This window comes from Nomascus leucogenys, chromosome 17, assembly GCF_006542625.1.
Source record: "Nomascus leucogenys isolate Asia chromosome 17, Asia_NLE_v1, whole genome shotgun sequence".
NCBI classification, from domain to species: Eukaryota; Metazoa; Chordata; class Mammalia; order Primates; family Hylobatidae; genus Nomascus; species Nomascus leucogenys.
This window is the reverse complement of record NC_044397.1, coordinates 91540004-91773285: the sequence shown is the minus strand read 5'-3', so window position 1 is coordinate 91773285 and position 233282 is coordinate 91540004. Positions and strand designations below refer to the sequence as shown.

Sequence of the window (233282 nt, the reverse complement as noted above, 5' to 3'; positions counted from 1 at the left end):
AGCGATCCTCCCTCCTCAGCCTCCCAAAGTGCTGGGATTACAGGCATGAGCCACCACTCCCGGCCCTCTCTGAAGCACAGAGGTTAGGAAGCACCTAACCCTGGCTTGTGGTCCTGAGGCTGCGGCTCCTTCAGCTTCCCCACGTGGGACCTCTGAGCAGAGGCCTCAGTGTGCCCTGAGGGTCCCGGGTGCAGGGGGCTCAGGACACGGCTGTGGAACCGCTGACCCCCAACCCTGCCCCAGCCCAAGTCGGGGACTTGGGCATGAATTCTGGCTGCAGCAGGTTCATGGGTGGCCTCGCACAGGTATGGGGCTTTAGCATGGGGTCCACACAAGGACCCGGAGGCCCTCAGACTTCGTGTTGTGGCCTCTGTGGTGTTTCCTGGCAAGGGCTGGGCCAGGTTTTGTTGACTTCCTGTGGCTACTAGGAAGAGCCCAATCCACAGAGGAGGAGCTGGGGTTCTAAGTGGACCCAGTGCCTGGCTCAGTGCAGCCACTGGTGCCTCACTGTGCCATCTGCTTCCATGAGTGCCTCATCCATCCCTTGGGGCGGGCCCCATCACCACCTTTGCTGACCTGGACAGATTCCTTGGACATGGGCCGAGTCTGGTTGGAGGACAGAAGGAAGGAGGAGGCTGTCCCTCAGAGACCCTGCCCAGAGGTAGGGGCTGCAGCTAGCTGAGGCTTCCAGCTCCAGATCCTGGCTCATATCCCTGGGGCCTGGCATGGAGCAGCATCCTGGGGTCCTCTAGCAGAGTCAGGTGGCCCCCAGGTGAGGCTACCCCGCCTGGGGCCTCGGGAAAGCTTGGAGTCAGCGGTGCCCAGGGCCCAGCCCTGGATTCTGCTGACGACCCGCCCAGTCGGTTCTCCCTGCTGCCCCTCTGGCCTTATCCTGTGCCAGCTGCCTGCCCGCGCCAGGGGCTGTGGGTCACCTTCCCCGCAAGACGGGCCTCTGGACCTGGGTACTCCTCGGACACTCACCCCCCACCCCGGTGCTCTGGGTCACCGTCCACACCCGGCCTCCCCGCCATGCGACAGATGGACCCCAGAGAGATGGGCCTGGCTTCCAAGGCAGGGCAGGAAGAGCAGGAAGGGTCGGGGACCTGGGGCTTCTCTCCTGGGGACACAGGATCCGGTCACCCTGGGCCCAAAGGTGTGGTGTGGACGAGGGGCTCAACCCACCCAGTCTCTTCAGGGCCAAAAGGGGAAAAAGGGGACCCCCCCAAGCCCCCCATCCCTGTTCCCCAGCCTCCCCCGAACAAAACACAGAGAACATCAAATGAGGCGACTGAGGCGGCAGCGGTCATAACAGGCTGCGTTTAGTGGTTCTTTTTTTTTTATGTACAAGAAAAATGAATTTTTTTACTTTTTCATCTTTTGTGTTTGTTTTTTATTACTTTTAAAGCTTCTCCCTCCCCACTCCCAAAAAGTGCATTTTTATCAGTTTTTTTTTTTTTTTTAATCTCCCACACTTTATAAAGACTCTCGAATACAGTCTCTGGAATGTCTATCTGTGCTCTGTACCCTGAGGGCGCCGCCCCGCCCCCCATTCACCAGGCCTGGCCCCTCCAAAGTCCAAGGCACCTCAATTCTGGGCCTGGGGTGGGGTGGGGGGCGGGACCTGGGCATCGGATCCTGGTCCACAGCCTCCAGGCAGCCCCGGCGAGGGATGGGGGTCTCTCCGGCCCCCTCCACCTCCTGGCCCCGGTCCCCCCACCCTCCCCCCTTGTAAATCTATGTATTTAATGCGAGCTAGTCTTAACTCTGAGGTTGTAGCTCCTGGGGCCCCCCCAGCCTCCAGGCCCCGACCCGTCCTGTGCCAGCCACCCACCCCCCCCACCACCTCTGGGAAGGCTGCTTCAACTTAAATAACTTTTTAAAATAAAACTGCAAATATAAATATCTTTCTTTCTCAAAAAATAGGATTTTTGCTTTTTTTTGTTGATTTTTAATATATTTTTTTCTTCTGTTTTTCCTTTCATTCTGTCTTGCCTCCAACCATTCTGGCTGCCTGGCGGGAGGGGGCACCCTGAGGCCCCTGCCTCAGTGTCACCGCCTGTGAAGTGACCGCTCCTGCCACGGCCCCGGGGTCTGAATCGTGCAAAGACCCCCGTCCCCCACCTTCCCTGCAGCCGCCCACTTCCAGGGGAAGACCCTGGAAGAGGCTGGGGACCCCCCTCGGAAGGAAGCAAAAAGACATTGACAGGACTCCATGGCCACAATGGTGGGGGGCGGGTGCAGACTTTGGTATCGCCCACTCGAGCCTGGCTGGCTGCAGGCCCACACCCATGCCAGGCTGGGCCTGCTCCGGCATTTTACATTCACTGGTTTATAATTTTTTTTTTCATTTTTAAAAACTTTTTTGACTTTTTTTTTTTTTTTCCGTAATCTCAAAAGGTTGGGGGGTGTCGGGGGGCAGAGGCAGGTAGCAGCAACAGCTAGTAGCAAAGATGCTTCTCTCTCTCTCGGGCCCGGCAGGCTGGGGGCCACTGCAGACAGGGGCTCCGGCCCGGCCACCTCCCCGGCCCCCGGGCGCCCCGCCTGAAGCCCCCCAACCCCAGCCTGGACCTCACTCCCGCTCTCTTGCACACACGCACACACGCGTCCACGCAACTTCACCATGAGAATGGAAATAACAATTTCGCATTGTTTCTCTTTTTTTTTTCTTTTTTTTTTTTTTGTACCAGGCAGTTAAAAAAAAAAAACACCCAAAAAAAGAAAACACAAAAAAACCCCAAACAACCAAACAAAAAAGCTTTGAGCTGTGTCCTTTTCTTATGGAGTCAACACGACCCTCCTCAAATATCATTTTTTTTTGTTTGTTTGTTTCCTGAAACGCGAGAATTCAGCAGGTATCTTTGGCAACACTTTATCACGACCTTAATTTAAAGAATAAAAATAAAATCGATTCACGTCTATATACAGTATGTGATTGCGCGGAGTCTGGGGAGGGCGGGGCTGGGCTGGGGGGTCCCGGCTCTGGGCCCATGCAGAGGCTGTGGCCCCCAGGACGGGCGGGCAGTTAAGGCAAAGTGGGCGGGCAGGACAGGCGAAGCTGAGTGCGGAGCTAGGAACGAGGGTTTAGTGCAATCCCCGAGGTCTGTTTAAGTGTCGCGGTGGGCCGCAGCCCTTGTTCCTACGGAAGTCCCAGAGGGCTCCACCCCCCAAGTCCGGTCGCCCCCACTGGCTAGGACGACAGCTGTGATTTTAGAGTTGGTTTTATTGCGAGGGGGTGCATGGATAGGGGAAGGTGGAACGAGGGCTCACCCCTCAGGGGGCCTCTCTGGGAGCTGGGGAGGGGTGTCCCTGGCCTGGGTGTTCAAGCTCCCTGCTCAGCCACGACAGATAGTTCTCTCCAGAACAGCTCGCCCTGTGACACTGGGGTGTGAACGCAGCCGGGGTGCTGTCACCCAGCCCCAGGGGAGAGGGGGGATCCTGAGACATTTGGAGGGGGCTGACAGGCCTAAGGGGGGGTGGGAAGGGAAGGGAACCAAAACCATCCTGTAGAAACAATATGAAAATCGCCTTCTTAAAAAGCTTCCCTTTAACAATGAAAGAAAAAGAGACGAGAAGATGTGTGTGTCACAGAGAAGGGGGTATGGGGGGGTCGGGGGCAGGGAGACACTCCCCCCTGGTTGGGCATTGACAAGAAGTCTCAGTGCAGCACAGCGTCTATTTTCGGGGTCCCATGCTAGGCATTGCATATGCAAAAGGGGTGAGGGCGTCCTGGCATCTGGCGACATAGTCTCACCAACCCTGGCCCCTGTCCGTGGCCTGTGGCTCGGTCAACACCGGGCCTTGTGGGAGCCAGAGGTTGGGGGGAGGCAGGTCCCAGTCCCCCTGGATTACAGTCAGTGCCTTTGAGTAAAAAGAGGGGTGCCTGGGGTGGGGAGGGGGGCGGTGGTTCTAAGGCCCTGGAGGTGGGGGGCCCCTGTCACCCACCTCAACAGGGCAGGCGCATCCAAGGTCCAGCTCCTTGGTGGCCATGCGGGAGGATAGGCGTGCTGGGGGATTGGGGGGTGCCGGTTGGGGATCGGGGTGCTCCGGCTGGAAGGCCCATCCCTGAGCTAGGGAGGAGGAAGGAGAGACCCCGTGGACAGAAGCGGATGCTAAGACCTCTTCACGTCAGAACCAAAAAAGGGGACAGAAAGGGGGGGCGGGGGGAACACAGCACGAACACCCCACAGTCCTGCCTTCGAGGCTGACGTCCAGGGGTGAAGCACAAACACCTCGGGGCGTCTCCCAGGTCCCCTGCGATGGCTTCCTCCTGAACCCCCCTTCTCGCTTTTTGGGGAACAGAAGTGGATTCTACGTTTGTGGTGGGTTTTTTTTTTTATTATTTTGTACAAAAATAAATCGACTTTTAGGAATTTCTTCTGCTCTCGCTCTCTCTCTCGCTCTCTCTCGCTCGCTTTTTTTTTTTTTTGTCTTTTCAACTTTTCATAGAAGTTGGTTGTAACTTGTAAACATGTTTTTAAATTAAGAATTAAGATAAAGTGTAGTACCCGTTCCGTTACAAAGTGCCAAGACTTCTAATGTGGTTGGTTGCCTTTTTTTTTTCCTTCCTTTCATTTTGTAAAACCTTTTTTTTTTCTAGTTTGTTTTATTGCTTTTGTGACATTGGAACTTGTGGATTTTCTCTCTCTCCCCCCATCCCTGCCATCACCAGACCCTGGGCTTCCTCTGATCATGACTCTGTTTATCCCACACTGTTGCCTGCTCCTCTGAGGAAAAGTATATTATTTATATATATATATATATCTATATATAAATTTTGTTTTTAAGGAGGAAAGAGAAAAAAAAATCTAAAAAGTGCTTTAAAAATTTGGGAGAGGGGGCTCGGGGGAGAGGACGAAGACAGAAGTTTTGAATCTCCAAACGTGGGGGTCTAGGTGGACCGGGCGGGGGTGGGGGGCGCCCTGAGGGGTGGTCCCTGGGGGTCCCGCCGGTTGTAAGTGCCGTGAAGGAAGGCGGCAGGAGCCCCCCCAGGGGCCATCCTGGCGCCCCACCGGGAACCCCAGTCCGATCTCCTTTCTCCAGGCCTAGAAATAAATAGGTTTGTGTCTTAGTGGCCAGGAGACGTGGGGTGGGCGAGGAGGGGAGGCCGCAGGCAGGGTTGGAGGCGGGGAGGCCATTGGGGAGATGGAGAGGGAGACCCCTCCCTTAGTAAGTGCCCTGAGGAAGGAGGGTGCGGGTCGGGGGACGGGGGCCCATTTTAACGTCCGCTCAGAGCAGACAGAAATCATTTAAGGTCTTGTCTGAAAGACTCATAGAAACCAGCGAGGGGAGGAAATTAAAAGCCCACCCCAGTCCCCCCCCCAGCCCCCCCACGTCTACCCTCCCCCCAGCCCAGAGCCTCGGATCGGGCCCCAGGCCCCATGCCGGGTGCCCAGGGGGCTGTGCGGGGTCTCGGATTCCTTGTGTCCTACAAAAAACCCCAAACCAAGCCCCGAAACCCGGCGATGGGGTGGTGGGGGGGAAGGGGAGCCAGGGAGGGCCGGGGCCCCTGCGGAGGGAGAAAAACGTCAGAAAGGAGGGAAATCTGAGAAAGCGCTACCCTAGATTCTGTGACGCGTCATATATATATATCTGTATATATATATATAGATATAGATATCTGTATATAGATAGATTTTCTTTTTTTGTGTTTTTGGGGGGGTGGTGGGTGATTTTTTTTCTCTCTCTCTGTCTCTCTCTTTCTCGGGTTTCTGTTTTCTCTTTTTGGTTTTTAGGCGAGTCCGGCTGTGAAGTTACCGTCGGTGGCGGCCCCGGGGCCACCTCCGCTGTCACCTCCTCCACCGGCGCCCGCTACATTCAACCGGCCCAAGCCGTCGGGGCTGGCCACGTCCTCGTCCTCGTCCTCGTCCTTAAAGTGCTTCTCCTGGCCGTTGCGCCGGGCGTCGGGGGAGCTGGGCTGGGCGGGGGCGCCGGGGGTCGCGGTGGCCCCCGGGCTGGGGTCGGGCCCCCCGCCCCGGACGCGGGGCTTGCGGCCGCGGCGCGAGGGGACGCCGTTGCAGCCGTCTTTCTTGAGGTGTCTGTGCAGGTGGTCGGAGCGGACGAAGGTCTTGCAGCAGCTGTCGCACTGGTAGGGGCGCAGGCCCGTGTGCACGCGCATGTGGTTCTTCAGGTCGTAGTTGTGGGCAAAGGCGGCGCCGCACTGCTGGCACAGGTACGGCTTCTCGCCCGTGTGCTTCCGCATGTGCACCTTCAGCTTGTCCTGCCTGTGGACGGGGCACGGGGCGGGCACGGTCAGTGGGGCCGGGGACCCCCGATCCCCGCCCAGGGACGCTCACGGACGCGGCAGGCCCTGGATCACCCTTGCAGAACACGGACCGTGCACCGGAAGTTTCGGTGCCCCGATGGGGACGGTCCCTCGAAAAACAGGACGAGTGGGGGCGATTTCGCATTCTGAACATCTAAAGAGGGCCTCGGACCCCGAGTGCTGTGTGGCCTTGGGAAAACACTAAGCCCTTTGCAACCAGACCCCTACCTTATCTCTAGCCTTGCTGCTCCACTGAAGCCAACAGAACGTGGTAACTTGCTAACAGAACCCTGTGGCCTAACCAGCTCTGTTACCAGCCTCCAGGCCGCTGGTTTACCGATCACCTTCTGCAAAGCCCACGGCAAGGTCTCTGGGCTGCCTTGCCCAGATCTGGCACAGGGCCGGGGTCACAGAGGGGATGACAGCCACTAGGTTTTTCCAGAACTGTGCAGAGACTCCCCAGATGAGCCTGGGAGGCCCAGAGAGAGGAAGGGACTTGCCTGGGGCTGCACAGCAGGCCAGAGGGCCACGCAGAGGCGGGATGGGGGCGGAGGTATCCCTAGTTTCATCACCCCGAGCCCCAGCCTGGGTAATTATAGCCCCAGCCACCACAAGCCCCACTTACTCAACGCCCTGCTGTGACTCAGAGGGGCCTCGGGCTCCCAGGCTTTTGAAGGGTGGGGGTGCTGGTGTCCTGGGGAGGGGGGACCAGAGCATGGGGTAGGGGAAAAGAGGAAGCAGGTGGGTCTAAATTGGGGTGGGAGGAAGAGGTCTCAACAACTGTCCCTCTCTAAGCCTCAGTTTCTCTGACTGAGGGGATCGGCCCCAGGTCGGGTGGGATAGCCAGCAGTGCCCAAGTCAGAATGAAACCGGGCCTGTGGCCTGCGGCCAGGGAAGCAGGGTGGGGGTCACCACCTTCACTCAGCCTGGTCCCCTCTGCAGACCCCGGTTCTCTGCGCCCCACCAAGCTGCTCTTCCTGAGCTCAGAGACGAACCCACAGTGACCCCTGCCTGGAGGAAGAGGAGCTCCCCAAGACCTCCAGTATCCCAACCTCACCAAGGAGGGACAAACCACCAGCTACACTGCCTGCCTCCCAAAGTGCCCTTTGCCCCCTGCCTGGCACTCCTGGGCGCCGGAGTCCAGGCCGCACCCTCCTCTCCTGGCCTGCTGGGGAGGGGGCTGGGGTGTCGGGGAGGGGTCAGTCCCAGTTCCTGTCCCCACGGGGTGGGGCTGGGAAGCTGGGACAATGGCCTCTTTCTTCAGCCTCGGTGGGCGTGGCTGGGGGAACCCCAGGGCGGGTGGGGGGCAGGGGGTGGTGCTGAGTCACCCGGCCTGGCCAGGTCCCTGCCTGCCAGCCCCCTGCCCCCACCGCTACAGCCCGCCCTGGATCTACGAGGCCCCGCCAGCCACCTCTGGACTCCTGAGACCGAATCGCAAACTGCCCCGGCCTGGCCTTGAACTCCTGCTGTTTAGGGACCAAGCCCCGTGGCTCCCATGGGGGCACAGTGATCTCTCAAGCTGAGCTGGCCTCCGGGCCTCTGCACTGGCTGTTCCCTCTGCCTGGAACGCCCTTTCCCACAGCCGCTCCTCCCCTGCTTCAGGTTCCAGCAAGGCCTATCCCCGGCGCCTAGAACAGGCCTGGCACCAGCAGATGCTTCATAAATGTCGGCTGATTGAAGCAAATTACCCAGGCTCACGGGAAACTCAGAAACCGCTCACCAGCCTGGGCTCTCCCTCCCTAAGCCTGAGGGCCTGTCACCCTCTCCCAAAGCAGAAAAAGAAAAAAATCCAAAAGTGCAGAAGAGAAGAACCAGCCCTCCAGGGAAGAAGAACCACTGTGCCTTCCCGCCCACCTCCCGCAGCTCAACCCTGTCCGGCACGCTTTGCATATGATGTGGCTGTCACCTTATGTCTGGCCTGTGCTGTCACCCACCGGGATGTCCACACACAAGGGCAGGGCCTGGTCTAGGCTGTTCTTGACAGCCACGTGGGTCAGGGAAGGGTTCGTTGGCTTTGGGCCCAAGAGGTGGGGTGTGTCTGTGTGCCTGTGTGTGCATGTATGTGTGTCTGTGGGTGCATGTTTGCATGCATGTGCGTGTATGTCTGTGCATGTATGTGTCTGTGTGCATGTGCTTGCATGCATATCTCTGTGTGCATGTGCATCTGTGTGCGTGTCTGGGTGTGCATGTGCGTGTGTGCATGTGTATGTGATGTGTATGTGGTGTGCATGTGCATCTGTGTGTCTGCATGTGTGTCTGTGTAGCATGTCTGTGTGCCTATGTGTGTGCATGTGTATGTGGTGTGCATATGTGCATGTGCACGCGTGTGTGCATCTGTGTGTCTGTGCATGTGTATGTGGCATACGTGTGCAAGTGCGTGTATGTGTGTCTGTGGGTGCGTGGATGTGTATGTGATGTGCATGTGTCTGCGCGTCTGTGTGCGTGTCTGCGTGTGCATGTCTGTGCATGTACGTGTCTGTGTGCATGTGCGCGTATGTGCGCGTCTGTGTGCGTGTGTACGTGGCATGCATGTGTGCGTGTACGTGTCTGTGTGCATGTGCGTGTATGTGTCTGTGCGTCTGCGTGCATGTGTGCGTGCCGTGCAGGGAGAGAGGCAGGAGGGGCCGTGAGTGGCGGATGCTGGGGCAGAGAGCAGGACGGCGCCTCCCCCGCGGCGGGCAGCTCACCTGGTGAAGCGGACCTTGCAGATGTTGCACTCGTAGGGCTTCTCGCCCGTGTGGGTGCGGATGTGTCGCGGCAGCTTGCCGGCGCCCTGGATGACCTTCTCGCAGATGGGGCACTTCTGGAAGGCCTTGGCTCGAATCTTCTTCTCCACCTTCTGCGACCAGGCCGGGTAGACGTCGCCGTCGTGGGCGCCGCTGAAGTACTTCAGGTAGTAGTCCATGACGCCCTTGTCGTCGGCCCGCGACTCCTCGTCGCTGTCCCCCGCCGCGGCCCCCGCCCGGCCCACCGACGACATCATCTGCTGCAGCAGTGTGCTGGCCGCCAGCCCGTCCACGTCGGGCCCGTCCCCATCCTCGCCCTCGGCCGCTCCCGACAGGAAGCCCGGAGAGTCGCCCGGCTCGGGGGCCGCCTCCGACAGCGAGGCGGCCTCCTCCTCTCCGCCCCGGCCATAGTGGCCGTTCTGAGTGGCGGCCGGTGGGGCCACGGGCGGCGGAAAGAGACCCCCGGTGGGGGCGTCCTCATCCCGCTCTGGCCACAGACCCGGGTTGCTGTCGCCCTCGTCCCCGTCCCCCGTCGGGGGCCGCTCGGCCGGGGGGCCCGGCCCATAGAAGTCTAAGCCGTTGCAGTCGCCCGCGGCCACGGCGGCCACAGCGGCGGCCACGGCCTCCTTGGTGGCATCCAGGTCATCATCGGACGCCCCAAAGGCGGACCACGGGAAGCTGGCGGCGGCGGCGGCGGCCGCGGGGGGCAGGCTGTTCATGGGGTTGCTCTGGAAGAACTCGAGGTACTCCTTGGCGCGGAGGAGGTTGCGCTGATCAATTTGATCTACAAGGTCCAGCTGCCCGGCGTCGCCGCCGGTGTCGGCCGCCAGGATCTGCCGGTCCAGGAGGTCGGCGCACACGTGGCTCACCGCGGGGATCTCCAGCAGGCGGGCGGCGCTGAGGATGTCACCCACGTTGGCTGTGCTGACGGTAAGCGTGGCCGTGTAGGCGAAGTCCATGAGCGCGGTGAGCGCCTCGGCGCTGACGAAGTCAATCTCGTACACGTTCTGCTGGTCCACCACGGCGCCCGACGTGAACAGCTTCTTGAAGTACTGGCTGCAGGCGGCCAGCACCGAGCGGTGCGTGGGGAACTCGCGGCCCTCCACCAGGATCACCACGTCACACAGCAGGCCCTGCGTCCGCTGCTCGTTCAGCCCACTCAGGATGTCGCTGCTGTGGTCGGGGAACGGGATCCCGATGGGGCCGTCCACGCCGCCGGCCATCTTCCGCGCCGAGACCTGCAGCAGTGGGGAGCGAGAGGGAGCTCGTGAGTGGGGGTTCGGGGGTTCCTGTGCCCACTGACAAGGGCCCGAGGCCCTTGAGAAGCAGCGCTCCACCCTGCTCCCCCAGCCTCAGATTCCCACCTGCACGTGAAGGCGGTCAGATGTCGCGCCTTTCCAGCCCCAGCTTCCCCAGCTTTGCACCAAAGCGATACATGCCCTGCCTCCAGCCTCTTTTCTTTTTTGTGTGTCTTTAGTATAGAGAAAGGCTTTCACCATGTTGGCCAGGCTGGTCTCAAACCCCTGGCCTCGGCCTGGCGCGGTGGCTCACGCCTGTAATCCCAGCACTTTGGGAGGCCGAGACAGGCGGATCATGAGGTCAGGGGATCGAGACCATCCTGGCTAACACAGTGAAACCCCGTCTCTACTAAAAAATACGAAAAATTAGCCGGGAGTGGTGGCGGGGCCTGTAGTCCCAGCTACTCGGGAGGCTGAGGCAGGAGAATGGCATGAACCCAGGAGGCAGAGCTTGCAGTGAGCTGAGATCGCGCCACTGCACTCCAGCCTGGGAGACAGAGCGAGACTCTGTCTCAAAAAAACAAAACAAAACAAATAAAAAAAACCCTGGCCTCAAATGATCCAACCACCCCTGCCTCCCAAGGTGCTAAGATTACAGGCGTGAGCCACGGCACCCGGCCAAGACTCAGTTTTCCATCTGTGCATGAGGATAGCCAGATGTCCTGGCTCCCCAGCCTCAGTTTACCCAGCTGTTCCCAAGGGCAGTCAAATGTCCTATCTTCTAGCCTCAGTTTCCCCAGCTGTGCATGAGAATGGTCAGATGTCCTGTCTCTCCCAGCCTGTTTCCCCAGCTGTGCACAAAAGCAATCAGATGTCCTGTCCCCAGCCTCAGTTTCCCCAGCTGTACAGGAAGGCAATCAGGTGTCCCACTCCCAGCCTATTTCCCATCCGTACACGAGGGCGGCCAGATGTCCTGCCCCCAGCCTCAATTTCCCTAGCTGTGCATGACGACAGTCAGGTTTCCTGCCCCCCACCAGCCTCAGTTTCCCTGGCTGTGCCCAAGAGCAGTCAGATGCCCTGTTCTTTCTCATCAGCATGAGATTATGCCGGCAAAACCCACACTGGACGCTTAAATGTCACAAGCGCACTGGCACCACCCCTCCCAGGAGGGCCCCTGGGAATGCCTGTTGAAAGGGCACTTTGAGGCCGGGCTCGGTGCTCACGCCTGTAATTCTAGCATTTTTGGGAGGCTGAGGTGGGCAGATCACTTGAGGTCAGGAGTTCAAGACCAGCGACCAGCCTGGCCAACATGGTGAAACCCTGTCTCTACTAAAAATACAAAAACTAGGCTGGGTGTGGTGGCTCACACCTGTAATCCCAGCACTTTGGGAGGCCAAGGTGGGCAGATCACCAGGTCAGGAGATGGAGACCATCCTGGCTGACACGGTGAAACTCTGTCTCTAATAAAAATACAAAAATAGATGGGCGTGGTGGCACGTGCCTGTAATCCCAGCTACTCGGGAGGCTGAGGCGGGAGAATCGCTTGAACCCGGGAGGTGGAGGTTGCAGTGAGCCGAGATTGCACCACTGCAGTCCTGCCTGGGCCACAGAGCGAGACTCCATCTTAAAAAAAAAAAATTCAGCCAGGCGTGGTGGCGCATGCCTGTAATCCCAGCTACTCAGGAGGCTGAGGCAGAAGAATCGCTTGAACCTGGGAGGCGGAGGTTGTGGTGAGCCTGGATGGAGCCACTGTACTCCAGCCTGGGCAACACAGCGAGACTCGGTCTCAAAAAAAAAAAAAGAAAAGAAAAAGAAAAAAAAAAGGGCTGGGTGCTATGGCTCACACCTGTAATCTCAGCACTTTGGGAGGCCAAGGCAGGCGGATCACCTAAGGTCGGGAGTTCAAGACCAGCCTGACCAACATGGTGAAACCTCGTCTCTACTAAAAATACAAAATTAGCCGGGCGTGGTAGCACATGCCTGTAATTCCACCTACTCGGGAGGCTGAGCAGGAGAATCGCTTGAACCTGGGAGGCGGAGGTTGCGGTGAGATTGCGCCGCTGTACTCCAGCCCGGACAACAAGAGCGAAACTCCGTCTCGGAAAAATAAATAAATAAATAAATAAGGAAAGGGCACTTTGAGGTGCTACAGGAGCACACAGTAGGTGCTCGAGAGAAGTGCCCTGATCTGAGCCATTTTCCTGTTGGTCTGAGCACGGGCTTCGGCCGATACAGAGGGGAGGCCACGCAGTGACCTTTACAAAATACCTACTTTGGCCAGGCGCGGTGGCTCACGCTTGTAATCCCAGCACAATGGGAGGCCAAGGTGGGTGGATCACGAGGTCAAGAGATCAAGACCATCCTGGGCAACATGGTGAAACCCCATCTCTAACAAAAAATTAGCTGGGCCTGATGGCTCGGGCCTATAGTCCCAGCTACTCGGGAGGCTTAGGCAGGAGAATCACTTGAACCGACAGGTGGAGGCTGCAGTGAGCCACCTAGATCACGCCACAGCACTCCAGTCTGGTGACAGAGCAAGACTCGTCTCCAAAAATAAAAAAAACAACAACACATAACACCTACTTCCCGCCAGTTCCACCCGAACCCCGCTGGCAGCACCCACTCCGACGTGAGCTGAGGCCACTTGCCCAAGGCCCCACCATGAGGACACATCTGCATCCGAACTCAAACCGGGAGTGGACCTAAGAGCCGACCCCTTGGCCTCCCCAACCCTGCCTCCTGCCTCCTGGTCAGGCCTGGTTCTTTTCAGGGGGCTCTGAGTCAGCAGGAAGGGGTGTGGCAGCCCAGGCACGGGGACCCAGTGCCGAAACCCAGCCGAGGTCAAGGCCACCGTGGGTGTGCCCCGTCCGGACAGGGCCAGTGACTCCGCAGGCTAAACCCCTTCCTGCCCCTCAGAGCCCCCAGCATAGGGCTCAGCCCTAGCTGTGATTAACAGAGACCGGGCTACAGCCCGGGAGGAGCAGGGAGCCGGGGGAACCCCTATCCACCTCCTGCCTGCCCACAGGCCTGCCTGGCAGCCCCTCCCCAACTCTCAGCCACCCCAGCTGAGCTGTTCAGCCCCAGCCAAGGCCTTGGCCCTCTCTGGGCCTCAGTCTCCCTATCTGTCAAATGGGCAGAGGTTTCGGGCAGCGCCGGGCCCTGGGGGGACTGTGTCTGTCCCACCCCTTTCTCCCCCTCCCTTTTTTCCGCCTTCCCCTCGGCTGTGACTCATCCACCCACTCGGAGCTTGTGCAACCCTCTGGCCCCTGTCCCCACCCCTCCACCCTCTCCTGGGAGCCCCCGGCTGCCCCGAGTCACCCAGCACAGCTCACATTCCTCCAGGCCAGCCGGTGGCTCTCAGGCCAGAGACCCTGGGCAAGGCCCCTGGGAAGAGGGCCTGAGCCGGGCCTTCCATGGCCTCCTCCGGGCCACCAGACCCTCCTGTCCCCCAGCCCGGCAGCCCAGGCAGGCTCTGACGCCGCCGGGCTTGAGCCAGGCCCCACAAGGGAGGCATGGTGTCGGTCCAGCCGGACCCAAAGCCCAGGGCCCTCAGCGCGGGGCCTGAGCTGCCGGGCGACACAGAAGCCTTTGTGAGCTTGCTCAGTGCCACCACGCTCCCCAGGCCCCTCCACCCGCCTTCCTTCCCTCCTTCCAGCCTCGGCCCAGGGCCCAGCTGCTCAGCGCCCCCGTCCACTCTAAGGCCTGTGGTGGGGCGGTGGGCTCAGATGTGGCTGCTGGGAGCAGGGACGGTAGGAGGGGGGCGACCCCACCCAAGGCTCAGCCCTGGGAAGCCTCCGAGGAGCCCCCTTTGGTGGTGTCCACCCCCTGCCACCATCTGCCGTCTGGCCCTGGGCCGCGGGGAGCGTGTGAGCAGATGGAGCTCCGGATCAGACGGGACCCGGCCCTCCTATCCACCCCAGCATGGGGGGAGACCTCTGACCCAGGCCACCAACGCCCCAAGATGGCCACCCCTGGCCTGCTCCTCCCCTCGGGTGACCAGGGTCCCCGCTCTGGAGTGGCTGAGAGGTGTCTTTCCTGGGGCCTGGAGGATGGGCCCAAAATAATCCAGATGGCTCAGCCACCTCCTGGAGGTCCCCGCCAGTATGAAGATCCCAGCTCCAGGTTGGGTCCAGGGGTCCCAGTCTCTGCCCTCTCCAGCCTGGGACCCCCTCTTGGGCCCCTATTTCCTCCTAAATATCACTGAGACCCTCCCTCAGTGCAGCCAGGCCCAGGGTGATGTCAGCCAAGGAAGCCCCCATGAGAGGACCGTGGCCGCATCTTACAGATGAGAATGCCGGGGCGCAGAGAGGGCTGCAGTCCTGGCCTAAGGGTGCCCGGCAGGGCTGACTCCCAGGGGCTGGGGGCCAGGAAATGATGGAGGGGCCGGTCCCTCCACCCACCTAAACTCGCCGTGAGACAACTGACCCACGCCCTCACTCCAGGAACACAAGCCACCTGCCGGCCACGCCCTGGGCCAATGCCCCCACCTGGGCCTCCTGGAGGCCTCCCCTAAGGAAAGGGCCGAAGACCCTGCCTCCGAGGTGGGAGAGGGGAGGCCGGGCCCAGCCATAGCACCCCCAGAAGGGCCACAAAGTCTTGGCAATAAAAAGTCCCCGAGTGCTGAAGCCCCACTGTGCGTCCGACACAGGGTACACGCCTCCGGAGGTGGCGGTTTCGTTCCCCTCCTCCGGGAAGCCCCGGCCCCACGCCAGCCAGGTCCCCACCCCTGCCGGCCAGGGTCCCCTGGGCTCGGCCCACACCCACCCGGGGCCCCATCTTTCATCACAGCTCCTCCCCCGCGCTGGCCTCCGTGGGATTTCCGGGGCTGCTCGGTGCTGACTCGGCGGCGGAGGGGCAGGCCCTGGCAGGCCCCTCCTGGGCTGGAGGTGGGGCGCCCTCCTCCCCCCGGGCCACTCCCAGGCCCTTAAGCCCAACCCTCCCAGGGTGGCGCACAGTAGGGGCGCAGCAAACCGCCGGATAAACCAGTGACAGCCCACGCCCGGGCCCGCCCAGCTGGCTGCCAGGCATACCCAGAAGCAGGGGGCTGTGCAGCCTGCCGTTCCCACCTCCCATCTAACCTAAGGGTCACTTGCTGTAGTGTCTGTCGAGAGTCACGGCACCCAGGCCGCATTTCGGCCTCCTCTGTGCTCCCAAACTAACTGGGCACCTTCACTTCGTCTTCCGCAGGTCCCTGAGAGGCTCAGAGAGGTGAGGCAGCCCAGTCGAGGTCACACAGCAGCCCTCTGACCTGCACACAGCTGCCACTTCCCAGCTGCTGGGGATATGCCGTGAGCTCAGAAGCACCCTGACGTGGCACAGGGAGCAGCAGATGTCGCCCAGGAAGGACCCCAGCATCCCAAGAAGGGCACCCCAGCACAGGGAGTGTCAGGAACTGAGGCCTGGCGGTGGGCGACCGGGGAAGGGGGACCGGCAGAGAGGAGGCTGCATCACTAGTGCAGGGTGTGAGAGCCAGGGGCCTCCCCAAGGTCATACGACAAAGTGAGGGCTGGGCAGGTAACTACCACCAGCCACCTTCACGAAGGCCACTTCCTGGAGCAGGGGGTCGTCTAATGAGGGGATCAGGGCCCCCACCCAACCCTCTGCCCAGGGAGAGCAGGGAAGGAGGCCAAAGGGACCTCTCACCCCTCCTTTGTGCTGTGCAGAGCAGCGCGGGTTCAAGCCTCGGCTCCCCCACCTCCAAGCTGTGTGACCTTGGGCAAGATGGGAGACCTCTCTGAGCCTCTGTCTCCTGGGGGATGGGGGTCGTGACAGTGGAAAGGGGCCCCCCCACTGTGGTCAGGGTCTCGCTCACATCCATTCAGCAAACTTAGCCCAGGGACCTGATGTGCACCACAGCCAGTCCCCAAAACACACTGCCAGGCTGTTCACCACCCCTCACGGATGGGAACTTTGCTCCTGAATGCTATTCCGGGAATTCAGTCCCCTCCTCACCTACCAAGGGAGTGAGTGGTGGGGTCTGAGGAAGAAGCTGGAAGGGGAGACCAGGCCCAGAGAGGGTGGGCGGCCGGCCCAAGGTCACACTGCAAGCCTGGTGTGCAGGTGTGGCTGCCAGGCCCATACCCGGCAGCCCCCGCCCCCTCCCCGCCCAGCGGCCTGTGTTGCAAGGTTGGTCCCGACGGGTAACCCCGCCCTGACCTGGTGCCAAGCCCCGCCTGGCCCAGTCCTCGGCCTGGGTTTAATGGGACAGGAATGCAGTGTCCTGATCGGGGGGCACCAACGGCCTGGGGTGGCTGCCAGCTGCCAGCCCGCCCCCTCCCCGCCTGCCCTCGCCCGCAGGCCTCCCTCTGGGCCAGACATGGAGCAAACAGGCCCTCGGCCATTTTACGTGTCCATTTATTGCCCTAAATGGGGAGGGGCTTCCTGCCCGGGCCTTAAAGGGCCAGAGGCAGGAAGGCCGCGGGGGCCCAGTGGGAAGTGTGACAGCGGGGATGGGGGCAGCGATGAGGAGGCCAGGGGGATCCCATCTGACGCCCAACTCATGGGTGGGACTGAGGCCCACCCTGTTCCCACACTCTGAGGTGTCAGGGGCCAGGAAGCCCAGACTACAGTCCGAGCCCAGGTTCCAAGAGGAAGCTTCACGGCGACAGTGGGGGGCTGAGCTTCCCGTCACTGGGGCAAGCAAGGCCAGACTCTCGGAAGCCCATCCTTGTCCACCCTGCCATCAGCCCAGGCTGCACCTGCTTAGCTGAGATGCCTGTGAGAGGCCGGGGTGACCTCTCTCTCCCTCCCCTGAGGGAGGCCTGCTTGTCACCTGGAGATACCTGCCCCACCCCCACCCTCGCCTGAGCAGGTGGAAGGCTCAGCCTGGGAGCCCGGCGGCCTGCAGAACCCGGCCTGCAAAACCCGGCCAGATCCTTCTCTCAGGCATCCTGATAGGTGGGATGGGCCTTGTTTTCCAGTCAAACCAGAAAGGCGTGGGTGGCGACACTTCCACCGAGTGGCCGTCCACAGCCTGCTGGGGGACAGATGGAGGGGCTGGTCCTTTGGCCACGCTCCTTCCGAGTGCCGGATTCTCTGAGGGGCGCCTTCTGCGCTTTGGGGCTCTGGACTCGGCGCTTGGGGCCCAAGGGTCAGAGCCGCCCCTCGGAGCAGCTGGGGGAGGCCGGGCCTTGATAATCACCCCAGAGACCCCGGGCCGCAACGGCGCCCACAGCGCTGGAAGGCAGGATCTGTGTCTGTGCCCCATTTTGCAAACGGGGAACGGCATCAGAGAGGGGGAGCAGCTTGGCCACGGTCGCACAGCAGAACTGGAATTTGAGCACGGGCCGTCCGTCTGGCTCCGGCCTGCCTAACTAGTCCTCCCACGGCTCCTTCCATCCCCTTTCCTGGCCCCCGGATACCAGCAGGAGATGAAATCCCCCTACCCTGGGGGCTGAGAGGAAGGACGGCTTATCCTCATCCCCTCGGAGCTGCCTTGCAAGGGAGCTCTCGCACAGGAGCCCGGGGCAGGGCTGGAGTCCAGCTGACATGGGCGGCTCAGGGAGGGGCCTCTGCCCCCCCAGCCCTCAAGACAGCTCCCCAAGGGCCTGACACACTGCACAGTAGTCGTTCAACAAGCATTCCCAAGGACCCATTGAGCGAACTCTTGAGACAACAATCTAGGGCTGATGACCATCTTCCCACTGTCTGGATGGGAAGACTGAGGCTAGCAGAGGGGGAGTGACTGCTGGGGTGGACCCAAGGGCTGGGCTAGGATTGGACCATGCTCACCCCCACCCAAGCTCGTTCCTCTTGTCCTTGTTGCCCAGGGCTACTGCAGGGCGGTTTATGGTCTGGCAGGTGACAGGTGGGTGTGCGGGTGTCTCACGCAGCTCTGACCCACGCCCCACACTCAGGTCTCTGCCATGCCCTGAGCTGACCTGGGAGTTTCCACCACGGAGGAGAAAAGAAAAGACAACATGGGTGGCTTTGCAGGCACCAGCTGCGGGACCCTCCGCAGCCCCAGGCACACAGCACGCCCCGGCTGCAGGGGTCACGGGGCTCGTCCAAGGTCGCAGAGCAAGCATGCCAGCATTCCAACCCTTGAGGAGCCCTCCTTGGAGCATCTGGGCTGCAGTGGGCTGGCTCTGGGGAGGTGACCTCGGTCTCCTCTGGTCATAAAACCCAGAGCCCTGCTCGCCTCTGAGGACCAAGGCGAGACGAGTTTGTGGCTCGGCAGGATTGGAGAGGGGCCTCGTTTGCACGTGCGCCAGCAAGGGCCTGCCCAGTGAGGCAGGGAGGCGAGAGGGCTGTGGCTTGTGCTGTGTGACCTTGGGAGCCATGCTGGCCCTCTCTGAGCCTCAATGTCATCTTCGGACACAGGGTTTAATATGCCTCGGTGATGCTCCATTTGCAGGCAGGTGCCTGCAGCTGAGTCTCTACTGCCAACCTCCGGCCCTGCTCAAAGACAGGTGGGCAGGCGCCCCTGGGCCACCACACGGGGGGGAGGGGACTTTGGACAGGCCCCGAGCTGGAAGGATGGAGCACAGGGGGCAGCTCTGACTCCACCTGAGTGACCTTGGGCCGCTTTCTGCTTCCCCCTATGCCTCAGTCTCCCCTGCCCAGCACTGGCACCTGCTCCGAGGCTTGCTCTAACCTCTGGAGTTTCCAAGCTCACATTCGACCTCCCCTCCCTGCCTTAGTTTCCTCCTCACATGGCAACAGGGATCTGCCACCAGGTGGACCCAACTATAGGTCAGAGGGACTCAAGGAAAGAAAAGGAAAAAAACAAACAAACACCCAGCAGGGATTTGTGATCGCCCCAGGGAACCTTCCCGACCAGGCCCCAGGCTGGGCTCTGCCTCGGCCGCGCCTCAGTCTCCCACACAGAGCAAAGGACCCATCCACTGCCTGCGGCCGCCCGCGGGCCTCTGCCGATGCGTGGCTGCCCGCCCGGGCCCGGGTGCTGACTGGCCGCCACGCAGCCAATCGGAACTGAATAATAAATACCCCCCGGACTGACCCACGAATTAAAATTTCAGTGTCCCGGTTGGCTCTTCTTTCCTTCCTTAGACTTCGCTTTTCCAGCGGCCGGCTCCCGCCCCCCCTTCTCCCCCAGGCTCTGTCTCCACAGCGATGGCTGGTGGTAAACAGAGGCCCCGGCCCCGCCGATAGGTGCTCTCGGGGCCCCATAGGGGGTGGCCCTCGGGGACAAACGCCCCCGGCCTGAAGCCCTCAGGCCCTGGCAGCAGCAGGGCTGGGCCTAGGCCTGGCCTCCCCGGGACCTCTCCCAGACCAGCTTGCCAATAGGAAGTGATCGGTCGGTGGTGGGGAGGCACCCCCAGTGTGGGAGCGGCACGCTCAGGGTTACGCCCTGGTCCAGTTCTGAGGTTGGGGCGGGGGGGCTGACACGGAATCCCGACGCCCTCTCCGGAGGCAGCTGGCAGGGAGGTGGGGGGGCCCACCGAGCCCGCCACCCATGGGTGAGCCAGGTGGGTGCCGCGGGTGGCAGGGGCACCAGCACCTCTGTGACTTCCGCCGCCTGGCTAGGGGGGAGAGGAGTTGCTGCCTCCCCCCGCCTCGCCGCCAACTCCTGGCTGCATTCCGCCAACATTTAGTGGGCGCCGACTGGGTGCCCGGGCCCGGGTGGACAGCAACCTCCCGCCGCGGCCCACCGTGCGCCCCCGCCAGCCAGCCCGCCCGGGCAGCGCCTTCCAGAACCCGCAGAGGCCCGGGCCCTGGGGGGGGCACCCGGACCTCCGCTCGGCTCAGCCCCCAGCCAGGCTCCCAGGCCCGGGGGGGCTGGGTCTCCCGCCCGGGAGGTAGGGAGCGGGAGGGAGGGGGCCGGATCCCACCAGCTCCCCCCTCCCCTGCCCGGGCTCAGGCTTCGCACGTGGTGGTGGCGTCAAGGGGAAGGAGGGGGGGGTCCGGGCCAGAGGAGACGGGGTCACGCGCTTTGGGGGCGCGGACGGCGGGGACTAGGGTGCTCTCTCCGCCCCCTCCCGCGGGTCGGAGCCGTACGGCCGTCCGGGCAGGGCGAGGGGCCAGGCCGGGCCCCCCACCCGGGGCTGAGTCAGGCCGGGGCGGGGGCAGGAAGCGGCCCCCTCCCCCGCCCCGGCCGCAGCGCGCGGCCCCCGCCCGGCCCGCGGGCCCCCGCCGCCTCGCCCGCGCGGGGGGCTCCTACCTCCTTCCCGGGGCAGCGGCGAGGGGGCCCGGCCCCGGCGGCGGCGGTGGCGGCGGCTGCGGCTGGGCTGGCTCCCTCCGAGGGGCCGGGAGGCGGCAGTGAGCCTGGCCCCGCGCCACCCCCCGCCGCCGGCGGCCAATCCCCACCCGGGCTGGGGGGAGGGCGATGCAAATTACCCCGGATCTGGGTCCGCCCGCCCGCCTCCCCCACGCCCGGGCCCGGCCTGCGCTAGGCCGCGCATCCCCGGGCTCGCCTGCACCGCGCGGCCGCCCGGGCCGCCGCCCTCCCCGGGGAGCGCGGGGAGGGTGACCCCCCCCACGGGCGGGGGGCCGAGGGGAGGGGGGCTGGGGACGGTTACACAACCAGGCGGGGAGGGGCCCCGGGGCGGGGAGGGGGCCGGCCCGCGGGCCGCGCAGCCGGAAGCCGGGACCGCCACCGGCCCCCGGCGAGGGGAGCCCGGCTCCAGGCCCCGCCCCCGGGCCGGCTGGCCCCGCCCCTGCGCCGCGCCGCGCGATCGGTCCGCGCCCATTGGCTCTCCGGCCCGCCGCTCACCGCCCCTCCTCCGCACCGCCCCTACCCGCGGGCCGCGGCGGGCTGCCGGCGCGGGGCACCCTGGGACTTGTAGTCCAAGTCGCTTGCCACCTGCCGGTTGCAAACGGCGGAGGGACTACGACGCCCAGAGGTCCCTGCGGCCCCGCCCGCCCACCCGGACACCCCACCCCTTCCCCCTCCTTTCCAAAGCCCCCCTCCCTGTTTTTTCAGCCCCCTCCCCCCCATCCCCCATGGAGCTCAATCCTGGCCAACTCCAACGTATGCACGCAGCACCGAATAGGCCCCCGGGGGGCGAGAGCGCCCCTCGTCTTCAGCTGGAAACTTAGCAGGCGACGCGCCCCCCTATCTCCCCACGCCGGCTCCCCCCACCCTCAATGCAGCCCTGCTTCCCCTCCCCCGCTCCCCGCGCGCCTGGGAGCCCCGAAAAGCCATGCACCCGGGATGGGGGGGGCTGGCGCACAAGCTCATGCACTTAGCCCCCAATCCCCCCTTCCCGGGCGGCGCCCCCTCCCCGCGCTCAGGATCCAGGGCGCCTCCAGCCTCCGGGCAGCTGCCAACCACCCCCTCCTCTGAAACTTGGGGGAACGTCCCCGGCTCCCCGGATCTCCCCTTCCCGAGGGAGCAGCGGTGGGCGCAGCGACCCCCGCCCGTCCCCGCCCTGTACCCCGTGCCGGGGGCCGCGCCGGGCGCTGACTTACCTCGCGGGGCCGGGCCGGGGCGCGCGGGGCCGGGGCCCGGAGTTGGGACTGGGCTCCCTCGGCCGCTCGCCTCCGGGGTCCGCGGCGCTCGCTCTGCCCGCGTCGCGCTGCCCTGGTCGCTCCCTCGCGCGGCGGCGGCGGCGTCACTGCCCCTACAGTAACTGTACAGTACAGCCAAAGCCCCGTATGATGCTCGCGACTCCCTTCCTGGTTTCTCCGAGGGCAAGAGGGGTCCTCCCTTGTCTTAAAGGTGCCGCAGCCGCCGGCCCCCCCACGCCCAGCCCGCCCCCCCCAGCCTGGCCTCGGAGGCCAGAACAGGCTCGGCAGGTCCCCTCTTGCCACGTCTCTGCCCTCCCGTGGGGCTTCGCCCGCTGCACCGGGGAGACCGGGCTGTTATTAGGTTTTGTCAAGTGGGGGGGGGTCCGGCCCGCCCCGGCGCGCCCCCCCCGCCTCTGACCTCTCCGCCCCGCCGCGCGGCGCCGTGCCAGCTTGCCAGCTTATCTGGCCCCAGAGCTCCCCGGGGCGCGGGGGGAGTGGGCCCCCCGGGGTGGAGGGGGGGTGGGGGCCTCCAGATAAACAGGCCCCCAGCCTCTGCGCAGGGGCGGGGTGCGGGGGGGCGCGGGCTGTGCCCCCGACGCCCGGGGCGTGGCAGGATGGCAGCGGGGGCGGGGAGCGCGGTGCGCACAGTGAGGAGCGACGCGGGCGTGTGGGTCGCGCGGCCCGGGCTGCCGGGGGTGGGTTGGGGGCGAGGCGGTGGGTACACCCCCGCAAGGCCAGGCCCTGGGCCTCCCCGGGCCTCAGTGGGACTTGCCGCGCCAGGGACCCCGGGGGTGGCCTTGCCAAGGACGGCCCGGGTCCGCGGGGCTCCCGGGTCCCTAAATGAAACCACCAACCTGCCCTCCCGCGATTATATAAAGGAGTCGCCTCCACCCCGCTGCGCTAGGGGCGTCAGCGGGGGAAGGGGTTGGCGAGGGGCGGGGAGGGCGGTTGTTTTCCCGGCTTCGCGAGTTCCCCCACCCGGCTGCGGGCCGCGGGGCGGGACGGGGACCGGGCCCTGGACGCCTGGGTCCGCGCGGGCCGCTCCTTGGCACAAGGGGGTCTGCATGGCTCGCGAGGGGCGGAGGTGGGGAGTGGGGAGGCGTTGGTTCAGCGCGACTTTTTTTTTTTTTTTCCCCTGTCCGTTTCTCCCACTTCCTCCCCGGTCGTGGGAGAGGTCCGGCGGGGGACGGGGAAGGGGGAGCAGGGCACGAGTGGTGAGAACGTCCTGGCCCGGCCCGGGGAGGGCTGGCTGGTGCGACCGGGCGCCTGGGGGGGGGCTCCAGGACTCAGTTTCCCCTTCCTCATTCCTCCGGACGGAGGGAGTACTGACAGCTGCTTTAGCTACCGTTTAGTGAGCGCTTATCCAGTGGGTGACTGTTCCGGGGCTCACTGTGCCTTCATTCTAACACCTAATCCCAGGGTCATTATTATGTTTTATTATTATCTGTCATTCTTAGTAGCAACACCACCTGACAGCGGGAACCACCATTGGCCTGGGTGTAGTGTACCCAGCCTGTCCTCTGACTTCAAAGCCTCTCCTGCGAGAGACAGAGTTTATGGCTTCTTCGCACAATTTATTAAAAGCGCCTTTCAACACCCAAACGGGTTGAATTGGCTTTTGTAATAATAATCTGGCTACGAGGGGAAACCCGGGAGGGCCCCCCGGAGGGGAAGTGGACTGTCTCAGGACTCGCAGCCTGAAACCAGCCGAGTAGGTGGGAAGGGACCCAGGGAGGGGCCGCGTGGATCTAGGGCGAGGGTGTCATCCAGGGACTTTGCTCCAAGGACCCTGCCTTGGATAGAAACCCTTCTTCCTTCAACCACCGGCCATCAGCCTCGGGACCAGGAGGCCACGCTGAAGCACGATTCTTCCCAGATCCCACTGTTGTGTTTGGATTTCTGCAAATGATACCCAGGCGTGGTTTTTTTTTTTTTTCTTTCTTTTTTTTTTTTTTTAAGACAGACTTGCTCTGTCGCCCAGCCTGGAGTGCAATGGCACGATCTTGGCTCACTGCAATCTCCGCCTCCCGGGTTCAAGCGATTCCCCTGCCTCAGCCTCCTGAGTAGCTGGGATTACAGGCACCTGCCACCACGCCCAGCTAATTTTTTTTTTTTTTTTTTTTTTTTGTATTTTTAGTAGAGATAGGGTTTCGCCATGTTGGCCAGCCTGGTCTCAAACTCCTGACTTCAGGTGATCCACCCGCCTTGGCCTCCCAAAGTGCTGGGATTACAGGTGTGGGCCACCGTGGCTGGCCTTGTTTTTTGTTTTGTTTTGTTTTGTTTTTTTTTAATAGAGATTTGGTGGGGGCGTGGGGGGGTCTTGCTATGTTTCCCAGGTTTCAAACTCCTGGGCTTCAGTGTGCCTCCTACCTGAGCCTCCCACGGTGCTGAGATGACAGGCATGAACCATCGTGCCAGCGAGACGCCTGCCCAGGCTCTAAGCTCTACATGGTCTACCTTCCCCCACACCAGGAGCAGCAGGTTACTCAGTTTCCCCTCCTGTACCGCCAGCCTCAGATCCAATCCTGCAGGAAAAGGATAAAGAAAGCCCCATTAAGATTCTCCATGGTGAGAACCTGACTCAGAGGGGCAGAGGCTCCTCTGTAAGACGGGCATTTACCCTAATCCTCATCGCAGCCCTGAGAAAAAGCAGAGACCACAATTTCCATCATACAGTTGGGGAAACTGAGGCCCAGAGATGGACAAGGAGCAAGGATGTTAAATCCAGCATTCACGTGTCTCTGGACACTGTCAGGGGGACCGAAGGGAGGTCCTGCAGGAAGTGCCAGGATGTGGCACACCCCAAACCACGCCCCCCACCCCTGTCATGAAAACAGAACGAAGGGGACCCAAAGCTTCCTCCTGACCTCTGCCCTTCACTTCCTTTTTCCTCCCCCAACCAAAAAAAAAAAAAAAAAAAAACCGAGTTGATACTATTTGAAAACCTAATAAAGTATAAAAGATTGGGTTGCTGTGTCATCTTGGGCAGGTTGCTTAACCTCTCGGATCCTCAGACTCCTTTGGAGAGAAGAATCGATGCAACTTCCTAGTGTGACAAGGGAGAAATGAGACGGTGCATGGAACGTTGAGACAGCACAACCCCTGCACCAGGGAGGTCTTCCATAAATGATAGGTGTGATTATATTATTAATGTTTGAGCCACGCCTATTATTTTTGTCTCTGTGTAGCCAGGGGTTTTCTGTTTGTTTGTTTATTTGTTTGTGAGACAGGGTTTCACTCTTATTGCCCAGGCTGGAGTGTAATGGCATGATCTCGGCTCACAACAACCTCTGCCTCCCAGGTTCAAGCGATTTTCCTGCCTCAACCTCCCAAGTAGCTGGGATTACAGGCATGCGCCACCACAACCGGCTAATTTTTTTTTTTTTTTTTGAGAGGAAGTCTCACTCTATTGCCCAGGCTGGAGTGCAATGGCGCGATCTTGGCTCACTGCAACCTCTGCCTCCTGGGTTCAAGCGATTCTCCTGCCTCGGCCTCCTGAGTAGCTGGGATTACAACCGTGCACAACCATGCCCAGCTAATTTTGCATTTTCAGTAGAGACGGGGTTTCACCATGTGGGCAAGGCTAGTCTCGAACTCCTGACCTCATGATCCGCCCGCCTCTGCCTCCCAAAGTGCTGGGATTACAGGTGTGAGCCACCGCGCCCAGCCGTAGCCAGGGTTATTATCCTTGGTGGATAGATGTAGACAGGGGATCAGGGAGGAGGAGTAACTTAGCAGAGACACAAAAGGAGTGATTGGGGGGACTTGAGTTTCAGTTACGTTGACTAGACTGTGCTGTGAAGTCATGTAATATTTTATTTTATTTTATTTTATTTTAATTTATTTATTTATTTTGATACAGAGTCTCGCTCTGTTGCCCAGGCTGGAGTGCAGTGCTGTGATCTCAGCTCACTACAACCTTCACCTCCTGGGTTCAAGCAATTCTTGTGCCTCAGCCTCCCAAGTAGCTGGGACTACAGGTGCACGCCACCATGCACAGCTAATTTTTGTATTTTTACTGGAGACAGAGTTTCACCATATTGGCCAAGCTGGTCTCAAATCCCTGACCTTGTGATCTGCCCGCCTTGGCCTCCCAAAATGCTGGGATTACAGGCATGAGCCATGGCGCCTGGCCCCATCTCCATTTTTTAAAAATAAATTAATAATAATAATGAAATAGAATGTTTATTTTATTTTATTTTATTTTTTTGAGGCAGAGTCTCGCTCTGTCGCCCAGGCTGGAGTGCAGCGGTGCTATCTCGGCTCACTGCAAGCTCCACCTCCCGGGTTCACGCCATTCTCCTGCCTCAGCCTCCCGAGTAGCTGGGACTACAGGCGCCCACCATCACGCCCAGCTCATTTTTTTTGTATTTTTAGTAGAGATGGGGTTTCACCCTGTTACCCAGGATGGTCTCAATCTCCTGACCTCGTGATCCACCCACCTCCGCCTCCCAAAGTGCTGGGATTACAGGCGTGAGCCACTGTGCCCGGCCTGATTATTTTTCTTTTTATTTTGTAGATAGAGACAGAGTCTGGCTATGTTGCCTAGGCTGGTACCAAACTCCTGGGCTCAAGTGATCCACCTTCCTTGGCCTCCCAATGTGCTGGGATTGTAGGCATGAGCCACTGTGCCCGGCCATGCCTTCCTGTCTCATTTATTCACTGGACAAAAATGGACCATGTGCTTTCCATGGGCCAAGTCCCTGCTCTCCAGCGTACAGGCTAGAGGAGGCTAAAGATAGTAAGAAAGAACACAAATGAATACAAGGATTCCAGACATCATGAGTGCAATGAGAAAAGCAAGCCATAGCAATGGAAATACCAGGACCAGTCCTGGGGAATTGTTTTTTGTTTGTTTGTTTGTTTGTTTTTGAGACAGAGTCTCGCTCTGTCGCCCAGCCTGGAGTGCAATAGTGCCACCTTATCTCAGCTCACTGCAACCTCCACCTGCCGGGTTCAAGTGATTCTCCTGTCTCAGCTTCCTGAGTAGCTGGGATTACAGGTGCCTGCCACCACCCCAAGCAAATTTTTGTATTTTTCGTAGAGATGGGGTTTCACCATGTTGGTCATGCTGGTTCTCGAACTTTTGACCTCGGGTGATCCACTGCCTTGGCCTCCCAGAGTGCTGGGATTATAGGCGTGAGCCACCACCTGGCCAGGGAATTTTTTCTTTTTTTCTTTTTGCAATTATTTTATTAAAATTTGGTATGAAGTAGTCCTCTCTTTTTCAGAGACATATAGAATAAAGATATTTGAATAAATTCTAGTGTGACATTTTCTTTTTTTTTTTTTTTTGAGACGGAGTCTTGCTCTGTCTCCCAGGCTGGAGTGCAGTGGCGCAATCTCGGCTCACTGCAAGCTCCACCTCCCAGGTTCACGCCATTCTCCTGCCTCAGCCTCCCGAGTAGCTGGGACTACAGGCGCCTGCCACCACGCCTGGTTAATTTTTTGTATTTTTAGTAGAGACGGGGTTTCACTGTGTTCGCCAGGATGGTCTCGATGTCCTGACCTCGTGATCCGCCTGCCTCGGCCTCCCAAAGTGCTAGGATTACAGGCATGAGCCACCGTGCCCAGCCTAATTTTTTTTTTTTTGCATAATTAGAAACCAAGTGCAGCAGTGCATGCCTGTAGTCCCAGCTATGTGGGAGGCTGAGGAAGGAGGATCACTTGAGCGCAGGAATTGGTGGCTGCAGTGAGCTATGATCGTGTCTGTCAGTATCCTCTGCACTCCAGCCTGGGCAACAGAGCAAGACTCCATCTCTAACATTTAAAATAATAATAATAGGCCAGGCATGGTGGCTCCCACCTGTAATCCCAGCATTTTGGGAGGCTGAGGCGGGTGGATCACCTGAGGTCAGGAGTTTGAGACCAGCCTGACCAACATGGTGAAACTCCATCTCTACTAAAAACACAAAATTAGCCGGACGTGGTGGCGCACGCCTGTAATCCCGGCTACTCGGGAGGCTGAGGCAGGAGAATCACTTGAACCCGGGAGGTGGTGGGCCATGATCGTGCCATTGCACTCCAGCCTGGGCAACAAGAGCAAAACTCTGTCTCAAAAAAAAAAAAAAAAGAAATGCCAGAATGAATCTACAAATAAAAGGAAGATGTGACGATAGACAGTGAATTTGTTTTCTTGTGGACAAGAATTGTTGCAATTATTATCAGTTTTCTACAACTTACGGGGTTGTGAAATAACTCAAAGATAGCAAAAGACACAGAGATCCCACAGAATCAGACAAAACCTACTTGTGCCTAGAGGCTATTTTATTTTTTAAATAGTCCTGAAGGGCCGACACGGCGGCTCACATCTGTAATCCCAGCACCTTGGGAGGCCAAAGTTAAAGGATTGCTTGAGCCAGGAGGTCAAGATCAGCCTGGGCAACATAGTGAGACCCTGTCTCTACCGAAAAAAAAAAAAAAAGATCATGAAGATGATTTCCTCAAAGAAAGTGATGTTTGAGCAGAGATCTTGTTTTTTCGTTCTTTCTTTTATTTTGGAGACAGAGTCTTGCTCTGTCACCAGGCTGGAGGGCAGTGGTGGGATCTTGGCTCACTCCAACCTCCGCCTCCCGGGTTCAAGAGATTCTCTTGCCTCAGCCTCCTGAGTAGCTGGGATTGCAGGCTCCTGCCACCACGCCTGGCTACTCTTTGTATTTTTAGTAGAGATGGGGATTCACCATGTTGGTCAGGCTGGTCTCGAACTCCTGACCTCATGCGATCCACCCACGTTGGCCTCCCAAAGTGCTAGGATTACAGGGGTGAGCCACTGCGCCCGGCCATGAGCAGAGATCTGAATGAAGATAGAATCAGCTGAAGACCTCCGTATGTTTCCTAGGTAAGAGGAACAGCCAAGGTGCCCAGAGTGGCTGCAGTTGGGAGCCAGAGGGCACCCAGTGGGGACTTGCAGGCTGTGGACTTTATTTAAAGTGTTCTGGATTCAGCCATGAAAAGGAAGGAGGCTCTGACTCAGGCTACCGCGTGGATGAACCCTGAGGACCTCACACTCAGTGAGGGAAGCCAGACACAAAAAGCCACACAGCGTGTGATTCCATTTCTATGAAATGTCCAGGACAGGCCAAGCCACAGAGGCAGGAAGGGGATGCGTGGGTGCCGGGGCTGGGAGGGGGATGGGTAGTGACTGCCGATGGGGATGGGGCTTCCTTTTTGGGGTGATAGGTTCTGCAACTAGATAGTGGTGATAGTTGCACAACTCTGTGAATGTATTGAAAATGACTGAATCACACCGTTTAAAAAGGGCAGGCTCGAGGCTGGGTGCGGTGGCTTACGCCTGTAATCCCAGCACTTTGGGAGGCTGAGGCGGGCGGATCACAAGGTCAGGAGTTCGAGATCAGCCTGACCAGCATCATGAAACCCCGTCTCTACTAAAAATCCAAAAAAAAAATTAGCCGAGTGTGGTGACGCGTGCCTGTAATCCCAGCTACTCAGGAGGCTGAGGCAGGAGAATCGCTTGAACCTGGGAGGTGGAGGTTGCAATGAGCCAAGATTACGCCACTGCACTCCAGCCTAGGCAACAGAGCGAGACTCTGTCTCACACACACACACAAAAAAGGACAGAGTCACACCTGGAATCCCAGCACTTTGGGAAGCCAAGGCGGCTGGATCACCTGAGGTCGGGAGTTCAAGACCAGCCTGGCCAACATGACAACACCCCATCTCCACTAAAAATACAAAAATCAGCCAGGCATGGTGGTGGGTGCCTGTAACCCCAGCTACTTGGGAGGCTGAGGCAGGAGAATCACTTGAACCCGGGAGGTGGAGGTTGGAGTGAGCCGAGATTGTGCCTGTGCACTCTAGTCTGGGCAACAGAGCGAGACTCTGTCTCAAATAAAATAAATAAATAAATAAGGCCAGGCGCGGTGGCTCACGCCTGTAATCCCAACACTTTGGGAGGCAGAGGCAGGTGGATCACCTGAGGTCAGGAGTTGGGGACCAGCCTGACCAATATTGAGAAACCCCATCTCTACTAAAAGTACAAAATTAGCCAGGCGTGGTGACACATGCCTGTAATCCCAGCTACTCAGGAGGCTGAGGCAGGAGAGTGGCGTGAACCCGGGAGGCGGAGGTTGCAGTGAGCTGAGATTGTGCCATTGCACTCCAGCCTGGGCAACAAGAGCGAAACTCTATCTCAAAAAATAAAAATAAATAAATAAATAAATAAATAAATAAATAAATAAATAAATAAAAGGTACATATTCTGGTGTGTGAATTATATCTCAATTTATTTATTTATTTATTATTCTATTTTTTGAGACTGAGTCTCGTTCTATCACCCAGGCTGGAGTGCAGTGGTGTGATCTCGGTCACTGCAACCTCCACCTCCTGGGTTCAGGCGATTCTCCCGCCTCAGCCTCCTGAGTAAGTGGCATTACAGGTGTGTGCCACCACACCTGGCTAACTTTTGTATTTTTACTACAGATGTGGTCTTACCATGTTGACCATACTGGTTTTGAACTCCTGAGCTCAGGTGATCCACCCGCTTCAGCCTCCCAAAGTGCTGAGATCACAGGCATGAGCCACTGTGCCTGGCCTGGGAGAAATACTTTCTGAGCTGCCGACTTCTCCATAGCCGCTGAATTCATAGCGGCTGGGGAGATGGTGCCTGGGTATTTTCACCTGGGCAGCTGCTAAGAGGTGACTTCGATTTGTTCCAGAAGGCAGAAGCCTTGGTAGCTATGCTGGGACTGGATCCGTCTCCACCACACCACTCAGAATTCTCATCTGCAATGGGTCCTTCTGCCCCGGTTTTACCCAGCCCAGACCCCTCTCTGCACCTGAGTGGCAGCCTCTTGCCCACCCCCTCTCTTCCAGACTGATGGCTGCCTCCCAGGCACCTCTCAGGACCTGGCCACAGGGCTCGGAAGCCCAGGGCCTGCTGCCTTTTGGGTCATGGCTCAGGGTCCGGTCTCTACCTCTCTCTGCGGCCCAGTACCCTTTAGCTCAGGAGGTCTCATCTGGAGTGACTCTGCCGCCTTCCAGGCGACACTGGGTGATATCTGGAGACATTTTTAGGTGTCGTGATTGGGGAGGGGGTGGGTGGAGACCAGAGACACAGCTCAGCACCCTGCAGTGCCCAGGACGGACCCACCCCAGAGGTTGACCTGGCCCCATCGTGTCCACCGCGCTGAGGAGCCGAAATTCTAGCCTGGGTCTAACTTCAGTCTTGCTCGCCGTAGAAGGCACCTGCACACTTCTCCTCTCTGTGCTCTGAGAAGAAGAAAAGCCACTGGCCAGTGACCTCTGGACAAGGCAGGACTTCAGCCATCCACTGCCCTCCACCACCGCCCCGGGGGTCAACCCCCTATAGGCACCCCCTTGTCCAAAGCAGACAGTCCCTACTCTGGGATAAGGGGGGGACCCTGGCCCCAGGCTTTACCCACTTTGGGGTGATTATTGGACCCTGGAGATGAACCCCAAGGGTCACCCTCACCCCACGGGACCTTCCAACAATAGACAAGGCCAGCCTGTCCTCTCCCCCAGCCCCTAGTTGTGCAGAATCCTCAACATGGCACCCCCAGCGTGGAGCTGAAGACTCCAGACTTGGGGTGGGGGCGGGGCTGTGGGAGGGGAGATCATGGCTGCGGTTCTGGTCCAGCCAGACCTCCTGGGTTTGTTCTTTTTTTTAAGAACCACCGCAATTTAAAGAGCGGAGTCCTCCCTCCCTACAGCCCACCTGCCACGTGGGCTGGCCCCTGTCCCCCTCTCCTTCTCTCCGTCTCTGCCTGCCGGGCTTGGCTGCGGGGGCCGGAGCTTCCGTTTCACTTTGGTATCACCGGTTTCACTTTCAGGGCTGGGGACAGAGAGAGGAGAGAGGGACAGAGAGAGGGACAGAGCCGGGGAGGGTGGCATTGTTAAGTTGGGGGCCGGGGAGGGGTCCATCACCTGCCACTCCTTTTCCTGACCTTCTTCTGGCCTGGCCGGGGGATCCTGGAAGTCAAGGTCATGGGGTCAAGGTCAAGTTCTCCCTGTGTGACCTTGGGTGGGAGAAGCAACTTCTTACTATCCCTGAGCCTCCTTTCCTGGACCCCCCAGTTACCCAAAAGTGGGGCTAAGAATCACGTACACCCCATCCGGCGCTGGGAAGTTCAAAGTCTCTTCCAGCACCTCGGACCATCCCATAATGTCCCCGTGGGAGGGGGCGGGGCCAACTCCCAGGCAGAACAGGATGTCGGTGCTCCTTTGGCCAGGGAGAGACCCTTGGCCCAGAAACCACCGGGAAGGAGGCTCCGGGCTGCCCGAGTCCCGAGCCCAGGATGAGCCACTGTCCCCCAGAATGCCCAGCGGAGGCTGGAGCTCTGTCCGCTAGCAGATCCAGGCTGGAAATTCAGTTGGGCATGGCCTTGTCCCCACCCCACCTCCATCCCCACCCCACCCTCAGGTCCTTCCTGCTTGGTGGGGGCCTGGGGCTTGAGCCACTCACTCAAGAGCAGGGACTGGGACCACTGACCTCCCTGGCCCCAGCACCCCCACATGGCCCAGTCAAGGTGGGGCAGGTGCTTGGTGCTGGTCAGACAGGATAGGGGAGTGACTATTTGCATGTCAATATGAATAACATATCTCAGTAGAGATAGGCGGTTAGTCTGTGTCAAAATGTGAGAGGTTGGTAGTTTTTTTTTTTTTTTAACAGCTTTATTGAGATATAATTCACATACCGTGCAATTCACCTATTTAGAGTATATAGTTCAGTGTTTGTTTTTTTTTTTTCTTTTTTCTTTTTTGGAGACACAGTCTCACTCTGGAGTACAGCAGAGCAGTCTCGGCTCACTGCAGCCTCCACCTCCCAGGTTCAACTGATTCTCATGTCTCAGCCTCCGGAGTAGCTGGGACTACAGGCGCCCACCACCATGCCCGGCTAATTTTTGCATTTTAGTAGAGGCAGTGGTTCACCATGTTGTCCAGGCTGGTCTTGAACTCCTGTGTTCAGGCAATCTGCCCACCTCGGCCTCCCAAAGTGCTGGGATTACAGGCATGAGTCACCTCACCCAGCCTCAGTGGGTTTTTAGTGTAGTCACTTGGCTGGGCTGGATGGCTCACACCTGTAATTCCAGCACCTTAGGAGGCGAAGAGGGGTGGATCACTTGAGGTCAGGAGTTCAAGACCAGCCTGGCCAACGTGGTGAAACTCCGTCTCTACTAAAAATATAAAACTTAGCCAGGCATGGTGGCTTGCACCTGTAATCCCAGCTACTCCAGAAGCTGAGGTGGGAGAATTGCTTGAATCCGGGAGGCAGAGGTTGCAGTGAGCCAAGATCGTGCCACTGCACTCCAGCCTGGGCAAGAGAGCCAGACTCCATCTCAAAATACAAACGTTAAAAATTAAGAAAAATAAAAATTAGCCTCTTCATTGTAAAACGGGAATAATAAAAAGAGAGAAAATAAATAAATAAATATTAACCAGCCGTGGTGGCAGGCACCTGTAATTCCAGCTATTTGGGAGGCTGAGGCAGGAGAATCACTTGAATCTGGGAAGTGGAGGTTGCAGTGAGCTGAGATCGCACCACTGCACTCTAGCCTGGGCAACAGACTGAGGCCCTGTCTAAAATAATAGTAATAATAATAAAATGGATAGAAAGACAGCACAAGCTCACTGAGGTGCTGAGGGGATCCACCTGGGCTGGCAGCTCTGTGCTCCTGGAAAAGCCCCTTCTCCACCCCACACAGGGTGGGAACCCAGGACTTCCAAACAGGAGGCTTAGGGAGGCTGCTGGAACCTTAGAAACCCACATTAGTAGCCCAGCACAGTGGCTCATGCCTGTCATCCCAGCACTTTGGGAGGCCGAGGCAGGTGGATCATGAGGTCAGGAGTTCAAGACTAGCCTGGCCAACATGGTGCAACCCCAGCTCTACTGAAAATACAAAAATTAGCCGGACGTGGTGGCAGGCGCCTGTAGTCCCAGCTACTCAGGAGGCTGAGGCAGGAGAATGGCGTGAACCCGGGAGGCGGAGCTTGCAGTGAGCCGAGATCGCTCCACTGCACTCCAGCCTGGGCGACAGAGTGAGACTGTGTCTCAAAAAATAAATAAATAAAAAGCGAAACCCAAGTTAGCATTTACAGGTGGCGCCCTGCGGAGGCCCAGAAAGGAACAGAGACAAGTGGGCTGGGTATACAATGGCCCCTCCCCTTTAATGATGGGGAGAGGAGGAATGGCGCGGTGACTGACACCTGTAACCCCAGCACTTTAGGAGGCCGAGGCAGGAGGATGGAGGATCCCTTAAGCCCAGGACTTGGAGACCAGCCTGGCCACATGACGAAACCCTGACTCTACAAAAAAAAAACAAAAATTAGTCAGGCATGGTGGCGTGTGCCTGTCATCCCAGCTGCTCAGGAGGCTGAGACAGGAGGTTCACCTGAGCAGGAGGCTGCAGTTAGAGGTGATCGTGCCGCCACTGCACTCCAGCCTAGGTGACAGAGTGAGATCCTGTCTCAAAAAAACAAACAAATGATGGGGAGGGAAGGGGAAGGGGAGAGGGGATGGGGAGGGGAAGGGAGGGAGGAGGTGGAGGGGTGGGGAGGGGAAGGGGGAGGGGGAAGAGAGGAGGAGGAGAAGGGGGAAGGGATGGGGAGAGCAGGAGGAAAGGAGAGGTGGAGGGGAAGAGGTGGGAGGAGAAGAGAGGGAGGGGAGATGAAGGGGAGGGGAGGGAGAGAGGGAGGGGTGGGGACGGGAAGGGGGAAGGGAAAAGAGGCGAGGAGGGGGACGGGCATGGTGGCTTATGCCTGTAATCTCAGCACTTTGGGAGGCTAAGGCGGGCGGATCACAAGGTCAGGAGATCGAGACCATCCTGGCTAACACAGTGAAACCCCGTCTCTACTAAAAATACACAAGTTAGCTGGGCGTGGTGGCAGGCGCCTGTAGTCCCAGCTACTCGGGAGGCTGAGGCGGAAGAATCGCTTGAACCTGGGAGGTGGAGGTTTTAGTGAGCTGAGATTGCGCCACTGCACTCCGGCGTGGGCGACAAAGCGAGAATCTGTCACAGAAAAAAAAAAAAGGTAGGTATGGGGAGTGTAGAGTGGATACCCTCGTCAGCTAGGGCTCCAGTCTAATCTCCCTTCCAGGGTTCCACATTCAGGATCTCCTCTTTCCTCAGCCCACCTGGCCCTGGCACTAGGATCTTATGCAATCCCAGGGAGCTCCCTCCTGTGTCTGTGGTCATTGCTCCTCCTCCCTCCTCCTCGATGCTCCTCCTCCTTCCTCCCTCCTCCTCCTTCTTGCTCCTCCTCTCCTCCTTCCTCCCTCCTCCTCCTTCTTGCTCCTCCTCTCTCCTCCTCCCTGCCCCTCCTCCCTCCTCCCTGCTCTTCTCTGCTCCTCCTTCCTCCCTCCTACTCCCCCCTCCTCCTCCTGGCCTCTCCTCCCTCCTCCGTGCTCTTCCCTGCTCCTCCTTCCTCCCTCCTACTCCTCCCTCCTCCTCCTTGCCTCTCCTCCCTCCTCCCCGCTCTTTCTTCCTCCCTCCTCCTCCTCCTTCTTGCTCCTCCTTCTTCCTCCCTACTCACCCCTGCTCCTCCTTCCTCCTCTTCCCTACTCCTCCTCCCTCCCCCTACTCCTCCCTGTTCCTCTTTCTTCCTCCTTTCTGCCCCTCCTCCCTCCTTCTCCATGCCCCTCCTCCCTCCTACCTGCTCCTCCTCCCTCCTTCCTCCTCCAAGAGCCCAGGGAGCCCTGTGTCTGTGGGGACAGAGCTGCAAAGGCCTGACAGGAAGGGTCTCCTGAGGCCTGAGAAACGGTGTGAGCTTGGTATTCTGGGAGGAAGGGGGACCCAGGACAGCCACTCAGGGCCCAGCCTTTGTCTCTGCACAGAGCTCAAGCCTGGCTTGAGGGAGGAGGGGAAGGCGACCTGGACGGCGGTGTTCCTGGGAGTGCGAGTTCTAGATAGTTGTAGATACTGATGGAAGTTGCGGCAACATCTGCATTTGAACCTGCCACTGCTCCAGGCCTGGTGACCTCCAGCCTTTAACCTTGGTGCACAGTCAGCCTCACTCCAAGAGGCCACCAGCCACCAGCCACACTCAGGGGGCCCAGTAGGGACCTTGTGGCACGGAGGGCCTTCAGTGCCATCTCGGAAGCGATGCCACAGCTCAGGAGGTTGTGCTGGGGGCATTCAAAGCTGCCCCCCTTGGCCGGGAGCGGCGGCTCATGCCTGTAATCCCAGCACTTTGGGGAGACTGAGGCGGGCGGATCATGAGGTCAGGAGATTGAGACCATCCTGGCTAACACAGTGAAACCCCATCTCTACTAAAAAATACAAAAAAAATTAGCCAGGCGTGGTGGCGGGCGCCTGTAGTCCCAGCTACTCGGGAGGCTGAGGTAGGAGAATGGCGTGAACCCGGGAGATGGAGCTTGCAGTGAGCCGAGACTGCGCCACTGCACTCCAGCCTGGGTGACAGAGTGAGACTCCGTCTCAAAAAAAAAAAACAAAAGCTGCCCCCGTTTCTTGCCTGGAGGGAGGAAGGGATCTCAGCTGCATGGCCATATTTTGAACCTTGTTGCTCCCAGCCCATGCCCCCAGCCAGGCTGGTCCTCTCCAAAGGCCCCTGTCACCCAGTCCTGCCACCGAGCCTTTGCTGGCACAGTTGCCCATGTTGGCCCTGCCACTGTGGAGAATGCCCTCTCCAGCCCTCAGGTGTGGATTGCCTTCCTTCCCAGGACTTCTCCTCCAGGTTCTGGCTAAATTTGCCTTTAGCCCTTAGGGTGGCTGTAAATTCTAATTTCTGGGCCAGAGTGCTGTGGTGAGGCTGCGGGGTCCCCAAGTATGGAGACGGGCGCTTATCTTTTAGGATCCCACAGGGTACTGCAGAAGAGCCCCAAATATTTGTGGGTCACGAAGGCAGTGTCCTGTTAGGGGAGAGAGCAGGATGGTGGGACCACAGGATCGTCCATGTCTTCCCTGGCGGAGGTTCGAGTCACCTTCAGAAGGTCACCTAACTTGCAGGGACTCAGCTGCCGCAGAGATTGTGCGGGGAGAGGCAAACCTGGTCAGCCTATTTTGTGTGGGCCTCCTCGGAAGTCTGCAGAGAGGATTCGCTCCTCCGTGGACGCTTCTCTCTTAGTCTATGATGAGGTCCTTTTTTTTTTTTTTTTTTTTTGAGATGGAGTTTCACTCTTGTTGCCCAGGCTGGAGTGCAATGGTGTGATCTTGGCTCACTGCAACCTCCACCTCCCGGGTTCAAGCTATTCTCCTGCCTCAGCCTCCCGAGTAACTGGGATTACAGGCATGCACCGCCACAAGCGGATAATTTTTTTTTAATTTTGTATTTTTAGTAGAGACGGGGTTTCACCATGTTGGCCAGGCTGGTCTTGAACTCCTGACCTCAGGTGATCTGCCTACCTCAGCCTCCCAGAGTGCTGGGATTACAGGCGTGAGCCACTGCGCCTGGCCTTTTTCTTTTTTTTCTAGACATGGAGTCTTGCTCTGTCGCCCAGGCTGGAGTGCAGTGGCAGGATCTCAGCTCATTGCAACCTCTGCCTTCCGGGTTCAAGCGATTCTCCTGCCTCAGCCTTCAGAGTAGCTGGGATTACAGGCATGCGCCACCACACCTGGCTAATTTTTGTACTTTTAGTAGAAATGGGGTTTCCCCATGTTGGCCAGGCTGGTCTCGAGCTCCTGACCTCAGGTGATCCACCTGCCTCAGCCTCCCAAAGTGCTGGGATGACAGGCATGAGCCACCGGGCCTGGCCTGTGATGAGTTCCTTTGCAAATAGGGAAACTGAGGCTCTCAGAGAGGATTCTATCTTCCCCAAGGTCACAGGCCCAAGGACAGCAGAAATATCGTCAGGCCTGTGGCCTGATGTTCAAACAGGAGGCCCTGGCCGGCCGCAGTGACTCACGCCTGTAATCCCGGCACATTGGGATCAGAAGGATTGCTTGGGGCCAGGAGTTCCAGGAGTTTCAGGCCAGCCTGGGCAATATGGTGAGACCCCATCTCTACGAGAAAGTTTCAAAAAATTAGCTGGGCTTGGTGGCGCACACCTGCAGTCCCAGTTACTCAGGAGGCTGAGGCAGGAGGATCGCTTGAACCTGGGAGGCAGAGGCTGAAGTGAGCTATGATGGTGCCACTGCACTCCAGCCTGGGCGACAGAGTGAGACCCTGCCTCAAACAAAAACATTAACAAGACAGGAGGCCCTGCTGTCCTGAGGGGCTGGTGGTGAGTCACTGGTGGACGGGAGAGAGCTGGTGTCAGGGTCCCAGCTGGGGTTGGGTCCTCACCTGTGCTGCTCTCCAGGGGGCCTCTCTGCAGGCCTCTGTCCCTCCCCTGGGAAGCCCGGCAGAAACCTGAGACTGGGCCTCCAGTTCCAGGTCGCCACTGGGCCCAGGCCTCTCCTGTCTGCCTGCCAGGGACTGCGGAACAGGTAACTCCTGCGCCACCCTCAACTCACCTGGCCTGTTGCTCCAGGTACGGCCTGGAGGCCCTGGGGCCTGCACACCTGGTCAGCTCAGAGGCCAGGAAGGGGAGCGGAGGGAGGGGTGGGGCCGCCGGCCGCTGCTGGTTTCGTTTTGAGCTCAGCTCCTTCTTCCTCCCTCCCTCCCACTCCTCGCCAGACCCCTGCGTTCTGGGAAAGGCTGTGACAACTTCCTCTGAACTCTCCTTAACCTGCCCTGGAGCCCAGGGCCTCCAGGAGGCTGAGTTCCGCCTGCGGGACCTGAGGCTTCCTGCAGGTCACACACCTCCACCCCTGGCCACGTGGCCCCAGACCGCCCACCTTCTAGAAGCTTCTTTCTGTGCTGCCCCATCATGTCCCCAAACCCGGGTGCAGCTGTCCCCTGCCTGCAGCCCCTCCACCCTGTGTCCCAGACTCCGCACACAGGAAACCGCCCTGGCCCCAGGGAGGGCTGCCTGAGACCCCCGCCTCCACCCCGTACTGGGGACACCTGGGCTGGATGGTTCTCTGGCGGTGGGGCCGCCCTGGGCACTGCAGGATGCTTGGTGACATGTCTGGCCTCCATCCACTCCATGGCAGGGGCACCCCCTGTCTCGACAACCACAGACGTCTGGGAGTTTCCAAGCCTCCCCTGGGTGGGGGAACAGAATTGTTCCTGCTAAGATCCAGTGGATTAAATGACATCTGTGAGGGGACAGAAATGACTGAGTTTTGTGCCGGCCAGTCAGGCAGTCCCTGGCAGACAAAATTCCCAAGAATTTGCATCCAAAAAACCAAACCAAACCAAAACAAAACAAAACAAAACCGCCGGGCGCGGTTGCTCACGCCTGTCATCCCAGCACTTTGGGAGCCCAAGGCGGTCAGATCATTGAAGTCAGGCGTTCGAGACCAGCCTGGCCAACATGGTGAAACCCTGTCTCTACTAAAAATACAAAAATTAGCCGGGGGTGGTGGCACATGCCTGTAATCCCAGCTACTCGGGAGATTGAGGCAAGAGAATCGCTTGAACCCGGGAGGTGGAGGTTGTGGTGAGCTGAGATCATGCCACTGCATTCCAGCCTGGGCAATAGAGCGACACTCCATCTCAAAAAAAAGAGAAAAAAACCTAAATATTTCATACTGATTCCAAGGTGAAACAGGAGTATTTTGGCTCTGCTGGGTTAAATATACTATCAACTCATCTGTTATTTTCTTCTATTTTGTTTATTAATATTTATTTATTTATTTATTTATTTATTGAGATGGAGTCTGTCTCCCTCTGTTGCCAGGCTGGAGTGCAGGGGCGCAGGGGCGGAACAGGTAACTCCTGCGCTCCTGCCTCAGCCTCCCGAGTAGTTGGAATCACAGGTGCCCACAACCATGCCCAGCTAATTTTTGTATTTTTTGTAGAGATGGGCTTTCATCATGTTGGCTAGGCTGGTCTTGAACTCTTAACCTCAGGTGATCACCCACCTTGGCCTCCCAAAGTGCTGGGATTACATGTCTGAGCCGCCGCACCCAAACAGTATTTATTTTTTTTGAGACAGAGTCTCGCTCTGTCGCCCAGGCTGGAGGGCAGTGGCACGATCTTGGCTCACTGCAAGCTCCATCTCCCAAGTTCAAGGGATTCTCCTGCCTCAGCCTCCCGAGTAGCTGGGATTACAGGCGCCTGCCACCATGCCTGGCTAATTTTTGTATTTTTAGTAGAGATGGGATTTCACCATGTTGCCCAGGCTGGTCTCGAACTCCTGACCTCAGGTGATCCTCCCGCCTCGGCCTCCCAATGTGCTGGGATTACAGGCGTGGGCCACTGTGCCCAGTGTTTTCTATTTAAAATGTTTTAACAGGGAAATTCTGCTAAAACTGGGAAATGTACATTTCGTCTGGGGTGCAATGTGCACACTGGGTTGGGGTGGCAGGGATGGGGACAGGATGGGGACGCTATGGCATGGTGACCTGCGTAGAATCTCACCCTCTGGGCAGCTGGTTGCTTCTCCAGCCTCATTTCATTTGATGACCTTTCCACTTGCCCCACCCCGAGGCGGTTGTTGCAGGAGGAGAAGGAAGTATGTGCCTGTCCTAGGGCCAGCCCGGGTCCCATCTGGGGAGAATTCCACAGGATGAAGCGAGCGGGCGGTCACCTGTGACCCCAGCTTCATAAATCGAATATTTTAGCAAATCCTGCCCAGCACACAGCCTGGGGCACTTGCATGGAGCCGGTGACTTTTTGGTGTGTCCAGGGACAGACTTGCACTATGAAGAGGGACGTCAGGGCTGCCCATGCCCTCCGGAGGCAGAAGCCAGCACACATGACCAAGTCAAGCGCTGTTTATTTACGATGAAAATACCGAGCTGGGGGTGGGCGCGGTGGCTCACGCCTGTAATCCCAGCACTTTGGGAGGCCGAGGCAGGTGGATTGCTTGAGGTCAGGAGTTTGAGACCAGCCTGGGCAACATGGTGAAACCCTGTCTCTACTAAAACACAAAAATTAGCTGGGTGTGGTGGGCGCCTGTAGTCCCAGCTACTCGGGAGGCTGAGACACGAGAATCAGTTGAACCTGGGAGGTGAAGGTTGCAGTGAGCTGAGATCGTGCCACTGCTCTCCAGGCTGGGTGACAGAGCAATACTCTGTCTGGAAAAAAAAAAGAAAAAATACCGAGCTGGGAAAACAGCCGACAAAACGCTGTAGGTTGTCTTCTTGGGGCCACAGGTGGTGTGCCCCAGGTCCATGTGGGCCTCAGACATGGGGGCAGAGCTATCATGTTGTCGGGAGGTTTTTTTTTTTTTTTTTTTTTTTTTTGAGACAGAGTCTTGCTCTGTCGCCCAGGCTGGAGTGCAGTGGCATGATCTCGGCTCACTGCAACCTCAGCCTCCCAGGTTCAAGCGATTCGCCTGCCTCAGCATCCTGGGTAGCTGAGATTACAGGTGTGCTACCATGCCTGGCTAATTTTTGTATTTTTAGTAGAGACAGGGTTTCACCACATTGGCCAGGCTGGTCTCGAACTTCTGGCCTCGTGATCCGCCCCCCTCCCTTGGCCTCCCAAAGTGCTGGGATTACAGGCATAAGCCACCGCTCCCGGCCTGTCTGGAGGTTTTTAAGAATAACCACAGAAAACCTCAACATGGATGTGTAAAACCTTCCAATGTCAAGGAGTGAGCTGTCCCAGGGCACCCCAAGGCCTGGCTTTCAGTGACACCCCCTTCACCCTAAAGCCCCGCAAACGTTTATTTATTTACTTTTTTTTTTATTGTCATTTTTTTGAGACGGAGTCTCGCTCTCTTGCCCAGGCTGGAATGCAGTGACATAGTCTCGGCTCACTGTAAGCTCTACCTTCCGGGTTCACGCCATCCTTCTGCCTCAGCCTCCCGAGTAGCTGGGACTACAGGCGCCTGCCGCCACGCCCGTCTAATTTTTTGTATTTTTAGTGGAGACGGGGTTTCACTGTGTTAGCCAGGATGGTCTCGATCTCCTGACCTCGTGATCTGCCTGCCTCGGCCTCCCAAAGTGCTGGGATTACAGGTGTGAGCCACTGTGCCTGGCCATGTTATTTTTTTAAGACGGAGTCTTGCTCTGTCGCCCAGGCTGGAGTGTAGTGGTGCAATCTCAGCTCACTGCAACCTCCGCCTTCTGAGTTCAAGCAATTCTCCTGCCTCAGCCTCCCGTGTATCTGGGATTATAGGTGGCTGGCACCACATCCAGCTAATTTTTTTTTTTTTTTTTTAGATGGAGTCTCACTCTGTCGCCCAGGCTCCAGTGCAGTGGCGTGATCTTGGCTCACTGCAAGCTCTGCCTCTTGGGTTCACGCCATTCTCCTGCCTCACCCTCCCCAGTAGCTGGGACTACACATGTCCACCACCAAGCTCGACTGATTTTTTTTGTATTTTTAGTAGAGACGGGGTTTCGCCATGTTGGCCAGGCTGGTCTCGAACTCCTGACCTCAGGTGATCCACCTGCCTCGGCCTCCCAAAGTGCTAGGATTATAGGCGTGAGCCACCACACCTGGCCAAGCCCCACAACCTTTTTCTTTGAGAGAGAGTCTGGCTGTGTCATCTATGCTGGAGTGCAGTGGGGCTATCTCGGCTCATAGCGACCTCCGCCTCAGCCTCCTGAGTAGCCGGGATTATAGGTACCTGCCACCACCCCCGGTTAATTTTTGTATTTTTTGGTAGAGATGGGGTTTCACTATGTTGGCCAGGCTGGTCTTGAACTCCTGACCTCAGGTGATCTGCCCACCTCGGCCTCAAAGTCCTGGGATTACAGGTGTGAGCCACCCAGCTCATGCCCTGCAAACTTTAAAATGCTACATGTTTTACAGGAAAGGGTCTGGCCCCGGGATGCAGGGGAATCCTACCCCCTAGACTGCAGTGCGTCCGTGGCCAGGGCAAAACGGGGCATCCCCAGGTGTGTAGCCACCTTTGGGAGCACCCAGGATCCCTTCCCAGGCCTCCACAGTGGAGAAAATGAGGCAACAAGTCCAAAGGACAGCAGGCAGGAGGGGGGTCTCAGATGAGGCGGTGGCTGGGTCTGGGGGGTTTCTTGGGGGGAGCAGGAGTTGAGAGATCTAGAAACTGCCGGGTGGACGCATTCTTGCCACATCTACAAAGTAGTTTCTAGAAGTCTGACCCTGAAGCGAGGCAGGGAAGAGAGGCAAGACCACAGCTTCTCTTCCGTCCTTCCCCCTGGGGTGCTGCGGGGCTCCAGTGAAGCTGCAGGATGGCCGTGCACACCGCAGGGATCCTGGCGGGGAGTCTGTCCCCACCCAGCCCAGACTGCCCCTGCTCCCCTGGGACCCCGTGTCCTTTCACTCCTTGCCAATGGCAGGGGGTGGCCGGGACCATGGGGTTTCCAGGACCAGCCCAAAGGTCCCGCCTGCTTGAAGCACAGGCAGCTAACACATTCCCTGCTGGCCCTCCCGGCAATCCTGAGGGTCCTGGTTACCCACGGGGTGGCACCTTCAACACTTTTTTTTTCTCTTATTTTTTATTTTTTGGGGCCACACTCTGTCGCCCAGGCTGGAGTGTGATGATGAGATCTCAGTTCACTGCAACCTCCACCTCCCCAGGCTCAGGTGATTCTCCTGCCTCAGCCTCCCGAGTAGCTGGGACTACAGTTAGGCACTACCACGCCCGGCCATTTTTTTTTTTTTTTTTTTTTTTTTTTTGTAGAGAGAGGGTTTCACTATGTTGCTCAGGCTGGTCTTGAACTCCTGGGCTCAAGTGATCTTCTTGCCTCGGACTCCCAAAGTGTTTAGATTACAGGCGTGAGCCACCAAGCCTGGTTTTTTTTTTTTTTAAGTCATGTGAGACTTTAGAGGAAAAATATGAAGGCGCAGAGAAGCCTGGGGAGCTGTTTGCAGGAGGTATCAACTCATCTCTACTTTGGTGTCTGCAGAAAAAAAAAAAAAGCCACGCAAGACTAGAAGGGTCACCCTAAGAAGAAAAGGACAATCCAGCAGTTCCCACAGAACCACAAGCCCCCACCTTCTGCTTTGTGTCCTCCAGAAACGCAGTGCCAGCCACCCTTCCCCTACAATCCACCCACAGGTCAGTATCAGCTTGCTGGTCGTCTCCAGGAAGTACTGAAGGGGGAGGCTCACAGCCTCAAGAGCCTTAGAGAGCTCAGAGGACCCTACAACAGCCCATCTGCCCACCACATCTAGCCCAGAGGTGGCCTCCTCTATCCGAGGACACAGCCCTGAAGGTAGAAAGGCTGGGCTTTGGATCTCGGGTGACCGGAGAAGCAGGTGATGGGCCTCCGGGAACCCCGAAGACCCCAGGACGAGCCCTCCCTGTTTCATCTGCAGCCCACTGCGGCAGAACAGTTCAAAGGCCCGAAAGGGTGACATGCCCTGGTGGTTACTTCTGATTTGTTGGGCGAGGAGAGGTGACAGAACCACCAGCCCTGCGCTGGGCCTGCTGCAGACGCAGGGGGAGTGCAGGGCGTGTCTCGGGACTTGCTGGGGTTTCCAACCAAACCGACAGCTTGGAAAGCCAGCACTTCCTTTCTGTGGGGCTGAGTCTCAGCTCAGCTGCCACTGCTGGGAGCCACTGCTCCCTGAAGTGTGGGGACAGGGAGAAGATGGTGCCACGCTGGGGAGGAGGCAGGGGCGGCCTTCCCTCGGAGGCTATGTGACAGGAGCAGTGTAGAGGAAGTGGTTTCCATCACAGAAGGCCGAAGCTCTGCCTTCCACAGGGGCAGAGACGGTGGCGGGGAGGACACAGAGGGAAGCCAGGTGGCATTTCCCTTTTTTTCCAGTAGCCTTGCTCTGTCACCCATGCTGGAGCGCGCTGGCACCATCGCAGTTCACTGCAGCCTCAATCCCTGGGTTCAAGTGATCCTCCCGCCTTAGCCTCCCAAAGCACTGGAATGACAGGCATGAGCCACCACCCCCGGCCTCACTCTCCTTCCTTTTGGTGAGAGCCACCATCGCCTGGGGGCTCACTGCAGGTCTTCAGCCCTTGACCCAAAGGGAGCGGAGGGGCTCTCCCTAAGGGAGGGCCCTGCGCCCTCCAGCCTTGGCGCCCGGTGATGCGGGTCAGCTCAGGGATGTCCCCTCCGTGCTGGGCTGAAGCAAAGCCCAGCACCCAACGCCGAACAGAAGAAAGAAGCAGGATGGCATGGTTTGCTTTTTCTCTCCGTTTTGTTTTGTAACCTAAGGAAGCAGAGGCTCTGAGACCACACACAGCAGTGTCGCCCGTCCCCGGAGGCACCCCGGCAGGGACGGGCAGGAGAGGAGACCCCCGTTCCTGTGTGCGCAGTCGCCCCGCCACGGTGCTCTCCGCAGGGGTGAGGCAGGAGGGTGGGTGGAGGTGCCAGCCTGTCCTCAGCTGGAAGGGCGAGGCGTGGACAGGGACGGTGGGCAGGTCACCAGCAGGACGTGGGGAGCCCGGCCACTGTCACACGGCGGTGCGCGTGGGTGTGCCGGGCTGGTTCAGCCGCAGGGTTTTACACAACCAGCCGGCAAAATCCACTTCTTCCACCTCTGACCGCTTGATGAAGGTGTGGTTCTGCAAGGAAAGGGGAGCCGTGAGTACCTGGGCCTGGAGTCACAGTAGGACGGGGAGGGCCAGCGTCTGCCCAGCCGTGGCAGATGGTACAGGACAGAAAGCAAAAAACAGAGGAGACCCTCCTTTCCCTGGAGGAAGACGCACTCGGGGTAGGACACCCAGAAAGGGGCAGCAGCGTGTGCCAGGCCTGGGAGGGGTCTCGGGATGCTGTGCTCCCCCCGGGGCGGGGACACCACCAGCCCGGCAGCCTGCGCTCCCAGAGGAGGGTCTATGCTTGAGCAAGCCCAGGGTCCTCCGGCCTCTGTGGACATTGGGCCGGATCATTCTCTGGGGAGGGGCCATCCTGGGTACTGCAGGGTGCTGAGCAGCGTCCGTGGCCTCCACCCACTCCATGCCAGGGGCTTCCCCAAGTCGTGACACCCCAATGTCCTCAGCCATTGCCAGGGTCCCCCAGAGCAGGACAGCCCAGGCAAGAACAGGCTGTTCTACAGAACTCCGTGAAAAGCATTGTACAGGCACCGTCCCACCCGCCAGCACACGAGGCTGCAGAGCCCCTGGAGTGCGGCTCCCATGGCTTGAGAACAAAAGCCTCAATTTTATTTCAGTTTAACAAATTAATTAAATACTTTTACTTAGGCCGGGCGCGGTGGCTCACGCTTGTAATCCCAGCACTTTGGGAGGGCGAGACGGGCGGATCACGAGGTCAGGAAATCAAGACCACGGTGAAACCCCGTCTCTACTAAAAATACAAAAAAAAATTAGCCGGGCGTGGTGGCGGGCACCTGTAGTCCCAGCTACTCAGGAGGCTGAGGCAGGAGAATGGCGTGAACCCGGGAGGCGGAGCTTGCAGTGAGCCGAGATCGCGCCACTGCACTCTGGCCTGGGTGACAGAGCGAGACTCCGTCTCCAAAAAAAAAAAAAAAAAACTTTTACTTTAATTTTTTTTTTTTTTTTTTTTTTTTTTTTTTTTTTAGGTGGAGTTTCGCTCTTATTGCCCAGGCCGGAGTGCAGTGGTGTGATCTTAGCTCACTGCAACCTCCGCCTCCCGGCTTCAAGCGATTCTCCTGCCTCACCCTCCCCAGTAGCTGGGATTATAGGCATGTGCCACCACACCCAGCTAATTTTTGTATTTTTAGTAGAGACAGGGATTCACCATGTTGGCCAGGTTGGTCTCGAACTCCTGAACTCAAATGATCCTCCTGCCTCGGCTTCTCAAAGTGCTGGGATTATAGGTGTGAGCCACCACAACCGGCCTTAATTTTTATTTCTTGAGACAGTCTTGCTCTGTCACACAGGCTGGAGTGCAGTGGCATGATCTCAGCTCACTGTAACCTCTGCCTCCCAGGTTCAAGCAATTCTGCCTCAGCCTCCCAAGTAGCTGGGATTACAGGTGCGTGCTACCATGCCCAGCTAATTTTTGTATTTTTAGTAGAGATGGGGTTTTTCCATGTTGCCCAGGCTGGTCTCGAAATCCTGTCCTCAAATGATCCACTTGCCTCGGCCTCCCAAAGTACTGGGATTACAGGCGTGAGCCACTATGCCTGGCCCCACTTAACACATTTAAACAGCCATGTGTGACTAGCGGTTGCTGTACAGGACAGCACATGAGAAGCCTCTTGGTTGGAAGGGCTGGGGAAGGAGGGCGGGTGCCCTTGGGGAAGAGGCTGTGCTGGGCCACCCCACAGTGGGTGAGTGGAGGCCTTTGGGGTTCCCAGGAGGGTGGTGTCCAGGACCTTGGGCCCCTGAATGCTGCCTCTTTTGCAGCTGAAGGCAGGCCAGGGTGCCTATCTTCCTAAAAGTCGGTGTAGGTATGGGTGAAAAACCAACCAACTTGATAGGACACATCTCGGCTAGGTCCAGGATACCCCATTTTTAAGAAGCTGATTCAAAAATGGCTATTTCAGCCAGGCGCAGTGGCGCATGCTTATAATCTCAGCACTCTGGGAGACCTAGGTGGGTGGATCACAAGTTCAAGACCGGCCTGGTCAACATGGTGAAACCCCATCTCTACTAAAAACACAAAAATTAGTCAGGTGTGGTGGCACGAGCCTGTAATCCCAGCTACTCGAGAGGCTGAGGCAGGAGACCCGCTTGAACCTGGGAGGCGGAAGTTGCAGTGAGCCGAGATTGTACCACTGCGCTCCAACCTGGGTGACAAGAGTGAGACTTCATCTTGAGGGGAAAAAAACCAAAAATCCACACACAAAAACTAGCTGGGCTTGGTGGCACCCATCAGCAGCCCCAGCTGCCCAGGAGGCTGAGTGGGAGCATCACTTGAGCATGGGAGTTGGGGCTACAGTGAGCTACAGTCACACCACTGCATTCCAGCCTGGGGACAGAGCAAGGCTGTATCTCAAAAATTGTTTTGACTAGGTGCGGTGGCTCACATCTGTCATCTCTGCACTTTGGGAGGCCGAGGCAGGTGGATCACCTGAGGTCAGGAGTTTGAGGCCAGCCTGGACAACATGGTGAAACGCTGTTTCTACTAAAAATAAAAAATTAGCCGGGTGTGGTGGCGGGTGCCTGAAATCCTAGCTACTTGGGAGGCTGAGACTACAGTGAGCTGAGATTGCTTCGCTGCACTCCAGTGTGGGCGACAGAGTGCGACTCTGTCCAACTCTCAAGAAAAAAACAAAACTGAAAGCCACATTCCAGTATTGTAAGGCACCCGGTTGGGTGCCTGTAGCTGGCATCTCTTCTTTTCTTACAGGCACAGAAAGTAACGGGCTGTCTAGGAGGGTGGCGTCTCCAATCTGCCAATCGGCTGTGGAGGGGTTTGAAGGTCGCTGATGGTGGCTGTGGTACGGGAAAGCACCCGGGATGCAGGCTGGGCTGAGGGCAGGAGGATGGTGCCCAGGGCCCTCCTCTGAGGGTGTAGTCCCCGCTGGGGAGGCAAGTTTTGGTGAACAGCTAGGCTTCCGAGGATATCAGAGGGTGGGGGTTTAAGGGGACACTGAAGTACACACAGCCTCGGGGGACCTGCTTGCCAGTGTGCAGAACAGGGACGGTCACCCTCTAGTTTGCAGGGAAAGGAGCTCGGGGGGCTGAGAGCTGCCTCCAGCCTCTCATGAGGGCAAACGAGCTCGGGGTCTCGTCCTGTGGGTGCGGGACCAGCACCAGGCAGGAGCGGCGGAGCTCAGAGCTCACAGCTGTTCCCACGCACACACCCTCTGCTCCCCGCAGCCAGCCCAGGATGGCTTCTCTCATGGACGAGGGAGACCCACAGAGGGTCCTCGGCGTGGCCCGGCACACCCGGCCTGCCCACATCCTGGTTGCAGGTGCTGGCTCCCCGGGCAGGGCCAGGCCCAGCTGCCTTGTTTCCTGGGGCCTGGGTGGCAGCCTGCACCCTCCCGGCCCCAGAACCCGCTGGCGTCACTCACTGTGAGCATCTTCAGGTCCGCCCGCTCCGCTGGGTTCTTGATGAGGCTGAGGGTTCCAAGAGGCAGGACCGGGAGGCGGTGGGGGAGACAAGATAGGGCAGTTAGTTGGTGGCCCCGGGGCACCTGCGTTTGGGCCGTGGTCGGAGGAGGCCTGGATCTGTGGCACAGACCTGCCTGCTCTGCTCTGCCTCCTGGCAGAGGACGAGGGTTCCACCTCTGCACTTTGGTGCCGGGGCAGGACACCCCCTGGGGGGAGGGTGAGAGGGAAAGGGGGTGGGAAACCCTGCCTGGTGGGTCAGAAGCCTGGACGAAACCCCAGCTAACTTCCTAAGAAAACCCCAGGCCCGGGAGCCCGGACGCCAGCACGGAATGTTGTCCTTCACAGCAGAACTGGCTGAGGCAGGAGCCGGGAGCAGTCGGGGCTGCGGGGGCTCTTCACAGAGCAGCCCTGCGCGTGGGTCAGATGCCGTCCACGGCCTGCCGGAGCGCACGCCAAGGGCCCGGGGCAACTTCGGCACCAGGAGTGCGGTGCCGTTCCACGGCGTCCCGAGCTCAGACACATGGACCGGCCCTATGGGCAAGCGCGGTGTCCCCAGCTCCTTCCCCGTGGTCTGCGGCACGTGCCTATGAGGCCCACGCCACAGGTGCTGCTGGGTGCTTGGGGGCAGGAGAATGGAGAGGGGCTGGCGACCCTCTTGCAACCTGCGGGCGGATCCCGGGGAGCCCACAGTCGGCACACCAGGGGTCCGGGGACCAGGCAGCAGCTTCTCCTGCTGCGACACTGTCATGTCCACAGGGCCTGCGATCCTGCTTCACCCCCGGGCTTAGGGACAGGATGGCATGGCAGCCGGGAGCTGCAGCACCACAGCCCTGGGAAAGGGAATCTGGCTTCCCGTTGGGCTGAGTCCTGCCTGTGCTGGGATTCTGGATGGGCAGGCTGGGCCACGGCCCCACCCAGGACCTGGAAGGAGTGGTACATCTGGGTCCCGGCCAGGGGTGTGGGTGGCCCGGCTCCACCTACCATTTATTGACAAACTCCTGGAAGTCGGGGGTGAACACACCATTGGGCAGCTTAGGAGGCGGCTGTGGAGGAGAACAGAGGGTGGGGTCAGCCCTGGGCATCTTCAGGGACCCTCGGCTGCAGCCCTCCCTACCCGTCTGGTCGCCCACCCTGCAGGCCTGGCCGACACCACATGCCAACTGGGCTGCACCTGTCAGAGCTGGCCTCCTCCCGAAAGCTCTCGTTTGAGAGTCATGGCTGGTTAGAGGGAAAGAGAGCGGGGTCCGCCCCCCTTTTATAAACAGGACAACCTCTTGAGTCTCGTCACTTGCTTCCTTCCCCAGTGTCACTGGCTGAAGGATGAGCTTTGGGACTGGGCCCCACAGAGGGACAGCTGGGCCCAAAGTTATTTTGTTTTGAGACAGTCTTGCTCTGTTGCCTAGGCTGGAGTGCAATGGCGTGATCTTGGTTCACTGCAGCCTCCACCTCCGGGGTTCAAGTGATTCTCCAGCCTCAGCCTCCTGAGTAGCTGGGATGACAGGTGCCCACCACTGCGCCTGGCTAATTTTTATATTTTTAGTAGAGACGGTATTTCACCAGGTTGGCCAAGCTGGTCTCGAACTCCTGACCTCAGGTGATCCACCCACTGTGGCCTCCCAAAGTGCTGGAATTATACACCTGAGCCACCGTGCCCGGCCAAACTGGGTCCACAGTTTTAAGCCCAAGCACTGGGGAGCCTGGCCCGACATACATCCCTGGAGCAGGAGCGGCCGTGTAAGTGGTGCCAGCAGGGCAGGGTCAGGCCTTTCCTGCGCAGGGGCAGGGGCGGGAAGAGGCGGGGGAGCAGTGGGGGGATGTGCTCACCGGGCCTGGGTGTGGCTGCTAGGTGCAGGGAGAGCTGGGTCACCAGGGCCACCCCACCTGGCTCTGTCATCATCTTGCCACCCAATCCCAGGCCTAGCCCAGTCTGCAGGCAGCTCAAATGCCCGTTTCTCTGCCCCAGGTCCAAAGGGCCACCAAAGACACAGAAACCCACAGAAAGCTCAGGGAGGTGGCCCGGCCTGGTCACGTGGCCAACAGGACCTTGGGGTGCAGTCCTGTGCCTCCCTGACACCTGCGGGCCTGGAAGGAGGCCACGTCCCTCCTTGTGCCTTGGTTTACTCATCTGGGCGGTGGAAACCTCATACTGCGGCTCACTGGGTTGTTATGGGGGCTGACGGAGCAGGAGCCACCCCGGGACCTACAGGTCCTTCTAGGCTTTCTGGGCCTCCTTCCAAGAGGCGAGGGCCATGCCTGTACCTTTATCCGTGGAAGTGGGGTGATTTATGAGTCCACGCCCACGGGCTCCAGGACGCTCTCATGCAGACACACTGGGCCACCGCTCAAGGGGCAGGCTGGCTCCTTGGCCTGAGCCCAGGGCTGCTGGCACGTGCCTCCCTCTGGACGCAGGGTGAGAGGTTGCAGTGGGAATTCTGGGTTCGTCTTCATAAAAAAAACAATGCCCTTGGGAAGGAGCTGGGCTTGTGCAGCACAGCAGAAGACGGGAGATGCGGTGCACGTGGAATTGGCTCAAGAATCGCTTGAACCTGGGAGGTGGAGGTTGCAGTGAGCCAAGATCAAGCCACTGCACTACAAAGCTAGACATTGTCTCAAAAAAAAAAAAAAAAAAAACTTAGCTGGGTGTGGTGGTGCACACCTGTAATCCCAGCTACTCGGGAGGCTGGGGTACGAGAATCACATGAGCTTGGAAAGTGGAGGTTTCAGTGAGCCGAGGTGGCACCACTGTACTCCAGCCTGGGTGACTCTTGCTCTGGTCAGAGAGAGACTCTGCCTCAAAAAAAAAAAAAAGGAAAAGAAAAGTCAAAAGGCATCAAGCACAAACCTCGTTCACAATATGGTCCAGCAGTTCAAAGATGGCCATGGCGGGCCGGCTATCCACCCCGTGACCTGCACAGGGAGAGAGGTGGAGGTGAGATGGGCCGATGGCCACCTCATTTCTGCTGGGGGTTGGGCTCCCAGGGGGCTGATCACCACCGGGCGCCCTCCTCCCCATGCCAGCCTAAATTGGAGGCGGGTGTGCAGAGGCACTGGACGAAGCTCCCCTGCCTGACTCGGGGTTCCATTCCCTGGGACCCATTCCCTGGGACAGCTACTCCTTGCCTGAGCCTCTAGTGAATTAAAAAACAGGCAAAAGGAACAAGAACATTTTTTGAGAAGTCACACATTTGGCTCAGTGAGGCTTGCCGGACGTGCCAAAGTCATCACCCCTCCTCTCTGGAGGGCAGGGGGAGGGACGGTGCTGACCGCAGGCAAGGACAGCAGTGTGACCTTGCATGGAGCTGCTGGCGGTGATGGTGGCAGGCCCCGAGTGCCACTCAGGACGGGAGACCGGCTAGGGGTGGCTGACCCCTGTCTGAGAACCAGCTGGCCAGGCCTGAGCTTGGCAGCTGGACTTTCGCCTTCTGCCCGTCCTGAAATGGGCAGGCGGGCTGGGGTCAGGGCTGGGGATGGTATGCCACCTGGGAACTGGGACTGGGAGAGGCTGAGGCTAGGCCTGAGGATAAGGACTTGGGGGACTCTCCCTGGGATGAGATCAAGACATCCCAGCAGCCTGGCTGGAGGGGAGGAGGTGGGCTTGCCAGTGCTGTGAAAATCACCTCACAGCCCCAATCCATCCAGGGTAGAAGGACCACAAAACGTGGCCCGTTCGTGTCATAAAATACTACTCAGCCTTTCAAAAGGAGCCAGGCTCTGACACGCACCATGGCATGGGTGACCCTTGAGGACACTGTGCTCCGGGAGAGAAGCCACACAAAAAACACAGAAGGCCACACAAGTGTGTGACCCCATTTCTGTGAAATGCCCAGGACAGGCCAGTCCACAGAGGCAGGAAGGGGATGGAGAGTGACAGCTGATGGGGACGGGGTTTCCTCTTGGGGAGCTGAGAAGGTTCTGGAATTAGAGGTGATGGGGCACAGCACTGTGACTGAAAACCACTGAACTGTTCACCTGAAATGAGTGAGTTGTGGGGTGTGTGCTTTGTAGTTCGGAAACATGGTTTTAAAACCAACCATAGTCCGCTACAGGGGCCTTTGGGGTCTAACGCCACTAACTCTCCCTGATGTCTGACTTTAAAAAAATCACAGGACCCTCTCGTGATTCCGCACCAAGCAGGGTCCGCCCCCGGCTCTTCCCTCAAGCGGTGGAAGTGTCCGCTCAGCCATCTCTGACTGGCGTCAGGGAGCTCCCGCTCCCGAGGTGCCCGCCCTAAGCGCCGGATTGTCCTCTGCGAGCCCAGCTGTCCCTGGGGCCTGAGCCCTCCCGCCCCCTCCTGGGCTGCGTCCCCTCCTGTGTGTGTTGGGGCTGGAGCCAACAGGCCACTGAGGGCCATGCCAAGTCAGATCTCCACTTCAGGGCTCCCTGGAAGGCTTGACCCGCAACACAGGAGCGTGTCACCTGCAGAATCCAGGCTCTGCGGTGGCCAATTCCTTCCACTTTTCTGTACATTTGAATGCTTTCAGGACAAAATGTTGGAAAATCCAACTGCCCAGGGGCTTGGCGGCAAAGCCGTGCTCCCAGATCCCTCCAGCTGGCAACAACAGGTGCAGCTGCCCTGGACAGAACAGGTTTGGGGCGCTCACTACTTCCAGCTCTGTCCCCGGAAACCCCAGGACCATCTGAGGACTGCTGACCACAGTCGGCACCATCCAGGCGGACAGGTGGTGCGACAGGGGCAGAGGGGAGGCAGCTGCTGGCCCCGGCACAGCAGGCCCCGCGCAGGGCACTGCACGTCCAGACCGGAAGTTGCAGACTCAGGCCGTACCGCTGATGGGGCGCCCGGGGGGCCTCGGCCGAGGCGAGATGCTGTGAGGCTCTCCTTCTTCCCCGTCGACCACGGGCCGGCCAAAGATGGCCTCCAGCTCCTTGGCATCGGGCGGGGGGATGGGGTACCTTCCGATGGCCAGCTCCACCAGGGACAGGCCCATGCTCCAGATGTCCGACTGCACCGAGTAATGTGTGCCCTGCAACCGCTCCGGCTGCAGCAGAGCCAGGGAGGAAAGAGCCCAGAGGGGCGAGGATGGCAGCTGGAACCCGGGAGGCTTGCCCCGTTACAGCCCCCGTCACCCTCCCCATGGCTAATGACCGCAGCCATGGACGGAGAGCTGTTAAGCAATTCGACCTCCCGGCTCACCCCCCAGGGCCCCCCTGCAGCACTTGCTGCAGAGGCCTCCAGCCCCAGGCCTGGAGCTGGTGTTGGCCGCAGCTCTTGAAGAGCCTGCAACGCTCAGCACTTTTGGGAATAGACGATGGGCCCCAGGAAGCAGGGGCCTCCTCCACAGCTAACATCTCAGAGGCTGCTCCAAGGCTCAATTTGGCAGGTTGCTGAATCCCCAGTCATTTCCTAAGACTCCAGAGTCCAATTTCTTGGTCCAGAAATTAACTAAGGGCCGGGTGCGGTGGCCCATGCCTGTAATTCCAGCACTTTGGGAGGTTGAGGCGGAAGCCCAGGAGTTAAGACTAGGCTAGCCAATATGGCGAGACCCCGTCTTTACTAAAAACATTTTTTTAAAAGTTAGCCAAGGTTGCCGGGCATGGTGGCTCACGCCTGTAATCCCAGCACTTTGGGAGGCCGAGGCGGGCGGATCACAAGGTCAGATTGAGACCATCCTGGCTAACACGGTGAAACCCAGTCTCTACTAAAAACACAAAAAATTAGCTGTGTGTGGTGGCGGGCGCCTGTAGTCCCAGCTACTCGGGAGGCTGAGGCAGGAGAATGGCATGAACTCAGGAGGCGGAGCTTGCAGTGAGCTGAGATGGCACCACTGCACTCCAGCCTGGGTGAGAGTGTGAGACTCTGTCTCAAAAAAACAACAACAACAAAAACAAAAACCAAATTACCCAGCTGTGGTGGCACATGCCTGTAGCCCCAGCTGCTTGGAAGGCTGAGGCAGGAAAATTGCTTGAACCCGGGAGGTGGAGGTTGCAATGAGCCGAGATTGCACCATTGCACTCCAGCCTGGGTGACAGAGCAAGACTCTGTCTCAGAAAAAAAAAAAAAAAAAAAGAAACCTGGTAGGCATTGCTAGAGACAAAAACCTACGAGAGAATTCCAACAGGAGGAGGAGATCTGGCCGGTCGCGGTGGCTCAGGCTCACTGCTAGTGGAATCCTAGCACTTTGGGAGGCTGAGGCAAGAGGGTCACTTGAGCCCAGGAGTTCATGAGCAGCCTGGGCAATACAGTGAGACCCCATGTCTACAAAAGATTAATAAATTAACAAATAAAAAATAAAGAGCAAGGGGAATCCGAAAAGCAGGCTCCCAGGAGGCACCAGCTTTAGATGTGCCTTGTGGCAAGTGGGGAGAGCTGATGGAGGGGAGGGTGCAGCTGGGGTGGGACTGTCCCGGGGGTGCTAACAGCCATGTAGGAGCGTGTTCCATGAAATAGCTGGGAAAGCCTTGTGGGAGGCGGGGAGAGCTGTGCAGGAGAACTGGGAGGGACAGCTGCGCAGGAGAACTGTGGGGGAGAGCTGAGGGGGAGAGCTGGCGGGGAGCTGGTGGGGAGAGCTGGCGGGGACTCACAGCCATGTAGGAGCGCGTGCCCACGAAGGAGTTGGCCATGGAGTCGATGAGCTGGCCGCTCACCCCGAAGTCACACAGCTTGATCTCCCCTCTAGAGTTCACGAGGATGTTGGAGGGCTTCACATCTAGGGGCGGCAGGCTGTGGGTGAGGGGCGCCCAACAGTTGCCTGCCGGCCCACGGGGCTCTGGGGAGGGCGAGCTGGGCCTTACCTCGGTGCATGATCTGGTGCTTCTCTCGGAGGTACGCCAAGCCCCGGAGAACCTGCAGGGGAGCGCGGAGGGAGTCACGGGACAAGGCCGCCGGGGCTTAGCCCCTGACCGAGCCCAGGGGTCGGACCTGAGCAGCCAGAGCTGGAGCAAGGGACCTGCAGCAGGAACCCTGTTTCAGGCTGTGAGGAGCTTGCTGAGGTGGAGCAAGCGAGGGCAGAGACAAGACAGCGCTGACAGCCCTGTGCTGGTGTGTGCAAGTAAACCCCGGTTCCCACATGGCCGCAGTGCAGCCGATGCCATTACTGCCTTTGATTCAGAGCACACGGCTCAGCCCCAGGGAAGCTGAGACAGTGGCCCACGGCCCGGGAGTAGGCTGGGCTGCTGAGTTTGCCCACATCTGCCTGAAGGGCAGCATCTGGGGTCCCAGGGACTGTGCTAAGGGCCCCCAGACGGGACGGGCTAAGGGTGCCTGGGAAGGACGCCGCTTCCCCCAGGCCCAGCCTGGAAGGAGCATCCCGAGAAGTGAAGCAAGCAGCACAGGCGGTGTGACGGCAGCTTTCGACTCTGAAACGCGTGTCTGGCAGCCCGCGGCCTGTGTCTTAATCCCACACCGGTACAGCCAGGCGGGACTCGGCCCCTGCTATGGACAACGTACAAGCTCCTAGAAGCAACCCGTGGGTCTGCTGAGACCACACGGCTCTGCGGAGCAGCTGTGCTGGAGACTGGGCAGCAGAGACGCCCTCGGCCCCGGTGACATTTCTAACAGCAAGGGGGAGTGTGTCTGGAGGTCCTGGGGTCCCACATCCCACCCCAGAGTCTCCCCTTCAACAAGCTCCTGTCCCCTGCAATGTGCCAGCTGCCAACATCCCCCTGCCACAAGGGGCAGAGGGGACCAGTGTGGCAAACAGAAGATGCTAAGAGTGAAGAGGGACCTATAACATCTTCACTCGGCAGACGGTGACCTCAGGCCCCAAAAGGGACGTCACTTGTTCAAGCTCCACAGGGGGTGGGCACAGCCTTGGCCACTCTCTCTCTGCAGGGGCCACCCTAACTCCCACCACACTGTGAGTGGCTCCTGGAACCCTGGCCGTGTGGAAGCGGTCCGTGCAGAGTGTGGTGGGGCGCGACGTGGGCGTGAGGTGGGTCTGCAGTGGGCTCACCGCGATGCTGACTTTCCCCAGGATCTCCTCCGGAATCCTCTTGGCCTCTTTCAGCACCTGGTCCAGGGAGCCGCCATCCTAGAGGGCACACAATGAGTGAGTGCAGGCTCTGCGCAGGTGGCCGGGAAGCCACGGACGCGTCCCCCAACTCCTGGCGAGGGGGTGGTCTGCCTGACGGGAAGCAGGGGCCAGAGCCCAACTCCACCCACTGGCCAAGGGCAGGGGGTCTTCCGACAGTTCTGCCTTTGGGTCTGAACACCCACCCACAAGGTGGGAAAGAAACAGGGCCCAGGGTGCTCCCGCCTCCCATCCCATCCTCGAATCAGTTGCGTGACTCGGCCCTCCTGAGGTCGCCATGGCAGAGGCTCTGCTCCAGGCCAGCCCAAGCTGTGGCCGGGGGCTCAGCCAGCTGTGGGGCCCGCACTCCTTGCAGCCCGCGTGGTGGGCTTGTCTGTGCGCCATGGGAGGTGGCCAGGCTGGAGACCAGCTTCTTGGGCCTGGGTCCTTTTCCCAGCACACGAAGGGAAGGGGAGGGTGAGGGCGTGGAGGAGATGCGGGTGCTGCCCCATGTGGGAGGAGGCGGCGGGTTGCTGTGTGCCTGTCCAGACCCCCACGGGGGCTCCCTAGCCAAGCCCTGCGGCTCCACTTCTGGGCATCTGCCCTGCGCCTGTCCCTGCCACCTAGGGCAGAAAGGCCAGGCCGAGTAGGAGCGGGTGCCAGGGGGTACATGGACTGCAGGAGGGACCCCAGTGAGGCCAGCCCAGGTGACAGTAACCTCAGCCCCTCCCCACAGCCTGCGGTCTCCTCGCCGCTGTGCCGGGCATCCTGTGGAGGGCCTGGAAACGAGTCATCGCGGGTAGGCCGGTCCCTGGGTGTGGCCCCACATCCATGTCACAAATGATAAAACAAATTCCACGTCTTGCCCAAGGCTGGGGGGCAAACCTGGAGACCAAAACCCCCAAACGCCAAAACCCCAGGCACTGGGAGCCACCCAAGGTGCCTCTTCAGAGGCAGAGGCTCCGGACACACCTGCCAGGCCACCCCCAGGACAGCAGGGGGTGACAGGCTGAGTTCCCACTGCCACCGTCTGGCGTACGTCTCTTCTGCGCTCAGCAGAGAGGAAAGTGGAACTGAGGCTGGAGAGGGTGGGCTGGGGGAGCCTGGATTTCCCCACCATGCTGCTCCGGGACTCCTGCAAAAGCCCAGCCTTCCCTGGGACGGCTTTCATTCACATGGGTGGGAGGGGCCGGGGGAGAAATCCTGGGACTCAGGGGTGCCGGGGTTGCTGCTATCTGGCCACTTCTGTCCAGCTAGGCTCGGAGAGAAAGGCCGAAGGCAGTTCTAGAAAACCCAACACGCTTTGAGGCCTCTAGAGCACACATGTGACTCCATCCACCAGCTCCAGGCTGAAGACACAGACACTCAGGGTGAGAGGGCAGGTATGGCCAGAGCTCAGACAGCCCAGAAGGAGGTGCCAGGACGGGAGCTCCGGTGAGCCAGGGCCAGGAGGAAGCTGCTTCTATTCTCAGTTTTTATCAACCTACCTTAAAAGAATTATTTAAAATGAGGCCGGACATGGGCTGGGAGCAGTGGCTCACGCCTGTAATGCCAGGACTTTGGGAGGCTGAGGCAGGTGGATCACTTGAGGTCAGGAGTTCAAGACCAGCCTGGCCAATATGGTAAAATCCCATCTCCACTAAAAATAAAACAGATTAGCTGGGTGTGGTGGTGGGCACCTGTAATCTCAGTTACTCGGGAGGCTGAGGCAGGAGGATCACCTGAACCCAGGAGGCAGAGGTTGCTGAGAGTCAAGATCGTGCCACTTCTCTCCAGCCTGGGCGACAGAGCAAGCCTCCTCAATTGAAAAAAAAAAAAAAAAAAAAAAAAAGCTGCACGTGGTGGCGCAAACCTATAATCCTACCACTTTGGGAGGCCAAGGCAAAAGGAATGCTTGAGCTGAGGAGTTTGAGACCATCCCGAGCCACAGAGTGAGACCCCATGTCTACAAAAGATACCAAAATTAGCCGGGTGTGGTGACACACACCTGTAGTCCCAGCTACTCAGAAGGCTGAGGTGGGAGGATCCCTTGAACCTGGGAGGTCAAGGTTGCAGTGAGCCGAGATCACACCACTGCACTCCAGCCTGGGTGACAGAGCGAGAAGACCCTGTCTCAAAAAAACAAAAACCAGAAAAAGACCAACAACTCGAAAGAGGCAGGGTGGCGAAAAACAAACAGACGCAACAAACGCAACCCTAAAACCCTAAAACCCCTGCTCCCCAGCACAGCTCCTTCAGTCTTCATTTCTCCTGGGGTCGCAATCAATGTTTGTTAGTGAGAAAATACAAAGAGGCTTTCCCCGGAGATGAAGGCGGGCGGAGTGCTGTGCTGCAGCCTCATGAGCCGGCGGAAGACGCCTCACAGGGGCATCGCTCTCTCTGCAGCCGCCTTTCTCCACTGTGACATCGGGGCCAGGTCACTCTCTGGGGTGGGGCCGACCTGGGCACTGCAGGGTGCTGAGTAGCATCCCTGGCCTCCACCCACTCCACGCCAGGAGCATCCCCCAGTCGTGACAACCACATACATCCCCAGACAGTGCCAGGTGTCTCCTGGGAGGGAGAAGTGCCCCTGGTTGAGAAGGGCTGGTCTGCAGCTACAAAGACCAAAGTCTGGCAGGGTAAGCAATTTGTCTGAGTCACAGAGACAGGATGTGGTGCAGGGGGGATTGCAGCTGTGTACTGCTGACCCCAAATCTCACTCTGTGCATGACCATACACGTCTACGGTGTGTGTGTGTGTGATGTTTAAAATGGTCTTGTAACTGTAATTTTGTTACGTAGGTAGTGGGTGAACACATTTTTCTTATAAAAAATTCAAATGAGGATAAATAACCCGGATGCCCATCACTTCCACCATTCTCCCCTCAAGTGTGGCTTATATTGCTCCAGATCTTTTCTCTTCTCTCTCTCTCTTTCTTTCAGACAGGGGTTGCCCAGACTGCAGCACAGTGGTGTGATCTTGGCTCACTGCAGCCTCGACCTCCTGGGTTCAGGCAATCCTCCCACCTCAGCTTCCCAAGTAGCTGGGAGTACAGGTGCGCCACCATGTCCTGCTAATTTTTTGTAGAGACGGGGGTTCCTCATGTTGCCCAGGCTGCTCTCAAAGTCCTGGCTGAAGAGGTCCTCCCACTTCAGCCTCCCAAAGTGCTGGGATCACAGGAGTGAGCACCCGGCCCCCAGATCTTGCTGTGTATTTGGAAACACAGACTCAGGACCCACTCTCTTGCCCAGGCTGTAGACCAGTGGCTCAATCATAGCTCACTGCAGCCTCGACCTACTGGGCTCATGTGATTCTCCCAAAGCACTGGGATTAAAGGCATGCTTGCCCAGCCAGAGTTGAAAATAACATCGAAATGGGCTCATGTCTGTAATCCCAGCACTTTGGGAGGCCGAGGCAGGACGGTCACTTGTGGCCAGGAGTTCAAGACCAGTCTGGGCAATATGGAGAGACCCTATCTCTACAAAAATAAGCAAATAAATTAGCTGTGCCTGGTGGCTCTCGCCTGTGGTCTCAACTACTCGGGAGGCTGATGTGGGAGGATAGCACCACTGCACTCCAGGCTGGGCAACTCAGCAAGACCCTGACTTGAAAATACAATAAACAGGCCGGGCGCGGTGGCTCACGCCTGTAATCCCAGCACTTTGGGAGGCTGAGGCGGGCGGATCACGAGGTCAGGAGATCGAGACCATCCTGGCTAACACAGCGAAACCCGGTCTCTACTAAAAATACAAAAAATTAGCCAGGCGTGGTGGCGGGCGCCTGTAGTCCCAGCTACTCGGGAGGCTGAGGCAGGAGAATGGCGTGAACCCAGGAGGCAGAGCTTGCAGTGAGCTGAGATTGCGCCACTGCACTCCAGCCTGGGCGACAGAGTGAGACTCCGTCTCAAAAAAAACTTAAAAAGCTACTCGAGCATGCTGGTACACCTGTAGTCCCGGCTACTTGGAAGGCTGAGGCAGGAGGATCGTTTGAGCCCAAGAGGTGGAGGCTGCAGGGAGCTAGGATCATGCCACTGCACTCCAACCTGGGTGACAGAGAGAGACCTTGTACCCCCTACCCCCCCAAAAAAAGAAAGAAAAAAATGCAAAATAAAGATGACATAGAAATATGGGGAAACAGCGTAGAAATACAGGGAAATGGCTGCAGCAGCCAGGACACGGATGCAACACCCCGTGCGTGCCGAGTGCCATCCTGGGAGGAGCTCACACAGTCCTCACCCCAGCAGGGACTACGACCTCCCTCAGCTTCACAGCAGAAGTGGCAAAAGTCCTGTCCCAAACCCATGGTAAGGGTGAGCGGTGGGGCCAAGATCTGACCCAGACGCCCATCCTCAGCCCCGGTGCTAAGCTGCTCACTGGGGTGGCCTGGGAGGGAATGAATCAGGTGCTGGGCAGCCCCTTCTGTGGAAACCTATGGGCACTCGGGTGAATTCTGAGAGCATCGTTCAGCATGGAGAGAATTCACAGGGCTGGCGAGGATGGCAGGGATGGCCTCCTTGGATGACTTTACTTCCGAGGATGCTGCCCTGTCAGGGCTCACTCGATGCTTTAAAATCAACGCACTCCACGTTGTTTTTGTTTGTTTGTTTGTTTTGAGATGGAGTCTCGCTCTGTCGCCCAGGCTGGAGCGTAGTGGCGCGATCTCGGCTCACTGCAAGCTCCGCCTCCAGGGTTCATGCCATTCCCCTGCCTCAGCCTCCCGAGTAGCTGGGACTACAGGTGCCCGCCACCCTGCCTGGCTAATTTTTTTTGTATTTTTTTTTTTAGTAGAGACGGGATTTCACCACGTTAGCCAAGCCAGAATGGTCTCAATCTCCTGAATTCGTGATCCGCCCGCCTCGGCCTCCCAAAGTGCTGGGATTACAAGTGTGAGCCACCGCCCCCGGCTAGACAACCTTGGGACTTTTAAAGGACGCACTCCATAAACACAGACAGCACAGCCTGTGTCTCCCTCCTGCATCCTGGTGGTCTGTGTGGTGTCCCCTGGGGTGCCAGCACCCACTCTGGGAACCCCCATTTTAAATTCACCAAGAATAGAGGTTGGGGGCGGGTTGCCACACTCTCCCCTTCTGCATGGGAAGAAGGGGGCTCGAGAACTGAATCAGCCACGCAAAAGGAGGATGGACAGAATTCCTGAGTAGCGAGGGTGCCTGCCGGGCGCGAAGAGGAGGGGGAAGACGAGGAAGACGAGGAGGAGGAATAGGGAGCACCACATAACAGAGGGGCTGCCTCAGACCACAAAGCGCTTCCTCATCCTTTCCTCGCCCTTTGATGCCGCCGGCACCGTGACTCTGCGAGCAGCGGGGCAGACGCCAGGTCTCCCTCGCAGGCGGGAAAGGGGCTCCAAGGCGGGTGCTGCCTTGCTCGGGTCACATGGCTACGTGAGGGCCTTGCTCAAATTCACTTCCTGCCTTCATTACAAAACTGTCAAAGGGGATCGCACGTTTGCAGGGTGTCACCCAAGCATTTTGGTTTTGCAAAGGACGCTGTGCGGCGGGCGGTCTGATGCCTGATGAGCTCGGTGTGGCGGGGTCGGCAGCATTTCCTCCGGGGTTTTGAGCTCTGGCCACTTCTCCTTTTGTTCCACCCAATCTCACCCGCTTCTGGGCTTCAAGGCCAGAGTGTCATAACAAGGGGGCACGTTGGAGTCAATGGAGGGGCTGCCTATGCCCCACCCTAGAGACTGTGATCCCACAGATCTGAGCTGGGGGAGGCACAGGCCTGCCTTGACAAGCTCAGACTGCCACCCCTTCCTGAGAAGGCCATTTAAAAACAGTCATCAGCTTTGTTTTGTTTTGAGACAGCATCTTGCGCTGCTGCCCGGGCTGGAGTGCAGTGGCATGACCAAAGCTCACTGTAGCCTCAACCTCCCGGGCTCAAGTGATCTTCCCACCTCAGCCTCTCATGTAGCTGGCGCTACTTTTATCCCCATTTTTAAATGTTGTTAACAATTTTTAAACAGGCACGTGCCACCACACTCACCTAATATTTTAAATTATAGAGATGGTTTCTCACTATATTGCCCAGGCTGGTATCGAACTCCCGGGCTTAAATGATCCTCCCACCTCAGCCTCCCAAAATGCTAGGATTACAGGCATGAGCCACCGTGCCTGGCCTAATAGTGATCAATTTTTAATTGCATCTACCCTGGAACCCAGCAATTCCCTCACACAGCTTAACTCACAGGTTTGCCTGCGAGTCAGTGCCATGTTATTTGAGATGGGGCAGAGACTGGAAACAACCTATGTACCCCCCAAAACGGGAGTGTTTCCCTCTATGCTGTCATAAGGACACCCGGGATATAGCAAGAGAAAAAGCAAAGCTGGGAGGAAGGCATGAGTGCTTAAAAAACAAAATCATTGGCTGGGCGCAGTGGCTCACGCCTGTAATCCCAGCACTTTGGGAGGTCGAGGCAGGTGGATCACCTGAGGTCAGTAGTTTGAGACCAGCCTGGCCAACATGGTGAAACCCCGTCTCTACTAAAAATACAAAAATCAGCCAGGCGTGGTGGTGGGCGCCTGTAATCCCAGCTACTCGGGAGGCTGAGTCAGAAGTATCACTTGAATCTGGGAGGTGGAGGTTGCAGTGAGCCGAGATTGCGCCACTACTAGACTCTAGCCTGAGTGACAGAGTGAGACTGCCTCTCAAAAAAACAAAAAGAAAGCAAAACAAAACCAAAGGCGTCTATATACACATACTTGTATGGCATCGACTGCCTTGAGAAGGATCCCCTGGAAGCCAGCGCACTGTTGCCTCCGAGGAAAGGGCCCGTGAGGGGGTCTTCCTTCTCCCCAGTATGCTCTGTTCCGTGGAGGCCCTGCCCCTGCCCCTGCCCTGGATGCACTCACCATGTGCTCCATGCAGATGCTGATCTCCCCGTCGCTGTAGAAGGCCCCGTAGAAGCCCACGATGTACGGCGAGTTGCACTCATGCAGGACCTGCAGCTCACGGATGATCTGGTTCCGGATGGCCGGCTTGATCTCGAGGTGGATCAGCTGCCAGGGAAGAAGGGCGAGACTGGCTTAGGGGACGCCTGAAAATGGGATGAAGGCATTTGGGGCCTCTGCTCTGCAGGCGTTCACAACAGTGGTCAAGACCAACTCAGTACCCCCTCCGCAATTCCACCCCTAGGTGTCCGCCTAGGAGAAGTGGACACATACGTCCACACAGAAACGTGTCCACAAGTGCTCGCAGCAGCATGATTCACGGCAGGCAAGGATGGAAAGAACCCAGGCGTCCACCCAGGGCAGAACAGGCCAACCCAGCACAGCCCACCCCTCACCGAAACAGGACTCAGCCGTAAAGAGGAACCAGGCCAAGACCCCGGCCACACGTGGGTGAACCCTGAGGATGTCATGCTTAGTGCGAGATGCCAGACACAAAAGGCCACACAGTATGTGATCCCATTTCTGTGAAATGTCCAGGACAGGCTGATCCAGAGACGGGAAGGGGATGCATGGGTGCCGGGGGCTGGAGGAGGTGATGGGGGTGACTGCTGATGTGGACAGGGTTCTTTTTGGGGTGATGGAATACTGTAAAATTGACTGTGGTGATGAGGACAATGTCGTGAATATCCTACAATCCACTGAGTCACATACTTTCAAAGGGGACACTGTAAGGTATGTGAATTACACCTCAATAAACCTGTTTTCAAAAAAGACCAATTAAGCAAACACTTAATTCCCACTCAGTTGTAGTAGGAGCTGCGTGAAAGCGTTTTTCCCCATCAAATCAGACTTTGACAAAGTGCTCGCCTTTCCCAGGAGGGAGGCAGGGCAATGGCCCCCCTCTAGGCCTCTCTCCACTTGGGGTGGGTCTATCCCGAGCCCCTTCCCACCCTCAAGCTGGAGACATCCCGTGGAGACGTTAGTCACACAGAGCTGCGGGCGTCCCTGAGAATTCTCCCTCTCCTTCAACCCAAGTTCAAGATGGCAGGGGAAATCTTCATCAAGTTGACCCCGGTGCCACTTTAAAAAGGCAAGAAGCCAAAGATCCACTCGAGAGATGCAGAAAGGAGGCCTGGCATGGTGGCTCACGCCTGTAATCCCGCACTCTGGGAGGCTAAGGTGGGCAGACTGCTTGAGGTCAGGAGTTCGAGACAAGCCTGACCAACATGGTGAAAGCCCATCTCTACTAAAAGTACAAAAAATTGGCCAGGCGCCGTGGCTCACGCCTGTAATCCCAGCACTTAGGGAGGCCAAGGCAGGCGAATCACGAGGTTAGGAGTTCGAGATCAGCCTGGCCAACATGGTGAATCCCCATCTCTACTAAAAATACAAAAAATTAGCCAGGTGTGGTGGTGCGCACCTGTAATCCCAGCTACTCAGGAGGCTGAGGCAGGAGAATCACTTGAACCCGGGAGGCGGAGGTTGCAGTGAGCTGAGGCTGCGCCACTGCACTCCAGCCTGGGCGACAGAGTGAGACTCCATCTCAAAAAAAAAAAAAAAAAAAAAGATGCAGAAAGGACATCAGATAAAACACCACGGGCAACCCCTAACCCCATGGACAAGCCCCAGGAGAGCCAGGACACCCAGCATGGCAAGGAGCAGCCTGAGGCTTTGGGCCAGCACCCTGGAGAATCACAGCAACCCGCTCCAGCCACTGCAATAAGACAAGAAAAAGATACGATTTCCACTCATCCGCCACAGAGGCAAAGCCAGTCCCAGGTGCAGGCAGTGAAGGGGCGGCCAAGCAGAGACAGCTCCTTCCTGGAGGAGACCTGGGGTCAGGACGGGAACAGGAATGGGTAAGACCACCTTGACGTGGCAAAAATGCCACCAAGGAGAATCAACCTGGGTGCCCAAGGAGCAGCAACAAGGAGGTGACACTGGGGCCGGGCCTTGAGGAAGGACACAGTCACCATGAGGAGGAGATGGGGGAGGGTGTTCCAGGCAGACGGACAAAGAGCCGCCTGTCAGCGGGCATGGAGGCATGAAGGAGCTCTCGCTGCGTTCGGGGCAACAGGAGGCTGACCGTGGCCACAGCACAGTGCGTGTGTGGGGAGTGGCCCCTGCCTAGGCCTGTGACCTTGAGAAGCATGGCAGGGCCTGGGGCACGGTGCCCAGCTCCTCCGACCTGGCCGCTCCTCAGGCTAAGCGTCTCCCACCTTGACTGCAGTCCTGGCGCTGCCTGCCCCTGTAGCTCTGGCTTCTCCCCTCAGGCCAGCCTGCAGAATCCAGCTCCAGATGGTGGCCCCTGGACTACTCCACTCCCTCATGGTGACCCCACAGGCCCCAGGGCCACCCCAGCACCCCAGGATGCTCTCCCCTCCAGTCAGGCTGTAACTGAGAGGTGCTGGTTCTCACTTCTGTTGCACAAGGGCCTGGTACTGAAGCTCGGATGTTCACGTGGAGGTTGGGAGATTTACCCGAAAAGGCCACATTTGTTTTCACACCAAGCCCTTGAAGCTTGGTGCGTGTTTTCCATGTTCAGCACATCCGGACTGACCGCATTTTAAGAGCCCGGTAGCCACATCTGAACAGGGGCTGCTGTCTTGGATGGCTCAGCTCCTGACCCAAAACTTCAAAGGAGCCACAGATGGGTGACAAGAAGCAGTAAAGAGCGCGCGTTCGGCAGGCCGTCGCAAGTCGTGATTTAGGAGAGGAAGTGGCGGACGGGCTACTGGGAGGAATCCCAGAGGCCTTGGAACCCAGGAGCCCCTAAAATGAAATGAGGCTGTCGGAAGCAAAAGGCCTTCTAGAAGGCTGTAGTAAATAGCAGATGCACGGGAGGCCAGTCTGCACAGGGCGGCTGCGGTGTGCTCTCAGTTTTAATGGTTCTGTAATACCTGGGGCCTGTCGAGCGAGCATTCCAGATGAACAGGCAGCCACCACAGAGGGTGTGCGGGGTGAAAGACAGACAGACAGACAGGAGGGGTGGGGGCGTTCCTGAGCACCTGCACCCTCTGAAGTTCACCCTGACAACCCTGGGGGATGGGTGTACTGTACTGCCCCGCTGGTGCTGACTGAGCAAGCCCAGGTTCGGAGCCTTGGAGCCATGTTCCCAGTGGCATTAGCTGCTAAGTCAGGATTGGGGCTGCCTCGGGGAACGCTGGAGCCCGTATTCTTTCCAGGACACCACGGCCCAGGCCGTGCCAGCTCTAATAGCTGATTAAATGCGGATGGTGTCAGGGTGTTAAAACTGAATGCCAGACCTGGCTCGGAGGTGGAGACGGTTGCTACGGAAGAATGAGGAATTTGAGCCAGGGGTGGGGTTGGGGGATTCGGAGTAGGAAAAGAGAGGAAAGAGCTTCACTGAGTGTCGGCGAGAGCCGGAGGGGGAGAGGAGGACCAGGCCGCCACCCCGCAGGCCTGGAATGATCTCAGCAACATCGTAAATCATGGATCAGAAACTGACAGCTCCCGAGCTGGATGTAGCCAACAGTCACGTGTGGCCCACACTGGGCTTCCAAACATCCTGAATTAGCTGTTGTCAAAAATTGGCAGAGAGCCAGGGGCAGTGGCTCCCACCTGTAATTCCAGCGCTTTGGGAGGCTGAGGCGGGAGGATCACTTCAGGCCAGGGGTTCAACACTGGGCAACATAGCAAGCCTTCATCTCTACAAGAGATTTTAAAAATTAACACACAGGTTGGGAGCAGTGGCCAGCTAGGGGACCGTAGTGCAATGGATTCTGGAGGCTCAGCCCTGGCAGCTGCTCCCGAGCCCGAGCAGATCCAAGAGAGTTCAAATCCAATTCAGGCACTGACCCCACACAGCCTCGGTTTTTTCAACTGTAAAATGGGGCTGCTGCTCAATTTTAATGAGAACATGTGTCAAAGGTGTTGGCAGCGGCTTCGACTCAGGTCGTCACTTGTGAGACAGCAGCTGGTACTGTGAGGTGGCCTTGGGCAGGCCATGTGACCGCCACCCTGGAAGTAAGCTACGGCGGAGTGGAGGAACTCAGAGGCAAGAACAAACAATCTCATCTCTGCCATGAGCACGGGCAATTCAAAGAAGCCCCACATGCGTAACAAGCAGCACGTTCTTCACCTACCTCCCTGGCCCAGGTAACGCAGGGACGCTGCTCTAATGGGAGAGGGGTCAGAGGCCATGGCCAAGCCAAGAAGACATTTACAAACCAGCATGACCTTAAATACCGAGACAAGGCCGGGCGCGGTGGCTCACGCCTGTGATCCCAGCAATCTGGGAGGCCAAGATAGGTGGATTCCTTGAGGTCAGGAGTTCGAGACCAGCCTGGCCAACACGGTTAAACCCCGTCTCTACTAAAAATACAAAAATTAGCCAGGCATGGTGGTGCGCACCTGTAATCCCAGCCACTCAGGAGGCTAAGGGAGGAGAATCGCTTCAACCTGCGAGGTGGAGGTTGCAGTGAGCCGAGATTGCGCCACTGCACTCCGGTCTGGGTGACACAGTGAGACTCTGTCTCAAGAAAACAAATAAATAAAAATAAGTAAATAAATAAGATGAAATGAAAGGAGCCCTCGCAGCCCCACCTGCATAGCAGCCAGAGCCGCTGAGCCCACGAGCTCAATGCATCCTCTCCCACCCCTGAGTTTTCGGGTACTTTAAAGAAAACCTAATTTTGAAAGAATTATAGAAGGACAGGAAGTTGCAAAAATAGTACCGAGAGTCCCGTGTGCCCTTTCCCCGCCTCCTCCGAGGTGACTGACATCTTACGTGACGGAAGGACAGTACCGAAACCCGGAGCCGACGTTGGGACACCCCACCCACCAGACCACAGAACCTGCCCAGCCACGCCTGCCCTCAGGTTCAAAGGCCCCGATCTCCCTTTCCCGGCTACGGTAAAGCTGCAGGTGGGCCCGGCTTCACCTGCGCCTGTCAGCAGGAGCAGGAGCTGCTGATACAGCAAGCATTGGGTTCATGTCCACTGCCCAGCCCATCAGGGACCACTGGAGGCTCCCTGAGAAGCCGGAGGGTCTCTGGCCCACATGGGGACTAGCACTGTCTCAAGGCCCTGCTGTGGCTGTGTGAAACACACGCTTGCCTTTTTCCTCCCGGTGCTTCGGGCGGAGGCGGACCTGAGCTTTCCAAGGCTGCTCTGGTTTGGAAGAGGCTGCCTGCAGTACGGGGACAGAAATAGCAAGTCCGCGGCTGCAGACTTCAGGAGGGAGGGAGGGCAGCACTCTAGAGGCCAGAAGACAGAGCTGCAGAGCTAAATCCCCGCAGGAGCTGAGCCGCTGCTCCCGAGGAAGGCAGGGCCCTCAAGCAATGCTGCCACCTGCGCAGACCCACGGGACTCGGTGCAGTCAGGTTCCCCCAGTTTGGGGAACTACTGGATGGTGGGCTTCCAGGAAGAGGCAGCGTTCTGTCTGAAAGAACACCAGTGAGGAGCTGAACACCCTGTCAACACTAAGTCCTCTGCTTATGTGTTTAAGAGCCACTGTCCCCAAGTGGTCACATCCTCGCCGTATCCCCTGGGCACTATTCTCAAACACAGAGCAGAGAGGCTGCATCACGGCCCAGGAGCCCGGGATGACAAAGTTCAGGGGCCATGAGCACCAGGGCTTGCAGATTCTCAAAGGGTGGGGTGACAGCCAGCTTTATGTGTCTCCTCGGTGAGACCACAGTGCCCAGTTGTCAAACGCCAGTTAGAGTTTGCTGGGAAGGTATGTTTTTAAGATGTGATTAACCTTTAAATCGGTAGACTCTGAGCAAAGCAGATTACTCCACCCCAGGGTGGGTGAGTCTCAGCCAATCAGCTGAAGGCCTTCAGGGAAAAGCCTGCCCAGGCGCGGTGGCTCATGCCTGTAATCCCAGCACTTTGGGAGGCCGAGGCAAGAGGATCACTTGAGGTCAGGAGTTTGAGACTAGCCTGGCCAACATGGTGAACCCCATCTCTACTAAAAAAACAAAAATTAACTGGGTGTGGTGGCATGCACCTGTAATCCCAGCTACTCGGGAGGCTGAGGCAGAAGAATCCCTTGAACCCAGGAGGGAGAGGTTGCAGTAAGCCAAGATCACACCACTGCACTCCAGCCTGGGCGACAGAGTGAGACTCCATCTCAAAAACATAAATAAATAAATAAACATACAGAAGGCGCAGCAAAAACATGGCCCGATCATCTTACGTCACCACCACTGCATAGGCGGTCCGTCACTGGCTGAGCCATCGCCATGAGGTGCGTGGCTGTACACATCGGCGCAAACTCGCACACACGCTTCATCTTCATCGCTTGTTTCTCTGGAAAACCCTAACACACTCATATTTCTGAAACCCTCATGTGCTAGCTTTCTGGGAATGTGGATTTAAAGTGCCCTCCAGGGCAGAAAGTAGTCACTGGAGGGCACAGCTGCGTGTGGCTGGTATGGCTGGCACTGCTCCCATCTGCCCAGAAGCTGGGCGCTTTCTCAGGACCTAGAGTCCCTGGCAGGGATGAGGGACGGGGCCTGGAGCGAATCAGAATGCAGAGACCCAGCTGCCTTCCCAACCTCCCTCCTGTTTCCAGGGGGACCTTCCCCACCACTCCCCGACCTCCCCGACCCCACAGCGCTCACCTTCCTGGCCATGATGAGGCCTGAGGGTCTGTGCTGGACTTTGGTGACCACCCCGCCGTTGCCCGCGCCCAGCTCTGAGATCCTTTCGAAGTCATCATCTTTGAGTTCGCCGACCTTGGCTTTCTGGGTGAGAAAGGCTTCCAGCCGCTTCTTCTGCTGCTCGTCAAGTTCCAGCTCCTCCAGCTTCTTCTGCAGGTCCACCAGGTTTGCCCTGCAGAGACCCCCAGGGCAGGGGTTAGCTACCTAGGGAGATTCCACCTGGCCGTTTACCATGTGGCTGTGGTGCACCGGCCCCCAGGAGGACACAGACTGGATTCCTGCACTTGAGGGGTTCATGGTGTAGAAGGAAAGAAGGATCTGTGCTGTGTACCCCAGTAGAAACACCAATGACCAGAATCCAGGGCAGCTCCCCAGGAACTGAGGAGGCTGCCTTGATCCCATCTCAACAAGTCTAGCAGACCTCAGGACCTTGAGGATAAGCTGCAGCTCAAAGGACCCAGGAGGTCTCCGTCTTTTTTTTATTTTTCTTTTTTTTTTGAGACGGAGTCTCCCTCTGTTGCTCAGGCTGGAATGCAGTGGCGCGATCTTGGCTCCCTGCAACCTCGGCTTCCCGGGTTCAAGAGATTCTCCTGCCTCAGCCTCCCAAGTAGCTGAGATTACGGGCTCCCACCACCATGCCCAGCTAATTTTTGTATTTTCAGTAGAGACAGGGTTTCACCATGTTGGTCAGGCTGGTCTCCAACTCCTGACATTAAGTGATCTGCCTGCCTCAGCCTCTCAAAGTGCTGGGATTATAGGCGTGAGCCACTGCACCCAGCCAGGAGGCCTCCTTCCTAACGCACGAGCTCCGGACCATGTTGGGAGGAGACCAGGAAGCTGGGATCGGATGAACGGAGCCCGGGCCAGGATGCCTGTCTTTGCAGGAGATAGAGGAACAAGCGTTCTGAGCAGCCTCAGAGCACAGAATGAGAACCAAGAGTAGAAGGCAGAAGGCTCAGCACAAAAGCTGCATCAGATAGGCATGGTGGTGCACGTTTGCAGTCCCAGCTACTTGGGAAGTTGAGGCACGAGAACTGCTTGAACCCGGGAGGTGGAGGTTGCAGTGAACTGAGATCTTGCCACTGTACTCCAGCCTGGGCAGCAGAGGGAGACTCTGTCTCAAAACAAAACAAACCAAAAAACCAAAAAGGCAACAAAGTGAGACCTACAGCCGAGCATGGTGGTTCATGCCTGTAGTTTTAGTTACTCAGGAGGCTGAGGTGGGAGGATCACGTGAGCCCAGGAGGTCGAGGCTGCAGTGAGCCATGATCATGACAATGCACTCCAGCCTGGGCGACAGGGCAAGACCTTGTTTCTACACAACAAAAAAATTGTAAAAATTTAAACAAGCATGTACATTGCACTTTATTGGGTGATTCAAGGAATCTTCGAAGGAAATGTCGACAGTAAAAGCTATTTTCACAAATGCCTTGACTTGGAACCAGATCCTGGAGTAACAGACAACTTCTCTGTAACAGACAATTGAGCGCAATGCACACAAGAACCCAGTGCTGTGCAAAAGAAATGGAATGTAAGCCATGCGTACAACTTAAAATCTTCTAGTACCCACGTTTAAAAAGGTGAATTGATTTCTTTTCTCTCTTTTTTTTTTTTTTTTTTTGAGACGGAGTCTCGCTCTGTTGCCCAGGCTGGAGTGCAGTGGCGTGATCTCCGCTCACTGCAAGCTCCACCTCCCGGGTTCACGCCATTCTCCTGCCTCAGCCTCCCGAGTAGCTGGGACTACAGGCACCCGCCACCAGGCTCGGCTAATTTTTTGTATTTTTAGTAGACAGGGTTTCACCGTGTTAGCCAGGATGGTCTCGATCTCTTGACCTCATGACCCGCCCACCTTGGCCTCCCAAAGTGCTGGGATTACAGGCGTGAGCCACTGCGCCGGCCTGAAATTAATTTTAATAACACGTTTAACCCATCAAAAATGTTATCATTTTCAATGTACAACCAGTATGAAAAATGAATGAATGTTTCACAATGTTTCCGCCTTAAGCCTTTGAAATGTACAATGGCATTATTGCGCCTATGCTCTTGTGGGTTCGGACAATTCTCGTTTTACGTGTTGCCTGTAGCCAGGGGCTATTCAATCAGGCAGTGCAGCTTTAAACGTCTCTCTGGAAGAACAGGCCACCTCCAGAGGTCCCAATTCCGGAAAGGGCTAAAGCCAAGGTGGACAGCCACAGAGGGGACTGAAGCAGGGAATGAAGGCGTGGACTGCTCCTTCCTTCTGGAAACTTCCAATCCCAAAGTTCAACCACTGTTCGCCTACAGGTGGAAGTGGCATAAGCCACGGGGCACACGGGCCAGAACCGAGGCGATGGTGCTGGAGCTGGTGCTGCAAAGAGCTCGCCAGAAGGCAGGGGCCTGGGCACCGCTTCCTGGGCTGGACAAACACCATCTCATTCCATTCTCTCCATCGTCCCCGGAGGCCCAGGCAGGAGGGAACAGACTCACAGGGGTGGGGGAACCTGCCCGAGGTAACAACACCTGCCTGAGGTCAGGACAACCCCTGCTTGTCTTAGTGTCCCCCATGAGGGGAAACAGGGCCCTCGTCAGTGCTCACTGAGTAGTTGCTGAACAAGGATCCAGCAGAAGTAGGAATGGCGAGACCCTGGGAGTGGGACAGAAGGTAAGGCAGGGAACATGAATGAATGAAGGAGTAACATGAATGAATAAATGAATATTTATTTTTTTTGAGACAGTCTTGCTCTGTCGCCCAGGATGGAGTGCAGTGGCACGATCTCAGCTCACTGCAACCTCTGCCTCCTGGGTCCAAGCGATTCTCCTGCCTCAGCCTCCTGAGTAGCTGGGATTACAGGTGTGCACCACCAGGCTCAGCTAATTTTTTTGGCATTTTTAATACAGACGGGGTTTCGCCATGTTGGCCAGGTTGGTCTTGAACTCTGGGCCTCAAGTAATCTACCCACCTTGGCCTCCCAAAGGGCTGGGATTACAGGCGTGAGCCACCGCGCCCGGCCATGAATGAACACTTCTGATGGCAGACTTGGAAGGTCTCAAGTACTGCTCAAAACATCGAAAATGCATTCTGGAGTCAGCTGACTAATCCATCTTACATTTACTGGCAACCCAACTGTGGTTATTAAAACAAAACAAAACCTTGGCGTCCCTACAGCCGGCTTCCTCTCCTGGGGGAATCCTTCAAGGGATGGAAATCAAACCCCACACGGAAGAGAACGTGAAGGGCGAGTTCTGTGCAGAGAATGAGGAACAGGTCCCCGTGTCTGGCTGTGCCCGTGTTGACTTGCACACATTGGCATCAAGAGTCTTCATCCAGGTCACAGAAGGCCAGCCCCCGAGCGGGAGAGGCCACCAGACATGCCACAGTCCTTGACACCTGGTTCTCGAGGAGTCACACCACAGGCACAGCACCCGGACCCCAGCCAAGGGCCCCAGGGACCGTCCTGTCCTGCCTCGGCCTGCAGAACGGGAGTGCAGAGATCACCCTGGCATGACCCCACCAGTGTGTGCCCCCAACACCCAGTCCCCTCCCTTGTCCTGGAGCAGTGCGATTCTGCCAGCACGCCACCCCGACCCCAGCATGCCCCTTTCTCAGACCCCTTCACCCAGGCCTCTGGTCGCCCTCCACCTCCTCAAAGCTTCTGCACTGGGTAAGCCCCTCACGAGGGTTTTCCAGTCCACTTACTTCAGAATCTGCACCTCCGCTTTCAGGGGCCAACAGGGTCCCCTGATCCCCACGCCTCCTCATTCCTCACACTCTGGCTTCCCTGTCTCCTTACCCCACTCCCAACTTCAGGGACTCCACACACCGGGCACTGCCACAAGCAGGAGATGCCCTCTCAGAGATGCCCATCTTGACCCCCCAGGACCCCATCCTGACCCCCTCAGAACCCCAACATGAGACCCCTAGGACCCCCTGCTCTGACCTCCCAGAACCCCCACAACATGACCCCCACCAGGACACCCTAACCTGACCCCACAGAACCCCCAACATGACCCCCCAGGACCCCCTAACCTGACCACCCGTAGAATCCCCAACATGACCCCCTAGGTCCCTCTAACCTGACCCCACAGAACCCCTACAACACGACCCCCCAGGACCCCCTAACATGACCCTGCAGAACCCCCACAACATGACCCCCCCAGGACCCCCTAACCTGACCCCGCAGAACCCCCAACATGAACTCCCAGGAGCCCCTAACCCGAGACCCCCCAGAATCCCCCAACATAACCCCCAGGACCCAACCTGGCCCCCCCAAAATTAACCCCATGGGACCCCCATCCTGATCTCACTAGATCCCCCCCGCAGAAACCCCTCCATTTCGAATCCCTTAGAACTCCCATCCTGACCCTGCTAAAGCTCCCCACGTCCTGACTCCCCAGGACCCCCCTTGTCCTCAGATACCCCAGAACTCCCACCCTGACCCCTGCTAGAGTCCCCCCATCCTGACCTTTCTAGGGTCTCCGACCCCATCGTGACCCCCTAGGACATCCCCCTCCCACATCTTGACCCCTCTGGGAGCCCCCTGTCCTCCCCTCTCTTCCCTTTTCCCTGGTTGTCTATGGGCCTCCTCACCCCATCCTCTCCCTAAGGGACCCCCCAGCCCCACCTTGGCCCCTGGGTGTCCTCTTCATCCCATGCCAACCTCATTACTCAGGGACTCATTTCCCAAAAGGACCGCTCCCCGCCCCCCAAGACCTCTCAGTCTGTCCTCCCCACCCGGGTGCTGCACTCTCAACTCAGGGACCCTCCCATCCCATCTTACCCCATAGGGACCCCCCTCACCCCATCTCTCCCCCAAGGGACTCGCTTCACCATCATTTCAATATGCAGGACACCCCTTGCCTATCCTACCCCCTACAGATACCCACCGACACATCCTCTCCTCCCAGGGACCCCTCAACCCCATCTCACAATTCAGGGGCCCTGCACCCCATCTTCTCTCTGCAAGGACATCTCCTTGGCGTGATCCCAAGACTTAGGGACTCCAACCCCTATCTTTTCCCCAAAGGGATCTCCCCTCACTCCAATCTCATTACTCAGGGACCCCGCCATCTCCCCGATTTCACTATTCAGGGACCATTCACCCCATTTCACTACTCAGAGACCCACCACCATTCTGCTACTCAAAAAATCCATGCCCTGTCTTTTCCCACAGGGACCTCCCTTGGCCCTATCTCATTATTGAGGGACCCTCACCCTGTCTTTTCCTACCAGGGACCCTACCCCATCTCAGTCTCATCACTCAGCGACCCCTCACCCCATCCTTTCCCCTCTGGAGCCCCCTTGCCCAAATTCCCTCCTCAGGGGCTGCCTGACCTCCCCTTGCCCCATCCTCTCCTCTCAGGAACGCCCTGCACCCCAATTTCCCTACTCAGTGGCTCCCCTCACCCTCATCTCATGACTATGGCAACCTTTACTCTGTCCTTTCCTCTTAGGAACCCTTCACCCTCATTTCACTACTCAAGGACCCCACACTCTGTTCTCTCCTCTTAGAGATATCCCTCACCCCGATCTCACTGCTCAGGGAGCCTCATCCTGTTCTCTCCTTAGGGACACCCCTCACTCCGATTTTCCTACTGAGGGACTCCCCTCACCCCAGCTTCACTTTTCAGAAGCCCCACATCCCATCTTCTGCACTGCAGGGACCTCCCCTCACTCAATCTCGCTGCTCAGGGACCCCTGCCCCCATCCTCTCCTCTTAGAGACATCCTTCACCCCAACTTCACTACTCAGAGACTCCCCTTATCCCAATTTCACTCTTCAGGAACCCCACATCCCATCTTTTCCACCACAAGGACTTCCCCTCGCCCAATCTCACTGCTCAAAGACCCTCGTCCCATCACCGGCCCAGATCCCCCTGCCCCGTGCACCCTTCGCCCCGTCCTCCGAGGGTCCCCGGAACCTCTCGCCCCATCCTCCTTCGAAGGCCCCCTGCACCCCTCGCCCTGTCCTCCCTCGAGAGCCCCCTGCCCCGTGCACCCCGCACCCCGTCCTCCCCCGTGGCCCCCCTGCCCCGTGCACTCCTCGCGAACCCCCTGCCCCCCTCGCCCCGTCCTTCCCCGAGGGCTCCCTGCCCCGTGCACCCCAAGCCTCCGACTGACCCCTGCCCACTCACTCGGAGGCGCCCTCGCTGGTAGGGGACGGGCCCTCGGCGATGGTAGGGTTGATGGTGAGCGCCGGCAGCACCGGCTTCCTCCGGGCCAGCATCGGGGCTCCGCGGGCCGGCGGCGGCGGCGCCTCTAGCCGGGGCCCATAGGGGGCGGGCCGGGAGCGATCGGCGCCTACGCGAGCCCGGGGCTGCGGCCGCGGCCCAGGCCGGCGTCGGGGCGGCCGAGGGCGGGCGGCGCTGCGGGCCTGGGCCGAGGGTAGCCGACGGGCGCTGGGGCTGAGGCGAGCGAGCCGCCACCGCTGCGGAGGCCGGAGGGAGGCTGACGCCGCAGCCGGAGTCCAAGAGGCAGGGGGAGGGGAGGGGCGGCCACAAGATCGCGGACCGGCCTCTCGCGATAACGAGATCGGGAGCCGCGATGGACCCCACCCCCAGCCGCCGCGGCTGCGCAGCAGCCCGAGGCCGCCTTTCGGAGGGGAAAGAGGCGGAGACCGACGCGACGCGGTGCCCCGACCGTGCGCTCTCGCTTGCCGTAGCACGGCGCGTGTGCGCAAGCGCTTGGGCCGTGACGCGCGGGAGCAGAGAAGGAGACGGAGGTATGAAGGCGGGGATGTTGGTCGTGCACAGGTGGGCAGGGAAGCCAGACTCCTGAGAGCCTGTGGTGCCCCAGGCTGGGGCTGAGAGAACCCGTAAGACCCCAGAACAGTGGACGAGACCCACCCAGAGTCCATTTAATCTTTTTGGTAAGCGCGGACATCCGCCCCCAGCCCCCACCGCCTTAGAGTGTCAGTTACTCCTCCTCTTTCATCAGAGCAAGGCCACTCTAAAACATTTTTTAAATTTATTTTAATTGACAAAATTGCATATATTATTATGCGCATGTTAAAACATTTTTGTTATAAAATACACATAACATAAAACTTGCCATTTTAACCATTTTTAAATGTACAGCTTAGCGGCATTAAGCAACCACCAGCACCACCATCTCCAGAAATTTCTCATCTTCCGAAACTGAAACACTGTCCCCTATGAAACCTCACTCCCTATCCCCGTCCCCAGCCCCTGGAACCCAGCATCCTACTTCCTGTGAATCTGATGATTCTAGGGACCTCATATGAGTAGGATCATACAGGTTTTGTCCCTTTGTGTCTGGCATATTTCACTGAGGGCCACGTCCTCAAGGTGCATCCATGTTGTAGCCTGTGTCAGAATTTGCCCACTTGACTACTCTGGGCATACTTCCAATCGGGTAGCCCTGCTCCAAAAAGGAGCAGAAAAAAAAAAAGAAAAATTTCCTTTTTTTTTTGTTGAGACGGAGTCTCGCTTTGTCACCCAGGCTGGAGTGCAGTGGTGCGATCTCGGCTCACTGCAAACTCCGCCTCCCGGGTTCACACCATTCTCCTGCCTCAGCCTGCCGAGTAGCTGGGACTACAGGTGCCCGTCACCACGTCCGGCTAATTTTTTGTATTTTTAGTAGAGACGGGGTTTCACCGTGTTAGCCAGGATGGTCTCGATCTCCTGTCCTCGTGATCCACCCGCCTCAGCCTCCCAAAGTGCTGGGATTACAGGCGTGAGCCACCGCACCCGGCCAGAATTTTTCTCCTTTTTAAGGCTCAATAATATTCTATTGTGTGCATGGACTATATTTTGCTTATCCGTTTATCTGCCACTAGATACTTCGGTGAATCGTGCCGCTATGAACACAGACGTACAAATATCTGTTTGAGTCCTTGCCCTGAGTTCTTTTGGGTATATGTTCTGAAGAGGAATTGCCAGATTATATGCTAATTCTGTGTTGAACTTTTTGAAGCACCACCTTACTATTTAATACAATAGCCGTACCACTTTATAAGAAAGGTCATAGGCTGAGTGCGGTGGCTCACGCCTGTAATCCCAGCACTTTGGGAGGCCGAGGCGGGTGGATCACCTGAGGTCAGGAGTTAAAGTTGAGCCTGGCCAACATGGTGAAACCCCGTCTCTACTAAAAGAAAAAAATGCAAAAATTAGCTGGGCATGGTGGCACGTGCCTGTAATCCCCAGCTACTCGGGAGGTTGAGGCAGGAGAATTGCTCGAACCAGGGAGGCAGAGGTTGCAGTGAGCCGAGATCACGCTGTTGCACTCCAGCTTGGGGGACAAGAGCGAGACTTTGTCAAAAAAAAAATAAATAAAACAAATAAATAAATAAATACAAAAATTAGCCAGGCCTGGCAGCGTGTGCCTATAGTCTCAGCTACTCAGGAGGCTGAGGCAGGAGAATCGCTTGAACCTGGGGGGCAGAGGTTGCAGTGAGCCAAGATTGCACCACTGCCCTCCAGCCTGGGCAACAAAGTAAGACTCTGTCTCCAATAAAACAAAACAAAACAAAACAAAATTTAATTTTTGGCCAGGCGCCGTGGCTCATGCCTGTAATCCCAGGACCCTGGGAGGCTGAGGTGGGCTGATCACTTGAGGTCAGGAGTTCGAGACCAACCTGGCCAACATGGTGAAACCTTGTCTCTACTAAAAATACAAAAATTAGCCAGGTGTGGTGGCGGGCGCCTGTAATCCCAGCTACTAGGGAGGCTGAGGTGGGATAATTGAACCCTGGAGGCGGAGGTTGCAGTGAGCCAAGATTGTGCCATTGCATTCCAGCCTGGGCGACAGAGCCAGACTCATGCTCAAAAAACAAAACCAACCAACTGGCCAGGTGCGGTGGCTCACGCCTGTAATCCCGTCACTTTGGGAAGCCGAGGCAGGCAGATGACGAGGTCAAGAGATTGAGACTATCCTGGCCAACGTGGTGAAATCCCGTCTCTACTAAAAATACAAAAATTAGCTGGGCATGGTGATGCGTGCCTGTGGTCCCAGCTACTCGGGAGGCTGAGGCAGGAGAATCGCTTAAACCCAGGAGGTGGAGGTTGCAGTGAGCCAAGATCATGGCATTGCACTCCAGCCTGGGTGACAGACCCAGACTCCATCTCGAAACAAAACAAAACAACAAACAAAGCACTGCTCCTAGGGAAGCCTGCTCCTGGGTTTTTACAATCTGGGCCTTTCAGTTTTACTTCTCATCGCTCCCACCTGCTTGTCCAAAATTCAGATGGATGCGCATCTGGCCTCAAATAAGGACAGGCCACCTTCAGAGACAGGGGTATTTCCATGTTCCTTCTGTTCTGCCTAGCAATCTTTCTCCCACTTTATCCTATTTTAGGCTTTTTTTTTTTTTTTTTTTTTTTTTTAAGACAAGTTGTCACTCTGTCACCCAGGCCCCATGCTGGAGTGCAGTAGCACGATCATAGCTCACTGCAGCCTCGACCTCCCTGGCTCAAGCGATTCTCCCACCTCAGCCTCCCTAGTAGCCCTGGCTACAAACATGCGCCACTACACTCGGCTAATTTTTGTATTTTTTGTCCAGACAGGGTTTCTCCATGTCACTCAGGCTGGTCTCACACTCCTAGGCTCAGGTGATCCTCCTGCCTCGGCCTCAGCAGTGCTGGCACTAGAGCCGTGAGCCACTGCGCTCAGCTATTAATGCGCAATTCTCTGAAGTTCAATTTCTTGAACTATTACAACTCTGTACATCCATGTAACACTTCCCCGTGCTCCAGAAAGTTCGTTCACTGCCTTTTTAGTTCATTCTCTTCCTCTGCACCGAGCAGTAGTGAGCTGGTAAATGTTTAACATTGAGCCATTAAAATAAGGAGAGGCTGGGCGTGGTGGCTCACACCTGCAATCCCAGCACTTTGGGAGGCCAAAGCGGGAGATCACTTGAGGTCAGCAGTTCAAGTCCAGCCTGGCCAACATGGTGAAACCCCCATCTCTACTAAAAATACAAAAATTAGGCTGGTCACGGGTGTAATCCCAGCACTTTGGGAAGCTGAGGTGGGCAGATCACCTGAGGTCAAGAGTTCGAGACCAGCCTGACCAACATGGTGAAACCGCGTCTCTACTAAAAACACACAAAAATTAGCCGGTCGTGGTGGCAGGTGCCTGTAATCCCAGCTACTTGGGAGGCTAAGGCAGGAGAACTGCTTGAACCCTGGAGGTGGAGGTTGCAGTGAGCCAAGATTGTCCCACTGCACTCCAGCCTGGGCAACAGAGTAAGGCTCCGTCTCAAAAAAAAAAAATTTTAGCTGGTCATGGTGGCAGGTGCCTGTAGTCTCAGCTACTTGGGAGGCTGAGGCATGAGAATCACTTGAACCTGAGCGGTGGAGGTTGCAGTGAGCCAAGATTGTGCCACCACACTCCAGCCTGGGTAACAGAGGGAGACTCTGTCTCAAAAAAAAAAAAAAAAGAAGAAGAAGACCGGGCGTGGTGGGTCACACCTGTAATCCCTGCACTTTGGGAGGCCGAGGCGGGTGGATCACCTGAGGTCGGGAGTTTGAGACCAGCCTGACCAACGTGGACAAACCCTGTCTCTACGAAAAATATAAGGCCAGGCGCAGTGGCTCACACCTGTAATCCCAGCACTTTGGGAGGCTGAGGCAGGCGGATCACGAGATCAGGAGATCGAGACCATCCTGGCTAACACAGCAAAACCCTGTCTCTACTAAAGATACAAAAAAATTAGCCGGGCATGGTGGCAGGCGCCTGTAGTCCCAGCTACTCGGGAGGCTGAGGCAGGAGAATGGCGTGAACCCGGGAGGTGGAGCTTGCAGTGAGCTGAGATTTCGCCACTGCACTCCAGCCTGGGCAAGAGAGCGAGACTCCGTCTAAAAAAAATAAATAAATAAAAATAAAAATACAAAACTAGCCAGGTGTGGTGGCACATGCCTGTAATCCCGGCTACTAGGGAGGCTGAGGCAGGAGAATTGCTTGAAGCCGGGAGGTGGAGGTTGTAGTGGGCCGAGATGGCGCCACTGCACTCCAGCCTGGGCAACAAGAGTGAAACTCAGTCTCAAAAAAAAAAAAAAAAATGTTGACAGTGGTATCAAAGATGCTTACGAGTGGCTGTAAGCCAGCTGTAGTCCACTACTACCCCAAAACCCCCCTAGATTCTGCGTTCTATCCCCATAGATTAGTTTTTGCCTGTTCGAGAGTTTCATGTAAATGGAATTGCACTTATGGTGTCAGCTCTTTCTGCTTTAGGACAATGTTTTGTTTTTGGTTTTGGTTTTGTTTTAGACAGGATTTTGCTTTATTGCACAGGCAGGAGTGTAGTGGTGTGATCTCAGCTCACTAGAGCCTCGACTTTCTGGGCTCAAGCCATCCTCCCACCTCAGCCTCCGGAGTAGCTGGGACTACAGGCTCGCACTACCATGCCCAACTAACTTTTGTATTTTTTGTAGAGATGGGGGGTCTCATCATGTTGCCCATGCTGGTCTCAAACTCCTAGGCTCAAATGACCCTAGTGCCTTGGCCTCCCAAAGTGCTGGGATTACAGGCGTCAGTCACTGTACCAGGTCCCGAGACAATATTTTTGAGATTCATTTATATTATTTCACGTAACAATAATTTGTTCGGTTTCCTTGCTAGATGATGTCCCATTGTATGTACTGTGGGCATTGCCCTTGACATAGAACAGTAAATGAATTCTCCTTCTGGCTGGGAGTGGTGGCTCACACCTCTAATCCCAGCACTTTGGGAGGCCGAGGCGGGTGGATCACGAGGTCAGGCGATCAAGACCATCCTGGCTAACATGGTGAAACCCTGTCTCTACTAAAAATACAAAAAAAATCAGCTGGGCGTGGTGGCGGGCACCTGTAGTCCCAGCTACTTGGGAGGCTGAGGCAGGAGAATGGCGTGAACCCAGGAGGCGGAGCTTGCAGTGAGCCAAGATCGCCCCACTGCACTCCAGCCTGGGTGACTGAGCAAGACTCCGTCTCAAAAAATAAAAAATAAAAATAAATAAAAAATAAATAAATTCTCCTTCTTTTTTTGGAGATGGTCTCACTCTGTTACCCAGGCTGGAGTGCAGTGGTGTGATCACTGCTTACCGCAGCCTCTACCTCCCAGGATCAGGTGATCCTCCTGCCTCAGCCTCCTGAGTAGCTGGGACGACAGGTGCACAGCACCAGGCCCAGCCAATTTTTTATTTTTTGCAGAAATGGGCGAGGGGAGTCTCACCCTCTTACCCAGGCTAGTCTCAAACCCATGGGCTCAAGCGATCCTCCTGCCTCAACCTCCCAAAGTGCTGGGATTACAAGTGTGAGCCACCAAGCCCAGCCTGTTATTAACTTTTTTTTTTTTTTTTTTTTTTTTTTGAGACGGAGTCTTGCTCTGTCACCTGGGCTGGAGTGCAGTGGCGCAATCTTGGCTAACTGCAACCTCCGCCTCCCAGGTTCAAGCGATTTTCCTGCCTCAGCCTCCTGAGTAGCTGGAATTACAGGTGTGTGCGCCACCACCCCCGGCTAATTTTTGTGTTTTTTGTAGAGACGGGGGTTTCACTTTTTTGGTCAGGCTGGTCTTGAACCCCTGACCTTGTGATCTGCCTGCCTTGGCCTCCCAAAGTGCTGGGATTACAGGCGTGAGCCACTGTGCCAGGTCTGTTATGAATTTTTTGAAGCCAAAGAAGATATTGGATGTATCTCCTCTCCCACTTTACCTCTGCAGACATAATGGATGCTGGATACATATGTGCTACTTGAAGGAATGACCTGGGTGTTCTTGTTCTCAGGGAGACAGGTTGCCTTATTATAAGGCAAGCATTCGCAGCACTTATGATAAAACAGGAGCTTTAATTGCTGAGGTTACAGTGCAGCCTCACCCCCTCCACCCATTCTCTATCTTTACTACCAAGCATAGTTTGCCCTGTGACCTCTCTCTGTGATATATTTTCTACTTATCATTGCTTCCAATAACACTTTTTCTGAGTACATCTGTCTCTTGGTCCCAGAGACGTGGGTGTCTCCTAAATTGCTCCTCCCAGGAAGTAAATTTCTAATAGCTTTCTTGATAGATTCAATCCAAGGTGACATTTATCTTGCAGAGGCACATGCTGGTGTTAATATCTCATGTGTACATTGTTTCCAACTAGCAATGTCCTGTGAACTTTATCTCTGTCACCTGTGCAATGGATTAACTGACAGAACAGCGAACGGACCCCTTTGGAAAGCAATTTAACCCTATCGTGAGCACGCTGTGACTCAGCAGTTCGAATCGTGGGCATATGACTTAGAGAAACTCTTGCCTGTGTGCAAACAGGAGACTCATACAATAATGTTCTCAATGGCAAAAATTTGGAAAGTACACAGAGTCCATTGATGGGAGAATGGAAAAGTACGTCCTAGTGCAGTCCCACAGAGAAACACGATACTGCAGAAAATTCCTAAGTGACAACAGCATAAAAGAATCTTAGTTAGTCTCAGCTACTTGGAAGGCTGAGGCTTGAGGATTGTTTGAGCCCAGGGGTTCCAGGAAGACCTGGGCAACATAGTGAGACCCCCCTTCTTTAAAGAAAAGAAAAAGGCGGACTGGGCGCGATGGCTCACGCCTGTAATCCCAAGAATTTGGGAGGCTGAGATGGGCAGATCACGAGGTCAGGAGATTGAGACTATTCTGGCTAACACAGTGAAACCCTGTCTCTACTAAAAAAAAAAAAAAAAAAAAATTAGTCGCGCATGGTGGTGGGTGCCTGTAGTCCCAGCTACTCAGGAGGCTGAGGCAGGAGAATGGCATGAACTCGGGAGGCTGAGATTGCAGTGAGCTGAGATCACGCCACTGCACTGCAGCCTGGGCGACAGAGCGAGACTCTGTCTCAAAAAAAAAAAAAAAAAAAAGGAAAGAAAAAGGCTGGATGTGGTGGCTCACACCTCTAATTCTAGCACTTTGGGAGGGCAAGGCAGGCAGATCACCTGAGGTCATGAGTTCGTGACCAGCCTGGTCAACATGGTAAAATCCTGTCTCTACTAAAAATACAAAAATTAGCCAGGTGTGGTGTGCACATTTGTAGTCCCAGCTACTCAGAAGGCTGAGGCAGAATTGCTTAAACTGGGGAGGCAGAGGGTGCAGTGAGCCAAGATAGCACCACTCCAGCCTGGGAGACACAGTGAGACTCAAATAAAAAAAAAAAAAAGAAAAAGAAAGGTTATACAAGACTATAACACCATTTTTATTTTTTAATTAATTTTTTAAGAGACAGAGTCTTGCTGTGTTGGCCAGTATAAGCTTGAACTCCTGGCCTCAAGCCATCCTCCCACCTGGACCTTCTAGAGTTCTGGGATTACAGGCATGAGCCACCTCACCTGGCCTTATGGCAACCTTTTTTTTTTTTTTCTTTTTTGAGATGGAGTCTTGCTCTTTTGCCCAGGCTGGAGTGCAGTGGTGCAATCTCGGCTCACTGCAACCTCCGCCTCCTGGGTTCAAGCAATTCTCCTGCGTCAGCCTCCTGAGTAGCTGGGATTACAGGCATGTGCCACCACACCCAGCTAATGTTTTTGTATTTTTAGTAGAGATGCGGTTTCACCATGTTGGCCAGACTGGTCTTGAACTCCTGGCCTCAAGTGATCTGCCCGCCTCGGCCTCCAAAAGGGCTGGGATTACAGGTGTAATCAAGTGAGCCACCACGCCTGGCCTTATGACACCATTTTTATAAAATGAAAATGGCTCATGTTATTAGCCATTAGAGAAATGCAAATTAAAACCACAATGAGATGCTTCCATACACCTATTGGAAAAATAAAAATACTGACCAGGCATAGCAGCTCTTGCCTATAATCCCAACACTATGGGAGGCTGAGGCAGGAGGATGGCTTGAGGCCAGGCGTTCCAGACCAGCGTGGGCAACACAGTGAGATCCTTGTCTCTACGAAAAAAAAAAAAACTTAGCTGGGTACACACCTGTAGTCCCAGCTACTTGGAAGGCTGAGGTGGGAGGATCACTTAGGCCCAGGAATTCAAAGCTGCAATGAGCTATGATAGTGCCACTGCACTCCAGCTTGGTTGACAGAGCAAGACCCTGTCTCAAAAGGCAAAAGAGGCTGGGCGTGGTGGCTCACGCCTGTAATCCCAGCACTTTGGGAGGCTGAGGTGGCGGATCACCTGAGGTCAGGAGTTCGAGACCAGCCTGGCCAACATGGTGAAACCCCTCTCTACCAAAAAATACAAAAATTAGCCGGGTATGGTGGCAAACACCTGTAATCAGAGCTACTCGGGAGGCTGAGACAGGAAAATCTCTTGAACCCAGTAGGCAGAGTTTGCAGTCAGCCGAGATTGTGCCACTGCATCCCAGCCTGGGCGACAAGAACAAAACTCCGTCTCAAAAACAAAAACAAAATTCGGCTGGGCACAGTGGCTCACACCTGTAATCCCAACATTTTGGGAGCACAGGTGGGCAGATCGCTTGAGCTCAGAGTTGGAGACCAGCCTGGGCAACATGGCAAACTCCGTCTCAGCCGGGCGCGGTGGTTCACGCCTGTAATCCCAGCACTTTGGGAGGCCAAGGCGAGCGGATCACAGGGTCAGGAAGTCGAGACCATTCTGGCTAACACAGTGAAACCCCGTCCTACTAAAAATACAAAAAATTAGCTGGGCCTGGTGGCGGGTGCCTGTAGTCCCAGCTACCTGGGAGGCTGAGGCAGGAGAATGGCATGAACCCAGGAGGTGGAGGTTGCAGTGAGCCGAGATCACGCCACTGCACTCCAGCCTGAGCAGGAGAGCAAAACTCTATCTCAAAAAGAAAAAAAAAAAAAAAACAGCGACAAAAAGATTAAGATGGTAAATGTTTTGATATACATGTATTTACCACAATTTAAAAAAGATTAGGGCCGGGCGCGGTGGCTCACGCCTGTAATTCTACCACTTTGGGAGGCCGAGGCGGGGGGATCACGAGGTCAGGAGTTCAAGACCAGCCTGGCCAATATGGTGAAACCCCGTCTCTACTAAAAATACAAAAGCTAGCCAGGCGTGGTGGCTCATGCCTGCAGCTCCAGACACTCGAGAGGCTGAGGCAGGAGAATCGCTTGAACTCAGAAGGTGGAGGTTGCAGTCAGCCAAGATTGCACCACTGCACTCCAGCCTGGGCAATAGAGAGAGATTCCGTCTCAAAAAAAAAAAAAAAAAAAAAAAAAAAAAAAAAAAAAAAAAAAAAGAAAAGAAAGATTATACATAAATTATAGAAAAGGAAAAGTGCACCTTATAATGTTTAGGGATATGAACACATGATTAATTGAATTTCGTGAAGTCTGTGAGTTCCTGGAATGCCGGGAACTCATCCATCTTGGCGTCCCTGGCTGCCAGCTCAAAGCCTGACACATTGGAGGTGTTTGGTGAGCACAGATGTGAGCAAGTGAACGTGGCTGCTTTGGGGACCTCGTGGCATGGTGGCAGTGTGCAACCTACAGGGGGTTGGGGCAAACATACCTGGCTCAAAGCCTGGTGCCTTGAACCACTGGATGTTCTCATCCTATTCCAGTGAGTTCCTGATGAAACCTCTCTTGCTCTTAGCCTGTGGCCCAGCTCCCAGGGTAGTTCTAATCTGAACCTTTGGAAGAAACCAGTCTGAGCTTTCTTCCAGAGCTGCAGCTGATGAACTTAACATCCTGGGGCGCAGTGTTCAAGGAGGAAAACAGGATGCTCTGAGAGAAGCTTAGCAGTGCTGTGCCAAAGCCAGCTCCTTCTGGTGGGCAAGAGCCGATTTGTTCAAGTTTTGGGAAATTTGGGAAATGGTGGTTAATAGCTATGATTAAAAATTAGGCCAGGCGCAGTGTCTCATGCCTGTAATCCCGGCACTTTGGGAGGCTGAGGCAGGCAGATCACAAGGTCAGGAGTTCGAGACCAGCCTGGGCAACATGGTGAAATCCCGTCTCTACTAAAAATATAAAACTTGGCTAGGCATGGTGGCAGGTGCCTGTAGTCCCAGCTACTTGGAAGGCTGAGGCAGGAGAGTTCCTTGAACCCGAGAGGCAGAGGTTGCAGTGAGCCGAGATTGCACCACTGTACTCCAGCCTGGGACAGACCGAGACTCGGTCTCAAACAAACAAACAAGCAAGAATTAGGCCAGGAGCGGTGGTTCACCCCTGTAATCCCAGCACTTTGGGAGGTCGAGGCAGGAGTATCATTTGAGGTTAGGAGTTTGAGACCAGCCTGGTCAACATGGTGAAACCTTGTCTCTACTAAAAATAGAAAAATTAGCTGGGAGTGGTGTTGGGCACTTATGATCCCAGCCACTCGGGAGGCTGAGACGGGAGAATGGTTTGCACCCGGGAGGCGGAGGTTACAGTGAGCGGAGATCGCGCCATTGCACTCCTACCTGGGCAACAAGAGTGAAACTCTGTCTTAAAAAGAAAAAAAGAGTAAGGAAATATTTTCCAGTATTCAGAAATGATTACGTGATTCATCACAGAAGTGATCCACATTTTTGATGACCAAGTGAAGTTTTTTTTTTTTTTTTTTTTTTGAGACAGAGTCTCTGTCGCTCAGGCTGGAGTGCAGTGGTGCCATCTTGGCTCACTGCAACTTCTGCCTCCCAGGTTCGAATGATTCTCCCAAGTGATTCTGCCTCAACCTCAACCTGTAATCCTGTAGCTGGGATTACAGGCAACTGCCACCACCCCCGGTTAATTTTGGTAGTTTTTTCAGTAGAGACGGGGTTTCTCCATGTTGGCCAGGCTTGTCTCGAATTCCTGACCTCAGGTGATCTGCCCACCTTGGCCTCCCAAAGTGCTGGGATGACAGGCATGAGCTACCACACCCAGCTGGTTTGTAGAGTTTTTTTTTTTTTTTTTTTGAAATGGAGTCTCGCTCTGTCGCCAGGCTGGAGTGCAGTGGCGCAATCTCGGCTCACTGCAACTTCCACCTCCTGGGTTCAAGTGATTCTCCTGCCTCAGCCTCCCGAGTAGCTGGGACTATAGGCATGTGCCACCACGCCTGGCTAATTTTTTGTATTTTTAGTAGAGACAGGGTTTCACCATGTTGGCCAGGATGGTCTTGATCTCTTGACCTTGTGATCCACCTGCCTCGGCCTCCCAAAGTGCTGGGATTACAGGAGTGAGCCATCGTGCCCAGCCTAGAGTTGCTTTATAACTTTGTGCCACATCCTGGCCGATGGATGCTCATGATGACATTTATTTTATCGCTCTGCAGTCAAGGATTTGTGCAGATGAATGGGAACCGCGAGAGAACATGGGAAAATGAGAAGGGTTTAATTGTGGGAGGGAAGGAGAACACATAAAATGTATTTTTTTGCTTTCCCATGATTTATTTATTTATTTTTATTATTATTATATTTTGAGATAGAGTCTCACTCTGTTGCCCAGGCTGGAGTGCAGTGGCATGATCTCGGCTCATTGCAACCTCTGCCTCCTGGGTTCAAGCGATTCTCCTGCCTCAGCCTCCCGAGTAGCTGAGATTACAGGCATGTGCCACCAAACCCGGCTAATTTTGTATTTTTAGTAGAGATGGGGTTTCGCCATGTTGGCTGGTCTCCAGCTTCCGACCTCAGATGATCTGCCCGCCTCAGCCTCCCAAAGTGCTGGGATTACAGGCGTGAGCCACCGTGCCCGGCCTTACCAAGTTCTGATTCAAGTGAAATGCCTGGAAGAAAGATAAAGTTAAAATGAGGTTTTCACAACATGTCGAAATCGCTCTGATCAAAGTTCCAAACCCAAGGTTCTAGAAAGTGCAGTGACTTTTTTTTTTTTGTAAACAGGGGCAATTAAAAATTTCCCAGGCTTAGCAAGATCAAATGGGTATGTGCAGCGTTCTCTCTGACATGCAATTTATGGAATTGTTTATTTGTCAATGTGATCTCTGCACTTCCTGTGAGGCATCTGAGGTCCTGTTTGGAGAATTTGGTAAATAGGGAGTCTTAGAAACATGGGGTCTTGAGAAACTCATTTCAACCCTCTGGGCCTCAGTTTTCACTTTTCTTTCTTTTCTTTTCTTTTTTTTGAGACGGAGTCTCACTGTGTCACCCAGGCTGGAGTGCAGTGGTGCAATCTCGGCTCACTGCAAGCTCCGCCTCCCGGGTTCACGCCATTCTCCTGCCTCAGCCTCCGAGCTGGCACTACAGGCACCCGCCACCACGCCCGGCTAATTTTTTGTGTTTTTAGTAGAGACGGCGTTTCACCATGTTAGCCAGGATGGTCTCGATCTCCTGACCTCGTGATCCGCCCACCTCGGCCTCCCAAAGTGCTGGGATTACAGGCGTGAGTCACTGCGCCCGGCCTCCACTTTTCTTTTTTTTTAGAAAGACGGTGTCTTTCTGTCACCCAAATTGGAGTGCAGTGGCACAATCATAGTTCACCACAGCCTCTAATTCCTGGGCTTAAGCGATCCTCTCACCTTAGCCTCCCAAGTAGCTGAGAACACAGGCACGTGCCACCATGCCCTGCTAATTTTTAAATTTTTTTGTAGAGACATGTTTCACTTTGTTTCCCAGGCTGATCTCAAACTCCTGGGCTCAAGCTGTCTTCCCACCTTGGCCTCCTAAAGTGCTGAGGTATAGGCGTGACCTATTATGCTGGCAATAAAATAATTTAAAACAAATTTTTTAGAGACAGGATCTCACCTGGCACCCAGGCTGGAGTGCAGTGGCGCAGTCATAGCTCACTGCAGCTTCAAACTCCTTGGCTCTGGTGATCCTCCCACCTGAAGCCCCTGAGTTGCCTGGACTACGGGCACTTCCCACCATGCCGGCTAATTTTTAAATTTTTGGAGAGACAGGGACTCGCTATGTTGCCTAGGCTAATCTTGAACTCCTGTGCTCAAGCAATCCTGTCACCTCAGCCCCTCAAAGTGCTGGAATTACCCGCGGGAGCCACCATGCCCCAGCCATAAAATCAGTTTTTAACTCAGGCTGTACAACAATAGGCAGTGAGCTGTGGGCTCTAATTTGCCCACCGCAATACAGGGTGTGATTACATTGGGAGGCATTTGAGACATGAAACATGGTCATGTTTGTTTGTTTTGTTTCGTTTTGCTTTTGGCCATGTTCTTTTTTTGTTTTGTTTTTTGAGACAGAGTCTCGCTCTGTCGTCCAGGCTGGGGTGTAGTGGCGAGATCGCGACTCACTGCAAGCTCCGCCTCCTGGGTTCATGCCATTCTCCTGCCTCAGCCTCTCAGTAGCTGGGACTACAGGCACCTGCCACCACGCCTGGCTAATTTTTTTTTTTTGTATTTTTAGTAGAGACGGGGTTTCACCGTGTTAGCCAGGATGGTCTTGATCTCCTGACCTCGTGATCCGCCCGCCTCGGCCTCCCAAAGTGTTGGGATTACAGGCGTGAGCCACCGCACCCGGCCAGCCATGTTCTTTATTATCAAACTACTGTGAGTCACTTTTCTTAAGGTTTATTGATTTGACACATTTTTATTGAAACCCTACTAAGTGCCAAGCATCGGATGAGACAAAACCCCTGCCCTCATGGAGTTTACAGTCTGGGGGAGAAATAGGCCACAGATAAGATGCCAGGAAGAGCCACAGAGATGAATAAGTAGGGAAGGAGCTTGGGTGTAGTGGTTCATGCCTGTAATCCCAGCACTTTGGGAGGCTGAGGTGGGAGGATCACTTGAGTCCAGGAGTTCCAGACTAGCCAAAGCAACATAGTGAAACCTTGTCTAAAAATTAAAAATACAGGCCAGGCGTGATGGCTCACGCCTGTAATCCCAGTGCTTTGGGAGGCCAAGGCGGGCGGATCACCTGAGTCAGGACTTTGAGACCAGCCTGCCCAAGGTGGCGAAACCCAGTCTCTACTAAAAATTACAAAAATTAGCTGAGCGTGGTGGTGGATGCCTGTAATCCCAGCTACTCAGGAGGCCGAGGCAGGAAAATTGCTTGAACCCAGGAGGCGGAGGTTGCAGTGAGCCGAGATCACGCCACTGGATTCCTGCCTGGATGACAAGAGCGAAACACTGTCTCAGGAAAAAAAAAAAAAAAAAGGTGGGAAGGGAATAGAATTGTGGAAGCAAAGAGTTGAGGAAAGGTTGGAGTTTTTGTTTTTGTTTTGTTCTTTTGAGACGGTCTTACTCTGTCACCCAGGCTGGAGTGTAGTGGCTCGATCTCAGCTCACTGCAACCTCCACCTCCTGGGCTCAAGTGATTCTCCTGCCTCAGCCTCCCGAGTAGCTGGGACTACAGGTGTGCACCACCACACCCGGCTAATTTTTATATTTTTTCTTTTTTTTTTTCTTTTTGAGATGGAGTCTCACTCTGTCACCTAGGCTAGAGTGCAGTGGCACGATCTCTGCTCACTGCAACCTCCGCCTCCCAGATTCAAGCAATTCTCCTGCCTCAGCCTCCCGAGTAGCTGGGACTACAGGCACCTACCACCGCGCTCAGCTAATTTTTTATTTTTAGTAGAGACGGGGTTTCACCATCTTGGCCAGGCTGGTCTCGAACTCCTGACCTCAAATGATCCACCCGCCTCGGCCTCCCGAAGTGCTGGGATTACAGGCGTGAGCCACCGCTCCCGGCCTAATTTTTGTATTTTTAATAGAGACAGGGTTTCACCCTGTTACCAAGGCTGGTCTCGAACTCATGAGCTCAAGCGGTCTGCCCACCTCAGCCTCCTAAAGTGCTGGGATGGGAGGCGTGAGCCACTGTGCCTGGCCAAGGTTGCAGTTTTAAGAAGGCTGTTGGGGTGAGTCTCATTGAAAAGGTGACATTTGGGCAGAGGTGGGAGTGTACCCCACAGATATTGGGGAAAGGTTTTGAGGCAGAGGGCACAGCCCATGCAAAGGCCCTGAGGCAGGACCACGCTTGGTGTTGGAGGAGCAGTAAGGAGGCCTGTGTAGCTATAGCAGAGTGAGCAAGCGGGAGAGAAGGAGGAGGGGAAGATGGGGAGGGGGTAGGGGTAGAGGACAGGGCAGGTCATGCAGCACATTGTGGACCATAGGGAGGACTTGGGCATTGACCTTCAAGGAGGTGGGAGCCATAGATGATTTCCGGCAGAGGAGGGACAGGCTCTGACTCCGGTGCTCACGGGCGCCCTCTGGTGTCCGCTGCGGGGAAGACTAAGTTTGCAGGTCGAGAGTGGGAGCTGAGAAACCAGGGTGGAGGAGAGTGGACTGGTCCAGGCCGGCTAAGGTGAGGCTGCGCCAGGTAGAAGCAGGATGCATTTTGAACATGGAGCAGACAAGACTTTCCTGGTTGGCCGGGCGCGGTGGCTCACGCTTGTAATCCCAGCACTTTGGGAGGCCGAGGCGGGTGGATCACGAGGTCAGGAGATCGAGACCACGGTGAAACCCCGTCTCTACTAAAAATACAAACAATTAGCCGGGCGTGGTGGCGGGCGCCTGTAGTCCCAGCTACTCGGAGAGGCTGAGGCAGGAGAATGGCATGAACCCGGGAGGCGGAGCTTGCAGTGAGCCGAGATCGCGCCACTGCACTCCAGCCTGGGTGAAAGAGCAAGACTCCGCCCCCCCCCCCAAAAAAAAAAAAAGACTTTCCTGGTGTAGGATTTTGCAGGTATGAGAGAAAAACTCAGGGATAATAAGAAATTTGGACCTGACCCCTCTGGAAGGATGGTGCTTCTGTTCGGTAAAATGGGAATGACAGACTAGGCTCGATGGCTCACACCTGTAATCCCAGCACTTCAGGAGGCCGAGATGGGCAGATCACCTGAGGTCAAGAGTTCGAGACCAGCCTGACCAACATGGTGAAACGCCTTCTGTACTAAAAATAGAAAAAAATTAGCTGGGCATGGTGGTGGACGCCTGTAATCCCAGCGACTCGGGAGGCTGAGGTGGGAGAATTGCTTGAACCTGGGAGGCGGAGGTGGCAGTGAGCTAAGATGGCACCACTGAACTCCAGCCTGGGCAACAGATCGAGATTCCATCTCAAAAAAAAAAAAAAAAAAAGAAAGAAAAAAAAAGAAAACCAAACTTTCCCCATGGCGGAAGAAAGACTGGGGGAGGTTAGGTAGTTCCGGTGCAGTAGAGAATGTCAGTTTCTCATAAGATCCTCTAGAGGGAGCCGGGAGCTGGGACGCAGGTCCAACCTTGTATCCAGAGTCCTCCTCGCATCCCCCATACCCCAGCACGATGGGCCTGGGTGGGAAAGGTGGTGGGGTCAGCAGGAGTGGTCTTTGTCTTTGCAACTTGAAGGCCCTGTCTACCCTTCCAGAGTTGGGGGCTTGGAGGAGAGGGGATGCCAAATTAGCACAGGGGCTGGCAAACTTTTTCCTAAAGGGCCATATGATAAATACACACCAAATATATACACAGTTTGGGCGGGGTGCGGTGGCTCACGCCTGTAATCCCAGCACTTTGGGAGGCCAAGGTGGGCGGATCACTTGAGATCAGGAGTTCGAGACTAGCCTGGACAACATGGCGAAACCCAGTCTCTACTAAAAATACAAAAATTAGCCAGGCATGGTGGCGCGTGCACCTGTAGTCTCAGCTACTTAGGAGGCTGAGGCAGGAGAATCGCTTGAACCCAGGAGGTGGAGGTTGCAGCGAGCTGAGATCGTGCCACTGCACTCCAGCCTGTGCGACAGAGCAAGACTCTGTCTCAAAACAAAACACACACACACACACGCACACACAGAAAAAACCACCCAGCTTAAACTGTCTGTGTTGCAAGCCCTGAAATCTGCTCTCGCAGTTTGCAAGAGGCGTTAGATAACCTGTAAGCACCTGGGCGTGGCTGTGTCCTAATACAATTCTATTTTTAGAGGCTGAAATGAGAATGTCACATAATTTTCTGTGAATGCTACCGCTACCATGAAATAATTCTTTTTTTTTCTTTTTCTTTTTTTTTTTTTTTTTGAGACGGAGTCTCCCTCTGTCACCCAGGCTGGAGTGCAATGATGCAGTCTTGGCTCACTGCAACCTCCGCGTCCTGAGTTCAAGCGATTCTCCTGCCTCAGCAAGACTCCATCTCAAAATTAAAAAATAAATAAACATATAAATAAAAGTTGCCTAATCTAGAACCTCCTACAGGCAACAGTAGCTGCCTGGAATTTAACAATGTTATTTATTTATTTATTTATTTGCTTCTGTTTCAGGCACCAGATACTGCATTTCTTTTTAATTTACTCTAGCATTATAATGTTTCCTTTTACAAAAGTCGTTGAGACGGAGTCTTGCTCTGTTGCCCAGGCAGGAGTGCAGTGGCGGGATCTCGGCTCACTGCGAGCTTTGCCTCCCGGGTTCACACCATTCTCATACCTCAGTCTCCCGAGTAGCTGGGACTACAGGCGTCCGCCACCATGCCCGGCTAATTTTTTGTATTTTTTTTTTTTTTTTTTTTTTTTTTTTTTTTAGTAAAGACAGGGTTTCACCGTGTTAGCCATGATGGTCTTGATTTCCTGTCTTCGTGATCCACCCGCCTCCGCCTCCCAAAGTGCTGGCATTACAGGCGTGAGCCACCATGCCCGGCCAAACTTCATTTTTTTTCAATAAGTTTATTTTAAAAAGAAAACTTTGAAACAGGATAATAAATTGAAACCAATAGTGGATACCCAAAATAGAAGGGAACTGTAAAAATACAGGCAATGGCCAGGCTGGCGCGGTGGCTCACGTCTGTAATCCCAGCACTTTGGGAGGCTGAGGCAGGTGGATCACCACAGGTCAGGAGTTCCAAGAGCAGCCTGGCCAACATGGTGAAACCCCGTTTCTACTAAAAATAAGAAAAATTAGCTGGGCACGGTGGCGGGTGCCTGTAGTCCCAGCTACTCGGGAGGCTGAGGCAGGAGAATCACTTGAACCTGGGAGGTGGAGATTGCAGTGAGCCGAGATCGTGCCACTGCACTCCAGCCTGGGCTACAGAGTGAGATTCCATCTCAAAAAACAAAACAAAACAATAACAATAAAAAATAAATAAATAAATGCAATGTTTATTGTTCTTAAGATTATTATTTTTGTTTATTTATTTATGTTTTTGAGACAGTCTGGCTCTGTCGCCCAGGCTGGAGTGCAGTGGTGTGGTCTCAGCTCAATGCAACCTCCACCTCCCAGGTTAGAGCAATTCTCCTGTCTCAGTCTCCTGAGTAGATGGGATTACAGGTGTGCACCACCACGCCTGGCTAATTTTTGTATTTTTAGTAGAGACAGGGTTTTGCAATTTAGGCCAGGCTGGTCTTGAACTCCTAACCTCAGGAGATCACCTGCCTCGGCCTCCCAAAATGCTGGGATTACAGGTGTGAGCCACCGCGCCCAGCCTACCAGGGATTAAACATTAACGTCAATGTTTGAGCTGGCAGGGGCTTTATATTACCTTCACATCTATCCCCACATTTCGTAGACCAAGAAACAGTCCGGGAGAGGGGAAGCAACTCTCTGGCATCACAAGTTTGCTGCTGAGCTAGGGGTAGGACTCTTTTTCTCTCTCTTTTGAGACAGGGTCTTGCTCTGTCACCCAGGCTGGACTGCAGTGGTGCCATTATATACCACTGCAGCCTCAACCTCCTGGGCTCAAGCGATCCTCCTGCCTTGGCCTCCTGAGTAGCTGGGACCACAGGCATGCACCACCACACCTGGCTAACTTTTGTATTTTTTGTAAAGACAAGGTCTTGCTGTGTTGCCCAGGCTGGTCTTGAATTCCTCGGCTCAAGTGATCCACCCACCTCAGCCCCCCAAAGTGCTGGGGTTATAGGCATGAGCCACCATGCCTGCACCCCACCCCAGATTTTTTAATTAGCTGAGCTAGGTGGCATATGCCTCTGGTCCCAGCTACTCGGGAGGCTGAGGTGGGAGGATCACTTGAGCCTAGGAGTTTGAGGCTGCAGGGAAGCCTGGGTGACAGAGGGAGACCCTGGCTGAATAAGAAAATAAATAAATAGCCTTGCGCAGTGGCTCACGTCTGTACTCCCAGCACTTTGGGAGGCCGAGGTGGGCGGGTCACCTGAGGTCAGGAGTTCAAGACCAGCCTGGCCAACATGGTGAAACCCCGTCTCTTCTAAAAGTACAAAGATTATCCAGGCATGGTGGCGTATGCCTGTAGTCTCAGCTACTCAGGAGGCTGAAGCAGGAAAATCACTTGAACCCAGGAGGCAGAGGTTGCAGTGAGCCAAAATCATGCCACTGCACTCCAGCCCAGGCAACAAAGTGAGACCCTGTCTCAAAAAAAAAAAAAAAAAAAAAAAAAAAAAAAAAAAAAAAAAAAAAAAAAAATGGTGGGGTTACATGTTGGGAAATTTAGGCACAGAATCAGATACGCACAGGAAGGTAGATAATGTGAAGTGAGACTCAGGGAGAAGGAAGCATGTATAGGCCAAGCAGAAAGACCTCAGAAGGAATGAACCCTTGGCCGGGCGTGGTGGTGAACGCCTGTAATCCCAGCTACTCGGGAGGCTGAGGCAGGAGAATTGCTTGAACCCGGGAGGCGGAAGTTGCAGTGAGTTGAGATGGCACCACTGCACTCCAGCCTGGGCAACAAGAGCGAAACTCCGTCTCATAAAAAAAGAGAAGGAAGGAATCCTGCCCACACCTTGATCTTGCAGACTAGATAGGGAAGCCCTGGGATACTTCAGTTCCTGGGGCCTGGAAATGCTGTCCTCCCCAACCCCCAGGCCAACCCCGGGAGGGTGGAGCAGAGGAGACGCCCCCTGCCCCTGCCCTGCTTCCTCCTCCACCAACAGGAAGGATGCCAGCTGACCACCTCCACAGCCAGTGGGGGCCTCCTGTGCCTCCTTTTCCAGGTGAGAGGGTCCGCTGTGACCCTTGGACCCACCAGCCGTAAAGCAATCACCGGAAGGAGGTGGTGGCGAGACTGGAAGGTGTGGACTGGACTGAGGCGTGTGGATCAGGAGATGAGACGGTACGTGCCGGATCTCAGTACCGCCCTGCAGACAACCTGTTCCCCTGAAACTGGGGGACTGACTTTCTTTTTTTTTCTTTCTGTTTTTGAGACAGTCTCTCTCTGTTGCCCAGGCTGGAGTGCAATGGCGTGATCTCAGCTCACTGCAACCCCTGCCTCCCAGTTCAAGCGTTTCTTCTGCCTCAGCCTCCCAAATAGTAGGTGTGCGCCACCACGCGCAGCTAATTTTTTGTATTTTTAGTAGACATGGGGTTTCACTATGTTGGCCAGGCTGGTCTGGGGCTCCTGACTTAAGGTGATCTGCCTGCCTCGGCCTCCCAAAGTGCTGGGATTACAGGTATGAGCCACCGCGCCCGGCCTATTTACTTCTTATACAGGAGTGGTTTCATTCAGCATCTTCCTCTCTTGGGTGGGGAGTGGGGAATATCTCCTCGGTCTTGTTCCCTGTTGGATCCCAGCACCGGCACGCAGCAGGTGCTCAATAAATAACAGTCACAGGAATGAATGAATGAATGAATGAATTCGCAAGCACAGTGTCCTCCATTCTTTAGGAAGGGCAGAGCGAGTCCCCCAGACTCACAGGATTTGGAGGCCCGGGCTCCAGTGTCCTGTCTTCACCCACCTCTCTGAGAGCAGAGGCTGGAACTCCCGGGATCCACCCAGGACATCAGAGGAGAGTTGGATGCCTGGAGGGTCAGGTCCTAATCAGTGTCATCGCCCATGAGGCTGACCAGAGTCCCCCTGTGGCCTCCCAGCCCCTGGCTGGCCCCTGGCACACCCACATCACAAGGCTTTTACTCACTGCCTGGCTGTATTACAAGGGAGGGAAGGGGAGGAGGGGGAGGAGAAGGAGGAGGGGGAGGAGGGAGGGAAGGGGAGAAGGGAGAGGAGAGAGAGGAAGGGGAGGGGGGCAAGAGGGAGGAGGAGGAGGAAGGGACGAGGGAAAAGAGGGAAGGGGAGGAGTGGGAGGAGGAGGGAGAAGAGGAGGAGGGGGAGGAGGGAAAGGAGGAGGGAGAGGAATGGGGAAAGAAGGGGAGGAGGGGAGGATGAGGGGGGAGTGGAAGGAGAAGGAAGGAAGCACGGAGGAGGGGGAGGAAGGGAGGAGGGAGAGAAGAAGGGAGAGGTGGGGAGGAGGGGAAAGGGGGAGGAGGGGGAAGAAGGGGAGGTGGGGAAGAAGGAGGAGGAGGGTGAGAGGAGGAGGGAGAAGAGAGGAGGCTGAGGAGGAGGGAGAGAAAAAGAAGGAGGGAGAGGAGTGGGGAAGGAGGGGAGGATAAGAGAGAGGACGGAGAGGGGAAGGAGAAGAGGGAAGGGAGCAGGGAGGAAGGGGAGGAAAGAGAGGGGGAAGAGGAGAGGGAGGAGGAGGGAAAAGGCCAAGGAGGAGGGAGCAGGGAGGAGGAGGAAGGCAAGAGGAACAGAGTGGAGAGGGAGGAGGGAGAGGAGGAGTGGGAGCTACGGCCCCCCTGGAACCATTCACTTTTTCCACCGGGAACTGGCTCACAAGGAAGGTGCTCAAGGACCCCGGGGCAAGTCCCCCCCAACCCCCATCTGGAGCAGGGGGCCTGGGTGTTGTCAGTTCTTCTGCCTGACTCATGCGATGGCCAAGTGAGTCACATCCCCTTATCAGCTCCTCTGTCCTCCTGTGCAGAATGGGGACTGTCCTTACGATCAGAGCTGTGCAGAGGCCAAAGGGCTAAGGCAACCGGGAAGGGACAGCTGGGCATCTGCTGGGCGTCACGGGACCGCAGTCAGACTGCGGTCATATATTTTTTTTTTGAGACGGAGTCTTGCTCTGTTGCCACGCTGGAGTGCAATGGCAAAATCTCAGCTCACTGCAACGTCCACTTCCCGGGCTCAAGCCTCCTGAGTAGCTGGAATTATAGGCGTGCACCACCATGCCCTGCTAATTTTGTATTTTTAGTAGAGACAGGGTTTCACCATGTTGGCCAGGCTGGTCTCAAACTCCTGACCTCAGGTAATCCGCCCCCCTTGGCCTCCCAAAGTGCTGGGATTACAGGCGTGAGCCACTGCACCTGGCCGGAAGTCCCTTTTTAGCACTTTCCATGGGAATGCTCCCACGTGTGGTTTGTCCTTTATCCCTGGCTTTACACATGAGGAAACTGAGGCAGGGGGAAGCAGTCGTCTGCCCACAGTCACAGGGGGGCAAGTGGCAGAGCCAGGATTCTGTCCAATAGACCATGTAGACTTTTTTTTCTTTTTTGAGATGGAGTCTCACTCTGTCACCCAGGCTGGAGTGCAGTGGTGCAATCTGGGCTCACTGCAACCTCCACCTCCCGGGTTCAAGCGATTCTCCTGCTTTAGCCTCCTGAGTTGCTGGGATTACAGGTGCCTGCCACCACGCCTGGCTAATTTTTGTATTTTTAGTAGAGACAGGGTTTCACCATGTTGGCTAGGCTGGTCTCGAACTCCTGACCTCAGGTCATCCGTCTGCCTCGGCCTCCCAAAGTACTGGGATTACAGGCATGAGCCCCCGTGCCCAGCTAATTTTTGTATTTTTAGTAGAGATGGGTTTTCACCATGTTGGTCAGGCTGGTCTCAAACTCCTCACCTCAGGTGGATCGCCTCAGCCTCCCAAAGTGCTGAGATTACAAGCATGAGCCACCATGCCTGGCCCCCGTAGATTTTTATTTATTCACTTATTTATTGTTTATCTCCACGTTCCTGAGGTATCCTCTTAAGTTTTCCAGCAGCTATATTTTAAAAGTTCAAGGCAAAAATAAATTTCACTTAAAAAAAAATTTGTGGCCGGGCGCGGTGGCTCACGCCTGTAATCCCAGCACTTTGGGCGGCCGAGGCGGGAGGATCACGAGGTCAGGAGATCGAGACCATCCTGGCTAACACGGTGAAAACCCGTCTCTACTAAAAATACAAAAAATTAGCCGGGCATGGTAGCACGTGCCTGTAAACCCAGCTATTCGGGAGGCTGAGGCAGGAGAATTGCTTGAACCCGGGAGGCAGAAGTTGTAGTGAGCTGAGTTCGTGCCATTGCACTCCAGCCTGAGAACAGAGCAAGACTCCATCTCAAAAAAAAAAAAAAAAAAAAAAAAAAAAAAAAAAATTTAAATAATGATAAACTCTTGCTTGTTTGATGACATTGTATTTTTTGCGCAATGGGAAACTCCTGTGGTTCCCGGGCCAGCACGCTGTTGTATGTTCTGCTGGGTGGGTTTATGAGAATTGACAACAGTGTGCAAACACATTGGGCAATGCAGGGCTTCATACAGGGACGTGTTCAATTGTCAAGCTTTTATTGACTTTACCACTTGGGTCAAAACATGGGAGGGGCCGGGTGTGGTGGCTCATGCCATAATCCCATCAATTTGGGAGGCCGAGGCAGGCAGATCACCTCAGGTCGGGAGTTCAAGACCAACCTGATCAACATGGTGAAACCCTGTCTCTACTAAAAACACAAAATTAGCTGGGCATGGTGGCACATGCGTGTAATCCCAGCTACTCAGGAGGCTGAGGCAGGAGAATTGCTTGAACCCAGGAGGCAGAGGTTGCAGTGAGCCGAGATCGCGGCCATTGTACTCCAGCCTGGGCAACAAGAGCGAAACTCAGTCTCAAAAAAAAAAAAAGAGGGTTTGGTGTGGTGGCTCACGCCTGTAATCCCAGCACTTTGGGAGGCTGAGGTGGGAGGATCGCTTGAGCCTAGGAGTTTGAGACCAACCTGGGCAACATGAAGAAACCTCATCTCCACAAAAAAATACAAAAATTAGCCAAGCGTGGTGGCACGCACCTGTAACCTCAGCTACTTGGGAGGTTGAGGTGGGAGGATCACTTGAACCTGGGAGGCAAAAGTTGTAGTGAGCCGAGATGAGATGGCACTGCTGCACTCCAGCCTCAGCAACAGAGTGAAACCTTGTATCAAAACAAACAAACAAACAATGATGTGTTAGCAATAAAGTGACAGTCTACAGAGGGAACATGTACTTAAACACATTGCTGAAAATGACTGCAGGAATTTTACTTTAGATTCCGAGTTATTGTTGCTTTGAGATATGTAGTCGTGTTCAGTGGATAAAATGCTATGAGGACAATGGCAGTGAAAAGTCCTTCTGTCCCCACAAGAGCTGCTGCTGCTGCTGCTGCTGCCTCTTCTTCTTCTTCTTCTTCTTCTTCTTCTTCTTCTTCTTCTTCTTCTTCTTCTTCTTCCTCCTCTTCCTCCTCCTCCTCCTCCTCCTCCTCCTCCTCCTCTCCTCCTCCTCCTCCTCTTCCTCCTCTTCCCTCTTCCTCCTCTTCCTCCTCTTCCTCCTCCTCCTCCTCCTCCTCCTCCTCCTCTCCTCCTCCTCCTCCTCCTCCTCCCTCCTCCTCCTCCTCCCTCCTCCTCTCCTCCTCTTCCTCCTCCTCCTCTTCCTCCTCCTTCCTCCTCCTCTTCTTCTTCTTCTTCTTCTTCTTCTTCTTCTTCTTCTTCTTCTTCTTCTTCTTCCTCTTTTCTTCTCTTTTTTGACAGAATCTTTCTCTGTGGAATTTAGTGGTGTGATCTCGGCTCACTGCAACCTCTGCCTCCCAGGTTCAAGTGATTCTCCAGCCTCAGCCTCCCGAGTAGCTGGCATTACAGGCGAGTGCCACCACGCCCAGCTAATTTGTGTATTTTTTAGTAGTGACGGGGTTTTGCCATGTTGGGCAGGCTGGGCTCAAACTCCTGACCTCAGATGATCCGCCCACCTCGGCCTCCCAGAGTGCTGGGATGACAGACGTGAGCTACCATGCAGGCCAAGTGCTTATTCTTATCCTTCCTGTTCACAGATACCTGAAATCCCTTCATGGAGGTGTGCAAAAGGCTTCTAAAGTTCATAATAATAAGTATTGTTATTTTTGAGAAAAAGTCTCACCCTGTGGCCCAGGCTGGAGTGCAGTGGTGCAATCACAGCTCATGGTAGCCTCAAACTCCCAGGCTCAAATGATCCTCCTGCCTCAGCCTCCCAAGTAGCTGGGACTACAGGTGTGCACCACCATGCTTAGCTAATTTTTTTTTTTTTTTTTTTTTTTTGAGACGGAGTCTTGCTCTGTTGCTCAGGCTGGAGTGCAGTGGCACGATCTCAGCTCACTGTAAGCTCTGCCTCCTGGGTTCAAACCATTCTCCTGCCTCAGCCTCCCGAGTAGCTGGGAGTACAGGTGCCCACCGCCATGCCCAGCTAATTTTTTGTATTTTTAGTAGAGATGGGGTTTCACTGTGTTAGCCAGGATGGTCTCAATCTCCTGACCTCGCAATCCGCCTGCCGTGGCCTCTCAAAGTGCTGGGATTATAGACGTGAGCCACCGTGCCCGGCCTTTTTTTTTTTTTTTTTTTTTTTTTGGAGACAAAGTCTCACTCTGCTGCCCAGGCTGGATTGCAGTGGTGTGATCCCAGCTCACTGCAACCTCTGCCTCCTGGGCTCAAGCGATTCTCCTGCCTCAGCCTCCCGAGTAGCTGGGACTACAGGCATGCGCCACCATGCCCAGTTAATTTTGTATATTTAGTAGAGACAGGGTTTCACCATGTTAGCCAGGCTGATCTTGAACTCCCGACCTCAGGTGATCCGCCCACCTCGGCCTCCCAAAGTGCTGGGATTACAGGCGTGAGCCACCGCGCCCGGCCTTTTTTGTTTTGTTTTGTTTTGTTTTTTTGATACAGGGTCTTGCTCTGTTACCCAGGCTGGGGTGCAGTGGCATGATCTAGGCTCAGTTAAATCTCCACCTCCTGGGTTCAAGTGATCCTCCTGCCTCAGCCTCCCGAGTAGCTGGGATTACACGTGCCCGCCACCATATCTGGCTAATTTTTGTATTTTTAGTAGAGACGCGGTTTCACCGTGTTTGCCAGGCTGCCTGGCTGATTTTTTAAACTTTTTTGTAGATACGAGGTCTTGCTCTGTTGCCCAGGCTGATCGGGAACTCCAGGGCTTGAGCAATCTTCCCGCCTCAGCCTCCCAAAGGGCTTGGATTACAGGCATGAGCCACCGTGCCCAGCTCCAGCAGGTTTTGATAAGAGAAGGGGGAGTGCTGTCTCTCGAGGGCACTAGGGCTCCCAAGAATCATAAACGGGGTGAGGAGAGGCAGAGAGGAGTCCAGAAGTCAAACTTCACCTGCTTGATCCACCCACTGTGACGGCCCTGGAAAAAAGCCTCCACACCAAATGCTGAATAAATATTAGGGCTGGGATCACTAAAGCCAAGCCAAGGCAAACAACCCCTCTAAAATCCAACACAGAGCAGTCAAAAGGAGATCAGAAAAATAAAGAGGTCAAGGGCGACATAATTCTTGCAGCACCCAGACAGGGACAGGTACCGTTATCGGGGTCTCTCCTTGGTCCCCGTGGAGCTTGGGGACCCCGATCATTCTATGGGTGGGGCCATCCTGGGCACTGCAGGTTGCTGAGCAGTGTCCCTGGCCTCCACCCACCCCACGCCAGGGCCACCCCCCTTTGTTGTAACAGCCACAGATGTCCTCAGACATCACCCAGTGCCCTCGGGGGGTGTAAAATCACCCTGGGTGAGCTCTCCTGGATTAGGGGATTCCAAGGACCCCCAAGAGACTGTATCCCATGATGCTCTGCCCTGCTGAGGTCCCAGCAGGCTGCACACATTGAAATCCATGCCCTGAGTGGGGAGGGAGGGAGGAGGTGAATCCCAGGAACTGGGGTCCCCCTGGTTTATACCGTCCGCCCCGCGGGGAGTTTATTCTGGTGTCTGGTGTGAGCAGGGAGCCTACTCAATTTTTTCCCAAATAATTAATGCAGTCTTTCTCCCCCGGACCCTGTGGCTGTGGGGCGGGATTGCTCTCTGGGGTGGGGCCGTCCTGGGCTCTGTAGGGGTGCTGAACGGCATGTCTGGCCTTCACCCACTCTATGCCAGGAGTACCTCGCACTCGTGACAACCACAAATGTCCCAGACATCGCACAGGGAGTGTCCTGAGCTTCAGCCCAGGAGGTTGAGGCTGCAGTGAGGTTTTTTTTTTTTTTTTTGAGATGGAGTCTCACTCTGTCACCCAGGTTGGAGTGCGGTGGCACGATCTCGGCTCACTGCAAACTCCGCCTCCCAGGTTTACGCCATTCTCCTGCTTCAGCCTCCCGAATAGCTGGGACTACAGGTGCCTGCCACCACGCCGGCTAATTTTTTGTTTGTGTTTTTAATGGAGACAGGGTCTCACCGTGTTAGCCAGGATGGTCTCGATCTCCTGACCTCATGATCCGCCCGCCTTGGCCTCCCGAAGTGCTGGGATTACAGGCGTGAGCCACCGCGCCCGGCCAGCTGCAGTGAGTTTTGATCACACCACTGCACTCCAGCCTGCCCTAGTGGAGGGCAAGTGCAGTAATGTGAGTTAGTGTTGGATAAAGAACCATATCGGGCATGGCACATGGTAGCCCCTTATTGAATTTTGGTATCATGATACATATGACTGATGCATTGAAAAATATAAATCAGGCCGGGTGCAGTGGCTCACGCCTGTAATCCCAGCACTTTGGGAGGCCGAGGCTGGTGGATCACTTGAAGTCAGGAGTTCAAGACCAGCCTGGCCAACATGGTGAACCCCCATCTCTACCAAAAATACAAAAATTAGGTGGGTGTGGTGGTGGGAGCCTGTAATCCCAGCTACTCAGGAGGTTGAGGCAGGAGAATCGCCTGAATCTGGGAAGTGGAGGTTGCAGTGAGCTGAGATTGTGCTACTGCACACTAGCCTGGGCGACAGAGCGAGACTGTCTCAAAAAAGAAAGAGAGAAAGAGAGAGAAAAGAGAAAGAGGAAGGAAGGAAGGAAGGAAGGAAGGAAGGAAGGAAGGAAGGAAGGAAGGGGAAGGGAACCAGGATGTGAATTTTTTTAGAGCAAGGAGGGCGCATGAATTACCCCTCTCAATCTAGCACACGTCATAGCGTCCAGCAAACAGAAAGCTTGATTTAGTCTCCTATTTGCTAAACCTCCAACAGTGCCCTGCTGTTTAGCACAAACCAAATTCCTTGCTACAACCCACAGGCTTTGCACGACCTGCCCCGTCCCCTCCCTGCCTTCCCCTCCTCCCTGTCTTCCTCTCCTCACTCTGCTGCAGCCACAGGGGTCTCATTGCTGTTCCTCCAATGTGCTAGGCATGAACCTGCCCCAGGGCCTTTGCACAAACTGTGCCTCTACCTGGGACACCTTCCCCAAGACCTTCCCAGGGCCAGTTCCATGTCATCCTTCAGGACTGCACTGAACATGTCATTTTTTTTTTTTTTTTTTTTTTTTGAGACAGAGCCTCACTGTCGCCCAGGTTGGAGTGCAGTGGTGTGATCTCAGCTCACTGCAACCTCCGCCTCCTGGGTTCAAGTGATTCTCCTGCTTCGGCCTCCCGAGTGCTGGTATTGCAGGCACGTGCTACCACGCCCATCTAATTTTTGTATTTTTAGTAGAGATGGGGTTTCACCATGTTGGCCAGGTTGGTCTCGAACTCTTGACCTCAGGTGATCTACCCACCTTGGCCTCCCAAAGTGCTGGCATTGCAGATGTGAGCCACCACGCCTGGTCTAACATGTCATCTGCTAAAGGGGGACTTTACCAGGGTGTGGTGGCTCATGCCTGTAAACCCAGCACTTTGGGAGGCTGAGGCAGGTGGATCATTTGAGCCCAGGAGTTTGAGACCATACTGGCCAACACAGTGAGACTCCATCTCTATAAAAAAAAAAAAAAGGCAAAATTAGCCAGGTGTGGTGGTGCACGCCTGCAGTCCTAGCTACTTGGGAGGCTGAGGTGGGAGGATCACTTGAACCCAGGAGTTGGAGCTGCAGTGAGCTATGATCCTGCCACTGCACTCCAGCCTGGGCAATAGAGTGAGACCCTGTCCCCCACTACCACCATCAAAAAAAAAAAAAAAAAAAAAACAGGGCTCCTCTCTCTTGGTAGGGGGTGGAGGGGAGGTCAGAGACAGCCTCTCAGCCACCTGGGCTGATTCACAAATATCGAACATTCACTAAAATGTCAATACAGTGACCTAGAGCCAGAGGGGAAGAGGGAGGGTACAAGAGGAGAGTTCCAGGCAGAGGGGCCAGCAGGTGCAAAGGACCTAAGCAGGAACCAGTTTGGCTCCATAAATATTTGTTGACTCAATGAACGATAGAAGATTCTAGAGAGAATCGATTGCACAGAATCGGCCATGGGGACTCAGAGGCGGAGTCCAAGCTGGTCTCGCCGGGGGCTGGGGGCCAGAGGTTGGCAGGTGGGGTGAAGGATGGGAGCTGCTAGCTGCTGGCAGGAAAACTGGCTTCAGTGAAGATCTGGTCTGGTCCTCTTGGTTTGTTTCTGTCCAGGGAGTGGACAGGACCCATGTAAGGGCCCTGGGCTATCCCAGAACCCATCTGGGAATTCTGAAGAGAAAAGGTCCCATAACTGGCCGGGTGCGGTGGCTCACGCCTGTAATCCCCGCACTTTGGTAGACTGAGATAGGCTGATCACGAGGTCAGGAGTTCGAGACCAGCCTGGCCAACATGGTGAAACCCCGTCTCTAGTAAAAATACAGAAGTTAGCCGGGCGTGGTGACGGGGACCTGTAGTCCCAGCTACTCGGGAGGCTGAGGCAGGAGAATCACTTGAACCCAAGAGGCAGAGGTTGCAGTGAGCCGAGATGAGATGGCGCCACTGCACTCCAGCTTGGGCCACAGAGCGAGACTCCGTCTCAAAAAAGAAAGAAAAAAAGAAAAAGTCCTCGTAAGTAGGGGAGAGGTCATGGCAGAGCTGAGGTACCCCAGACTTCGACCTTTGCTCACTGAAGGCTGGAAAACCACAAAACACCCAGATAACGGTCTTCCCTCCCCTGCTCCTGCCTGCCCCCATGTCACTGGCCCTCAACCCTGTCTCTCCACCCTGTCCTCCAATCAGCACCTGGAGGTGGGCTGGGAGCTGCCTGTGACCGCTTCAGCATCTTTTGGGAGTGGTGACAGAGCCACAGAGGGCTGTGAGCTTGCCCAGCCCCAGGTAACGCTGGCGGTGGGTGGGCCTCCAGCTTGGAGCAGAGACCTCCCCAGGAATCTGCAGACAGAGCTGGATGGACCCATGAATACGGATTTAGCTGCTGGAAAGGTGAGCCCTGCTAGGTCCCCAGGGAGAGTGGGAGTCTAGGCTGGGAAAGCCTCCCTAAGCTGCCAGAGCTGGAAGGACCCCATCTCCACTCCCATTGTACAGATGGGAAGACTGAGGCCCAGAGAAAGGATGCAATGAGCAAAACTGTGTGCCTTTGCCCTGGGGCTGCCCTTGTCTTTCTTCCAGGTCCCCCTGCCTCCCAGGAGCGGGCACTTGGGGAGGCTGTGAAGGCCTGAAAGGCAAGCGGCATCTCTAGCTAGGGCCTCTCTCCAGCACTTTTTATTTTATTTTATTTTATTTTATTTTATTTTTATTTTTATTTTTTGAGATGGAGTCTCCCTCTGTCGCCCAGGCTAGAGTGCAATGGCACGATCTCAGCTCACTGCAACTTCCACGTCCCGGGTTCAAGAGATCTTCCTGCCTCAGCCTCCCAAGTAGCTGGGATTACAGGTGTGCACCACCACGCCCGGCTGATTTTTGTACTTTTCCTAGAGACTGGGCTGTCTCTAGGAACCCTGGCTAGGCTGGTCTCAAACTCCTGACTTCAGGTGAGCTGCCCGCCTCGGCTTCCCAAAGTGCTGGGATTACAGACATGAGCCACCGTGTCTGGCATACTTTTTTGTTTTTTGAAACGAGGTCTTGCTGTGTGACCCAGGCTGGAGTGCAGTGGGGCGGCCATAGCTCACTACAGCCTCAACCTCGTGGGTTCAAGGGATCCTCCTACCTCAGCCTCCCCAGTAGCTGGGATGGTAAGTGTGTGCCACTACAGCCAGCTAATTTTTTAAAATTATTTTCAGTAGGGATAGGGGTCTCTCTGTGTTGCACAGGCTGGTCTTGAGCTCCTGGGCTCAAGTGATCCTCCTGCCCCGGCCTCCCAAAGTGCTGAGATTACAGGCGTGAGCCACCACATCCAGCCTCTCCAGCACTTGAAGAGAAACTGGCTCTCACACTGTGGAATTCTCTCTATCAACCTCAAAGTCCAGATTTGGAAGGAGAGTCCCAGCGAGGGGCAGCGACTGGCCCAACCTGGAGGCAGAGTGGTGACTGAACTCTAGCTGGAAGGAGCCAGGGTTGTGTGCACGTGGGAGGTGGGGAGGAGAGGGGCTGTGTGTGACCCTCACACCTGTTCCTCGCGCCCCAGATGGCTTCTACTGCCTGCCCCATGGAACCCATCGACAGCTTTGAGCTCCTGGATCTCCTGTTTGACCGGCAGGACGGCATCCTGAGACACGTGGAGCTGGGCGAGGACTGGGGCCACGTCAAGGACCAGGTGAGGAGTCCACTGCAGTTGCCCCGGGGGCCACAGAGCTCCAGGCAGGCCAACTGAGGCCCCACGAAGGTCCCAGACCCGCCAGAGCCCAGCCAGAGCTCTGCTCAGCTCCGCAATGCACTGATAGGTCACAGTGCTTGATTTTAGCCAAGCATGTCATTTAGCAGGTAGCATCAGCTCCTTCTTACGGGTGGGGAAATGGAGGCCCAGAGCAGGGTGGAAACTCATCCAAAGTCACACGGCAATTTGGAATTAGGTTCAAACTCAAACTTGGGGCACCTCCCTGGCTGGGTTCAGTTCTCTTCTCCTTCCTCTCCTTCCTCTCCTTTCTTTCTCTCTTTCTTTTCTTTTTTTTTTTTTTTTTTTTGTTTTAGATGGAGGCTCGCTCTCTTGCCCAGGCTGGAGTGCAGTGGTGTGATCTCGGCTCACTGCAACCTCTGGGTTCAAGCGATTCTCCTGCCTCAGCCTCCCAAGTAGCTGGGATTACAGGCACCTGCCACTGCGCCTGGCTAATTTTTGTATTTTTAGTAGAGATGGGTTTCACTATCTTGGCCAGGCTGGTCTCGAACTCCTGATCTTGTGATCCACCTGCCTCGGCCTCCCAAAGTGCTGAGATTACAGGCGTGTGCCACCGCACCTGGCCCACTTTCTTTTTTTTCTTTCTTTTCTCTCTCTCTCTCTTTCCCTCCTTCCTTCCTTCCTTCCTTCCTTCCTTCCTTCCTTCCTTCCTTCCTTTTTTCCTTCCTTTCTCTCTCTTTCTTTTACTCTCTTTCTTTTTTTTTTCTTGAGATAGAGTTTCACTCTTGTCACCCAGGCTGGAGTGCAATGGCGCGATCTTGGCTCACTGCAACCTCCGCATCCCGGGTTCAAGCGATTCTCCTACCTCAACCTCCCGAGTAGCTGGGACTACAGGTCCCCGTCACCACGCCCGGCTAACTTCTGTATTTTTACTAGAGACGGGGTTTCACCATGTTGGCCAGGCTGGTCTCGAACTTCTGACCTCAGGTGATCCGCCTGCCTCGGCCTCCCAAAGTGCTGGGATTATAGGCGTGAGCCACCGCACCCATCCCTTTTCTCTCTTTCTTTCTCTCTCTCTCATTTTCTCTCTCTCTCTCTCCCCGTCTCTCTCTCTCTCTCTCCCTTCCTCCCTTCCTCTCTTCCTTCCCCCCTCTCTCTCTTTCTTTCTTAGACAGAGTTTCGCTCTTGTTTTGCCCAGGCTGTGTGGTCTTGGCTCACCGCAACCCCCACCTCCCAGGTTTAAGTGATTCTCCTGCCTCAGCTTCCCGAGTAGCTGAGATTACAGGCATGTGCCACCACGCCTGGCTAATTTTGTATTTTTAGTAGAGGCAGGGTTTCTCCATGTTGGTCAGGCTGGTCTTATACTCCCGACCTCAGGTGATCTGCCTGCCTTGGCCTCCCATAGTGCTGGAATTACAGGCATGAGCCACCGTGCTTGGCCCTTTTTTCTTTTTTTTTTCTTTCTTTTTTTTTTTTTTGAGATGGAGTCTTGCTCTGTCACCTAGGGTGGAGTGCAGTGGTGTGATCTCAGGGCTCACTGCAGCCTCTGTCTTACAGGTTCAGATTCTCCATCCTCAGACTCCCGACTAGCTGGGACTACAGACGCCCACCACCACGCCCAGCTACTTTTTGTATTTTTAGTAGAAATGGGGTTTCATCATGTTGGCCAGGCTGATCTCGAACTCCTGACCTCAAGCGATTCTCCCTCCTCGGCCTCCCAAAGTGCTGGGATTACAGGCAGGAGCCACTGCACCTGGCACTGGCTGGGATTTTTATGCTATGTTACTGTGTTCAAACAGCCCTGGAAGGAAGAAGCAGTAACTCCATCTTGGAGAAAGGAAGGACACCTAAGGCCCAAAGAGGGTCACTGGTTTCCCTGGGGCCACACACCAATCTAGAAAGAGTGCACACCTCCTAATTCCTACCCCTCCCTGTCCACCCCAGCAGGTCCTGCCAAACCCCGACTCTGATGACTTCCTCAGCTCCATCCTGGGCTCCGGAGACTCACTGCCCAGCTCCCCACTCTGGTCCCCTGAAGGCAGTGATAGTGGCATCTCCGAAGACCTCCCCTCCGACCCCCAGGACACCCCTCCATGCAGCGGACCGGCCACCTCCCCCACCGGCTGCCATCCTGCCCAGCCTGGCAAGGGGCCCTGCGTCTCCTATCATCCTGGCAACTCTTGCCCCACCACACCCCCAGGGCCAGTGAGCCAAGTGCCTGAAGCCTCTGTGACCATAGACCTGGGTGAGTCCTGCTGTGTCCCTGCCCACCGCCCTCCCCTTGTTCCAGGGCCCTTCCTGTGAGGAAATGGAGGCCCAGAGAGGGCTGGCATCTTGTCCAAGGTCACACAGCAATTTGGAGTTGGGCCCAAACTCAAACTCAGGACACGTGTCTCCCTTGGCTAGGTGTTTCCGTGCTTTCACATGGATGCTGCTGGGAGCCCATTTTCCAGATCGTGAAACTAAGTCCCGTCAGGTTGAGCAATGAGCTAAAACCACAGGGCTAGGATGCAACTCCGACAGGTGGCTCAGACAAGCACAGCCCGAAGTCAGGGTCTTGCCTTCTACGTGTCTGTACCCCGTGCCTGGTTCCTAGTAGATTTTTTTTTTTTTTTTGAGACAGAGTCTCACTGTGTCACCCAGGCTGGAGTAAAGTGGCGCAATCTCTGCTCACTGCAACCTCCGCCTTCCGGGTTCAAGCAATTCATCTGCCTCAGCCTCCTGAGTAGCTGGGATTACAAGCATGTGCCACCATGCCCGGCTAATATTTATTTTTTAGTAGAGATGAGGTTTCACCATGTTGGCCAAGCTGGTCTCGAACTCCTGAGCTCAGGTGATCCACCTGCCTCAGCCTCCCAAAGTGCTGAGATTACTCAGGCGTGAGCCACCCCACCCAGCCTGTAGATGCTCAATAAAAGTGCATGAGGTTACCGGGTCCCAGGTTCCAGGGTGCTCCTCCTAGACGTGGGGAACAGCAGATAAGTAATGATTTACTCTATTGATTAAGCAGTCCCAGCAGGCCAGGCAGAGCCCTGGCTGGAGATACCTGGCCTTTGGGTGGCCTTTGTCCCTTGACCCTTGCTATGAGCTCTTCTTGGTCCCATTGGAGAGTTGACACAACTGAGGCTCAGGCCCAGAGCGGTGACTCACGCCTGTAATCCCAGCACTTTGGGAGGCTGAGGCGGGCGGATCACTTGAGGTCAGGAGTTCAAGACCAGCCTGGCCAACATGGTGAAACCCTGTCTCTACTAAAAATACAAAATTAGCCGGGCACGGTGGGGGGCACCTGTAGTCCCAGCTACTCAGGAGCCTGAGGCAGGAGAATCACCTGAACCCGGGAGGCGGAGGTTGCAGTGAGCCGAGATCATGCCACTGCATTCCATCCTGGGCGACAGAGCCAGACTCTGTCCCCCTCAAAAAAAATAATATAAAATAAAATAAAAAATAAAAAACGGCTGGGCACAGTGGTTCATGCCTATAATCCCAGCACTTTGGGAGGCCGAAGCGGGCGGATCACGAGGTCAAAAGATCGAGACCATCCTGGCCAACATGGTGAAACCTCTGTCTCTACTAAAAATACAAAAATTAGCTGGGTATGGTGGCGGGTGCCTGTAGTCCCAGCTACTTGGGAAGCTGAGGCAGGAGAATCACTTGAACCCGGGAGGTGGAGGTTGCGGTGAGCCGAGATTGCCACACTGCACTCCAGGCTGGCGACAGAGCGAGACTCTGTCTCAAAAAAAAAAAAAAAAAAAAATCTGAGGCTCAGAGAGGGGAAGTCATTTACTCAAGGTCACACAGCCCTGCCCAACCAGGATTGGAACCAACTGGAACCAAGGGTTACCTGACCCAAAGTCTGTGTGCTCAGACAGCATGCCTACTGCATGCCGGGTACCAGGAGGGGACAACCAGAGGTGAATCAGACCTCGTCCCTGCCCCTCAGGTGAGATAACACCTGGCTGGCTGCAAATCTAGCCTGTAATTCTGTGTAATAACAGCCACTCCCTTTTGAATCAGCCGGTGTCTGCTGACAATGTCCTGTATCTTCCTCAGCCTTTTGGGACGGACAGAACCAAGCCCTGTCGAATTTGGGTCCCCATCTTTTTTTTTGAGAAGGAGTCTCGCTCTGTCACCCAGGCTGGAGGGCAGTGCCACAATCTCAGCTCACTGTAACGTCCACCACCCGGGTTCAAGTGATTCTCCTGCCTCAGCCTCCCGAGCAGCTGGGATTACAGGTGCACGCCACCAGGCCTGGCTAATTTTTGTATTTTTAATAGAGACAGGGTTTCACCATGTTGGCCAGGCTGGTCTTGAACTCCTAACCTCAGATGATCCACCTGCCTCGACCTCCCAAAGTGCTGGGAATACAGGCGTGAGCCACCATGACTGGCTGGGTTCCCATCTTATAGCAGAGGGGAGACCGAGTCACTAGTGAGGGCTGCCCCCTTCAACTCAGGCCTTGGGGACTCCAAGCTCTGGCAGAAGTCATACGAATGTTGGGATTAATCATGGGAGACTTGGTGGAGGAGGCGGTTAGAGGCTGGAAGCTCAGGACTCCGCCCATCTGACAGTCTCCCTGTCTCGGTCCCCAACTGCCCTGGTCAGAAACGTGGAGCCCAGGAGGAAGGATCTATGCTGAGAAGCGGGCTGAGCCGGTGTACCTGTCCCCACGATGCAATCTCACCGTGAAGGACCTCCTCCTTTCAGGCAGCAGCGGGGACCTGGTGAGCACCCCCACACCCTCCCGTGGGGTGTTGGAGCTGGGAAGGCTGCTCGGGTTCGAGGAGCCTAAATATCCCCATTTCAGAGGCTGGAAAACTGAGTCACAGAAAGGCGTGGAATTTGCCCACAGTTAGAGACCCTTCCAGTCCTGGGTTCACTGTCGCCTGGGCTGGGACGTCTTCCTCTGTAGTATGTAGTAGTAACAACAGCAACCAAAAAAATAAAGCTAAAACTGGCTGAGTGTGGTGGTTCACACCTGTAATCCCAGCACTTTGCAAAGCCAAGGCAGGCAGATCGCTTGAGCTCAGGAGTTTGAGACCAGCCTGGGCAACATGGTGAAACCCCATCTATACAGAAAATACAAAAATTAGCCTGGCATGGTCATGGTGGCACATGCCTGTGGTCCCAGCTACTTGGGACGCTAAGGTGGGAGGATCCCTTGAGCCCAGGAGGTCAAGGCTGCAGTGAGCTGTGATTGCACCACTGCACTCCAGCCTGGCCAACAGAGCAAGACTGTCTCAACAACAACAACAAAAGGAACAAAGCTAAAACTGAGGCCGCACCTGCTATATGCCAGGCACTCTTCTAAATGCTTTATTTATCATCTTTAAAAAAATTTTTTTTGAGACAGGATCTCACTCTGTCGCCCAGGCTGGAGTGCAGTGGCACAATCCTAGCTCACTGTAGCCTCAAACTCCTGGCCTCGAGCGATCCTCCTGCCTCAGACTCCCAAGTAGCTGGGACTACAGGCGTGCACCACCACACCCAGCTAATTTTTCTTGTCTTTTTTATTTTATTTTATTTTTCCGAGACAGAATCTTGCTCTGTCGCCCAGGCTGGAGTGCAGTGGTGCAATCTCGGGTCACTGCAACCTCTGCCTCCCAGGTTCAAGTGATTCTCCTGCCTCAGCCTCCCAAGTAGCTGAGATTACAGGCATGTGCCCCCAGGCCCGGCTAATTTTGTTTTTCTTTTTTTTTGAGACAAAGTCTTGCTCTGTCACCTAGGCTGGAGTGCAGTGGCACAATCTTGGCTCACTGCAAGCTCTGCCTACAGGGTTCACACCATTCTCCTGCCTCAGCCTCCCCAGCAGCTGGGACTATAGGAGCACGCCGCCACACGTGGCTGATTTTTTTTTTTTTTTTTTTGAGACGGAGTCTCGCCCTGTCACCCAGGCTGGAGTGCAGTGGCGCGATCTCGGCTCCCTTGCAAGCTCCGCCTCCCGGGTTCACACCATTCTCCTGCCTCAGCCTCCTGAGTAGCTGGGACTACAGGCGCCCGCCACCACGCCTGGCTGATTTTTTGTATCTTTTTAGTAGAGACGGGGTTTCACTGTGTTAGCCAGGATTTTTTTTTGTATTTTTTAGTAGAGATGGGGTTTGACTGCGTTAGCCAGGATGGTCTCGATCTCCTGACCTCATGACCTGCCTGCCTCGGCCTCCGAAAGTGTTGGGATTACAGGCGTGAGCCACACTATGCCCGGCCTAATTTTGTATTTTTAGTAGAGATGAGGTTTCACCATGTTGGTCAGGCTGGTCTCAAACTCCTGACCTCAGGTGATCCACCCACCTCAGCCTCCCAAAGTGCTGGGATTACAGATGTGAGCCACCGCGCCCCGTTTAGACCCAGCTGATTTTTCTTTTAATTTTTTTCTGTAGATATGGGTCTTTCTCTGTTTCCCAGGCTAGTCTTGAACTCGTAGCCTCAAGTGATCCTCCTGCGTTGGCCTCCCACAGTGCCGGATTATAGGCATGAGCTACTGCACCCCGCCTGGGGCTTTTACTATCTTAATTTTACGTAGGAGGAAAAGGGCACAGAGAGGTTCAGTCATTTGCCCAATGCTACACAGCTGCTGCAGGCTTGATCCCTGGGATGGTCTATTGGGCTTATGGTACCCATTGCGCACCAACTGAAGGCCATCTATCCTGCCAAGGGCTTCACGCTCCCATAAGCCAGATTTGACAACCCAAACCCATTTTGCAGATGAGAAAGTCAAGGCCCAGAGAGGTTAAGCCATGAGCCCTAAGTCACACAGCATGCAAGTGGCAGACTCAGGGTTTTGAAATCCTGTTTCTCCAATGCCAAAGGTTATCCTGATAATCTCTAGTGAAGGCCAGGGTGCCCCTGGCAGCTAGAGAGATATGCAGTGAGCACCAGCTGTGTGCTCGGCCTCTAGGATCTGATGGTCAGGATGCGGCGATGCTCATTAAGGTGTACAGAAAAGAAGGAGAGCCTGCAGGGTCACTGCAGATCCAGGAAGGCTTCCCGGAGGAGTCAGTACTTCAGCAGGCCATGAAGGATGGGAAAGGAGAATGAATGACTGCTTTGGCAATGATAACTGGCTTATTTTGTTTTACTTTATTTATTATTTTTTTGAGATCGAGTCTCGCTCTGTCGTCCAGGCTAAATGCAGTGCCACAATCTCGGCTCACTGCAGCCTCCAGTTCCTGGGCTCAAGCGATTCTCATGCCTCAGCCCCCAAGTAGCTAGGACTACAGGCGCCTGCCACCACCCCCAGCTAATTTTTGTATTTTTAGTAGAGACGGGGTTTCACCATGTTGGTCAGTCTGGTCTTAAGCTCCTGACTTCAGGTGATGCACCCGCCTCGGCCGCCCAAAGTGCTGGGATTACAGGCATGAGCCACTGCGCCTGGCCTCATTTTACTTTATTTAAAGTCAAGATTTCCCTCTGTCACCATGACTGCCTCAAACTCCTAAGCTCAAGTGATCCTCCTGCCTCAACCTCCCATTTTTTTGTATAGCTGACATACAGAACAACGATACAAAAAGTGGTGCATTTATAAATGCTAGTTGTCAGCAGTTGAAGACCAGCCTGGGCAACATAGCAAGACCTCGTCTCTACCAAAAAAAAAAAAAAAAAATTAGCTGGGTGTGGTGGCGCACACCTGTAGTCCCAGCTACTCAGGAGGCAGAGGCAGGAGGATCACTTGAGCTCAGAAGGTCAAGGCTGCAGTGAGCTATGATCACATGACTGCACTCCAGCCTGGGTGACACAGGAGACCCTGCATCTTAAAAGAAGAAAAGTTGGGTATGGTGGCTCACGCCTGTAATCCCAGGACTTTGGGAGGCTGAAGTGGACAGATCACTTGAGCCCAGGAGTTTGAGATCAGCCTGGGCAACATAGTGAAACCCCATCTCTACAAAAAATTCAAAAATTAGCCAAGCATGGTGGCACGCCTTGTGGTCCCAGCTACTGGGGAAGCTGAGGCTGGAGAATCGCTTGAACCCAGGAGGCGGAGGTTGCAGAGAGCCAAGAAAGCACCAGTGCACTCCAACCCGGGTGACGTAGCAAGACCCCATTTCAAAAATAGTAATAGTAATAATACAGCGAAAAGAAGAAAGCTGTCAAAAGGGCCGGGCGCGGTGGCTCACGCCTGTAATCCCAGCACTTTGGGAGGCCGAGGCGGGCGGATCACGAGGTCAGGAGATCGAGACCATCCTGGCTAACACGGTGAAACCCTGTCTTCTCTACTAAAAATACAAAAAAATTAGCCGGGCGTGGTGGCGGGCGCCTGTAGTCCCAGCTACTCGGGAGGCTGAGGCAGGAGAATGGCATGAACCCAGGAGGCAGAGCTTGCAGTGAGCTGAGATCGTGCCACTGCACTCCAGCCTGGGCGACAGAGCGAGACTCATCCCCCCCCCAAAAAGAAAGAAAGAAAGAAAGAAAGAAAGAAAGAGAGAGAGAAGAGAGAGAGAAGAGAGAGAGAGAGAGAGAGAGAAGAAGAGAAGAGAAAGAAAGAAAGAAAGAAAGAAAGAAAGAAATGAAAAACCCTGTCTGTATGCCATTTTGCGCGTGTGTGAGGATATCTGTAGGACTGATTTCTGAAGGTTGAATGGCCAGGTCAAAGGACTGTACGTTGGTTATTTCGAGCCCTGGTGCCAACGGAGATTCTATGGTGGCAGGAGTGATAGTTTTTGTTGTTGTTGTTTTGAGACAGAGTTTCTGTCACCCAGGCTGGATCTCGGCTCACTGCAACATCTGCCTCCCGGGTTCAAGCGGTTCTCCTGCCTCAGCCTCCCGAGTAGCTGGGATTACAGGCACGCGCCACCACACCCAGCTGATTTTTGTATTTTTAGTAGAGACAGGGTTTCACCATGTTGGCCAGGCTAGTCTCGAACTCCTGACCTCAAGTGATCCACCTGCCTCGGCCTCCCACCTTTTTTTTTTTTTTGAGACAGAGTCTTACTCTGTCTTTCAGGCTGGAGGGCAGTGGCATGGTCTGGGCTCACTGGAACCTCTGCTTCCCAGGTTCAAGCAATTCTCCTGCCTCAGCCTCCCGAGTAGCTGGGATTACAGGCGCTGCCACCATGCTTGGCTAATTTTGTTTGTTTGTTTGTTTTGGGACAGAGTCTCACTCTGTCACTAGGGCTGGAGTGCAGTGGCACTCACTCTGTCACTAGGGCTGGAGTGCAGGGGCACGATCTCGGCTTACTGCAACCTCTGCCTTCCGGGTTCAAGCAGTTCTCCTGCCTCAGCCTCCTGCGTAGCTGGGATTACAGGCGCCCGCCACTACACCCAGCTAACTTTTTGTATTTTTAGCAGAGACGGCGTTTCACCGTGTTTCACCATGTTGGCCAGGCTGGTCTCAAACTCCTGACCTAGTGATTTGCCCACCTCGGCCTCCCAAAGTGCTAGGATTACAGGCGTGAGCCACCGCACCTGGGCAATTTTTGTATTTTTAGTAGAGACGAGGTTTCATCATGTTACCCAGGCTGGTCTCGATCTCCTGAGCTCAAGTGATCCACATGCCTCAGCCTCCCTAAATGCTGGGATGACAGGGGTGAGCCACCACACCCAGCCTGGGGCGACAGTGTTTTCGATCTGATGACTCTTTCATTTCCTGAAGGCGGTTGGTGTCCCTGCACCTGCGGTCATTCCTCTCTTTTTTTCCGTAGCAACAGCATCACCTGGGGGCCTCGTACCTCCCGCGACCTGGGGCTGGGCATTGTCAGGAGCTGGTGCTCACCGAAGATGAGAAGAAGCTGCTGGCTAAAGAAGGCATCACCCTGCCCACTCAGCTGCCCCTCACTAAGGTGAGTCTGGGGGGACTTCCAGCCCTGGATCCGTCTCCCCTTCGTGCACTTACCTGCATGTGTGCCCCACCTTTATTTATTTATTTAGAGTAGAGTCTTTCTCTGTCACTGAGGCTGGGATGCAGGGGCACGATCTCAGCTCACTGCAACCTCTGCCTCTCAGATTCCAGCGATTCTCCTGCTTCAGCCTCCCAAGTTACTGGGACTACAATCGCCCGCCACCATGCCCAACTAATTTTTGTATTTTTAGTAGAGACAGGGTTTCACCATGTTGGCCAGGCTGGTCTCGAACTCCTGACCTCCTGTGATCCTCCTGCCTGGGTCTCCCAAGGTGCTGGGATTCCAGGCATGAGCCACCGCACTGGCTATGTGTCTCAACTTTAGAACATCCATACTAGAATGCTATGGCGTGTCTGTCACCAGAGCCAAAACAGTCAGAAGCCCCATTGTAAATTTAACTCAGAGGGTAATTATCAACATCCAGGAATGAATGGTGGACTCCAGGTGGCAGCAATTTGGGTGCAGCAAACTTTTTTTTTTTTTTTTGGAGATAGGGTCTTCCTGTGTCCGGCTGGAGTGCAGCGGTGCCATCATAGCTCACTTCAGCTTTGACCTCCTGGGCTCAAGAGATCCTCCTGCCTCAGCCTCTCAAGTAGCTGGGATGACAGGTGCACGCCACTACACTTGGCTAATTTAATTTTTTTTTTTTTGGTAGAAATAGAGTCTTGTTATGTTGCCCAGCCTGGGCTGGAACTCCTGGGCTCAAGTGATTCTCCCACCTTGGCCTCCCAAAGTGTTGGGATTACAGGCATGAGCCATCATGCCTGGCCCTGCAGACATGTTTTGATTGGACTGTACTGCATTTTATACATTTTTGAATTGCTTGATAATGTTTTTCTGACCGGTAGATTTTACATGAATACTCAGTGACTTGAGGCTGGGCATGGTGGCTCACACCTGTAATCCCAGCACTTTGGGAGGCTGAGGCAGAGGATCACCTGAGGTCAGGAGTTCGAGACTAGCCTGGCCAACATGGTGAAACCCCGTCTCTACTAAAATTACAAAAATTAGCAAACTGTAAGGTGCTTCTCAGCCTCCCAGCTTCTCAGGAGGCTGAGGCAGGAGGATCTTCCTTGAACCCGGGAGGCAGAGGTTGCAGTGAGCCGAGATGGTACCACTGCACTCCAGCCTGGGTGACAAGAGCGAAACTCTGTCAAAACAAAAACAAAAAAAACAAAAACATAAAACAAAATCCAAAAAACCAACTCAATTACTTGAATGGCCTCTTTCATATTCTCAAACCTCCATACGCACCAGTCAATGGCTGGGTAGCTGTTTGGGTGCTCTAGCTAACCACAGTTCCCACCCAGCCTGCTGCACTCAGTATCAATGCCTGAGTTTAGTATTCTCATCTGTTATTTTTTTCTTTTGAGACAGGTTCTTACTCTGTTGCCCAGGCTGGAGTGGAGTGAGGTGATCTTGGCTCACTCCAACCTCCCACTCTGGAGTACAAGTGATTGTCCCACCTCAGTCTCCCTAGTAGCTGGGACTACAGGTGTACGCCATTATGCCTAGCTAATTTTTTTTTTTTTTTTTTTTTTTTTTTTTTTTTTTTCTGAGACGGAGTTTCGCTCTTGCTGCCCAGGCTGGAGTGCAGTGGCGCGATCTCGGCTCACTGCAACCTCTGCTTCCCAGGTTCAAGTGATTCTCCTGCCTCAGCCTCCCAAGTAGCTGGGATTACAGGCACGTGCCACCACGCCTGGCTAATTTTTTTTTTTTTTTTTTTTTTTTTGTAGAGACGGAGTTTCACCATGTTGGCCAGGATGGTCTCGATCTCTTGACCTTGTGATCTGCCCACCTCAGCCTCTCAAAGTGCTGGGATTACAGGCGTGAGCCACTGCGCCCAGCATTTTTTTTTTTTTCTGTAGAGACAGGGTCCTGCTATGTTGTCCAGGCTGGTCTCAAACTCCTGGCCTCAAGCACTCCTCTGACCTTGGCCTCCCAAAGTGTTAAGATTACAGGTGTGAGCCACCATGCCCGGCCCCATCTGTTTCTGTTGTTGTTGTTTGTTTTGAGATAGGATCTCACTTTGTTGCCTAGGCTGGAGTACAGTGGTGCAATCTGCAGTTAGCAGCTAACTGCATCCTTGAACTCCTGGTCTCAAGGGATCCTCCTGCCTCAGCCTCCCAAGTGGCTGGGACTACAGGCATGCACCACCACACCCAGCTGATTTTGTGGTTGTTGTTTTGTTTTAGTAGAGATAGGGTCTTTACTAAACGTTGCCCAGGCTAGTCTCAAACTCCTGGACTTAAGCGATCCTCTTGCCTTGGCCTCCCAAAGTGCTGGGATTACTGCACTGTGAGCCACCGCGCCCAGCCTGACATTCCCATTTGAAGACACTTATTGGCCGGGTGTGGTGACTCACGCCTGTAATCCTAGCTCTTTGGGAGGCAAAGGGGGGTGGATCACCTGAGGTCAGGAGTTTGAGACCAGCCTGGCCAACATGGTGAAACCCCGTCTCTACTAAAAATACAAAAATTAGCCAGGCATGGTGGTGTACACCTGTAATCCCAGCTACTCTGGAAGCTGGGCTGGGAGAATCACTTGAACCCCCGGGGTGGAGGTTGCAGTGAGCTGAGATCTCACCACTGCACTCCAGCCTGGGTGACAAGAGCGAAACAGGAAAGAAAGAGAGAGAGAAGGAAGGAAGGAAGGAAGAAAGGGAGGGAGGGAGGGAAAGGAAAATAAAGGAAAGAAAAGAAAGAAACAAAAGAAAGAAAGAAGAAAAAAATTATTAATTAGTCTTAAAACACTTGCTGTCTCCAGGGAAAGGTGCTGTTTCCAGAGATGGCCACAAGGTGGCGGAGTGGTACCCATGCCCAAAGTCTGGTGGGCAGTTGCCCATTTTACAGTAGTGGGAGCTGGGAAAAGACCCTCAGAACCCAGGAACCTCCCAGAGACTCTGCGAGGGTTTGGGCAAAGGGTGGCTTCAAGTCATCAGGAAGCTGCCTCTGGGTCCTTGGCTCCGGGATGTCTCATATGGAAAGCAGATGAGGTGAAGTTGTGGGGTCCAGGTTAGGGGAAGTGGGGTCAGGACAGTGGGGACTGTCCCACTGTCCCCAAAGTGAAGACTTTAATTAATTAATTAATTATTTATTTATTTATTTATTTATTTATTTATTGAGATGGAGTTTCGCTCTTGTTGCCCAGGCTGGAGTGCAGTGGCGCGATCTCGGCTCACTGCAACCTCTGCCTCCCGGGTTCACGCCGTTCTCCTGCCTCAGCCTCCCGAGTAGCTGGGATTACAGGCGCCCGCCACCACGCCTGGCTAATTTTTGTATTTTTAGTAGAGACGGGGTTTCACCGAGTTGGCCAGGCTGGTCTCGAACTCCTGACCTCAGGTGATCTACCAGCCTTGGCTTCCCAAAGTGCTGGGATTACAGGCATGAGCCACCACGCCTGGCCTATTTTTTTTATTTTTTGAGATGGGAGTCTCACTGTGTCGTCCAGGCTGGAGTGCAGTGGCATGATTTTGGCTCACTGCAGCCTCCACCTCCCCGGTTCAAGCAATTCTCCTGCCTCAGCCTCCTGAGTAGCTGGGATTACAGGCATGCGCCACCACGCCTGGCTAATTTTTGTATTTTGTAATTATTGTAATTTTTGTATTTAGCAGACATGGGGTTTCACCATGTTGGCCAGGCTGGTCTCGAATTCCTGACCTCAGGTGATACGCCTGCCTCGGCCTCCCAAAGTGCTGGGATTACAGGTGAGAGCTATTGCCCCCGCACTCCAAGTGGGGACTTTCTGGCCTGAAACCCTCCTCCCCATTTCACTTGGCAGTACGAGGAGCGAGTGCTGAAAAAAATCCGCCGGAAAATCCGGAACAAGCAGTCAGCCCAAGAAAGCAGGAAGAAGAAGAAAGAATATATCGATGGCCTGGAGACTCGGTGGGTAGTGCTGGATCCAGACTCTACACTCAGGGAGGAAACTGAGGCCCAGAGAGAAGGAGATGTGGCTAAGGCCACACAGCTTAGGGTCTGACAACGTTGGAGGTGATTTTCCTATCTGGGAGAGATCATGCTTCTTACTGATTGCAGGGATGGAAAGATGCCTAGAGATGGTGTAGGACAAGAGTTTGGGGGACCCTTTGCCCCCTAGAAGGTGTGCAGAGAAAGGACAAAGTGTGACCCATCCTATTCTGACCCTCTGCCTGAAGATAGACACTTCCTTCCTTTCTTTGTGTGTGGCAGGGTCTCCTTCTGTCACCCAGGCTGGAGTGCAGTGGTGCGATCTTGGCTCACTGCAACCTCCACCTCCCGGGTTCAAGCGATTCTCCTGCCTCAACTTCTCCAATAGCTGGGATTACAGGTGCACGCCACCATGCCCAGCTAATTTTTTTTGTATTTTTGGTAGAGATGGGGTTTCACTGTGTTGCCCAGGCTAGTCTCAAACTCCTGAACTCAGGTGATCTGGCCGCCTCAGCCTCCCAAAGTGCTGGGATTACAGGCGTGAGCCACTGTGCCTGGTCTGTCCCCTTTCTTAAATGCAGTCTGCTAAGCTGCTGATCATCTTTATCTGGGGTCATTCTCCCCACCACCCTAAGTCCTGAGTAATTGTATCCCATTTTACAGACACAAAAACTGAGATCAGAGAGTGAAGTGGCTCAAGGTCATGGGGAGGGGGAGAGTTGAAACTTGAATCTCCCAGGATGCCTGGTTGTCCTGATATTTCATCTTCTGAAAATGTCACTGAATCTAGGAGGCTCAGCTTTTTTTTTTTTTTTTTTTTTTTTTTTTGAGACTGAGTGTCATTCTTGTTGCCCAGACTGGAGTGCAATGGTGCGATCTTGACTCACTGCAACCTCCACTTCCCGGGTTCAATCCATTCTCCTGCCTCAGCTTCCCAAGTAGCTGGGATTATAGGCGCCCAGCACCACACCTGGCTAATTTTGCATTTTTAGTAGAGTCAGGGTTTCACCATGTTGGCCAGGCTGGTCTCGAACTCCTGACCTCAGGTGATCCGCCCACCATGCCCTCCCAAAGTCCTGGGATTACAGGTGTGAACCACCGCGCCCGGCCAGGGGGCTCAGCTTTGAATGAAGCCCCCTCCATATAAATGCAGAAATGGGACCTAGGAACCAGGCAGATGTGGGTTCAAATCCCAGCCCTGTCTGACCTGCCAAGTAACTTTGGATGAATGACTTCCCTCTCTGGCCTTGGGTTCTCTTGGCTTGTAACGTGAGGCCTCTGGGGGAATGTCAGTGGGGCCCGCTGGTGACTGGCGTACGCTGAATGTCGATGTGCCTTCCTCGTTTCAGGATGTCAGCTTGCACTGCTCAGAATCAGGAGCTACAGAGGAAAGTCTTGCATCTCGAGAAGCAAAACCTGTGAGTCTGGGTCCAGCTGGGGCAGAGGACAGGGGAAGCAGCCCCAGAGTCCCTTTGCAGGAAGGGCAGAGAGCCCATGTGATGGCAGAATGACATAGGGAATAAGAGTTTCACCTATGGGCGGCGCGCAGTGGCTCACACCTGTAATCCCAGTACTTTGGGAGGCCGAGGCGGGTGGATCACCTGAGGTCAGGAGTTCAAAACCAGCCTGGCCAACATGGTGAAACCCCGTCTCTACTAAAAATACAAAAAAATCAGCCAGGCGTGGTGGCGGGCACCTGTAGTCCCAGCTACTTGAGAGGCTGAGGCAGGAGAATTGCTTGAACTCTAGAGGTGGAGGTTGCCGTGAGCCGAGATCGCACCACTGCACTCCAGCCTGGGTGACAGAGCAAGGCTCTGTCTCAAAATAAATAAATAAGTCCTGGTGCAGTGGCTCATGCCTGTAATCCCAGCACTTTGGGAGGCTGAGGCGGGCGGATCACAAGGTCAGGAGATCGAGACCATCCTGGCTAACACGGTGAAACCCCGTCTCTACTAAAAATACAAAAAAATTAGCCGGGCGTGTTGGCGGGCGCCTGTAATCCCAGCTACTCGGGAGGCTGAAGTAGGAGAATGGCGTGAACCCGGGAGGCGGAGCTTGCAGTGAGCCATGATCGCGCCACTGCACTCCAGCCTGGGCGATGGAGCAAGACTCTGTCTCAAAATAAATAAATAAATAATAAAGAGCCGGAGGCCCTTGAAGAATGGATGGAATTTGGACTTTAGTGGGGCTGGGGGACCCCGGAAATGGACAAGAAGCAGGACCGAGGCCCTTTAGGGCTCAGCGGAGGCCTGCCTGTCTCTCTAAGGTCCCTCTTGGAGCAGCTGAAGAAACTCCAGGCCATTGTGGTGCAGTCCACCAGCAAGTCAGCCCAGACCGGCACCTGTGTCGCGGTGAGTCCTGGTGCCCCCAGGAAAGCCGGGGACCTAGGCTTCCGCAGAGGGGCCCATAGGGATGTCACAATGAGTCCAACCTCTCCTAGTGCCCCAGCTCAAGTATGATCCAGTCTGGTCTTTGGGGCCTCAGTTTCCCTGCCTGTGGGATGGAGGTGCTTGCAGGGGAGGGGAGGGAGGGGGTGACCCTCCTGCTGTCTCCACCAGGTCCTGTTGCTGTCCTTTGCCCTCATCATCCTCCCCTCCATCAGCCCTTTTGGCCCCAACAAAGCTGAGAGCCCTGGGGACTTTGCGCCTGTGCGAGGTAGGGGATCCCCGCTTTTGAAACCCTTGGCTGGTCTCCCCAAGTCCCTGTCCTGGGCCTCTGGGGGACGGGGAGAAGACCCCTGTGCCCCTGTTCCCTGAGGCTGGAGGCCAGGGAAGGGAGCATAGGACCTCACCTCCACCTTGTCCCCTGTGATGCCCCCCTTCCCCAATCAGTGTTCTCCAGAACTTTGCACAACGATGCTGCCTCCCGCGTGGCCCCTGATGCTGTGCCAGGCTTCGAGGCCCCAGGACACCGACCCGAGGCTGACACAACCCGAGAAGAGTCTCCAGGAAGCCCTGGGGCAGACTGGAGCTTCCGGGATACTGTGAACCTGACCAATTCGACGGAGGAGCTGGACAACGCCACCCTGGTCCTGAGGAATGCAACAGAGGGGCTGGGCCAGGTCGCCCTGCTGGACTGGGTGGCGCCTGGGCCGAGCACTGGCTCAGGACGTGCAGGGCTGGAGGCGGCGGGAGACGAGCTGTGAGCCCCACCAGGACTATGCCCCCAGGCCCCTCTGCCCAGGAGTGCCTTGGGGATGCTGAGCTGGACAGCGACCGAGCTGGGGATGGGACGTGAGGCCAAGACCCCAGCAGAGACGCCAGAATAGGGGAGGCACAGCTCATAGCCACACACCCAGGGCCTGACTGAGGCCCACGCAGGAACCGACACTCGGACACATGGCAAAGAGAGAGCCACAGGACCCAGGAAATACACACAGAGCCAGGAGCAGAAGCAAAGAGCAGACACACATACGGCCTGAAACAGACCCGGACAGACAGACACAGCCTGAAACAGACCCAGACAGACAGGCAGACATAGCCTGAAAGAGACCCGGACAGACAGACGCACGCACACAACAGATGCCCAGCAACTCCCCGCCCAGGGACCCTTCCAGGCCTCCCTCGCACACTGGGAGGAGGAAGCCGCAGAGACTGCAGGGAGCCTGGCCCCGGAGCCCCGGGTGCGCCCTGGTCTTTGGAGCAGCCACGGCCCACAATCACCCCCCTTTTCTAAGACTGCCTAATCCGAAATAAAGTATTTTGACAGAACCTTGTTTTGGTGTGGAGGCGGAGTCTGGGGCTCCTCGACTCCCCACAAGGAGGGGCTGGGCCAGCCTGGGATGGGAGAGTGAGGTGTGGGCTCCACACCTCCGCCAGATGCCCGCGCTGGAGCCGCGGAAGGAGAGGCGCCGGGCACGACTTCAGCACCTTGGAGAGCGGCGGCGGGCGGAGTGCGGAGAGACAGGCGTGGCGCTTCCAAGGTGTCCCCTCCGGGTTTTTGGGCGGCCCACCCTGCTCGTTTTGCGGATGAGGACACCGAGGCGTCCGAAGTGGAGGGACTGCCCAAGGTCACAGCTGGAGAGGGTGGAACCCGGCTGCTCCTGCGCTCTTCTGTGGGGTCGCCCCCACTGCGGGCTGTGCGCACCTGCCCGGGCGCCAACGCAAAATCGCGCCCAAAGCACAGGTGGGGGCTCATAGCCTGGGGGCAAATGTTAACAACAAAAAGCATGTGCATAAGTGTATAACTACAAACTGAGTGCTCAGAAAATGCCAGCTGCCTTATTGGCTTCATCATCAGAAAACTGGCCTGATCCCTCCAGAGGTGGGGTCAGGGGAGAGGCGAGCGCTTGTTCCTCAGCCCCCAGGCTTGAGGGGCAGGGATTGCAAGGGAGCCCAGGCAGGTGGTCCAGGGAGGAGGGGACCACGACCTCCTGACCCAGGGGGGAGAGTACCTGCCACAAATTGGGAATTTAAACACTCACTGGGCACAGTGGCTCATGCCCGTAAGTCCAGCACTTCGGGAGGCCGAGGTGGCCTGACTGCTTAAGCCCAGGAGTTTGAGACCAGCCTGGGTCACATAGTGAGACCCCTGTCTCTACGAAAAATGCAAACAATTAGCTGGGTGTGGTGGCACACACCTATAATCCCAGCTACTCGGGAGGCTGAGGCAGGAGAATCGCTTGAACCTAGGAGGCTGAGGCTGCAGTGAGCTGCGATCACGCCACTGCATTCCAGCCTTGGTGACAGAGTGAGACTCTGGCTCAATAAAATAAAATAAACACACTGAGATGCAAGAAGGAAATTGTTTTTATTGCATTGAGGGCTTTCCCAGAAGCCTGGTGGACCCACGTCTCCCTCCAGCCCCAAAGGCAGTGCAAGCCTCTACTGATCCCCCACTTCAAGGTGGGTCTCCTCTTCTGCAGGGCCCATGGAGGAGGGGTAGGGTGGGGTGTGGGGGGCCCAGAGGGGAGGCCCTGGGGACAGAGGGAGTTCACTCCTGTTTAAGCTGGAGACCGGGAGGGCCCAGCCTCACCTCTGGACAACACAGCAAGTCAGAGGCTGGGGTGTGGCAGGGGCTCAGCTGTCAGCTCTGGGGTGTGGCTTCTTCCCGGAACCGCACCAGAGGCCCCTGGAGCCCAGGAGGGACCACGGAGGGCAGGTGCAACCCCTGGCCTGGAGCACAGCTCTCAGAGCCCTGAGGCTCCCGGGGACAGAAACAAGTAACAAAGTGAGACCACAAGAGAAAAAGAATCCACAGTTTCTACAAAAAGCCCCGCCCTCCCCAAGCACCCTGGTCAGCTGGGGACTGCCTCGGCCTTCACCCTTTTGGGGGGTCTGTCGGGGGCAGGGCTGGTGGGCCGCTCCTGTTTGGGGCTGGCGGGTTCTGAACCGTTGTGCTGGGCGCAGGGCTCCTGCTTGGGGCCGGCGGGGATAGAGCCGTTGATCCGGGTGGGTGATTCCTCCTTGGGCTCCAGCTTGGGGGTGGGTGGGCGGGGCAGGGGTGGCAGCGCCCTCTCCAGCACACGGGGGCCGTCCCAGGCGGGGATCTCCAGCCCCAGGTGCTTCATGAGCCGGGTCATGACCTCGTCAACGTAGCCATGGATGCGGAGGTCAGCATGGCGGTCCTGCCGGGGGGGCGGGACAGGTCAGGCGTGGGGGGCAGAGGGTGAATGGTGGCCCTGGGCAGGGGGGGGTTCAGACACCTACGTGCTTGGTGCGCTGCAGGTTGACGATGACCAGGCGGCCTCCCCGGCGCTTGGTAGCCAGCGGCAGGTTCCCGCTGGGTCGGATCTGCAGCGACGTGCCCAGCGTGATGGACAGGTCGGCGTTCCTGGGGCCGGGGAGCGTGGGCTGAGCGTGATGCCCCGCTCCTGCCAACATCCAGAGCCAGCCCTGGGGGCCGGTTCACACCTAGGCCATTTGTGCTCACCGGGGCAGTCAAGGCCAGCCCCACTCCCAAGTCAGCCTTGGGGATCCCACCCCGCCCTCCTCTGCTGTCCGTTGGCAGGGTCAATGATCTGGGCGGGCCCTTAGACACTTCTGGGGAGTATCACAGTGTGGTAAGAGCTTGGACGCCTAGGGTGGGACCCTGGCTCAGTCACCTCCCGGCTGGGCAGCACTGGATAGAGGAGACACCTGGCTGATGCCTTGGTTTCCTTGTGCAGCACCCACCCAGAGCCATGAGGTGACGAGTGTGAGTGTGAGTGTGGTGTGTGTGTGTGTGTGTGTGTGTGTGTGTGCAGCCCCTGGCCTGGCCCACCTCCTCCAGGAAGCCTCCCCTGACTGCCTCTGAGCCGGAGCCCTTTATCCCATGCTGGAGCTGGCTGTGTTTCTGCCATCATCCCGCCCCGCCTCACCATGGACTCCCTGGGTGGGGGGTCAGACCTGCTGGCCTCATCGGCGAGTGCCAGTTCCCGGTCGGGCAGGGAGTCCTCCCAGTCTAGGATGGTGTCCCTCAGCTCTCCCCTGCAATGAGGAAGCTGAGGAGAGTCCGAAGGGGCCTCACAGTCTCCCCTGGAGCCCAGGGCATGGGTGGGGGTGGCTCACCTGCAGGCCCGCAGCCCCCTTGCCTTAGCCACGGTGCAGAGCCGGCCCGTGGCCTTCAGGCCCATGGTGCCCACGACTGTGTCCCGGACGTATTGCCTGTGTCAGGGAGGAAGGGGGAGGGTGGGGCAAGGTCAGCCCCCATGGGTGACTCTCGAACTGTTTCTAAGGCGACGTTCTCCCAGGGAGGTGGGGGGTGGACAGGTGACCAGAACTAGCACCCAGTGACATGGAACGAGGAGCCTTCCATGAATAACAGGCTGGGATGCTGCTCAGTGCCCGGAGCACAGAAAACAAAGCAGGAAACTGTCGCAGACGAAGGGGCTCAAGAGACGAGACCCTGCATGGGATCCTGGACCAGGAGAAACAGGAACAATTGGAGCATGTGGGCGACAGGCCGAGTCTGGATTTGGGATTAGAGAAGGCGATGTCCACTTTACTTTTCCTGACTTTAATCGTTATACTGTGCCCGGCACGGTGGCTCACGTCTGTCATCCCAGCACTCTGGGAGGCTGAGGCGGGCGATCACGAGGTCAGGAGTTCGACACCAGCCTGGCCAATATAGTGAAACCCCGTCTCTACTAAAAATATAAAAATTAGCCGGGTGTGGTGGCGGGCGCCTGTAGTCCCAGCTACTCGGGAGGCTGAGGCAGAAGAATTGCCTGAACCCGGGAGGCGGAGGTTGCAGTGAGCTGAGATTGCCCCACTGCACTCCAGCCTGGGCGACAGAGCGAGACTCTGTCTCAAAAAAAAGGAGAAACACAGAGATAAGAAGGCCCTTGTGGCTGAAGGCACAGGACCACCAAGGGTGGCTGGCTGCCACCAGCAGCCAGGAGAAGGCAGGAAAAATCCTCCCCTACAGGTTGCAGAGGGGCATGGCCCTGCAGACACCTGGATTTTGGACTTCTGGTCCCCAGAACTGTGAGATCACAAATTTCTATTGTTCTAAGCTGCTCATCTGCGGCAGGTTGCTACAGCAGTGCCAGGACACGGATGTACCCCCCCCAGGAGGGAGGCATGGCCCACCCAAATCCCTCCAGAAGGGAGACATACTCCTCATATCCCTCCAAGAGGGAGACATGCCCCTCAGATCCCCCCAGGAGGGAGGCTTGACCCTCAGATCCCCCCAGGAGGGCCACACCCCAGTCCCCCCACACCCTCTGGGTCTCTGGGACATCAGATTCGACCCCCAACCCCCTCTGGCAGAGCCCGCCCTGAGGGAGGGATGGCGGCTGCATGGCTCACACCGTGCACCTGCATGGGGGCAGCCTGGCAGAGCCCCCGCCCCTGCACCCAGGTGGCACTCACGTCTTACACTTGGCACATTCTTCCACGAACATGTTCCCGTGAAGCTCTGCCAGTTTGTCCCTGTGGGAGGAGAAGGAAGAGGCTTGATGGTGGGAAGGGCTCCCTGGATGCCCAGGCTTTGGGGCTGGTGCTAAGCCCCTCTCCTCCAGGAAGGCTTCCCGGACTCCTCTCCCAAAACATTGATCAACTCCTTCTTTCTGGCTCTTCTAGCTCCTGGCTCCACCATTCATCTGCTGTGCATCTCTGGGCAAGTGGCCCAATGTCTCTGAGCCCAAGGAATCATTGACCCCTGAGGCTGAACCCACCTTAGATAATGGGAAGCCCTTTCCGCTCACAAAATGCCCGTCCCCCTCCGAGAGCATGTGGGAACCTCTTGATGTCACCGGGTCAGAAGCACAGGAATTCGAATTCCCAGTTTATCATGGAAGAAACCGAGACAATGAGTGGCCCTGAAGTACGAGATCCAATCCCAGCTTTGTTTTAGTTATTTATTGATTTTGAGACAGAGTTTTGCTCTTGTTGCCCAGGTTGGAGTGCAATGGTGCAATCTCAGCTCACCGAAACCTCAATGGCACAATCTTGGCTCGCTGCAAGCTCCGCCTCCGGGGTTCAAGTGATTCTCCTGCCTCAGCCTCCTGAGCAGCTGGGACTACAGGCGTGTGCTACCACGCCCAGCTAATTTTTTGTATTTTTAGTAGAGACGGGGTTTCACCGTGTTAGCCAGGATGGTCTCAATCTCCTTACCTTGTGATCCGCCCGCCTCGGCCTCCCAAAGTGCTGGGATTACAGGCGTGAGCCACCGTGCCCAGCCTAATTTTTCTATTTTTAGTAGAGGCGGGGTTTCACCATGTGGCCAGGATGGTCTCGATCTCCTGACCTCATGATCCGCCCGCCTTGGCCTCCCATAGTGCTGAGATTCCAGGCATAAGTCACCACACCTGGCCCTCCTTTGCTTTTTTTTTTTTTTTTTTTCCGAGACAGAGTCTCGCTCTGTCGCCCAAGCTGGGGAGTGCAGTGGCGCCATCTCGGCTCACTGCAACCTCTGCCTCCCGGGTTCAAGCGATTCTCCTGACTCAGCCTCCCGAGTAGCTGGGATTACAGGCATGCGCCACCACACCCAGCTAATTTTTGTATTCTTAGTAGAGATGAGGTTTCACCATGTTGGCCAGGCTGGTCTTGAACTCTTGACCTCGTGATCTGCCCGCCTCGGCCTCCCAAAGTGCTGGGATTACAGATGTGAGCCACCATGCCCAGCCCCTCCTTTGCTTTTATAAGCGGAGAAAAATCTCTTCCTCACCCCTCACCCCTCACCCCTGGCTGCTGAGCTCCTCATCTCAACAACTGACCTGGCTGTCATTGGTTGCCCCAGGGGCGAGACCTGGCAAAGAGGGGCAGGGGAGGGCCACACTTCTATTAGGAAATCAGCCTGCCGCAGAGCACAGGTTCACTTCAGTGTCAGACACGTTTAGTGTCAGATTAATAAAGATGGATATTAAAAACACAACAGGCCGGGCGCGGTGGCTCGCATCTGTAACCCCAGCACTTCGGGAGGCTGAGGCGGGCAGATCACCTGAGGTCAGGAGTTCAAGACCAGCCTGGCCAACATGGAGAAACCCCATCTCTACTAAAAATACAAAATTAGCTGGGCGTGATGACGCATGCCTGTAATCCCAGCTACTCGGGAGGCTGAGGCAGGAGAATCGCTTGAACCCGGGAGGCTGAGCCGAGATCACACCATTGCACTCCAGCCTGGGCAACAAGAGCGAAACTCGGTCTCAAAAACAACAACCACAACAACAACAACAAAAGCTGCAACTTCTAGACCCTGACAGCTCTCCTCCCCTTAGCTCCATCCCGAGGGAAATTCTGCCTCTGGCCCCGGCGGGGACGGCTCTGAGCCATGGGACTCAGAAATTTCCACACGCTGGGCCAAGAAAGATCCAGAGAACTCAGGGCTAGAATCTTATAGAACCAGGAAAAGGGGACTCTCCCCCTAAAAACGCAAACACAGTTTGTGGGGCCCCAAGTGCTTTCCTGGGGGCGGGGCCAGGGTGTTACCTGGGGAAGCCTGAGCGCACATGGAGCCCGTCCACGTTCTGGCTGACCAGGAAGCGGAGGAGGCCCACGCGCTCCAGCTGCACCAGCGCCATGTGGGTCTGCGTGGGCCGCGCGCTCTCAAAGGTGGTGTCGAACTTGGGGGCCAGACCTTGCTCCTCCATGGTCCAGACTCCGTGGGGACCCCTGAAGGTGGCAGGCCGGGAGAGATGGACGGGGAAAGGGGAACAGAAAAGGAGACAGAGGAAGAATCAGAGAGGTATAGAGAGAAAGTTGGAGAGAGAGAAAATCAGGAGACAAGAGAGAGACAGGGAGACAGAGAGAGGGAATCAGAAACAGAAATAGAGGATGAGTTGGAAGAACAGGGAGAGGGGGATAGAACAAGACACAGACAGAGAGATAAAGAGTTAAAGACAAAGAAAGCAAGTCAGAGACAGAATTGGAGAGAGACAGAGAGAGGGAGAGGCAGAGAGAGAGAGATGAATTCACACGAAGGCAAAAATGACATTCTATTCAACCAACACTGCTGCTGCAATTAACCCCGGACAATGATCACATGGACCCAAGCCCTGCCCTCCAGAAGCCCTTGATCTTGGGGGAGACAGGTGGACACAGATCCTCTGGCCCCAAGAGTCAAGCCTGGACCAGAAGAGGTACCTGGGCCTGGGGAAGCCCAGTGGAGGTGGGGGCCCTGGGGCACGTGGAAGGGCTTCCTGGAGGAGGCTAAGCAGTTTCTTGAAGGGTGAGAGAGAAGATCAGACAGAAGGGGTAAACAAAGGCCTGGGTGCTGGGAAGAGCCCATGAGTTTAGGAGAAAATGCAAGTGTTTTGGGGGCTGCAGCAGGAGCAGGAGGGGCTGAAGTTGGAGAGGTGATTCAGGGCTGGGGCAGGAAGGGCTTCAGCTTCCAGCACAAGGTATTCAGAACTCTACACTGCTTGGCAATGGGGAGCCACAGCAGGTTACGGAAAAGAAGGAGGAGAAATTCACGCCTTAGCTTTTTTGTTTTTTTGAGATGGAGTCTGGCTCTGTTGCCCAGGCTGGAGTACAATGGCACGATCTTGGCTAACTGCAACCTCTGCCTCCCGGGTTCAAGCGATTCTCCCACCTCGGCCTCCCAACTAGCTGGGATTACAGGTGCCCGCCACCACACCTGGCTACACTTGCAAATATGAAAGACTATATTTCCCAGCATCCCTTGCAGCCAGGTGTGATCAGGTGACTGTGTTCTGGCCAATGGGGTGAGTGGAATGCTGGCTGTGACAAGGGACACATTTTTTGTTTTGTTTTTTTGTTTGTTTTTAGACGGAGCCTCACTCTGTCGCCCAGGCTGGAGTGCAGTGGTGCGATCTCGGCTCACTGCCTCCACCTCCCAGGTTCAAGCGATTCTCCTGCCTCAGCCTCCCGAGTAGCTGGGACTACAGATGTGTGCCACCACAACTGGCTACTTTTTGTATTTTTAGTAGAGACGGGGATTCACCATATTGGCCAGGCTGGTCTGGAATTCCTGACCTTGTGATGCACCATGCCCAGCCAAGGGACACATCTTAAAGGGAGTACCCAGGACACATCCAGGAGGAAAGCAGATGGATGGGTTCTAATTCCCAGATATGTGTGGCTCGCAGGGAAGCCCCTGGCAGCCTGGTGGGCCTTGCCTCGACTTCCCCTGCACACTCACACACCTGAAGTCGGGGATGCCAGAGGCAGTGCTGATGCCGGCACCCGTGTGGAACACCACATTGGAAGACTGCCAGACCAGCCTCGCCAGTTCCCACACCTTCCGCTCCAGCTCCTCCGGAGGGTCGAAGATCTGTGGGGGGAGAGAGCAGATGGAGGGGTCAAAACAGTTCCCCCAAGTGGCAAGGCCACACACGAGCCACAGACTGAGCTGTCCCTGTCTTGCCTAAGGGAGGAAAATGGATTGGAAAAGGCAGCTTGTCCTCATGCCCCTCCTCTGCCTACAACCTTCCATGGCTCCCATCTGCCTTGTCCAAGCCCTAGCCCACCAGGCCCTGCACTACCTCCCCTGCCCCCTCCCTGCCCTCTTCTCCCCCCTCTCCCCGCCTCACTCTGCTCCAGCCACACAGGTCTCCTCCCTGTTCCTCCAACACACCAGGCACAGTCCCGCCTCAGGGCCACACCCTTTAATGCCCTTCCCGCAGACACCTACATGGCTCCCTCCCTCACCTCCTGTAACTTGTGGCTCAGATGTCACCTTAGTGACAGTGACGCCTCCCTTGGCCACCTGGTTTCCATGCAACCCCTAGTCAGTCTCCCTTTCTAGAAAGAGGGGCTTTTAATCTGTGTTGCTCCTGGCTGTGGCCTTAGTACCTAGAAAGTGCCTGACCCACAGTAAGTGCTCCATAAATGTTGGTGGAATAAAGTGACTAACAGGCTGGGTGTGGTGGATCACGCCTATAATCCCAGCACTTTGGGAAGCCAAGGTGGGTGGATCACTTGAGGTTAAGAGTTCGAGACCAGACTGGCCAACATGGTGAAACCCCGCCTCTACTAAAAATACAAAAATTAGCCAGGCGTGGTGGCAGGCACCTGTAATCTCATCTACTCTACTCAGGAGGCTGAGGCAGGAGAATCGCTTGAACCTAGGAGGCGGAGGTTGCAGTGAGCCAAGATCGCGCCACTGCACTCCAGCCTGGGCGACAGAGAAACTCCGTCTCAAAAATAATAATAATGATAATAAAATAAAGTGACCCAGAGCAGCAGTGAAGAGTGGGGCTTCTGGACGGGTGCACACCATGGGCGCTCATTAAATGCGTGAGCCAGAATGCATGGGCCAGCCTTATGGAATGGGGCCATCTTCACCTCGTTTGCAGAAAGTTTGGAGATGGAGACCCAGAAGGGAAGTGACTTCCCCAAAGTCCCACAGTACGCGGAGGAGGCAGCCAATCCCTCCACTTCCCCTCTAAGTGGCTGGAGGGATCTTTCTGGCACATTCTGTCCAGGCCCCTCGCCAGGGCAAAACCCTTCCCCATCACCCTCAGGATAAAATGCCAACTCCCCAGCCTGGCATTTGAGCCCCGTCCGGGCCCGGCTCTGGAAACCTCCCAGGCCTGATCGTTCTCCAGGTGTGTTTATTCCCACCTCCCTGCCTTTGCGCCTGTCGTCCCCTCCTCCTGGAACTACATCCCCTCTCTCCCCGATCAGCCCCGACAGGGTGGCCACAGAGTTGGGCGTGTTCGCATCCCCGGGCGCGCAGGGGCGTCACTTCCCGCCCCTTCCTCACTGGGAAGTCCCTCCCATTGTCTAGCTTCAGTGCCTCCTGATATTCCCACAATGCCTCCCTGCCGTCCGGCCGCTCCCGGCCCCCGGCCCTGGGGCGCGATGCTCGGGACCCTCGGACGCGCTCACCTCGGGGAGGCCGCACTTGCCCTTGTCCGCGTACGGCGACAGCCCCGCCGCGTAATTCACCGACATCCTCGACTCCCCAACGGGAACAATAAAGTTTCCCTTGTTGAGGCCGCTTCCGCCGGAAGCGGGGCGGGGCGGGGCGGGGAAGAAGGAGGAACCGCGTTCCCGTCAGGCGCACCCGGCCTCCCACGGCAAGGCGCATGCGCCTTGTGCTGACGCCGCAGGCGACATGTTAACTGCTGTCAGAAGGAAGCCTGCCTCTTTGCGTGCGGGTGTTTGCGGGGCTTGGGAAGGGGCTGCCCGATGACCTGGGCGGGAAATTGGGGCGGCCGCCTACGTGAGAGTTCTCCAGTCACCTCTAAAATGAGGGACACAGGCTATCCATGGCCCCACAACCCCTTTTACGGGTTAGTAAATTCCATAGGGACAGAGCCGGACAGCAGAGACCCCAGTCCAAGGGTTTTGAATGCCACTCAGAGTTATCTGAATATCTCTTGTGTGTGTGTGTGTGTGTGTGTGACGGAGCCTCGCTCTGTTGCCCAGGCCGGAGTGCAGTGGCGCAATCTCGGTTCACTGCAACCTCCACCTCTTGGGTTCAAGCGATTCTCCTGCCTCAGCCTCCCTAGTAGCTGGGATTACAGGCGTCCACTACCACACCCAGCAAATTTTTGTATTTTTTAGTAGAGACGGGGTTTCTCCATGTTGGTCAGGCTGGTCCCGAACTCCTGACATCAGGTGATCTGCCGGCCTCGGCCTCCCAAAGTGCTGGGATTACAGACGTGAGCCACCGCGTCCGGCCAAGTTATCTGAGTATCATCCAACTGGAGGTTCTCCATTCTGCAGGACAGGTCCTGCTCAAGGTCAATGGGGCTGGTGGCCTGGAGGACTCATTTAAGAATCATGTGTTGAGTACCTACTTTGTACTGGGCACACTGGAGAACAAAGGTGGTACCATCTATGTCCTGGTGGCTGGGGGTGGACACAAACATGTGACCAGGTAATGGTGACATGGTGTGGTTGGGGTGCAATGGGTGAAGCAGAGGGCACAGGGCAGTGAGGGGGCTCACAGGAGGCACCTGGCCTAGGCTTGGGGCATCCGGGAGGGCTTCCTGGAGGAGAGGATGTTGCAGCAAAAATCTAAAGAGTACATGAGCCAGGCGCGGTGGCTCACGCCCGTAATCCCAGCACTTTGGGAGGCTGAGGCAGGCGGATCACCTGAGATTGGGAGTTCGAGACCACTCTGACCAACACGGAGAAAACTCGTCTCTACTAAAAATACAAAATTAGCTGGGTGTGGTGGCCTGTAATCCCAGCTGCTGAGGAGGCTGAGGCAGGAGAATTGCTTGAACCCAGGCGGCGGAGGTTGCAGTGAGCCGGAGATCGTGCCATCGCACTCCAGCCTGGGCAACAAGCGCGAAACTCCGTCTCAAAATAAATAAATAAATAAATAAAGAGTGCATGAGTCAGGTAGAGCTGGTTGGGGGTGACATGAAGTACAGAAAGAATGTTCCTGGTGGGGGGAAGAGCAAGTGCAAAGGCTGAGAAGAGAGGAAGAGCATGGCTCCTTCCAGAAACTGAAATCAGTCCAGTGATGATAGGGAAGATCGTGGGTGTCTTCCCGCCAGAGCCAGTTGGCCAACAGGCAGTCCGCTGCCAGCCTGTCTCCTCCCTCGGCTCATCCCCGGCCCCCTGGGGCGGCCGCCCGCTCAGAGCCGATCAGGTGTCAGAGTGGAGCGGCTGGAGCTGCTCGTGGCCCAGCTGGGAGTGGGTAACCGGAGCCGGCAGTGGGCACTGTGGCCGGGAGCTCGGGGCACTGGAGCTGCAGGAGGTAGGGGAGGAAGGAGGTGGGAGAGGCCCAGGATGGAGGATCCCCTTATGGCCCCAGGCCCCTGAGCCCTTGTATGTGGGAGAAAGAAGCCGTGCTGGGTCCCAGCCAGGCTGCGGAGCTACCCAGGTACCCTGACACACACATGCATTCGTTCACCCACGCACTTCCCACTTGCCGGCCTGTGCCCTGCCTAGCTTCCTCCAAGGCGGGTGCTCAACATCCCACCCGGCCATCAGGCCCTTCTTATTTACCATCACCTCTTCCAGCAAGCAGCTCCCTAAATTTAGCAGGTGTTTCTCCCTCCCCCAAGCCCACGGATCGTCTTCTCCCAAGCAGCCTGTGAACTCCTCTGTTGGGTGTCTTATTACCCCCTGCTTTGGGTGTGATTGAATCCTCCAGTCAGAGATAGAAGAAAAAAGGGTAGGTAGGGAGTGAATGGGTACTGGTGGAGGGGTAAATGAATGGATGGGTGGGTGGATGGATGGGGGGCGAATAGATGGATTGGCGATTTGGTAGATGGATGGATGGGTGGATTGATGATTGGGTGGATGGATGAATGGGTGGGTGACTGGGCAAATGGATGGAGGGATGGATAAGTGGATGGATGGATGGATGGATGGATGGATGCATGGATGGATGGATGCATGGATGGATGGATGAATGGATGGACTGGTGGGTGGGTGGGTGGATGAATGGATTGGTGGTTGGGTGGATGGATGGAGGGATGGATAAGTGGATGGATGAGTGGATGAGTGGATGGGTGGGTGATTGGGTGGGCAGATGGATGGATGGATGGATGGATGGATGCTTGGGCGGATGGATGGATGGGTGGTTGGGTGGATGGATGAAGGGATGGATAAATGGATGGATGGGTGGATGAGTGGATGGATGAATGGTGGGAGTTGGTAGGTGTTTGGGTGGGTGGATGGATGTGTGGGTGGATGGATGTGTGGGTGAAGCCTGATTAAAGGGTGATGAACCATGAGAACATGAATTAGGTGGGTGAGTTTGTGGGTGGTGGCTGGTGGGTGGGTATACAGTGCTTAGGTGGGAGGATGGATGGCCAGGTGAGTGCATAGGTGGTAATGCGTGGAAGGGTGGCTTGGAGAATTCACGAATAGGTAGGTGGACAGGTAGAGGCCATCCCAACCCCTACTCCCTGGTCAGAAGCAAATACAGATTCTCCATCACAGAAATCCCTTTCACACACAGGGCCTCACAGTCACACCCCTCAAAAAACAAACACACCCCCTCGAGATAGGCCTGCCTGACCTCCATGCCTGCACATGTGGAATGTAGAACAGGCCCAGGTGGACAGAAGTGCATGCGTGCACAGGCCCCACACTCATGTCACACACATGCATGCAGCCATCGCCTCAGACTTCCACCCACTATGGGTGAATTGCTGTCACATGGAGGTTCCCTCTGACTATGTAGCAAACATGCCTCTGTGCTGAGAGCCCTCAGCCTGGCTTCAGTCCCCAGAAAGCCCCTGACTGTTGAAAAGGACAGAATCAGCCCAGACCCTCCCAGCCCATGGAGCCAGGGGTGAGGCAGAGGAAGAGACCCAGCCAGGATAGGCGGGAACCCAATTTGGGGAGCTAGATCTCTGCTTGGGAACGAGAGGCAAAGCTGATCAGAGCAAGGGATTTTGGAGTTGGGCTTTGAAGGATGAGTAGGAGTTCAGAGAAGAAAAAAGAAACCATTCTAGGCAGAAATAACTGCACAGATAAAAGTTAGCAGACCAGAAAAGGCTTGATCTGTTTGGACAACAGGAGATACAAGTGAGATGCATTTATTGAGCCCCTCATGTTTGGCCAGGCTCTCTGTAGGGACCATACTGAAAACTGACCATGAGTTGGTCAAGAAAGGATCATTTCTGTCATTGTATAGATGAGGGAAGTAAAAGAGAGGGCAAGTAACCTGCCAAAGGACACACAGCAGGTAGGAGATAGAGCAGGTCTGTGTCTTGCTCTAGGGGCCAGGACTGGTCAGGAAGGAGGAAGTGGTCCTTTTGAGGAGGGAGAGGCAATGGACCCTGCCGCCCACCAGGACCCCTCACCTTACCCCCACCCTTGCCCTTCCTCAGGTGGCCTGGGGAGAGGAGAAACGCAGGGCACCAACCATGAAGACTCTCAGGGCGCGATTTAAGAAGACAGAGGTGAGTGTGAGGCCCTAGGTGCCCGATACACCCCTGCAACTTCAGCCTTCTGTCTCCTGGGGCTTGGCTGAAGATCCACCCTTTCATTCCAGTACCCACCTCTTCTCCTTTCCTCTCTGCTGCCCCCTAGCGTCCTGACCTCCCCACTGCTCCCCGTACAAGCTTTCCAGCCCAGGCCTTTGCCCGGGCCCTAGTCCGCTCCCCATGGAATACCTTCTCGCCGCATTGCCACCTATCAGACCCTCCTCATTCCTCACAATTTGGCCCGAGTACCACCTCCCCGTCCAATCTCTGCTCTGCCCGGCCACAGTGACCCCTTGCTTTTCCAAGGACCCACTTTCCTGAGGACCCTGATCTTTTGCTTTGGAGTGTGTGTACTCAGCTCATATTTACATAGCAGGCGCTGTGCCAGGCACAGGGGAATCAGCCAGAGAATAGGGCAGGCAAACATCCTTGCCCTCGTGGAGCCGACCGCTGAGTACGGGAGATGAACACGAAACAAGATGAATAAGTGACAATGTGTATTTTGTGTCACGAAGACAGACAAAGCAGGAAAAGGGAATTGAAGCATCCAGGGCAGGGGAGGTGGCTGCAGTTTTAGAGAGGGTGGCCAGGGAAGGCTTCCCAGAGAAGGTGATATTAGAGCAAAGATTAGAAAGGGAAGGGGAGGGCTGGGCATGGTGACTCATGCCTGTAATCCCAGCACTTTAGGAGGCCGAGGCAGGCAGATCACTTGAGGTCAGGAGTTCGAGATGAGCCTGGCCAACATGGTGAAACTTTGTCTCTACTAAAAATACAAAAATTAGCCGGGCACGGTGGCGGGCACCTGTAATCTCAGCTACTTGGGAGGCTGAGGCAGGAGAATTGCTTGAACCTGGGAGGTGGAGGTTGCAGTGAGCTGAGATTGTGCCATTGCACTGCAGCCTGGGCAACAGAGTGAGGCTCCATCTCAAAAAAGAAAAAAAAAGAAAAAGAAAAAGAAAGGAAAGGGGAGTGGGGGAGAGAGTTTGCAGGAATTGCATTCCAAGTGGCTGGAACAGCCAGTGCAAAGGCCCTGAGGTAGATCCAGCTGTCTTCTCTTGCATCCGTGTCTTCGGCTATGAACTCCTAGAAAGACATGCTTCTTCCTCCGTCATCCCCACTTCCTCTCAGCCCCCCAAGTCCCTGTGGTGGCCAATTCAGGGCACAGATGGGGAGGATGAAAGTGAGGACTCAGCTCCAGGGACAGGCAATCAGCCTTCCTGAGCACCTCTTTGTGCCTGGCCTGGGTGGGCAAGCTTGACTTGGAGCCTTTAGTTTTCCTATCACGGGATACAACCTCCCCATCCGGTGTGGCCTGGAGAAATCAGGGAGTCTGCCTGGAGGAGTTGGCGCTGGAGCAGAGCCTGGAAGAATAGGGAGGATTTAGAGGAGTGAAGGCAGGCACGTGAGGAGCGGGGCACGGACCTGCGTGGGTAAAGATTCGGAGGCTGGACCAGGTCTGCTTGATTCACAGGCATAACAGGCAGATTCTCTTGGCAGGAGCAGAGAGTGCGAGTGAGTGGGAGCTCAGGATCTTTGAAAGCCATTTTTGAAAAGCCAAAAAGAGAGGCCTGTGGAACAAGCCTGGATTTCATTTTTTATTTTATTTTATTTTATTTTTGAGACAGAGCTTCCCTCTTGTCGCCCAGGCTGGAGTGCAGTGGCTCGATCTCGGCTCACTGCAACCTCCACCTCCTGGGTTCAAGTAATTCTCTTGCCTCAGCCTCCCGAGTAGCTGGGATTACAGGCATGCACCACCATGCCTGGCTAATTTTGTATTTTTAGTAGAGGCAGGAGTTCACCATGTTGGCCAGGCCGGTCTTGAACTCCTGACATCAGGTCATCCACCCGCCTTGGCCTCCCAAAGTGCTGGGATTACAGGCATGAGCCACCACACTTGGTCCAATTTTTTTTTTTTTTTTTTGAGACAGAGTCTCTTTCTGTCACCCAGGCTGGAGTGCAGTGGTGCTATCTCAACCGACTGCAGCCTCCAACTCCTGGGCTCAAACGATCCTCCTGCCTCAGCCTCCCAAAGTGCAGAGACTACAGGTGTGCACCACCACGCTGAGCTAATTTTTATTTTTTGTAGAGATGGGGTCTAGCTGTGTTGCCCAGGCCGGTCTTAAACTCCTGGCCTCAAGCAATCCTCCTACCTCCCACCCAAAGTGATGGGATTACAGGCGTGAGCCACTGCGCCCAGCCAAGCCTGGGATAGAATCAGGTGGCTCTGAGTTCAAATCCTTCCTCTGTCCCTGGTGTCCTGGGTGACTCTGGGGATGTCATGACCCCTCTGTGGCTTCCTTCAGTTGTTTGGCTCATTTGATTTGATTTGATTTGATTTCATTTATTTTTGAGATACAGTCTCACTCTGTTGCTGAGGCTGGAGTGCAGTGGCACGATCTCTGCTCACTGCAACTTCTGCCTCCTGGGTTCAAACAATTCTCCTGCCTCAGCCTCCCAAATAGCTGGGACTACAGGTGCCTGCTACTATGGCTGGCTAAATTTTTTGTATTTTTAATAGAGACGGGGTTTCACTGTGTTGTTCAGGCTGGTCTCAGGCTCCCGACCTCAGGTGATTCACCCTCCTTGGCCTCCCAAAGTGCTGGAATTACAGGTTTGAGCCACTGCACCCAGCCCATTTTATTTTATTTTAAAACTAATTATTAATTATCACGTTCCCATTCATTTCACTATTCATTTTACTTTTATTTAAAACACTTTAATAACATTGAATTCACTTTATTTTATTTTTTAAGTTTTTCTTTCCTCCTTTTTTTTTGAAGGAGTCTCACTCTGTTGCTCAGGCTGGAGTGCGGTGTTGTGATCTTGGCTCACTGCAACCTCCGCCTCCTGGGTTCAAGCGATTCTTTTCTTATGCCACAGCCTCCCGAGTAGGTGGGACTACAGGTGTGCACTACCACGCCCAGCAAATCTTTTGTATTTTTAGTAGAGACGGGGTTTCACCATGTTGTCCAGGCTGGTCTCAAACTCCTGGGCTCAAGAGATCCTCCTGCCTCAGCCTTCCAGTAGCTGGGACTACAGATGTGCAATACTGTGGCCGGCTTATTTATTTTCATTTTTGTTGATTTTTGAGCACTATAAAGAACATAAGATGTGCTTTGCAGGTGTCAGCTCATTTAATCCTCACCACCATGTTATGAGTCAGGAGCTTTTATTAGCTTCATTTTATAGATGAGGGAGGGAAGCCCAGAGAGGTTAAGACACCTGCTCAAGGTCACACAGCTAGGAAGTGAGACACAAGTCTTCCCCCAGGGCTGTGTTACTATGAACATGATTGGCCTGGAGGTGGGAGGGGAGTGCATTGATTGAAAAGAGAACGGGTGGAGACAGACAGTGGGAGAGAAAAAGGTGAAAAACGGCCCATTAACTGCCTACAAAATGTGGCAATGGGTGAGCTTCATTCACTGTGGAGTGACACCAAAATTTTTCTTCCCACGTGGAATCAATTCCTCGATTATAGTTGACCCTTGAACAATTACAGCCCACCCCCCTGCACAGTCAAAAATCCATGTATAGGCCAGGCACAGTGGCTCATGCCTGTAATCCCAGCACTTTGGGAGGCCGAGGTGGGTGGATCACAAGGTCAGGAGATCCAGGCCATCCTGGTTAACATGGTGAAACCCTGTCTCTACTAAAAATACAAAAAATCAGCCGGGCGTGGTGGTGGGCACCCGTAATCCCAGCTACTCGGGAGGCTGAGACATGAACCTGGGAGGTGGAGCTTGCAGTGAGCCGAGCTGGCACCACTGCACTCCAGCCTGGGCAACAGAGCGAGACTCCGTCTCAAAAAAAAAAAAAAATTGGCTCGGCATGGTGGCTCACGTCTGTAATCCCAGCACTTTGCGAGGCAGAGGTGGGCAGATCACCTGAGGTCAGGAGTTCAAGACCAGCCTGGCCAACATGGTGAAACCCCCTCTCTACTAAAAATGCAAACAGTACCCAGTCAGCCGGGTGTGGTGGTGGGCACCTGTAATCCCAGCTACTCAGGAGGCTGAGGAAGGATAATCTCTTGAACCCAGGAGGCAGAAGTTGCAGTGAGCCGAAATCACGCCATTGCACGATTGCCCAGCCTGGGCGACAGAGCGAGACTCCGTCTCAAAAAACAAACAAAAAATCCATCTGTAAGTGGACCTGGGCATTCAAACCCGTATTGTTCAGGGGTCAACTCCTAAATGCTTTTTTTCCCCCAAGCATTCCTCAGAAGTAGTAGCCACTGGTAAACCAAGCCGTATGATTGCTTAATTTCCAAAGCATAGTTATATTTAATATTTAAATCAATCTTTCAAGAAGTGTGGGCGGCTAAAAAAGAGATGCCTCATTCGGGACGTGGGTGTGTTTTGATATGTTTGCAGTGGGAGGGGTTGGGACAAAGTCAAAATTGGACAGGACAGGATAGGTGTTAAAACCTGAGACGGGCGTGAGGGCCTCTGAGGGTGTCTGGAGCTGGAGGGGCCTAAGGTCGGCCCACGGCCTGGGCTGGAGCTGTTGCAGCAGATGGGAGGCCTGGCTGTTGGTGGGAAGCTGCAGGGCCTCCATCCTCCCCTCCCGGAGCACCTCCCCATCCATCCCTCCACCTGCCCTGCTCCAGTTTCGCATCAGGCGGCCGGAGTCAAGTTCAGCTTTTGTTCAGCAGCCCCGAGGGAAGAAAGCAAACACCCGTGACTGCAGGGGCCCGGCCTCCTCCTGTCCCTGGGACCTTGTGTTCCGTGTCTTCTAGCCACTGCTACCCCTCTCCTCCTTTCCTTAGGGCTCTCTCCGTGCCTTTCCTGGTCTCTAACACTGGCTTTTTCTTTTTTTTTTTTTTTTTCAGACGGAGTCTCGCTCTGTCGCCCAGGCTGGAGTGCAGTGGCACAATCTCGGCTCACTGCAAGCTCCGCCTCCCGGGTTCACGCCATTCTCCTGCCTCAGCCTCTCCGAGTAGCTGGGACTACAGGCGCCCGCCACCACGCCCAGCTAATTTTTTGTGTTTTTAGTAGAGACGGGGTTTCACCGTGGTCTCGATCTCCTGACCTCGTGATCTGCCCGCCTCGGCCTCCCAAAGTGCTGGGATTACAAGCGTGAGCCACCGCGCCCGGCCTTAATTTTTTTTTTTTTTTTTTGTATTTTTAATAGAGATGGGGTTTCGCCATGTTGGCCAGGCTGGTCTCAAACTACTGACCTCCAGTGATCCATCCGCCTTGGCCTCCCAAAGTGCTGGGATTACAGGCGAGAGCCACTGTGCCCGGCCAACACCGTTTCTTTCTTCAGGGTCCCAACAGTTGGCCTTGCTTACTCTGATCCCCCTCGGGCTGTCCGTGGGCCTCAGTGTTTCCATCCATAAAATGGTAGTTACCTGGAGCTGTTCACCTGGGGCCTCACTGAACTTCTGCCTTTATTTTAGGTCTCAGCAAAATCTCCCAAGTGGGAAGATTGGGGTTTCTAGAGATTCACAGACTCCATACATCAATGCTTCCTGGAAAGTCCTCTTTCTCTTTCTTTTTTCTTTTGATATTTTTATTTTTTACTTAAGTATGCATTTTTTTTTTTTTTTCAACGTGGTCTTACCACGTTGCCCAGGCTGGTCTTGAACTCCTGGCCTCAAGCGATCCTCCTGCCTTAGCCTCCCAAAGTGCTGGGATTACAGGCATTAGCCACCACGCCTGGCCAGGCCTCGTATTTTCATTTTTCCCTGTGCCCTGCAAAACCTATAGCTGGTCCTGCATGGAGTACAGCAGTGACTACGACAGACAAAAAAACCCCTGCCCGTAAGGAGGCGACATTCTTAGGGAGCGATCAAGAGGAAACAAGCCGGGCGCAGTGGCTCCCGCCTGTAATCCCAGCACTTTAGGAGATCAAGATGGGAGGATCGCTTGAGCCCAGGAGTTCGAGACCAGCCTGGGCAACATAGCAAGACCCCGTCTCTTCAAAAAAATTCAAAAATTAGTTGGGTATGGTGGTGTGTGCCTGTGGTCTCCAGGTACTCAGGAGGCTGAGGTGGGAGGACCACTTGAGCCCAGGAGGTCGAGGCTACAGTGAACGGTGATTGCACCACTGCACTCCAGCCTGGGTGACAGAGCAAGACCCTGTCCCAAAATAAATAAATAAATAAAAATAAAAAATAAGAGTAAACAGAATATTTTTTAAAAGGTATGTAGTATCTTAGGCAGTGATAAGAGGCCCGGCGCGGTGACTCACGCCTGTAATCCCAGCACTTTGGGAGACCGAGGTGGGTGGATCACTTGAAGTCAGGAATTTGAGACCAGCCTGGCCAACATAGCAAAACCCTGTATCTACTAAAAATACAAAAATTAGCCAGGCGTGGTGGCGGGCACCTGTAATCCCAGCTACTCAGGAGTCTGAGGCAGGAGAATCACTTGAATCCGGGAGGCAGGGGTTGCAGTGAGCCGAGATCCCTCCACTGCTCTCCAGCCTGGGCGATAGAGCGAGACTCCGTCAAAAAAAAAAAAAAAAAAAAAAGAAGAAAAAAAAGCAATGAAGGAAAAATATAGCTTAAGAAAGGGCTATCAGAGAAGGGCTCTTGGAAGAGGCATCTCCAAGAGTGGACAGCAGTAAAGAAAGCAGCCATGTGCGCGGTGGGGCAGGTGCTCCAGGCAGAAGGAGCTGCAGAGGCCAAGGCTCGGAGGTGGGACCCAGCTGTTTGAAGGACAAGAAGGAGACTGCTATGGGAGCATGGGTTGCACCAAGGGAAATGTAAACGGAGATGATGGCAGGTGCCGTGGCTCATGACTGTAATCGCAGCACTTTGGGAGGCTGAGGCGAGCAGATCACCTGAGGTCAGGAGTTCAAGACCAGCCTGGTCAACATGGTGAAACCCCGTCTCTACTAAAAATACAAAAATTAGCCAGGCATGGTGGCGGGTGCCTGTAATCCCAGTTACTTGGGAGACTGAGGCATGAGAATCGCTTGAAGCCGGGAGGTGGAGTTTGCAGTGAGCAGAGATCACGCCACTGCATTCGAGCCTGGGTGACAGAGCGAGACTCCGTCTAAAGAAAGAGAGAGAGGGAGGGAGAGAGAGAGAGAGGGAGAGAGAGAGAGAGAGAAAGAAAAGAAAAGGAAAGAAAAGAAAAGAAAAGAGAAAAGGGAAAAGGAAAAGGAAAAGAAAAGAATGTAAAACTCCATGAAGTCAGGGGTCAGGGACCGGCAGAGAGGGGCTGCCCAGAGAAGGGTTGGCAAATGTTTTCTTAAAAGGCCAGAGGGTAAATATTTTTGGTTTGTCGTGCAGACCAGCCTCAGCTCTGCCATTGCAGCCTGAGAATAGCCTTTGACTATCTACACTTTTTTTTTTCATACCCTGCATGTGGCATCCAACCATCTATAAATGAATGGGCAGGGCTTGGCCCCAATAAAACTTTATTTATGGACACTGAAATGTGAATTGTTCTGTTTTGTTTTGTTTTGAGATGGAGTCTGGCTCTGTCACCCAGGCTGGAGTGCTCTCAGGTTACTGCAACCTCAGCCTCCCATGTTCAAGCGATTCTCCTGCCTCAGCCTCCTGAGTAGCTGGGATTACAGGTGTGCACCACCATGCCCGGCTAATTTTTGTATTGTTAGTAGAGACAGAGTTGCACCATGTTGGCCAGGCTGGTCTTGAACTCCTGACTTCAGGCGATCAGCCCACCTTGGCCTCCCAAAGTGCTGGGATTGTAGGCGTGAGCCACCGCGCCCAGCCAGAAATGTGAATTTCATATCATTTTTCACGTGTCAGGAAGGATGATTCTTATTTTGCTTTTCCCTCCCCCCCGACAACTCACACGTGTAAATACCATTCTCTACGGAAACAAGCAGTGGGCAGGATCTGGGCTGCTGTGAGCAGTTTGCATTTTAAGCTGAGTGAGGTCTCTGGAGGCTTTTGTGCAGGAGAGATGAGATCTGATGCAGGGTTTAGGAAGCTGCCTCTGGCTGCTGGGGGAGAAGGGACAAGGCGACAAGGTCAGAAGCTGGAGACCAGGAAGGATGCGTCCCAGAGGCAGAACGTGCAGTGATGGGGCTAGACTACGGTGGTGGCCGTGGAAGGGGTGAGAAGGGGCAGAACAGGACACAGCGTGCAGCCAGTGGGCTTGGCCGGTGGACTGAGTGTGGGCAAGAGAGAGGTGTCAGGGTGATACCGGGGCTTGGAGGAAGCCTGGAGGGCTGACGGTATCCATGGTACACCTCAGTGGGCTCCGAGGGGCATTTGCTCTGATTGATTGATTTTTTTCAGACGGAGTCTCGCTCTGTCTCCCAGACTGGAGTGCAGTGGTGCAATCTCGGCGTGAGCCACCTCACCCAGCCTTTTTTTTTTTTTTTTTTTTGAGGGAGTCTCACTCTGTCACCCAGGTTGGAGTGCAATGGCACGACTTTGGCTCACTGCAAGCTCCGCCTCCCGGATGCACGTCATTCTCCTGCCTCAGTCTCCCGAGTAGCTGGGACTACAGGCGCCCACCACCACGCCCAGCTAATTTTTTGTATTTTTAGTAGAGACGGGGTTTTCCCATGTTGGTCAGGCTGGTCTCGAACTCCCCATCTCAGGTGATCTGCCTGCCTCGGCCTCCCAAAGTGCTGGGATGACAGGCGTGAGCCACCGTGCCTGGCCGTTTGCTCTGATCTTGTATGGCATCCAGGAGGACAAGTGTAGGAGACAGTTGGAAACTGAAGCCCTGAGCTGGGAGATCCATTTCGGTCTCTTCTCTGGAGAAGCTCAGAGGACCTCCCCACCCCGAAGGGTGAAAGGAGAGAAGAGTTCCAAGGACACCCTCCTTCCCAAATGCCTGTCACTGTCCATTTTCCTGCCTTGGTTCCCATTCCTCCCTCCTCTTGTCCAAAGGTGTCTAAGAGGGCCGGGTGCAGTGGCTCACACCTGTAATCCCAACACTTTTTTTTTTTTTTTTTTTTTGAGACGGAGTCTTGCTCTGTCACCCAGGCTGGAGTACAGTGGCACGATCTCGGCTCACTGCAAGCTCCGCCTCCCGGGTTCACGCCATTCTCCTGCCTCAGCCTCTCCGAGTAGCTGGGACTACAGGCGCCCGCCACCACGCCCGGCTAATTTTTTTTTGTATTTTTAGTAGAGACGGGGTTTCACCATGGTCTCGATCTCCTGACCTCGTGATCCGCCTGCCTCGGCCTCCCAAAGTGCTAGGATTACAAGCGTGAGCCACCGCGCCCGGCCCAATCCCAACACTTTGAGAGGCCAAGGCAGGTGGATCACGAGGTCAGAGTTCAAGACCAGCCTGGCCAACATGACAAAACCCCATCTCTACTAAAATACAAAAATTCACTAGGTGTGGTGGCACGTGCCTGTAATCCCAGCTACTCAGGAGGCTGAGGCAGGAGAATTGCTTGAACCTGGGAGGCAGAGCTTGCAGTGAGCTGAGATCGCACCACTGCACTCCAGCCTGGGTGACAGAGCAAGACTCCGTCTCAAAAAAAAAAAAAAAATGTCTAAGAATAATCACAGACCATACTGACATGTAAATGCTCAATGTTCACCCAGCCCTAAGCCAGTGGTCAATGTGTCAATGGAGGGACACTTGCCAATGTTGGGACATCTGTGGTTGTCACAACTTGGAGGTGCTCCAGGCGTGGAGTGGGTGGAGGCCAGGGATGCTGCTCAGCACCCTGCAGTGCCCAGGATGGCCCCGCTCTAGAGAAAGATCCAGCCTCAAATGCCCACAGTGCTTCCTTGGTGCCTGTCCTATTATCTATCTCATTTAACAGTTGAGAAATTGAGAGGGAGAATTTCAGAGAGGGAAAGCGATTAGCTCAAGGTCACACAGCAAGGATGATATCACCAAACTGAATTCAAGCCCCTGTCGCCTGTCTGCTGGGTCGTTGCTCTTAAATTCTGGCTCTGGAAGACCTCGGTTTTTTTTGTTGTTGTTGTTTTTTAGTTTGTTTTTTTTTGTTGTTGTTGTTCGTTTGTTTTGCAATGGAGTCTCGCTGTGTCACCCAGGCTGGAATGCGGTGACGCGATCTCGGCTTACTACAACCTCTGCCTCCCGGGTTCAAGCGATTCTCCTGCCTCACTTCCTGAGTAGCTGAGAGTATAAGCGCCCGCTACCACACCTGGCTAATTTTTGCATTTTTAGTAGAGACGAAGTTTCACTATGTTGGCCAAGCTGTTCTCAAACTCCTGACCTCAGGTGATCTGCCCGCCTCGGCCTCCCAAAGTGCTGGGATTACAGGCGTGAGCCACTGCGCCTAGCCTCCAGGTCTCCTTCTAAAATGCCAACTACCTGCAAGGGTCTTGGCTGTGCTCCCAGAGTCTCCAGGCCTGCGAATGCCGCGTGGCATCCAGTAGGCGCATAATAAATGCTTACTGCATGAAGGAGCATCTCCCCCAAGTGTTCATCTGATGCATGTTTGTGGAGCACCTGCCATGGGCCAGGCACTGGGGACGCTGCAGTGACAGAAAGGAACCCAAGGCCCCTCCTCTACCGGAGGAGCCGCGGGTCCCAGGAGTGGTGGAAATTGATGGAAATGGCTAGAGAATGTCAGAGCTGCTCCGGGACCAGCTAGCTCTTTCTGTGAGGAACGAGTCACAGTTTTATTGTGCGCTTACTGTATGCTAGGCACTGGTCGACTGAGTGCGGAGCGGGTAGTACCTTGGCATCCTCCCAGTAACCCTCCACAGTAGGAACTATTTATTATGAAACCCATTTTACAGAGGAGGAAGGTGAAGTCCAAAATAGGTAAGTCTGTTGGCCCAGTCATATAGGTAGGAAAGGCTGGGGCAGGGGTGGGGTGCTGGATTCAAATTCAGGTGTGTAGGATTGCAGCTTCCCATTGGCGAATGAATGAATGAATGAACGAATGACTGATGAATGAATGAATGGGTGAGCCAATGAGTGAATGAATGAATGAATGGGCGTGCCAATGAATGAGCCAATGAGTGTGGGAATGAATGAATGAATGGTGCGGGAATGAACAAATGAATGAATGGGTGGTGAACAAATGAATGGGTGAGTGAACTAATGAATGGATGAATGGGTGAGCCAACAAATGGATGAACAAATGAGTGAGTGAATGAATGCAGGAATGAGTGAATGCAGGAAGGAATGGCGTGGGGATGAATCAATGAATGGGTCGTATAAGAATGAACGAATGAACAAATGGGTGAGGCCAATGAATGAATGAAAGGGTGAGCAAATAAATCGGTGAAAGAATGAACGAGTGAATGAATGAATGAATAAGTGAATGAACGAATGAATAAGTGAATGAACGAATGGGTGAGCCCGTGAATGAATGAACGAATGGGTGAACGAATGAACGAGTGAATGAATGAAAGGGTGAGCGAATAAACAAATGGGTGAAGGAATGAACGAGTGAGTGAACGAATGAACAGGAGAATGAATGAATGAATAAGTGAATCCACGAATGGGTGAGTGAATTAATGCATGAAAGGGTGAGCGAATAAACAAATGAGTGAAGGAATGAACGAGTGGGTGAACGAATGAACGAGTGAATGAACGAATGAATAAGTGAATGAACGAATGGGTGAGTGAATGAATGAATGAATGAATGGGCGGGCCGGTGAATGAATGAACGAATGGGCGCACGAATGAATGAGTGAATGAATGAAAGTGTGAGTGGCGAGAGCCCTGCCGGCCGCGTGGCGGTGCGAGGCTGCGGACGTCGCGGGCCCGGAGGCACCTGCGCGCCCTTGGCCGACTGGGAGGAGGCGGAGATGGACGCCCGCGGGTCCCCTGGAGATGCAGCCGGAGGCCTGCGCTGGTGAGGGAGCCGGGCTCCCGGCGCCGCGTCCTCCTCATCCTCCAGGCGACAAGGTCAGGAGGGGCCGGGGCAGCGCCCCCTCCCTCAGCCCCCAGCCCCCTACCTGTGTCTTCCCATTCCATCCCGTGGGGGAGGGGGCTGGCGAGGAGGGCAAGGGGGAGGGGGCGGCACCAGGGAGGGCGGGACTGGGCGGGCGGGGCGGGGAGCTCCGACAGCGCCCGGCCCCGCCCTCCCGCCGCTCCCCGCGGTCCCTCCAGCCCCTCTGGCCGCCGCCTCCTCTGGAACCCCGTGCGCCCCCCGCGCCCCGCGCCCCGGACGCCATGAAGCAGCTGTGTCTGTGCGCAGCCGCCTCCTTCGCGGTAGGGCCCGGGGAGGGGGCGCAGGAGCGGGCAGGGCGCGGGTACCTCCTCTCCCCTCCCTTCCCCGTCCCCGGCTGACCTGGGTGCCCCCCCCATTCCAGACCCGGGAAAGATGGGCTGCGCGAGGGGGGGAACAGAGGTTGGGGCAGCTTTTGGGGGAATGGAAGAGACATTTGGGGAGACATGTGGACACGTTTTGGAAGACCCTTTGAAACAAATGGGGACATTTAGGAACATTTAGAGGGCATTGGGGGGTGCAGTTTTGGGAAAACATTTTGGAGACAGATGGGGTCATTGAGGGGACAACTTGGAAGCTATTTTGGGAGAGCCGATTTTGCGAAGAGGTAATGATTTGGAGAACAGTCTGGGAGAACATTTGAGGGATGTTTTTGGAGGATATTTTTGGGACATGACGGTATCATTGGGAAGGATGGTTTTACACAACACTTCAGGAATTTGGGGGAGACATTTTGTAATGCATTTGAGGCTATAGTGTTGAGGGGAGAAGCCTCGGGATGTTTAGGGGACAGTGCTGGCATTTCAGGGCAGTTGTGGATAAACAGGGCAGAGGATGGTCCTGAGAGACATTTAAAGGGGCTTTTTAGGGGTTCAGATGGGACTTTGGAGAGTAGTTTGGAAAAGACTCATGGATCCATTTGCTGGGGGCGATGTTGCAGGGGTGGCTTTCACTAAGGAATGAATTGGGGGACAACTTTTTTTGTTGTACAGAGTGGGTCTTGCTGTGTTGCCCAGGCTGGTCTCAAAATTCCTGGGCTCAAATGATCCTCCCACTTCAGCCTCCCAAGCAGCTACAGGCATGAGCCACCATGCCCTGCTGATTGTTTTTATTTTTTGTAGATACGGGGTCCTACTATGTTGCCCAGGTTGGTCTCAAACTCCTGGGCTCAAGCGATCCTCCCACCTTGGCCTCCCCAAATGCTGGGATTACAGGCGTGAGCCTCCATGCTCAGCCCAGGGAACAACATTTTGGAAACAGATGCCAGGGGGCTGTTCAGGGGATGATCCTGGTGGTGGGCTTTCGTTGGACAACTGGGGTTATGGGGCAGATGCTGGGGGTCGCAGGCTTGGGGGACACTGTCTGAGGACCCCCTTGCCCAGGACCACCTCCCCCTGCAGCTGCGGCTCAGCCCCACTGACCTTGGCTCCTGCCCGCCCTGCGGCCCCTGCCCCATCCCGAAGCCGGCAGCCAGAGGCAGGCGCCAGGCAAGTGCCCAGGGGCAGGTGGTGAGAGCCCAGAGCCCCTGTCAGGGGGCGTGGGGAGGGGACAGCAGCCAACCCTGCCCCACGCACCTCTGGGTGTGCCCTGCAGAGTCAAGACTGGGGCAAGAGTGACGAGAGGCTGCTACAAGCCGTGGAAAACAACGATGCACCTCGGGTGGCCGCCCTCATCGCCCGCAAGGGGCTGGTGCCCACGAAGCTAGACCCCGAGGGCAAGTCCGCGTGAGTGCCCGCAACCCGGGAGTGAGATGGCTGAGGGGTGGCAACCTTGCGGCTGAACCCTTGTCTCTCACCTCCAGGTTCCACCTGGCAGCCATGCGGGGTGCGGCCAGCTGTCTGGAGGTGATGATAGCTCATGGCACCAATGTCATGAGCACGGACGGGGCAGGTACTGCCAGCTGGGCCCCGGGGAGGGGGGAGGAACTCAGCCCAGGTGCGCAGCCTGAGGGTCCAGCCAGACCCTGCTCCCAGGTCTGTGTTCCCTGCTGAAAAAAGAGGAGGCTCCCTCTGGTGCCCCTCCCCTGCCCCCAGGGAGACACACAGGGGCATGTTAGGATGGGGTGGCCAAAGATAGAGACTGTGGGTGGCACTGAGCAAAGTGAGTGGACGGCTTGTGGATGGGGAGTGACTAGGATTCAGGTATTGGTTCAGTTGGATGGGGAAGTAGCTCGCATGGGGAAGTAGCTGGGGCTTGGGGGATAGCTGCAAAGTTTCTGGGGGTTTGTTGTTTTGTTTTGTTTTTCTTTTTTGGGGGGAGGGACAGGGTCTCCCTCTGTCACCCAGGCTTGAGTGCAGTGGGCATGATCTCAGCTCACTGCAATCTCCACTTCCTGGGCTCAAGGGATCCTCCAAACTCAGCCTCCCAAGTAGCTAGGACTACAGGCGCACACCACCACGCCCAGTTAATTTTTCTATTCTTGGTAGAGATGGGGTCTCCCTGTGTTGCCCAGGCCGGTCTTGAACTCCTGGCCTCTAAGTGATCCTTCCACCTCAGCCTCCCAAAGTGCTGAGATTATAGGCGTGAGCCACCATGCCCAGCCTGGGGAAGTTTCCAGAAAGTGACTGAGGCAGAGGAAGAACTGGGGCTTGGGAGATAACTGGGACCATTGGACGAACTAAGCTTTGAGGTGCATCTGGGATGTAGGAGTATCCGAGATCAAGGAAGTGACTGAAGGGAACTACTTGGAGTTTGGAGGAGGAACTGGATTCATGGGAGTAGCTGAGCTTGCAAAGTTTCCGGGGCAGGAGAATAACAAGTAGAGTTTGGGGAATATCTGAGGTATGTGGGATAGCTGGGATCTAGGAGTAGCTGGAGCTGTGGGAGTAGCTTGAGCTCTTGGAGTAGCTGGGTTACAAGGAGAACTTGTATGTATGTATGACTTAGGGGACCTGGGGGGAATAACTGAGATAAAAATGTGTGGCCAAAAGGAGTAGCTGGGGCTCAGGAGGCAACTAGGCATGGGGACACAGTCAAATCTGAAGCTTTAGGGCCACAGGCATGGTGGGCAGGGTATATGGAATAGCTGGGGATTCATGGAGCATCAGACAGGGACAGAGTTGGCATTTGGAAGAGGAAGGGTATATGGATTGGCAAGAACATATACAGCAACTGTGGGTTGTGAAGGGCAGGGCTGAAACTTCAGTGTAGTTGACCCTGTAGAGTATCTGGGGACATGGGGAGTAGCTGAGGCAATAGGGCTTGAGGAATAGGTGGGTGTGGACAGTCGCTGAGATGGGATTGTCTGGAATACAGACTAGCCATGGCTTAGAGAGTCTCTGGGTACAGGGAATAGCATGGTTTTGAGAGGTACCTGATGGCCGGGCACAATGGCTCATGCCTGTTAATTCCAGCACTTTGGGAGGCTGAGGTGGGAGGATCGCATGAGCCAAGGAGTTCAAGACCAGCTTGGGCAACACAGCAAGACCCCTGTCTCTACAGAAAATACAAATAAATTAGCCAGACATGGTGGCACTTGCTTGTGGTTCCAGCAGCTCAGGAGGCTGAGACAGGAGGATCGCTTGAGCCTAGGTGTTCAAGCCTGCAGTGAGCTATGATCACACTGCACCCCAGCCTGGGCGACAGAGCAAGATCCTTTCTGTAGGGAAAAAAGAGAGAAATACTAGGGTTTACGGACTTTGCTAGACACAGAAACTCATCACAAGTAGTTGACATGGCTTGGGGAGCAGCTGGCAGCTACTTGAATAGCTGGAGCTCCAGTAAATCTTCTTTCCTTCCCCAGGTTACAATGCCCTCCACCTGGCCGCCAAATACGGGCACCCACAGTGCTTGAAGCAACTACTGCAGGTCATTTACTTTCTTATCTCAGCTACTCCCTTGGCCCCTACTACTCCTGAGTTCCAGCAATTCCTTGAACCCCCAGATGCCCTATGAATCCTAGATATTCCTTGGCCCCTTTTACTCCAGAACCCTAGCTACTCCCTAGATAACCAGATACTCTCAGACCATCCACATCCTTCTCCTATTTAAGATATACTCCCAAGCCGGGCGCAGTGGCTCACGCCTGTAATCCCAGCACTTTGGGAGGCTGAGGCTGGTGAATCGCCTGAGGTCAGGAGTTCGAGACCAGCCTGGCCAACATAGTGAAACCCTGTCTCTACTAAAAATACAAAAAATTAGCTGGGAGTGGTGGCGTGTGCCTGTAATCCCAGCTACTAGGGAGGCTGAGGCAGGAGAATCCCTTGAACCCGGGAGGCGGAGGTTGCAGTGAGCCGAGATCACACCATTGCACTCCAGCCTGGGCAATAAGAGCGAAACACCATCTAAAATTATATATATATATATATATATATATATATATATATATATATATATATCTCAGTATTTCCTGAGCTCTGTTTCTCCCCAAGCCCTAGGTCCTTTCTTAGCCCCAGACACTCGAAGAGTTCCCAGCTACTCCCCAAATTCCCAGCTGCTTCTCAGCTCCCAGCTGTTTTCTTTTCTCACCAATTTTCATGAAAATGGAGTCACTTGCGGGCCAGGGAAGGGTGAGGCTGAAGTATAGCAGAGCCCAGGGTGGGGAAGGCAGTCCTAGAGAAATCAGGCAGCAAGAAGGATGGCTCCGCCTCAAAGGACTCACCCCATCCCCAGGCTTCCTGCGTGGTGGACGTCGTGGACAGCAGCGGGTGGACTGCCCTACACCATGCAGGTGGGTGCAGCCCAGCCCTGCCCTGACCCCGTAGCCCAGAGGGTGCTAGACTTGCGGGTTATTCTACCCAGGGCCCTAGGGACCTGACCTGCTGTGAAGGTTCCTGTCTCCTCCTTTCTTTCTCTTTTTTTTTTTTTTTTCGAGATGGAGTCTCACTCTGTTGCCCAGGCTGGAGTACGGTGGGGAGATCTCAGCTCACTGTAACCTCCACCTCCCAGGTTCAAGCAATTTTCCTGCCTCAGCCTCCCGAGTATCTGGGACTACAGGCACCTGCCACCACACCTGGCTAATTTTTTTGTATTTTTAGTAAAGACGGGGTTTCACCATGTTGGCCAGGATGGTCTCGAACTCCTGACCTCAGGTGATCCATCCGCTTTGGCCTCCCAAAGTGCTGGGATTACAGGCATGAGCCACTGCTCCTGGCCTTCCTTTTCTGTTTTTTTTTTTTTTTTTTTGAGACGGAGTCTCGCTCTGTCGCCCAGGCTGGAGTGCAGTGGCGCAATCTGGCCCACTGCAAGCTCCGCCTCCCGGGTTCACGCCATTCTCCTGCCTCAGCCTCTCCGAGTAGCTGGGACTACAGGCGCCCGCCACCACGCCCGGCTAATTTTTTGTATTTTTTAGTAGAGACGGGGTTTCACCATGGTCTCAATCTCCTGACCTCGTGATCCGCCCGCCTCGGCCTCCCAAAGTGCTGGGATTACAAGTGTGAGCCACCGCGCCTGGCCCCTTTTCATGAGATAGGATCTTGCTCTGTTGCCCAGGCTGAAGTACAGTGGTGCAGTCATGGCTCACTGCATCCTTGACCTCCTGGGTTCAAACGATCCTCCTGCCTCAGCCTCCCAAGTAGCTGGGACCACAGGCGTGTACCACCATGCCTGGCTAATATTTTAAATTTATTTGTAGATACAGGATCTTGCTATGTTGCCCAGGCTGATCTCAAACTCCTAGGCTCAAGTGATCCTCCCACGTCGGCCACTCAAAGTGCTGGAATTACAGGCGTGAGCCACCTCACCTAGCCTCCTCCTTTTTTTTTTTTTTTTTTTTTTTGACATAGAATCTCCCTCTGTCGCCCAGGGTGGAGTGCAATGGCACAATCTTGGCTCACTGCAACCTCCACCTCCCAGGTTCAAGCAATTCTCCTGCCTTAGCCTCCTGAGTAGCTGGGATTACAGACCTATGCCACAACACCCACCTAAAATTTTTTTGTATTTTTAGTACAGATGGGGTTTCACCATGTTGGCCAGGCTGGTCTCGAACTCCTGACCTCAGATGATCTGCCCACCTCGGCCTCCCAAAGTGCTGGGCTTACAGGCGTGAGCCACCGTGCCAGCCCTTCTCCTCCTTTTTTTTTTTTTTTTGAGATGGAGTCTTGCTCTGTCACCTAGGCTGGAGTGCAGTGGTGCGATCTCGGCTCACTGCAAGCTCCACCTCCCGGGTTCACGCCATTCTCCTGCCTCAGCCTCTCGAGTAGCTGGGACTACAGGTGCCCGCCACCACGCCCGGCTAATTTTTTTGTATTTTTTAGTAGAGATGGGGTTTCACCGTGTTAGCCAGGATGGTATCCATCGCCTGACCTCGTGATCCGCCCGCCTCGGCCTCCTAAAGTGCTGGGATTACAGGCTTGAGCCACTGCGCCGGCCCTTCTTCTCCTTTTTTATTACCTACTGTGTGCCAGGCCCTGGAGCCCATCATAAATCTCGGTTACCCTTTGAACCACAGGCTTTTAGCCCATTGCACAGATGAGACTTAATGAGGCTGTCACTTGTCCGCAGCAGATCAGTCGTAGGGAATCCAGGTCGTCTGACCTCAAGGAGCAGCCGATTGCACTCCTGGTCTTTGTGAGGATGAGGAGAGGTCCCTAGGGTTTAATTTCCTTTGAGGAGCTCCTAGGAGATACCAGGAAAACCATAGCTCCAGGCAGCTGGCACCTTCATAATCACCAAATCCAAACTCCTTCCCAGAGGGAGGGAAAGGGACCCACCGACTTGAACCAGAACCCAGCCCCCGATCTGTTCGCTGTCCCCGTGCAATTCAGGCATGGCTTTCGCTGACGACTCAAGAAACATCTGTTGTTTCGGAAACTCAGAATAAAATTGGGCTTTGGGGGTTTTAGTCACTGGGTGAGAATTCCCTGCAGTTGGATTATGCTGCCACCTAGTGGCGGCAATGCCTCTGGTCACAATATAGGAGCCCGTTGGTTTTTGTCATTCAATAGTTACTGAGCACTTTGGGAGGCTCAGTAGAGTTCGAGAATTAGCAGAGGTCAGGATTAGCGAGATTAGCGGAGGTCAGGAGTTCGAGAATAGCCTGGTCAACATGGTGAAACCCTGTCTCTACTAATAATAAAAAATTAGGCCGGGCGCGGTGGCTCACGCCTGTAATCCCAACACTTTGGGAGCCTGAGGTGGGCAGATCACGAGGTCAGGAGATCAAGACCATCCTGGCTAACACGATGAAACCCCATCTCTGCTAAACAATACAAAAAATGAGCCAGGCATGGAGGCATGCGCCTGTAATCCCAGCTACTCAGGAGGCTGAGGCAGGAGAATCGCTTGAACCCGGGAAGTGGAGGTTGCAGTGAGCCGAGATCGCGCCCCTGCACAGCCTGGGCAACAGAGCGAGACTCCATCTCAAAAAAACAAACAAACCACCACCACCAACAACAACAAACAGTTATTGAGTACCTACTGTGTGCCAGGCACCGTTCTACGTGTTGCAGATAAGGTTTGCAGCAATCAAAACCTCATACTCCCTCAGACACACAGCAGGTATTCAAATAGAGTTTGTTGACTGAAATTTATATTTTAAGGAGGGATCTCTTAAAATATAAATAGACAGGCCAGGCACAGTGGTGCACGCCTGTAATCCTAGCACTATGGGAGTCAGAGGTAGGAGGATTGCTTGAGCACAGGAGTTTGAGACCAGCCTGGGCAACATGGCGAAACCCCATCTCTACTAAAAATATAAAAATTAGCCAGGCGTGATGGCTCATGCCTATAATCCCAGCTACTCGGGAGGTTGAGGCAGGAGAATCGCTGGAACCCGGGAGGCGGGGGTTGCAGTGAGCCAAGATCACACCCCTGCACTCCAGCGTGGGTGCAGAGGGAGACTCCGTCTCAAAAAATAAAAACAAGCCAGGTGCGGTGGCTCACGCCTGTAATCTCAGCACTTTGGGAGGCCGAGGTGGGCGGATCACGAGCTCAGGTGATTGAGACCATCCTGGCTAACACCGTGAAAACCCGTCTCTACTAAAAATATAAAAAATTAGCCGGGTGTGGTGGCGGGTGCCTGTAGTCCCAGCTACTTGGGAGGCTGAGGCAGGAGAATGGCGTGAACCCGGGAGGTGGAGGTTGCAGTGAGCCGAGATCGGGCTACTGCACTCCAGCCTGGGTGACAGAGCAAGACTCCGTCTCAAAAATGAATAAATAAATAAATTAATTAAATTAAATAAATACATAAACACATAAACGGGGCTGGGCGTGGTGGCTCCAGCCTATAATCCCAACACTTTGGGAGCCAGAGGCAGGAAGATTGCTTGAGCCCAGGAGTTTGAGACCAGCCTGGGCAATATAGTGACATTCCATTTCCATAAAAAAATTTAAAAAAAAATTAGCCGGGAGTGGTGGTGCACGCCTACAGTCCCGGCCACTCAGGAGGCCAAGGCAGGCAGATTGCTTGAGCCCAGGAGTTCAAGAAAAGCCTGGGCAACATAGCAAGACCCTGTCTCTAAAAAAATAAAATAAAATAAAAATTAGCCAGGCATGGTTGCACATGCCTGTAGTGTTGGTCTCATTCCTGTAATCCCAGCCCCTCAGGAGGCCGAGGCAGGAGGATCACTTGAGCCCAGGAGTTTGAGACCTGGGCAACACAGTGAGACCCCGTCTCTACAAAAAGTAGAGGGAACCACAGTGCTTGGGACTGGCAGTCGGCAGACCCCTAGATCCTAGATCTGACTCTACCTCTCACCCCAGTGGGTGACCACAGGCCTGTTTGGGCCTCAGTTGCTGCATCTGTAAAATGCAAAACTTGCCTTTGTTACAAATTCCTCAGGGCACGTGGGAATTTCTCATGAAATAAAGGGGCAGGGTCACACCCAGGCAGAAAGTCCCCAGAAAATGTCGAAGTCTCACCCTACCCCTACTCTTCCCCCTTTTGTTTTTCTTCCTTTCTTTTCTTGGTTTTTGAGACAAGATCTCACTCTGTCACCCAGGCTGGTGTACAGTGGTGCCATCATGGTTCACTGCAGCCTTGAACTCCTGAGCTCAAGCAGTCCTCCCGCTTCAGCCTCCCGAGTAGCTGGGGCCACAGACACACGCCACCACACCCAGATAATGTTTGCATTTTTTTTTTTTTTTTTTAGAGACAGGGTCTCGCTGTGTTGGCCCAGGTTTGTCTCGAACTCCTGGACTCAAGCGATCCTCCTGCCTCGGCCTCCCAAGGTGCTGGGATTACAGGGTTGAGCTACTGCACCGGACAACCTTTTCTCTTTTGCAGCGGCTGGTGGCTGTCTCTCCTGCTCAGAGGTGCTCTGCTCCTTTAAGGCACATCTAAACCCCCAAGATCGGGTAAGCTTCTGGGGTCTCTTCGGGGAAGATGTTATGCTTGAGGTATGCTGCCACCAAGTGGCAGTATCTCAGGCACCCTTTGAAAGTCTGAGAAAGTTTGAGGTGAAACTCAAGGGCAGTTACATAGGCTTCTGCACCTTCCGGGGGTCAGTTTCTCATGCCATGGCATCCCTCCTCCTCCCTACCAGTCAGGCGCAACACCCCTCATTATAGCAGCTCAGATGTGTCACACAGACCTGTGCCGTCTCCTACTGCAGCAAGGGGCTGCTGTGAATGATCAGGACCTGCAAGGCAGGTGAGCATCTCCCCTCCCAGCCAGTCTGCCCTATGCTGTGTGACCTTGGGCAAGACTCTTAACCTCTCTAAGTAAGATGATCTAGCCAGCCTCCTCTTCCCAGCCCTGCCTGGGTGCTGAGGTGGGCATGGGGGCTTGTGGGATATTCTCATCTCCTCAGTAGCCCCCTCCCCTGGTAGGACGGCCCTGATGCTGGCCTGTGAGGGGGCCAGCCCCGAAACAGTGGAGGTCCTGCTGCAGGGCGGAGCCCAGCCGGGCATCACCGATGCGCTGGGGCAGGATGCGGCTTACTATGGCACCCTGGCGGGGGACAAACTCATCCTGCACCTTCTGCAAGAGGCGGCCCAGCGCCCCTCCCCACCCAGCGGTATGCAAGCCCTACCTCCACAATGCATTTGCTTCTTGGCAGCTTCTTGTCACTCCTCTTTTCTTTATCGTGAATAGTTTCAAGGTACCCCCGATTGGCTGCCTTCTAGGACGTCCCAGAGCTTACCTAATTCTACTCAGAACAGTTTCAAGGAGCCCCAGGGCATTTAGAGTAGTCTGGGAGGGGGTCTGCTTCTGCTTTCCTGGGTCATCTGTACAGTAAGAACTTTGCGTGTCCTAAGAAGGGCACCCCCTGCTGGGCAAGGTGGCTCATGCCTGTAATCCCAGCACTTTGGGAGGCCGAGGTGAGCGAATCACTTGAGGTCAGGGGTTCAAGACCAGCTTGACCAACATGGCAACACCCTGTCTCCACTAAAAATACAAAAATTAGCCAGACGTAGTTCAAGCAATTCTCCTGCCTCACCTTCCCAAGTAGCTGGGACTCGAGGTGCCTGCCGCCTAAGTCCGTCATGCCTGGCTAATTTTTGTATTTTTAGTGGAGTCGGGGTTTCGCCACATTGGCCAGGCTGGTCTCGAACTCCTGAACTCAGGTGATCCACCCTCCTCGGCCTCCCAGAATGCTAGGATTACAGGCATGAGCCACCCCACCCAGGCTGTCCTCTCTTTTTAACAGTCCCAAGTCCCTCTCTCAGCACTCTACCCAAACGCCAGATTTCTACCTTAAACGCCCTGATTCTTGCGGAAGTCGGGAGCCCCCTACAAGTCCCTGGGGCCCACCAATGCCCTTCCTGGGCCTGGGAACAGAATGCCTGACCCTGCTTCCCTCTCTCCCCGGCCCTCACAGAGGATGACTCAGGCGAGGCGTCATCTCAGGTATGGACCCCTAAGCAGTGAAGGAGCCCCTCCTCCCTGCATCCTAACCTCTCCCCTGCCCCAAGCTCTGTGAGAAGAGAAGGAAGTTAGACCTGGGAAAACCTGTTTGGAAAGAATGCTACCTTCAGGGTATGCTGCCACCAAGTGGCGGCAGTGTGCTCAGCCTAACTCCCAGAACTGGGTGAGAATACTAGAGGGAAGGGGCCAAATTATGGGGCTGGGGTGGGAGGGCAGTGGGGACTGTGGTTGTTAAGGGTTGGTGTCTTCGGGGAAGGAAGCAGATCTGGCCTCTTCCCCTCTTTCAGTTTTTTTGTCTTTTTTTATCCCCCAGACGGAGTCTTGCTCTGTCGCCCAGGCTGGAGTATGGTGGCTCAATCTTGGCTCACTGCAACCTTCACCCCCTGAGTTCAAGCAATTCTCCTGCCTCAGCCTCCCTAGTAGCTGGGATTACAGGCACCCACCACAACTGGCTAATTTTTGTATTTTTAGTACAGACGGGGTTTCACCATGTTGGCCAGCCTGGTCTCAAACTCCTGGCCTCAAGTGACCCACTTGCCTCGGCCTCCCAAAGTGCTGGGATTACAGGCATGAGCCACTGAGCCCGGCCCCTCTCCCAGTTTTGTTTGTTTGTTTGTTGTTTTGTTTATTTTTTGAGAGATGAAGTCTCGCTCTGTCACTCGGGCTGGAGTGCAATGGCGTGATCTCGGCTCACTGCAACCTCTGCCTCCCAGGTTCAAGTGATTCTTCTGCATCGGTTTCCCTAATAGCTGGGACTACAGGCGTGCGCCACCACGCCCAGCTAATTTTTTGTATTTTTTTAGTAGAGTAGGGGTTTCACTCTATGTTGTCCAGGCTGCTCTCGAACTCCTAACCTCAAGTGATCACCCACCTTGGCCTCCCAAAGTGCTGGGATTACAGGTGTGAGCCACCACGCTGGCCCCTCTCCCAGTTTTAAAGCATCTCTGTTCCACAGAGGAGTGAAAACGTGTGGGCAGTGTGGCCTAGCTGGGGAAAGAACTGAGGGACAGAGAGGAGCAGAGAGTAAAGAGTAAGATCTGGAACTTACAGGGAGTTGGTCTTGTCTGCATTTTGCTGGGATAAGCAAGGCGGAGGAGGCAGGGGCTGGTTCCGTGTTCACGGGAAGTCAGGCCATGGCTGGGGCTGGCTGGGTTGGTTTACTGTGCGGGAGGCTGGCATGGCCCCCCGATCGGCCCCCTTCACTCTCTCTCCCCTCCCTTCCCAGAACTCTATGTCCAGCCATGGAAAGCAGGGGGCCCCCAAGAAGCGGAAGGCGCCTCCACCTCCCGCCAGCATCCCCATGCCGGTGAGAGATGCTCTGGGCACGGGAGGAGGCGTGGGGAGCCCCCAGGCGCAGGGAGGGGCTCTGGCTGAGACCTGGGATGGGGCAACCTTAGGCCCCATCTAAAGGCCGTGGTGGGGAGGGGAACAGGATGATCGAGATGCCTATGAGGAGATCGTGAGGCTGCGGCAGGAGAGGGGCCGCCTCCTGCAGAAGATCCGGGGCCTGGAACAGCACAAGGAACGGAGGCAGCAGGAGGTTAGGAGGCCTCGGAGATTTGGGCGTGGGCCAAGCCTGGGTGGGGTCAACGCAGGCCTGAAGATCCCCCTACTTTTCTCCCACCTTCCCTCCTCCATCTCTCTCCCTTCCCACCCTGCTGCAGCCACCTGGGCCTCCTCGCTGTTCCTCCAACTCACCAGGCACAGTCCTGCCTCAGGGCCTTTGCACCACCTGTGTCCTCTGCCTGGAATGCTCTAGCCCCAGATGGCCCCACGGCTCTTTACCTCACCTACTTTATGCAATAGGCCCCTTGCCAAAGACACTTCCCATGCCCACTTTCTTTAAAATTGTAACACCACCCCCCCACCGCCCCCCCCGCCAACTCACTAGTTCACTTTATTTTTTATTTATTTATTTTTTGTTTTGTTTTGTTTTTGAGACGGAGTCTCGCTCTTGTTGCCCAGGCTGGAGTGCAATGGTACGATCTCGGCTTATTGCAACCTCTGCCTCCCAGGTTCAAGCGATTCTCCTGCCTCAGCCTCCCAAGCAGCTGGGATTACAGGCGCCCACCACCACACCCGGCTAATTTTGTATTTTTAGTAGAGACCGGGTTTCAGCACATTGGCCAGGCTGGTCTCTAACTCCTGACCTCAGGTGATCCACCCGCCGTGGCCTCCTAAAGTGCTGGGATTACAGGTGTGAGCCCCCGCGCCCGGCCTCTTTATTTCCATTTGCAGCACTTACTGCTATTGGGCATGCATCTATTTTATGTGTGTCCACCCATTTGACTGTGAGCCTGCGAGGGCAGGCATGGCTGATGGGGCCTGGGTCACAGTATGGGCGTCATCAATATTGATTGGGTGAATGAATATTCAAGTGAGTGTATGAATGAATGGCCAAAACCAGGGTCTGCCCCATAAGAGGCAGCCAGTAAAAACTTTATGGCCGGGCACAGTGGCTCACGCCTGTAATCCCAGCACTTTGGGAGGTTGAGGTGGGCAGATCACTTGAGGTCAGGAGTTCGAAACCAGCCTGGCTAACATGGTGAAACCCTGTCTCTACTAAAAATACAAAAAAAAAAATTAGCTGGGCATGGTGGCAGGGGCCTGTAATCCCAGCTACTTGGGAGGCTGAGGCAGGAGAATTGCTTGAACCTGGGAGGCAGAGGTTGCAGTGAGCCAAGATCACACCGCTGCACTCCAGCCTGAGTGACAGAGCAAGACTCTATCTCAACAACAACAACAACAACAAACAAAAACAAACTTGTTGAGTGAATGAGTGGATGGAACGGTGCCTGGCATACAGCAGGTGCTTAATAAGTATTTAGTAATTGGCCAGAATGGTGCATACTGGCACACAGCAGGCACTTAATAATACTTAGAAATGAATGACTGGTCAGAATGGTGCATGCTGGCACACAGTAGGTGCTCAATAAATACTGAGTGAAAGGTCAGAACAATAGCTGGCACAAAGTAGGCACTTAATAAATAGGAATGAGGCTGGGCGCGGTGGCTCATGCCTGTAATCCCAGTATTTTGGGAGGCCAAGACGGGCGGATCACGAGGTCAGCAGATCGAGACCATCCTGGCTAACACGGTGAAACTCCGTCTCTACTAAAAATACAAAAAATTAGCTGGGCCTGTTGGCGGGCGCCTGTAGTCCCAGCTACTCAGGAGGCTGAGTCAGGAGGATGGCGTGAACCCAAGAGGCGCAGCTTGCAGTGAGCCGAGATCACACCACTGCACTCCAGCCTGGGGACAGAGTGAGACTCTGTCTCAAAAAATAAATAAATAAATAAATAAATAAATAGGAATAAAGGGGGCCCAACATACAGCAGGTGCTCAATAAATATTTAGTAATGAGTGAGCAGGCAGAATGGTGCCTGGTACACAGCAGGCACTCAATAAATAGTAATGAGTGAGCGGGCAGAATGCAGTAGGTGCTCAATAGTTGCACGTGGAATGCATGAATATGCATGGAATGGAGGCTGCGAAGCAGGAGGTGGGGCAGGGAGGCCTCTTGCCCAGATCCAACCCCCTGTCCCTGTTTCTCCCGTCAGTCCCCGGAGGCCAGCTCCCTGCACAGCCTGGAGAGACAGGTAGGTGGGAGGGTGGGGAGGAGCCAGCCCTCCTGCTGCCCAGCCTTTCCTCCCAGAGGCAGCTGAGCCTCCACTGCTGCTGCCAGGTGCAAGAGCTACAGCAGCTGCTGATGGAGAGACAGGAGGAGAAGGAGAGCCTGGGACGGGAGGTGGAGAGTTTGCAGAGCCGGCTGTCCCTGCTGGAGGTAGGAGCAGTGATGAGTCAGGGCTGGGCTAGGGCTGGGTGGGGGAACTTCTCTCCTGCAGCAGCGACAAGACAGTCACACCAGTGCATGCACAGCCTCACACACGTGCAAATACACGCACCAGACACATGCACTCACAAACCCACAGTCTCGGCCGGGTGCGGGGGCTCACGCTTGTAATCCCAGCACTTTGGGAGGCCAAGGCGGGAGGATCACGAGGTCAGGAGATCGAGACTGTCCTGGCCAACATGGTGAAACCCCGTCTCTACTATAAATACAAAAATTAGCTGAGTGTGGTGGCGCACGCCTGTAGTCCCAGCTACTCGCAAGGCTGAGGCAGGAGAATCACTTGAACCTGGGAGGCGGAGTTTGCAGTGAGCTGAGGTCGCACCACTGCACTCCAGCCTGGGTGACAGAGCGAGACTCCGTCTCAAACAAACAATCCCGCAGTCACATTCACCCATGCACGTTTACAAATGTGCGCAGACACAGAAAGGCCCTTCCTTTCTTCCCCTTCTCCCTCCTTCCTTCCTTCTTTCCTTCCTTCCTTCCCTCCCTCCTTCCTTCCTTTCCTTCCTTCCTTCCTTCTCTCCTTCCTTCCTTCCTTCCCTCCCTTCTTCCTTTCCTTCCTTCCTTTTTTCTTCCTTCTCTCCTTCCTTCCCTCCCTCCCTCCCTCCTTCCCTTCCTTCCTTCCTTCGTTTTCTTCCCTTTCTTCTTTCTTCCTTTCCTCCTTCCTTCCTTCCCTTCCTTCTTTCTTCCTTTCCTTTTCTTTCCTTCCTTCCTTCCTTCCTTCCTTCCTTCCTTCCTTCCTTCCTTCCTTCCTTCCCTCTTTCCTTCTATCCTTCCTTCTTTTTTTTTTGGACAGAGTCTTCCTCTGTCACCCAGGCTGGGGTGCAATGGTGTGATCTCGGTTCATGGCAACCTCTGCCTCCCGGGTTCAAGCGATTCTCCTGCCTCAGCCTTCCAAGTAGCTGGGACTACAGGTGCACATCACCATGTCCAGCTAATTTTTGTATTTTTTGGGGGGTTGGGGGGATGGAGTTTCACTCTTGTTGCCCAGGCTGGAGTGCAGTGGTGCGATCTCAGCTCACTGCAACCTCCGCCTCCCTGGTTCAAGTGATTCTTCTGCCTACCGCAGCCTCCTGAGTAGCTGGGATTACAGGCGCACCCCACCACGCCCTGCTAATTTTTGTATTTTTAGTAGAAATGGGGTTTCACCATGTTGGCCAGGTCTTGAACTCCTGACCTCAGGTGATCCGCCTGCCTTGGCTTCCCAACGTGCTGGGATTACAGGTATGAGCCACCACACTCAGACCCAGAAAGGACTTTTCTGTAAGCATATGCATCCACGCAGGGATGGGTAACCACTCTCTATGCACGTGGCGGAGCATGGTTAACAGCAGGCACACCCACAAACACACAGTTTACAGACACGCAAGAAACGCGCCCAAGAATACATCATCACACATGCACGCATTGCACGTGCACCCGTCTCGTGCAGTCACACACAGACAACACGCCCACAAATACATACACATGCAACAGGTATTTCTTTTCTTTTTTTTTTTTTTTTTTTGAGACAAGGTCTTGTTCTGTTGTCCAGGCTGGAGTGCGGTGGCACAATCATGGCTCACTGCAGCCTTGACTTCCCCGGCCTCACGCAGTCCTCCCACCTCAGCCTCCCGAGTAGCTGGGACCACAGGCCTGTGCCACCACACCTGGCTAATTTTTTTCTTTTTGGAGAGATGGGGACTCACTATGTTGCCCAGTCTGGTCTCGAACTCCTGGCCTCAAGTAATCCTCCCATCTCTGCTTCCCAAAGTGTGAGGATTACAGGCATAAGCCACCAAGCCCCGCCAGTATTTCTGAAAACACACAATTATGCAAACATGTATACATATAGACAATCGTACATACAAACACAGAGATCCACAGGCACATTCAAAACACAACCACACACACACCAGACTAAAACTCAAGCATGAAGCCGGACACGGTGGCTCATGCCTGTAATCTCAGCACTTTGGGAGCCCGAGGCGAGTAGATCACCTGAGGTCAGGAGTTTGAGACTAGCCTGGCCAACATGGGGAAACCCCATCTCTACTAAAAATACAAAAATTAGCCGGGTGTGGTGGCTCATGCCTGTAATCCCAGCTACTCGGGAGGCTAAGGCAGGAGAATCACTTGAACTCAGGAGGCGGGGGTTGCAGTGAGCCGAGATCACGCCACTGCGCTCCAGCCTGGGTGACGGGGCAAAGCTCTCTCTCAAAACAAATCAACAAAGAAACAAAAAGTCATGCATGTAATCTCACATAGTCACAGGAAGGGAGGGGCCCCAAGGCACACCCACAACACTATACCCACACCTGTGGTCACAAAGACACACCTCCAGCCAGCTCTTTGCATGCCAAATGGATACTGTCGCATCCACTCTCATGCAGACAAACACACCCACAGGTAACCACAGCCTGCCCCGAGGTCCCCTCACCCAGGAGGCACATAGACCAGGAAGCTGGGGGATGCTGGCATATACCATGCATCCGATAAGGAGTTAATAACCAAAATATGTAAGGAATTAATGCAACTCAATACCCCAAAAACAAACTAGTTTAAAAAATGGGGGCAGGCTCGGTGGCTCACGCTTGTAATCCCAGCACTTTGGGAGGCCAAGGCGGGTGGATCACCTGAGGTCAGGAGTTCGAGACCAGCCTGGCCAACATGGTGAAACCCCGTGTCTACTAAAAATACAAAAATTAGCCAGGCGTGGTGGTACATGCCTGTAATCCCAGCTACTCTGGAGGTTGAGGCAGGAGAATCGCTTGAATCTGGGAGGCGAAGGTTACAGTGAGCCAAGATCGTGCCACGGCACTCCAGCCTGGGGGCAAAAAAAAAATGGGGCCAGGCACAGTGGCTCATGCCTGTCATCCCAACACTTTGGGAGGCCGAGGCAGGAGGATTGCTTGAACCCAGGAGTTCGAGACCAGCCTGGGCGACGTGATGAGACGGCATCTCTGCAAAAAAAAAAAAAAAAAATTAAAAATTAGCCAAGTATGGTGTTGCACACCTGTAGTCCCAGCTGCTTGGGAGGCTGAGGTGGGAGGATTGTTTGAGACCAGAAGTTGGAGGCTCCAGTGAGCTATGATCGCACCACTGCACTCCAGCCTGGGTGACAGAGTAAGACCCTGGCTCCAAAATAAAAAAAAAAAGAAAGCGGCGCGGGGAGTGGGTGGCAAAGGACATGGAAGGCGCTCACTAAATCCTTGTGGGCCAAATGCAGCCGTCTGGTGCTCGTGGGAGACATACAGACATGTGAACAGCCCAGTCCCCACTGGAGTCTTGGTGGGGACACATAGGGGCTGAGAGCAGAACCCCGAGCTGGACTCTGCTCCCTACCCCCAGAACGAGCGGGAGAATACTAGCTATGATGTGACCACCCTGCAGGATGAGGAGGGTGAGCTGCCTGACTTTCCAGGTAAGCCCCCACCTCCCCACGCACTCCCAGCCGCCTTGTCCCCTGGGGCCCTGGGAGACGGAGCCTGGGCCTCTGGGTGTGGGGGAGTTTGAAGCTGGGAGGGAGGTTTGTACTCATCCATTTTTAAAATTCTGCTTGCCTGAGCCTGCCCTGGGGACCCTGATCCACCACTCCAGCCCCCCACCTCCTGTCCCCCTGTGGCCCAGGCCCCTGGGGCCTGACTCTGTGTCGCCCTCCAGGGGCCGAGGCGCTGCTGTCCAGGCAGCTCAGCCCGTCGGCCCAGGAACGCCTGGCCTCGCTGCAGGAACAGGTGGCTGTGCTCACCAGACAGAACCAGGAACTGATGGAGAAGGTCCAGGTAGGGACAGTGAGGCTGGGGACAGATCTGAGGACCTAGGGCTGGTTCCCTGAGGTCAGGGTGGGCAGGGAAGGTGGCAAGGCTGCCCTGTGTCCCCACGGTCACATCAACTCCTGCCAGACTCCTGACCCACTCCACTCCGCAGATCCTGGAGAACTTTGAGAAGGACGAGACACAGATGGAAGTGGAAGCTCCGGCAGAGGTCATCCCTCTTGCCCTCTATGACTCTCTCCGGGCCGAGTTTGACCAGCTGCGCAGGCAGCACGCTGAGGCCCTGCAGGCCCTGAGGCAGCAGGAGACACGAGAGGTCCCCAGAGAAGAGGAGGCAGCCTGTGGGGAGAGTGAGGGTGCTGGAGCCACAGCCACCAAAAACGGGCCAACCCACATGGAGGTAAATAGCCCAGTGGCTCCAGAAACCAAAGTTAATGGAGCCAAGACCATAGATGAGGAGGCTGCAGGAGATGAAACCATGGAAGCCAGGACTATGGGAGCTATGTCCATGGGAGCCAAGGCCACGGGAGCTGAGGCCACGGGAGCCAAGGCCACAGAAACAAAATCCACAGGGGCTGAGGTCAGAGAAATTGAGACCATAGAAGAGGAAGCAAACATGGAAACTAAGCCCACAGGAGCTCAGGCCACAGACATAGAGGCCACAGGAGTGGAGGCCATGGGGGTGGAGGCCACAAAAACAAAAGCAGAGGAAGCAGAAATGCAGCCCTACGGAGTGGGTGCTGGGCAAGCAGAGCCCCCAGTCACAGGGACCACAAACGTGGAGGCCACGGGCTCTAGGGCCACAGGGGTGGAGGCCACAGGAGTCAGTGCCACAGGTGTGGAGAACCCAGGGGTAGAGGCCACGGTCCTGGGGATCTCTGCCGGCCCTGTCTTACATCCTGGTGCCGCAGAGGCCTCGGAAAAGCTTCAAGTAGAGCTGGAGACCAGGATCCGTGGCTTGGAGGAGGCACTCCGGCAGCGGGAGCGGGAGGCAGCTGCGGAGCTGGAGGCGGCCCTGGGGAAGTGCGAGGCCGCGGAGGCCGAGGCGGGCCGGCTGCGAGAGCGTGTCCGCGAGGCCGAGGGCAGCGGGCCCAGTGGGGGCGGTGGCGGTGACACCACACAGCTGCGGGCGGCCCTGGAGCAGGCCCGGGAGGACCTCCGAGACCGGGACTCCCGCCTGCGGGAGCTGGAGGCGGCCTCGGCCTGCCTGGATGAGGCTCGGGCCAGCCGGCTGCTGGCCGAGGAGGAGGCCCGGGGCCTGCGGGCCGAGCTGGCCCAGCGGGAGGAGGCGCGGCTGGAGCAGAGCCGGGAGCTGGAGGTTCTGCGGGAGCAGCTGGCCACGGCCAGGGCCACGGGGGAGCAGCAGCGCACGGCGGCCGCGGAACTGGGCCGGGCACGGGACGCCGCTGAGGCCCGAGTGGCTGAGCTGGCTGCGGCCTGCGAGGAGGCGCGGCAGGGCCTGGCCGAGCTGCGGGAGGCCTCCGAGGCCCTCCGCCAGTCCGTGGTGCCGGCCTCTGAGCACCGCCGGTTGCAGGAGGAGGCCCTGGAGCTGCGGGGCCGGGCGGCCAGTCTGGAGCAGGAGGTGGTGGCCACGGGCAAGGAGGCCGCCCGGCTGCGCGCGGAGCTGGAGCGGGAGCGTGTGTGCAGCGTGGCGCTCTCGGAGCACGAACGCATCGTGGGCACCCTGCAGGCCAACGTGGCCCAGCTGGAGGGGCAGCTGGAGGAGCTGGGACGGCGGCATGAGAAGACCAGCGCAGAGGTCTTCCAGGTGAGCAGGGCTGGTCACCACCCGGGCCCCACCCCTATCGGCCATGTGGCGGCCTGTTTTAACCCGACAGCCTTGAGGTGTTTTGACCGCATCAGTTTTACTTGAACAGACCTACTTTATTTAATTTATTTATTCATTTATTTTTGAGACGGAGTTTCACTCGTGTTGCCCAGGCTGGAGTGTAGTGGTGTGATCTCAGCTCACTGCAACCTCCTCTTCCCGGGTTCAAGTGATTCTCCTGCCTCAGCCTCCCGAGTAGCTGGAACTACAGGCACCTGCCCCCACACCCAGCTAACTTTTGTATTTTTAGTAGAGATGGGATTTCACCGTGTTGGCCAGGCTGGTCTTGAACTCCTGACCTCAAGTGATCCACCCACCTCAGCCTCTCAAAGTGCTGGGATTATGGGCATCAGCCTCCGCGCCTGGCCTTGAACAGACATTTGACCCTGCAGCCATCCTGACCTCTTGGAATTTTCCACTTGTCTTTTCTCTCTTTCTTTCTTTTCTTTTTTCTTTCTTTCTTTCTTTCTTTCTTTCTTTCTTTCTTTCTTTCTTTCTCTTTCTTTCTTTCTTTCTTTTCTTCCTTCCTTCCTTCCTTTCTCCTTCCTCTCTCCTTTCTCTTTCTTTCTTTCTTTCCTTCCTTCCTTCCTTCCTTCCTTCCTTCCTTCCTTCCTTCCTTCTTTCTTTCTTCACCCCCCTTCCCTTCCCCCTTCCCCTTACCCTTCCCTTCCTTTCTTTTTTTTTCAGACAGGGTCTGGTCTGTCTGAAAAGTCACCCAGTCACCCAGGCTGAAGTGCAGTGGTACAATCATGACTCACTGCAACCTCCACCTCCTGGGCTCAAGTAATCCTCCCACCTCAGCCTCCCAAGTAGCTGGTACCACAGGTGTGCACCACTATGCTCGTCTAACTTTTTAATTTTTGTAAAGACAGGGTTTTGCCATGTTGCCCACGCTGGTCTCAAATACCTGAGCTCATGGCCGGGCACCGTGGCTCACGCCTGTAATCTCAGCACTTTGGGAGGCCAAGGTGAGTGGATCACCTGAGGTCAGGAGTTTGAGACCAGCCTGGACAACATCGTGAAACCCCGTCTCTACTAAAAATACAAAAATTAGGTTGGCATTGTGGCATGTGCCTGTAATCCCAGCTACTGGGGATTCTGAGGCAGGAGAATCACTTGAACCCGGGAAGCGGAGGTTGCAGTGAGCCGAGATTACACCACTGCACTCCAGCCTAGGCGACAGAGCAAGACTCTGTCTCAAAAACAAAACAAAACAAAACAAGAAAACAGTAGCTGGGCATGGTGGCACCTGTGGTCCCAGCTACTTGGAAGGCCGAGGTGGGAGGATCACTGAAGCCTGAAAGATTGAGGCTACAGTGAGCCATGATCGCACCACCGCATTCCAGCCAGCAGTGCAGCTCTGGAGCAACAGAGCAAGACCCTGTCTTAATAAAAAATCCAAAAAGAAAAGAACAAAGTAGAAGGGGTATATGAATTCTGGGGTCTAGCATCATTGAAGTCTTAGTGTCCTGAGAGTCATGCGTGGGCTTGGGCCACAGGTGCAGCGTGAGGCCCTGTTCATGAAGAGTGAGCGACATGCAGCCGAGGCACAGCTGGCCACAGCAGAGCAGCAGCTACGGGGGCTACGGACCGAGGCGGAAAGGGCTCGCCAGGCCCAGAGCCGGGCCCAGGAGGCTCTGGACAAGGCCAAGGAGAAGGACAAGAAGGTGGGTGCCCCGTCTCCCACACTCAGTCAGGGAGGCATCCACTCAGCAAAGGTTGGGGGCAATCTACGAAGGTCCCCACTGCAAGGGCCTTGGAAAATCAACCCATTTTCCAGAAGGGAAACTGAGGCTCAGAAATGGAAGGGGACCTGGTTACAGCCTCTGACAAGTCAGACACACACAGGCTGCTGTTCCAGGTACTAATTATAACTACAGTTACATTTATTTTATTTTTATATTTGAGACGGACTTTTGCTGTGTCGCCCAGGCTGGAGTGCAGTGGCATGCTCTTGGCTCACTGCAACCTCTGGGTTCAAGCAATTCTCCTGCCTCAGCCTCCCAAGCAGCTGGGATTACAGGCACGCACCACCACACCCAGCTAATTTTTTATATTTTTAGTAGAGATGGGGTTTCATCATGTTGGCCAGGCTGGTCTCGAACTCTTGAGCTCAAGTAACCCGCCCGCCTCAGCCCCCAAAAGGGCTGGGGTTACAGGCGTGAGCCACTGCGTCTGTCTCCACAGTTACATTTATTGAGTGCTTACTGCATGCCAGGCCCTGTGGACTTGATGCATTTAATCACATCCAGTTCTCACAGGATAGGGGCTTTTATTATCACCATTTGAGGAAACGTAAGCACAGAGAGGTGAAGTCACTTGCCCAAGGTCACACAGCCATGCAGTCTTTCAGCTAGGTTTGTACCCACTTTCCCACTTTCTGTTCCTAAACAATACTAATGATGATAACAACAGCCTCCAGGTGTTAGACTGGGAATTTTTCACACATTACCTTTTTTAATTGTTGTTTTGTTTTTTTTTTTTGAGGCAGAGTCTTGCTCTGTCGCCCAGATTGGAGTGCAGTGGCGTGATCTCGGCTCACTGCAAACTCTGCCTCCTGGGTTCATGCCATTCTCCTGCCTCAGCCTCCTGAGTAGCTGGGACTACAGGCACCTGCCACCACACCCGGCTATTTTTTTGTATTTTTAGCAGAGACGGGGTTTCACCAGGTTACTGGGATGATCTCGATCTCCTGACCTCGTGATCCGCCTGCCTCGGCCTCCCAGAGTGCTGGGATTACAGGCAGTGAGCCACCGTGCCTGGCCTCACACATTACCATTTTTAATCTTCCTGCAACCCTAAAAGCCAGAAAGCTTTTTTTTTTTTTGACAGGGTCTCACTTTGTCACCCAGGCTGGAGTACAGTGGCGCAATCTCAGCTCATTGCAGCCTCGACCTCCTGGGTTCAAGCCATCTTCCTGCCTCAGCCTCCTGAGTAGCCAGGACTACAGGTCCGTGCCAACCATGCATGGCTAATTTTTTTCTTTCTTTTTTTTGAGAGATAGTTTCACTCTGTTGCTCAGGCTGAAGTACAGTGGCACGATTTCGGCTCACTGCAACCTCACCTCCCGGGTTCAAGAGATTCTCCTGCCTCAGCCTCCCGAGTATCTGGGACTACAGGCGAGTGCCACCACACCCGGCTAATTTTTGTATTTTTAGTAGAGATAGGGTTTCACCATGTTGGCCAGGCTGGTATCGAACTCCCGACCTCAGGTGATTCAGCCTCCCAAAGTGCTGGGATTACAGGCGTGAGCCACCATGCCTGCCCTGTTTTTTTTGTTTTTTGTTTTTTGGTAAGAGACGGGCTTTCGCCATATTGCCCAGGTTGGTCTCAAACTCTTGAGCTCAAGCAATCTGTCTGCCTCGGCCTCCCAAAGTGGTAGGATGACAGGCGTGAGCGACCGCACTTGGTTTCAGAAAGTATTTTTGTCCCCATTTTCCAGATAAGCAAACCGAAGCTTTAAGAGATGAAGTGAGTGGCTCAAAGTCATGCAAGATGTCACTGGACAGGAGACGAGACACCCAGAGTCCCAGGCGCTTCAGCATAAAGTATGACCCAGCCTCGACTCACTGTGGGACCTTAGACCAGACACTTCACCTCTCTGAGCTTCAGTTTCCCCTCTGTAATGGGAGGGCAAAATTGCAGTTAGGATGATGGTTTATCTATAGCCTGGTTTCTTCCCTTGCGCACTGTGGACACCAGGGCAGGATCATTTCCTGGGCTGGGGCCGTCCTGGGCGTTGCAGGGGACTGAGCAGCGTCCCTGACCTCCACCCACTCCATGCCAAGAGCTCCTCCAAGTGGTGACAACCACAGATGTCCTCACACAACACCCAGTGTCCCCTTGGGGGGCAGAATTGCCTCAAGTTGAGAACCCCCCGATCTATAGTAATAATAAGGCCCAGCATTTATTGAGTGCCTACTGTTGACCAGGCACAGTTTAAACTTAATCTTTGTGCAGGATCACGGCAACTACTAAGTTAAGATCTGTTGGCCGGGTGCGGTGGCTCATGCCTGTAATCCCAGCACTTTGGGAAGCCGAGGCAAGTGGATCACCTGAAGTCAGGAGCTTGAGACCAGCCTGGCCAACGTGGCGAAACCCCATCTCTGCTAAAAATATAAACATTAGCCAGACGTGATGATGGGCACCTGTAGTCCCAGCTACTGAGGAGGCTGAGGCAGGAGAATTGCTTGAACCTGGGAGGCGGAAGTTGTAGTGAGCTGAGATCACACCACTGCACTCCAGCCTGGGCAACAGAGCAAGACTCTGTCTCAAAAAAAAAAAAAACAGACAAAAACAAAAACAAAAAAATATGAAAACCAACCTTAGCTTGTGGGTTGTATAAAAACAGGTCGCGTTGGTAACCATAAGCATCTAAAATATAAATAAATAAATAAAATTAAAACAGGCTGTGGGCCAGATCACCTTAGAGTGATCGCTGACAGCACCCGCATCCCCAGATCACAGAACTCTCCAAAGAAGTCTTCAATCTTAAGGAGGCCTTGAAGGAGCAGCCGGCCGCCCTGGCCACCCCTGAGGTGGAGGCCCTCCGTGACCAGGTGAAGGATTTACAGCAGCAGCTGCAGGTAAGGGCTAGGCTGGGCAGGGGCCAGGGGACCATCAGGGTGGAGGAGTCCAAATATTTACCAATCAGCACAGCGCAGGTGGGAATCCCAGGAGAGGGACTGGGGTAGGCAGGTGGGGTCCACATCACATGCACAGCATGGCCAGGAAATATTTCCTTTATTTTTTTTGAGACAGGGTCTCACTCCATCGCCCAGGCTGGAGTGCAGTGGCAGAGGCTCGGCTCACTGCAGCCTCTGCCTTCTAGGTTTAAGCAATTTTCATGCCTTAGCATCCTGCATAGCCGGAATTGCAGGCACGCACCACCACACCCAGCTAATTTTTGTATTTTTAGTAGAGATGGAGTTTCGCCATGTTGGCAAGGCTGGTCTCGAACTCCTGGGCTCACATGGGCCTCCCAAAGTGCTGGGATTACAGGCATGAGCCACTGCTCCTGGCCGCCCCCGCCTTTTTTTTGGACATAGGATCTTGCTCTATTAGGCTGGAGTGCAGTGGTGCAATCATAGCTCACTGAGCAGCCTTGGCTCACTGCAACCTCTGCCTCCCGGTTCCAGGTTCAAGTGATTCTCCTGCCTCAGCCTCCTGACTAGCTGGGACTACAGGTGTGAGCCACCTTGCCTGGGAAATTTTTTGTTTTTTTGAGACGGAGTCTCACTTTGTCGCTCAGGCTGGAGTGCAGTGGCATGATCTCGGCTCACTGCAGCCTCCGTCTCCCAGGCTCAAGCGATTCTCCTGCCTCAGCCTCCTGAGTAGCTGGGACTACAGGCACGTGCCACCACGCCAGGCTAATTTTTTGTACTTTTAGTAAAGACAGGGTTTCACCATGTTAGCCAGGATGGTCTTGATCTCTTGACCTCATGATCCACCTGCCTTGGCCTCCCAAAGTGCTGGGATTACAGGCATGAGCCACCGCGCCCGGCCAATTTTTGTATTTTTAGTAGAGACGGGATTTCATCACGTTGGTCCAGCCTGGTCTTGAACTCCTGACCTCAAGTGAGCCACCCGCCTCGGCCTCCCAAAGTGCTGGGATTACAAATGTGTGCCACTGTGCCCGGCCATATTTTCATATTTTAGCAGTCGGCCATCAACATACAGGCTTGGGGTGCAAAGGGTGCTTTTTGGTGTGTTTTGCTCAGGGGGGAGGTGGTCCTGCTCTTCTGAGTGCCCCTCCCTCGTGCCCACAGGAAGCTGCCAGGGACCACTCCAGCGTGGTGGCTTTGTACAGAAGCCACCTCCTATACGCCATTCAGGTGAGTGGCTCAGCTCCCGGGTGCCCGGTGGCTTTGGGCATGCCACGGTTGCTCTCTGGGCCTCAGTTTCCCCTTCTGTAGAGTGGGAGGCTGGTCCTGGGGAGAGGTTCGTGGCGTGTGGGAGCCCACCTGTATGCATTTCCCTCCTGGCTGGCTTGGTCTATGGGAGTGGCGGAGGGACCTGGGGCAGCCGTTGGGGGTACACTCAGGGTCTCCCTCTACTCTCCCGACCCTAGGGCCAGATGGATGAAGATGTGCAGCGGATTCTCAGCCAGATTCTGCAGATGCAGAGACTCCAGGCTCAGGGCCGCTGAGAAAGGCCAGGCCCAGTGGCTACACTGACCACATCTACACAGGGAGCTCACCCCCGCTGCAGGCCCCTTGCAGACTGGCTTCACTTGGTCCCATCCAGGCCCATGCACTTGGAGACCAGCCTGGGTCCCTGCCCGACCATCCCCAGCTGGCTGCATCACCCCACCTCGTCTCTGCACGCACACACTGGTCAGTCTGGACCTGGGGCATGACCGCCCCTCCCCCACCACTGGAGAATCTGTGAGTCCCTGTGTCCTCCACATCCAGATGCCAGCCCGGGAATAAAGGCATTCTGTGCACAGGACCCACGCGTGCCGTCTGCTTGCTGGGCTTGCACTGCAGGGAGGGGAGGGGGTGGCCCAGAAAAGGAAGCACTCACACCCCTCCCCACCTACCCCACGCCACAAATCAGCCATCAGGATAAACCCCATCTTTTATCTTTCTTTTCTTTTGAGACGGAGTCTCACTCTGCCGCCCAGGCTGGAGTGCAGTGGCGAGATCTCGGCTCACTACAACCTCTGCCTCCTGGGTTCACGCCATTCTCCTGCCTCAGCCTCCCAAGTAGCTGGGACTACAGGCGCCCGCCACCACGCCCGGCTAATTTTTTATATTTTTAATAGAGACGGGGTTTCACTGTGTTAGCCAGGATGGTCTCAATTTCCTGACCTCGTGATCCTCCCGCCTTGGCCTGCCAAAGTGCTGGGATTACAGGCGTGAGCCACCGCACCCGGCCTCTTTTATTTTTTTTTTTTTTATGCGGAGTCTCCCTCTGTCACCCAGGCTGGAGTGCAGTGGAGTAATCTCGACTCACTACAACCTCTGCCTCCCGGGTTCAGGTGGTGCTCCTGCCTCAGCCTCCCGAGTAACTAGGATTACAAGGCACGTGCCACCACGCCCGGGTCATTTATGTGTTTTTAGTAGAGACGGGGTTCCACCATGTTGGCCAGGCTGGTCTTGAACTCCTGACTTCAGGTGATCCACCCACCTCAACCTCCCAAAGTGCTGGGAATACAGGCATGAGCCACTGTGCCCAGCCTTTGGATAAACTCCATCTTAATGCAATATTTCAAAAAGGCAAAATGGGTGCAAAAAAAGTGTATGATGAAGTAAGTATGGAAATATGAAAGGCAGGATTGGCCAGGTGCGGCGGCTCATGTCTGTCATCCCAGCACTTGGGGAGACCAAGGTGGGAGGATCACCTGAGCCCAGGAGTTGAAGACCAGCCTGGGCAACATGGGGAAACCCCATCTCTATCAAAAATACAAAAATTAGCTGGGCATGGTGGCACACACCTGTGGTCCCAGCTACTCAGGAGGCTGAGGAGGGAGGATTGCTTGAGCCCAGCAGTTAGAGGCTGTTGTACTCCAGCCTGGGTGACAAGATTAAAAAAAAAAAAAAGGAAAGACAGACACTTTATTAAATCCTAAGGCTGGCCATGGTGGGAGCCCCCTGCCCCCAGTCTCTCCCTGCCCCTTGGCAACTCCCCTGAAATCCCCATGGGTTTCTTGGCGTTTTTCAGCAGAGGGGAGGTGGGAGTGGGAGCGGGGATCCCCGAGCCTGTCCAGCCTGCCTCTGGGGGTTTCCTTGTTCCTGGGCATCCCGATTGCTGGGATATCTGCGGTGGCAGCTACCTCCCCAGGCCTGTGCTCCTGTGTCTCTCTCTGTCTCTCCTCTCCATGTCTCTGTCTTTTTTTTTTTTGAGACAGAGTTTCGATCTTGTTGCCCAGACTAGAGTGCAGTGGCGCGATCTCAGCTCACTGCAACCTCCGCCTCCCGGGTTCAAGCAATTCTCCTTCCTCAGCCTCTGGAATAGCTGGGATTACAGGCACGTGCCAACACGCCCAGCTAATTTTTGTATTTTTAGTAGAGACGGGGTTTCACCATGTTGGTCAGGCTGGTCTCGACTCCTGACCTCAGGTGATCCACCCATCTTGGCCTCCCAAAGTGTTGGGATTACAGGCATGAGCCACCACATCTGGCTTTTTTTTTTTTTTTTTTTTTTTTTTTGACACAGAGTCTCACTCTATCTCCCAGGCTGGAGTGCAGTGTTGTGACCTCGACTCACTGCAACCTCCACTTACTGCAACTTCCGCCTCCCAGGTTCAAGCGATTCTCCCGCCTCAGCATCCCAAGTAGCTGGGATTACAGGTGCACACCACCACGCCCTGCTAATTTTTGTATTTTTAGTAGAGACGGGGGTTTCACCATATTGTCCAGGCTGGTCTCAAACTTCTGACCTTGTGACCCGCCCACCTCGGCAGCCCAAAGTGCTGGGATTAGAGGCATGAGCCACTGCACCCGGCCCTCTGTCTTCTTCTCTTATCTCTCTGTCTCTCTGTGTCTCTCATCTCCCCATATCTCTATTTCTGTCTTCCTCTCTTGTTTCTGTCTCTCTTTTGTCTCTCTTTCTCTGTCTCTGTCATCTCCCCATCAGTCTTTTTGTTGTTGTTGTTGTTGTTCTTTTTGAGACGGAGTCTCACTCTGTCACCCAGGCTGGAGTGCAGCGGTGTGATCTTGGTTCACTGCAACCTCTGCCTCCTGGGTTTAAGTGATTCTACTCCTCTGCCTCTGGAGTAGCTGGGATTACAGGTGCCCGCCACCACGCCCAGCTAATTTTTGTATTTTTAGTAGAGACAGGGTTTCACCATGTTGGTCAGGCTGGTCTCGAACTCCCAACTTCAGGTGATCCATCCGCCTCGGCCTCCCAAGGTGCTGGGATTACAAGTGTGAGCCACCGCGCCCCACCATCTCTCTATCTCTGTCTATCCTACTCTCTCATCTCTGTCTCTCTGTCTCTGTCTCTCATCTTCCCATCTGTGTCTCTCTTTCTGTCTTCCTCTCTTATCTCTGTCTCTGTGTCTCTCTCATCTCCCTGTCTAGCTCTGTCTTCCTCTCTTATCTCTGTCCCTCTGTATCTCTTCTTCTGTCTGCTCTCTGTGTGTCTCTTTCTCTGTTTCCATCATCTCCCTGTCTCTCTCTGTCTCTGTGTCCTCCTCCTCTCATCTCTGTCTCTCTGCCTCTCTCATCTCTGTGTCTCTGTCTCTCTCATCCCCCTGTCTCTCTCTGTGTCTGTCTCTGTCATCTCCCTGTCTCTCTATCTCTGTGTCCTCCTCCTCTCATCTCTTCTGCCTCTCTCATCTGTGTCTCTCTCTGTGTCTCTGTCTCTGTCATCTCCCTGTCTCCGTATCCCTCTATCTCTGTGTCCTCCTCCTCTCGTCTCTCTCTGCCTCTCTCATCTTTGTCTCTCTCTGTGTCTGTCTCTGTCATCTCCCTGTCTCTCTATCTCTGTGTCCTCCTCCTCTCATCTCTGTCTCTCTGCCCCTCTCATCTGTCTCTCTCTGTGTCTCTGTCTCTGTCATCCCCTATCTCTGTCTGTCATCTCCCTTTCTTTCTATCCCTCTATCTCTGTGTCCTTCTCCTCTCATCTCTGTCTCTCTCTCTAGTCTTTGTCTCTCTCTGTGTCTCTGTCTCTGTCATCTCCGTGTGTCTCTATCTCTGTGTCCTCCTCCTCTCGTCTCTCTGCCTCTCTCATCTGTGTCTCTGTCTCTGTCATCTCCCTGTCTCTCTGTATCCTCCTTCTGTCTTCTCTGTCTCTCGGCCTCTCTGCCCCATCTCTGCCTCTGTCTCCCTCCATGTCCCCAAGCCCCTGCCTGCCTGGGGTTTCCCCCGCTTCAGGGCAGCGGAAGGAAGGCCAGCAGGACATGCTGTGCTGGGAAAAGCCAGCAGGTCTCCACTTCTCCCTTTCACAGCCTCCTCCCCCTGCCCCCACTCTCGGGGCCTTCCGAGCAGGGGTGGCCTGTGCTCCCCAGGGGGCTGGGGCTCCTCCACACCCTAATTCATCTCCCTAGCAGCCCCACGAGCCCCACCAGTGAGTCAGACCTGAAGGAAGTCGGGGATGGGGCGGGCCTTGACCCTGGGCTGGGCTTTCCCCTGGGCAGGTCCCAAGTCCTCACCTCCCCTCTCAAGTCTCCCACGACGTTCCCACCCCCGCTCCTGAGAGCAGAGCTGGCCACAGCCATGACCCCGCAGCTTCTCCTGGCCCTTGTCCTCTGGGCTGGCTGCCCGCCCTGCAGTGGAAGGAAAGGTATGTGGGGCCCCTGGGGGGTTGGGGGGCCCAGGCAGACAGACATGACACGAGGACTGGCCTCGGATCACTGGCCTCAGATCATGTCTGGGGTGGGAACTCACACGCCTCCTGTGTGCCCACTGGTGGGATGGGATTACCCTCCCATTGTACAGATGGAGGAACTGAGGCACAGAGAGGCAGAGTGCCACGTTGGGGGTGGAAGGATGTCACCTTGTGGGTGATAGGGACTGGCAGTCACAGCTTAGAGGTATCCATAGAGTTACACAGACATAGGTGTGAATTTGAGTCACAGTCATTCATTTTGTTTCTTTTTGGTTTTGTTTTTTGAGACAGAGTCTCACTCTGTCGCCCAGGCTGGAGTACAGTGGCACCATCCCAGCTCACTGCAAACTCCGTCTCCTGGGTTCAAGCGAGATTCTCCTCCCTCAGCCTCCCGAGTAGCTGGGATTATAGGCGCCCGCCACCATGCCCGGCTACTTTTTGTATTTTTAGTAGAGATGGGGTTTTACCATGTTGGCCAGGCTGGTCTTGAACTCCTGACCTCAGGTGATCCACCCGCCTTGGGCTCCCAAAGTGCTGGGATTACAGATGTGAGCCACCGCACCTGGCCGACATTCATTCATTTTGCACTAGAGAACGTTTCCATGTCCTTGAAGACAAAATGGTTACAGCAGGGCATGGTGGCTCATGCCTGTAATTCCAGCATTTTAGGAGGCCAAGGCATGAGGATCACGTGAGGCCAGGAATTCGAGACCAGCCTGGGCAACATAGTGAAACCGGCCCCCACCAATCTGTACAAAAAATTTAAAAATTAGCTAGATGTAGTGGCACGTGCCTGTAGTCCCAGCTACTTGGGAAGCTGAGGTGGGAGGATTGCTTGAGCCCAGGAATTGGAGGCTGCAATGAGCTATGATTGTGCCACTGCACTCCAGCCTAGGTGACAGAGTGGGATACCTGGTCTCAAAATAATAATAATAATAATTTATAGGCTGGGTTTGGTGGCTCACGCCTGTAATTCCAGCACTTTGGGAGGCCAAGGCAGGTGGATCACCTGAGGTCAGGAGTTTGAGACCAGCCTGGCCAACATGGTGAAACTCCCTCTCTACCAAAAATACAAAAATTAGCCAAGCGTGGCCGTATATGCCTGTAATCCCAGCTACTCGGGAGGCTAAGAATCGCTTGAACCCGGGCGGCGGGGGTTGCAGTGAGCCGAGATTGTGCCACTGCACTCCAGCCTAGGCGACAGAGGGAGACTCCCTCTTTAAAAAAAAAAAAAAAAAAAAAGGCCGGTGCGGTGGCTCACGCCTGTAATCCCAGCACTTTGGGAGGCCGAGGTGGGCGGATCACGAGGTCAGGAGATCGAGACCATCCTGGTGAACATGGTGAAACCCCGTTTCTACTAAAAATACAAAAAATTAGCCGGGCGTGGTGGCGGGCGCCTGTAGTCCCAGCTACTCGGGAGGCTGAGGCAGGAGAATGGCGTGAACCCCAGGAGGCGGAGCTTGCAGTGAGCCGAGATCACACCACTGCACTCCAGCCTGGGCGAAAGAGCGAGACTCCTTCTCAAAAAACAAAAAAAAAAAAAAAAAAAAAAAATTACAAAAGACAGAGCACAGTAAAATCTCTCCCTCTTACCCAAGTTCCTCTCTGTAGATGCTTAACCTCAGCCCCCCTCTCTGGAAAATGGGCTAATAGTTCTCACCTAGATGCATTTCGGTGGGGATAAAAGATGACAGATGCCTTTTGTCCATGTACCTATTTATTCTGCAAGACTTTATTAGGCACCTACCATGTACCTGGCGCTGGCTGGCAACGTGGCAGGAGCCCAGCACATGCGAGGGCTGTGACAATCTGGGGGTGAATCAGAAGCTCACTCTTTCTGTCTTCCTCCAGGGCCCCCAGCAGCTCTGACGCTGCCCCGGGTGCAATGCCGAGCCCCTCGGTACCCGATCGCCGTGGATTGCTCCTGGACCCTGCCGCCTGCTCCAAACTCCACCAGCCCCGTGTCCTTCATTGCCACGTACAGGTCAGAGAGCCTGGAAGGGGGCCTCGGGGACACTGGATTTCCTGGAGAGCCCAGGACTCTGGCCCTGAGAGCCCTGGGGTCAGGAAAACTGGAGACCCAGACATCCTGAACCCCAGGCCTATGGAATTCTAGGGCTGCCCCGCCCAGTAGAAATATACTTTCTGGGCCAGGCACAGTGGCGCATGCCCTATAACCCAGCGCTTTGGGAGGCCGAGGTGGGTGGATTGCTTGAGGTCAGGAGTTTGAGACCAGCTTGGGCAACATAGTGAGACACTGTCTCTACAAAAAATTTTAAAAATTGGTCAGGTGCAGTGGCTCATGCCTGTACTCCCAGCTACTCTGGAGGCTGAGGCAGGAGAATCGCTTGAACCCTGGAGGTGGAGGTTGCAGTGAGCCGAGATGGTGCCATTGCACTCCAGCCTGGGCAACAGAGCGAGACTCCATCTCAAAAAAAATAATAATAATACTTCCTAGGTTGGGCACAGTGGCACATGCCTGTAATCCTAGTACTTTGGGAGGCTGATGTGGGAGGGTCACTTGAGGTCAGGAGTTTGAGGCCAGCTTGGGCAAAATAGTAAGACCCTGTCTCTACAAACAATTTTTTAAATTAGCTGGGCATGGCCAGGCGCAGTGGCTCACGCCTGTAATCCCAGCACTTTGGGAGGCCCAGGTGAGCGGATCACGAGGTCAGGAGATCGAGACCATCCTGGCTAACACGGTGAAACACCATCTCTACTAAAAATGCAAAAATTTGCCAGGCATGGTGGCACGTGCCTGTAGTCCCAGTTACTCAGGAGGCTGAGACAGGAGAATCGCTTGACCCAGGAGGTGGACGTTGCAGTGAGCCAAGATCGCGCCAATGTACTCCAGCCTGGTGACAGAGTGAGACCCCGTCTAAAAAAAAAAAAAAGAAAAAGGAAAAGAAAATTAGCTGGGCATGTTGGTATTGCCTGTAGTCCCAGCTACTCTGGAGGCTGAGGTGGGAGGATCACTTGAGCCCAGGAGTTTGAGACCAGCCTAGGCAACATAGCAATATCCTGTCTGTATTTAAAATCAAAAAAATTAGCTGGATGTGGTGGCACACATCTGTAGTCCCAGCTACTTGGGAGGCCGAGGTGGGAGGATCACTTAAGCCCAGAAGTTTGAGACCAGCCTGGGCAACATACTGAGACCCCTGTCTGTAGAAAAAAAATTTTAAATTAGCCAGGAATGGTGATGTGTGCCTGTAGTCCCAGCCACTCTGGAGGCTGAGACAGGGAAGGTCCCTTGAGCCAGGAGTTCAAGGGTATAATGAGTTAGGATCATGCCACTGCACTCCAGCCTGGGCACCAGAGGGAGACCCTGTCATGAATGAATGAACGAATGAATGAATGAATGAAGAGATGAATGAATGAAGGGATGAATGAATGAAGGGATGGATGAATGAATGAATGCTGACATCCCAGAAACCTTTAGAATCCGGGACCCTAGCATCTAGCTTGGGTTGTAATCCCCGACCTGAACCATCAGGGGCACCGTCATGTTGGGGCCCATGCCCCGCCCCCGGGGGAGTGGCACGGCCACCACCAGGACCCCACCCCAGGATCCCCATCCGCTGCCCCCTCCTGTTCCTGCCTCTCCTTGAGGTCCCGGGTCAGGTCCAGCAGCAGGAGGTGCTGAGGCCACAGGCGCTCCCAGAGGTGCTCAGCGAGCCCCACCCTATGCAGGCTTGGCATGGCTGCCCGGGGCCACAGCTGGCCCTGCCTGCAGCAGACGCCAGCGTCCACCAGCTGCACCATCACGGATGTCCAGCTGTTCTCCATGGCTCCCTACGTGCTCAATGTCACCGCCGTCCACCCCTGGGGCTCCAGCAGCAGCTTCGTGCCTTTCATAGCGGAGCACATCAGTGAGTGGGGGCGGCAGTGGGGGCGAGGGCGGGGCTGCCGTCTCCTTCCAGCTCCCCCCACCTCACCTCCCACCTGTCCTCCAGTCCTGCTTCTGCACCTTCACACTTCAGCAAAAATCTGACCCCTTCTTCCCCCTCCTCTACCAGTACATGGAGCACCCCCATCATTGACAGCCCAGTCCCCTCCATCCTGAGCCCTGGCCCCCACAGTCTGTCCTTCCCACAGCAGCCACCAGAGGGCGCCTGAGAGCACCTGAGTCAGGGTCCATCCCTCTGCCTACAGCCCTCCATGGCTCCCACCTGCCTTGGGGTCAAAGCCAAGTCCTTCCTACTGCCCACCAAACCCTGGACAACCTGCCCTGTCTCCTCCACGCCCTCCCCTCCTCCCTGTCTCCCCCTTGCTCACTCTGTTGTAGCCACATGGGCTTCCTTGATGTTCCAACATGCCAGGAATGGTTCTGCCCCAGGGCCTTTGCATGGGCGGTGCCCTCTACCTGGAACACCTTCCCCAAAATGTCCCCATGACTTATTCCCTCACCTCCTTCGGGTCTCTGTGCATACATCACCTCCTCAGTGAGGCCTCTCCTGAGTAGATTATTAAAAATTGCAAGCCGTGGCTAGGCTCAGTGGCTCACACTTGTAATCCCAGCACTTTGGGAGGCTGAGGCAGGCCGATCACCTGAGGTCAGGAGTTTGAGACCAGTCCTGGCCAACATGGTGAAACCCTGCCTCTACTAAAAATACAAGAATTAGCTGGGCATGGTGGCAGGTGCCTGTAATCCCAGCTACTCAGGGGGCTGAGGCACGAGAATCACTTGAACCCAGGAGGCGGAGGTTGCAGTGAGCTGAGATTGTGCCACCGCACTGCAGCCTGGGTGAGAGAGCGAGACTCTATCTCAAAAAACAAAACAAAACAAAACAAAAAAATTGCGGCCACTGCCATTCCTGCACTCCCCAGCTTTCTTCCCTATTCTGTGTGACCTATGGATTTATTTCCTGCCTTCCCCCTGATGGATTGTGAGTTCTATGAGGACAGGGGTAGGTCAGTTAAGGTCACTGCTTTGTCCCCTCTGTGGCAGCCCCAGGCACACAGTTTCTCAATAAATATTTGTTGGTTGAGCCAGGCATGGTGGCTCACAGCTACTCGGGAGGCTGAGGCAGGAGAATCGCCTGAACCTGGGAGGCAGAGGTTGCAGTGAGCCGAGATTGCACCACTGTACTCCAGCCTGGGTGACAGTGTGAGACTCTGTTTCAAAACAAACAAACAAACAAAATATATATATAATATGTTGGTTGAATGAATGAGTGAATGAATGAATGACTGGATTCACTGTCCCCTGACCCTGCTTCCTGCTTGTCTGTCAGTCAAGCCCGACCCTCCAGAAGGCGTGCGCCTAAGCCCCCTCGCTGAGCGCCAGCTACAGGTGCAGTGGGAGCCTCCCGGGTCCTGGCCCCTCCCAGAGATCTTCTCACTGAAGTACTGGATCCGTTACAAGCGTCAGGGAGCTGCGCGCTTCCACCAGGTGAAGAGGATGAGCGGGAGGCCGGAAAGGGTGGCGCCTGGCAGAGGGAATGGTTTTTACCAAGACCAGCAGGGGTGCTGGGCTCTTGCACATAGCTTGCGATTCTGGGTGCATTGAATAAGAGCAGTCCAGCAATCTGATTCCTAGGCCTCTACCGAAAAGGATGGAAAGCAGGGACTTGCACAAGCCATCGCACACCCGTTTTTGTTGTTGTTGTTATTGTTCTGAGACAGAATCTCACTCTGTTGCCCAGGCAGTGGCACAATCTCGGCTCACTGCAAACTCTGCCTCCCAGGTTCAAGCGATGCTCCTGCCTCAGCCTCCGGAGTAGCTGGGATTACAGGCACGTGCCACTATGCCCGGCTAATTTTTGTATTTTTAGTAGAGATGGGGTTTCACCATGTTGGCCAGGCTGGTCTCACAAACTTCTGATCTCAGGTGATCTGCCTGCCTCGGACTCCCAAAGTCCTGGGATTACAGGCGTGAGCCACCGAATTGTTGACTTTATTGACTGATTGATTGAAACAAGGTCTCGCTCTGTCACCCAGGCCGGAGTGCAGTGGCGCAATCTCAGCTCGCTGCAACCTCCGCCTCCCAGGTTCAAGTGATTCTCCTGCCTCAGCCTCCTGAATAGCTGAGACTACCTACATGCGCCCACCACGCCCGGCTAATTTTTGTATTTTCAGTAGAGATGGGATTTTGCCATGTTTCCCAGGCTGGTCTCAAACTACGGAGCTCAGGTGATCTGCCTGCCTGGGCCTCCCAAAGCTTTGGGACTACAGGTGTGAGGACTTCACCTGGCCAGAATTAGCCATTTTAAAGTGAACATTTCTGGCCGGGCAGGGTGGCTCACACCTGTCATCCCAGCACTTTGAGAGGCCAAGTTGGGAGGATTGCTTGAGTCCAGCAGTTGGAGACCAGCCTGGGTAACATAGTGAGACTCCCAACTCTACAAAAAATGTAAACATTAGTTGGGTGTGGTGACACACACCTGTACCCCCAGTTAAGAGGCTGAGGTGCGAGGATCACTTGGGCCTGGAAGATTGAGGCTGCAGTGACCCGTGTTGGCACCACTGCCTTCCGGCCTGGGTGACAGAGACAGACTCTGTCTCCCAACTTAAATAAACTAAATAAAATAAAAAGCATGGTTAGGCTGGGTGCAGTGGCTCATGCCTGAAATCCCAGCACTTTAGGAGGCCAAGGCAGGCAGATCACTTGAGGTCAGGTGAAACCCCATCTCTATTAAAAATACAGAAATTGGCCGGGCGTGGTGGCTCATGCCTGTAATCCCAGCACTTTGGGAGGCTGAGGCGGGCAGATCACGAGGTAAGGAATTCGAGAACAGCCTGACCAACATGGTGGAATCCCAGCTCTAGTAAAAATACAAAAATTAGCCGGGCATAGTGGCACGTGCCTGTAATCCCAGCTACTCAGGAGGCTGAGGCAGGAGAATCGCTTGAACCCGGGAGGTGGAGGTTGCAGTGAGCTGAGATCGCACCACTGCTCTCCAGCCTGGGCGACCGAGTGAGACTCTGTCTCAAAAACAAACAAACAAAAATTGGCCAGGCATGGCGTGGGTGCCTGTAATCCCAGCTATCTGGGAGGCTGACGTGAGAGGATTGCCTGAGCCCAGAGGCAGAGGTTGCAGTAAGCCGAGATTGCCCCACTGCACTCCAGCCTGGGCAACAGAGTGAGACTGTCTCAAAAAAAAAAAAAAAAAAAAAAGCATGGTTAATATAGTGGGACCAGGGGTAAAGGGAGGTATGGGGTCCTATCCCAGAGGTCCTGGTTTAGTCCCGAGGAGGAGAAAGAAGAGGATTATAGGGATCAGGGGTGTCCTGGTGAACAAAGACCCTCACGGGTGAGACATCCACAGGGGCTAGTGTGGTCCAGGAAGGATTCGTGAGAGAGGTGGCTCTGGGGACCAAACAGACAGAAGCCAGGATTGGGAGGAGCCCGTGATGCTCTTTGGGTGGGGCCGCACAGTTGGGGCCAGAGTCCTGGACTGGAGGCTGCAGGGGGCAGGGAGGACCGCAGGCTCCGTTGTGTGGTTCTGTGCACAGTGGCCCCTCTCCATCTTCTCGTTCTAGTGACCTGACGCTCTCTCTTCTCTCAGGTGGGGCCCATTGAAGCCACGTCCTTCATCCTCAAGGCTGTGCGGCCCCGAGCCAGGTACTATGTCCAAGTGGCGGCTCAGGACCTCACAGACTATGGGGAACTGAGTGACTGGAGTCTCCCCGTCACTGCCGTGATGAGCCTGGGCAAGTAGCAAGGGCTTCCTGCTGCCTCCAGACAGGACCTGGGTCCTCGCCACCCTAAGCCCCAGGACACCTGTTGGAGGGCGGATGGGATCTGCCCAGCCTGGGCGCGAGTCCTTGCTTTGCTGCTGCTGAGCTGCGGGGCAACCTCAGATGGCCGGTTTTTCCCTTTAAGCCTCAGTTTCTCTAGCTGAGAAACAGAGATATACTACTCTCTCCTTTACCACAGTGCGGGGCTGACTGAATTGTCACTGTGAGATATTTTTTATTGTTTAATTAGAAAAGAATTGTTGCTGGGCTGGGCGCACCTGTAATCCCAGTTACTGGGAAGCCGAGGTGGGCCAGGAGCTCGAGACCAGTCCAGGCCACATAGCAAGACCCCATCTCTAAAAAATTAATATAAAATAAATCAGCCACGTGTGATATTGCGTGCCCACAGTCCCAACTACTCAGGAGGCTGAGGTGGGAGAATCACTTGAGTCCAGGAGGTTAAGGCTGTGGTGAGCTGTGATCACACCACTGCCTTCATGCCTGGGCAACAGAGCAAGACCCTGGTTTTTTGTTTCTGTTTTTGTTTTTTAAATCATAGTTGAGGCCGGGTGCGGTGGCTCACGCCTGTAATCCTGAGGCCAAGGAGGGCAGATCACGAGGTCAGGAGTTCGAGACCAGCCTGACCAACATGATGAAACCCGGTCTCTACTAAAAATACAGAAATTAGGTGGGCATGGTGGCCTGCGCCCGTAATCCCAGTTACTCAGGAGGCTGAGGCAAGAGAGTCGCTTGAACCTGGGAGGCGGAGGTTGCAGTGAGCTGAGATTGCACCACTGCACTCCAGCCTGGGCAACAGAGTGAGACTCCGTCTCAACACAAAAACAAAAAAAAATAGTTGAAATGAAGACTCCAGCTGGGTATGGTGGCTCACGCCTGTAATCCCAGCACTTTGGGAGGCCGAGGCAGGTGGATCACTTGAAGTCAGGAGTTCAAGACCAGCCCGGCCAACATGGTGAAACCCTGTCTCAACTGAAAATACAAAAATTAGCCAGGCGTGGTGGTGGGCGCCTATAATTCCAGCTACTCAGGAGGCTGAGGCAGGAGAATTGCTTGAACCCAGGAGGCAGAGGTTGCAGTGAACTGAGATCGCGCCACTGCACTCCAGCCTGGGAGTGACTAAGACTCCGTCCGAAAAAAATATAAAGAAATGAAGACTCCTCCCTTCAATTAGATGAGATCCAGTGAGGACTTAGCCATAAACCAAAGGGCACAGACACCACAAATCCCCACTCCCGTAGTGTCAGGGCTGGACCAGGGGACATCATGGGCCTGGGGATGCCAGGGTTGGGTGGCAGGGATTCCGCCTGGAGTGGGACAGTAGAATCCATTCAGGGGCAGGTGCAGTGGCTCACTTCTGTAATCCCAGCACTTTGAGAGGCCGAGTCAGGTGGATCACAAGGTCAGGAGTTCAAGACCAGCCTGGCTAAGATAGTGAAACCCCATCTCTACTAAAAATAATAATAATAATGCAAAAAATTAGCCAGGAGTGGTGGTATCCACCTGTAGTCCCAGCTACTTGGGAGGCTGAGGCGGGAGAATCGCTTGAACCCAGGAGGTGGAGGTTGGGAGGTTGCAGTGAGCCAAGATCGCGCCACTGCATTCCAGCCTGGGCGACAGAGTGAGACTCCATCTCAAAAAAACAAACAAAAAAAAGAGAATCCATTAAGAATCCATTCAGGTTATCAGTTAGGTTGGTTCGCGCAGATGTCAGCCTCATTGAGGACAGACACCAATAAGGTATGAGTGGCTCTGGGGAGATTTAACTAAACAGTGGGCAAGGAAGGCAGCCAGGCCCTGAAGGAGAGAGAAACAGCCCTGGGCTTGTCTGTGGATTCCACTTGGGTCTCCAGTCAAAAGTCACCTCCTCCGAGAAGCCTTCCCTGACTACCCCATCTGTGGTAGGTAGAGTAACACTCCCCAATCCCGCAAAGACATCCACGTCCCAATCTCCAGAGCTCATGAATATTTTGCCTGATGCAGCCAAAGGAACTTGGTAGGAGTGATTACATTAATAATCTCAAAGATCTTTAAAGATTAAAGATCTTTCATCAAATTAATGAAAATAGGCCGGGCACGGTGGCTCACGCCTGTAATCCCAACACTTTGTGAGGTCAAGGCAGGAGGATTGCTTGAGGCCAAGAGCTCCAGACCAACCTGAACAACACAGTGAGACACCCATCTCTAAAAAAATAAAATAGGCCGGGCGTGGTGGCTCGTGCCTGTAATTCCAGCACTTTGGGAGGCCGAGGCGGGCAGATCATGAGGTGAGGAGTTCGAGACCAGCCTGACCAAGATGGTGAAACCCTGTCTGTACTAAAAAATACAAAAGTTAGCCAGGCGTTATGGCACACACCTGTAGTTCCAGCTACTCGGGAGGCTGAGGCAGAAGAATCACTTGAACCTGGGAGGCAGAGGTTGCAGTGAGCCGAGATCGTACCACTGCACTTCAGCCTGGGTAAAAGAGCAAGACCCTGTCTCAAAAAAAAAAAAAAAAAAAAAAAAAAAATAGGCCGGGCTCGGTGGCTCACGCCTGTAATCCCAGCACTTTGGGAGGCCCAGGTGGGCAGATCACGAGGTCAGGAGTTCGAGACCAGCCTGACCAATATGGTGAAACCCCGTCTCTACTAAAATACAAAAAAAATTAGCCAGACGTGGTGGCACATGCCTGTAGTCCTAGCTAATCGGGAGGCTGAGGCAGGGGAATCGCTTGAACCTGGGAGGGGGAGGTTGCAGTGAGCTGAGATTGCGCCACTGCACCCCAGCCTGGCAACTGAGCGAGACTCCATCTCAAAAAAAAAAAAAAAAAAATTAAAAATTAGCTGGGCTTGGTGGCTCACAACTATAGTTCCAGCTACTTGGGAGGCCAAAGTGGCAGAATCGCTTGAGTCCAGGAGGAGGAGGCTGCAGTGAGCTGTGATCGCGCCACTGCACTCCAGCCTGGGTAGCAGAGAAAGACTCCGTCTCAAAAAAAAAAAAAAAAAAAAGCCAGGCACGGTGGCTCACGCCTGTAATCCAGCACTTTGAGAGGCTGAGGCAGGCGGATCACGAGGTCAGGAGATCAAGACCATCCTGGCGAACACAGTGAAACCCTGTCTGTACTAAAAATACAATTAAAAAAATTAGCCAGGCATGGTGGCAGGCGCCTGTAGTTCCCGCTACTCGGGAGGCTGAGGCAGGAGAATGGCGTGAACCCGGGGGGCGGAGCTTGCAGTGAGCCGAGATCGCGCCACTGCACTCCAGCCGGGGAGACAGCGAGACTCCGTCTCAAAAAAAAAAAAAAGTATTTCTAAAAAATATAATAGATGCCAGGCACAGTGGCTTACACTTGTAATCCCAGCACTCTGAGAGGCTGAGGTGGCTGGATTGCTTGAGCTCAGGAGTTTCAGAGCAGCCTGGGCAATATAGTGAGACCCCATCTCTAGAAAAAATACAAAAGTTAGGCAGGCACGCTGGTACGTGCCTGTGGTCCCAGCTACTCTGGAGGCTGAGGCAGGAGGATGGCCTGAGCCCAGGAGGTTGAGGCTTCAGTGAGCTATGATTGTGCCACTGCACTCCAGCCTGAGTGAGACAGACCCCGTCTCAAAAAAAAAAAAGATTAATAGGGATGGGGTCTCACCGTGTTCCTCAGACTAGATTCCAACTCCTAGTCTCAAGCATTCCTCTCACCTTGGCCTCCCAAAGTACTGGACTTACAGGACTGATGAGCCACCATGCTCAGCCCATTTTTATTTCTGACCTGTAAAACTATAATAAATGTGTGTTGGGCAGACGCAGTGGCTCATGTCTATAATCCCAACATTTTGGGAGGCTAAGGTGGGAGGATCACTTGACCCCAGGAGTACTAGACCAGCCATGGCAACATATCAAGACCGTGTCTCTCAAAAACAAATTTAAATTTAGCTGGGCATGGTGGCATGCACTTTGAGTCCCAGCCACTTGGGAGGCTGACGTGGGAGGATCTCTGAGCCTGGGAGCTCGAGGCTGCAGTGACTATGATCATAGCACCACACTCCACCCTAGGTGAAAAAGCAAGACCGCTCTCAGAAAAAAATATAAATAAATAAAACAAATGTGTGTTGTTTTTAGACACCGAGTTGGTGGTCATTTGTTCAACAGCCGTAGGCCCCTCAAGCATCACCTACAATTGCCCCTTTCCATCACTATCCATGGTCAAAAGATAAAGCTGCAACCTTGGCCAGGAGCAGTGGCTCACGCCTGTAATCCCAGCACTTTGAGAAGCTGAGGCAGGTGAATCACTTGAGGTCAGGAGTTCGAGACCAGCCTGGCCAACATGGTGAAACCCTGTCTCTACTAAAAATACAAAAATTAGCCAGGCATGGTGGCGCATGCCTGTGGCCCCAACGACTTGGGAGACTGAGGCAGGAGAATCACTTGAACCCGGGAGGTGGAGGTTGTGGTGAGCTGAGATCACGTCACTGCACTCTAGCCTGGGCAACACAGTAAGACTGCATCTGAAACAAAACAAAACAAATGCTGCAAGCTATATAGTTCAGAGATCTGAATTGGGTTTTCTTTGCAATTCTGGAATCAGACAACACCTCATTTCATCAAATTGAATTAGCTACTAAAACGCCAGCTGTTTGGTCTAGGTCTTCCTGCCCTCTGCACAGAAAGCCAATCACCGAGGCAACAAGGATTGCCAGGGAGGAAGGCTTTATTTTGCCACTGCAGTCAAGGAGAAGGGGTGGTAAATCCCAAATGTCTCCCTGACCAACTAAAATTGGGGAGTTTATATGGCTGGGGAATGGGAGAAAACAAATTCAGGGAGGATGTTTTTTTTTTTTTTTTTTTTTTTTTGAGACGGAGTCTTGCTCTGTCGCCCAGGCTGGAGTGCAGTGGTGCAATCTCGGCTCACTGCAAGCTCCGCCTCCCGGGTTCACGCCATTCTCCTGCCTCAGCCTCTCCGAGTAGCTGGGACTACAGGCGCCTGCCACCACGCCCGGCTAATTTTTTTGTATTTTTAGTAGAGACGGGGTTTCACTGTGGTCTCGATCTCCTGACCTCGTGATCCGCCCGCCTCAGCCTCCCAAAGTGCTGGGATTACAAGCGTGAGCCACCGCGCCCGGCCTTCAGGGAGGATGTTAAGGAAGTAATCTTGATGGATGATGGGGTCTGGCCTCTCATTGTCTGGATGTGATGATCTGATGAGTTTCAGTTCCTTGCCTGATGGTCAGTTTCCTGAGGAAGGAACCGAGATGAGAAAATGTAAGTTTCAAGTTTTAAGACTAGGGAGGATCCATTTCTATGTTTATTCAAATAATCATAAGTATTCGTTTTATGGAACAATTGGACCTGTTTCAGAATGTTTCCATGAGCTGAGCAGACAACATTAGGGGTTCTTTTTCTTTCTTTTTAAAGTCTGTTAGCTCTTTCCGCCAGCTTTCCATGCCGCCACAATGATGCGCATGAATGTCCTGGCAGATGCTCTCAAGAGCATCAACAATGCCGAAGAGAGGCAAACGCCAGGTGCTTATTAGGCTGTGCTCCAAAGTCATCGTCCGGTTTCTCACTGTGATGATGAAGCATGGTTACATTGGCGAATTTGAAATCATTGATGACCACAGAGCTGGGAAAATTGTTCACAACAATTGTGAACCTCACAGGCAGGCTAAACAAGTGTGGAGTGATTAGCCCCAGATTTGACGTGCAACCCAAAGACCTGGAAAAATGGCAGAATAATCTACTTCCATCCCGCCAGTTTGGTTTCATTGTACTGACAACCTCAGCTGGCATCACGGACCATGAAGAAGCAAGACGAAAACACACAGGAGGGAAAATCCTGGGATTCTTTTTCTAGGGATGTAATACATATATTTACAAATAAAATGCCTCATGGACAAAAAATAAATAAATAAATAAATAAAGTCTGTTAAACCTTCCACCTTTTTTTTTTTTGTTTTTTTTTTTTTTTTGAGACGAAGTCTGGCTCTGTCACCCAGGCTGGAATGCAGTGGCGCAGTCTCGGCTCACTGCAAACTCCGCCTCCCAGGTTCAAACGATTCTCCTGCCTCAGCCTCCCAAGTAGCTGGGACTACAGGCACCCACCATCACGCCCGGCTAATATTTGTATTTTTAGTAAAGATGGGGTTTCACCATGTTGGCCAGGCTGGTCTTGAACTCCTGGCCTCGTGATTCGCCTGCCTCAGCCTCCCAGAGTGCTGGGATTACAGGCATGAGCCACCATGCCCGGCCAAACCTTCCACTTTTGCAAAGCAGGTTTTATTTATTTATTTTGAGACAGAGTTTCACTCTTGTTGTCCAGGCTGGAGTGCAGTGGTGATCTCAGCTCACTGAAAAAGAGGTTGGTTTTGTAGACAGAAAAAGGCTGAGTAAAGCAGAAATAGAAACAAAAAGTGGATTGGTCTTTTCAAAGTTACTTTTCTTATCAAGTTTAGAGCAAAGGAGACTTTATCATGCTGGCTAAAACAGGCCTGTTCAGGGATTTTTTTTTTTTTTTTGAGACAGTCTCCCTCTGTCACCCAGGCTGGAGTGTAGTGGCACGATCTCGGCTCACTGCAGCCTCCACCTCCCAGGTTCAAGCGATTCTTCTGCCTCAGCCTCCCAAGTAGCTGGGACTACAGGCGTGTGCCACCCTGCCCAGCTAATCTTTGTATTTTTAGTAGAGACAGGGTTTCACCATGTTGGCCAGGATGGTCTTGAACTCCCGAGCTCAGGTGATCCGCCCGCCTCTGTTCATGGATTTGACTATTCTCTCTCTTTCTCTCTCTCCCTCTCTCTCTCTTCCCACTTCCTTCCAGTTCTCGATTTCTTGGAAAACCAGAAAAACAACTTAGTTTCAGCTTGGTGGTGTAAAACTTCTGCATGAGGGACTTTATTTTGGTTGAGTCTTTTGGGACTAGTGCAGTAGCTCCGTCCAAACCAATAGCTTCCTGTAAACTCTATTTAACACCATTCCTTGTCCCATATTATTGCATTCCTGGTGCCAGAAAAAGGGGTCCCTAGCCGGGCTTGGTGGCTCATGCCTGTAATCCCAGCACTTTGGGAGGCCAAGGCAGGTGGATCACCTGAGGTCAGGAGTTTGAGACCTGAGGTCAGGAGTTCGCCAACATGGTGAAACCCCCAACTCTACTAAAAGTGCAAAAATTAGCTGGGCGTGGAGGCAGGCGCCTGTAATCCCAGCTACTCTGGAGGCTGAGGCAGGAGAATCGCTTGAACCCGGGGGGCGGAGGTTGCAGTGAGCCAAGATCATGCCACTGCACTCCAGCTTGGGCAACAACAGCAAGATTCCATCTCAAAAAAAGAAGAAAGGGTCGGGCACGGTGGCTCACGCCTGTAATCCTAGCACTCTGGGAGGCCAAGGCCGGAGGATTGCCTGAGCTCAGGAGTTCGAGACCAGCCTGAGCAACATGGTGAAACCCCATCTCTACTAAAATATAAACATATATATATTAGCTGAGCGTGGTGGTGGGCACCTGTAGTCCCAGCTACTCGGGAGGCTGAGGCAGGCTAATTGCTTGAACTCGAGAGGCAGAGGTTGCAGTGAGCTGAGCTCGAGCCACTGCACTCCAGCCTGGGCGACAGAGCGAGACTCCATCTCAAAAAAAAAAAAAAAAAAAAGAAGAAGAAGAAGAAGGAGAAGGAAGAAGGAGAAGAAGGAGGAGGAGGAGGAGGAGGAGAAGAAGAAGAAGAAGAAGAAGAGGAAGAGGAAGAGGAAGAAGAAGAAGAAGAAAGAAAAATCGGTCCTAACCAGACTCCAAGAGAGGGTTCTTGGATCTCGTGCAGGAAGGAATTCAAGAGGAGTTTCAGAGTTCAAGGAAAAAGGAGAGTTTATTGAAAGCTACTCAGTTGGCCAGGTATGGTGGCTCACACCTGTAATCCCAGCACTTTGGGAGGCTGAGGTGGGTGGATCACCTGAGGTCATGAGTTCGAGACCAGCCTGACCAACATGGAGAAACCCCGTCTCTACTAAAAATACAAAATTAGCCGGACGTGGTGGCACATGCTTTTAATCCAGCTACTTGGGAGGCTGAGGTAGGAGAATCGCTTGAACCTGGGAGGCGGAGGTTGTGGTGAGCCGAGATTGTACCATTGCACTCCAGCCCAGGCAACAAGAGCAAAACTCCTTCTCAAAAAAAAAAAAAAAAAGAAAGCTACTCAGTTACAAAGTAGGGCATGCTCAGAAAACAGGAGGAGGAACACCGTGTCTTTGTTTTAAGGTTTTTTGTTTTTGTTTTTGTTTTTTGAGACGGAGTCTCTTGCTCTGTCACCCAGGCTGGAGTGCAATGGCACTATCTTGGCTCACTGCAACCTCCACTTCCCAAGTTCAAGCGATTCTCCTGCTTCAGTCTCCTGAGTAGTTGGGATTCAGGCATGTACCACCACGCCCGGGTAATTTTTATATTTTTAGTAGAGACGAGGTTTCACCATGTTGGCCAGGCTTGCCTTGAACTCCTGAGCTCAAGTGATCCTCCCAGCTCAGCCTCCCAAAGTGTTGGGATTACAGGTGTGAGCCACCATGTCCAATCGGTTTTAAGTTTTTCTTATATAGGGGTCTTATCTATATGAAAGCTATGTCCACGTGTGGGTGGGCTGACAGCATGACACAATGTAGTACTTTGTTGACTTAAAGAAGGTTATCCTGGCTGGGTGCAGTGGCTTGCACCTGTAATTCTAACACTTTGGTAGGCTGAGGCCGGCAGATCACGTCAGCCCAGGATTTCCAGACCAGCTTGGGCAACATGGCAAAACCCTGTCTCTACAAAAACTGCAAAATATTAGCCAGGTGTGGTGGTGCTTATAGTTCCAGCTACTCGGAAGGCTGAGGTGGAGGATCCCCTGAGCCGGGAAGTGGAGGCCACAGGGAGCCATGATTGCGTCACTGCACTCCAGCCTAGGTGACAGAGCGAGACCCTGTCTCAAAAAGTATACATACATATCCTTACCATTTTAGTGCCTAAGTACATTACACCATGACTATAACGATATTTTCTTTCTTTCTTTTTTTTTTTTTTGAGATGGAGTTTCGCTCTGTCGCCCAGGCTGGAGTGCAGTGGCGCGATCTCGACTCACTGCAACCTCTGCCTCCCGGGTTCAAGTGATTCTCCTGCCTCAGCCTCCCAAGCAGCTGGGATTACAGGCATGCACCACCATGCCCGGCTAATTTTGTATTTTTAGTAGAGGTGAGATTTCTCCGTGTTGATCTGGTTGGTCTTGAACTCTCGACGTGCACCACCACGCCCGCCTAATTTTGCATTTTTAGTAGAGACGGGGTTTCTCCATGTTGGTCTGGTTGGTCTTGAACTCGCAACCTCAGGTGATTCGCCCACGTCGGCCTCCCAAAATGCTGGGATTACAGGCGTGAGCCACCATGCCCGGTATCTTTTTCATTTTTTTCTTTTTTCCTTTTTTTTTTTTTTTGAGATGGAGTCTCACTGTCGCCCAGGCCGGAGGGCAGCGGCACAATGTCGATCTCAGTTCCCTGCAACCTCAGCCTCCTGGGTTCATGCAATTCTCCTGCCTCAGCCTCCCAAGTAGCTGGGATCACAGGTTCCTGCCACTATGCCTGGTTAATTTTTGTATTTTTAGTAGAGATGGGGTTTCACCATGGTGGCCATGGTGGCCAAGCTGGTCTCGAACTCCTGATCTCAGGTGATCCGCCCTCCTCAGCCTCCCAAAGTGCTGGGATTACAGGCATGAGCCACCGCGCCCGGCGACTATAACGATCTTAAAAGCATATATCGCTATGCGATATCAGGACATCTGGGCCTTCCATTGTTGTAGGAGTGTGTCCTCGTAGGCATTTGTAAGACGTTTTCTCAATTGTAAACATCTTATGACCCTGGGTCATGACTGGCAGTGAATGTGCCTTGTTAATTATAAGATGGAGTTGATTTTTGGCCAGGTGCAGTGGCTCATGCCTGTAATCCCAGCACTTTGGGAGGCAGAGGCAGGCATATCACCTGAGGTCAGGAGTTCGAGACCTGCCTGGCCAAAATGGCGAAACCCTGTCTCTACTAAAACTACAAAAATTAGCCAGGTGTGGTGGTGCGTGCCTGTAATCCCAGCTACTTGGGAGGCAGAGGCAGGAGATTCACTTGAACCCGGGAGGCAGAGGTTGCCGTGAGCGGAGATTGAGCCACTTCACTCCAGCCTGGGTGACACAGAGACTCCGTCTTAAAAAAAAAAAAAAAATGGAGTTGATTTTAAAATGGTGTCACCCTGGCTCTCCTATGCGCCTGTTTCCCTAACATTCTGATCATTCCCCATGCCCTGAAATGGTCTTTTTTGTCTATTGTCTGTCTGTCCCATCAGACAGTGATCCCTGTGAGGGTGGGAGTCTTGTGTCTTTTCTTTTTTAAAGTAGCGATGGGGTCTTGCTATGTTACCCAGGCTGGTCTTGACCTCCGGGGCTCAATCACTCCTCCCACTTCAGCTTCTCAAAGTGCTGGGATTCTAGAGGTGAGCCACCTTGCCAGGCTGGAGTCTTCGGTCTTGTTCTCTCATGGGTCCGCATTTAGTGAGCAAGTCATCTTGTTAGAGGCATTTGAAGCAGAGCGACTCCATTTTGAGTAGGGGCCGGGTAAAACAAGGCTGAGACCTCCTGGGCTGCATTCCCAGACGATTAAGGCATATTGAGTCACGGGATGAAATAGGAGGTTGGCACAATATACAGGTCATAAAGACCTTGCTGATGAAGCAGGTTTCAGTGAAGAAACTGGCCAAAACCAAGATGGGGACAAGAATGACCTGTGGTTGTCCTCACTGCTACACTCCCACCAGCGCCATGACAGTTTACAAATACTATGGCAGGCTGGGTGTGGTGGCTCACACCTGTAATCCCAGCACTTTGGGAGGCTCAGGTGGGCGGATCACTTGAGGTCAGGAGTTCGAGACCAGCCTGGCCAACATGATGAAACCCTGTCTCTACTAAAAACACAAAAATTAGCCAGGCATGGTGGAACACGCCTGCAATCACAGCTACTTGGGTGGCTGAGGCAGGAGAATCACTTAAATCCTGAGGTGGAGGTTGCAGTGAGCCAAGATCGCACCACTGCCCGTCAGCTGGGGCAACAGAGCAAGACTCCTCAAAAGATAAATAAATAAATAATTGCCACAGCAACATCAACAAGTTACCGTATATGGTCTAAAAAAGGGAGGTATGAATAATCCACCCCTTGTTTAGCATATCATCAATAAATCACCATAAACATGGGCAACCAGCAGCCCTCGGTGCTGCTTTGTCTGTGGAGTAGACATTCTTTTATTCATCTACTTTCTAAATAAACTTGTTTTTGCTTTGCACTGTGGACTCGCCCTGAATTCCTTCTTGCACGAGATCCAAGAACCCTCTCTTAGGGTCTGGATCTGGACCCCTTTCCTGGAACAATCTGACACAGAGGAAACGTCCATGAAAGGTGGGGGAGGAGGCTGGGGAAGGAATGGGATGGGAAGTCTTCTTTAAGGGGAAGGCACAGGTGGGCAATGGAGGGACATTTGGGAGACACTGCCTATGTTTAGGAAGTGGGTTTGGAGCCTGATCTTTAAGTCAATGTCTGTGACTCAAGAGGCGTCCAGGGTCCTCTTAAGTCACCCTATGTATGGCCCCAACCCCATGTGAGAGTTGCTGGCACAGGAACGATGTGTGGATTCCCAGAGCCCAGAATACAAGGCAGGCGCATAATACATATTTGCTGAATAAAAGAATGAAGAACAAGGGCTGTCGCGTCGCGCAGCCAGGTCACGTTACTAAATGTTAACGAGCCGCTGCCCGCTTCTAGGGGGCGCAGCGCACTATACAAAATTCTCCAATTCCACATGGCTCCCGGAACCCTTATTTCGCGCTACTCAAGTTGCAACTCCGGAGGGAAGACGCCGGGACTTCCTGCTTGATAGGCGGGGATTGGAACCAATGAAAGAGGTGTGCTATGTATGCTGCAGCCAATAATAGAGGCTGAAGGAAGTGACGTTTACGGAAGTAAGGCTTCCGTCGGAAAAGCTCGATAATTACCCAGCCTAACCATTTCTCAGGTGCTTGCGAGGTGATTAGGCGGCAAAGATGTCGGAGCGAAAAGTATTAAACGTAAGTGTTGGGCGACTGGGGCTTTCCAATCGGAGCAGGACATCCCGGAACTCCGGCAGAGGGAGGAGCTTCCTGAGATCTCCTCTTTGGAACCCTTCTTTCCCAACGGCCTTCCGCGGGATGGGGCGCCCCAGACTCCGCCCCAGACTCCGCCCCAGACTCCGCCCCAGACTCCGCCCCAGACTCCGCCCCAGACTCCGCCCCATCACCTCCCGTGGTGGGTGGGCCTTCGCTAAGTCTTCCCTTCTGGGCTGGGGTGTAGCCAGTCACCTGTGGGGCGTGGCTTGGGCTTTTACTCAATCACTTCACGAGATAGGGTTTTTCCCGGAGGGAATGATCCAATCATGTTACCTGGGGGGCGGGACTTCCTTAAAATACTTGCCGTACTGTTGTGCCCTCCTCTTGAGGGGCGTGGCTCTGAGAAGCCCCGTCCCACTTGGGGACTGTAGCCAATCGTGTTCTTTGGAGAGGTGTGTGTTGTGTGTTTGTTTTTACTGGTGTCTGGTCTTGCAGATACCCTCTGCCTGACAGTGGCCAAGATTCCAGACTCCCAGAATAAAAGCAGAGGTTCATTATAAACTATACTGTTGGCACACTTATGTTTTTTTTGTTTTTTGAGACGGAATTTTGCTCTTGCTTCCCAGGCTGGAGTGCAGTGGCACGTTCTTGGCTCACTGCAGCTTCTGCCTCCTGGGTTCAAGCGATTCTCCTGCCTCAGCCTCCTGAGTAGCTGGGACTACAGGTGCCCGCCACCATGCCCGGTTAATTTTTTTTGTATTTTAGTAGAGATGAGGTTTCACCATGTTGCCCAGGGTGGTTTTGAACTCCTGAGCTCAGGCAATCCACCCACCTCAGACTCCCAAAGTGCTGGAATTACAGGCGTGAACCACTACGCCCGGCCCCACACAGGTCTTTCTAGGAGAGCAGTCTCAGGCTTGCTGTAGGAACTCCTGGGAAACAGGAGCCCTGGGATACAAAGGAAGTGTGAGTACGGATTATGACAGATAACTCCACTGCACCACTGGAAAATAAAGCACTTTGTGTTTGGAGCACCTACTGGGTGCCAGACACTGCAAAGAGCACTTTATCCACCTTACCTCAAGGAATGCGTGCAAAGACTCTTGGAGACAGAGGACAGTGTGCCCGTTTCACAGATGAGTAAACTGAGCCCTGCAGGTTTCAGCTACTCAGGAATCAGATCCAGGGAGATGACTCTGTAGGAAACGAATGTAGTATCGTGATTGGGAGGCTGAGCTAACAGTCCTGGTTTACCCTCTACAGAATTGCTGGGGAGTTGGGACACTTTGGGGAACTCGGTCTCCTGCCCGAACAACAGAAGCGCTAACCAACGCTTAACCTCTACAAAGGGCAGGGCATGGTGGCTCACGCGTGTAATACCAGCACTTTGGGAGGCCAAGGCAGGTGGATCACCTGAGGTCAGGAGTTCCAGACCAGCCTGGCCAACATGGTGAAACCCCATCTCTACTAAAAATACAAAAATTAGCGGGGTGTGGTGGTGGGCGCCTGTAATACCAGCTACTGTGGAGGCTGAGGCGGGAGAATCGCTTGAATCCAGGAGGCGGAGGTTGCAGTGAGCCAAGATCGTGCCACTGGACTCCAGCCTGGGCGACAAGAGCAAAACTCCATCTCAGAACAAAAACAAAAACAAACCCTGGCTTTTTAGAGTTTCCCGTGTAGACAGCATTTCACGTGTATTGTCATGACTGGTATTTAGGAGAATTAAATGCGTCCCGTATGACTCCACTGGGAGAGAGTCAGGAAGCTTGTGCCTGGCCTCCCTCCGACTGTACTGAGTCCTGCGAATCCTCCCTGCCTGTCGCAGAACCTGGGGTGGGCTTGGGGACCCCCGACACAGCTCCCCAGAGCCCGTTCCCTCTGCCATGTCCTGCCCCTCCTTCTGAAAATAACTCCCCCAATGTTTCTTTCCTCCCCTGCAGAAATACTACCCGCCAGACTTTGACCCATCAAAGATCCCCAAACTCAAGCTCCCCAAAGACCGGCAGTACGTGGTGCGACTGATGGCCCCCTTCAACATGAGGTGAGCACCCCCCGCGTGACCCCACACACCAGTCATGGCTGAAGGATGCAGTGCCTGGCATCCGCAGAGGTGACTCGTCCAGTGTTAAGACCAGATCACTGGTCTTAGACAGTCTCCTGGCTCAGACATTGATCATTCCAACCCTCCTTCGCCTCACCATTTGGGATTAAGCTCTGGATTTTTAGAGCCCCCCAGCCAGTGCCTGCCTTGAGATCATGGTGGTTAGTAAACGTGTGAGCAGAGAGGATAGGACCCCACAGAGATGCAGCCCCATAGATATATTTCAGCTACTCCAACAGCCAAGCTCGTTCCTACCCCAGGGCCTTTGCACACACTGCTGCCCCTGCTTGGAACTCTCTCCCTCCTTCTTTTCTTTTCTTTTCTCTTCTCTTCTCTTTTCTTTTCTTTTTTGTTGAGACAGAGTCTTGCTGTATCACCCAGGCTGGAGTGCAGTGGCGTGATCTCAGCTCACTGCAACCTCCACCTCCCAGCTTCAAGCGATTCTCCTGCCTCAGCCTCCTGAGTAGCTAGGATTACAGGCGTGCACCACCACGCCCAGCTAATTTTTGTATTTTCAGTAGAGTTGGTGTTTCACCATGTTGGCCAAGCTGGTCTCGAACTCCTGACCTCAGGTGATCTGCCCTCCTTGGCCTCCCAAAGTGCTGGGATTGCAGGCGTGAGCTACCGCACCTGGCCTTCTCCTTCTGCGTACACATGGCAGGCTCCTCTTGTCTGCCATAGGTCATGGCTCTAATCTCCCCCCTCCGGGAGGCCTCTGTCATCCCCACTCACAGTACCCAGATCTTGCCCTTTACAGCACTTCAGAATTATTGTATTTCACCAACTCTAAACCCCACACCTTTTCATGCTCTAGCATATCTGAAATCACGCACCTAACGAGGAAAGAGACATCTGGGTCAGTGAAATTTGGTTTATGCCCATGTGTTGTTGGCCTATCTACTCCTCCCCCTCATTCATTCATTTATTCATTCAACACTCATTTATTGGACACCTGCTGTGTGCCAGGGTCTGTGCTGGGTGCCAGAAACAAAGTCCCTGGCCTCATGGAGCCCACAGTCTAATGGGAAGTAGAGAACATTGGTAGTCATGCAGGTGCACGGGCCCCAGAAGGTGGTGGCGCAGGAGGGAGGGCTATAGGTAGCTGGAGTAGTCAGGGCGACATCAGGGAAAATGCTGGTGGCGCTGAGGTCTGAGGATGAAGGGTGTCACCGGCCATGAGACCGTAGGAGCAAAGGCCTTGAGCTGGGACTGAGCTGGGGGTGTTTGCAGGATCAGACAGGAGGCGGGTATGCTGGGCTGGGGAGCAGAGCCCAGCGTAGGAGGGGAAGAGGGGGGTGGGGCAGCAGTTTTCTGTGTGGCATCTTTCCTCCTGGAGGGTGGGGTGCCCCGTACGCACCAAGATTGCTTCTGGGAGTGCATGACAGGCAGGCCTCACCTACTCGGGGCTTCCCAAACAGGCGACACTTGGACTGAGCCCCAGGAAGATATGAATGAGAACACGAAGTTCTCAGGTAGAGGAAATTTGGACACAGGGCGAGGCAGCCTGCCTCTTGAAGGAGGGAGCTCCCCATCGCTGGAGGCAAGCAAGCAGTGATCTTGCAGGATGCCGCAGGGACAGCCTACCAGTGGGAGCCAGAGTCCCAAGACAGCTCACGTCCCTACATCCTGGCCCGCAGGTGTAAGACTTGCGGAGAATACATCTACAAGGGGAAGAAATTCAACGCTCGGAAGGAGACGGTGCAGAACGAGGTCTACCTGGGCCTGCCCATCTTCCGCTTTTACATCAAGTGCACGCGCTGCCTGGCAGAGATCACCTTCAAGGTAGATGAGACGGCCAGCCAGGCCTGTCCCTCTCCCCCAGCACACCTCAGATCAGGGTGGGCCCTGGGGTTCCTTACTCCAGTCCTCTCCATCCAGGGAATCTCATTTCAGTTTATCCCCAAGAAAGAGACAACAGTTTGGGGGAGAGGTTCATGGCAGCATTCTATATAAAGGCAAAAAGACAGAAGCAACCTAGATAGGTAGTAATAAGGGATGAGAAGAACAAATTAGCGTGCAGGCTGGCCCGGGCTCACGCCTGTAATCCCAGCACTTTGGGCAGCTAAGGCGGGTGGATCACCTGAGGTCAGAAGTTCAAGACCACCCTAGCCAACATGGCAAAATGCCATCTCTACTAAAAATACAAAAATTACTGGGCATGGTGGCGGACTATAATCCCAGTTACTCAAGAGGCTAAGGCAGAATCGCTTGAAGCTGGGAGGCAGAGGTTGCAGTGAGCGAAGATTGCACCGCTATACTCCAGTCTGGGTGACAGAGCAAGACTCCGTCTAAAAAAAAAAAAAACAGCCGGGCACAGTGGCTCATGCCTGTAATTCCAGCAGATTGGGAGGCCAAGGCAGGAAAGAGAGCCCCTGAGGTCAGGAGTTTGAGACCAGCCTGGCCAACATGGTGAAACCCCATCTCTACTAAAAATACAAAAGTGAGCCAGGCATGGTGGCGCACACCTGTAATCTCGGGTACTTGGGAGACCAAAGCAGGAGAATCGCCTGAACCCAGGAGGTAGAGGCTGCAGTGAGCCGAGATTGTGCCATTGCACTCCAGCCTGGGCAACAAAGTGAAACTCCGTCTCAAAAAAAAAAAGCATGCAATGGAATATTATACAGCCAATAAAAATCGCAATTTGACTTTTATTTGTTACTTGAGGATTTAAGGAAAGACTGAAGATAACTTAAAATTTTCTCTTCCTATGCTTAAGTACTCTTTGAATACTTTTTTGCCATAAGCTTTTTTCTTTGATTAAAAAAAACATTTTGGGCCGGGCGCAGTGGCTCACAGCCATAATCGCAGCACTTTGGGAGGCCAAGGCAAGCTGATGAGTTGAGGTCAGGAGTTCGAGACCAGCCTGGCCAATGTGATGAAACCCCAACTCTAATAAAAAAATACAAAAATAAATAATAATAATAATATTTTGGCTGGGTGCAGTGGCTCACGCCTGTAATCCTAACACTTTGGGAGGTGAAGGGAGGAGGATTGCTTAAATCCAGGAATTGAAGACCAGCTTGGGCAACATAGTGAGATCCCGTCTGTACAAAAAATATAAAAATCAGCTGGGCAGGATGGCATGCTGTGTAGTCCTAGCTACTTGGGCGGCTGAGGCAGGAGAATCAATTGAGTCTGGGAGGCCAAGGCTGCAGTGAGCCGTGATTTCACCGCTATACTCCAGCCTGAGTGACAGAGTGAGACCCTGTCCGCAAAAAAACAAACAAACAAAAACTTTTTTTGAAATACTTGAAGATTTACAGAAAAGTTCCAACGATAGTACAGATAGTTTTCACCTACCCCTCACCAGCTTCCCCGCATATTAGCATCTTACATAACCAGAGTACATCTGTCACAGTAAGAAACTAAGGGTGGGGCCAGGCATGGTGGCTCACTCCCGGCACTTTGAGAAGGCAAGGCAGGAGGATTGCTGGAGACCAGAAGTTCAAGACTAGCCCGGGCAACATAGTGAGACCCTGTCCGTGTCTACACACACACACACACACACACACACACACACACACACACACACAAATTTTAATTAAAAAAAGAAACTAAAGGTGGAATGTTACCATTACATTGTAGGCTGTGGCTGGGCACAGTGGCTCATGCCTGTAATCCCAGCACTTTGGAGGCCAAAGCAGGAGGATCGGTTGAGCCCAAGAGTTAGAGACCAGCCTGGGCAACATGGTGAAACCCTGTCTCTACCGAAAAGAAATTCAAAAATTAGCCAGGTGTGGTGGTGCATACCTGTAGTCCCAGCTACTCGGGAGGCTAAGGTGAGAGGATTGCTTGAACCTGGGAGGCTGAGGTTGCAGTGAGCCATGATCCTGCCACTGCACTCCAGCCTGGGCAGCAGCGTGAGACCCTGTCCCAAAAAAAACAAAAAACATAGTGTTACTATTAGCATTTAGACCGAAGGTAGATTTCAATTTTTCTGCTAATGTCACTTTTCTGTTCCAGTGTGTAATTTAAGATACCAGGGTGTATTTAGCCACTCTATTCAATAAACAAAAACAGGGGCATGCTCTATACATATTTGTACATGTGATTTATAATCAAAGAAAAGGTGTTAATAAATACAAAGGGCAAAAATCACAACAGGTACAAAGCCTTGGAGATTTCTTTTTTTTTTTTTTGAGACAGGGTCTCACTTTGTAGCTGGAGTACAGTGGCGCGATCTCAGCTCACTGTAACCTCAACCTCCCAGGTTCATGTGATTCTCATGCCTTAGCCTCCAGAGTAGCTGGGGTTACAGGCGTGCACCACCTTGCCCTGCCTAATTTTTGTCTTTTTGGTAGAGACGGAGTTTCGCCATGTTGGCCAGGCTGGTCTTGAATACCTGACCTCCAGTGATCTACCCGCCTCGTTGGAGAGTTTGTTTGCAGTCATGTTGAGGGTAGGGAGTGGAGGCTGCAGGGAGGCAGTGGGCAGATGAGAAGAGTCTTAAAGTCCATGCCAGGGAGTTGGGCATTTTTGCCCATGGAGATAGGAGGAGCACTAGGAAGAAATCTCACCAGCCAAAGCAATAAGACAAGAAAAAGAGAAGGTAGTAGAGCCAGTAAAAATCAGAGAGAAGGGGCCCTGATCTGCTGGTGGTACTTTAGAAGATTCTGGTGCCTGGGGATGTAGGAGCTGATATCTGTCTATCCTCCCCGCAGACAGACCCTGAAAACACAGACTACACCATGGAGCATGGAGCCACGCGGAATTTCCAGGCTGAGAAGCTCCTGGAGGAGGAGGAGAAGAGGGTGCAGAAGGAGCGGGAGGACGAGGAGCTGAACAACCCCATGAAGGTGAGTCGGGGGCTGTGCAGGTGTTCACGGGCACTGTGTGTGTGGGTGCGTGTGTGTGCCGATGGGTGTGCCCTTCCTGCCTCAGGTCCCCAAGGAAGGAAGATGGGGTTGGGGGCGTGGTTGATAAAACTTCAAGATGTCCCCAGGAGGCCAGGCATAGTGGTTCACGCCTGTAATCTCAGCACTTTGGGAGGCTGAGGCGAGAGGATCACTTGAGGTCAGGAGTCCTAGACCAGCCTGGCCAACATGGCGAAACCCTGTTCCTACTAAAGATTTAAAAACTTAACACTGGGCGCAGTGGCTCACACCTGTAATCCCAGCACTTTTGGAGGCTGAAGTGGGTGGGTCACGAGGTCAGGAGTTTGAGACCAGCCTGACCAACATGGTGAAACCCTGTCTCTACTAAACATACAAAAATTAGCCAGGCGTGGTGGCGTGCTTCTGTAATTACAGCTACTCAGGAGGCTGAGGCAGGAGAATTGCTTGAACCCAGGAGGCAGATGTTGCAGGGAGCCGAGATGGCACCACTGCACTCCAGCCTGGCAACAGAGTGAGATTCCGTATCCAAAAAAAAAAAAAAAAAATTAGTCAAGCATAGTGGCGCATGCCTGTAATCCCAGCTACTCGGGGGGCTGAAGCAGGAGAATTGTGTGAACCTGGGAGAAAAAGTTTGCAGTGAGCCAAGATCAAACCACTGCACTCCAGCCTGGGCAGCAAAGTAAGACTCTGTCTCAAAAAAATAAATAAATAAAAGAAATTATGTTCACTTCCAATAGGACAATTTTGTATTTTCTCAGAAATATTAAAAGGAGCCAGGCATGGTGGCTTGAACCTGTAGTCCCAGCTACTTTAGGGGTTGAGACAGGAGGATCACTTGACTCTAGGAGTCCAAGACCAGCCTGGGCAATATAGTGAGACTCTGTCTCTACAAAACATTAAAAAATTAGCCAGGTGCTGGCCAGGTGTGGTGGCTCACACCTGTAATCCCAGCACTTTGGGAGGTCAAGGGAGGTGGATCACAAGGTCAGGAGTTCAAGACCAGCCCGGCCAAGAGGGTGAAACCCCGTCTCTACTAAAAATACAAAAAATTAGCCGGGCATAGTGGCAGACGCCTGTAATCCTAGCTACTCGGGAGGCTGAGGCAGAGAATTGCTTGAACTCAGGAGGCAGAGGTTGCAGTGAGCCGAGATCATGTCACTGCATTCCAACCTGAGCGACAGAGCAAGACTCTGTGTCAAAAAAAAAAAAAAAAAATTAGTCAAGTGCTTTGGGAGGCCAAGGCAGGCGGATCATCTGACGTCAGGAGTTCAAGACCAGCTTGGCCAACACGGCGAAACCCTGTCTCTACTAAAAATACAAAAATTTAGCCAGGCATAGTGGCACGCACCTGTAATCCAAGCTACTCAAGAGGCTGAGGCAGGAGAATTGCTTGAACCTAGGAGGTAGAGGTTGCAGTAAGCTGAGATCGCGCCATTGCACTCCAGCCTGGGTGATGAGTAAAACTCTGTCTCAACAACAACAACAAAAATTAGGCAAGTATAGTGGTGTGCACCTGTGGTCCCACCTACTAGGGAGGCTGAGGCAGGAGGACCACTTGAGCCCAGGAAGTTGAGGCTGTGGTGAGCTATGATCACACCATTGCACTGCAGCCTGGGAGACAGAGCAAGACTGTTGCTAAAAAAATATATACACACACACACACACACACACACACACGTATATACACGTATATATATAATAAATTTTTAAATGACTGTCTTCCCTGCTGTCCCCTCCTGCTTCCATATTTCCCATCCATTCCTATCTATTCCTGGACCCACCCACCCCTGCCAAATGTGAGTTTTCTGAGCAAGCCACATCAGAGCAGATACAACATTTTCCATGGCCATGCAGAGCAACAGGGAGGGAAATGAGCCTTGGCAAGGGTTTGGTGTGTGCCTGGGCCTGTCGCACTGCTGTCTGTCTGTGAATTGAGTTACTTCCACACTGACAGCAAAGTGCTCTTACCCTGGTATTAGTCAGCTATTGCTACATAACAGGTTATCCCAAAACTTAGTGACTTAAAACAACAAACATTTATTACCCCACAGTTTTTGAGAGTCAGGCATCCAGAAGCAGCTGAGCTGGGTGGCTGTGGCTTGGGGGCTCCCATGAGGTTGCAGTCAAGGTGTTGGCCAGGGCAGTATCATCTGAAGGCTGGACTGGGGCTGGAGGAGCCACTCGCAAACTGGCTCCCTCTACTGGCTGTTGGCCTCAGTTCCTCGCTGTGTGGGGAGCTGCTTGAGCATCCTCACAACATGGCGGCTGCCTATCCCAGAGCACATGACCCGAGAGTGAGAGCAAGGAGGAAGCTCTGTGCTTTTATGTCCTAGTCTCAGAAGTTATGTGCCATTATTTCTGTCATATTCCATTAGTGCAAGTAGCTTGTCCAGCCCCTGCTCAAGAGGAGGGGAGTCACCTCCACCCCTTAAAGGGAGGAGCATTGGAGAATTCGTGGACATACTTTTAAACTGTCAGAATTGCCATTTTTCCAAAGGGTAAATACAACAAGGTCACAGCACCGGGAGGCAGCCAGGCAGGATTCACTCCCAGCCTGCCTGGCTCCAAAGCCACTTCTCAGGTTCGTGTGGCCGCTGGACTCGCCTCCCTCAGCCTCAGTTTCCTTTTCTGTAAAATGGGGGTTGTGAGGATTAAATAAGATGGCATATAGAAACGTCTTAGCCCAGGGCCTGGTGTACAGTAGGTGCTCAGGTTGTCTTTTACAATTTTTCCTTATTATTTTTGAGATACAGTCTCGCTCTGTCACCCAGGCTGGAATGCATTGGCACAATCTCAGCTCACTGCAACCTCTGCCTCCCGGGTTCAAGTGATTCTTCTGCCTCAGCCTCTCAAGTAGCTGGGATTACAGGTGTGTGCTACCACGCCTGGTTAATTTTTGTGTTTTTACTTTTATTTTTATTTATTTATTTTTTTGAGATGGAGTCTCACTCTGTCACCCAGGTTGGAGTGCAGTGGTGCAATCTTGGCTCACTGCAACCTCTGCCTCCCAGGTTCAAGCAATTCTCCTGCCTCAGCCTCCCAAGTAACTGGGATTACAGGCACATGCCACTACGCCTGGCTAATTTTTGTATTTTTGGTAGAGATGGGGTTTCATGTTGGCCAGGCTGGTCTCGAACTCCTGACCTCAAGTGATCTGTCTGCCTTGGCCTCCCAAAGTGCTGGGATTACAGGCGTGACCCATAACACGCAGCCTGTATTTTTAGTAGAGACAGGGTTTCACCATGTTGGCCAGGCTGGTCTCGAACTCCTGACCTCAGGTGATCTGCTCACCCCGGGGTGATCTGCTCGCCCCGGCCTCTCAAAATGCTGGGATTACAGACGTGAGCCACCGCGCCTGGCCAAATTTTTCCTTATTATTCTTACTGAAAGATGGCACCAGGCCGGAAATCCAGGCCACCTGAGTCCAGAGCAGGCCTCTTTCCACCCTACCCTGCCCCGGGGCTCAGATCCCAGCTCGACCACTGCCCAGCCCCATGTGGTCACTTTCCCTTCCCAGACCTGAGTGTTCTCACCTGTGAAATGGACACAGCGCTGGGCATGGGCAGGGGGTTCCCTGAGCAGGATGGAAACATGGGGGTAGGGGTTCCTCCCGTGGCCCACGGTGGCCCCCGAGGCCAGACAGGGTTTGCCCTGGGGTGCGATCCCCATGCACTCAGCCCCACCGCCCCGCGCCCGCCAGGTGCTAGAGAACCGGACCAAGGACTCCAAGCTGGAGATGGAGGTGCTGGAGAACCTCCAGGAGCTGAAAGACCTGAACCAGCGGCAGGCGCACGTGGACTTCGAGGCCATGCTGCGGCAGCACCGCCTGTCGGAGGAGGAGCGGCGGAGACAGGAGCAGGAGGAGGACGAGCAGGAGACCGCGTGAGTCAGGGCTGGCCCAACCCACCCCCACCTCGCAGCCTCTGCACCGGCAGGCACTGCCTCTGTCCCAGACCCTTCCCCCGCTCTCTGGAGTGTCACCTTTGCAGGGACCCCTTTCCCACCGCCCATCTCACTTTCTCCCTTGCGGCGTCTGTCTCGGGGGTCCCAGGCTACTGCCGGGCACTGTGACTCAGCACATGGTTGCCCGCGTGGCTGCCGTTTGTCACAGCGAGAGGACACAGCAGATTCAGCAAAAGGAAAAGGCATGTGTGGTGTGTCGGGGGCCAGGCCTTCCAGATCCTCTCCTGGTGGAGCTTCACAGGACACGCCTCATCCCCTAGCACCAGCCCGGAGGGCTCGAGAGAGGCACCATCACTAGGGAAGCTCCTAGAGACCCAGCGTGGGGTTCCTATGGGGCCTGGTCCCACAGCCCCCACTGCCTGGCCCGTGCTAGGATTCCAGACTCCAGAGGAAAGCAGGGGTCATGCATCAACCATGGTGTTTGCAGGAACAGCTGAGGCCCCAGAGCCCGTCCCATCCATGAGAATGGGAGGCCCCCAGCACAGGCTCCCGGACACCCACCAAGGGCCGCCCTCACCAGCTGCTTTCTGAGGACACAGCCTCAGGCCTCCTGGGTGAACGCTTTTCTTTTTCTTTTTTTCTTTTTTTTATTTTTTTTTGAGATGGAGTGTCCCTCTGCCGCCCAGGCTGGAGTGCAGTGGTGCGATCTCAGCTCACTGCAAGCTCCGCCTCCGGGGTTCATGCCATTCTCCTGCCTCAGCCTCCAGAGTAGCTGGGACTACAGGCATCCGCCACCACGCCCGGCTGATTTTTTGTATTTTTTAGTAGAGACGGGGTTTCACCATGTTAGCCAGGCTAGTCTCGATCTCCTGACCCTGTGATCCGCCCGCCTCGGCCTCCCAAAGTGCTGGGATTGCAGGCGTGAGCCCCCGCGCCCGGCCGACACTTTTCTTTTTCGTTGAGGCAGGCTTTTGCTCTGTCGCCAGGCTGGAGGGCAGTGGTGCAGTCATAGCTCACTGTAGCCTCCATCTCCTGGGCTCAAGCGATCCTCCTGCCTCAGCCTTTTGGGTAGCTGGGACCACAGGGACACATCACCATGCCCAGCTAATTGTTTTTATTTCTGTACAGACAGGACCTTGCTATGTTGGCCAGGCTGATTTTGAACTCCTGGCCTCAAGCAATCCTCCTGCCTCAGTCTCCCGAAGTGCTGGATGACAGATGTGAACCCCTGTGGTTGGCTGGTGAATGCCTTTGACGCCGACCACCTCTGAGCCTGCGTGCTGATCCCCTCCTTTCCTGGTGCCTCATCTCCCCTCCCTCCTTTAGAATCTGAGCTGTAAGGACATGGACGTGGTGGCCTCTCCTGTGTCCCCAGGGCTTCCAGCAGGTTTTGGTTTATGTTAGATTCGTCGTCAGTGCCTGACGGGTGTGCAGATCAGCGATACCATGCAGAACAGTGTTGGGAGCCTGCGTTCATCCTGCGCCTTCCAGGCGCCGGGCGTGGCTCTAACCTCACTACCCACACAGCCCTGGGGGTCCGTGTGATCTTTATCGTGGAGGGGACGGAGGTCCAGGGAGGTCCAGGCATGAGCCCCACCAAGGTTACCCTCCAGGCTCCATCCAGACAGGCTGGTTCCGGCATCCAGGCCTTAACCACACCACTGCCCTCGGTGGACACGGAAGAGTTAATGTAAAAAAGTAGAAGGGTCCGAGCGCGGGGTCTCCCGCCTGCCATCCTGCACTGTGGGAGGCCGAGGCGGGTGGATCACCTGAGGTCAGGAGTTCGAGACCAGCCTGGCCAAGATGGCAAAACCCTGCCCCTACTACAAATAGAAAAATTAGCTGGACACAGTGGTGCATGCCTGTAGTCCTAGCTCACATATTTAATTTTTGTAGAGACAGCGTCTCGCTATGTTGCCCAGGCTGGTCTCGAACTCCTGGCTCAAGCGATCCCCCTGTCTCAGCGTCCCAAAGAGCTGGGATGACAGGCGTGAGCCACTGCATCTGGCCTCTTTAATCTGTTTTATGTTTAAATAGCGGAAGTGGTAACCACTGGGTTAAGGAAGTCCCAATGGGTGCTCTGCTCTCACAGAGCTCACCGTGTGGGGAGGGAGAGGGACAAGGAGACCAATACCCAGGACAACATCCATCTGGGTGAGAGAGAAGCCAGGGTGCGTGAGCTTCAATTGTGAGGATGAGCTTCTCAGAGGAAGGGCGTCTTGCATTGGGTATTGAAGGGCGAATAGGAGTTCACCAAGCAAGTGCTTAGAAAAGGGGGCATCCCAGGTAAGGGGATGTAGGCCCCTAATTTTTCGAATTCTTTTTGCAGAGATGCCATCTTGCTGTGTTGCCCAGGCTGGTCTCATGCTCCTGGCCTCAGGGAGTTCTCCTGCCTTGGCCTCTAAAGGCACAGGGATTACAGACATCAGCCACCATGTCTGGCCCCAAGACATTTTTCTAAAAGACATTTTCTTTGAAGCTGTATCCCCTGATTAGAGTTCTCACACTGTGGTTCTCGCATAAACCACTCCCAGAATTAGAGACGGGCCTGGCCCAGATGGCGAAACCCCGCCTCTACTAAAAATACAAAAATTAGCTGGACACGGTGGTGCGTGCCTGTAGTCCTAGCTACTCGGTAGGCTGAGGCTGGAGAATCACTTGAACCCAGGAGGCGGAGGTTGCAGTGAGCCAAGATCATGCCACTGCACTCCAGGCTGGGCAACAAAGATTCCATCTCGGGCACGGTGGCTCAAGCCTGTAATCCCAGCACTTTGGGAGGCCGAGGCGGGCGGATCACAAGGTCAGGAGATCGAGACCATCCTGGCTAACATGGTGAAACCCCGTCTCTACTAAAAAAATACAAAAAAAATTAGCCGGGCGGGATGGCGGGCGCCTGTAGTCCCAGCTACTCGGAGGCTGAGGCAGGAGAATGGCGTGAACCTGGGAGGCAGAGCTTGCAATGAGCCGAGATCGTGCCACTGCACTCCAGCCTGGGCGACAGAGCAAGACTCCGTCTCAAAAAAAAAAAAAAAAAAAAAAAAAAGATTCCATCTCAAAAAAGAAAAAAAAAAATACAAAAATTAGCCGGGTGTGGTGGCAGGCACCTGTAATGCCAGCTACTTGGGAAGCTGAAGCAGGAGAATCGCTTCAACCTGGGAGGTGGGGGTTGCAGTGAGCCAAGATTGCACCACTGCACTCCGGCCTGGGCAACAGAGCGAGACTCTGTCTCAAAAATAAAATGAAATAAAATTTAACGAGGCATAGGGACACATGCTTGTGGACCCAGCTACTCAGGAAGCTGAGTGGGGAGGATCGCTTGAGCCCAGGAGGTTGAGGTTGCAGTGAGCTATGATTGTGCCACTTCACCCTCCCTGGGTGACAGAGTGAGACTTTGTCTCTTAAAAAAAAAAAAAGTAACCTGTGCTCCCCCTACTCCCTCCCACCCCTGCTCACCGAGGGCAGGAAGAGGTCTCCAGGCACCCAGGCCCCTCGCCACCCCAGCAGGTGCATCCCAGGCACTGTTCCCCAAACAGCACATCCAGGTTCCCATCTTCCATCCCACAGGGCCCTGTTGGAGGAAGCCAGAAAGCGAAGACTGCTGGAGGACTCCGACTCAGAGGATGAGGCTGCTTCCGCACCCCTGAAGCCAGCCGTTCGGCCCAACCCCACCGCCATCCTCGACGAGGTAAGGGGGGCTGCCTGAGTCCCGGGGGCTCCCAGGTGAACTAGGGACAACTGAAGCCAGGGGTCAGCTTAACTTTTTCTTTTGTTTTTCTTTTGTTTTTATTTTTGTTTTTTTGTTTTGTGGTTTTTTGTTTTTTGTTTTTTTTTTGAGACGGAGTCTTACTCTGTCGCCAGGCCTGGAGTGCAGTGGCGCAATCTTGGCTCACTGCAACGTCTGCCTCCCAGGTTCAAGCGATTCTCCTGCCTCAGCCTCCCGAGTAGCTGGGACTACAGGCGCCCGCCACCACACCCGGCTAATTTTTTGTATTTTTAGTAGAGATGGGGTTTCACCGTGTTGGGCAGGATGGTCTCAATCTCTTGACCTCATGATCTGCCCGCCTCGGCCTCCCAAAGTGCTGGGATTACAGGTGTGAGCCACCGTGCCTGGCCAGAGCTTGACTTTTTCTTAAAAGGCCAGTCTGCATCCTAACTCCTCCACTCTGTGGCTATAGCCCAAAACAACAGTGATCAGGTGTAAATAAGTGGGCGTTGCCTAGTGCCAGCAAAGCTTATTTATAGGCTGGGTGCAGTGGCTCATGCCTGTAATCCCAGCATTTTGGGATGCCAAGGCGGGAGGATCGCTTGAGGCCAGGAGTTTGAGACCAGCCTGGGCAACAAAGTGAGACCCCTTCTTTACAAAATTACAAAAATTAGTTATGGGTGGTGGTGCATGTCTGTGGTCCCAGCTACTTGAGAGACTGAGGCAGGAGGACCGCTTGAGCCCAGAAGGTCAAGGCTGCAGTGAGCTGTATCAGTATCACTGAACTCCAGCCTGAGCAAGAGTGAGACTCTGTCTAAAATAAACAAAAATTAAGGCTGAGTGCAGTGGCTTACGCTTGTAATCCCAGCTACTCAGAAGGCTGAGGCGGGAGAATCGCTTGAACCCGGGAGGCGGAGGTTGCACCGAGCCAAGATGGTGCCACTGCACCCCAGCCTGGGCGACAGAGGGAGACTCTGTCTCAAAAAAAGAAAAAATACTTAATTTACTAAAACCGGTGGCAGGCCTATGGGTCTGTAATTCGCCAACCCCTGTTTAAGCTGCCGAAATAAGAGAATGTAAAGAAAGAACATAGGAATTTATTTCTCAGTCACATAATAGCCCTGGGCTGACAGTCTAGGACTTCGGGCAGCTCTGCTCCATGGAGCCATTCAGGGATTCAGGCTCCTTCCTTCTCCTGGAGCATGGCTTCCTGCGCCGTGGTCACAGCTGGCTCAGAGCACCTTCAGGGTCTGGCTGTGGGAAGCCAAAAAGTGTGTGGAGGACCACCCAGCCTCAGATGCGGCCCACCTCAGTTCTTCTCATGCCAGAGGCCGCAGCATAGTCACAAGGCCCATCTGGTGGTGAAGGAAACTGTGAGATGCATCCTCCAGCTGGTCCGTGCCTGTCTGTGCTGCTAACTAGAACGAAGGGAGGCCGGGCACCGTGGCTCAAAGTGCTGTAATCCCAGCACTTTGGGAGGCCGAGGCAGGTGGATCGTCTGAGGTCAGGAGTTTGAGACCAGCCTGACCAACATGGAGAAACCCTGTCTCTACTAAAAATACAAAAATTAGTCGGACATGGTGGTGGGCGCCTGTAATCCCAGTTACTCAGGAGGCTGAGGCAGGAGAATCGCTTGAACCTGGGAGGCAGAGGTTGCAGTGAGCCGAGATTGTGCCATTGCCCTCCAGCCTGGGCAACAGAGTGAGACTCTATCTCAAAAAAAAAAAAAAAAAAAAAGAAGGGAGGGAGGAGTTTTGGCGGATGACCAGCATTTTCCACCACAGCTGACTCATCCAAGGTGGCCTCAGCCACTCTGGTTTGTTCATTGAAGAAGGTGGTAAAAGTAGGGGCTCATAAACCAATAACACAGACACACAGAAATAATTGTTCTCGGCTGGGCGCAGTGGCTCACGCCTGTAATCCCAGCACTTTGGGAGGCCGAGGCAAGTGGATCGCGAGGTCAGGACATCGAGACCATCCTGGCTAACACGGTGAAACCCCGCCTCTACTAAAAATACAAAAAATTAGCCAGGTGTGGTGGTGGGCACCTGTAGTCCCAGCTGTTCAGGAGGCTGAGGCAGGAGAATGGCGTGAATCTGGGAGGTGGAGCTTGCAGTGAGTGGAGATCGCGCCACTGCCCTCCAGCCTGGGCGGCAGAGTGAGACTCCGTCTCAAAAAAAAAAAAAAAAAAAAAGAAACGATCGCTCTTTCTTCCTTTTTTGTTTTTGTTTGTTTGTTTGTTTGACACAGGGTCTTGCTCTGTTGCCCAGGCTGGAGTGCAGTGATGCAGTCCCAGCTCACTGCAGCCTCAACCTCCTGGCCTCAAGCTGTCCTCCCACCTCAGTCTCCTGAGCAGCTGGGACCACGGGCACGCACCACCACGCCTGGCTAATTTTTCTTTTCTTTCTTTTTTTTTTTTTTTTTGAGACAGTTTCACTCTTGTTGCCCAGCCTGGAGTGCATTGGTGCGATCTCGGCTCACTGCAACCTTCGCCCCCGGGTTCAAGCGACTCTCCTGCCTCAGCTTTCCAAGTAGCTGGGATTACAGGCACCTGCCACCACGCCTGGCTAATTTTTGTATTTTTAGTAGAGATGGAGTTTCACCATGTTGGCCAGGCTGATCTAGAACTCCTGACCTCGAATGATTCACCTGCCTCAGCCGCCCAAAGTGCTGGGATTACAGGCGTGAGCCACTGCACCTGGCCCCTAATTTTTCGAATTCTTTTTGCAGAGATGCCGTCTTGCTGTGTTGCCCAGGCTGGTCTCATGCTCCTGGCCTCAGGGAGTTCTCCTGCCTTGGCCTCTAAAGGCACAGGGATTACAGACATCAGCCACCATGTCTGGCCCCAAGACATTTTTCTAAAAGACACTTTCTTTGAAGCTGTATCCCCTGATTAGAGTTCTCACACTGTGGTTCTCGCATAAACCACTCCCAGAATTCATCGTCTACAACTTCCTCTTTTTTATTTTTTTAAATGAATCAACAGAGTAAAGCTACTTTGAAAGCAGTCCAACCTTTTATGATTTACTCGCTCAGTCTTGTGCCTGTACCTGATTTGATAGCAGGTGTTTTATTTGGTTTTACATGATTCACCTTCATCAAGACTTTTCAAACCAGGCCGGGCGCGGTGGCTCACGCTTGTAATCCCAGCACTTTGGGAGGCCGAGGCGGGCGGATCACGAGGTCAGGAGATCGAGACCACGGTGAAACCCCGTCTCTACTAAAAAAAAAAATACAAAAAATTAGCCGGGCGTGGTGGCGGACGCCTGTAGTCCCAGCTACTCGGAGAGGCTGAGGCAGGAGAATGGCGTGAACCCGGGAGGTGGAGCTTGCAGTGAGCCGAGATTGCGCCACTGCACTCCAGCCTGGGCGACAGAGCGAGACTCCGTCTCAAAAAAAAAAAAAAAAAAGACTTTTCAAACCTTCACCCTAACTTTTATCGGAAGGAGTATCTCCACACTTGCATTTTCTTGATTTGTTTTATTTTTATTTTAGAAAGGAGGTCTTGCTCTGTCACCCAGGCTGGAGTGCAGTGACACGATCACAACTCACTGCAGCCTCCAACTCCTGGGCTCAAATGACCCTCCCACCTCAGCCTCTCAAGTAGCTGGGAGCACAGGTGCATGCCACCATAGCCAGCTAATTTTTAATTTTCTTCTTTTTTTTTCTTAGAGACAAGTCTGTATGTTGTCCAGGCTGGTCTCAAACTCCTATCCTCAAACAGTCCTCCCGCCTTGGCCTCCCAATCCTTAGTTTAGTTTAATGATGATGAGTACCACCTGTAGAAACAGGTTTGGGAACTAACCTAGGTAACTTTTTTTTTTTGAGACGGTCTCATTCTTTCGCCCAGGCTGGAGAACAGTGGCACAGTCTCAGCTCACTGCAACCTCCAACTCCCAGGCTGAAGCAATTGTCCTGCCTTAGCCTCCTGAGTAGATGGGTTTACAGGCGTGTGCTACCACACCTGGCTAACTTTTGTATTTTCTTTTTATTTATAAAGAGACAGGGTTTCACCGTGTTGACCAGGCCGGTCTCGAACTCCTGACCTCAATTGGTCCACCCACCTCGGCCTCCCAAAGTGTTGGGATTACAGGTGTGTGTGCCACTGCACCTGGCCATCTGTGCCTTTTGACTTCTTTTCCTCATTTTGACATCAGCCCAGAGCCACGCCTTTTTTTTTTTTTTGAGATGGAGTCTCGCCCTGTCACCCAACCTGGAGTGCAGTGGCGTGATCTCGGCTCACTGCAACGTCCGCCTCCCAAGTTCAAGCAATTCTCCTGCCTCAGTCTCCTGAGTAGCTGGGACTACAGGCATGTACCACCAAGCCTGGCTAATTTCTTGTATTCATAGTAGAGATGGGGTCTCACCGTGTTAGCCAGGATGGTCTCGATCTGACCTCGTGATCCACCCACCTTGGCCTCCCAAAGTGCCTGGATTAGAGGCGTGAGCCACCACGTCCAGCCCAGAGCCACAACTTTAAGGAGGCCTCTCCAACGCCTTAGCAGTGGCTGCTGCTCACACCGTCGGCTTGGCACTCAAGGTCTCTGCCCATTCTCCATCCCACATAGCCTGCCCTGGCACTTCCTGAATCACACTGTGGCTTCTCATCACGCCTTTACCCATGCCATTCCCCTTACCTGGGATGCCCTCTTTTCCACGCACTCGCTTGGTGAACTCCTACTCACCCTTCAATACCCAATGCAAGACGCCCTTCCTCTGAGAAGCTTATCCTCACAGTTCAAGCTCACGCACCCTGCCTTCTCTCTCACCCAGACGGATGTTGTCCTGGGTCTTGGTCTCCTTGTCCCTCTCCCTCCCCACACGGTGAGCTCTGTGAGGGCAGAGCACCCACTGGGACTTCCTTAACCCAGTGGTTACCACTTCCTCTATTTAAACGTAAAACAGATTAAAGAGGCCAGATGCAGTGGCTCACGCCTGTCATCCCAGCTCTTTGGGACGCTGAGACAGGGGGATCGCTTGAGCCAGGAGTTCGAGACCAGCCTGAGAAACATAGCGAGATCCCGTCTCTACAAAAATTAAAAATGTTAGCCCGGCATGGTGGCGTGCACCTGCAGGAGGCTGAGGCAGGAGAATCGCTTGAGCCCAGGAGTTCGAGGCTGCAGTGAGCTGTGATTACACCACTGCACTCCAGCCTGGGCAATAGAGTGAGACCTTCCCCCCTAAAAAAATTTTTTTAATAAATAAAATAGATTAAAGGGTACCTTCTGTTGCCATTAAGGAGCTGGAGGTCTTTTCTACCTGCCCCTAACTCTTTCTCAAGGTGGCTTCCTCCATTTTCACTTGTTCTCTCAAGTACATTGAGCACCTCCTTGTGCCAGGAACTGTTTGTGGCACCACAGAGCCAGCAGTGGGGAAGACAGGAGCTCACAGCAGAGTTGGGGAGAGAATTATAACAGCCAGCAGAGGGCACTGTGAGCGTGGACATGCAGCCTGCATACGAGCTTGAACCATGATGGGCTTCTCAGAGGAGGGGTGTCTTGTGTTGGGTATTGAAGGGTGAGTAGGAGTTCACCAAGTGAGTGCATGGAAAAGGGGGCATCCTTGGTGAAGGGAATAGCATAGGTAAAGGCGTGGAGATGAGAAGCCACGGTGTGATTCAGGTAAGTGCCAGGACAGGATATGTGGAATGGGGAATGGGCAGAGACCTTGAGTGCCAAGCCTAGGGCAGTGGGGAGCCATAGAGGAGTTTAGAGCAGAGGAGGAAGGTGGTCAGCGCAGCAGTGGAAGAGTGGGCATGGGGCAGTGAGCAGGGGTTGGGGCAGAGGGGCCAGACTGGGCCCTGGATCCGGGCCAGACCCCCACACGTGTCCCCATCACCTGCAGGCCCCAAAGCCCAAGAGGAAGGTGGAGGTCTGGGAGCAGAGCGTTGGCAGCCTGGGCAGCCGGCCCCCACTGTCGAGGCTGGTCGTGGTGAAGAAGGCAAAGGCTGACCCAGACTGCAGCAACGGGCAGCCTCAGGCGGCCCCCGCTCCAGGTAAGGTCACAGATTTCCCAGAGCCTGGCCTGGTTTCTATAGTGGCCTCTAGGTGGCGGCAGCGCTCCCTGTGCAATTATAGAGCCTTCATGGGGTGGGTGGGGGGCAGCCTGTGACCCCCACAGGACCAATTAGTGGAGTGAGCAGAGAAGGCAGGCAGCTTCTTTTTGTCTTTTTTCTTTTTCTTTTTTTGAGGCAGAGTCTTGCTCTGTTGCCCAGGCTGGAGTGCAGTGGCGCCATCTCGGCTCACTACAACCTCCGCCTCCCGGGTTCAAGCAGTTCTCTGCCTCAGCCTCCCAAGTAGCTGAGACTACAGCACCATGCCCGGCTCAATTTTTGTATTGTTAGTAGAGATGATATTTGTCCATGTTGGTCAGGCTGGTCTGGAACTCCCGACCTCAGGTGATCCACTCACCTCGGCCTCCCAAAATGCTGGGATTACAGGTGTGAGCCACTGCGGCCGGCCTCTTTTTGTCTTTTAATTACAAAAGGAGCCAGTGCTTGCTTTTAAAGCCCAAGTCACGTGGGAGTGTGTAAAATAAATGTTGAATCCGTGCTTCCCTGCCCAGCCTTCACTGTCAGCAGATGCCCAGATCTCCCGTCCCACCTCCGGGGCTGTCTGTATGGCATGTGTGTCTCTGTTGTCACATACCTGGTGCTCTGTAGGGAGGAGAGCCCCACACCTCCAGCCCCGGGGGATGGAGATTTGGGGTGGCATCAGCGTTGCCTGGTGGTTAAGACCAGAATTCGGAGCCGAGCAGCCCGGGGGCAGATTCCCCACACCCATACCTGCTTGTCCTATGGCCTTGGCCAAGGGACTTTCCCCCCAGCGGGGCCTCAGTGTCCTATCCTGTAAAATGCAGCCAAGGGGACCTACCTCACGTAGATAGGGTCAGCCCCTGGGTTTGGGTTGATTCCATGAGCAGTGGCACTTGAGTAGATCCTGATCCTGGCACACGGCGAGCCTTTGAGACATTTGAGACATTTTTATCAGTGCTGGTAAAAAATTATGCCATTTGGCCGGGTGCAGTGGCTTACACCTGTAATCCTAGCACTTTGGGAGGCCAAGACCGGCGGATCACTTGAGGTCAGGAGTTCAAGACCAGCCTGGCCAACATGGTGAAACCCCCATCTCTACTAAAATTTTCCGGGCATGGTGGTGGGTGCCCGTAATCCTAGCTACTTGGGAGGCTGAGGCAGGAGAATTTCTTGAATCTGGGAAGCAGAGGTTGCCCTGAGCCAAGATCGCGCCACTGCACTCCAGCCTGGGTGACAGAGTGAGACTCCATCTCAAAAAAAAAAAAAAAATTATCCCATTTGTCAGAGGAAAAGACCGAGAGTCAGAGTGGCTTTCACAGCCGGGCGTAGAATCTGCCCCTCTTAATTGCCTTAGTATGATTTCTGCTAAGGCGATTAAGTCCACAGTGACTGGATTTGAACTTTGCGCCATTTCCATTCTTGGCAGCGCACGTTGCCTGCCTGCGCTGGGTTTGCGTTGGCCATTGTTCAGAAGCGGAGCTGTTGAGTCCCGAGTGTGCAGATGTAAATCTACAAGGGGTCCCATCAGGTGCCATCCAGAAAGGCCAGGTCATTCACATGCTGTCGCCTCTGGGCCTTGCAAACCTGCAGAGGTGGCCGGCCCCATGCTCCAGACCTTGTCCCTGGCCCGTCTGCTCTGGAGCTGAGATGAGCTCACTCTCGCTCTCCCTCCAGGAGCCCCACAGAGCAGGAAGGAGGCCGACCCTGCACCCCCGACGCCTGGTGCGTCCTCCCTGAGCCAGCTGGGTGCGTACCTGGACAGTGACGACAGCAACGGCAGCAACTGAGCCCTCCCAGGACCCCCTCACCGGGTCAAGGTCACACGTCCAGCTTCAGCCACGTCGAGGCCGGCGTTGCTGGTGGTCAGGGCAGGAGGCCTTGGCGTGACCGGAGACCCGACAGACACGCGCCAGCATGCTCCAAGCACATAGGGCCAACAGGGGCCACAGCCCCAGGAGGTCACTTCTCTCTGCCCTCACCAGCCTCTCAGCACCTCGGGGACCCCTGCTGCTCCTGCCCCCACCTGTCACTATGCTTAGGGCTGCAACATCCCTGGAGCAGCTTCCAACACTACTTCAGGGTGGCGGTGTTTGGGGCACTGGGCGAGCCCGCCGGCTTCTAGATGGCCCCATCTCTTCCTTCCACAAACCGTCTGGAACCAATAAAAGGAAATCTGCCAACCGCCCGGGCCCCTTCTCTCTCCCAGAGTCTGATGAGGAGGCCCCAGGACAAGGCTCTGTTAGCACAATTCGAGGGTCATCCCACAGAGGTTTGTTTGTTTTCTGAGACAGGATGTCACTCTGTTGCCCAGGCTGGAGTGCGGTAGCGTATTCTTGACTCACTGCAGCCTTGAACCTCCGAGCTCACGTGATCCTCCCACCTCAGCCTCGCGAGTCGCTGAGACCTCAGGTGTGTGCCACCATTCCTGGCTAACTTTTTGTATATTTAGTAGAGACTGGGTTTCACCATGTTGCCCAGGCTGATCTCGAACTCATGAGCTCAAGTGATCCTCCTGCCTCGGCCTCACAAAATGCTGGGGTCACAGGCATGAGCCACTGTAACAGGCATGAGCCCAGATATTTATACTTAGTTGTCACCTGAGTGTGCCCACCTTACCATCTGGGCTTTTTTGTTTTCTCTTCTTTTTTTTTTCTTTCTTTCTTTACCTTTTTTTTTTTTTTTTTGGAGACGAAGTCTCGCTCTTGTCCCCCAGGCTGGAGTGCAGTGGCGTGATCTTGGCTCAGTGCAACCTCCGCCCCCTGGGTTCAAGCGATTCTCCTGCCTCAGCCTCCAGAGTAGCTGGGATTACAGGCGCCCGCCACCACGCCCGGCTAATTTTTGTATTTTTAGTAGAGATGGGGTTTCACCATGTTGACCAGGCTGATCTCGAACTCCTGACCTCAGGTGATCTGCCAACCTTGGCCTCCCAAAGTGCTGGGATTACACGCGTGAGCCACCGTGCCCCACCTTTCTTTCTTTAAAAAAAAAAAAAACGAATTGAGAAACAGGGTCTGGCCATGTTGCCCAGTCTGGACTCGACCTCCTGTCCTCAATGAACCCTCCTGCCTCAGCACCCCAAAGTCCTGGGTTTACAGGAAAATGCCACAGTTCCTCTCCTGGGCCTAGCTCCCCACCCCCCTCCCCCTTTTTCAGGCAGGATCTTGGTCTCTCACCAAGGCTGGAGTGTAGTGGTACAGTCACATCTCACTGCAGCCTCAATCTCCCGGGCTCAAGTGATCCTCCCACCTCAGCCTCCCAAGTAGCTGGGACTAGAGGCAGAGCCACCACACCTGCCTGATTTTTTTATTTTTTAATTTTTTTGTAGAGAAGGAGTCTTGCTATGTTGCCCAGGCTGGTCTCGAACTCCTGGCCTCAAACCTCCTACCTTGGCCTCCCAATATGCTGGGATTCCAGGCCTGAGCCACCACACCCGGCTGGAATTCCATTATTTATGCCAGAGTTCAGCCTTCCCCTACTGGGGACATTGGGTTCCTTCCCCATAATGTCGCTGCTGAACACGGTGTCACGACAAACCTCCTCGTGGGTGTCTCCTTATGAATGTGGGCAAATACCTCTTCAGAACAGACAGCCAGAAATGGAACTGCCTACTCGAAGAGGGTTCATATCGTTCACTTTAAAAGATTTCAGGCTGGTGCAGTGTCTCACGCCTGTAATCCCTGCACTTTGGGAGGCTGAGGCAGGCAGATCACCTAAAGTCAGAAGTTCAAGACCAGCCTGGCCAAGATGGTGAGACCCGTCTCTACTAAAAACATGAAAATTAGCTGGGCGTGGTGGCAGGCACCTGTAATCCCAGCTGCTGGGGAGGCTGAGGCAGAGAATTGCTTGAACCCGGGAGGTGGAGGTTGCAGTGAGCCAAGATCGCACCACTGCACTCCAGCCTGGGCAACAGGGGTAGACTCTGTCTCAAACAAACAAAAAAAAGATTCTACGGGCCGGGCACAATGGCTCAGGCCCGTAATCCTAGCACTTTGGGAGGCTGAGGCAGGCAGATCACCTGAGGTCAGGAGTTCAAGACCTCAGGAGATCGAGACCATCCTGGCTAACATGGTGAAACCCCGTCTCTACTAAAAATACAAAAAAATTAGCTGGGCATGGTAGTGGGCACCTGTAGTCCCAGCTACTTGGGAGGCTGAGGCAGGAGAATGGCGTGAACCCGGGAGGCGGAGCTTGCAGTGAGCCGAGATCGCGCCACTGCACTCCAGCCTGGGTGAGAGCGAGACTCCACCTAAAAAAAAACAAACAAAAAAAAACAGCCTGGCCAACGTGGTGAGACCCCCCTCTCTACTAAAAATACAAACATTAGTCAGGTGTGGTGGTGGGCACCTGTAATCCCAGCTAATTGGTAGGCTGAGGCAGGAGGATCGCTTGAACCTGGAAGGTGGAGGTTGCAGTGAGCCAAGATCACACCACTGCACTCCATCCTGGGCAACAGAGTGAGATTCCATCTCAAAAAATAATTAATTTAAAAAAAAAGATGCTACAGTTTGCCTTCAAAGGGGCTGAGCTCTACATACTCAGCAAGGATGGGACTCACTGGCTTTATAAATAGGAAACTCTGCTGGGAAGTTCCCCTTCTCAACAGGGATGGCACGAGGAGTTGGCAGAGGGAAGGAAGGAACCTGTGTTTAGCAACTGTTCCCTGAGCATTTGGCAGAACAAAGTTGAGCTCCCACTTCCAACACCCGTTCTTATTTTAATCTGTTTTTTTTTTTTTTTTTTTGAGACAGCATCTCGCTCTATCACCCAGGCTGGAGTGCAGTGGCAGGATCTTGGCTCACTGCAACCTCTGCCTCCCGGGTTCAAGCAATTCTCCTGCCTCAGCCTCCAGAGTAGCTGGGATTACAGGCACGCACCACCCTGCCTGGCTAATTTTTGTATTTTTAGTAGCGATGGGGTTTCGCCATGTTGCCAGCCTGGTCTTGAACTCCTGACCCCAAGTGATTCACCCGCCTCAGCCTCCCAAACTGCTGGGATTACAGGCATGGGCTACCACACCCAGCCCCAAAAAAACTTTTATGTATTATATATTAAGTTTTACAATAACATACAAATAAATAATGTATACTGAAGGTGGTGAAAATGAAGCAGGTGAGTTCTAAGGGGATGCAAAGGGGATGCCTTGGGGGGCGTGTTTATTGCCCATCTCTCCTTCTGCTTTCTGTTGCTGCATAACAAATTATACCAAAACTGAGCAACTTAAAAACAACAGAGAGCTGGGTGTGGTTTCATTGGGTCTCCTGCTTTAAGGTTTAGCAAGAATGCAGTGGGCACAGTGGCTCACTGCTGTAATCCCAGCACTTTCAGAGGCCGAGGCGGGCAGATCACTTGAGGTCATGAGTTCAAGATGATCCTGGCCAACATGGCAAAACCCTGTCACTACAAAAAAGTACAAAAATTAGCTGGGCATGGTGGTGCATGCCTGTAATTCCAGCTACTTGGGAGGCTGAGACAGGAGAATCACTTGAACCCAGGAGGCAGAGGTTGCAGTGAGCCAAGATTGCACCACTGCACTCCAGCCAGGGGGACAGAGCGAGACTCCGTCTCAAAAAAAAAAAAAAAAAAAAAAAAAAGACACAGGCCCAGGCTGGGGTGTCATCTGAAGGCTCAACTGGGGACGGACCTGCTTCCAAACCTTGTGGTGGTTGACAGAATTCAGTCCCTCATGGCTGTTGGCCAGAAGACACTCTCAGTTTCTTACCTACACAGACCTTGTGTGCAGCTTGTGTCTTTCTTTGTCCATTTGCTGCTGCTTTCACAGAACACCACAGACTGGGTAAATTATACACAGTAGAAGTTTATTCGGGCCAGGCGCAGTGGCTCACACCTCCCAGCACTTTCAGAGGCTGAGGTAGGTGTATCACCTGAGGTCAGGAGTTTGAGACCAGCCTGGCCAACATGGTGAAACTCTGTCTCTACTAAAAATACAAAAAGGAGCCAGGCGTGGTGGCAGGTGCCTGTAATCCCAGCTACTCCAGAGGCCGAGGCAGGAGAATAACTTGAACCCAGGAGGTGGAGTTTGCAGTAAGCCAAGATCGTGCCATTGCATTCCATCCAGCTTGGGCAACAGTGAGATTCCATCTCAAAAAAATTGGTGCATCCCAGCACCCCAAAACCAGCCGGCACATCGTGGGTGCTCACAAATGGGTTGAGGAGGCATCACCCCATTCTCCAATGAGGAAACAGGCTCAGGGAGCCCCAGGTTTCACCTCCCCCCCTCCCACACCCCACTCTTTCATACACCACTGGAACTTCGTTTTACCTCTTCTTTTTTTCCCTGGAAAGCTTTGTTCTGTCACCCTGTGTCCTGGGGGCAATTCTGCTCTCGGCCCCCAGTTCTTTCCTGGGGGTTCCCAGGGCTGAGGGAGTAGAGGGGCAGGCACAGCCACGCATCTGGCTCTGGCCCTCCTGACCAGTGGGGAACCCCTCCCTGCCCTGCCCCACCTCCCAGGGCCCCCTACCCTCACCCTCTGATGCCTGCCCTTCCCCCATCCCTGCCGACAGTACCGGTTCCCCACCAGCCCGCGTCTGTCATCCTGTCTTCATCCTGTCTTCGGGAGCTGTCAGCCTTCATCTGAGATCTCCTCCATCAACTCCTCCGGGGCTGCCTGGCTGCCGGAGCACATCAGAGGGACGGGGAGGAGGGGCGATGGGGGCCCCTTCTGCTGGAGCCCACTGCCGCCCCAGCCTGGGCTTACAGGAGAAGAGGGGCCACGCCATTTTCCCCAGCTTTTGCCAGTTCCAGTGTGAACTTGGGGCTCCCTGAGCCTGTTTCCTTACCTGGGAATGGGGTGACACCACCCACTCGGTCCACAAACACCCCCCGGGCACATGCTCTGTTGCTGCCCCATTTACAGGTAAGGGAGCCTCCTTGACCTCCAGGGTGAGGGAGGGACAGGGCCTGGGTTTGAATCTTCAGGCTCCGAGGCTACGCCTTTGGTCACCCGCCCCAATGCAACTCCAAGAGCTGGCTGTGCCTGCGTGTCAGACTGGAGCCATGGAAGGGCTGGATCGTGCCTCCCCCATCAGATAGGGGCCCCTAGAAGGAAGGCTCATGTCTCCTCCAGCAGACTGGGGCCTTGTAAGTTAGTTAGGGCCGTGCCTCCCATGTTGGACTGGGGCCCTTGAAGTTTACACCATACCTCCCCCATCAGATTGGGGACACTTGAAGTTTGAACTATGCCTCCCTCATCAGACTGGGGACCCTTGAAGGCAGGCCTATGTCTCCTGCATTAGACAGGGGACCTTTGAAGGTTGAACCTGCCTCCCCCATCAGACTGGAGACTCCTGAAGATAGGTTCACGCCTCCCTCATCAGAGTGGGAACCCCTCAAGGTAGGGCCATATCCCTCCCATCAAATGGAAGCTCCTGAAGTCAGAGGCACAACTCTTCCATCAGACTGGGGGCTTCTGTGGACAAGGCCATGTCTCTGCCATCAGACCGTGAGTTAAGAAAGGCAGAGCCGGCCAGGCGCAGTGGCTCGCGCCTATAATCCCAGCACCTTGGGAGGCTGAGGCGGGCGGATTACGAGGTCAGGAAATGGAGACCATCCTGGCTAACATGGTGAAACGCCATCTCTAATAAAAATACAAAAAAAAAAAATTAGCCAGGCGTGGTTGGTGGGCGCTTGTATCCCAGCTACTCGGGAGGCTGAGGCGGGAGAATGGCGTGAACCCGGGAAGTGGAGCTTGCAGTGAGCCAAGATTGCGCCACTGCACTCCAGCCTGGACGACAGAGCAAGACTCCGTCTCAAAAAAAAAAAAAAAAAAAAAAAAAAAAAGGCAGAGCTGGCTGGGTGCAGTGCCTCATGCCTGTAATCCCAGCACTTTGGGGGGCCGAGGCGGGCGGATCACGAGGTCAGGAGTTCAACACCAGCCTGGCCAACATGGTGAAACCCCGTCTCTACTAAAAATACAAAAATTAGCCAGGCATGGTGGCATGCACCTGTAATCCCAACTACTCCGGAGACTGAGGCAGGAGAATCACTTGAAACTGGAAGAGGGAGGTTGCAGTGAGCCAAGGTCATGCCACTGCACTCCGGCCTGGGCAACAAGAGTGAAACTCCATCTCAAAAAAAAAGGCAGAGCTGGCCAGGCGCGGGGGCTTACGCCTGTCATCCCAGCACTTTGGAAGGCAGAGGCTGGCAGATCACCTGAGGTCAGGAGTTCAAGACCAGCCTGGCCAACATGGTGAAACCCTGTCTCTCCTAAAAATAAAAAATTAGCCAGGTGCAGTGGCACACACCTGTAGTCCCAGCTACTTGGGAGGCTGAGGCAGGAGAATCTCTTGAACCCAGGAGGCGGAAGTTGCAGTGAGCTGAGATTGTGCCACTGCACTCTAGCCTAGGCAACAGAGTGAGATTCTGTCTCAAAAAAGAAGAAAGATGGCTGGGTGCAGTGGCTCTCACCTGTAATCCCAAAGCTTTGGGAGGCTGAGGCAGGAGGATCACTTGAGGCCAGGAGTTCAAGACCAGCCTGGGCAACATTGCAAGACCCCAATTCTAGAAAAAAAAGTTTTTTTTTCCGAGATGGAGTCTCACTCTATTGCCCTATTGCCCAGGCTGGAGTGCAGTGGCACAATCTCGGCTCACTGCAACCTCTGCCTCCCAGGTTCAAGCGATTCTCCAATCTCAGCCTCCTGAGTAGGTGGGACTACTATGTGCCTGCCACCAAGCCTGGCTAATTCTTGTATTTTTCGTAGAGACGGGGTTTCACCATGTTGGCCAGGCTGCTCTCGAACTCCTGACCTCAGGTGATCCACCCAACTCAGCCTCTTTAAGTGGTGGGATTACAGGTGTGAGCCGCCACACCCAGCCCTCTAGAAGAATTTTAAAAATTAAAAAAACACAAGCCTGGCCAGGTGTGGTGGCTCACACCTGTAATCCCAGCATTTTGGGAGGCCGAGGCGGGCGGATCATGAGGTCAGGAGATGGAGACCATCCTCACCAACATGGTGAAACCCCGTCTCCACTAAAAATAGAAAATTAGCTGGGCGTGGTGACCCACGCCTGTAGTCCCAGCTACTTGGGAGGCTGAGGCAGGAGAATCTCTTGAACTCGGGAGATGGAGGTTGCAGTGAGCCGAGATCATGCCATTGCACTCCAGCCTGGCGACAGAGCAAGACTCTGTCTCAAAAAAGAAAAAAAAAAAAAAAAAGGCCGGGCTTGGTGGCTCAAGCCTGTAATCCTAGCACTTTGGGAGGCCGAGGTGGGCGGATCACGAGCTCAGGAGTTTGAGACTACCCTGGCCAACATAGTGAAACCCTGCCTCTCCTAAAAATACAAAAAAATTAGCAGGGCGTGGTGGCGGGCGCCTGTAGTCCCAGCTACTCGGGAGGCTGAGGCAGGAGAATGGTGTGAACCCGGGAGGCAGAGCTTGCAGTGAGCCGAGATGGCGCCACTGCACTCCAGCCTGGGCAAGAGCGCAAGACTCTGTCTCAAAAAAAAAAGCAAGGAAACCAAGCAAAAAGCACCAAAATCAGTGCCTGGCCATAAGCGCTTAACAGAGGTGAGCTGTTATTCTCTCATTTACGAGGTGAGAAAACAGTCCCGGCCATGGGCCTATGTCTGACAGGCTGGGATTCTGGAACCCGGGAGAACCTCTGGAGGATAGTTCCCTGGGCCCCACCCACCCTGGAGGAGCCCCCCATCAGCTGCCTATCAGACCGAGAATGCCGGGGAAGGAGGGTCTCCGCTGCCCAGCCCACCTCCTTGTTATTACCCACTCAGTGCCCACCTCCTGGTAGCCCTCCCTGGTTCCCTCCTCTCCTGGTCAAAGTGCTGGGATTACACTTCCAGCACTTTGGGAGTGGGGAGGATCGCTTGAAGACAGGAGTTCAAGTACAGCCTGGGCAACATAGCGAAACCCCGTCTCTATAAAAAAAAAAAATTAGCCAGGTGTTGGCCAGGCACGGTAGCTCATGCCTGTAATCCCAGTACTTTGGGAGGCCGAGGCAGGTGGATCATCTGAGGTCAGGAGTTCGAGGTGAGCCTGACCAACGTGGCGAAACCCTGTCTCTACTAAAAATAGAAAAATTAGCCAGGCATGGTGGTGCCTGCCTATAATCCCAGCTACTCAACAGGCTGAGGCAGGAGAATCCCTTGAACCTGGGAGGCGGAGATTGCAGTGAGCTGAGATCGCACCACTGCACTCCAGGCCTGGGCAAGAAAGCGAGACTCTGCATAAGAAAAAAAAAGAAAAAGCCAGGTGTGGTGGTGTGCACCTGTGGTCCTAGCTACCAGGAGGCTGAGATGGGAGGATCATTTGAGCCCAGGAGGTTGAGGCTGCAGTGAGCTGTAATTGCAACGCTACACTCCAGGATGGGCAACAGAGTGAGACCCTGTCTCAAAAATAAAAAAGAAGGCCGGGCGCGGTGGCTCACGCCTGTAATCCCAGCACTTTGGGAGGCCGAGACGGGCGGATCACGAGGTCAGGAGATCGAGACCATCCTGGCTAACACGGCAAAACCCCGTCTCTACTAAAAATACAAAAAAATTAGCCGGGCGTGGTGGCGGGCGCCTGTAGTCCCAGCTACTCGGAGAGGCTGAGGCAGGAGAATGGCGTGAACCCGGGAGGCGGAGCTTGCAGTGAGCCGAGATTGCGCCACTGCACTCCAGCCTGGGCGACAGAGCGATACTCCGTCTCAAAAAAAAATAAAAAATAAAAAATAAAAAATAAAAAAAAGAAAAAAGAAAAAAGAAAAATCCAAAGCTCACAAGGTTACGTGGCTGATTCAAGGTCACAGGCGAAGGTGACTGGACCCCCAGCCTGGATCTCTTTCTCTTCTGCCCATTCCTCCTGCCTCTCCCTGCCAGCCTCTCCCCACTCCCCTCCTTGGGGTAGGGTGGGTGTGCAGCCCCAGGAGAAGCCAGCTCCAAAGCACAGGAAAGTCAAATGCCGTTTGATTCTGGCCCCGGGGGCCTCTAATTGCTATTCCTGACACAGACTGTAATTAGAAGGCCCCTTTCAAATATTTATACCTCAGACATCTAGTTTTATCCGGCAGGGAGACGACTTGGATTTGATGAGATCTGTCAACAGCTCATCCCCGTGCCCCGGAATTGCCTTGCGGCTGGCTGACAGAAAGCAGGACAATTACCCGCTGTGCTCCCTGGCCGCCCCCAGGGACGCAGCCTTGTGGTTGATCCGAAAGGGTGGGGGGAAGCGGGGGTGGCCATGCACTTCTGGAGGGAGGAAGTTGTTCAGCAGGTCTGTGTTGGGGGACACAGCCAGTGCAGGGAAGGGGAGGAACAGAAGGGTCTAGACGCCTGCATCCTTCAGGGGCTTCGCCTTGTTGGCTCCAGGCCCCAGTTTTCCCATCTGGATAATGGAACTCATCATGGAGAGGAGTTGCAGAACTGATTCCATGAAAAGCACTTTGGGAGGCCAAGGCCGGTGGATCACCTGAGGTCAGGAGTTCCAGACCAGCCTGGCCAACATGGTGAAACCCCATCTCTACTAAAAATATAAAATCATATAAAAATTAGCTGGGCGCGGTGGCAGTAATCCCAGCTACTCAGGAGGCTGAGGCAGGAGAATTGGTTGAACCCGCGAGGCGGAGGTTTCAGAGAGCCGAGATCGCAACACTGCACTCCAGCCTGGGCGACGGAGCAAGACTCCGTCTCAAAAAAATAAAAAGGGAGACTCCAGTGCCACCCTAGGCCAGGCCCCATGGCGATGTCCAGGCAGAATGAGCTGTGGAGTGGCTCT

At 54.6% G+C, this 233282-nt stretch overlaps 7 protein-coding genes and 1 pseudogene across 22 annotated transcripts; 5 read left to right on the top strand and 3 right to left on the bottom strand.

Moving 5' to 3' along the window:
- Positions 1–2388: 2388 nt before the first annotated feature.
- On the bottom strand, positions 2389–22491 carry ZBTB7A (zinc finger and BTB domain containing 7A). Of its 6 annotated transcripts, none has more exons than XM_030796196.1 (3): positions 21600–22491; positions 8950–10226; positions 2389–6221 (listed from the first exon to the last, which is right to left on the bottom strand). In XM_030796196.1, exons 2-3 carry the CDS (start codon positions 10209–10211, stop codon positions 5729–5731), a joined length of 1755 nt encoding a protein of 584 aa, XP_030652056.1. In that variant the 5' UTR covers positions 10212–10226; positions 21600–22491; the 3' UTR covers positions 2389–5728. The 6 variants fall into 6 exon arrangements, with proteins under 6 accessions (XP_030652056.1, XP_030652058.1, XP_030652054.1 ...); XM_030796198.1 differs by lacking the exon at positions 21600–22491 and adding an exon at positions 20350–20693; XM_030796194.1 differs by lacking the exon at positions 21600–22491 and adding an exon at positions 18367–20236.
- A 22138-nt stretch (positions 22492–44629) lies between these two features.
- On the bottom strand, positions 44630–76424 carry MAP2K2 (mitogen-activated protein kinase kinase 2). Its single transcript, XM_004093134.3, has 11 exons — positions 76024–76424; positions 69875–70085; positions 63247–63393; positions 56346–56423; positions 55186–55237; positions 54976–55100; positions 53219–53432; positions 51278–51342; positions 49417–49478; positions 48396–48441; positions 44630–45015 (listed from the first exon to the last, which is right to left on the bottom strand). The coding sequence occupies exons 1-11, from the start codon at positions 76113–76115 to the stop codon at positions 44905–44907; spliced, it is 1203 nt and encodes a 400-aa protein (XP_004093182.3). The 5' UTR covers positions 76116–76424; the 3' UTR covers positions 44630–44904.
- A 31244-nt stretch (positions 76425–107668) lies between these two features.
- On the top strand, positions 107669–125365 carry CREB3L3 (cAMP responsive element binding protein 3 like 3). Of its 2 annotated transcripts, none has more exons than XM_030796210.1 (9): positions 107669–107939; positions 109905–110202; positions 112560–112678; positions 117590–117727; positions 121568–121674; positions 123045–123113; positions 123962–124046; positions 124254–124350; positions 124527–125365. In XM_030796210.1, the coding sequence occupies exons 1-9, from the start codon at positions 107811–107813 to the stop codon at positions 124838–124840; spliced, it is 1356 nt and encodes a 451-aa protein (XP_030652070.1). In that variant the 5' UTR covers positions 107669–107810; the 3' UTR covers positions 124841–125365. The 2 variants fall into 2 exon arrangements, with proteins under 2 accessions (XP_030652070.1, XP_030652069.1); XM_030796209.1 differs by having other exon boundaries at positions 109902–110202.
- Positions 125366–126425: 1060 nt separating this feature from the next.
- On the bottom strand, positions 126426–135034 carry SIRT6 (sirtuin 6). Of its 3 annotated transcripts, none has more exons than XM_030796688.1 (8): positions 134910–135034; positions 133223–133350; positions 131547–131729; positions 129489–129548; positions 128184–128279; positions 128022–128102; positions 127344–127467; positions 126426–127261 (listed from the first exon to the last, which is right to left on the bottom strand). In XM_030796688.1, the coding sequence occupies exons 1-8, from the start codon at positions 134973–134975 to the stop codon at positions 126932–126934; spliced, it is 1068 nt and encodes a 355-aa protein (XP_030652548.1). In that variant the 5' UTR covers positions 134976–135034; the 3' UTR covers positions 126426–126931. The 3 variants fall into 3 exon arrangements, with proteins under 3 accessions (XP_030652548.1, XP_030652550.1, XP_030652549.1); XM_030796690.1 differs by having other exon boundaries at positions 127344–127427; positions 134910–135023; XM_030796689.1 differs by lacking the exon at positions 133223–133350 and having other exon boundaries at positions 134910–135001.
- Positions 135035–135204: 170 nt separating this feature from the next.
- ANKRD24 (ankyrin repeat domain 24) lies at positions 135205–177375 on the top strand. 6 transcript variants are annotated; one of them, XM_030796680.1, is made up of 22 exons: positions 136638–136737; positions 137074–137157; positions 138827–138898; positions 152339–152469; positions 152547–152635; positions 154488–154552; positions 155357–155414; positions 159909–159979; positions 160168–160274; positions 160454–160641; positions 161446–161474; positions 162718–162798; positions 162925–163032; positions 165053–165091; positions 165178–165276; positions 168676–168748; positions 168988–169106; positions 169252–170865; positions 172425–172592; positions 175386–175511; positions 176694–176759; positions 176996–177375. In XM_030796680.1, the coding sequence occupies exons 3-22, from the start codon at positions 138863–138865 to the stop codon at positions 177071–177073; spliced, it is 3345 nt and encodes a 1114-aa protein (XP_030652540.1). In that variant the 5' UTR covers positions 136638–136737; positions 137074–137157; positions 138827–138862; the 3' UTR covers positions 177074–177375. The 6 variants fall into 6 exon arrangements, with proteins under 6 accessions (XP_030652537.1, XP_030652540.1, XP_030652536.1 ...); XM_030796677.1 differs by lacking the exons at positions 136638–136737; positions 137074–137157 and adding an exon at positions 135205–135316; XM_030796676.1 differs by lacking the exons at positions 136638–136737; positions 137074–137157; positions 138827–138898 and adding exons at positions 150428–150702; positions 152146–152232.
- Positions 177376–179198: 1823 nt separating this feature from the next.
- EBI3 (Epstein-Barr virus induced 3) lies at positions 179199–189260 on the top strand. Of its 2 annotated transcripts, XM_030796523.1 has the most exons (6): positions 179199–179219; positions 181010–181155; positions 183052–183184; positions 184891–185069; positions 186435–186592; positions 188709–189260. In XM_030796523.1, exons 2-6 carry the CDS (start codon positions 181089–181091, stop codon positions 188859–188861), a joined length of 690 nt encoding a protein of 229 aa, XP_030652383.1. In that variant the 5' UTR covers positions 179199–179219; positions 181010–181088; the 3' UTR covers positions 188862–189260. The 2 variants fall into 2 exon arrangements, with proteins under 2 accessions (XP_030652383.1, XP_030652382.1); XM_030796522.1 differs by lacking the exon at positions 179199–179219 and having other exon boundaries at positions 180700–181155.
- Positions 189261–194206: 4946 nt separating this feature from the next.
- On the top strand, positions 194207–194759 carry LOC100593519 (annotated as a pseudogene). Its single transcript, XR_001114936.2, has one exon. The product of XR_001114936.2 is annotated as a 40S ribosomal protein S15a pseudogene (transcript).
- A 6111-nt stretch (positions 194760–200870) lies between these two features.
- On the top strand, positions 200871–223737 carry YJU2 (YJU2 splicing factor homolog). Its single transcript, XM_030796521.1, has 8 exons — positions 200871–200962; positions 202921–203021; positions 204719–204863; positions 207743–207877; positions 211617–211798; positions 215384–215504; positions 221367–221517; positions 223231–223737. Exons 1-8 carry the CDS (start codon positions 200939–200941, stop codon positions 223341–223343), a joined length of 972 nt encoding a protein of 323 aa, XP_030652381.1. The 5' UTR covers positions 200871–200938; the 3' UTR covers positions 223344–223737.
- Positions 223738–233282: the final 9545 nt, after the last annotated feature.

What these genes read in the sequence shown, in the direction of transcription:
- YJU2 (XM_030796521.1), top strand. Translation starts at nt 200,939, where the DNA reads ATGTCGGAGCGAAAAGTATTAAAC. An exon ending in ATGGCCCCCTTCAACATGAG is followed by an intron (nt 203,022 to 204,718) that starts GTGAGCACCCCC and finishes CCTGGCCCGCAG; the next exon opens with GTGTAAGACTTGCGGAGAAT. An exon ending in AGCTGAACAACCCCATGAAG is followed by an intron (nt 207,878 to 211,616) that starts GTGAGTCGGGGG and finishes CGCGCCCGCCAG; the next exon opens with GTGCTAGAGAACCGGACCAA.
- CREB3L3 (XM_030796209.1), top strand. Translation starts at nt 107,811, where the DNA reads ATGGCTTCTACTGCCTGCCCCATGGAACCCATCGACAGCTTTGAGCTC. An exon ending in CAGGCAGCAGCGGGGACCTG is followed by an intron (nt 112,679 to 117,589) that starts GTGAGCACCCCC and finishes TTTTTTCCGTAG; the next exon opens with CAACAGCATCACCTGGGGGC. An exon ending in AGACCGGCACCTGTGTCGCG is followed by an intron (nt 124,047 to 124,253) that starts GTGAGTCCTGGT and finishes TGTCTCCACCAG; the next exon opens with GTCCTGTTGCTGTCCTTTGC.
- ZBTB7A (XM_030796194.1), bottom strand. Translation starts at nt 18,576, where the DNA reads ATGGAGCATCACCGAGGCATATTAAACCCTGTGTCCGAAGATGACATT. An exon ending in TCTCGCCTTGGTCCTCAGAG is followed by an intron (nt 10,227 to 18,366) that starts GCGAGCAGGGCT and finishes CCACTGCTGCAG; the next exon opens with GTCTCGGCGCGGAAGATGGC. An exon ending in TGCAAGGTCCGCTTCACCAG is followed by an intron (nt 6,222 to 8,949) that starts GTGAGCTGCCCG and finishes CCCCGTCCACAG; the next exon opens with GCAGGACAAGCTGAAGGTGC.
- ANKRD24 (XM_030796676.1), top strand. Translation starts at nt 150,628, where the DNA reads ATGCAGCCGGAGGCCTGCGCTGGTGAGGGAGCCGGGCTCCCGGCGCCG. An exon ending in CAGGCGAGGCGTCATCTCAG is followed by an intron (nt 161,475 to 162,717) that starts GTATGGACCCCT and finishes CTCCCTTCCCAG; the next exon opens with AACTCTATGTCCAGCCATGG. An exon ending in ACCTCCTATACGCCATTCAG is followed by an intron (nt 176,760 to 176,995) that starts GTGAGTGGCTCA and finishes TCCCGACCCTAG; the next exon opens with GGCCAGATGGATGAAGATGT.
- EBI3 (XM_030796523.1), top strand. Translation starts at nt 181,089, where the DNA reads ATGACCCCGCAGCTTCTCCTGGCCCTTGTCCTCTGGGCTGGCTGCCCG. An exon ending in GCCCTGCAGTGGAAGGAAAG is followed by an intron (nt 181,156 to 183,051) that starts GTATGTGGGGCC and finishes GTCTTCCTCCAG; the next exon opens with GGCCCCCAGCAGCTCTGACG. An exon ending in TCCTTCATTGCCACGTACAG is followed by an intron (nt 183,185 to 184,890) that starts GTCAGAGAGCCT and finishes CACCCTATGCAG; the next exon opens with GCTTGGCATGGCTGCCCGGG.
- MAP2K2 (XM_004093134.3), bottom strand. Translation starts at nt 76,115, where the DNA reads ATGCTGGCCCGGAGGAAGCCGGTGCTGCCGGCGCTCACCATCAACCCT. An exon ending in TGGGGAAAGTCAGCATCGCG is followed by an intron (nt 55,238 to 56,345) that starts GTGAGCCCACTG and finishes GCTCCCCTGCAG; the next exon opens with GTTCTCCGGGGCTTGGCGTA. An exon ending in CGGACCTGAAGATGCTCACA is followed by an intron (nt 45,016 to 48,395) that starts GTGAGTGACGCC and finishes CTTTCCTTGCAG; the next exon opens with AACCACACCTTCATCAAGCG.
- SIRT6 (XM_030796688.1), bottom strand. Translation starts at nt 134,975, where the DNA reads ATGTCGGTGAATTACGCGGCGGGGCTGTCGCCGTACGCGGACAAGGGC. An exon ending in GTGCGCTCAGGCTTCCCCAG is followed by an intron (nt 129,549 to 131,546) that starts GTAACACCCTGG and finishes CTCCTCCCACAG; the next exon opens with GGACAAACTGGCAGAGCTTC. An exon ending in CTCGCCGATGAGGCCAGCAG is followed by an intron (nt 127,468 to 128,021) that starts GTCTGACCCCCC and finishes CCCCGGCCCCAG; the next exon opens with GAACGCCGACCTGTCCATCA.